This window comes from Manis javanica, chromosome 5 (genome assembly GCF_040802235.1).
Source record: "Manis javanica isolate MJ-LG chromosome 5, MJ_LKY, whole genome shotgun sequence".
NCBI lineage: Eukaryota > Metazoa > Chordata > Mammalia > Pholidota > Manidae > Manis > Manis javanica.
This window is the reverse complement of record NC_133160.1, coordinates 12,581,139-12,801,628: the sequence shown is the minus strand read 5'-3', so window position 1 is coordinate 12,801,628 and position 220,490 is coordinate 12,581,139. Positions and strand designations below refer to the sequence as shown.

At 45.1% G+C, this 220,490-nt stretch overlaps 4 protein-coding genes, 1 long non-coding RNA gene and 1 pseudogene across 13 annotated transcripts; 1 reads left to right on the top strand and 5 right to left on the bottom strand.

The window, feature by feature from the left end:
* Positions 1-22,309: 22,309 nt before the first annotated feature.
* Positions 22,310-23,941, bottom strand: LOC140849750 (uncharacterized; annotated as a pseudogene).
* Positions 23,942-34,737: 10,796 nt separating this feature from the next.
* Positions 34,738-61,648, bottom strand: LOC118970225 (uncharacterized). 2 transcript variants are annotated; one of them, XR_012131301.1, is made up of 5 exons: positions 61,227-61,648; positions 46,515-46,559; positions 38,147-38,233; positions 36,297-36,511; positions 34,738-34,992 (listed from the first exon to the last, which is right to left on the bottom strand). It is a non-coding gene; the product is annotated as an uncharacterized lncRNA (long non-coding RNA). The 2 variants fall into 2 exon arrangements; XR_005058016.2 differs by lacking the exons at positions 34,738-34,992; positions 36,297-36,511; positions 38,147-38,233 and adding an exon at positions 44,754-44,937.
* Positions 61,649-70,195: 8,547 nt separating this feature from the next.
* On the bottom strand, positions 70,196-83,926 carry OCSTAMP (osteoclast stimulatory transmembrane protein). The gene is given in 4 exon segments (XM_037007258.2): positions 70,196-70,359; positions 70,362-70,716; positions 73,644-74,646; positions 83,850-83,926. Coding segments are annotated over 4 exon segments (1,494 nt in total). The 3' UTR covers positions 70,196-70,300.
* SLC13A3 (solute carrier family 13 member 3) lies at positions 83,610-148,997 on the bottom strand. 3 transcript variants are annotated; one of them, XM_073236516.1, is made up of 13 exons: positions 147,429-148,990; positions 128,102-128,367; positions 125,649-125,812; positions 115,989-116,055; positions 114,959-115,144; positions 112,680-112,805; positions 109,823-109,918; positions 108,761-108,865; positions 106,210-106,307; positions 101,133-101,245; positions 90,253-90,414; positions 88,305-88,442; positions 83,610-85,336 (listed from the first exon to the last, which is right to left on the bottom strand). In XM_073236516.1, the coding sequence occupies exons 1-13, from the start codon at positions 147,537-147,539 to the stop codon at positions 85,160-85,162; spliced, it is 1,809 nt and encodes a 602-aa protein (XP_073092617.1). In that variant the 5' UTR covers positions 147,540-148,990; the 3' UTR covers positions 83,610-85,159. The 3 variants fall into 3 exon arrangements, with proteins under 3 accessions (XP_073092617.1, XP_073092619.1, XP_073092618.1); XM_073236518.1 differs by lacking the exon at positions 88,305-88,442 and having other exon boundaries at positions 147,429-148,997; XM_073236517.1 differs by lacking the exon at positions 112,680-112,805 and having other exon boundaries at positions 147,429-148,993.
* Positions 128,392-195,373, top strand: SLC2A10 (solute carrier family 2 member 10). 6 transcript variants are annotated; one of them, XM_037006243.2, is made up of 6 exons: positions 128,392-145,470; positions 146,414-146,502; positions 175,454-176,734; positions 177,232-177,354; positions 181,112-181,247; positions 193,146-195,373. In XM_037006243.2, exons 2-6 carry the CDS (start codon positions 146,493-146,495, stop codon positions 193,306-193,308), a joined length of 1,713 nt encoding a protein of 570 aa, XP_036862138.2. In that variant the 5' UTR covers positions 128,392-145,470; positions 146,414-146,492; the 3' UTR covers positions 193,309-195,373. The 6 variants fall into 6 exon arrangements, with proteins under 6 accessions (XP_036862138.2, XP_036862137.2, XP_036862136.2 ...); XM_037006242.2 differs by having other exon boundaries at positions 145,927-146,502; XM_037006241.2 differs by having other exon boundaries at positions 128,392-146,061.
* Positions 160,416-165,211, bottom strand: TP53RK (TP53 regulating kinase). The gene is made up of 2 exons (XM_037006249.2): positions 163,812-165,211; positions 160,416-161,926 (listed from the first exon to the last, which is right to left on the bottom strand). Exons 1-2 carry the CDS (start codon positions 164,092-164,094, stop codon positions 161,448-161,450), a joined length of 762 nt encoding a protein of 253 aa, XP_036862144.1. The 5' UTR covers positions 164,095-165,211; the 3' UTR covers positions 160,416-161,447.
* Positions 195,374-220,490: the final 25,117 nt, after the last annotated feature.

The following is a 220,490-nucleotide window of genomic DNA, read 5'->3' as shown; positions in this document are numbered from 1 at the left end:
TAAGAAAGAGAAGGAATCTTTGTTCTTTAAACTACTAATTTTGGGGGGACAGTGGAGCCTCTGTTTGTTAGAGCCAGCCCTGTACTTACACAACCCTGAGAGTGAAAACCTCCTTAAATTTGGTGCCCTACGTACCTCACTTGCCTCATCTTAGTCCTGGCCCTGCTCAGGACACATTTATCCAAGGAATGAATCATACACTTTATAATACTCTGTCCTCTGATATGTCAGAGCAGGTTCTTTAATTGCAAGTTTTGGGAACCAATTCTAACTATAGCAGAACAGGAGTTTATTAGCAGACTCATGGCTAATTCACAAAGGCCACATGAGTTGGAGAACTAGACTTAGGAAAGGACAGAGACAAGATGCTTTGGGTGTATAGGCAGCTAAACTAACTACCTGCATCCTTTTCTCTCCTTTCTTAATTAGATCTTTCTTTGATCAGAGTCCCTGGAGCAAGAGTCCAGGCGGCTGAGCTCAGTAACATGTCATCCCCTTAGCTGAGGAAGGCAGGCACCTTGATTGACAGCTCTGCAAAGCAGCACACAAGGGAAGAATTCCAGATACCTCCGCCTCCACTCCCAGCAGCCACCCTGGGGCAGCTGCAGCCAGGTGCCTTGTCTTCAGGCTGGGATCAAGTAGGACAAGTACCTGAAGCTGAACGTCATGGCTACATGACCCCAACACAGTGTCTGGCATGCAGCAGAGCAGGACAGTTAAGATCCCGGGGCCTTATAATCATACAGAGCTCTTAGTTACCCACTAGCCGTGTGTTCTCAGGTAAGTTACTAGATCTCTGTGAGCCTGTCTACTCATCTGTACAATGGGGATAATAACAGTACTGACCTTAACGGACTGTCATGAGAATTAAATGAGATAGAGTAAATGAATTTAGCATGGTGCATGGCACAAAATAAGTGCCAGTAAATTGTAGGTCGTTTTAAAAATTATAGTGACCTTCAATAAGTATTTATTGTGTGAGTGAATTATCTATATTTCGAGTTCCTCTAAAGTCACATCTGAAACTGGAATATACCAAAACCCCCTCCCAGTTCTCTAATCCATTGGCCTTCCAAATTTGCATAGTCTGCCATCCCCTTTGTAGCCTCACTTCCCCCGGGGCCCAGCTTAGAACCCGGGTCTTCACTGTAAGGACCCTGGTATTCGCCCTCCACTCCTGTGCCGCCTGCTCTCTTCATCTACTTGCCTGGAAAATCCCAGTTTTGCTTCAACTCCTCTCACCACCTGCTCCACACCTGTGCCCAGCAGTTGACTGGGGTCAGAGAAAAATACAGAACTTTTCTGGCTCGAGTGGGTTCCCACCGTGGGGCAATCCTACAGGACTGCATTTCCCTAGCCAGTTTCTCTCACTCACCCAGAGGCTGCCTCGAATCTTCTCTCTTCTGCCTTCAACAACTCATTCTTAGTCCATGACCTTCTTATTGCCCCAACCAAAAGAATAAGAAAGAAAAGAAAAGAAAGAGAGAGGGAGGGAGGGGGAGAGTGGAACGGAGGGAGGAAGGAAAGAAGGGAGGGACAATAAGGAGAAACTGACTCATCTTCTCACGGTCAGATCCAGCAGCCTGCCTCATCAGTTCTGGAGTGCTCCGCTTTCTCTCCGGCTGCCATCAGTGCACCTTCCCTGATCCTCTGCAAGGGCAACCCTGCAGGTGTAGCCAGACGTTACTTCCTTCTGCAGTAATCCGCTGTCCCCTACAACATCAGTGCTCCTGTCATTCCCGTCAGCCCCCACCCACCAGTGCTGTGACATGGCCATCTTTGGGAGGGGGCCCTTAGAAAGACCTAATTTTCACCATGGTCCACAAGACCTTAGAAGATCTGGCAGTTGACTACTTTGACTTAATCTATTTCCGCTCTCCACCTGGCTCATTCCTCTGGGCCTTTGCACTTGCTGTTCCCTCTCCTGGAATGCTTTTCCCTTTGGACATCACATGGCATCCTTCTTCACTTTCTTCAGGTCTGCTCTAAAATCTGCACAGGCAAATCTCCCCTGACCACTCTATCTGCTCTAATCCAGCCCCTCCAAACCCTCTGTGTTCCCCTAACCTGCTCTAATTTCCTCATAGTGCCTGATGTCTTACTACTTTTTATGTTGTGACTTCCACTTCAGCTGTAAGTTCCATGACAGTAGGGATGTTGATTACCTTGTTCCCACCTGTATCCCCAAAACCTAGAGCATATCTAGTATTCAATATGTGGCCAACATTTTATTTATTGCATCACAGAATAAACAAATAAATAGCAACCATGAGTAGATGGAGGGTCTCTATGAACTTGACTGATGTTATGTTTGAATCTTCCTTAACATTCATATGTTAAGCATGGCCTTTCTCACACATATGTTTATTATATAAATGAGGAAACTGAGGCACAGAGAGGTTTGCCCAGGGTTATTTGGTGTAGTGAAGTCAGTATTCAAATCTAATTCTGTCTAATTTCCTGGGTCTTTTCTGCAGTACTGTGCTGTCTCCTTTAAGGCAATTCTCTAGGATAGAAAGAGAAGAAAAATGACTAAAATAGGCGAATAAAGTATCATTAAGAAAATTCATGGTGACTTGGTTCTTTAAGTGGAAAGCAAAGGGCAGGAAGCAGACAGCCAGTCTAGCAACAGCTCTTGCAGGTTGGGGGTTCACATAACTCACGATAACTTAATTTGCAAAGATCGTTCTTCCAGGAACTGGGGTTTATCGTGCATTTGCGTGAGTGGAAGTGGAGAGAGGGGCGGGGGAGGTGGAGACCCCGGTGAGCAGTGGGCTGGCTTGCTCAGGCAGCCTGTGTGAGACTAGCGCCCTCTGCTGGTAAAGGAAGTCATCTTCCACCAACTACAGCGTGAGAGAGAGAGAGAGAGAGAGAGAGAGAGAGAGAGAGAGAGAGAGAGAGAGAGAGAGAGAGAGAGAAAGAGAGAGAGTGTGTGTGTGTGTGCGCGTGTGTGTGTGTCCGTCCGCACGCGCGTGCGTGTGTGTCAAGGAGGGCACTGGGATGAAAATTTCAAAATGGCTAGCACGCCCAGTATATAAAAATAATAGCTACCACTTAGCATATAACATTAGGCACTGTTAAGGAGCTTAATTTTATTTACTCCTAGGGACTTTACACACTGCATCTAATTTAATCTTCACCCCAGCCCTCTAAAGTAGGAATAATAATTATTAGCCCTGTTTTTCACAAGAGGAATCTGAAGCACAGAGAGGTTAAGTCACTTGCTGGAGGGCTATTAAGTGGCAGATCTGGGACTTCAACAAGAGGACTCTCACCGTCACGTCCGCGCTCTGGGAATAGGAAATGGCCGTTCTTTATGTCTGGAGCGCCCCCTGGCGAGTCCCCTTCTAAACAGCTTCACTCTGAGCAGACACACCAGCTAATGGCTTAATTTCTTAGAAAACGGTGTGCATGTGCGGGGTAAAATTGCAATATTTCCAGAATCTCTTGCTCTCCCCGGAGCAACAGCATACTGGGGGTCAGTGATGCTTTCTGTGCTCAAGTGCGGGGGCGGGGGTTGTGGGGGTTGGCGTAGATTCCTCTGGGCGACTGGTCTCTGTCTGATGGGGAGTTAAGCCCCAGGCAGCGCTAAGCTTGGCCCTCTGGATCCGCTTCTCTAGCAGGAAGATCTTGGTTACAGCAAAGACAGGGCCTCCTAAAGGATGACGTAAAATATTTAACAACCCGTGGGGCAAGAGTACTGACAGATCGGAACAGACGGCTCCTGGAAAAGATTCCTAGGATTTCTGTTTCTTCCATCTCACGTGCCCCTGACCTTAACCCGTTGGTTAGTGAAATGGGCAGAGGTGAAGGGTTTAGAAGTGAGGCGAGAGGTCAGGGCTGCTGGGGAGGAGGGGAAATGCTCGGGGCTTGAGGCAGCTACTATTTACCAACTAGTACGGGAGAATCCCAGCACTTCCACAGCTGCTATCGCTAGGCTGGCTGAATATTGCCCTCCTAACTGTGGGGCATGGGGCAATTGGCTCAACCTCTCTGAAATTTATTTTCCTCATCTGTCAGATAGGGATAATGGTAAAAACCGACTCATGGAGCTGGTGAAGGAGCAACATCAGGCAGAACAAGTATAGGTACTGTTTCTGTCTAGAGGAGGCATTCAGCCAATGGACGTTGTTATTGATGGCCACATTGTGTGTGTGTGTGTGTGTGTGTGTGTGTAGGAGGGGCTGTTGCTGGAGGGAGGAGCAGAGTGAGGTGGCCTTGCTGGCCCCGGGCCCCTCTCTTTCACTATCCCTCACCTTTATCCCTCCAACTATAAGCCAGTCCTAGAGATCAGAGCCTGGAGTTGGGGGTTCCTTTACTGGCTGATGTGTCCTTTGCTCCATACACCCCTTCACCTCCATGGGTTTTAGTGAAGTGGGCTGGTTTGTCCAGAGCAGCTGCCTATTCATGGAGAAGCTGAGGCAGCCGCCATAGAAGGAATGAAAGCCCAGTGGTGCCACGGGGCTAGGCCTTGGAGGTCTGGCTAGGGGAGGAGACCACCTGGAAAGACTCCTGTTTATTATAGGAAGACACCCCCATCCTGCCACCTGAGAGTTTATCTGTTCTTTCCATAAACATTTGTCGATGCTCAATGCATGCCAGCTGCTGGTTACCTAGTGGTGAGCAAAACAAACATGGTCCTGTCCGCAGAGCATTCACAGCCCCGCAGGGAAGACAGACAGCAAATAAGTAAGGAAAAAAATAAATGATGTTATTTATAGACTGTGATACCTGTCAGGAGAGAATGATTCCGTTTACCTCCCCACATTCCTGCAACTCAAGCAGAAGGACTGTCCTCTCTGAGGTCCTCTCTGAGGAGGTGACAGGTCCACTGGGACTAGGAGGATGAGCAGGAGTTTTCCAGGTACAGAGGGAAGGGTAAGGTGTTCCAGGCAGAAGGAACAGCAATGTGAGAAGACCTGGAGGTTGGAGAGATGATCACTTCAACTGGATGGTTGGATCCTAAAAGCAAAGGGAAGTGGAGGGAGGCGGAGCCTGTGAATGCAGGCCTGGTCAGCTCTGCCGTGAAGAGGTTACGTTTTGTTCTTTGTGCCACGGGAATCTATGAGAGGGCTGTAAGCAGGGGAATGACATGATCTGATTTGAATTTGGAGAAAAGATCTCATTGCTGGCTGTGATCAGACTGTGTTGAGAGTAGCTAGTAGGATGCAACAGTGAAAGCAGGCAGACAAGGTGGGATGTGGATAGCAGAGGGCCTGCTCAAGGCTAGGGGAAGACTGCTTGTTCCATGGCCCTAGGAATACGTCACCACCACAACTGGTCTTAACCTTGCCTAATAGGTCAACGCAACTCACCTCACTGAGCATGGAAACCAACCAATCCATGAGAGTCTGTGCTTAGAAAATCAGCCAGTCTGCGGCACATTCACGGCAATGAACATCTTCTGAGGCTGGCATCCACCCGCTTCTGCCTTTGGAACCAACCGATGCCCAAATAGACTTTTTCCCCCAAACCCGTAACATCAGCAGCTTGCTTTGCTTGTGAGACTGTGCCTGATGAGCCAAGCGCTCTGTCCTTAAGGAAGCAATGCATTCAGCTGTTGCAGCTCCTGAGGGGCATTCCGACCCTCCAGCAGGGCTCTTTACAGTCGTCCAGGCTATGGAGGACACGGTCTGTCCTCTTGTCCTGGCCGAGGAAGTCCCACTGGGGTTTGCGCTGCCCACTCCCGCTGGCCCAGGCTTCTGGGATTCACCAGCCCTGTTTGAAGGAGGAGACTTGATGCCTTCATTTAGAGGCACCATCACATCCTGTCTTAAGGGTGGGCTGCCCCTTCAAGGGACGTGTTGATCAGGGGCTAGAGAGGAGATAGAAACCACACCAGGTATTTGGAGGAGACACATCAATAAAAAGGATTGTTAATGAGGGGATAAAGTTGCTAAGTAGGTACTTAAAAAGGGATCAAAAGAACTCAAGGTCTCATAGAGGTAGTGACTGCAGCAAGTACACACCATCTCTAAGGCTGAAGGGACAAAGGAAGGACTTGGAATCATTGAAACTCAGACGATTCCTGCAACTCAGGCCGCTGAGGAGGGGTCACTGGCCAGCTTGTGTGGTGCTATGAGTTCAGGGGAGAGGCTGTGAGGCTGGAAGTCGGACCTCTGGGCGGGGTGCTGCTGCTCAGCCAGTGCTGGTGTCCACCGGGGTGTAGATGGCTGGTTTGCAAGTGTTGAGAAAACTGCAAACTGGCTTTGACCGGTATTGCAGGGAGAAACTGCCAATGCCAGGATGCTTTAGGGGTGCTGGGTGAAGCCCATTCCTCTTCCAGGCTTGCAGCTTCCCAAGAGGACCCCCAGTGGCAGGGACTAGGAGGGAGCTGCTGGCAAAGCGGGATGCAGTTCTCAGAGTCCCAGCTCCAGCACCACAAAGCAGAGGATGGAGAGGTGGGCGTGGGGCTGGGACACGATAGCTTACTAAGTGCATAGGTGACATTCTATACTGTTTCTATCCCATGTTTTAGGCTTGTTTTATCACTTAATTATCAGAGGGCAGGCTAATTTCTAAGATTTTGGGGAAGTCACCTCATTGTTGACTCATGGACTCCTCACAAGTTCCTCTGTATCTTGGGGCGGGGGGCGATACACACACAATCAGCTTATTCCCAGCAAAGTGTGATGCCTTTGGTGAGTGAAGCGACAGAGGAAGTAGTAAAATGTGGAAAGACTTCAGCCTGACTGCCTCTGGTACTTGGAAGTGGCCACAGTGCATTTATACCGGCATTCCAACAGAGCTGATAGAGGAGGCACAGCAAAGCCCATTCGATAGAAGAAGAAACAGAGGCTCAGAGAATCCATTTCTTAAGTCAGAAAGAACTCCATCTGACAACCTAGCCCAGATTCCTCAAGCACTGCCCTGCGACTAGAGCTTGTAATTTCTTCAGGTTTATTATCATCCTATAAAACTAAGGCAATGGCATCTGCCTTTCAGGGTGGTGGTGAGGGTTAACCGGCTTCCTCTATGAAATTAAAACACAAAATCATTTTGGGAGACAGCTGCCAGGCACATTCCCACTCCCACTCACCAGCCTTGCAACTTGTAGTTAAAATTCGTGCCTCAGCAAGTTATAAAGCAGTACATGCCATGGATCTGGAGGCGGTGGGGTGTTCTCACAGAGCTCAAACCAAGAATGTAAAATAGCTGAATGTCACAGTCTCAGCGAATACTAATAATAAGGATAATAATAATAATGGCAATATGCTTCCATTTAATGAGTGCCTACTATGTACATGGCAGGTATTTTACATTTATTACTTTGTCTATTCATCAAATAGGTATTTAGTGTATTACATGCCAGGTACCATGTTATACTAACTCTAATCATTACAATGAAACTGTGTGGTAGGTGTTATTGTTCCTGCTTAACATGATGAAACTGAGTTAAAAGAGCAAACAGAACCAGACTATAGAATAAGTATCATTAACAGCTTGGACAAATGAAAGAGCCTATTGCATCCGTTTTTTTTAGCACCCAACAGCTTTGTAAATTTAAAAGTTTGATTCTTTTTAAAATAAAAAACAGTGATTCTTTTTAAAGTAAAAATCTCAGTCTGCAAGTGACATCTTGGGTTGAATAGCAAGACGGATTAAAGAGTGAATTAGTGAACCAGATGATCAAGCGAGAGAATTCTCCCAGAAGGCAGTGCAAAGGAATAACTAGGTGGAAAGTGTGAACACAGTGTTCAGAGACATGAAGGACAGAAGCACGAGTTTCACTCTCTGCTTAACGTGGGTTACGGGATAAATGAAGAACACAGAGGAGGGGGAGTCTGTGAAGCAAGGCAGTAATTCAAGACATTTTCTTAGAACTGAAGAACACATGAGATCTTACAGTGAGAGGACCTAGTTAGAGGTCCTCCGCAACCGGTAGAAACTATGCGCATCAAAAATATAAAGATAATAGGAACAGAATATATACTAAGTCATTAGAAGAAGAATTAATTGGTAACTTCCTCCCTGATAACCTTGTTATCCTACATCTTTCTGTACGTTCTTAAAACCAGATGTAAATATATATACATACGTGTGTAGGTTTCTTTTCCTATCTCCTATACAAGTGGAACCAGAGTTTATACATCACTGAGTGGTCTCTGTATCTTGCAGAGATGGAAGTCTCAAATCAGTAGGTAGAGGTTTAAAAAATTCTTTTTAAATGGCTACGTAATGCGGCATGATATAAACGGACCACAATTTATTCAATCATTCTTCTAAGGGGATACACTTTGTTTTTAGGGTTTTATTTCAATCGTGATCACTGTTGATGTGAACATCCACATTCACATATATTCTGGTGCTTTTATTTGCATGGGGTGGATTCCCAGGCATGGGATAGCTGGGTCAAAGAGGATTTCTTATTGTTTTATTTTAATAAACAATGCCAGATTGCTCCCCAACAAGGTCATAGCTACTGGAGTGGTGATGAGAGTCTCTTCCCAGCCTGCAGTAGGTGTTACCAAGATCCTGACTTGCTAGTCTGATGTGAGTGAAGTGATAATTCATTGTTACTTAATTTGCATTTCCTTCACTCTAGGAAACCTGAACATCTTTTTAGTTGTATTTGCCATTTGGATTTGTTCTTCTTTGAATAGTCCAGTGATGGCTTCTGACCATTTTATTCTGATACTAATTTGCAAAAACACTTTGTACGGATATTAACTCTTTATGTTTCATTTATATTGCAGGTGGATAGAAAGATCTTATGGAGTGCCTAGGTAAGGATAGTGTTATATGTTTTCTTCTAAGATTTTAATGGCTTCATTTTTTAGATTTAAGTCTTCAATTCACTTGGAATTTATTTTTGTTGATATGATGTGAAATAGGATTCTGATTTTATTTTTTCCATCTGCATTCTGCAGGATAATAGCCACTAACCACTTGTGGCTATTGAGTCCTTGAAATATCACTGGTCCTAATTGAAATAGGCTGTAAGTTTAAATATATATACTGGATTTCCAATACTTAGTATGGAAAAAAACCAATATAAAATGTCTCAATTATTGATTGCATGTTGAGATCATAATACTTTGGATATATTGGATTAAATAAAATGTTAAAATTAACTTCATGTATTTCTTCTTTATTCTTTTTAATGTGACTGCCAGAAGAATTTTAATTACATACACAGCTTACATTATATTTCTATTGGACAGCGCTACTCCAGATAATCAGTTTGTCAGAACTGTTTTCTTAAACATTTTTGTTCTCTTTCACTCATCTTTTATCTGCTTCATGAGGGGGTGTCTCATTTTATTGCTTAGAGTAGACATCTGTCTTATCACTTCCCATCATCTTTTGAAGAGCCCTTTTATAATTGGAAAAATTCACAATCATAAGTCCCATCTCTCCAGGGTTGGAGTAGGAAGTCAGGTCCCCAGCATCCCTCAAGGTTAGGATGTGCATGTTTGACCTTTGTGGAGTGAATGGGGAGTCCAGTTCTACATGGAATTTCCAAATCCATAGGCCCAGGTGGCACAGGTGACGAACTTAGCTGGTGGCAGTGCCAGCATCCATTGCAAGGTCAAGGTCCTGGCTTTGGGGGGTAGGACAGGGTAGTGACAGCAGTGGCAATCTCTTCATCAGGCATCACTGGGTATAGATTGGGGCCATTGCTTCAACCTTGAGTCTGGCTTCCCAGCCCTTCACAACAATATTGTCAGCTACTCCGTATCTCTTTAATACCCTTGCTTTCTGCTTAACCATCAGAACCAGCTTTTATCGCTTACAATAAAGAATGTAGACTACTACGTTGGGATTTTTTTTTCCTTCAAAGAATGGGATTTTTAGATATTTTTTCCTGCTGCTTCTAAAATATCATCTTCTATCTTAATGAATTCTCTCTTCCTACTTTTTTTTCCCCCAGCTTTTCCTTTCTTTTCTATCTCTTGAGACTATTGTCTTAGCCTGCCTTCCCCAGAAAACAGCCTGTGGCCAAAGTTTACAGGCTGACACTTCCTGGGGATGTGCAACCTCAGGGAAACCAGGTTGAGGGGAAAAAACAAGTCAAGGAAGAGAAGTGCAAAGGTGAATAGAAGGATGAGAGGACCAGGTACTTTGTACCATGCCAGGCCTTGCATTTTAACAAGAGTCCTTGGAGATTTGTATGCATGTTAAAGTTTGAGAAAAATTGTTGTACATGTAAGACCAACAAATCATGTTCATTGCATCAGGACAGTGGCTGAGGAGCGGGAGAGTAAGGAGTGACCGAAGCAGGAAGTCGTGGGGTGTACAAGTGTTAAGTTCTTTTCATTTATTGATGGAGCTGATTAAGGCTATAAAATTTCTTTGAATATGGCTTTTTCTGCCCTCCATAAGTTTTTTGATGAAAAGGTCTCCTTTTCCTTGTTTTCTAGAAAATTTTCAGTTTCACTTTTGTTTTCCTTTGACCCAAGGGTTTACCAGTATTAGCAGTGTATTTCTTACACTTCATTGCCATGTAGTTAGCTCACTCTGGTAACCTTTTAAATGATCTACTTTTTAAATTGAATGATGAGCAGAGAAAATAGCCTATAAAATACTAATTTATTGGCTTCTTCAAGATTTTCCTATGAGCAAGTAAAGATAAATTTTGGTAAATGCTCATGTATGTATAGAAATGCATATTCTGGATTTGCAGAATTCTTTATTTGTTGGAATTTATGGGTTATATGTTTAAATTCTTCTATGTACGTATTTTTCCCTGTTGGACCTACTGATCTTGGAAGAGAAGTATTGAAGCCTCCTACTGACACTGTATTTTCATAAGATTCTCTTTGTATTTCTAATACTTTTTGCTTTCTATAGTTACCTGCTATGTTGTTTGGTGCAGAAAGTTTTATGCCCATTAAGTCCTCTTCATAAGTCGTGTGGTAATGGTATGCATGTCTGTATGCATGTTTAAGTTGGAGAATTTGTGTGCATGTTTGTCCTTCTTGATCTGATCTGAAATTTTAATCTTGAAATTCAACTTGTTCATTGTGAGTGTTGCTACTCCTGCTTTTCTGCTTGTTCCCGGATCAAAGCCAATTTTTGGATCCTGAATACATTGACTGACCAAGAGTATGAGCATGGCCCTGAGGCCAGCTGCATTGGTAGGAGCTGTAGTTTTGAAGGAGGGCAGGGATATGGAATAAGAATCATGATGAACTTTTTCTGCTATGATTAAAAATGCTGCAATATACATAGTACAGTTAAGAATAGGAGGAACTCCATCTTAAGGCTAAGATTCTGTTTTAAAAACCAGGGAGTTAGGAGGTAAGATTCTTGGCGTATTTTATGATGACCAGCCAACAACCCACCCTATCTCCAGGCAGGGCGAGCAGTCCTAAACAATATGTCCCCACTGCTTGAGGGACAGACTATGGATGATGACACAGTGGCTCTCACAGGAAATAGACATCATGAGACCATAAGTCAAGCCTACGGGCTTCCCCAGCCCACCCCCCCGCCCTTTGCCCCATTCCTGAAAGCCTTAAAGACAGAATCCTAAGCCCCTAAGTGCGCCTCCTCTCTGAGGTCGCCTGCACTCCCTTTCTTTGAGTGTGTACTTTTTACCTTAAAGATTTCTCACTATTCAACTTACTGTGTTTTGTCTCTGCACTCTTCCAGTGGTAAGCATCTCTGTTACTTTACTACTTCATTGTATTTTGTAGACTTACGTCTTCACTCTGTCTCTGTTCTACTTCAGACATGTAGGGAGGGGCTACTGAGGTCACTGATTTGGGCTTGCAAGTGTCCGTCACCTGGGTGACCCAGACAGGACTGCAGCTCTACGATCATGCACTTTAGTAGTCGGCCAAAAATCTCCTTTCTTTGCCTTTGGGAAGTTCTCCGAACATAATCTCACTCCAGTCAGTGCTCTGTGGTTCCCCCAAATCCATGGTGGTAGGGGCTTAGTTCCCATGCTGTGCAGATTCAAGTGGACACTGGATGCCAGGTGACCCTGGCTTCAGGAGTCGGCAAGGGATCTGCCCCACGCTGAGCAGGAATTCAGTGAGCTTCCCTCTCCTCCCGCTGCTCTTCTTTGCTCTCTGCTGCCTGCAAGGCAGCTGCCATTCTCTGCTGCTCTTGCTTTAGTGAGTTCCTTTCTCACCTACACTCATGGGACCTGCTCAAGGATTCTTCCCTGTCCAGGGTGAGCCCTTCCATCCAGGCTGAGGTTTCCTCTACTGCTTCACCTGGTGCACAGGGAGACGCCTCTCCAGACGCAGTTGCCCAACAACAGTTTGTCCCTTTAACCTTCCTGTTAGAAGTTTCCTCCAGGACTGATGCCCCCTGGGATCCTGGAGGAGCAGCTGTGGCACTGAATGCCAAAGGGGTAGACTGCAGGGCTCTCTGGACACACTTCCCGGGCCCCCACTCAGGAGGGAGATCTGATCTAGGGGGAAGTGCGTGCAGCCAGCAGACAGTCCTCAGGTAACCAGAAGTGCCTGGGCTGAAGAAGGCTGCCTCACCTAAGCTCATGCCCTATCCCAGAGCAGCCCATGCCCAAGTACTGGTCAACATGACAGCATAAAGGCCTAGCCCCCCTCACACCAACCTGGAACAGCTCCGGAGTGCCATCGTAGCTTCCACGCTCCGGAGAGGAGCTTGCAGATGCCTTTGAATTTGCAGCTGAATTGGATTGCATTGCATCTCTGTAACAGCCCAGCTTCCGCACTCTGCCCACACCCTCCTTCCCTTTCAGGGGTGGGTCCCCAGAGCAGTCTTGATAAACCTTCTTCCTCCCCTTTCACAGATGTTGATCCCAAGAGCACCCCTCATTCAAAGCTATTTCGGAGTCTTTCTTCCAGGAAAGCCAGCTATGACAATAGACGATTAGCATTACTCTTAAGGGATGCATGCTTAGGAGTAAAGTGTCATAATATTGGTAACTTAGTGTCAAGTGATACAGAAAAAAATGTGTGTGTACGTGTGTATGTATAAAAAGACAGATAAAGCAAATGTGGCAAAATCCTGACATACGGTAATCTGGATGGTTCATATACAGATGTGTACTGTCACTTTCTGTCTTTTCTGAGGATTTGAAATTTTACCGAATATAAAGGTGACAATAAAATTCCTTGACTCTATTTTTAATAGTGTCTCAGTGGGTACAAAATTAGCCTTGAGTGTTCCGTCTGCTAACTTTACCCGGAACCTCTTCATTACTTTTTATGTTTTGTTTGTTTTTCTAATAGAGTTATTTAAATTCATATACCTTCATTGAATTCTCCCTGCATCACATCTCACAGATTTTTATTTTGTGTTCTCTTTGTTCTTCATTAGGAATAATTTATCATCTCTGATTTTCTCCTTAACCCGATAAATTGTTAGAACAGTGAATTTTGACATTTTTGTCTTTAGGTGGTAAGGTTTTAGTTTTGCTTGGCTGTTCTGGTTGATGATTTCTAGTTTTATTGCACTGTGGTCTGTGAAACAGTCTATATAGCATTTTGGAACATACGACACTTCCTCTGAGAATTCTGTGGAGACGGCTACTTGGATCCTTGCTGCCCTCATCCTTCGATTTAAAACCAGCTACTGACCCTTTTGAGGCAAGCAGCTTCTGAGGTTTAGGGTAGAAACAAGATCTAATGCATTGGGGTCCAGAAGAAGGGAGCTCTCGGAGACAACTGTCTGTCTCTGGTCCAGTGAGAACCTGGGGGCCAGAGGCACTGAGCCCAGGAGTGCAGGTGACGAGGAGAGTGGCACAGTCTGGGAGCACTGGACTTACACAGAAACCCAAGAACGTCCTGAGGGGGGAGGCCGCACAGGCCCGTGCAGGGTTCTTCATGCTCACCGCTCTGGAAAATGCCAGGGGAGGAGACCAGAGCGCAGAGGTGGCCCCGAGACTGATGATTTGCCAGCAGGAGCCGCTGCCCAGAAGGACAAAGATGGCTGGGCCACCCATTCCCCGGGGGACTGACACAGCCCTAGATCCTCAGCGGTGAACATATGCTTGAACCAGCAAAGGAAAATACCAACATACCCACAGGGCCCTAGAAGTGAGGAAGAAAAAGAAGCGGCGTATCACAGAGAACAGCAGGGGCGACCTGCGGAGGAGAGGGAAGCCTGATCAGAAATTGAGGGTGAAAACAACATCTGAGGAGCTCCAAATACAGTGCAACACACACTCACACACACACACGCACACTCACACACACTCATGCACACACAGACACTCACACACATTCCAGATAAAGGGAGAATCCCAGCAGATGAATCGAAGGAGAGGATGGTGCTCTTGAAAGCTGAGCTGGAACACCAAATGGAGAAATAAAACAAAACACAGATCAAACACGTGGAGAGATGGCAATCATGAGGTGAAATAAGAGGTTTGAGGGAACGGCACCAGCAACCAAATACTTGAATAATTATGCAACATTGGAATTATTGGTATTATTGGAAAGATGGGAAGTCATAAAATGGAGGAAATGGAAGATAGGTCATAATTACACAAAATAATGGAGGAAATTGTCCCTGAAATTTTTACAGTAAAGACTGGATCTAAAAATTTGAAGGGTTCACTGAATTCCAAACAGAAGTTACAAAAAATACTGCTCACCTTTAGGCATATCCTGAAAAAAAGACTGGACACCATGTATGAACACACAGCTTACCAGCTTCCAGAGGGACTTACAAAGACAAACAACGACGAGGGACTGGGGGACTTCTTATCTGCAACACAGAAGCAAATGATGACAGAAAAACACCTTCAGCCTTGGAGAGAAAAGGACGCCACAGGAAAGACTAACAACAGTATGGGACTATAAATCCTGAAGGCTCTCAGGTTCACCCTTCCCCAAATCCCTGAGATTTAGGGGTGGGGCAAGTGGACAGGGAGAATAAAAGCTTTTAGATCTCTTGGGGGTAGGGAGCATGGAAAAGTTAAAGTATTATAAATGGGTCACCTTAAGAGTGGGTAAGTAATTATTTTTTAAAGCAACCTAAGTGTCCATCAGTAGATGAATGGATAAAGAAGATGTGGTACATATACACGATGGAATACTATTCAGTCGTAAGAAAGAAATCCTACCATTTGCAACAACATGGATGGAGCTGGAGGACATTATGTCCAGTGAAATAAGCCAGGTGGAGAAAGACAAGTGCCAAATGATTTTCTTCATTTGTGGAGTGTAACAACAAAGCAAAACTGAAGGAACAAAATAGCAGCAGACTCACAGACTCCAAGAAGGGACTAGTGGTTACCAAAGGGGAAGGGTGAATGGGTGGGGAGGGAGGGAGAAGGGGATTGAGGGGTATTATGTTTAGTACACGTGGTGTGGGGGGTCACGGGGAAGACAGTGTAGCACAGAGAAGGCAAATAGTGAATCGGTGGCATTTTGCTGCACTGACGGACAGTGACTGCATTGGGGTATGGGTGGGGACTTGATAATATGGGTGAATGTAGTAACCACATTGTTTTTTCATGTGAAACCTTCGTAAGAGTGTATATCAATAATACCTTAATAAAAAAAGTAAAAAGATAATAAATGGCCATGTTATCAAGCCAGCAAAAACAAGAAAAAGAAGAAATAACAGAGTAAAATAAATATAAGCCTAAGTTAAAATGGAAGGAATAAAATTAAGTGTATTTCTACACTTATCTCAAATGAGCTGATTTGTCCTATTAAAATCCAAAGCCTGCTAAATAGGATTAGAGAACAAAACTCAGGCATTTGCTATTGTTTGGAATACTGTATCAGCAAGAATTGCATGTAATAGAAACCTGAATCGCCGTGGTTTAACTATGTAAGGAATTTGTTTTCCCTCATGACAGGAGGTAGGTAGGTAGGTGGTACAGAGCTGGGGGCAGCTGCTCGGTAAACTCTTCTCCCTAACGTTGATTCTAGATTCCCGTCACCTTTAGCATCTCTGTTGCCCTCAGTGGCTTTCCTGGTGGTGTGACCCCATCCGCCATTCCTAAGGATCTGAGCCCCCCCTGGCTGACTTGCATTCTCAGTCTGAGGCCCTGATGGACGCACATGTCCACTTAGTTTAGAAGAGACCCAGGGTCACACATTTCTATGTATAATATGTGTGGGGAAAAAGCCTAGAAGGAAACACAGCAGATTGTTAGCCATACTTAGCTCTCAGTGGCAGTATTGTAGGACATTATAATTTTCTTCTGTGTAATTCTCTGTATTTTCCATATTTCTGTACTACAGCAGATGTATTCTGCCATGCCAGAGATTATATGTGTATGCGGTGTTTTCTCTCCTTTGGAGAGAAGTCCCAGAAATTCAACTTGGCAGAGTGAAAGTGGTTGTCAATTCTCTGCTCTCCAAAGGGAGGGTGTGAGTATCTGGCATGGCTTAAGAGGTCTTCCCAGGAGGCACCTCTTTTGAATCACGCACGATGGCTTCTCCCAGAGGAGTGGAAAAGGGGCCCCATTGCCTGGGCAAAGGGACTTGAATCAGCCGCTTTGTTATGAAGTTAAACATGTATTTGCCATACAACCCCATAATTTTTCTTCTAGGTAATTTCAAGAGAAATGAAAACCTAAGTCCATACAAAGACTTGGAGATGAATAGTCATAGCAGCTTAATTCATGATAGCCTCAAACAGACACAAGCTAAATAAATCCGTTAACAAGTGAATGAATGAACAAACTGTGTTGTATGTGTACAATGGAATAGTACTCAGACATAAAAAGGAATGGGCTATTAACATACCCAACAACATGGATGACTCACAAAGTAATTATGATGAGTGAAAGATGCCAGAAAAGAAAGAGTACATAGTGTTTGATTCCATTTATATAACCCTCTCTTAGAAATGTAAACTCATCTACAGTGACACAGGGCAGAGCAAATCAGTGGTTGGTGGGGGATGGAGGAGCAGCAACAGGAGGGACTAGGAAGGAGCGCAGGGAAACTTTGGTGGGTATTGGAATGGAATATTGGAATTTAAGTTTTATCAGAGGGGGTGGGGGACGTTCTGAGCAATGACAAGATCTCTTAGGAACCGCTGAGGCTGGACAGCCTACTGGCAATACCCCAAATTCCAATTGATTGAATTGTCCTTATGTCCCTACCTTCAGATGTGGGACAATGATGGCATCTTCTCTTGATTCATCTCTCCTTTTCCCAGTGTTTCTTAACCTTTATGTTTGAAGTTACAGCCTCCGAAGGAACTTTTCTAAATACTTTTTTTCCCTAATTGTCTCCCTCCCTGTGAAATTTTAATACCAGATATACTGTGTATCTGTTTATGTACTATGGCTCTCTGAGGGCCAAAAAACATTGTAATATCTAAGATTTTTTGGGGGACCCCAATAACCAATTTCACCTCCTTGAGGGCAATATTGCCTATGTTGAGAAAGCATGCTTAGTCCCATATGAAAAAAAATGAGAGTAGGCAAGGAAAAATGGGTGCTATAATTAAAATGATCTGACTTGATTTTTTGACAGAAACGTAGTGACACACACAGCTGTGAAAAGTGTCTCCCCAGCACTGCGCATTAATGTGGGTTAATGAGAATGAATGGCTGAAATGAGGCAGGCGGAGGGTTAGAAGGCAGGCAGCTTTCAGGTAGAGCAGAGCAGTGGTGGGACTCTCATGTGCGACTAGTGCCATCTGCTGGCCATTTTGGGAATGTCCCCAGTGAATTAAACGTAGTCCTTTTATTTACCTGCTATATTTCCAGCATCCGGAAGGTGTCATCGATGAGCCCTAGGCTTGGGTTTGAGGCTCAGCAATGTTTGATGATAGAGTCAGAACCACACGGAGTTAAGTGTCAAAACTTAAATTGAAAATCAGGTTTGTCCGAATCCAAAGCCCATACGCTCCTCCTCTGGAGGTTGAAGTTTGTTTATTCACCTATAGATTTCCAATTGCTCCAACAACATTTATTGAAAAGTATATCCTTCCTCTATTGAATTGCTTTTGCATCTTTGTTAAAACTCATTTGGGCATATTTGTATTGGTCTATTTTTGGGTTCTCTATCGTCCCATTGATCTATTTGTCTATCCATCAATACCACACTAATTACTGTAGCTTTATAATAAATCTTCAAGTCAATAGATCGATCCTTCCATTTTATTCTTCTTTTTCAAAATCTAGTTCCTTTCTCTTTACATATAAACTTTAGGCTAGTCTTACCTATGTGTACAAAAAAATTCTTGCTGGGAGTTTGATGGGAATTGCATAAAATGTATCTATATGTGGAGTGAATCTTTACTGTATTGACTTTTCCATTCTACAAGGTATGTTTATCCATTTCTTTATATCTTTGATCAGCATTTTGTAGTTTTCAGTGTGCAAGTAGTTCTGTACATGTTTTGTCAGATTTACACCTAAGTATATACTTTTTTTGAACAATTAAAAATGGCTTGTGTTTTAACTTTTGGTGCCCATGTGCTCATTGAGCTCACATAGAAATACAATTGAATTTTGTTTTGTTACCCTGTATCCTGTGATGTTGATGAACTCATGTATTAGTTCTAGGAGGGTTTTTTTTTGGTGTGTGTGTGTATTTGTAGATTCCTTGGGATTAACTACTTACACAATCATGTCATCTGCAAATAAGGGCAATTTTAGTCCTTTTCTGATCCATGTGTTTTTTATTTCCTTTTCTTGCCTTATTGCACTGGCTAGAACTTCCAACACTATGTTGAATAAGAGTGGCAAGATCAGATATCCTTGCCTCATTCCTGATCTTAGAGGGGAGCATCCAGTCTTTCACCATTAAATGTAATGCTAACTATAGGTTTCTACAGATGTTCTTTATCAAGTTCCCCTCTATTCCTATTTTTCTGGGGGTTTTTGTCATGAATTTCATACAATTTCTGTCAAATGCTTTTTCTTCATTTGTCAACATAATGTGACTTTTCTTCTTTGGTTTGTGAATATGGTGGATTGCATGGATTGATGTCCAACACTGAATCAGACTTGCATCCTTGTAATAAACCCCATGATACCTAAGTCTTTTCATATATTCATATAAATCTTTTCAAATAATTAATAATTCTCTTTGCTAATATTTTGTTAAGAGTTTGTGTGTCTATGTTCATGAGAAATATTTGTCTATATTTTTATTTCTTTAAAAAGAATTCAACAATCTTTTAATTCTTTACAGCACTCAGCCCAATGAAATGCCCTTAAGGGATCCCAGAAAATAAATGTTGAATTAAAATTGACTCCTGCCTTCCAGTTCTAGATTTCTTGGTGTTTCTTTAGAGTGTGAGGCCAAATTGAATTTCTGCAGCTTCAGAATGGCCCATAGACAATTCCAGCCTGTTTTTGTTTTTGGTGGCCATAATTCAAGTTTAACCAGAAGCCAGGTTTGAGATTCCAGGGGCCAGTGGGGGTCATCACAGACAGATATTGGTTATCAGGGTGGACGACCCATTTGTGTTTGGGACCTAGTACTGACTCTGCATGAGTATGCCAGCGCTTGTGTGTTAGGAGGAGACTCCAGGAATAAAAATCCAATAGGGGGACACATACTGAAATGAGACTTCTTACCAATGCTCTGGGAAGAGGTAGAAGGGCCTCGGACAGGGGTCTGGGTTGGGAGCAATTCTTGATCTTCCTGTTCAATGTGTGCAAAAATTTGCACAGGGTTACCCTCTGCAGAGAGTGTCAGGACCATGTGACAATGGAAAGTTTACAGCAACTTTCAGAGAAGTGAACTCAGTGGACTGGCAGAAGAGATTCCACAGGAAAACCCCCTTTATTGGGTGTCTGCAAGAGTACTGTCGAGGCACGAGGACATCGGGCTCAGTTGCGGAAATTCAGTCTCCAATCTTCTCTAGACATACACTGCTTTCTTTAGTCTCCACTGCCTTTCCAGATCTTTACCTTTGCCCCTAAGTATGTGCATATTGCCCTATAAGTTGACAAAGTTCAGAACGATAATACTGGGAAAGCATGATAGTTGTTATGGACTGTTTGTATCCCTCCCAAATTCATGTACTGATATTCTAACCCTCCAGTGAGATATTAGCAGATGGGGCCTTTGGAAGATGCTTGATCATGAGGATGGGGCCTTATGAATAGGATTAGTGCCCTTGCAGGAGAACCCAGAGAGTACCCTCAACCCTTCCACATGTGAGAACATGGGAGAAGATGGCCACCAGTGCCCCAGGAAGTGAGTGCTCACCCGATAGCACCATCTGCAGGTGCCATGAGCTAGGATTTCCGGCCTCCAGAACTGTGAGGAGATTGCTGTTGTTTACTAGCCCCCACTCTACAGTATTATTATAGCAGCCTGCTATATAAGACTAAGACAACAGTATTATCTAAATCTGCCTTTTCACTTCAAAGGGTAGTAAAATTGGACAGAAGGCAATGTCAAGATTGGAGGTCAAGTTGCCGGCTCTCAGTGTCCTATTTGTCTACCTAAATGAAGTTGAAATAAGCTACTTAAACAAAAGAAAACAAGAAACTTACCATTTCTTACTAGAAATAACAACCAAGGGGGCGCCATCGATCAAAAAGACATGTGCCTGGGAGCTCTTTCCCTTCTCTGCTCCTTCCAGAGCTTCTGTGGATTCTCTGACCTGGAGGATTAAAATCATCAGTTTAACAAATAGAAAAGCAGCATAAGCAGAACGTAGTTTCTTATCAGTGGATATATTCCTACAAGATCATTTTTCATGAGGGGTTGAGAACATAATGGCTGAGAACATGGGTTATATAATAAAATCACTGAGCTTACCCTTAGGTTGGAATGAGTGAATGTTAAAAAAAAAAATAAGAAGAACATACATTTTTGCCCAATCCCTTAACCTGAAAACTTACTTTGTCACCTGGTTTTAGAGGGTTTAGATTTTTTTTTTTGTAAACCATACATACCTGGGTTTAGTTTTTTAACTACTATTAAATTACTTCTGTCTTCAATGTGTGAAGTCAACTTATTCATATTATTTGTGATGATTTCTATCATTTTTTTCATTTTTACTTATGTTTACTAGTTACTGTTGTTTTTTTTACTTTATTTTTCCATCTCAGTCAATGTTCACTTTATTATTTTTTTTAAATTTTGGAGAAATTTTTTAGGAAACACAGGGAAAAAAAACAATGAAAATCAAGGAGGGCAGGCCCAAATGACAATTAGTATAGACTCTTGAAAAATTCACTATGGAAATTTTGGATACAGAAAAATAGACAAAAGAAAAAAATCTTAACTCTGACCCTTACCCCCAAACACTGCTTTTGATAACATTCTAATGCAATTATTTCAAGCCTGTCTCTTGAAAATTAAAGTCTATAAACAGTTCATAAGCTATAAACAGTCTATGACCCACTTAAGAAACATGAAACATCCTCTCTCTCTCTCTCTGTAAATGTAAGCCTCCCCTTTTTCCACAATATACTACTGAACTCTTTGATTTTTAAACTTTTGTTTCTGAAATACAGTAACATGCTATCTATTCATTTTTGATTCAACATTATTGTTTTAAGATATAATAATTTTGAAGTGTTTAACTGATGTGAGTTAATTTTGATTGGTGCATATTATTCCCACTGTATGACTATACAAACATTTATTTATTGAGTCTATCATTAATGGGCATTTGTTAATTTCTGTTTTTTTAAATTGTTATTACAACATTTATTGCAATGTTGCAATGAACATTCTTGTACATGTCTGTGGGTACAGAGGGGCTAGAGTTTCTCTCGGGCGGTGTTTCTCTGTGATGGAGCCACTGGCATTCTGAGTGTGCTGTTCTTCCTGTCCATTCATGACACATTGCCAGGCATTTGGTATCTTTGGCTCTCCCACATGCTAAATGCCTGTAGCACCTTCGGTCATAAAGACAACCAAACCATCCCAATATTCCCAAACACCCTTTAGGATGCCCAGTTGAGATCTATTGTTTTAAGGTAGGCATCTTGAGGTGGAATTTTTGAGCCACAAGTTATGTGGGCTGTTCAATTTGCACTTAAATAAGTCTATGTATTCTGTATTGTTGAAATTCAGAGATGGTGAGTTCCTATATGGAAATCCAACATACACATAACTCATGGTATGTGGCACACTCATGTACTGTATCCCTATATACAGTCCAGTATACTTCAGAACATCTTCACATATGTATATTTAATGCTGTTGCATCAATGACTTAAATTATTCATGCCTTTACAAAAGCTCCACATTTCACAGTCTATTAAGAATAGTATTTTCTGTTATATTTTTTGTAATCAGTTTGGTATCACGTCTGAAATATGACTTCTAGTTAAACAGTATCTGCACAAGAACATTTTTTTTGTTTTTACATTTTTTATTGACATACAATAAAAAAGTATAGTTGATAGACAATATTATATTGATTCAAGTATACATCACAGTAATTGAACAGTTATCGACATCATTAAACGCTCACCCCAACACATGTAGTTGTTTATGATTTGTCAACACTGACAGAGGTTGTTATTGACTACTGTTTTTATTTTATTTTATTTTTTTATTTTTATTCATTTATTTATTTTTTGAGAGGGCATCTCTCGTATTTATTGATCAAATGGTTGTTAACAACAATAAAATTCTTTATAGGGGAGTCAATGCTCAATGCACAATCATTAATCCACCCCCAGCCCAATTCTCGTCAGTCTCCAATCTTCTGAAGCATAATGAACAAGTTCTTACATGGTGAACAGATTCTTACATAGTGAATAAGTTCTTACATGGTGAACAGTGTAAGGGCAGTCATCACAAAAACTTTCGGTTTTGATCACTCATTATGAACTATAAATAATCAGGTCAAATATGAATATTTGTTTGATTTTTATACTTGATTTATATGTGAATCCCACATTTCTCCCTTTATTATTATTATTATTATTATTTTTTTAAATAAAATGCTGAAGTGGTAGGTAGATGCAAGATAAAGGTAGAAAACATAGTTTAGTGTTGTAAGAGAGCAAATGTAGATGATCAGGTGTGTGCCTGTTGACTATCCACAGAAACATTTTTATCCATATTCCTTAAAATGATAAATTTCCCCTCACTATCTTTGAATACTTTGTTGAAAGCTTTCACATATTCAAAGTATTCATAAAGTTTCACTCCTATATTAATCCTCTAATTTCAATTGGCTATAACCTATTGATGAAGACTTTCCTATATGTGCTGTCGTCTTAGCAGTTTTGCCCTGCAATTTCCTTATGTGTTTTTCCTTGATGTTTGGTGAGAGCTGACCTCTGGCTAAAGGTTTTCCTACATTCATTGCATTCACAGGGATTTTCCCCTGTGTGAATTCCCTCATGTTTTGTGAGGATTGACTTTTCATAGAAGGTTTTCCCACATTTGGGACATTTGTAAGGTTTCTCTCCTGTATGAGTTCTCTGATGTATGACAAGGTGGGATTTCACACAGAAAGATCTCCAGCATTCATTGCATTTATAAGATTTCTCTCTCATGTGGGTCCTTCAGTGTTGAGTAAGGTCTGATTTCACACGGAAGGTTTTCTCACATTCGTTACACTTATATGGTTTCTCCCCTGTGTGAGTTCTCTGATGCACAGTGAGGGCTGACTTCTGGCAGAAGGACTTTCCACATTCATTACATTTGTAGGTTTTTTTCTCCAGTGTGAGTTCTCTCATGTTCAGTGAGGTTGGATTTCACAAAGAAGGACTTTCCACATGTGGTACATTCATGTTCTTTTTCCCCTGTGTGCATTCTCTGATGTTGAGTAAGGTTTGTCCTCTTATGGGAGCTTTTCCCACATTTATTACAGTCATAGATTTTCTTTCCTATGTGAGCTCTGTGAGTGAAGTGTGACTTCTCAAAGGCTGTCCCACTTTCATTACACTCATCATTTTTCCCCCGAGTTTATTCTCTGATGTTGAGTAACATCTGACTTCTTGCTGAAGTATTTCCAACTGATTACATTCATAGCGTTTCTCCCTTGTGTGAGCTCTTTGATGTGCACATTTTGACTTCATATATGTGGATTTATTTTTACTGGATTCGTGTGGTTTCCTTTCCCTAAGGGTTCTTGGACAAGCATTGAGTGTAAACTTTTTGATGAAGGCTTATCCATATTCATTACCTTCAGGGGGTTTCTCTCCTATGTGAACTCTGCTACATGTACCAAAGGCTGTCTTTTTGTGAAAGGCTTTCCCACAATTACTATATTCAAGAATTTGCTCTAAATCTGAATTCTGATGTTGAATAAAGTCTTCAATATGTCCATGGGATTTCCTCTTTTGATCATTTTCACAGAGCTTGGTCGCTGCATGAATTTTCTCATGCATATTATCAAGGAATCCACATCCACTGACATTATAAGTCTTTTTTATTACATGGTTTCTATTACTAATAATAAACTCTGAAATACTTTTCAAGCTCATTGCAAATGAGACAAGTTTATGAGATACTTTGGTTGAGGTCCCTGGGTTTGTGGCTGTATTATAAGCGTCTCCTAATGTCTTGCTCCTCTCCCCAGTCAGTGTGTCATTGTTGATGAATAAAGCTTGCTTCGAATATTTATCTTCATTTTCTTGGCTTCTCTCTTTCATAGTATAGGCTTTCTGGACCTCTAGAAATATGAAAAATCAATATACATTATAAATCTTAACACATTTCTTAAGGAACAGGGTTGTACCCAAGTGCCCTATGTTGAGTTAATTATTAGGTTTGACAGAGTCTCCTGGGATGAAAGAACTTCTACACAAATATTTATTCTACTCCTTTGGTTTGGTAACATGAAAACAAAGACGAGCACATATTGTAGTAGAAAAAGGGAGAGAAAGCTGAAAATTAATATAAGTAGCTTTGTTCTGTTACAAATGTGAGCTCAAAAAGGGTAAAGAGCTGAAAATAAAGCACAAGGAAGAGTGAGCTGAATACAAAGGACGTCAGGAAGACAATGGATTCAAGGACGGAAGATATTCAAAGCAGGGAGACAAGGGAGGCCCAAGGGTGATGGAGGGATGTGTCGGAGCAAAGATCAGGTGTGGAGGAGATCAGAGACTGGAAGCATACTCCCCTCTCCCCTGGGCCTTAATCACCGCAGTAGGGTCCTCATTTCACTCTACATGTTTCCAACCGCTTCCTCCTCTTTTCTGTTTTCTATACCAACTCTCAACTAGAGTTGTGAAATCACTCATTTCTTCAGGTCTTAGGCTCAGTCCTATAATTCAGGCCACATCTCTCTACGTAGCTGTGATATGGAAAAACGGTGGCCAAAGAGAGAGGTGAAGTACATGAGGGGACAAGCCATGCTTGCAGGAGGAGCCACCTCGCCTCTGTATTCTGATTGTTAGTGCTGTCATTTGATTCTCTCCGAGTTAATCAATAGTTATCTGCCCTGACTGACACCTCTTTCCCCTTTAGTCTGCTGATCTACTTTACCAACTGATTGTGCCCTGTCACGATACTTTTAATTCCACTTTTATATCATGCTTTTTTCCTCTCTGATTTTTCTTTTTTGTGAGAACTTAAGCACCCAGCTATCCAATTTAGTCCTAGGACCTTTGTTAATTTTTAGTTTTGTCTTAAAAATTGTTTAGCTATGGGTGATTATTGTCCTCTGCTATTCTTACTGTATGCAATAATATCAATCATATGCTTAAAAATTATTGACTTTTGGGTAGCAGATAGAATAGAAGCCAATATGCTAGCAAAGAAACTTTGATATTGGATTTTTATACTCAGAATTAACACTAGATTCTTATACCTAAATTCACACTACATGTTCATGTGATCATCCCACAAGCCTATAATATTTTAAGCTCCTATGAGGTCAGGGCATTTAATTCCATAAACTATATGTTTCCAACCACAAATCCACCCTCATGTTCTTGACTTGGTTGTACATATTTTGTCATTAGCTCTGCTCAGAACCCACACATCCTGGAGGCAATGCTACTGCCCCATTGTTTAAAAAATCTCACCACTTTAAGTTTCATTTATGATAAAATTTGCAAGCAAATAGTGTCTGTACAATATGTTTTAACACTATTTTCCACAGCATGGGTTTGTATGATGTTTCCTCTCTCCTTCTGCTTCTGTGACCAACCTGATTTCCCTTGCTTTTGGCTGTTTTTCTACTTTTTAAGTTTGGAGTTTCAGCTGCCTCCAACCTCCAGTGCAAACGGAGTTGACATTTTGTTTTTTATTTCCATTGTGGCTTTTGGATAAGGTGCAGAAGGGGCAGTGCTGACTCTAAGCTTCCATCTGCATATTGGAATTCACTCCTTACTCTTAAAAACACTGTCTTCAGTTCTCCCCCTACCTACTGGGTGCTTCTTAGTCTCTCTTGTTAGAATCCTGTGCCTTCCTGACCTCCACACATACTGCTTAGAGGTGTAGCCCCTCACCTTTCCCTTTACTACTATCTTTCTCAGAGCAGAATTCAGTCTTACCAGGCCTGTTAAGCTTGGTCCCCTGCTAACTCTCTGACATCATCTGCTACTTTCTGTTCACTCAACCCCCTCTGGTCCCTCTAACTCCTTTGCTGTTCCTGATTCCACCAAGAACACTCCCATCTCAGAGATTTGGCATCTGCTGTTCCCTTAACCTGGAAATCTCTCAGATCACCCTGGCTTACTCCAACCCTTCATTCAAAACTCCATCCCACTTTTCCTGCTCAAATGTTCACCTCCACCAAGAAAGGCCTCTCCTCAATTCCCTTCCAAAAATAGCACCCCCGTCAGTCTCTCTCCCCTTCATCTGACTTTAGTCTTTCATACTGATGATTACTACCAGACAGACTACACTGTTTGCTAATTGCATCTATTGATAGTAGTAGAGACTGTGCTTCCAGATTCCCTGTGCTTAGGACAGGCTGGGGCATAGCAGGTACTTCGTAAATATTTGTTGAATAAAAGAATGCATCAATAAATACATATTTACAGAGTGTTTTGCACAATTAAAATTGGTAATTTTAATGAGGACAGACCAGTTGTTCAGAAGAATGTTCCTTCATTGGCTTTGTCTGATTGTTTCCTCATGATTAGATTCAGATGATAAATTTCTGGGCAGAAATCCTACATAAGGGATATTTTGTTCTTAGCACATCACACCAGACCATTTTCATAGACATGATGTTAGTGTGTCTCATTTTTGGTAATATGAACATCGGTCCCATAATTAATATGGTAACAGGTCAATATAGTCTTGTATCAATTCTTTTTTCCTACGACAATGGCCATTGCTGAACAGAGAGAAAAACGGGGAAATAAAAGTCTAGGATAAGGGAGGCAGCAATTGGGATTCTAGAAAACCAAGCTAATTTCTCCCTATGAATGTCAAATAGAAAACAAAGGACATTTATATATAAGAATAATATTTGGAGTTTTGATGTCTAAGTTAAGGTGGTAATCTGTTTGCAGCCATGTTGCAAAGCCTGGAGCCTCCAGTGAAACAAGCCAGGTGGAGAAAGACAAATACAATATGATTTCAATTATTTGTGGGATATAAAAACAAAGCAAAACAGCATGAACAAAATGGCAGCAGACTCATAGACTCTGAGAAGGGACTGGTGGTCACCGTGGGGATGGTTACCACAGGGATTAGGGTGGGTCAGAGGGGAGGGTGAAGGGGATAAAGGAGCACAAAAATTCTCAATCATAATGTAGGTTGGTCACGGGGATAGTAGTACAGCATGGAGAATACAGCCAATGATTCTGTAACATCTTTCTGTGTTGACAGATAGTAGCTGTACCAGTGGGGATGAGGATTTAATAATATGGGTAACTGCGGAACCACTGTGTTGTATACTTGAAACTAAAAGAAGACTATATAAGAAAAGCCTGGAGCCTCTAAATGAGATTTCTAAAACACATTTCAAAGATACCAACCCATGAACTGGCCATCTGGGATCCAGTTTCCACCAGCTGCCTTCTCTCTGACCTCACTGACTCACCTGAGTGCCTGTGACCTGGGAGGTCTCTTTCCAGTGTCCATGGTTCTTCTCTTTGCTACAGCTTGAATATCAGTATAGGTGTGCTAACACAGTGCCCTGTTACGGGAAATGACGGGAACTTGGCAAAGTTGCTTAGGGTTCAGGCCCTTTGAAGAATCAGAAGGGAGACACTTTAGAACCTGTACAATGATGGGGCTCTCATCAAAAAAGATCTTTTCACCAGGGAGGTGAGAACACAACATCTTCCCAACTTCCCTAAAAGGGCCTTTGAATCCAAAATCTCAAGCCTGAAACTCATTACGCTCTATGGTGATCTGGTCCCTAACACAGGAAACACATGCTGTTGAAAGTTGCATGAGAAGCAATGCATACCCAGGACCACCAGGTGCCTGTAGTTCTCCAGCATCACCTCCCTGTACAGGAGCCTCTAAGGGGTCTAGCAGCTGCCATTCCTTCTGGGAAAAGTCCATGGATATATCCTTGAACAACACCGATCCCTGTAATAGCGCAATCCTGTGCAATCTGAAGCGCTCAAGACCACATGGCGTGGGAAATATGTGTGGGAACTAATTCTACTGTGTCTGCTGTTAAGACTTTACCAGAAAACGTTACAAAAGACATCTGCCATGTACCTTCCTTTGTTATACTTTGCAGGAGAAACAGAAATAATAGAAATACTCTTCCTCTATATTTATTTATCAATTCATAAGACAGTTTGAGTTCCTGTACATGCTTAGAACTGTCCTGGTGGTAGAGGTTGTTAATGCAAATAAGACACTGGCCTTGTTTTTAAGGAGTTTACAGACCAAAGAGGAGACTTGCTACAAAAACACATACATATGATAATGAATTATGGGAACTATGAAAATGCTTTAATTGAGGTGATAAAGAGTTGATTGCACACTGATAGTGGGTTTTGTGGAAATATGGGGCAACAGTATAAGCAAAGGCATAGAAGCATTCAAAACACATTAAAGTAAGGGAATAGCAAATAATACAGAATGATAGAATAAGGTTGGGGGCTTTGATGAGACAGAGCAATAGAGGTATTGAGTGGCCAGACACAGAGACATTTTGGACTTTTGCCTATAGACCAATAGCCTCCAATATTTGGTCACCCCATCAGTAAGTTTCTAAGCATCCCCCAGTGTATTTATTTATAAATTATATATATATATATGACTCGCCAGCCACACACCAAAAGCAAAGCTTAACTTTCTTAATGCTCTTAATACAAAAGAATCATAAAAAGGGGTTCCAATAGTTTCTTTGCATACCAGACACTACTTGATCACCTTGGGAGGTTCTCTGTGACGGATACCCCCACTTTGGAGGTTACTTCCGTGGACAATGGGAACATATAAAGAAGTAACATGACCAGATTTATATTTTGAAAGTGATGCTCTAGAAGCAGAGCTGAGAGTGTTTGAAAGTAGTGGCTCGCAATCAACATGCTTTGGCTTGCCAGGGGGCCTTTGGAAAACGTCCAGAGCCATTTTCAGTTGGCACCACCAAGGGAGGGGCCCTCCTGGGATACAGTGGGCGGAGTCATGCTACTCATCACCTATAATGTGCAGGGCGGCCCCTACAACAAAGAATTCTCTGGCCCAAAATGTCAATAGTGCGGAGCAGCGTGAGAAGGGAAGTCAAAGAAGAGATAATGGACTATTGTAAGAGATGACCACCTTTTTTAACGTAGTAGCAGAGGACTGAGAAGTGGGAGCTGATTCTAAATGGAACTGATCAGCAATTGGTTGTAGAATGAGGTAAAAATGGAGCATTCCTCCCCCGTTATCTGCAAGAGCAGCTGGGTCAACGCTGGAGCTATCTACCGAGGCTGACAAAACAGGAAGAAAGAATGGGTTCGGCAGAAGGAGAGAGAGATCTTGGACATGTTATATTTAAGATCTGTGAGACAAGGTCTTGCAGCCCACGAAAGATTGAGTCTTTGGAAATCAAGAGTCTCTCAGGGCTGGAACTTGCTGCTAAAGAACAGAGAGGCTGAGGACGCTGAGCCCGAGGGCCGCCAGGAGAAGGAGAGTGGGCCCTTGCGACAAGAAGGAACCAGACCCAGGAGTTGGCAGCTGTGCCTGCAGCGTCAAGAGCACCCCTGGTCCACGGTGCCGCTTGCTCAGCAGCTGCTGGACAAATGAAGAATGTCTCAGAAACCACTGGTGGTGACAATGTCAAGAGTAAGTGACACTCCTAACAACACTGGTCTGGGCACACATATTTATCACCTCTGCCTCCAAAACAACAACGGGAGAGACATAACAACACCCACATATGTATCAGAGCAGAGGGGTACTGGGAAGGGGCCACTGGCAAGTAGCAAATTTTGACTAGTTTCTGGAAGATACAGAGTAGGAGGCGGTCCTAGAGGCAGTGTGCTCACCCCTTCATAAGAACGTCTCAAGCTCTTTTCAGAGCCTGGCTAGATCTCCCAGCTCAGAGCAGCTGCAGCCAAAGTGACGTGGGTTCTGGGCTGAAGAATAGGGAGCCTGAGGACTGCCACACTCTCTGGGGGCTTCCTCACCAAGGGGGGTTGGCCGAGGGTGAATGCTCAGAACAAACAGTCCCTATACAAAGCAGAGAACTGCCTCCAGGAATCTGTGTGAACTTTGCAACCAAAGAGAGAAGCCAAGTACTGTGCTTAGCACCCTGACCGGTCACAGCTTTTGTTTTAAGGCATCTCGAATGTGCTATCAGGTAAGGCACTGCTGCTTTGGCAGGGGAAGGGGCTCTCCGCATGCTTGCCCTGCTCTGTGCAGCCAGAGCAGAAGCCTGTGTGAGCACATCTCCCAGCAGTTCACACCAAAAGCTCTAAGTCAGTCCTTTCATTCACGGGAAAAGCCAGCCGAGGAAACAGACCTGTGCATGCTGAGCAAACACACAGCAGCTCTCTAAATCAATCTGATGAGATTTTTACCTTTCTGTTCACACAGAACACAAAAAAGGGCTCATGTACTTGAGGAAAAATGACAATCTGAAAAATAAGCATCAAGAAAAGGAGGCTTGAAGACTGCTAACCAAATAAAAATCCAGCCATCTAAAGGGTAAGTGCCAAGCCAAGCAGATTAAAGACTGTGACATTTAATTCAGATACTGATGTGAATAACCCCTAAACTCAAATTGGTATCCCTAAATTGATGCAAGGGTCTTACTTCTGTGAAATGAGAAAAACCAGGTATGAAGAAAGAAAAAGCACAGACAGTAACTATTTTGTTGCTAACTTAGGAAAACAAAACAAAACTCTCAAGAGAAGCTCGAAGACAGAGTGACATGAGTGACAAAAATGAGCAAATCTCTCAACAGAAGAAAAACCCAGGAAAGTGGAAACCAGGAAAGAAGATGCCAGGAACCCGGGAGGCCAGGCACCGGCAGTCCGACCGGCTCCCTGGGTGGCAGGGATGGAGAGGAGGGAGGCCAGGACAGCATCTCAGAAATCTCTGAGAAAGTCCCAGGGCGCCTGCGGCTTCATCTCAGCAGGACCTGCCCAGTCACCACACAGGCAAGCCGAAGGAGAGACATCAGTGACTGCCTGGTGAAATATCTGAAACCTGCAGAGAGAGAACAACTTTCAAGAAGAAGGAATAAAACAGGTACCTACAGAAGAGTGAGGATCAGCCGCCACATGACTCTGCTCAGCCTGTCCAGGTGCTGGGAGGCAACAGACGTGGTCTTTTGCAGAGTACTCTGGGGAAGGAAGACTCCAGACGCAAATTCTATGACCGATCGTTCATCTAACGGGGGAGAGCAAAGGCACTTTTGGGTATCCAGACACAGAAGGCACAGAGCCACACAGTCCTTCCATAATGTACCCCAGAGACCTCTACCCAAACCTAGCAAATCGGAGAAAGAACATAGGACACATGGAGACCGCGGTGGACAGAGAGGGGTTGATGGGTGAACTGGTCCTGGTGAGGCCAGACAGGGCAGGTACCCTGCAGACTGTGAAAGCGATTAGTGCAGGGGCTAACACAGCAGGAAACATGTTTTTTAAAAAGTTCTTTATAAAGGGCACGTAGGCAAAGTTGTAAACTTTCTTTTGGCAAAGCTACACATTGTGGGTCCCAAGCCTGAGAATTCCTGAACTTTGGAAGAGGAGCCACCATGGTGACGGCGGTGCTGACGGTGATGCTGGCTGGTTCAGCAGCAGGCTGCCCGGAATGCCCTGATGAAGCCAGCCCCTGAGGACGGAGGACCTCTGGTCTTCTGGCTGAGCCATGGCAGCCAGAGCCAATGGCCAGCAGAGGGCACCTGGCATGCTCTTTCTATCTGAGTAGAGTGCCCAGATTTAGTAAATAAAAATACAGGGCAGCCAGTTAAACTTCAGATAAAAAAAACAAGTTAAGTCCTCAGTGTTGGAACGTCCTATGCAAGATGTACTCTGTGTTATATGCTCTGTGTCTTATCTGGCAACCCTATGCCTAAGAGATTTCCCATTCCAAGTTCTTGGGCTGGAACATAAGCAGATGTTAGCTTGCTCTGAAAATTGGGGCTGGGTGGTGGAGCTTGCAGTGCATTTAGACTCCAGGTCTCCATATGGCTAGATTTCTCATGGTGCATCTTTAGAATGATTCCAGCTACAAGCACCTGAGTTAAATCTGTTACTTATATTTTCAGCAAAAAGGATATAATAAAACAACCTACCTCATAATGTTGTTGTCAGACTTAAATGAGCTAATCCAGGTAGGACATACACCAGTGCCTGGAACATAATAAGCAGCCCTAAATTGTAGGTAGTATTATAATTATTATAATTTGTCACTTTATCTTCAAACTTGGGACAGCAAAAATAACCAGGAAATATATATTAGAATTGAAATAATCATTGTTCAAGTAGTGAGAAGGTATGATGTGATTGGTAACAGAGAATTCTAAAAATATTTATTATGTAAAAGGGAAAATGAAAAAGGAAAGCATTTAGATGATTTCTGTAAGACCTGAGAAAAGGAAGGAGTACATTTTATTTAGATGATATTATAGATGAAAACAATTTCTTATATTGATAGAAAAATGCCTTTACATGTCTTATACACGTCAAAGGTAATCAATAATAAAGATAAAACTTAGAACTTTAAAAACATGGGAAGAGGAAACAAGGAAAGTAAAATAATGATTCAGGGACAAAGTCAGGAAATGAAATAAAGGAAATTAAATGAAAACAACCAGAAAGCATGGCTACTAAAAATGCAAAGGAACTCTTAGATGTCACTGAAAAAGTCAAGTAGTAATGAGTAAACAGCTCACTGGGGATGTGTTCATTTTCTCCTGCTCTTGGAAAAGCTTAGAGAATTGTGAAGGCAGAGCTGTAGGAAAGGGAAGGAGCAAGGAAATCATGAGAAATATGGTCACTTTGAAGGTCCTCGTGGCACTTGCCTAGAAATCCACACATATTAGCAGACCAACAGCTACGTGGTGTAAGGACATCTCTGACCCTTCAGAAGGGGTGGGTATTCCAGGGACTCAGAACCCTGGTATAACCACGGGATGCTAAGAAGCTGGCTTTCCACTGGGGAGAGTAAATGTTTTTTTTTCTTATTGGTTTCTTATGATGTAGCCTTTTTAAATAGCAGACAAACAAGAAACAAGACAAAGCCCAACTAAGAAAGACCTGGTTGTAACACAAATCATAGCATAGCCAGGATGCCACACCATGCCTTTGGCCATTATTAAACAGGTGACTTTAAAACAAAAATCTTTGATATACACTCTGATGAAGGTTAACATGATCAACATTGTGGTTACTACAGTCACGCATATTATCAAGTCCCCCGCTGACCCCACTGCAGTCACTGTCCATCAGCGTAGTAACATGCCACAGAGTCGCTACTTGTCTTCACTGTGCTGTGCTTAACAGGTGAAGTAATTCATCTATGTGAAGTTTTTGATGTCTGGGATATACTTCAAAATAATCCAGTAGAGGAAGGTGGAAGGGGAAAGCATACAAGGGTGCGTGTGTGTTGGGGGGCCGGTAAAAGACGAAACAAAATGGTCCAAGTGTTGATAACTGCTGAAGCTGTGACAAGTTCACCAGAATCATTATGTTATTTTCTTTACTATTGTATGTTTTGGATATTTCCATTTTAGAAAGTGCAAAGAATGATATAAGAACAAACACCTGATAAGAGAGATCTGCTCATTTATTTTTCTACTTATATTTTTAGCTCCTTAAAGAACTAATAGGGACGTCTGATAACAGGGATAGCCGTGTGTTAAGGGAGTCTGTTTTTTTAAATAGGGATTTATTCTCCTTTGGTTTCAGTGTCTCCGAAGGATCTTTTATCAGGAAAGTTGTTTTGACTTAACTGAGACATGGTGGACAGAACAGTGGCTTGGGAGTCAGCGGGCCTTGACGCTCCTTCTGATTCTGCCACTAAGAACAATGCAAACAGATTTAAATAATCTAGGTATTAATATTTAATAATAAATAATAATATTAATGAAACTGACAGTACTTGTCTAGCACTTACTATGTAATAGGTATTGTTCTAAGTACTTCACATACAGTACTTCATTTATTCCTTAAGATAAAGCAAGATGTAGGTATTACAATTCCTCCCATTTTAGAGATGAGGAAATCGAGAGGAATGCAGTAAATATGGCAGAGCTGGGCTTTGGGCCCTGGCAGTCTGGCTCCAGAAACCTTGTGCCTAGCCCTATGCTAATTACTCCCTCAGGCCCAGTATCATTCACTTTAAAATGAGGCATGACCATATAAGCCTGAAAACTTTTCCCGCAGGAATAGCGGGCGGGTAGCATCTTCCTGAATTCTAGATGTGGCAATGGGTGCGGCTGGAGGGCTATGCAGAATCCCAGGAGAGGGACTGGAGAATTCAGGGTATGGGGAGGCGTTCCCGTGGCCTTCCTTGGGGACTGTGCCCTCATTAACTGTCCACGAGGTTTCCTCTTCTGCCACCCTCAGCCCAGCTCACCTCTCTGTTTTGAAAGTCGGGCCACACCTTGGCTGACGTCTGGCGTGGTGCTGTCCCTTAGGACAAAAGGACCAGGACTCACTTCTGAGTGGTTCTGAAATCGGCTTGCTCCCAGGATCTGTGCCCTGCAGCTGTGGTGACCTGCGCCTGGGTGGGGTGGGCATCTCCCAGGCGGGAGGTCTGCTCCTGGTATTGCCACCTTCTTTCCTCACAAGAACTGTGTGATCCAGGGACTGTGTGATCCAGGGGAGTGTGGACCTGGCTGGAGAGGTTAATTCAGACAACTAGAATCTGCAGCCCAGGACCCAGCTGTCTCTTTGATTCACCGTCCCCTACATCAGCAGTCTCACGGTGGGGTCCCTGGACCAGCGCACCAGTGTCACCTGCGTACTTGATAGAAATGCAAATTCATGGGCTCCTTCCCAGACCTTCTGAACCAGAAACCCTGGGAGTGCGCCTAGCAGCTGTTGGGTTTAACCAGCCCTCTAGGTGAGCTAATGGCGTGTCTGAGAACCACTGCTGGAAAATCTGGCTTGGGGGTCTGTACACTGCTGAGGGCCTGAGACAGATGGACAGTGAAGGACCAGTCAGTTTTGCAGTAACCTGAGGGTTCTGAACAGACACCAAGAAATCTCCCAGAACCTTTAGAGAAGACTCAGTCCTCAAGTGCTCCAGGCTGTTGTAGCTCTTGGGGACGTGCCACTCTGCTAAATGCTGTGAAGGATGTGTTGCATGAAACCCCACATGGGATTTGGAAATAAAACTGTTTGAGGTTTGTGTTCCAGCTGCTTCACTTACTGTCCATGAGACTTTACCTCCAGTCTTAATTTTCTTCTGGGTTAAAATGGGATGGTTAATATTGACTTTAAAGGAGATCTTTGAGAATAAATAATATTCTTAATAAAGAGAACAACGATAAAGGCAATTAACACTTCCCAGGTGCTTAGTGAATGCCAGGACCTGTGTGGAGTGCTTTACAGGTGTTACCTTATTCAATCCTCAGAACAACCTTGAGACAGGTTTTAGGAATAACTTCATTTTGCAGATAGGGAAACTGAGTCTGAGAGGCTCGTTATTTTGCCCATGGAGACTCAGGGGCAAAGCTGGAATTTGAACTCATCTGTCTTCATTCAGACTTGGGCTCTTACTGCTATGTCTTCAGATCCACCATCTGCCCTTAGCCTGCACGCATATACCAAATGTTATAAGAATTCATTCTCATCCCTTCCAGTGTCCTGGGTTTGTCTCGCTGATGGTGGTTGGCCAGGGCACATGCAAATTCGAGGAGCTTCTGGAAACAGCTCTTTTAACATTTAGATGCCTTTTTTCAGCGAACTTTATTCTGACGAAAAAACCCGTGCCCTTACCCTGTTGTGCAACCTGTGGGTCCACAGCTGAGCTGCTCTGTCACTTGACTTTCTCTAGAGGCAAATGCATAGCTGACTCCAGAACAAGTGCAATAGGGTCTCAGCCCGAGTGGGTTTCCCTCAAGTTTTTGCTTCCGCCAGAAGTGAGCACAAACCTACCCCAAACCCAGTAAAGCAACCCTCCGTACTAGGTTCTCACCTGTAGTGCACATCCTTCGTGCAGCACCCGGTCACCGAGCAACGCTTCGACCTGGAGGCTCCAGGGTTACCTGCAGCGCAGCTGGAGACAGGGGAGCTGGCGAACAAGGAGGAAGGACTGCACATGCGCAGAAGGAGCCGCAAAGGACCGGTTCCCTGGGTTCTCCCGCTGTAATCCATCAAGTTCGCGACTGCCGGTGTCTCCACGTCTCCTTGCTTAGGGAAGGTCGTAAGAATTCCTGCCTTATTTGGTGTGCTGGGTTATTTGTCCAAAATCATCTCTACCTTTGTTTGGAGCCCTGGTGCCCCTCCCTAACCTCCAGGATTAGGGTCTGAACCTGGCTCCGCCTACAGTCATCATCCCTGTAGATTCAAAGCTACCTTAAGAAGGAAAGATCTAGGTCTGAAAGCATAAAAATTTAACTGAAGTACTAGAAAATAAAGCCCAGCACTAGAGTAAGATTGTATAAAAACTTCCACCACCAGCAAGTTTTCTCGAGGAATGTCAACACCATCGACCACCTAAAACTGGATTTCAAAAGCAACTAACTAAAATTGCAGGTAAAACAGAATAAATACACATAAATCAAAGGAAGATTTGACCAAAGGAGAGCACTCAAAAAACTCCCCTCCTGGAGATGACCTTTCAGGTGATATGTTTATTTAAAGTTCAATATGTTATTTCGATCTTTTCATTAAACACGTAGTTAGCAATTTTCTTATCCTTGTTACCTTTTTATTTGGAAGGTTCTCAAACTTACAGAAAAGTTGCAGGAATGACTCATTTCAAGTGAACGCCTGTAAACTGTTTACTCAGATTCACCAGTTGTTGGTATTTTGCCACATTTGCACTCTCTCAATTCCCCTCTCTCTCTCTCCTCATCCACCTCACCATATGAGAGTAGGCTATAAACATAAATTGTCACCCCTAAAACTTTAGCATATGTCTCCTAAGAACAGGGCATTCTTTTATGCAACCGCCATGCAACTATCAAATCTAAAAACTGAACATTTATATATTATCTAATATATAAATTTATATAAACCACATTTATGTTTATTATTATATAAATCCATTGTCTCAATATCTCTGTAACTTTTTTTTCTGACCCAGGATCCAATTCAGTATCATTCATCACATCCAGTTGTCATATCATTTAGACTCCTTTAATCTAGCTCCTCAGCCTTTCTCTGTCTTTCATGGCATTGATAATTTTAAGGAGGACAGACCAATTGTTCTGAAGAATGTTCCTTCATTTGGCTTTGTCTGATAGCTTCCTCATGATTAGATTCAGATGATAAATTTCTGGGCAGAAATCCTACATAAGGGATATTATGTTCTTAATACATCACACCAGATCAGTTTTATAGACATGATATTAGTGTGTCTCATTTTTGGTAATATGAACATTGGTCCCATAATTAAGATGATGTACAGGTCAATATACTCTTATATCAATTCTTTCTCCTATGACAATGATAGTAATAGGAAAAAAAATCCATTCACAGTAGCATGAGCATTCATTATTTTGGACTGGGTTAACAAGACTGGGCAGAGCTTACCCAAAAGAAACTATTACACCCTACTGTGTGACATTAAAGATGAGAATGTAAATGGTGTCGTTTTCCTGGATGGAAAGATTCAACATTCTTTAACAAAATTCCAGTCAAAATCTCAATAAGTTGCGTGATGTGGTTTCTTTTTGTATGTTTTATTTTATTGTACTTAACAGAACACATTTAAATTTCATTTGGAAGAACAAAAAACCCTAGGAAAAAAGCCAGGACTTAAAAAAAAAAAAAACCACACTGTTTTCTATCAGATATGTTAATATAATAGTCAAAAGTTACCTGTGGCTCCTTAGAAGGACAGGTACCAAGCCAAGAGTTTGTGTATGAATTTAGAGTATGATGAAGGTGGAATTTGCATGTCGGGCACTGTGGGAGGAGGGGAGAAATGAGGTAGTCAAGAAGTCATGTCAGGAAACCAGAGGCAGTGGGGAGAGAGGGGAAGATTCTGTCTTTAGTGCACACACACTTTACTAACACAGAAATTTCATGCAGACTCTTGATTTAACACTCTAACAGTAAGACACCAAGTACCTAGAGAAAATATAAAAGAATTTTCTCATTTAATCTCTGGGTAGGGAGGGCAAACTGTCAAACCATGAAAGAAATGACTGCTGAATTTTACTCCAGAAAAATTTTAGACCTTACTTTCAGAAAAAAAATCAAGCAAACACACTTAGAAAATATATTTGTTAAGTATATGAAAGAAATTGTTTATTGACTTCATTTAATGATCTCTAACACATTTATAAGAGGATCATACTACCATAAAAATGATCTATGGGTCTGAAGGGGCAAGTAATAAAAGGGAAAATGCAAATAAGGAATAAATATGTGCAAGCCACCCATAAACTACAAATAAAAAATGCAAATGTTTAAATACTTTTTTTTGCCTTATAGTTGGCAAATATTATAAAGAAAAATGATATCCAGGGTGGGCATAAGTTTGGGGAAATGTTTATTGTCATAAATTTCTACTTAGAATGTAATTTATAAAACAATTTGGAATATAATTTATAAAACCATTTGGAAATTTAAAAGGAGTGTGCACCTTAATGTAGCAATTCTATTACTAGAAATCTAAGGAAATAAATTGTCCAAAGATACAGGTATAAGCACATTTTTTACAATTTATGTTAATAGCAACACAAAGTCAAAAATCTAAATGTAAAAAAAGCTTGTAGGAATTCATAAGGTGGAGTATTAGGTAACCATCAAAAATTATAATGCAGAGCTATCTTAATTGACATGGGGAAGTTTCCAATATATTTTTAAATAAAATGCTCTTTACACAAGAATATAAAGCAATGATCTATTTTTTTGTAAAAAAAATCATACATGGCTCCAAAGGGTATAAAGACAAATGTAAAAAGCAAATACAGGAACACAATTGAACCAAAAAATTAAAAATTACTTTACTCTCATTCATAACAATAGAGCAGTTTATACAATAATTTGTTTATAAATACCTGGAAAAACTCAAAACCTGCATCGTTGAATATTAACATCCCCACGGGAGTAGATGTAGAATAAGAATGCATTCTCAGGGAGCATAAATTTACATCCATTGTGGATTGTACCTAATGCTGCCTTTTTATTCTCTCAGTGTTGGCTCTGATGTTGCAGCGTTTCCCATGAAACTAAGTGCACAGTGAATTCTGGTGTTTGTTTAAGTGTCTTTGAGGTATATTGTAACACCTAATTTCCACTTCAAAGTAATTGGTCTTCATGGATTTTTAAGCCCCCTAAAAGCACTACCATTTAATGAATATTTGGATGGGATTCTAGTATTAAAAGATTAAAAACTTTAATAATAGAGAGTGTTAAAATAACTGCCAAAGTTACAATATCATTCAAAAGATTCTAAAGCATTAGTAACAATATGCTCATTCAAGGACACTAACAATTCTGGACGTGATTATTAAATGGGTAAATTTGAGTTTATTTGCTAAATTTGAGGTAAATCTCAGTACCATAAACATAGCTTACAATTAGTGCTATTTACTGCTTATTAGTTATGTGATTCCTTACAATTTGTAGAAATTTTAGAAAACTTGTATTATATTAAAATTTGAACCTAATATGAGACATTAGTATACTTGCTATAGTCTTCTTATAGATGTCCATTATCAATAATATATAGCATATCTTCTGTTCCTAGTTTGCTAAGGATTTTTTAAGTCATGAATTTAAAAAATTATGGATTTTGATTGTAACAGATGCATTTTCTACATCATTGATATGGTCTTTATCTTGTTAATATAGTTCATTTCAGTGTTAATTTTTTAAAGAGTTAAGTACTGCCTTACTGGACTAAATCCAACTTGGCCATGATATCTTACCTTTTACAAATATTGCTTTAAAAAAAGTTACATGAATCTATACACTCGTGGTAGCATGTCAAATACACTCATTACATGTCATATATACATGCCAAAATTCATCAAGCTGCACACTGAGATTTGTGCATTTTATTGTACATGCTTCAACAGTTTTTTAAAAATTCAAGTATCACTTTTTTGTATCTATATGAGATGATGAATGTTAACCAAATTAACTGTGATAATCATTTTAGAAGATACGAAAGTTAAGTCATTATGCTATATACTTCACACTAACACAGCTCTGTATGTTAACTTAGTCAATAAAACGGGGAAAAAAACACTGCCCAATTTTAGTTGCTAATATTTTGTTCAGAACTCTTATTCATGAATGAGATTGACTTTAATGTTTCATTCTTATAATATCCTTCTTTGTTTTTTTTTATTTTAATTTTTTAATTTTGATATCATTAATGCACAATTACTTGAACAACATTATGGTTACTAGACTCCCCCTATTATCAAGTCCCCCCCACATACCCCATTACAGTCACTGTCCACCAGTGTAGTAAGGTGCTATAGAATCATCACTTGTCTTCTCTGTACATACTGCCTTTCCCGTGTCCCCCACCCCCCACTACAGAATGTGTCCTTCTTTGGTTTCGATATGAAGATAATGCTGGCCAATGAATAAAGCTGGGGAATATTCACTTTTTAAAAATTTTCTAAAACAATTTCTGTCAGACTGGGTTACTTCTTCCTTACATATTTGGTAGAATAAATCAGTGATGGTATCTGGGCCCCTGCATTTAAAATTATGGATTCAACTTAGAAACAAGTTTAAATAAAGAATTAAAAAAACAATTTTAAATAAAGAAATAAAGGTTTTTCACTTCTTCTGTTGTCAATTTTGGTGACGTTTTCTAAGAATTCATCCATTTCATCTAAAAATACTGGCAGGGGATCCTCTCAGTTTCTCATCTAAATTCTGTTACTAAAAATATATGTAGTCCTAGACAATCTTACTCATTCTACTCTAATTTTATTGCTATTTAAGAAAAATCAAGATCTAGGTAACTTGCAGTTTACTCCAGTACTACCTTTCAGTGCTTCTATAGCTAAGAGGAAAAGCTTTGAAGGGGATTGAAGGGGAAAAAAGTCTATTAGGTAGGGTAATTCATATGGTATAGGACCAGCCCAGAATCTGGACAAAGAAAGCAGAAAATAGAGTCAGTACATATTTAGGGAGGAGTGGAGATGTATTTCATCTGCTGGGATTGGTGAGCTCTTATTCCAAGACCACGTCTCCTCCAACACCTTACAATGAAGTTATTTCCCTATGAAACCTGCCCCTTTGCCCTGGCTTACCTCTTCATTTCAAAGTTCACCCACAGCTTCCATTGTCACACAGTATCTGGTGGCCTGTGAACGTGGTGATACTATCCTAGCTTTGCTCACTACATGCAGGAGGCCCGGCTAACTAGGACCTACTCCTGCCAGGGATTCTTCTGCTCTGCCAAAGGTTTAGGGAGGGCACTCTCCAAGGTGCTTCTAGAACCATTTCCTTCTTTCTTCTCTGGAAGTGGTTCTTGTGGAGCTTGGACCTGGGCCTGGGGGTCAGATGAACTTGATTTATAACCTCTGACCTGGGCCACAAACTAAACTTCAGACTGGGCTACTGAAGACAGAGCCAGACTAGAGAGGTTAGGAGAGGCTCTGAATCCTCACTGTCTGACCCTTTGACCCATGATCACCTCCCTGGTGAGACTTCAACTCAGTGTTTTTTCCACAATTTTTTGGCAAGGTGTGTACATTGATGGCAAGATAAAAGGGTGCATATATTTTTTTCCTTATTTTAGGCATAAACATATATTGAAAAGATAATGGAATGTGGAGTAAAATACCTGAATTTCAACAATATGACTAGCTGTATGACTGCCCACTAGCTATATGATCTTCACTTCACCTGGATGAGCCTTAGGTTATTAAAATGAGGATTTAAACCCTAACCTCATGAATTGTGAAGGCCAAGATAGTTATGAACCTAAATAAAGAAGCTTGAAATAACAATACTAACACTGGTTGGATGTCTATGTCCTAATATTGAAATAACAATACTATGTCCTAATATGTACTGGGTCTATGTCTATGTCCTAATATGTACTGGGTGGTTGTGTAGAATCACCTGGGAGCCTTGTTAAACTGTGGATTTTTATTCAGTTGATGTGGAATTGAGCCAAGATTCTGCATCTCTAGCAATCTCTGGTGATGTTCTGGTCCTGAGCCACATTTTGAGTAGCAAGGTGCTAAATCTTTTCCTTCCTAATCTCATTTAATCCCCATTAACAACACCTTCATTTTTCAAAATAGGAAACTGAGAATTACACAGATAAAATAATTGTTCAAGGTCTGACAGCATCTCGGTGGCAGGTCTGGGACATTTCGTTCCTAAACCACAAGAGCACCAGCAGATGATCACTATCCTGGTTCTCAACAGGAAGCAGACAAAAAGTCGAGGACGTTTCCAGCTGCTTTCAAGTACTTCACTACCAGGCCCTCTGCATTTATGGAATCAATTCTGGGATGTTCATTCTTTTTCTTTATTTTTTTAAATTTGTGAAATAGAATACAGTTACGGAGAAGTGTGTAAAACAAATGTAATTTACTCTGATGATATAACCTCACCCACATCAAGAAACAGAATTCTTGTACATTTCCCTGGTCATAACTGACCTACAGAGTACACTTTCGGAGAAAGAAACAAAGGCGAATGAAGCCCACCCAGCTTCTCCCTCAGCTACATCTTGGCCAGACAGTCCTGTGTTCCCCAGTCCTTCCTGTTCCTACTATCGTCAGGACCAAAAGAGCCGAGCGCGCTGCAGGCAGGACTGGCCTTGATTGGGAAACGAGAAGATTCTGCGTGTGGTGATCTGGGCTCTATATAAGTGGGCTCAGATGGGTGCTGGGCTCCCTGGCTGTGCTGGGGCTGGCCTCCCAGAAAGGGTGAGTTCACGCTCTGTTCCACTGGAAAGCTGAGGAAGTTTTTGTTTCCGGCAGATCTGGGAGGTAGAGCTGAGCTTTGGCACTTGGGGAGAGGTCCCAAGTGCCCCAAATCCCAGCTGCAGCATCATGTGTGGGCTCTTTGTAGGGCCCAAGTCAAGGCTCGGAGGCCATTGCGTATTTCTGGTTTTTTCTGTGTGGTTGAGGTGGTAGCAATTTGGGGTGGGGATGGTGGGCTGGGGCATGTGGTCTCACTTTTGCCCTCAATTTTGAGGTGTGACTTCTCAGGAGTCTGAGAACAGGAGGAGGAGGAGAAGGAGAAAAATGCCTCTTTCATTTCTAAAGGTGATATCTCAGGTGAATTGCTTACTTCTGATTTTGTTCCTAGAATACCCATTTACAAGGCCTACGAATGTTTTGCTGTTTTGGGCTGTAAGGGAGAATCTGTTCTGGGCCTCTCCCCCAGCTTCCGATGCTCTGCTGGCCATTGTGTTCCTTGGTTTTTAGGATGCATCTCTGCCTTTATCTTCACACTGTGGCCCCCTGTGCTCTTCACATAGTTGTCCCTCTGCATGTCTGTCTCTGTGTCCAGGTTTCCCCCTTATAAGCCATTTTGGATTAGCTCACCCTAATCTCACTTTAACCTGATTGCCTCTGTAAAAATCCCCATTTTCAAGTATGGTCACATTCTGAGGTCCTAAGGGTTAGGACTTCAATGTATCCTTTTAGGGGGACCACTATGAGTCCTTAAGAGACCAATTTAAAGATATTATCAAAACTTATTTCTTCTGGTAGAAAAGTTCCATTTCTCTTGCATTTGTTGGCCATTTGATTTTTCAAGTCCAAGTTAACATCTGCCTTTGTTTTTGAAGGATATCTTTACAAGGTATAGAACTCTAAGTGCATGGCCTCAACTAAATGCCCTGTCACCCCATCCTCCCTGGGCACGCACATAGGCAGGGCTGGAATCCTTTCTTACCAGCACTGCGTGACCCCCTAAACTTCTGTTCCACTCGTATCCTGACAGCTGTTCTCACAAGTCTAGCTCTGTGAAGGCACAGTTCAGGTGTCAGCCAAGGACCCAAGTGCAATTTTCACACAGGTGTTTAGGGCTCCCTCTCTAGCACCCTGCCCTCCAAACCCCAGCTGTGCTGGAAGAAGGCTCCAGACTCTGATACCCTCTCCTTCCATTGAGCAAGACCACTGCTCTCTGCCTGGATTGTAGCCCCTGCACTGTGGCTCTAGAAATGCCACCAAAGAGAATACCAGGAAAACGTGCTTATGTTAAGGATCACAGCCCTGGATAAGTTGCTTTCCACTGTGTAAAAATAGTGGTTTGTATATTTATCTAGCTTTTTAAGTCCTTTTACAGTGAGAGGGAAACTCAGAGCAACTACTCCATCATGGCTAGAACCAAAGATGTCTGTCCTTTCATTTAAAATATAGTTCAAATTTACTTCATGTGGAAGGTATCCTGATACCTCAGCCCATATAATCTTCATCAATCCACACTGTATGGCATTTAACAGTGATCGTATTAATCAGAGTTCTTCAGAGAAACAGAACCAATAGGTGTGATTTATTATAAGGAATTGACTCCCATGATTATGAAGGCTGAGAAGGCCCCAGCTCTGTACACAGCAGGCTGGGGACCCAGGAAATCTGATGGTGTAGTTCTAGTTCTAGACCATGTCTGGAAGCCCAAGAACCAGGAGAGCCTATGGTATCAGCTCCAGCCCGCAGCCTTCAGTTCTGAGATTCAAGAAGAGTGATGTTTCAGTTTGAGTCTGAAGGCAGGAAAAGATCAGTGTCCCAGCCCAGCAGTCAGGCAGGGGAGTGCCCTTACTGTTCCACCTGGCTGGATTCTGACTTCATCCACAATCCTGCAGACGGCAGCTTTGCCCCGCTGACCCTCAGATAAGCACATACACTGAACGTATGTTTCTTTCGCTGTTACTTTTTTCATGAGGATAGGTAATTTTGCCTTTCCAAACTACAAGGACAAAGTCTGTTTCTTACAGTTTTCACTTTCTGTTATAGCTTTTGGCCACACATTCTAACATCCCTTATCTTCTGTCTGCCTCACTATTGTGTCCAACTTGAAAGATATCTACCAAGGGCCACACAGAAGCACATGTACATGTAAACTATAAATTGTTATTTCAGGAGTCAGTGAAATTTAGCGATGTGGTTGTGCTCTTTCCCCTGGACCAGTGGGCTCAGCTGAGCCCTGAAGAAAGACAGTTGTAGAAGGATGTAATGCTGCATAACTGTGATTACCTTGGGTCTTTGGGTAAGGAGAGCTTTCCTTGTTAGTTTACAACTGTCCATGGTGGAATTTTCCCTGAATACCTGCAAAGCCCCTGCAAAGGCTTGACTGGATTTCAGCCCAGTACTCCCCCAGGAAAGTACTGGAGCTGTGTGATGTTAGAGAGGGCATTTTCGTCTGGGGACAGCTCAACCTTCATATTCTCTGTTTTTCTCCAGACCATCACTCCTTCCTTAAAAACCCTGCTTCTCAGGTTACTGTGTGTCTATAAACATGTAGATGATCCTTTAAAAAGAAAGAAAAAACCAAAACAGTGCTTTGGAGGTTCCTGAGAGATTTTAAGAGATAATGAGATTCATTATCACCAAAAGTGAGGGTCTAGATTCTGTAATAACCACACATGGTCAAGGTTATTTATTTTTTCTTAGGACACTGGTCTCATAAGGCAGATGTGATATCCTCTCTGGAGCAAGGGAAGGATCCCTGGATGTTGCAGAGAAGGCTGACAAGTGCTCCATGCCCAGGTAATGGGCAGGCAACAAGCAGGTGGAAGCCATCACTGCTCACGTCTCACCTGGTGGGAGTAACCTGGACCCCTGAGGTGATGGGAGAGGAGCTCCCCCATGGGCTGCCAAAGAAATATTAGTTTTACTCCACATTTATCACTGTCCCTGGGCTCCTTTTTTTTCTCCCTCCTCTCTTAGAACACAAAATGGTGTGCTGGTAAAATTTTGAAATTTAAATTACCACATGAAAGGATAGAAGTATGAATAGGTGAACTGGTCAAATAATGTATCAGTGACTATAACGAATGAATGGGTCAGTTCAGAAAAGAGTCCTGTAAAGCCTTTTTCCTTTTTCCCCCAAGAAAGAGTTAAGGAGATGGATTTTTTTCTCTTTAGATTAGATTAAGATAATGTTAGACATAGAACAACCAGAATAGAATAACCAGAAAAAAAAAATCAAGTTTACCATCTACTTAGAGGTGACATGCCCATTACTAAAATAAAGTGGAGATTGCTGGAATGCAAGACCATTTAGGGATTTCAGAGAAACTTACGTAAATTCCAGTGCACAACAGAGAAGGCAGCTCATTCATAGAGTCCTGAAAGTTAAGCAACAAAAAGTTAAGAGTTGGGATAATTTTGGCTTGGACATTATTAGATCTGAAGAGTAGAATAAAATAGTAAAAGCATATGAGCTGTAGGCATTTTGTAAACTGGGCGTGGAGCCCAGGAACAAATTCAAAGGTTTTAGAAGAACTGTTCACAAGAATTCCAAGTAGCTCTGGTTCTTCTTCTTTAAAAACTTAATAACCTGGCCCAAATTCCTCTCCCATCCCCAAGCTAATTCACCTAGACAGAGAGTCATCTTCTGAACTTTCCCTTTTAGTCCATTAGTGTATTTGTCTTTCTTCCTTATCCTTTCATTCTTGGTGCATTTCTGCATGTTTCATCTCAAATTGTCATTTTAATATTTACTGCAATATATTTTCCTAATTTTTTCACTGCCTTGTGGTTTGAGAAAACAAATGTTTGCTTTCTGTTTTGTTTTGTGGCTACCACATCCATTAAATATTTTTTGTTTTCTCGAACATCTTCACTATATTGTTTGTTTTTATATATAACCCACACATCTTGTCCCTATTGTGAAATCTCAAGTATATGATACAATAGTAACTGTAGCTATTATGCTGTATATTAGATCCCCAGAACTTATGGTATAAATGAAAATGTGTATCCTCTGACCAACATCATCTGGCTTCCTCCACCCCAAGCCATCCCTGGCAACTACCACTCTACTTGTTTCTATGAATTTTTTAAAGATTCCACACATAAGCCAAAGACAAATACTATGTAGTCTCATTTATTTCACTTAGTATAACGTCTTCCAGGTTCATCCATATCTCAAATGGAAAGATTTCCTTTTTTTTTAAATGGATGGATCATATTTCACCACATACATGTAGCACATTTTCTCTATCTGCTCATCCATTGACAGACACGAGGCTGTTTCTGTGTCTTGGTTACTGTGGATAATGCTACAGTGACCACAGAAGTGCAGATAGCTCTTCTAAGATGTGGATTTCATTTCTTTTGGATATATGCCCAGAAGTGAAATTGCTGAATCACTGTAGTTCCGTTTTCGATTTGTTGAGGCTCTTCAATCAAGACTTTGAAAGTATTACTCCATTTGTCATCTTGCCAAGATGCTGCCATTGAAAAGCTTAACATCACTCTGATTCTTAACATTATGAGTGATCCGTACCCTTTCTCTAAGAGCTTCTAGAATTTTCATTTTATTGTTCTCATAACTCATAATGTTTTTATGTGGTTTGGGTTTTCCTTTTCTATTTTGTTTGGCACTCAATAAGGCTTCCCTATTTGCAGTCTTTCCTCTGTAATTCTGGGACATTATCAAGTTATTTTTGTTTTCTAAGTCTTATCAAGGTATAACTGACTTAAGCTGCACATAAAGTGTACAATTTGATAAATTTTGACATATGTATACACGTAAAGCCATCCCCACAGTCAAGACAGTGAGCATAGTAATTATTTCCAGAAATTTCTTTGTGTCCCTTTTTCAGTCCTTCCCTCCTGACCCTCCTATCTCCTACCCTCACACCCAAGAAACTGATCTTTTTTTTGTCACTATAGGTTGCATTTTCTGGAGTTCGGGTCATGAAGTACATCCTTTTTTTTTTTTAGGGGATGGGGAGGTCTGGCTTCTTTAATTCAGCATAATTATTTTGAGATTCTCCCATGCTGTGCGTATACAGTTCATTCTTCTGTATTGTTGAATAGTAATCCATGATATAGATAAGATTTGCTTATTCATCTTTTCATGGGCACTTGGGTTGTTTCAGTTTTGGGCTACCACAAATAAAGCTGTGATAAACACTTGTGTATAAGTCACTCATGTACGTATTTCCTTTTCATCTGGGGTAAACACCCAGGAGTAGAATGATGGGGTGATATGGTATGCGTTTAGCATTTTAAGGAACTATCAGACTGTTTCCCAAATGTAAAGCTTTACATTCCCACTAGCAAAAGTTCCACTTCCTCCCCATCCTTGCCAAGACTTGATATGGTCAGTCTTTTTAATATAGCCATTCTAATAGGTGGTAGTAGTATCTCATTGTGGTCTTAATTTGCATTTCCTAATAACTAATGATGTTCAACATGTCTTCACGTGCACACTTGCCAACAATATAATCTCCTTCAGTGAAGTGCTGGTTCACAGCTTTTGCCATTTTTAAATGTGTTTGTTTTTTATTGTTTTTAGTTTGTTATGTATTCTAGATATAAATTCTTCAACAGATCCATGTTTTGTAATGACTTTTCCTTATCTGTGGCTTGTCTTTTTATTCACTTAAAACTTCTGCTTTTCAAAAGATAATGTTAAGTTCTGAAGCCCAATTTATGAAAATATTTTCTGGATTATGCTTTTGGTGTTCTATCTACTAGGTCTCTGCCTAATCAAAGATCACATTGATTTTTCTTCATATTTTCTTTTGGAAGCTTTACAGCTTTAAGCTTTACAATTAGGACTATGATCCATTTTTAGTTAATTATTAAATATTGTTTAAGGTATATGTAACTCAAAGGATCAACCAATTACTCTTAGGCTGATAACAGAAAAACAATGGTCTCCCTCCTTTTTTCTACCTTTTCTCTACTCAATTTGTCTGTCTAGAGAAGCCACTTAGCTTTGGTAAGGAACAGCAGAGAGTTATCTCCATTTTATTGAATAATTTATTTTTACTGTTTTTTCTTATCTACCTTAGATATTGACTCTCTCCATTATACATATGCCCCCTCTCAGCCCCCCAGTGTGCTATATAATCATTTCTTGCTAAATGGATATTCAGTATCTATGCAATTATGATTGACTTTATATGACTAGTATTAGTTGCATGTTGAGGCATGCTGTGTTGAACAACTTGTACTTTTTCCTGGGTTCACAATTCCTTCAGCTTTTTTCTTTTTATCTACAGATCATTAATTCATCTCCCAAATCTCTAGAAAAACTAAAAATCTCTTGGTACATTAAATACATCAAGTGCTCTAACAATTTTCCTTTGAGACTTCTTGCATGAACTCCCCATTTTTGGACATTTTCTGTTGACTTCATACAATTCTCCTCACTCATCTTTTCAGTGTAGTTATATTATGATTTCAGCTACTTCATGGCCACTATTTAAGTAATAAAACATCATATTTCCCCCCCTCAACAACAGATAGCATTTCTTAACTTGCCACTATAAGGACCTCACATCACTACCTTTCCACTTACTAACTTCTTTCCTGCTTTACATTCCCCTCCCCACTTGTCAAGTTTACTTTCACATTGTCAACCTTGATAACATTCTGTGACAATAACCATATTTCCTTAAAAGATGAAAATGATAAACTGTATTTACATTATTATGATTATTTAAATATTATTCATTAAATAGCCAAATGCTGTGGATTTCCTTGTCGTTGGCTCCAAAAGTTTGATGCACATGACATTCATAGGAAAGCATTGACATGAAGTCTACTTTTCTACAGGATATTTAAACAGGGTCCACCTTTTTATACTTCTACCATCTATTCAAAATCCTGTAGCATTCTATAATTTATATTTGGAGGATCACTGTTTTGTAGTTTTAATTATTCTTTTTTCACTTAGAGTGAAAACACTGCATTACCTAAGCCCCTTCGTCAAAAAATCAGTTGTGTGTTCAGACTATTCTCCTAATACTCTTTGAATGGCTATAGACTCTGTAGTTATGTCACCCCTTTCATTCCTGACATGGTAATTTGTGTCTTTTTCTTTTTTTTCTTGATGAGTCTGGTGATGCTTATGAATTTTATTAATCTTCTTAAAGAACCAGCTTGTTTCCCCCCTGTATCTTCTATTTCATTGATTTCTGCTTTGAGTTTATTATTTCCTTCTGCTTAGTTTGGTTTAATTTGCTCTTCTCTTAAAATTAAGGTGGAAGCAGAGGTGATTGATTTGAGACCTTTCTTCTTTCTAACATGGCACTTAGTGCTATGAATTTTACTCAAATACTGCTTTAGCGGCATCCTGCAAATTCTTATATATTGTGTCTTTATTTTCATTAAGCTCAAATACCTTTTAATTAGTCTTTTCATTTCTTACTTGATCTGATTAGTTAGAAGTGTATTATTTAGTTTGAAAGTATTTGAGGATTTTTCTTAGTTCTAGTTCTACTGTGGTGGGAAAACATACTTTGTATAACTTGAGTTCTTTTAAAATTTGTTAAGACTTGTTTTGTCCCCAGAATGTGGTCCAATTTGGGAAATACTTCCTTGTGCACTTGAGCATGTGTATTCTGTTGAGTGGAGTGTTCCCTAATGAGTAATTAGACCTTGTCAGTTGATACTATTGCTCAAATCTATCATATATTTGCTGGTAGTATGCCTACTTCTCTAATCAATATTGAGAGAAGGGTACTAATCTCCAACCATAATTGTTAATTTATCTATTTCTCCTTGATATTCTATTTGAAGCTCTGTAGGTGCATAAACATTTAAGATTGCTATGCTTTTGATTAAGTGATCTCTTTATTATTATGAAATCAATTTATTTATCCCTGGAAGTATTTATTGCTCTGAGATCTGTTTTGTTTGATGTTAACATAGCCACTCTAGCTTTCTTTTGACTGGTTGCATGGTGTACATATTTTTCATTCTTTTACTCTTTAAAACCTATTTGTGTCTTTATATTTAAAGTGCATTTCTTGTAGAGAACATATAATTTGATTTTGCTTTCTATCCAATCTTGACAATACCTACATTTCAATTGGGGTGTTTATATCAGTGGTTCTCAATGAAGGTAGAGAAGATTTTGTCCCTCTGGGACATCTGGCAATGTCTGGTGACATATTTGGTGGTCACAACTAAGGATGGGAGTGTGCTACTGGTACCCAAGGGGTAGAGGCCAGGCATTCTATTAAACATCCTACATGGACAAGACAGCCCCCACAATAAAGAATTATCTAGTATAAATAGTCAGTATTAACCAGATTGAGAAACAGATTTATACAATTTACATTTAATGTGATTATTGATATAGTCAGGTTTGAACCTACCTTCTTGATATCAGTTAGTCATGTCTGTTCTTTGTTTTCCTTTTTTGCCCTCTTAAAAAAAATTTTTTTTAGGACTCCATTTTATCTCCTTTGTTGGCTTATTAGCTATAACTGTCATTTGAGTTCACAGTATCCATCTTTAACACTATAGTTCTTATACTTACCTTCACCTAGCCCTTATGCTGTTGCCATGCGCTGTACTTACACATCTGTTATAAGCCCCATAATACATTGTTATTGCTTGTGTCTAATCAGCCAAAACTCTTTGAAAGGTACAGTAATTTAAAACACCTTAGACATATTTACCATGTAGTTACAATTTCTGATATTCTTCATTCTTTTGTGCAAATTTCCATCTGGTAGCCTTTTCCTTCTGCCTTCAGGGACTTCTTTTAAAATCACTTGTAGCAATGGTCTGCTGGGGATGAATTCTTTCAGCTTTTGTATGTCTGAAAATATCTTTTTTTTTTTTTTTGCTGGGCATAGGATTCTGGTGATAAGTTCTTTTCTTTTCTTTTTTCTTTTAGGACTTTGCTCCACTATTCTTTTGCTTGCAGTGTTTCCAGTGAGAACCTGATAACCCATATCTTTTCTCCATGTAGAAAGTGCTTTTTCCACCCTGGTTTGGTTGATTTTATAGTTTTACTTATCACTGATTTTTTTTTTTTTTGCAAACAATTTGACTATGATGTGCTTTGATGTAATTCGCTTCATGTTTCCCATGCTATGGTTTGTTGGGCCTTTCGGATCTGTGAATTTATAGTTTGGTTTGGAAATTTTTGGGCATTATTTCTTTAAATATTTTTCTGGTACTTCCTTCTCCCTTTTTTCTCTCAAGATTCCAGTTGCCCATATATTAAGCCATTTGAAGTTGGCAAATCTCCTAATTGTCTTTCCTTCTATAGGACTTATATTACTCCTGACTGTGCTAACTTTTGAGTTATATATTCCATATCTTTAGTCTCTTTACCTAGAGTTCTCCAACCAGGTTTTTTCCCTGTTACTGTTTTAGTCCTTGGCTATATAATTTTGTTACTAATGTGAACTATTAAGTTTATCTAAACATTGCATCTTCAAACCAATTATTTCTACTTTGTTCTTTTATTATGACTTCATTCTTTGCTGCATGACTTATTCATCTTTCAGAAAATATTATTCCTACACATTTTAAACTATTCCTCTGTATCCATGCATTTTCTAAACATTTCAGAAGCATCTTAAGGTCTCTCCCATCTTATCAACAATAAAATTTTTGAATTTATTAACCTATCTATAATATACATCCTATAGAAATGCTCAAAATTAATTTTTTCTCTAGCAATTAACCAATCTTTATTTAGCTTTCTTAATTACAAAAAAAAAAATGCTGGAACTTATGGCCCCACAGTTTGACAAGAAATTTGATAGTGCCTAGGGTTATCAAGATACTAGAAAATGATGTGCTCATATACTATAAGAACTTGAGTGTGGTGTGTAGATTTAAAAATGGGACTCCCTTTCATTTCTAGAATCTATGCCTAGAATATATTTCCACAAATTAACAAAGACATATATAAGATTATTCTTAGTGTTCTTAGCAATAGGAAAAATAAATACAACTCAAATGTCCACATAAAGCATTGGCTCTATGACCCTGTCTTACAGTGAAATATTACATAGCAATAAAATTGATGACAGATTTATATTTACTCATACAACAGCCCCTAATTTTCTTGTTTCAAGGAAAGTATTTAACGTATAATCACTTTTATAAATTGCTGTATCTATAGAGATATTTTAAAGGATCTTAAATGAGTGAAAATAAACCTTTCATCCGTGCTTAGAATTTCACATGATTCTATTTAGATTCTTTAAGCTTTTCTGTTTTGGTAATTAAAATTTCAATGACTCATTCTTTTTACAGTCACAGTTAGAAGTATTTCAAATTTAGAGAAATTCTTCATTGGCCACACATTGATCCCTAAAATTATTTCTGTACTTGGAGAAAATTTCTGACCCCCTACAAACTCCTACTTCTCATCCTCTCTAAAGTCTCCAGTCACTGAACCCTTCTGTTCCCCCACCCCACTAATTATCTTGATGTTTGTTGCAGTGCCAGGATTTAATTTTATTTTTCTCATATTGTTTTCCTAATAGCGTGTCAACCAGCACTGGTGAATTGTCATGCCCTTAATGAATTTGCGAATGCCTTCAGACAAAGCTCTCACCATGCTAAATATCAAAAACTTTGTGCTTTTGTTCAATGTTATGAGTGTGATGACTGCGGCATGGCTTTTAGCCATATCTCACAGCTTATTAGACACCAGAGAATTCACAAGGTAGAGGAACCCCGCAAATACGGTAAAAATGCAAAGGCCTTTAGGCATCGTTCATCATTTACAACACTCCAAAAATTTATATTCTAGAGAAACACTTTGAAAGTAACTAATGTGGCAAAACCTTTAACAGAACTTCAAAGTTAATTCAACATCAGGGCACACACAGTGGACTGAAACCATACAAATGTGATGTGTGTGAGAAGGCCTTTAGGTTTCTCTCATCCTTTAATACTCATCAGAGGTTTCATGTGGGTAAGAGACAAAAGCAAACTCACCCTCAAAAAATTCCTACTCAAAACAAAGTCTTTGCCTGTAAGTTTGGTGGAAAGGCCTTTTGTAGTTTTTCAGAAAAAACTGAACACCAGAAAATTCACATTAGAAAGAAAAATTACACATGTAATTATGGCAAAAAGGACTTTAGCCCATACTCACAATTTATCCTGCATCAAAGGGTTCATACTGGAGAGAGACCCTACAAATGTAATGATTGTGAAAAATCCTTTAAAAGCAGCTCAAATCTTAATAAACATCAGAAAATTCATACTGGAGACAAGCCCTTTTCATGCAATGAATGAAAAGACCTTTACCCAGCTCACAGATCTTAATCGCCATCAACAAATCCACAGTGGAGAGAAACTTTACATATGTAGTAATTGTAAAAAGACCTTTGTCCGTTTCTCAGATTTAACTCGACATCAAAGAACTCATACTGGAGAGAGACCCTACCAATGTAATGTTTGTGAAAAAACCTTTAAACATCATTCAAAAGTTATTAAACATCAGAAAACAACACCCAGTTTCTTCTTTGGGTGTCAATCTCTTTCTGCTTCCTCAGATTACAGTGCCTGCCATAGAGCTAAGCTGTTGTGTGGTTCCCCAGAGGTGGCCTTCCTTGTCCTGTGTGGAAGGTATTGTGAATCCCATTACAATCAGCCAAGTCAGGTTCTGCCCAGGAGACCCTTACAGGTCAGGCTATACCTTACGAGGCAGCCCATTCTGAGGTTTCCATGATGAGTTTAATTAGTCATCACCAGCAGACCAAAATCCTCTGATTACCATCTGCTCTAAAGATTGTTATGATCACTGGGTCCATTTTATCTCCAAAGATTAAGCGTGCTACCTGGCTTCCACCACTCTTAAGATCCTATTATTTCCATTTTAAGGATCTGTTTTCCGGGGCCAGTTTTGGTACCTATTACAGAATCAGTCCTATTAAGAAACAGTGTATTCAAAAGGAAAGAAAGAAAATTTAACGAAGAGAGTCTTTACAAAGCATGGGCAGGGTTGGGGGAAACAAGGCGTGGTGGAGCACGCAGAGCTTGCAGCGGAGGGAAGCCCTGCCCATCCCAAACCCCGAAGGGGGTGTGTGTGTGGTGACTTTGTGAAGGGTTCACTTGGCTTGGTGAGCTCTGTTCCCAGAACTCCCTTCCCTGTATGTTTCCAGTGACGGGGCCACAAAGGACATTTTTGTGTGAAACGTAGAGGGAGACGTGAAATAGTCTTAGTCCATTTGGGCTGCTGTAACCAAAGACTTGTGTTCTAGGCCACAGAAACTTCTTTCTCACAGTTTTAGAGGTCAGAAAGTCCAAGATCAAGGCCCCAGCACGGTCACGTTCTGGTGAAGGCTCTTCCTGGTTCACAGCCAGCGCCCTCCCAGTGTCCTCCCGTGGTGGAAGGTGTGAGGGTGCTCTGTGGGGTCTCTTATGACACTATCTCAAATCACCTCCCAAAGGCCCTCGCTCCTAGTAACATCACTTTTGGGGGTTAGGATTCAACGTATCAATTTTGAGGTGACACACAAGGACCACAGAAACTGTCACTTCGCTTTTATGCTGAGAAGGGCTTCTGTAACTCACACGTTTTGCATCTGCTCGCTCTCCTCGTTGGCATGGTCAGCACAGGCCTGCAGCTGCTGCCTTCCCCGGGACGCTTCTCCCTTGAGCTACTGTGCCACTCCTCTTACCTTTGGTACAACTCAAGAGAGTTGTTTTCAGTGCGTCTCCTCCCATAGTTCTGGAAACCACTCCATTTTTACTGTGGGTGCCTGTGGCACCGAGCCTGTATGAGAGCCCCAGCAGCCCCTACCTCCCAGTGTTCATGCCCTTGTGTGGTCCCCTGCACACAGTATCAGGCTGGGTCTGCATGACCGAATACAGAGACTTCCAAAGCTAGGTTACCAGGGAGGCTGTGGCTTCTGCGTTGCTCTCTTGGCTCTCCTCCTGGGGGATGCCAGTTGCCATGTTGTGAGGATATAAAGCCCTGTGGGGAGTGCATGTAAGAGAGCCTCTGTGGGAGTGGATCCTTCAGCCCCAGTCAAGTCTTGATCAACATTTGACGGCAAACTCATGAAGGACCTGAAGCTAGAGCCACCAGGCTAAGTTATCTGCAGACTCTGAAGACACAGAAACTAAGTGAGATAATAAAGGGTTGTTGCTATCTTTAAGTTGCTAAGTTTTGGGCTAATTTGTTATACAGCAATAGATAATACCTTCTGATATGTGTCGACTTGTGTCTCCCCAAAATTCACATTGAATTCCTAAATCCCAGTACCTTAGGATGTGACCTTATTTCGAAATAGGTTGTTGCAGATTTAATTAGTTAAGATGAAGTCATACTGGAGTAGAATGAGCCTCAATCCAATATGACTAGTACCTTTATTAAAGGGGAGAATTTGGACACAGACATACATGTGAGAATGCCATGTGAAGACTGAAGTTATGCAGACAGAACTGCCAGAAGGTAGGAGAGGCCTGAAACAGATTCTTCTCTAGAACCTTCAGAAGGGGGCAGTCCTGCCAACACCTTATCCTCAGACTTCTAGCCTGCATAACTGTGATACAATAGATTTCTGTTGTTCTAAACCACCCAGCTGGGGTGCTTTGTTACTGCAGCTCTAGAAAACTAACACACCCTGTACGCAAGGTTTTATTTTTCTTTGGTTACTTTTAAGATTTTCTCTTCATTAAATTGGTCTTGATTTTTATGTGTCTTGAAATTTGATCTTGACATGCCTTGTGGTTTGTTTTTATTCTGCTTGGGGTCGGTGAATTTCTTGGATTTGTGGGTTTAAGTTTTTCATCAGAATTGAAAAAAATTCTTCCTGACATGCATAGCTTTTCCATCAGCATAATACTGAAGACAAACAATAAAGAAAAACAACACAGTAATGGGCAGAATCCTGTTTTGCCATATAAACCAAAGCAAATGGGCAAGCAGAAGACACAACTGGAGAGTGAATATAGACCATTAGCCCACAAAATTTCTGAGCAATGCAAATCCACCAGTTTCATTTAAAATGAATAATGAATTTTACAAGAACAACAAAAAAGAATTCAAACTGAGGGATGATTGTAGACAAATTTGGTGTAAAAAGTTTTAATTTCATCAATAAAGAATATAATTTGAAAATGAAAGAATAAAATTTCATTCATAATAGCAACCACACCTTGAAGCGACTATGAATAAGTTTCACAGGAAAAAAGAAAGACTGGTAAACATACACATAGAAACATTTACACATACACATATATTCATAGATATAATACATGTATAAATACATATACATACACATTTATACGTATGTATCCCAATTTTACCTGTTAGATAAACCCACTTCATTTTCCCTGGGGCAGAATGCACAGTGAGGCAGAGAGGCTGGGAATGGGATAGGGAAAAATCCTACCGTGGAAATCAGGATTTGAAGGGAATGCGTTTCCTGCTGACTTAACAGCGATTCAGCTCGATTACATATATATGTATAATGTATTTTAAATTGGCACTACAGAGACCCTTTTTTCTCAGAATTTGGTAAGTGAATTCTAAAGTACACTTCTATGAACATGTTTATTAAAAAAAAAAAAGGGAAAACATGTTACCACTGGATGAATGGATATTGGCGAATACTAACACCAGGGAGACAAACACTTGCTGGGTTCAAATACCATCTGAGTTCTCTCATTGCCTAATCTGCTTATCTGTGCATTTTTTCCCCTACTGCAACTACTGTTTTCTTCTCCTGGCTGCTGGAATCTTCAGGATCACATATGAGCTATCCCCCATATACTGTCAAACTGTTAACAATGTGGAGAGGAGTTGATTAACTTAATGTTTTTTTCATTATTTTAAAAGGGAGGCACACCTGGCATTTTGAATCATTAATGTTTTCATGGTTCACACTGAATTTTATACCACATTTATTAAACACACTCTATCTCTTTCCTGTATGAGTTCTCTAATGTTATAAGGGTTAAGGGTAGAAAATTTTCTCACATTAATTGCATTTGCAAGATTTCACTCTGTGCATTTTTATAGTTTTAGCATTGTGTAAATAATATGACTTGCTGTTTTGTTGGTCATGACTTTGTTCTAATTTACTTAAGCATTTTCTAATGTAAAAGGAAGTTTGGTTTGTGGCAAAATGTTTTCTTGCATTAATTATATTCATAGGGTTTCTCCCTGTATTTTCTAATGTTCAGTGAGAGTCCACAGCCAATGGTAGGTTTTTCCACATCTGCTGGAAGTTCATAGGGTTTCTTTCCTGTGTGAATTCTCTGATGTACTGATGGCTGAAGGACTTCCCACAATCATTAGTCATATGGCCTCTCCCAGTGGGAGTGCGCTGATGTTCAATGAAGGAGAACTTCTGGCAGAGAGTCTTCCCACATTCATTATATTCATGGGAGAGAACACACTCTCCCATGTGTGTTCTCTGATGTTGGGTGAAGGCTGCCTTCTGGCAGTAGGTCCTCCCACATTCACTACATTCATAAGGTCTCTCCCATATGGTTCTTTCATCCTCAACGAGTGTGTTTTTGCTGACGGCAAACCCATGTTCATTACACTCATGAACATTCTCCTTTGCGTGCATTCTCATGGTCACTGTGGTTTGACTTCACCATCAGTGTTCTACCACATTTATTAAACACTCTATGTTCCTCTCCTGTGTGAGTTCTCTGATGTATAGTGAGTGTAAACTTATGGCAGAAAACTTTTCCACATTTGTAACACATGTAAGACTGCTCTCCTCTATGGGTTACCTGATGTGCAGTAAGGGCTGATTTAGTACATTAAAATTTTCCACGTTGACTGCACTCAGGGTTTTTTTCCTGTGAGTTCTCCGATGCACACAGAGGGCTGACTGACAGAGGTTTTCCTACATTCATGACACTCATAGGGTTTCTCCCCCGTGTGAGATGGCCGGCTGGCATCTGGACATCTGGTTTGGAGCTCAAAGAGAGACAGGCGATCAAAAGTACTGGAAGACATACATAACAAGGCAGGTCTCTATGAACCAATACGGAGGGATTTTCAGACTATAATGTTAAGTGAAAGAAGCAAAGTGCAAAAGAATGCTAGTATGCTATGAAATTTAAATTGGCACTACAGAGACCCTTTTTTCTCAGAATTTGTTAAGTGAATTCTAAAGTACACTTCTATGAACATGTTTATTAAAAAAAAGAAGGGAAAACATGTTACCACTGGTAGAATAGGGATGAATGGATACTGGCGAATACTAACACCAGGGAGTTAAGAAAATACACATGTAACTGCTCATGTGTAAGAAAACGAAAATAGGATACACCAGGAACCAATGCAATGGGTTCCCTTTAGGGCACAAGTGGGATAGAGAGGGTCGGGCAATGGGAACAGGACAGAATGGGTGGGGGAGTGGCACTTCCCTATATCTTTCCATACAGTTCTGACCCTTAGAACTGTGGCAATGTCACATACCCCCAAAATAAATAATTAAAATCAGCCAGGAGGTGGAAGGGGAATACCAAATAGAAGACAAACAGTAACAAACGAACCGGACTGTATTAAAGTTAAATAACTACAAGCAAGAGATGAGGAAGAAAAGAACTAACCAAGTAACTGGAGGAGAGTATTTCAACTACATCCCGTAAGGCTCCAGATAAGGACTGCACAGTGACAGTCCAGTTAGGAAACGTGCTTTTCACAGGGGATGTGGATCTGTGATTCTTAACCACCACGTGTGTATACTTGGATGAGCAAATAATACAATGTAGATCATGAGAGCCAGGGTTCCCTGTGAGGCAAAGGAATTATAAATGAGGAAAAGGGAAGGCTAGAATGACCCCAACAAAGCTACCAGCCAGGGGAGACTAAGAATGTCTAGTCCTAGATCGCAGGAGGCTAAGGAGACATGACAACCAAATGTACTGTGGAATCCTAGGTTAGATTAGCAGGATAACTGGCAAAATGTGAGTAAGATAGAAAACAGGATTGTGTTCATGTTAATTCCCTGGTTTTTTGATTGCTGTACTATGGTTTTCAAAGACAAGGGGAAGCTAGGTGAAAGTGATGTGTGCACTGTGTATGATTTTTCTAATTCTTTTCTAAGTCTACAATTATTTCAAAAGAAAGTAGTGGGAAATGGAGCACCTTCTCCACTTCTGCAGATGCTCATATACTACATCTGCTTCAGGACCACTGTATGCTTTCAGTTTTTCCTTTTTTGCTCCTGATGTATATCGTCAAACTAACACATCATCAGACAACTTAATCACACCCTTCCTCCGATCATCACTTAACTGTTTCCTGCATGTAAAACTAGAAGTAGTCACCTTATCCATATTATTTCCTCCATGAATTACTTCCTCCAAAGAGGTCCGACCTTCCTGAAGATAAGCAGTATCTTGTGATTATAGGCATAACACTGGACAGATACTAGCAAGAATGACTGGCAAAGTATTAGAAGCAAAAGGCGGGTGAGAGCCAGACAAGTGGGGAGCCTGCACTAGGGAGTCCTTTACTAATGCAGACACAGCTGTACTTAAAAGCACAAGGTCTAAAGTTCACTTTGTGAGAAACTGAATGGTGTTTATAACAAAAGAAAAAGAAGGCCAATCTCTTTACTCAGGTCAACTCTGCAAGCAACTTGGTAAGGGTATCATCATCCATTCAGGGCAGAGGGCACTTCCCTATGAGGCAAATATTCCTATGCGCATTTTACAGGTGAGAAAACAGGATTAGTCTTACACGTCCAGGGATGCAGTGCGGTAATGCGGCAGGACCTGATTTGAATCCAAACTCCACGATCTCAAAACCCCATGCAATGGACAAACATCTCCGCCCCCCACCCTCAAATCCCTCAACTGAAATCTCTCCCAGTCAAATCCGATCCTGGCATCCCCTTCAGCTGCAGCTCGCACCTTTCTTATAATAAGTCCTTAGTATAAAATAACGAATATAATGATAATATAATCATTTCTTATAATAAATATTTGTACTCTGCCCTGCTCTCTGTACTTTTCAACCCAGCCTGGCAGGTTGCAGGTGCAAGAGTATCAGCGGACCTTCTGGAATCAGATTTTAGCCATTCGGATGCACAAACCTTTCACGTTCACAGAACACCTTCTTCAGGCAAGAAGGTCTGCAGGGAGAGCCCGTTCCGAGGCCTGCAGGTCTGGGGCTCTGCCCGGCCCTCGCTGCCTTTCTCCCTGACCTTCGGAAACCCGCTTCGGGGCCTCGCTCCGGAGGGATGCGGGGAAGGCGCACGTCCCCGCTCCGCGGACCGAGGCTCCGCCCGGCCCCTCCTTCCCTCCTGTTCCCGAGGCCTCGGAGCTCCCCGCCAGCCCTTCCTCTAACTTGGGGGTGCACCCCCTTCTCTTCCAATTCGCAGTGGAGCCTGGCGACCGCAGTCACGAGGGCCTCCCCGGGTGCAGACTCCGGACCAGGAAGGGCCGGGAAACCGGGGGCTGAGCCGGCTCCGCACAGGCGTAGAAGAGGCCTGAGGGCTGCCGCCCAAGTCCCCGGAGGGGGCGGTGGCCTCGTTTCCGGACTACGTTCCCCATCAGGCCCCGCAGCCGCTGCCCTCGGCGGAAGCGGCTTTCGGAGAGCTCGTCCTGTAATACCGGGCTTGGTTGATTGCCCTGAACCGTTAATACAAAAAGAAAAGTTGAATCTTAACTTCACTGAAGACTGTAGGTGAGAGAAGATGACAGACTATGAAATGTGCAGCAAAATGCTAATGGTTCCAAAATCTTTATCGTTACGAACCCGGAGCCGTCTATCTTGTTCTTGCTACTGTTTTTCCCACTCAACAACCGGAAACACCCTGGGAATAACCTCTATGAACATTTTAAATGCGAGAAAGCTTTCTTGATATCTAAGCTCTCCTAAAGGAGCAATCAGAAGCGTATAACCAATACAGTAAAGCCTTCACCTTTTTTGTTGAATCCATATAAATATGATGTATGAAAGCGTAGAATTCAAGCATCTAAAAATTCTTACTGGGAGAAAATCTATTAGTGCAAAGTGTTGCAGTAAAAAAAAAAAAGCTTATGATATACTTCTGAATGGAATAAAAAATAAAAAAGGCAAACAATATATAAAGCGTAATTCTTTAATTTATACATATATAAAAATAGGCACATTTAAATGGATAAAACTATAAATCCAGATAAAATTTAGAAAGATATGCTTCAAAATGTAACTGTGGTAATCCATGGAATATGAGATTATTTAGGAGGGAGAGGGGCTTTTGCTTGTGTATCTATATAGTTTTTCTGTGAAGAAGTAAAATGGAAGGTTTTTCCATTTTGTGTATGAAAGACATACAAAATGAAAGAGGAATAGAAAGGCGTTCCTAACCTATTAATTGAATTTAACAAATGTGTGTGTGTAAAGAGACTAGAACACAGAGATCCTCTTTGAGATAAGCAATGAAGAAAAGACTGGAATAAAAAATATTAAATATTCAACACATAGGTAAATTTTATTTTTGATGTTATATTCTTTAAAAATTTTCCTTAGTGTTTCAGTAATTTCTATCTGTCCTCAAATCATTCATCTGCCATCCTGCCATCTGTATTTGCTAAAGGTGCCGTAAAAAGGTACCAAGATTGGGTAGTTTAAACAGTATAAATTAATTATCTCACAGTTCTGGAGTCTGAAAGTGTGAAATCATGGTGTTGGCGGGATGGGATCTCCGCAGGGGCTGTGGGGGAGATCTGTTCTGTGCCTCTTTCCTAGCTTTTTGTAGCCTCAGGAATTCCTTAGTTTGTAGGTGGCATTCTTCCTGTCTTCACATTGTTTTCCTTCTGTAGGTGTCTGTCACTGTGTCCAAAGTCTCCCACTCCTTTTTCCAAAAGGACACAGTCGTGTTATATTAACGTCCACCTGAATGACCTCATCTTAACTTGGTCATCTACACAGACCCTATTTTCAAATAAGATCACATTGACAGGTACTAGGGGTTACAATTTCAACATCTTTTAGGGGGATATAACACCATCCAACAATTTTCTGATAGCTTTATTAGAATAAAATTAATTATGATCTCATATTTTCTTTCATATGGGTGTAGACATCTCTCTTGGGAGTTACTTGGGCAATATGACATAAGTGGGTCTTGGTAGAGTAGAAATCCACTCACTGAATCTATGTCAGTGTTAGTCAATCTCAGCCTTATTCCCGAATACAGGTGGTGCTCCAATAAACATTTGTTGAATGAGTGGTTTAAAAAAGAGAGGGGAAAATATGCAAGAATGTGGAGAAAAATGGGAAGTGCTGGAGAGGGGGATGGAGTCTGAGTTCTATAGCTTTCCAGGTCCCCAACTTTGGGGCTCAGTCTGGGCAGCACAGAGCTCAGGGACTGGTTCCAAGAGATGATGAATTAGGATAGTCTAGGGGAAGGGTGACAGCCAAGAGGGAGAGAGCAAAGGAATAGGGAGGTAAGGGGTGAGGAGTGAAGGCAGGATGGAAGCTGGAGAAGAAAATACAGAAAAGGCAGACGTCCGGCAGATATTGGATAGTGCAGTTTCCAATATGGCCACGAGGTGGCAGTATTAGCATAGGCCAGCCCCCAGTGACTACCAGGATGAACTCCCCTGGCCTGACTGAAGGCTTCCGCTGCTGTTAGACCTGGGCTGGCTCATCTGTGTTGTTTTGCTTCTCCTGACGTTTATACCGCCTTTTTCTGATAACAAGCACTTCAGTTTTCCTTTGGGGAACTACCCCACTTCCATTAAAGTCTGCCACATATACTTGCATAGGCACACTGCACTACTCCAGAGGTTCCATCCCTTCAGACGGCTGAGTGGTGGCCACTGGAATTGAGCAGTGCCCAACCTATACAACTGTTGATGGTCCAATAAGTTGCCCATCGTACTCCTGACTCATGGATGCCGTGAAGCAAATGCCCACTAATTCCTGTTAATGTGGATCTCAGGAGTCATCCTGGTTCTGATTCTTGCCAACTCCAATACATTCCTTTTGGATTTAGTTAGACATATTTTCTGTTGTTAGCAAAGAACCCCAGCAAGTCACAATCTACACATCAAACCTTCTTCAAACTGGGAGCCAGATCTCAGCAAAGGGTCTTCAGTACTAAAATGAAAGCTAGTATTTACTCATTATCCATTCATTTATTCACCCAACAAATATTTCGGGGCATCTGGGAAACAGCAGTGAAAAAGCCAGACATGGTACCTGTCTTCATGGAATCTGCATGCTCAAAATATGGTGAGGGAGACCACAATACTTAGAGAATCACAAACAGCTATAGACTTCCAAATTGGGAGGAGCATTGCGAGGGAAAAGAATGGGATGCCACGTGGAAGATATTGTTAAATAGATAGCATTTATTTTAAGCTTGCTAAGTGCAAGCACTTTCTGTGCTTTACAGCAATCTCCAGAACAATGCTGTGAGTTAACTGTTACTGTGGGTCTTAGCTCGTGGCGCAAAAACAAAGCTCACGTTAAACAGAAATATATATGAATAATAATTTATAAATATAAATACAATGTAAGTGTAAATAGGTTTCCCGGGACACAGGGCTTTCAATACTAAAACTAGGGCACTCCAGGGCAAACAGGGACAAGGTGACACTCTAGTAAATAACTTGGCTATGGTCGCACTGTTAGGTAGTGGTGGGTGAGTACTGACTCCAGATCTAGGTGGGCCCCAGAGCTCATATATACAGTGACTACCCATGGGTGCCCTCAGATGGTGTGGGCAGTCTATGGAGAATGGGTCCTTTCCTCAGCAGAAGCATCGCCCCTTCCCATGGTCCCAAATGTCCCCAGGGCAGCTGGAGTTCCTAGACAACTCCTCTGGACCAAAGGCACCCCCAGTCTATGCTGCCTGGTGTCCAGGCAACTTGTCATGTCCCCTTACTGATGAATTTGCTTCCACATGCACCCCATAAGAAAGGACAGCAGAAGGGGCAGGATCCCTCCATGGAACACACCCTACACTGCGCGTCCAGTAAATCCCCCAGGCCCCTCATTCCTCCCTGTGGGATGATGGCAGGATGGGGGACTCAGGCATTTTCCTCTCTCCCTGATCCTCAACTTAAAGTTGATTACTTAGACAATGAATCTCCTTACATCAACTCATTCTGTAAAATGTCTCTGAATTCTTCCTGAGCCCCACTGGATGACAAATGGGGACCCCAGAGGGTCCCACTGTGCCTGAAGATGCTTTGCTGAGCTCCTGCAGCAGTCTGGGCTACCAAGAAAACACCTCCACACCCCACCCAAATTTCCCTTTCTTCCTCATCTTCCCACCTGTCAATGCCACCTTGTTCGTCCTGGATCCCTTAGTATCTTAAATCTTTCTTTTTCAGGGAAAAACCTTCAAGAACTTCATCATCCACACTGAGATTTTGGGACCCAGTTAAATCCTTCTCTGGAGGAAATGTGCTTACTTGGGGAAGGTGATGCTTAACGACTTCAACAAAGCAGCAACAGCGAGCTGGTGGCACCTATGGAGAAAACAATGTGAGTAGATTGTTTGGGGGGAGGTTATGCCTCAAGTTCCCCTAAATTAAAACCTGGAGACCCCACCTGGGAGTAAGGCTGGTTCCAGCAGCCTGACATTGTCCCCCTCACCGACCCTCTCTGGCTGGGTGGTCTTAGAGCCTCGATCCAGGACAGAGCTGTAGAGGGCTCATGCCCAGTGCAGGTAAGGCAGGTGCCTCCTCAGCCAGGATTCTAGGCCCAGGCTGGATGTGCTGGCCCCCCACCCCCAGCCATCCCTCCCCCGTTAGACTGGGAGCTCCTGAGGGCAGGGCCCTGTTGGTATCATTTCTGTAGTGCCCGGAACGCTCAGCAGGCTGCCTGTATGGAGCAGGGTTTCAATCAAGTCAGGTGCCACCACTTGGAGGGAGGCAGGAATTGGTGTTTATACTGGCAGAAGAGGGCTCCCTGGATTTTCAGGAAGAGGGCCCACATGGCTGGAGGAGACTTGTCAGAACTGGATATGGATTGGTGGTCTTGCAGGTTCACAGACGGCTTGCACCCCCTTGGCTTCCTTCACATAAAGAGTGGAGAGACAGAGTCCCTGAGAGGTGACGGCTTGCTGCCGAGTGACCCTGTCTTCAGTGAGAGAGTGGGACTTGAATCAGCTCTGGCTGACTCAAAATAACATTGCCGTGTTACGTATGTGATTTCCATTCCTCCTTCCCCTTGGTCCTGGAGTGGCATCTGGAGACTGCAAATGGGTAGGCAGTGTCCTCCACAGGGTCTTCCCAGCTGAATTCAGAAAGGCTCCTGGTCTTCAAAGCCTTCCTGTGGCTCCTCTGGCTCCTCCTGCTCCGCTGTAGCACAGTGTGCGTTCCGAGGAGATGCCTCACACGCTGTTCTGCAATGTGGCCGTGCCACTCCCAGCCAAGAGGTGTGGTCTATTTCTCCACGCCCTTGAATCTGGGTGAGCCCTGGGACTCCTCTGGAGGAAGCCCTTCACTGGCCTGGCAGCTTCTGCTTCCCACCTCTCGGAGTCCCAGGCTGCCATCTGAGGCCGCGTCAAGGGGCATCATGGATGGCCAGCCCCTGTCACCCTCTGCAGGCACTCATATGAGAGACCTCAAGCAAGAACCCTGAGGTCCTTCCAGCTGCGCCCAGCCAACACACCCAACTGTGGAAGACCATCTTGATTTGTTTTAGCTCCCTACGTTTTGGGGCAGTTTGCTCCACAGCAATAGATAACCAGGAACGTTCACCCTATGAGGTGAGTCTGTAATAGAAAAAAGATTAGAATTCAGGGATTCGGCCTCCTGGTTTAGGGTATTTCTGTTTTGTTTTCCTTGCATGTTCCCTATTCTGTTAGCTAGAAGCACTTTCAGGGACTGCCTGTTCAAGCAGAGGCACACAAATGTGTGAATTCTGGGATGTGGGGTCTTTGGGGGACAACTTGGATGTCTGTCACACCAGCTAACATGCACCTCAAATTTAAACCTCATAAGTAATAAGTAAATTCAATAGGTAAATTCCCATGTAATTTAGGAAATTCTACATCTTTTTCTAAGGAAACCCTCTGGTGTACACAGGAGACATGGGCAAGGATATTCATTGCAGCATTGTTTATAATAGCAAAAATTGGAAACCACCTAAACATCTGTCAAGGGGCACTGCTAAACACCTCATGACATATCAGTGCCATTCAACAATCAGAAAGAATGAGGTAGGGTTATCACACTACTGAATGTGATATAGAACTACACATATAGTGTCATGCCATTTAAAACTCAACACATATTATTACATATTTCTATATTCTATTCACAAATATGCACGTGTGTAGAAAAATATCTGAATGGTACCCACCCAATTGATAATAGTGGTTATGTCTGTGGGGGAAAGGAGGCAAACAGATTTGAGTGTGGTGGTCAAAAGAGACTTGACTCTTATCTGAGAGGTCAGTAAGATCATAGACTCTGGGAGCCAGATCCTGGTTCTGCAGCTTAATAGCTGTGTGACTTTGGGCAAAATACTCAACCTCTCTGAATTTCCATTTCTTCACCTCTAAAAGGAAGATAATAATAACACCATCTGTTTCATATATTTTTGTGAGGTTTAAATAAGATGATGTACATAAAGCTTTTCAGAGTTTTGGAGCCATCTAATGGTGGGCTGGAGTTGGCTCACCCCGGCTCATGAAAGCCAGTTGTGTGCATCCCTTCCAAGCTCCACTTCCAGTGATATCATGAGGATTGCCTGAAATTGCACAGTAGGAATATTTATACCATGGATATCAGCAAACACTACAAATGAGGGCTTTTTTAAAGAACCAGTTGAAAAGCATTTACTAGAACACTCCCAGCGCATCATAAGCACCCAAAAAACACTAGCTATTATCTGTAATGGTTTGTTTTTTATCAGGACAAGGATTCATGTATTACTTGAGCAATTAAAACAATGTGTGGATGAGTCACCATCTACACAAACAGCAGGAAGCTTTATGGGAAAGGGAGCCATGCTGGGGGTGGGTGTCGTGGGAGGCCAATGATGGCCCTCAGCGATGAGCGCACTAGCCTTTGGGGAGTGGGTGAAAAAGTGGCTGGAGTGTGGCTCAGCCCAGCACAGCTGGTGACTCACCGCACACTGGCTGTTTACGAGGAAACATGTCCCTGGGGATAAAGTTCTTATGGCTTTGCATGTTCCCCTTTGGTCACAAACAGGCCCAATGAAGGCTGTTTCTGGTGCCTGACATTCCCTTCTGTAAGCCCCAACTCTTCAGGGAGGAGCAGTGAGTGGAGAGAGTGCAATTCCACCTCCAGATATTAGGCTATTCAACTAATTTTTTCTGAGTTCTTACTCTGCACCAGGACTGCTCTGGAGCTGGAAATACTGCGGAGAACCAGACAGCATGGAGTTGACATTCTCATGGGGTTGACATGAAACCCACCAGCAAGTAAACAAAAGGACAGCTAAATAGATAAATGCATGTGTAAGGTTAGAAGGGATATTGATAAGGGTATTTATAGAGATGATAAAATAATTTGATGTGATAGATCAGGGCTCAGCAAACATTTTATTTAAAAAGTCAGAGAGTAAATGTTTCAGACTTGTGGGACCATGTAGTGTCTGCCTCAACTACTCAAATCTGCCATCATAGCAAAAGCAGCCAGAGAGGTTATTTAAGCTAATGAGTGTGGCAATGCTCCGATAAGACTCTGTTCACAAAAGCAGGTGGCAGCTCAGCTTTGGCAGCAACTTGCAGCTTGTTGGCTCCTGTGATAGAGTGAAACTAAGTGGGATAGGCCAGTGTTAGGTAGAGTGGTCAGAGAAGGCTTCTCTGAGGAGGTGACATTTGAGCTAATGCCTGAATGATGCAAAGAAGTTGCCCATGCCAGAACTTGAAGGAAATGTGTTCCAGGATGTGGGACTAGCAAGGGTATTATCCCGAGGCAGCATCCAAGGGGCTTAAGCCCCCGTGGCCAGGGCACAGTGAAGAAGAGAGAGAGAGGCAGGCTTGGTCAGGGCTTGATGAGCCCAGGCACAGCACAGCAGTTAGGGTCCTGGCAGGAAAGAGATCTGTCATCTCAGAGGACTCACTAAAGAGAGTTTCATGGAAGTATAAAGGTGGGGACTGAGGGAAGGATGGTGACGGCCCCAGAGAATAGCAACAGTGGAAACTGTAACCGTTGGAACCCAGAGGGGACATCAGCCATGGCCAAGGGGCTGCCAGGCCAAACAGGAGCTGGGGCTGTGGGTAACTGAATGTCAATGTGAAATAATAGCCCAGAGCCTGCAGCAGCAGATACCCTCACCTCCCCCCCCTCCCATATGGACCGCTTGCCTGGTGCTCACAGTGGCTGAGCCCAGCTAGAAGTCAGAGGGCAAGGAAGCCGAGGCGATAGTATTCCCAGAGGTCAGACTCCTGGGAAGGAGAGCAGGTGGGAGAAGGGCAGGGAATGATCCAGAGGGAAAATGGAATGTCAAGCCCACAGGGTAGAGAGCTGTGATTTTATTATGTAACTTCAATGGGGATAGAGTTGCCAGGTAAAGGGCGGGTTACCCAGTTCGATTTGAATTTCAGATAAACAATAAATACAGGTTTAGTGTAAGTATGTTTACTGTAAGTGCATCCTAATGATGTACTTATATTAAACCCGTATTTGTTATTCATGTGAAATTAAAATTGAAACCGGTGTCCTGTATTTTTATTTGCTAACCCTAGCCACCCTGGATGGAAAATCCCTAGGGAATTTTAAGCAAAGGTATAACATAATCTAATTCAGGATATAATAAACACATTTATTTATAAAATCAAGACACTTTTAGATTACTATAAATAAGTTCAGAGAATTCTGGGGCATCTATATAAGTTTCAGGAGCGTTTGGACACATTCATGATGCGCAGTCTCCATCTACGAGGTAAAGCAACAGGCCTGGAGGACCAGTGAGCCATCTGCACCCCTCCTACCTTCCCTTTGCATAGTTCTTTTCGGTTTAGGTTTCATTCCCAGCACCTTGTTCCATCCTTACCACACTCCTGTGTGGAAAGTAGTCACATCAATCATTATCATTGCAGATGTAGAAAGTAAGGATCAGAGAGGTGAAGCCACCTATACCCAGGGTCAGGCAGGGAGGCAGCAGAAGGGCCAAGGTTACAACTCAGGCCTGTGTGACTCCGAAGCTTTTTCCTCTTGGTCCCCTGCCCTTTGTTCTTCCAAAGGTCCATCAGGCAGCGGGCCTGTCTCTCCATGATGGGGGCTTGCTGGCAGGCCAGGGCGTTGGGAGCAGGATGGAGTCTCCAGGGGCAGGTGCTGGCCTCGGTGCCTGCGGTATCTTTGCTGGAGCTGGATGTGAAGGTGGCAGACCCTCCTTGCCTCCTGGGCCACAAAGAAGGAAGCGGCAATGGTGTGCCGCAGACGCAGGGCATAGGTCTCCAGGAGGACCGTGGAGCAAGCCACGAGCTGCAGGGCCCCAGCAGCCAGCGGGGCGGCGGCATGGGGGCGCTGGGCGGGCAGCAGTGGGCAGCTGGGGGAGGTGAAGCGGAGCACCCACTGGAAGGAGTTGTGGGTGGAGAGGAAGGTACTCTCTGGAGGCGGCTGGTTGAAGAGGAAGGAGACAAAGCCCAGGACTGTGTAGGCAGCCTTCAAAAGGGAGAAAGAAGCCAAGTCAACAGATGATGCTCCAGCCCTTCCCTGTCCCCCACCACTTGCAGACACTTGCCGGGCTGGATGGGTCCAGCCTGCCCTCATCTGCAAAATGGGCACGGAGGTTACCCCTGCCTCCTGGGGTTGAGGAGGATCAAACAAGATCAGGAACCTGAAGCATGCTTTTTTGCCAAATGAAAGTACTGTACAGATGCTATTTTTATAATAACAGATTTCCCTTGTTATTGGAAAGCAATGTTTCTGTGAAATCTTTCATAAGCTGAAATAGCTCATGGAGCTGAGAGTATCCACTGCTTTCCAAAAACTGTTTCACCACTTTGCTTTGAGGAAGGACCTGCATTACTACAGTAATGGCTTTTTTTGTAGAAGCAAAAATCCTCTGCGGATTTCTGTTGGTTAGGGAAAATAGGTAATAATATGCAGGGGATGCCTGTACACTCTCTGAACAGAATACTGTAGAATACTTTTTGTGTTCTTAGAAAAAACAAATCAATGTTAAGAGCATTTACTCTTTGCCGAGCCCTTAGTGAATGCTTTAGATGTCTTTTCCACCGAACAAGCACAATTCTGTGAGGTTGCACCCAGCACAAGCCTCAGTTAAAAGATGGGGAAACTGAGATCTTATAGTGGGGTTACACGTGGCTGAGCCAGAGGTCAGTCCCAGCCAGGGTGTGTCCCAATATCCTATTCACAAGCACTAGACTCTCCAGTCTTCCATGGGGTATCCTGGAGAAGTCTAGAGAGGCAGAGAGGGCAGAGGTTAACCTCTTGAACTCTGGTGCCGGATTACTTGGGTTGGATGCTGGATCTGGGCTCTAACTTCTCCAATAGGCACAGTGCTGGGGGCCCACAGAACATTTACGGGCCTACACAAATGTTTTGTTTTCTTTTAAAATCAGAATAAAAGTTCATTTTTAAGTTGAACCATGTTCTTCAACTTAAAAATGAACTTTTAAGTTGAAGAACATGTTTCGCTATATAATAATAGATTTGTCATTATGCCAATGCTGTCATTACTTTTTAAGGAGAAAGGGTTCCATGAAAGGAAGGCGCCTAGGGCCCACGAAAGTTACAGCGCAACTCTGGTCCTGCCACTCATGGGCTGGATGAATTTGGGCAAGTTCCCTACCTTCTCTGAACCTCAGTATCTTCATCGGTAAAATGGCGATGATAGTAACTCCTATCTAACAGGATAACAGTGACAATTAAATGAGCTATCTTATTACATCAGTCCTGGGATTCTTTTTTTTCTTCTTCACATTTTAGCATCTTTGAGGTCAAGATGTGTCTTTGAATCAATACGACTTGTTACTGCTTTTACCAGTTGCGCCAATTCATGCTTTCTATGAGGATCAGAGGGTGCCAGCATCAAAGCTTGGGTGTTCCCAGCTTGGAGGAAAGTTCTGGAGAGATGGTAGGCATCACCAGTGCTCTTGAAGGCACATAGAACAATATTAGGTGAAAAGCCATGGACACTGACATCTTGGCCAGAATCAATCAGAAGAGTCAGGCTTGAGTGGGAAGATGTTTTAGGGAAATCTTCACAGAATTACTGCACTATTTTTCCTTTTAGCTATTCATGAGAGAGAGAGATGATAAAATAAATCTATGTTAAATAATAAGTGAACTACTTCATGTGAGTACAATTTTACATTCTAAATGATAAGAGGCATTGTGCCATGGTTTAACTGACAGCATTTTCTTTCTTAATGATACATAAAATAATGATGAGACTTGAAATCAATGGCATCTTAGATTTGATAAAATACAGTATATCAGGTAACATACTTAGAACATTGCCTGACACATTTCTTTACCGTAAACTCCTATAAGAAATGCATATTACAGCACGTTCTAAGCACAGATTATATTGTGATTGAAAAAAATTTTATAAAACAATACCTACTCTTGTCACCTACAATGTACTCTTAACACGTTTCTGGTCTAGTCTATTTTATTTAAAAAAAACCTTGGCCATGACCTCCTAAATTGATTAAATTCATTTTGTGCAGTTTGAAAAACACTTTCCTAGTATGCAGTAAGTACTTAATAAATATCAGTTATTAATATTATTAGCTCAGAGTCCAACACTGGTTTTATGCAATGGACTTTTGTATGAGATTTCACCATTAAAAATAAAAAAATAAAAAAGATTTGTGGCACAAGAAAAGATAAAAAAACACAAATCTTGATGAGACAATAAATATATCCAGTGGTACATAGATAGTAATATTTTATATATTTCTACTAAAATAGTAAATATTTTAGGTTCTATAGGCCATATAGTCCCTGATGCACCTACTCAAACTTGTAGAGCAGCCACGGACAATACATACAAAAATGGCATGGTTGTGTTCCAATAAAACTTAATTTACAAAAACAGGAAGCCAGCAGGGTTTGGCCCACAGGCCACAGCTGGCAGACTCCTGTCATAGACCATTCCTAAACCCTTCTCCAGTCTGGTATATACAGATGTGAACTCTAAATAACAGTTGCTGTTTATTAAACTTCTCCTATGCGGCCTGGAGCTTCCGACGTCCTTTTGAGACCATCACATTTTAAGACTCTCAGTAACCATGTAGGGTAAGGGGAATTGATCCAGTTTGTACAAGTGAGGAAAGTGAGGTTAGGGCATGCTGTCACTTGTGAAGAGAGTGACCCTGGGGGACAAATTATTTTAGGTACCAGTGTGCTCACCTGCAGTACGGGTGAGAACAGAACCCACTGCATTGGGCTGTGGTGGGCATTAAATGAGTTTGTTGCCAATGCCCCTGGGTCCCTTACCTTACCCAAAAGCTATGATTGAAGGTGAAAGAAATTCAATGGTAGTCAAGGGTTTAATGGACCCTACTCTCTCCCCCAAGGAAATGACTCTATGCACGCCTTCCCCTCACTGCACTTACATCATACTTGACCGTGAGTGTGATGGGCACAGTGGGCAACTTCTGAGCCCAGTCCACAGCTGCCTGTGCCAGGAGAAAGGCCACATGGTCTGTGGCCACCATCACAGCTGTGGCCATCAGGAGCAGGGAGGGCAGCCCCAGCCTTAGGAGACAGCTCAGTAGCTCCCCCTGGGACAGCCTCGGCTGCGCTGCCTGGAGCAGCCAGGCGGGTGGGGAGGCCAGCAGGTGTGTGGCCTGGGCCTCTGCCAGCTGCCGAGTCAGCTGCTGGGTAGCATAGACATTATCAAACCGTAGGTCAGTCAGGTAGCGATGGAGGTACCAGGCAGAGTCCACCAGAAGGCCCAGCACAAAGAGCCCTGTGACCACCCGCTGGGTCCCCAGGACTGCAGTGCGGGCCAGGGATCCCAGACCAGAGAAGTCCTCCAGGACCTTCTCAGTGACTCTGATCATGTGAAGCCGGAAGGCAGAGCCGTTGCCCTGGGCCTGGAGTGTCAGGCCCTGGCTGCCCCCTTGACTGGTAGGGCGCAGAGTCCTGGACGCTGTATGTAGCTGGTGAGTGGTGCTGAGCAGACTTTCAAGGGAGCCCTCAGTGACACACCTCAGCACCTGCCCAGCTGCACCAATATTGGCCAAGATGTTGGGCACCACGGCAACAGCCAGGGTGGTCGTACTCCAGGATAGGAGCAGGCGGCGGCCCTGTTCAGTGCCTAGGGTGGGCACGCTGAGAGCAAACAGGCAGCGAGCTGGGGGCACCAGGCCCAGGCCCAGGAAGACCACGAGGCCACAGATAGAGGCCACCATGGCTGAGGGCCTCAGAGGATAAAGCAGGGAGGACACCAGCCAGTGGTGGGCCAGACCTGCGGCTGCAGCAGCCAGAGAACCACACAGGAGGAGCTGGGTCAGCAGCTGGCCACAGCTGGCTGGGACAGGCTGGGAGAAGGCAAACCAGGCGGCCTGCAGGGGGGCAAGGGCCTTGCAGATCCCCACGTGCCAGAATCTCCACCTGCACACAAGGAAATCGGGAAACCTCTATCAGGAGGGTGGGGGATTGGCTGGCACCCAATGCCCCTCCACCCCAAACCCTTCAACTGTTAACAGGCTCCATCCCTTTAGACACAGCGGTGAACATTCTTCCCAGGTGGGCCAATCGGAGTAGTCTACTGCAAACATGACCTAAGCGGAACCAATCAGAGCCTTCCCCAGGATTATTCTCACTGGAGTCGCCAGGGAAGAGCCGTGCAGTTCCTGAGGATGTGAGGATGAATGTGGCCTGCTTGCATCCATCATTCCAGTTCTGTGGGGGCAACAGGCCCAAGGGAATGAAAGAGTTGTGGAAAGACAAGCACAGATAAGAGAGAGAAATCTGGAGAGAGAGAGAGAGACAGTATTTCACTGGATTTTGTAGTATTGATTGGTTTACTGTGTGAACCTGGACGTCCCTTCTTTATGGACCTCAGTGTCTCCTCTATTATTTGGGAAGGAGGAGGGAAGGGGCAAGTGGATTAGTTGACCTCTGAGGAACTTTTCTACTCAATTGTTTTTATATTTATTCATTTAACAAAGTTCATTTACCTTAAAGAGGGATGGCAGTAGAACAGTAAGATGAGGTTGGGTTCTGGGTACATTTGATGAGAAGCCCCAATGGGATCAGCAGTCGGATTGATTGTGGGGCATGAGGGAGTCAAGGACGACAATGAGGTTTGGCGCCTGAGCAACTGAAAGGGCCTACGTGTAGTTTCCTGAGACTGGAAATCTGTGGCTGAAGCAGGTTTGAGTGGAGGGGAGAGAGGGAACGCGGTTTGGAACCTCACATTTGAAGTACCAATTTAACCCTTCAGCAGAGCTGTTGAGAATGTGGATTCAGAGGGGCCGTCAAGCTGGAGAGGTAAGGTTGGGAGTCACTGATTTATAGATGGTATTTAAAGCCATGGGGCAGGATGTGACTCTTCAAGACCGCATGCTGACAGGGAGGAGAGAGCCCTTGAACTACGGGGCTAACAGGTTGGGAGAAGAGGAGGAACCAGCAAAGGAGACTTGGGGAAACCACGCAAAGTGCTGTTCTTGGGAAGCCAAGTAAATAAAATGCATCAAGAGGAGAGTGATCAAATGTGTCAATTGCTGCTGGTGAGCCCTGAACAATGACTGTTGGATTCAGCCATGTGAAGGTCATTGATGGGCTGGATAAGGATAGTTTGGTGGTATTTGGGACCAAAACCTAAATAAACTGGACCCAGGAGAGACTGGAAGGAAAAGAATGTGAGACACAAGTGCAGATGCATCTTTCAAGTCATTTCGCAGTGCACTGTAGATGGCAGAAACTCTGACAGGTTTGCCAATCAAGGCAGGGGACACTGTTGAACGGGAGGCTCACTGGAGTGATAGTGGGTGGCAGGGCATCAGACAGAGAGCATGAAAGGGGGGCTGGCCTCAGAAAGGAGGAGGGGCCATTCATCCTTAGTAGAGGGTGGGAAGGTGAGGAAATGGGCACAGGTGATGGTTGAATGGACAAAGTGTGGGCACTTACATATTTGTTCATCTGACATACACAGAACAGAGCATCAGGTAAGGGCATGACCTCCCGACTGCCTGGGTTCAAATCCCCACCTCACCATTCACCACTGTGTGACCTCGCTCAAGTTTCTTAACCTCTCTGGGCCTCAGTTTTCTCATCTGTAAAATGGTATAATAAAAGCAGTCTCTCATAGGGGGTCATTTTGTGCTTGCCACATAGTAAATTCCATGTCAGCTATTATCTGTCACTAGAGTATCAATTCCACCAGGGCAGGGACTTGGTCCCTTTGATCACTGACATATCCCAAGTGCCTAGAAAAGTGTCTGGCATGTAGGGGGGCTCCATAAATATTAGTTGACTCTAGCATGATTGCTTTTGTTTGCTCAAGGTATCAGAAAACAAGGTCAGCAGTGATGGTGAGGATGCTGGATGAGGTGATGGAAGCTTGAAGATGAAGGAAAAGGAATAAAACCATTTTGTCCAGGGAAGTAGGAAAATCAATGAACTAGGGAAGTGATGTATGTGCTGGGCAGCACTGAAGACCCACCTGAGGCTAGAGATGATGAATTATGGCCTCCCAAGCCCTTGAAGGCATTTTAATTTGCATTCAACTCCCCCCACTTTACTGTATAGTTAGTATTCGGAACATGGTAGCTGTTAAAATAATAGCAATAAATAAACGATCTTGGAATGGGAAACCAGTTCTAAGTCCCATTGGCTGCCAAGGCTGGTGCGGAGTGTTGTAAATGATAAGGAAACTAGCTGTCATTTACTGTGTGTGTACTCTCAGCAGAGCCCAGTAGCAAGCCCTCTGTGTGCATTTTCTCATTCAGTTCTCCCAGTCATCGTGTAGACATTATTATTACTCTCATTTCATAGATGGGAAAACTGAGGCTCAAAGCCGTGAGGGTTTTTCCAAGGTCACACAGCCAGGGAATGGCAGAACTTGAGGTCTCAGCTCATACCCATCATGCCTGACTGCTGACTGCTTCCTTGTCTGTGGTCCCCAGTGTCCAAGGTCCCCAGGCCTACCCTGTCCTCCTGAGATGCTCAGCTGTCCCCCGGAGGGTCCTCATGTTTCCTGAACAGCAGTGGATCAGCAGACGTGCTCTGGCAGTGATGGCAGGTGGAGAGGAAGTGGGGGAAATAATATTCACTAGGACTCGGGAGGCCCTGTCACTTCTGCTTTTCTGTCTGTAATTAAGCCCTCCGGGTTTCTTTGCCCCGCCCTGCCTGGGCCCACCTCCAAGGGGGCTGGGCAAACTGCCTTGTCCTCTTCTGCTGGGGAAGAGCTGGTGGGAGGTGTGGGAAGAGAGAAAGAGATTTTTCTGAGCAACATCTCTCTAATCCTGAGAACAGGAAGTTAGAATCAGTCCATTTCACAGAGGAGGGCACTGAGGCTCAGAGAAGCCACAGAATTCATTAGTGGTTGTGTCAGGACTAGAGCGATACTCAGCTTCCCCTCTCTCTCCACAGTTATGTGCCCCACAGGCCACTGATCCTTACCTCTTCGGATGTGGGAGCTCACAGGGAACCATTGGACCTCAGCGGAGACTTCCTCTCCAGCAACCTTGTCTTTAGCCTGACGTGAACCTGGCTTCAGACCACAGCTCTCTCTCTCCCTAGCTGTGTGATCTTGGCCAGGTGACCACATCTCAGTCTCAGTTTCCTTCTCTTAAAAGAAAGTCATGATAATAATATTTAACATTTATTGAGCACTTGCTAAGTATTAGGCACATTTCTAAACAGTTTCTTTTCCAATTCACTGAATCTGTACTTCCAACAACCCTTTGTGGTAGGGACTTTCATTTCCATCCTTTAGTTGAGGAAACTGAGACCTAGGGAATTAAGCCCCTTAACCAAGCCACTTGGCTAGTAAGAAGTAGAGCCACAGTTTAACCCCACTGTCCTGACCCAGAATCTACTGGTGCAGAGGGAGACCCGCATGAGCCGGCACTGCAAAGAATAGGTGCTCAGGAAGTGTGGACTCCCTCTGCTGCAGTCATTGCCTTGCAGGTGCACTTCCAGGCTATTCTCAACTCCAATCCCTCCAGAAAAGCAGTCACTTCTCTCCCAGCATCTCTGCCCATCACTGCCAGCAAGGCTGCCTGCTTCAGGAGTCCTCTCCTGAGCCCCCAGCCCCTGCACTGCAGGATGGGCCAGTGAGGGTGCACACCTAGGCAGTGTTCCAGACTCCCTGTCATTTTCCCTTATAAGGACATATGGCCTGAGCTACTTGCTCAGGCCTGAAAGAGGGTGTCCAGCAGTCTAGTGGCCCAGATAGGGGAAGCGATAGTCTCATAGTCACACAATAGAATGAGACACCTGTGGCCTTCAGAGGCCTTACACCCTTCCCAGATCATGAGCCCCTCCAGGAAGCCAGGCCAGGTGCCAAGTCTGCAAAGGAATGGGCCCACAGAGACCAGGAGCAGGAGACACACACACCTGTGGGGCTGACCAGCTAAGGTTAGGAGCAAAGCCTACAGGTAGAAATAGTGGTAAACTGCCATGCATAGGCCCTTCAAAAAGGGCAGCTTCTCCTCTGCTCCAGCTGAGGGTTGAAGTCCCCTGAAAAGGAAGCCTAGTGTTACCAGGGGCAGAAGGTATTTTTGGCTTTTGTCAGCACATGTAGGCAGTCACTTCTGCCTCCATAAGGCTGGCCCAACTGAATCCCACAACAAAGTTCCAATTTTTCCAAAGATGCAAGTCATTCCCACTTTTATGTAGAAGTCTCCAGATTTTTAAAGCCAGTATTAAAAAAAAAAAGAAAGACCATTGTCAGGCCAGTCTTGACAGGTCTATGGGTCAAAGCCAGAATGAGGGCCACCGATTTACCACCTCTGCAGGGAACTCAGTTGGACTGACACAGGGAGCTGTCCAGCTGTTCCTCTGAACGGCAGGGTCTTGGACTGGAGGCAGCAGATCTGTGCTTGAGTGCCAGCTTTGCCACTTACTGTGCTCTGTGACTTTGGGCAGGATGCTGTCTGTCTCTGAACTTATTGTCAACTCTATATAATGAGAATGCTAGTACCTACTTCTTAGGGTTGTTTGAGGATTCAATGAAGTAATGTATGTAGAGTTTTCAGTAAACAGTAGGTAAATGCTCCTGCCCTGCTCTTCCAACCTGGGCTGATGGTTCTCCCCAGGCTGCTCAGACCCGACTCTATAGGCCTCAGGTCTCTGGCCTGGGTTCCACACAGGAAACTTCAGGGCGTTGTAGTGGTCAGAAAGGAGTGGTACTGGCAGACACCAGTATTTGGCCAGTTGCTGCGCAGGCTGCAGGGAACTGATTATCTGAGGACCGTCTTGGTCATATCCCGAGGGCCTCTGGTGGATGGCTACGATCTGTGAGGATGCGGACCTAGGGAGGGAAGGGGCAGAAGGTATTTTTGGCTTCTGTCAGCACATGTAGGCAGTCCCTTCTGCCTCGATAAGGCTGGCCCGACTGAATCCCACAACATTCAGAAGGGGCTTCTGAATCACCAAAAACGGAATCAGCTTTGCTGAGGGGAATTCCTGGGTGGCAGATTCAGAACCATAAGACAGAAGAGGAAGAGGAAGCGGGAAGCACCCAGAGCTAGGATCGGAATCGGGGACCCACAGACTATCGACAGTCATTGAACTTTACAGCCTATGGGTTAGAATGTGGCCACATCCAATTGGTCTGGGAATATGGAGAGGTGGCCAAAATACTACCAAATAGACAGGGCTATCCAATAGAGACATAATGTGAACCTAATGTATAAGTAAAAATTTTCTAGGAGCCATAAAATTAATTTATTAACCTTGTAAAGTTAATTTCATAAAAAATGAAATTAAAAAAATTTGAATTTAATATTTTAATAAAATATTTCATTCAACCTAATATATAAAAAATATTATCCTTTCAACATATAATCAATATAAAAATGATTCATTTTTTTGTGTTTCGTTTTTAAAATCTGGTGTGAGTTTTATACTTACCGCCCAACTCAATGGACTAACCATATTTCAGTTGTTCAGTAGCCACACATAGCAAGTAGCTACTGTATTGTACATGGCAGATATAGACCATTTCCATCATTACAGAAAGTTCTGTTGGGAAGTGTTGCTCTAAGCCACTAGAACCTATGGCCTCTGAAGCTGAAATGGACCTTACAGATCATGAAGCTCAAGAGCCATTAATTCAAATGCCTTCAGAGGCCAGGAAGGTGATGTAATAAGGAGTGGTGGGGATTGTGGCAAATGAGGGAGTCCACTGTCCAAATTAAGTTCTATGTATGTTTGTAAAGTGCCCAGTAAACAATAGATAAATGCTTCTGCTCTGCCCCCTCCAACACGGGCTGATGGCTCCCCCCAAACTGCTCAGACACAACTGTATAGCCTACTAATCAATTCCAAACAATTATTATGAGGTAGCAATGAAGATCCCATAGTGCCACATCTTCTGATATTTCTTTTCCAACTGAAGCATAAACCCAAGCTAATGTGAAATCTCCTGAATTTAAAATATTAGCAATGAATTAATAGTTTAAAACTCATGGAAGGGGACAAAAGAAACCTGACTCTAGGCCGAATGAAGCCCTGGGGACCACTGAATTGCAAGCTCTGATTTGGTCTAAACTTTGCAGGCCACGTCTTCTCAGTTGGCCCCTGCAGACCCAGTCTTTTCTCCCTGCCCTGCGCCTCAAGAGGTGTAACTGCACCTTTGAATGGGCTGCATCAAAGGACCCCCTTACCTTCTGGCTTCTATTGGTGTGATGGTGAGTTTTACATGTCAACTTGGCTCGGCTGCAGTATCCAGATATTTGGTCAAACGTTATTGTAGAAGTTTCTGTGAGTGTGTTTTTGGAAGAAATTTATGTTGAGATCAATGGAGTTTGAGTAAAGCAAAGTGCTCTCCATAATGCAGTGGTCCTTATCTAGTCAGTTGAAGGTCTGCATAGAACAAAAGCCTGACTTCCCCTGAGCAAGAAGGAATTCTGCCAGCTGACTGCTGTTTGACTCATTCTTGAGTATACACGCGTATCTACACACGCTGTTGCCTCTGCTTCTCGAGAGAACCCCCACCAGTGTGCTTGGATTTGCCCACTGGGAAGCCCCTCCCAGGAGAGCTGAGGGAGGAAGGAGACAAAGACCCAGGGCAGCTCCGTCCCTACAGAGCCATCAGGGGTTGGATGTATCCCTGGACTAAAGGTGCCAACTGCAGGGGGGCCTCTGCCTCCTTCAAACCTGGGGCTGGGAGGTGCTTCTCCATGTCTAGCCTTCCTCCCCCCACCAGGCCTGCACTTCCCCTTGGGGTTTCCTTACCCTCTCTCCACACTAGGTAACTAGGTAGACCCTTTACTCAACTCTCCTCAGGTAAGCTAGTGTATGCGCTTACTGTCTCCCTTTGAGACCGAGACTTCACACCGTCATCTTTTACAAAACAGCAGAGGATCTGCTTTAGGCAGCACAGTGTGTTGGGGTAGAGCCAGAAGTTCAGCGTGGCTACTGAGCCCCTTGTTCAGTGATTTCTTTTCATCTTTTTTTCCATTTGCCACCAGCCCTTCCAACCCTGTGCCCACTTAGCTCTATGTCATACTTTAGGTGTGTGCACTGGGATACGTATGTGTCCATCCTATCGCTCTGTGTGCCTATCGTTTATTGCTTCTGCGTGTTGCTGTTTCCCACAGTGTGCTTCCTCCGTGTTTTACTTAATCACCCACTTCCCCAGATCGTGGTCATATAGGTGGCCTCCAGCTCTTTGGTACCTCAAACAACAGTGGCACAAATATACTTCTCCACTGTCTTCACAGGTAATGTTGATAATAAACTTCTCTCATTACTGCTGGGTTGCTAGGCAGGATGATCAGAACGGTTCATAGCCTCACCCACAGAGCGTGGAGGTTTTTGTGTCCTCTCGTTTCACCATCATCTATTGTCCACTTCTCTAGTTTTTGCCAGTCTGACTGGTGTATTGTTGAGTCTTGGTTTAGCTTGCATCGATCTGATTACATGTGAATCTGAGCATCTCTTTGTAAAGCTGCTGGCCATTTAGATATCCCTTTCCAGAATGGCTTAGTCATATCGTTCACTCATTTTTCTCTTGGGTGTCATGGTAGAAATCCTCCAAAGATGGTGGCCAACATGCTATCTTCTCTGTAAGTGGGTGCTGCTCCTCCCATCAAGGAGTGGAATCTATTTCCCTCCCCTTAAACCAGGCCAACCTGTGACCAACACAACGTGGCAGGACTGACCCCCTGGGCCCCCTGTAACTTCTGCTTTTGCCTTCCAACAAGTCCAGTGCTGTGCCCAGAGGCCCATGGAGGCTCCTTGGCCATCATGGACATTCAGGCTCCAGCCAAACTCCCAGCTGAGTGGCCCCAGCCACAGCATGGAGACAAAACCATCCTGCAGAGCTCTGCTCAAATGCAGAAACATGAGCCAATAAGATGCTGTTTTAAGGCCCTGAGTTTTGGGGGGTTTGTTGTGCAGCCATAGGTAACTGAAACAGGTGTTTCGGTTTTGTCCATCCTGACTTCCACGTGCTTTTCATGTATCCCATACCAGTCCTTGGTATATTTCCAATGACTCTGCACCACCCTGCCACTCCCTTCCTCCCGTACTGCCCTGAGTATATGGCTCCTTCTGGTCTCAGCCCAATGCCACCTCCTCAGAGAAGTCCTCCCTGATCACTCTGGCTAAAGTAGCTTCTGAGTCAGTTTGCCACATAGGCCAATTCCATTTTCTCCTTAGCCTGCATCATGACCCAGAGTAATTTTATTTATTTATTTACCTGCCTACTGCCTGTGTCCTTGGCTAGAACACAAGTTCCATGTGCATAGGGACAGTGAATCAACACATAATCAGGTTCTAAATAAATGTGGTTGGATAAATAGAAGAATAAATGAGCAAAGAAACTGACCAAATGTACCCCACATCAGAGGGTGAGATTGCTTTCTCAAAATTCTGGTATAGCTTTGTTTATCAAATATTTACTGAGCACCTACTATGTGCCAGAAATTGTTCTAGGTACTGGAGCTATAGGACTGAACAAAATAAAGTTTGTATTCTTGTAAGTACATATTCTAGAAGGAGAAAAAGTTAACAAATCAGAAAAATAAAGATAATGCCTTGACTAAATACTAAGAAGAAAAATACAGTAGTGTAAGGAAATAGAGAACTTCTGAGGATGATTATTTTAGACCAGACATTCAGGGAAGCTTCTCTGGGTATGTGACATTTGAGCAGAGATAAGAATAAAGTGAGGAAATAAGGAAATATTGGGGAGCAAAGTGAGCACAGCAGGCCAGGAGAACAGCACATGCAAAGGCCCTGAGGCAGGAGGGTTGAGGGTGTGGCTGAAGTGGATGTACAGGGGAGATGGGTAAGGAAGTGAAGTCGGGGAGCCAATTCTATAGAACCCCCAGCTCAGGAATTTTGGGCTTTCAAGATCTTTTATGTCGAGAAAGGCAAATGATCTCCAGGCCTAGAATGATTAACATTCTTTATTTTACAGCATGTTCAATCAGAAGTATAGGAAATCAGGATTCCTCTGGTTACAAGTCCCATGGGTCTCTCTGTGAATGAACTTCCCCCTCCCCTGTCCCACAGGAGTGCCCAGCACCCCCATGGGCTGTAACTGTGACTCAATACTGACGTACTCACAGGGGAAGGAAGCAGAGCTCAGCCTGCAACTCAGGGGCCTCCTCCTGCTCACATCCGTGACTCACTTGTGCTGCACTGAGGGTGAGTTCAGCCTCTGGGTGCTGCCTTCCTTGCCCACGCTGCTCTGCATGGGGAACCTCATCCCTTAGAGACACAGGAAGGGGTGATGGCTGCCAGGAGCCTCGGCTGGAGCCTTTCCTCCTGCTGGGCTAATGCTGGGCCCCTCATCCCTCAGGCACTTCCTGCATGCCTGACAGCCCAGTACTGGGCTGTTCACTGGGGAGGCCCAGATGCTTCTGCGGGAAACGAGGGAACAAATCCTCTAGCACAGCCCCATAAGCTGCTGGCTCAGGGCATTCCCAGTTTCCCTGTCTGCAGAAAAGGATTATGATTTTTTTGCCTGCTTGAGACATTTTACCCTGGTCTTTTATAAGGCCTCAGTTTATCTTTTGACTTTTCTCTCACCTCTGAAAGATGTGGCCTTTGCTGATCAAACATGCTTACCACTTGGGGTAGGGGTAGGGAGGTAAAGAGCAGCTGCTGGAGCAAGAAGTACCGGCAGCTGCCAAGGCCCCGGGGGCCCTCCCTGGGGCAGGAGGTTCCTGGCTGGTGGGCTATGCGTCACCTGTGAAGGCACAGGGCCCAGGACTATGGCAGACCTGAATCAGATTAAATAGGAAAATCCTAAATAGCTTGGGTAGAGATATTAGCTGGTGTTTCTAGATCTCCCCTTGGTGTGCTTGGGGAGCAGCAAGGAGACTGCAGTTTCCATGTTCGCAGGGAGTCATCTGCCCCTCTCCCTGCCTCCAGGGACTGAAAATAACTCTGGGGGCTGGGTATCAACAGGGGTAATATTCCCACAACTGGCACAGAGTGGGCACCACCCAAGCAGAACCCACACTGGTTGAGAACATCTGGAACACTGGTTGGGGTCATCCCAAAGCCTCTCCAAGGGAGGTATCCCTAAAGGCGAGATGATCTCTCCAGAGCATAACCCAAAGCAGTCAAGGGGCGATGTTAACCATACCCATGGGGACAGGTGGCCTCCTATCCCAAGTGTTCAAGACAAACGCCACTCCAGGTTTGTTTATTATTGCTAAAATTGGGCTTTCTTGCATCCTAACCACATAACAGCTCAGAGATAAAGGAGCTTGTTTCTCAGGCAGCAGACCTGGGGATATCTGGGCCCTGAACTGCACATGAGAGGAGAAGGTGTCCTAGATAATAAACCTGTGGATCGGCTGGAGGCCACCCTTGCTTGCTGCATGCTGGGTCACAGAAAGTAACTGCTTGATCATCCTGTAGAGTCCCAGCAAGAGGTGATGGCCAAAGCCTTCTGAAAGGGCCCAGCCCGACGACAGTCTCCAAGGGGGACTCAGAGGGTCCGAGATGTGTTGTTGGCCAAGGCAGATAGCGGTGCTGTGATGTTGGCTGAGTGGATGTTGGCCCAGTCCGGGAAGGTGCCCAGCTGGAAAACGGTCTGTGCCCAAGTATTCATGGCCAAGCTGAGCAGCAGCACGCCCATCAGGTTCATCAGGAGGCCAGTCCGCACCTGAAATGGAGCCCAGAACGACCCTTTGTACAGATGGGAAAACCCAGGCTGAGTTAGGAAGTCATTCGCCCAAGATCTCACAGCAGCTGAGTGATGGAGCCAGGGTGCTATCCTAGGCTGCTCCTCAGAGAACTGCAAATGTCCCATTCATGGAGGGGTTTCCAGGTGTCAGGTACTGCACCATGCAGTTGTCATAGGGATGTCATTTAACCCTGAAAGCAACCCTATGAGGGTTATTATTTTTGTTATTGTTCCCATTTTTTAAATTAAAGTATTGTTAATATACAGTCTTATGTTGCTTTCAAATGTACATCACAGCAGTTCAGCAGTCCCTGTGATCAGCTTACTGTGATTGCAAATTGTGCCCTTTTATCACCCTCCCCCCAACCACCCACCCCAGTTCCTCCCCCTTAGTAACCACCAGCCACTTCTCAGTGTCTATATGAGTCTAATGCGGTTTCGTTCCTTCTGGTTTGCTTTGTTTTCATATTCCACAAATAACTGAAATCATATGGTATTTGTCTTTCTCTGCCTGGCTTATTCCACTGAGCAGAATACCCTCTAGATCCATCCTTGTTGCAAATGGCAGGATTTCTTTTCTTTTTATCGCTGATATTCCCATTTTATAGAAGAAGAAAATGAGGCTCACCTAAGGTTACACTACTTGAAAATAATCTGGTTGGATTATTAAACAATCCACCTCCAGCCACATTCTGTCTGTCTCTGTCTCTCTGCTCACTCTTTCTCTCTCTCTTTCACACACACACACTCACATGCATACACACTACACGTCCATTTAAGACTATATTTGTTTACTGTGAAAAATTTTTCTTCTGGAAATTTTAACCACTTTAAGTAGCTGGAACTTTACGATCCCTCTATCTCCTTCCTGCCAATTGTCCTTTTTAACAAGTAGGGGTTCAGAACCTTTTCTAGGCAACTGTTATTAGGGAGAATTTAATTATCTGGGGTTTTTTTTCTTTGCATTTATTTGTAGACTTACCTTCTATGGCATGCAATAATGGTTTTTCATTTATAGATGCATCAGAAACTTTTCTTTTTAAATATTCTGATTTAAGTATTTTAAAAATGTAAGCTGATTTAGCAAAATTATTAAATAAATCTTATCATAGGTGGTTCATCAAGAGGGCATTAAGTTTTGAAGGGAGGATGCCAAGTGATAAGGTTGGGACGCTTGTGCAGTACTGCCTCTGTCCTAGGGGGTCGTAAAGTCCTGGCTACTTTGGAGGACTGCGAGGAGACTGGCCAAAGCTGTGGGGCAGCTGGGAGGGGCCCGGGCTCCTGGCAGCCTGGCTCAAAATGCCTGCTTAGTCCCACATTCATTACTTTACTTAACACCTGCATCAATACTCTCAGGAACAAAGCCTGCAGGTGGGCGCGTCTGGTCAGGACTGGCTGACTTGGGGCAGGGGGGTCTCTGAAATCTCTGCCTCTGGGTGCCCTTCTACATGTTTCTGCCTTTCTCAGCATCTCTTAGCAAGCTCCCACCTCTTGGAGTCTCTCCATTTCTCTCACTGTATATTCTCAGGATCTATGTTCTGTCTCCATTTCTGCCCCCTCACTGTCTTCTTTAAATAGCCATCCTGCTTCCACACTCATCCCTCCCCACTCAGACAGTCCACTCCACTCAGCAGCCCAAGTGATCTCTTAAAAGCAGAAGTGAAATCACTTTGTTATTCTGCTTAAAACCCTTCAAAAGCTTCCTGTTGTGGTTTGAATAATATCCCAAGTCTGTGCCTTGATCCCTCAGCACACCCGTCCATCCCAAGTATCTAATTCTGCCCTTCAACCTCCTTGCCCTGAGTTCTGCGAACATACAGCACTAGGCCTGGCCTCCGGACCTTTGCACTGGCTGGCTTCTGCTTGGAGTACTCTCTCCCTGTCTTTGAAAGGCTGGCTGCCTCTTGTTACTCAGGTCTCAGCAGTTCATATGCCACCACCTCAGCCTTACCTGCTGCCCATCTATGTGATCCCTCCCCCCATCAGCCTCTTCAGTCCCTTATGCCTTCTTCACTTCAGAGCACCTAGCAATATGGAAATTTACATCATTAAAGAAAAAAAAAATCAGCTTAACTTGTTTACTGTCTGACTCCCTCATAGAAAGTAATCTCCTTGGGGCCAGATCTGCATCTCTGCCACATGGCTGTAACCCCAGTGCCCAGAGCATAGCATCACCCACAAATGCTTGTCAAGGAATGAATGAACATGTGAATCAACATCTGTCTCCCTACATATCTTCTCTCTGTTTGCTCTGTGATTACTTTCTGCCTTTTACTCTTGTTTTTCTTCTCTGTCTCTCCATTTATTTTGCTGATTCTCTCTGTCTGGAAAACCTGCATTGGTTAAGCAGATCACCCTTCTCATCGTACCAGTTTAGGATTTGCGTTCCCTGAGTGCCTACTGTACAAACACCCCAGGCAGCCAGTGGAGGGGGAAGTAGTGGAGGAGGGAGGGGGGCAGGTGTGTGTTCAGCAGGGGAGCAGGGGCGACAGGGGTGACAGTCCATGGCTGAGGCCTGCTGAAAGCTAGAGGGACCGTCACTGCCACAGCCCTCTGCTTCTGTCTCACTCCCCAACTGGCTGGGCACGGAGGCCCCCCGTAAGTCCCACAGTGCGGTCTGCTGTTTCTCTCTTCTAAAGATTCTTGGCATGGAGCAGTTGGCTGAAAAGTCAGACTGGAGAACGCTGCCCAGAGAGTTGGGGAAGTCTCTTGTCCCTGAAGCAAACTTTGGAACATAGTCACTAAGGAGTGTTTCCTGATATTGTCTAAGCATAAGAATCATCCTGGAGTGCTTGCTAAGATGTATACTCCTGGTCCCACTGAGAATGACCTGTTCAGAAGTTGGGGGATGGTAATGGGGTCAGCAGCAGTCCCGCCTAGATGCTTTGCCTCGCACCTGGTGTTCACCTGTCTCTCCGGGCCTCTGCTAGAAAATGCACAGACTCACCATGTCTTTGACCAGCAAATGTCCAGAGGCAAAGGCGATTGAGTTGGGAGGCGTAGAGACTGGCAGCATGAAGGCGTAGGAGCAGCCGACTGTGCCAGGAATCATCAGGTACAGGGGGTGCACTCTCAGGCGGAGGGCCTGGGCCCAGCAGTTGGGGGAGAGACCCAGACACAGGGAAATACAGAGAGACCACAGCAGGTCATGGAGACAGGAGAACAGCACAGACCACACATAGACAGAAATTGGCAGAGTGACAGAGAACAACAGAAACAAATGAGAAGGCAGATTAGGGACACACAAAGAGAAATGCAGCCAGAAACACAGATCCACAGGCAGGAGTAGAGATGGACAGACAAGGAGAGAACCAGAGCAAGGGAGACATGGAGAGAACATCGCCAAGGTTAGTGACTCTCTGGGGCTACACTGCAGGTTCACTGGGGAGGATGGTCTGGGGAGATTTATCTAGAACACTCCTTCTCCAACTTGAGAGTGCATGATAATCACTGGGAGCACTTGTTAACACACAGATTGCTGGCCCCACTTCTGATTCAGCAGGTCTGGGGTGGCCCCAGGTTCCCAGGTGACACTCATGTTGCTGGTCCAGGGACCACATGTTGAGAACCACGGCTCTAAAATAATAAATCCCCTGCCTGGTCCTTCTCTCAGCCTTGAAGTCCAAACAACTAGACTCTGGACACCTTTTGTTGGGGCCTCACTGGACTTCCGAGGCACAGAGGGCTCAAGATCTCCATCTGTGGGCAAGCATTTCCAAATTTCTAAGACTGTGTGGATCAAATGTGTCTTCAGTTTGGCCTAAGTCATTGGGCCATAGGTTTGTCACCTCTGCCAAATGATATATTCACCTACAACTGGTGTCAATCTCCTTGCTACCATTTTATTTAAGAAGCACATTGGGCCCTTCTAGGGATTATTATGTAATCCAAAGCATATGCATTTTCTCAGAAAGTGCTAAATTCATCCCCACCTATGTAAAACCTTTTGATTTTGATGATAAGCAACATTCAGAAGAATGTGTCTATTAAAATCTAAAACTATTGGTTTTTTAATCTATTTAAATATAAACTATATTGATAGTTCTAATGTCAGTCAGATTTGGAATTCCTAGTAGAGGCTCTACTAGATGATGATACATTGTTCTTTCCACGTGATCCTGCATTCATTTTGCCATTTGCATGTCTGCTCACATGTGAGATTGAGTTATGACTTTTTCTCCTTTGCTCTCCTTTAGTTTTGGTGTCCAGGTTTTTGCTAACCTTACACCTGGATTGAATAGCTTTCTCTGTCTTTCTGTGCTCTGAAATAGTTTGGGCATGTTGGGATCTATTTCCTGAAGGTTTGCTAGCTCCCACCTAGCTAACCCTCTGGGGCTGGTGAGTTTTAGAGCAGTGGTCCTCAACTGGGGATGATTTTGCACCCCCCACCCCTAAACATTGGCAAAGTCTGAAGACATTTTTGATTATCAGGATTTAGGGGGCTGCTGCTGGCACCTAGTGGGTGGAGGCCAGGGATGCTGCTAAGCATCTTATAATACACTGGATGGCCCCACGCAACACAGAATTCTCTGGCCCAAAATGTCAAAAATACTGAGAAATTGTGTCTTCAAGGGAGGCTAGAACTTTGCCTACCATTAGAATTTCTTCTATGGTTATTTGTCTACTTGCATATTCTACTTTTTATTCCAAATTTGATCATTTATATTTTCCCAGAAAACTCTTCAAAGAGAGGAATTTGGGGCACTTTGAAAGTTTTTACTCTGTTTATTCATGTCTTAAGGAAAAAATAATCAGTTGTGGTTCTGATACTTTCAAGCGTTTTAGAAGAAAGCAGCGCCTGTTTAGCCCCCCATGGAGCTCCTGGTCACTGGGGAGAGATGTCTGACCCGGGTGCTCCTCTTCCCCCCACAACCCCGCCCCAGCAGGATGCTCACCAGCTCCGCCAGGACAGGCAAGAAGATGATGATAGTGGCCGTATTGCTGGCAAACTCGGTAAAGAAGGCGATGACCACAGTGATGAGCAACACAGCCAGCATGGGCGGCACGTTCTCCAGGGGATGCAGCTGCCCACCGATCCATGCCGACAGCCCCGACTCCTGTGGATGGGAAGAGACAAGGGCGTTCCTTCACAGCCCCACCGCCACCCCGAGGGCTGGGTCCAGTGAGGAGGGTTAAGATCAGCTGCAGCGATGACAGCTATATGCCTTCACTGACAGGGAGACTGAGGTTCAGAGAGGGGAGCGACCTGCCCAGGGTCACATAGTCGAGCCAACTCCAGTTGTCTGCTTCTGGAACTGTTCTCTACTCCATATTCTGCAGGCCTGGGACCTACACCCCTGGATCCCCAAATAATCTCTTTGGTTCTAGTGGCCTCTAAGCTCCAACCTGAGTGGGAGAGGGGAACTGGACCTGCTGTGATAAATCTTTTCATTACTCTAATCATGGGCAATAATTACAAAAATACTAATATAATCATGTGTATGAAATACTCATTATTGATATTTAAGTATTATATGATAATATATTAATGTGTATTAAATGTATGATATACATATCATATATAAAACATAACAGACATATGTTAAATACAACCCTATTAATATGATTATCAGTAAAAAGGCATTTATGGTCGATAACAAGGATGATCATTACAATGATAATAACACAAATATTGACATTGTTTACATTTGTATTATCATTCATCAGCATAAGAATCACCATTATTGAGGCTTTGCAGGTTGCCAGGCACTTGCATGCACTGCCTCCTCGACTCCTCCCCACCATCCCATATGGCAGACACTCATCCCTGTGTTACAGAGGAAGAAACTGAGTCTGACAGTTCTTGTGACCTGTCCATGGCTCCCCAAAGTGATGACTGAGATGTATTTCACACTTAGAGTCGTATACTTCTATAAGCTAACATGCTTCTGCAAAATCTCCCTGTCCCCTGGGCACCCTTCTCTGCACATGCTAGTTGTCACTAACCCTGTTAATGTAGAGCAATGCCAAAAGTTGACCACAGCCCTCCAGGACAGAGAATGGACAGGTTAGATTGTCACCTCCCTGACTCCAGACTCAACCCTGCCTGCTATCAATGCTGCAGAATTATCTGCATGCTCTCTCTGCTGACTTGTCCCGGAGTTACTCTGTTTCTGAATCTATGCATGTGTACTGCCACCCCCACCCTCCTGCCACCAAATGTATCCTTAATCATCCAGAGTCCAATGCACCTTCAGTATGAGCCCAAAGAGGCAAAGCTGCAGGTACAAAACTGAGCTCGATGCCATCCCATGGTGGTGCTGTGCCGCGATATAGCCATAAACCTACCAGGTCCCATCCTGGAGGTCTTTTTCTTAACAAGATAACAAAGCCACAGGCTTAGATGTTTATCAAAGGCAGAGTTGGGTTGTTCTGCTGACATTTAGAATCAAGTGTATGTCTACCACAGACCTTTATCAACTTGGTATCTGCTGGTACCAATACACTTGGTTTATCAGATAAATTTTATAAAATTATTTTATGTTTAATAGATAAATTAAATAAACTTATTTGTATACAATAAAATAGATAAATTAAATAAGCATATATATAATAAATAAATAAATTTATAAATTAAATAAAATTTACTGCTAATCCAGAATTTAAAGTTTCATAATGGATTCTAGAACATGGTATACTACTTTTACATAAATAAAATAATACATTTGTCCCTAGAATTTGACTTAAAAATTACCTTCAGGAGTGGCATGATATATTTAACATAATGAAACAGAAAGACTCCAACCAAGAATCCTCTACCTGGCAAGATTTTCATTTAAATTTGAAGCAGGGATTAAACAATTTTCAGATAAACAAAAATTGAAAGAATTCACTACTGCTAAGCCAGCCCTACAGGATATGTTAAAAAGATTGGTGTAGATGGAAATGTTCCTAAGGCTAAATAGCTTTCACCAGTGAAAATAAACCCACAATAAAGGTAATAGACCAATTAGTTACCAAGCAAGTACAAAATTAAAAGAAGCAAAATCAACTACTTATAAAATCAATCAAGGGATACACATAAAGTGCAGATTATGATATTTAATACATAAAGTATGGAGGAGAAAGAAGAAGAAGAAGAAAGTACCTTTAGACTGTGTTTGAAAAAGAGTAATCAGCAATTTAAGATAGACTGTTATATAGTAAGGAAGCTATCCTTGAACCTTTGGTAACAACAAAACCAAAGCCTACAACAGATACACAAGTAAAACAAAGAAAGAGGAAGGAAGGAAGGAAGGAAGGAAGGAAGGAAGGAAGGAAGGAAGGAAGGAAGGAAGGAAGGTAGGAAGGAAGGAAGGAAGGGAAGGAAAGAAGAAAGAAGAAAGAAAGAGAAGAAAGGAAGAGAGAAGAAAGAAAGGAAGAGAGAAGAAAGAAAGAAAGAAAGAAAGAAAGAAAGAAAGAAAGAAAGAAAGAAAGAAAGAAAGAAAAGAACAGAAAAGAAAGATCCAATCACAACACTAAAGAAATCCATCAAATGAGAGTATAAGAGAGGAAAAAAGGAACAGAGAAGAGATGAAAACAACCAGAAAATAATTAATAAAATAACAATAAGTACATACTTATTCATAATCACCCTAAATGTAAATAGACTGAAAGCACCAATCAAAAGACATAGAGTCACTGAATGGATAAAAAAACAAGACCCATCTATATGCTGCCTACAAGAGACTCATTTCAGACCCAATGGCACTCACAGACTAAAGTGAAGGGATGGAAAAGATATTTCATGCAAATAATAGGAAGAAAAAAGCAGTAGTAGCATTATTATATCAGACAAAATAGATTTTAAACAACGAAAGTAATAAGAGCCAAAGAAGGACACTACATAACAATAAATGGGTCAGTCCAATAAGAGGATATAACCATTATAAATATCTATGCACCCAATATAGGAGCACCTAAATATGTAAAACAAGTTAACAGAATTAAAGGGGGAAATAGACTGTAACACATTCATTTTAAGATACTTTAACATATCACTCACATCAATAGACAGACCAACCAGACAGAAAATAACTGAGGAAACAGAGGCACTGAACAATACATTAGCTCAGATGGACTTAACAGACATCTACAGAACATATCACCCAAAAGCAGCAGGATACACATGCTTTTCAAGTAGACGTGGAACGTTTCCAGAATAGATCACACACTAGGCCACAAAAAGAGCCTCAATAAATTAAAAAAGAATGAAACTGTATCAAGCAGCTTCTCAAACCACAATGGTATGAAATGAAATAAATTACACAAAGAAAACAATAAAGCCTACAAACACATGGAGGCTAAACAACATACTTCTAAATAATCAATGGATCAATGACCAAATTAAAACAGAGATCAAGCAATATATGGAGACACATGAAAACAACAAAACAACACCCTAAAATCTGTGGGACGCAGCGAAGGCAGTTCTAAGAGGAAAGTACATAGCAATACAGGCCTACCTCAAAAACCAAGAACGACCCCAAATATGTAGTCTAAACTCACAATTAAAGAAACTAGAAAAAGAAGAACAAATGAAACCCGAAGTTAGTAAAAGGAGGGACACAATAAAGATTCAGCAGAAACACATTAAATAGAGAAGAATAAAACAATAGAAAAAAAATCAATGAAACCAGGAGCTGGTTCTTTGAGAAAATAAACAAAAGAGATAAACTCTTAGCCAGACTTATCATGAAAAAAGGAGAGTGTACACACATAAACAAAATTGAAATGAAGAAGGAATAATTGCAATGGATACCACAGAAATACAAAGAATTATTAGAGAATAGTACAAAAAATATACCAATAAATTGGATAACTTAAAAGAAATGGATAATGTTCTAGAAAAATACAACCTTCCAAGACTGACCCAGGAAGAAACAGAAAATCTGAACAGACCAATTAGCAGCAGTGAAATCAAACTGGTAATCAAAAAAGTACCTAAAAGCAAAACTTCAGGTCTAGATGGCTTCATGGTTGAATTTTATCAAACATTTAAAGAAGAGCTAATACCCAACCTTCTTAAGTATTCCAAAATGTAGAAGAGGAGAGAATACTTCCAAACTCATTCTATGAAGTCAGCATCACTCTAATACCAAAACCAGACAAAGACACCACACAAAAAGATTATATACCAATATCTCTGCTGAACATAGATGCAAAAGTCCTCAAAAAAATATTAGCAAACTAATTTTAAAAATATATCAAAAACCTCCATCATGACCAAATGGGATTTATTCCAGGGATGCAAGGATGGTACAATATTTGGAAATCAATCAATATCATACATCACATTAACAAAAAGAAGGACAAAAATCACATGATTATCTCAATAGATTCTGCAAAAGCATTTGACAAAATTCAACATACATTCATGATAAAAACTTAACAAAATGGGTATAGAGGGGATGTACCTCAAAATAATAAAGGCCATATATGACAAACCCACAGCCAACATCATACTTAATAGTGAAAAGTTGACAGCTTTTCCTCTAAGATCAGAAACAAGACAAGGATGCCCACTCTCACCACTTTTATTCAACATAGTACTGGTGGGCTTAGCCATAGCAATCAGACAACACAAAGAGATAAAAGGCATCCAAATTGGTAAGGAAGAAGTTAAACTCTCACTGCTTGCAGATGACATATTATGCATAGAAAACCATAAAGAATCCACCAAAAAACTATTAGAACTAATAACTGAATTCAGCAAAGTTGTAAGATACAAAATAATACACAGAAATCTGTCTCTTATATTCTTATATAGTCACATTCTTATATAGTCACAACAAACTATCAGAAAAAGAAATCAGGAGAACAACTCCATTTACAATTGCATCACAAAGAATAAAATGCCTATGAATATACCTAACCAAGGAGGTGAAAGACCTTTACTCTAAAAACTATAAGACACTCATGAGAGAAATTAATGAAACACCAATAAATGGAAATCTATCCCATGCTCATGGATAGGAAGAATTAATATTGTCAAAATGGCCAACCTGCCCAAAGCAATTTACAGATTCAATGTAATCCCTATCAAAATACCAACAGCATTCTTTAATGAACTGAAACAAATAGTTCTAAAATTCATATGGAACCACAAAAGGTTCTGAATAGCCAAAGCAATCCTGAGAAAGAAGAACAAAGCTGGGGGGATTTGCACTCCCTGACTTCAAGCTCTACTAAAAAGCCACTGTAATCAAAATAATTTGGTACTGGCACAAGAATGGACCTACAGATCAATAGAACAGAATAGAGAGCCCAGATATAAACCCTCACATATATGGGCAATTAATATATGATAAAGGAGCATGAATATACAATGGGGAAGAGACAGCTCTTCGACAACTGGTATTGGGAAAACTGGACAATTACATGTAAGAGAATGAATCTGGATTATTGTCTAAGTCCACATATGAAAGTAAATGTGAAATGGATCAAAGACCTGAGTGTTAAGTCATGAAACCATAAAACTCTTAGAAGAAAACAGAGGCAAAAATCTCTTGACTAGAAGCATGAGCAACTTTTTCCTGGACACATCTCTTCGGGCAAGAGAAACAAAATAAAAAATGAACAAGTGGTACTACAACAAACTAAAAAGGTTCTGTACAGCAAAGGACATCATCAGTAGAACAAAAAGGCATCTTATAGTATGGAAGAGAATATTCCTAAATGACTCATCTGACAAGGAGTTAGCATCCAAAATATATAAAGAACTCATATGCCTCAACACCTAAAAAACAAATAACCCAATTAAAAAATTGATGGAAGACCTGAACAGACACTTCTCCAAAAAGGAAATACAAGTGGCCAACAGGCACATGAAAAGATGCTCTACATCACTAATCATTAGGGAAATGCAAATTAAAACCACACTGAGATATCACTTCACACTAGTTAGGATAGCTACCGTCCAAAAGACAAGGAACAACAAATGCTGGCGAGGATGCGGAGAAAGGGGAACCCTCCTACACTGTTGGTGGGAATGTAAATTGGTGCAACCATTGTGGAAAGCAATATGGAGGTTCCTCAAAAAACTAAAAATAGAAATACCATTTGACCCAGTAAGTCCACTCCTAGGAATTGACCTGAAGAAAACAAAATCCCTGATTTGAAAAGACACATGCACCCCTATGTTTATTGCTGCACTATCTGCAATAGCCAAGATATGGAAGCAACTTAAGTGTCCATATGTGGTACATACACACAATGGGATACTATTCAGTCATAAAAAGAAAAGAAATCCTGCCATTTGCAACAACATGGATGAATCTAGAGGGTATTATGCTCAGTGAAATAAGCCAGGTGGAGAAAGACAAATACCAAATGATTTCACTTATTTGTGGAGTATAAAAACAAAGCAAAACAGAAGGAACAAAACAGCAACAGATTCACAGACACCAAGAAGGGGCTGGTGGTTAACGAGGGGGACAGGGTTGGAGAGGGTAAGGGAGAGGAAGAAGGGGATAAAGGGGCACAATAATTCACAATCACAATATAAGCTGGTGAAGGGGACAGTAGTACAGCATGGAGAATACAATGAATGATTCTGTAACTTCTTAGTACATTGATAGATAGTGACCGCACTAGAGAGGATGAGGATTTAATAATATGGGTAATTGTTGAACCACTGTGCTGTATATTTGAAATCAACATAAGATTCTATATCAATGATACTTTAATTTTTAAAAAAGTTACGTTCAATGAACAAATAAGTGCTTAAAATTATTTTTCTCTAGGACAGATCTTGTAAAATGAAGGTGCTCCTTTTACATCTGCTAGCCTAGAAATGATGGCACATGGCAGAGTTGAGGCCCCAGCCTCTGCAGGGGACCCTGCAAAGGGAAGAATGGGGCCACCGGTTTTCCCCAGAGGCCACAGCTCTGGCAAAGAGACTGAGAGCCGTGTGTGCAGTTGAATTGAGAGGGGCTGGACAGAGGGAATATTAATGACTCAGATGAATGAGAAGCCAAGAGCTTCCCAGTAGCTTGGCCTCTGTCCGGCGGTGTCCCAGCACGCTCAGGTCCGGGGCTCAGCTTCAGCAGCTTGAGGGAGGTCTGGCAGCTTCATGAGGGAGGAGAACTACCAGCTGCCGGGTGTCTGGGGGACTCTGACGGGCTTCACCTGAGAACTCCGTTTTCTTAGAAACATAGTCCCATAGAGTTCCAGGGTCTCTGGAGTAGCAACAGCCCAAGTTGGGGGCAGAATGGCTAGAGGATGGAGAGAAAGGACTCGAACCTTTCTAGCTATATATCCTGGGCCAGTGACTTCACCTCTCTGTGGCTTTATCTCTAAACCAGGATATAACAGTGCCTGTCCTGAAGACCTATAGTTGGGAGAAAAGGAGTTCATCTAGAAAGCACTCAGAAACACCTGGGCATGTGTACGTGCCCTGCGCAGGCCATCTGTCATCACTGGCATCAAGTCATGAGACACCAGGGGTGGCGGAACACTCAGAAATCGCCCCCGGCAGTGTTGCTAAACTGCTGTGTTCCTTCTGGCCGCCAAAGATTCCAAGAGATGCCTAAGGCTGTGTTGCAAGGTGAGACGGGGAGGAAGAGTTGGCTGCCTGACGCCCCTCGTCCTCCTCCTTTCCTGTTTCAACCAGGTCCTCTCTTTGCTGTCTCGTAGGGTCACATATGATAAGCAGGGTGTTATGGTATGAGTTAATACTTAAAATCAAAGTCTCAATAGAAAATGCCTTTAAAAACCTGTTAAAAGCCTCATAAAACACAGGAGGCTCACCTGTGTGTATACAACTCTGCATAAATAATTCTTAGGTAGAGAGAACCAGTGAATTTGATTAAAGGAAAGAAAAAAGAGAAGGCTTCATGCACATGTATGACCACTCAAACTATTGTACTGCTTACAAGCTGTGGGACATTGGGCAGTTAATGAACATCTCTGTTCCCTGATTTCTTCAAGGGGTTGTGGTAAGGATTAAATGAGTGCACACAAAAACAATTCCTGTACATAGTAAGCACCAAATATGATTTATTATTATTTATTTAATTTAGCAAACAATATAGTGTTTACTCAGTGCTGGGCTCTCTTTTAAGTACTTTGCTAAAATTAACTTATTTAATCTCCATAACAACCCCTTGAAGCAAGTAGTATAATTATCTCCACTTTTATGGTGGAGGAAACTGAGGTACAAACAGGTTGTGATTTGCCCAGAAAAGTGAAATAAGTTGCCCGAGGGTTAGAATTATGAGCTGAGAATCCAGCTGTTACTTCCTTAGGCTCTCTCTCCAATAAAATGATGTGATAATGATAAGAATTAGAATAAGAATAATGATTTTCCAGTAGAAAATGTGGGATGGGGAGAGAATACACGTTTTCACTTGCCTACATGGTTAACTCCACTCTGATCTGATATCAAGCTCCTGTAGCTTCAATATATTTGAAGGTAAGTTTGTTGTGGTGGAGAGTAAATGGGAGATACATGGAGGTGCTACAGTAAGACCACTTTTTATCCATGAGATAGTAAAATTATAATACAATAAAAGTAGTGAGGTTGATAGGGTTCCTGGGTTCAGCACCTGGTATGTATCAGTTCTCTGCTAGGCACTTCCCATGCATTCATTTCCATGTTATCAATCCTCAAGACAGCCTATTGTATAGGTCATGCCCAGCAAACATTTATTGAACACATTATGTAGCATATGTGCTCAACAAAAAGTGGTGGATAAGGCAACTATGATCTCTGCCCACATGGAGTTTACACTCTAGTAAGAGAGACACCAATAAACAAACAAATAAACAGGATAATTTGGGGGGTAGATATGGTATAAAGGAAATAAACAGGGTGATAATAAAGGGAGTGACTATGGGGGAAGGCTACTTTAGATATGGTGGCTGGGGAAGGCTGCTCTGAATTGGTGACCTTGGAGCTGAGACCTGAATGGTGAGGACTCCGAGATCTCAGGGAAGAGCATTAGACAGAGAGAAAGCAGATGCAAAGGTCCTGGGGTGCAAATGAGTCTAGTGTGGCTGAGGAATGTTATGGGGCCAGTGGAAGTGGAGGAGAACCAAGGAGGGGAGAGGTAGGAGCTGACATCATGGAGGTAGGCAGCGGCCAGGCCATGCAGGGCCTTGCATGTAGGCCAAGTAAAGCCTTCAGACTAAAGTCTAAATATATGGGGAGTCATGGGCAGCAAGAGAAAACTGCAGTGAGGACACTAAGTGGATTTAAGCAAGTTCCCCAGCCTCAGAGCAAGTACTGGGGTCTGCTTCCAGCCCTTCGGAACCAGCACTTGGGAGTCCACACATCCAGGCTCACCCTAATCCCCATCCAAGGACCTCCAAGCCCCAGGAGGTCTGGCTGTGGCTTGGTCAGGGCCTAGGACGCAGGATGTGCCACGAGCACTCTGGTCCATCCTGGGGCACAATACCCTGCCTGGGTAGGAGATGGTACCAGCAGGGCTTGAGGGGAGGGGGCAGCAGCTACACAAAACCTTTGTTGAGCAGAAACACTGGTGGCTCTGCCCAGGGCCAGGCCAGGAGCCAGACTCGTCTCCCAGCATGCTCAGCAGCCCTGCAGTCCAGACCCCACTGAGAGGCAGGCTTTTTCCACTATGCTCTGAGTTCAGGGAAGTATCTGTGGTGTGGAGACATCTCCTCCCGTCCCAGCCTCAGAGTGTAAATGGAACCATTCTCACTGAGTTGCTCAGGGTAAGAACTTCCATGTCATCCTTGATTTTAATGTCACCTTTTCCCCGCCGACGTAACAACTAACTATGTCTGGCTGTGTTCTAAGTTCTCCACATATACTGACTCATTTAATAATTGTAACAAGTTTATGAGATGGGCACCATTATTACTCCCATTTTACAGATGAGGAAACCAAGGCACACAGATATGAAGTGGAAGATCTCCAACACCAGCCCAGACAGTCTGGCTCCAGAGCCCTTGCTTTCTACCAGTGCATTGCATGGCCTCAAGAGCTACCTATGAACTGTGTTACCTAGAATGTCACTTAACCTCCCTGGTGCTCAGGATTCCTCAAATGGAGAAAAAAACAGCACATTTGCACCTTTTGAAGTCTGTACCATTGTAGATGTGTTATTTGTCAGAAAAAAAAAGAGTAAATAAAAATATATTTCATAAGGAAGAGTCAAGAACATGAATGTGGTACCCAGCTCCCCTTCAGTGAAGGTCTTGTGGAGTTGCGCAGGGTCGTGGCTTAGCACCCTAGGCTCTGGAGGCCTTGCTGCCCCTGCACAGGAGCTAGTTCATATTAATAACATCTAACATTTATATCGGAGGGGTTAAGAGCATAGGCTCTAGAGCCAAACTACCTGGCTTCTAATCTTCAGTACATGCTGTGTAACCTTAGGCAAGTTACTTTACTTCTCTGTGCCTCAGTTTCCTAATCTATAGAATGGGGATAATAATAGCATCTACCTCTTAGCTTTTTGGGCAGGTTAAGTGAGTTAACATGTGTAAAAGCAGGCCAAACAGTGCCTGGCACAGGGTAAGCACAGTATGGTGTTATTCCCCTGTGCACACAGAACCCTCGCTTGAGTCATGATGTTTTTAGCAGCAGTATTAGTGTTACGTTCATCATGAGCATCTTGAGGGCCCAGAGCATGCCTTACCCCTCTCCCTCTCCTCAGGAGGTGCTGAGTATGGAGCTCAGTGGGGGGAACTGTGATCATCTCCATCTGGCAGATGAGGGACCTGGTGGTGCCTGCAGAGTCTGTGTCTGCCCCCTCAGACCCTGAGCCTGCAGCTGGGACTGGGGCTCGTGCACACCTCCCCGGGCCTGTGGGCCCCCTGCTGATCTTACCTCACAGCCTTTGGCCATGGCGAAGCCCCCTCCCAGGAGAAGGATGATGTTCCAGGGCACCATGTCCTGGGCTTTCTTCCACGTCAGCAAGGGCTCTGTCTCTGTGTTGGGAGCTGGGTGGGAAGAAGACACCCAGCCTGAGAAGGGGACACCTGTCCCTCTGGGTAGAGAGGGAGACCCACGCACACTCAGGGCACTCAGCCTGAGGAGGGATCACCAGCCCCCATAGTCCCATCTCTGTGGGAACACTGGCGGGGTCGGGGTAGGGGTCTTCAGGAAGCCACAGTCTAGCTCCAGCACCTGACCTTGTAGCATTAGGGATTAAAATCCACACGCAGCATGATGGGGTGTCTGCTGTACTCAGAATCAAAGTAACTGTCACGGCTCCCACAGCTTGAGAATCTCCCTAACCGCATTCTACATGCAGGACACCCTTTAACCCTCACGACTGCTCTTGGGGTAAATGCTACTTTCACCATCGTTTACAGGGGAAAAGGCTCTTTATGTCATTGAATGTGTACAAAGAGGAAAAAAAGAAGAAGGAAACTCGGGAAAAGAGAAATTAAGGGTATCTTAGGCTCATGGGATTATGGGATGGTTTTTATTTCCTCCAAAGCAGCAGTGGTTAGAATGGGGTGTCAACAAACTTTTCCTGTACAGGGTCAGAGGGTGGATAATTTCAGCTTTGTGGCCTCTGTTGCAACTGGGCTGCCACTGTAGCATGAAAGGAGCCATAGACAAAACCTACGGGAATGGGCCGACCGCGTGGGGCAGTACTCCCTCAAAAGCCTATTCACAAGGCAGTGGCGGGGACGGGCCAGAACTGGCCCCCCTGCACTGGCAGCACAGGCCTGGGGACACACCCTCCTGGACCTTGGCTCACTGCATGTCCCCTTTCCTCAAAGGACACACACATGGCACAGTAGTAGTACTGGGTGGGTCCTAGTGGGCCCTGAGGCAATGATGGAGCAGCTGGGGAAGAGGGACATTTCTGGTTAGGTAATGGCTGTATCCCAGAGTCACTGCCTGGTCCCTGGTGTTCACTCCATAAATACCTGCCAACTAATTACATGGCAGGCTAAGCCCAATGCCTGGTGCAGAGTGAACACTCTTGAAAGGGAGCTTTTCCTTGCAGGCTGCCAGGGAGGCAGGGAGTTCAAGTGTGGCCACTTACGGCAGTTCCCCACCTCCCAGGACAATTCCTGGTCATGCCGCCATTGATATTTTGTTTCTCCTTTTCAGCTTTTTTCCACATTGTACACAGTGGTTATCTAAAATGAAAGTTTATAGTCAGGAAAAAAAGGCAATGAAAGTAACTTAATAAAGTCCCTCTGCTAGTTAGCATGCAGTCCATAGGTGTATACATGCAGTTCAGAGGCTACACACTGCAGAGGGATTCTTGGGTCAAATGCAACATTACAATTAAGCCCAGAACTGGAAGAGGTTGCTGGAGATGTCAGGTGGTCCAGCCCTCTCTGCCTTTAGGTGGTAAAATATATGTCATTAAAGAGGCAGCCAAGGTCTGAAAAAGTAGTTAAGGGTGGGGCGAGGAGGGAGGAGGCCCTGACCTTGGGTATAATACAGTGCACATTAAATGAGTTAATAGTGAGTGCTTATGCGGCTGCCTGGAAGCACTCAATTAACCTTAGCTGTTCCTCTCTTTATTATTTTCCCATCCAGCCATGCTCTTGATGGTATTTCCTACAAATGCAATGTCTATGTGAATTTCTCACTTCTGGCTCTACTTTATGCCTGCCAGCTGCCTAGAGTAGTGGCTCAAAGCACAGGCTTTGAAGATGCACCAGATTTGAATCCTAGCTCTGCTGTTCAGCTACTGACTTGGGCTAGTGACTCCCTCTCTGAGTCTCAGTGTCCTCATCTGCAAAAGGGAGCAATGGCACCTCCTCAGAGTCCTGCTGGGAAGGCAAAATGGGCCCATGTGTGCAAAGGGCTCAGCCCAGGGCTTGGTCCAGAGCAAGTCCTGAGTCCTTCATTTAACAGATACTGACCTACCAGGTATCAAGCACTCCTCTAAGCACTGGGGATTCAGATGTGGCCAAAGCAGAAAAAATATCCCTCCCCTTGGAGAACTTACATCCCAGAAAGGGAGGCAGGTGATAAACCACTAATTATATAATGTCAGGAAATTTTGTGTGCTATAAAGAGAAACAAAAGAGGGTAAAGGGGTGGAGAGTGCCAAAGGAGGGGTGCTTTTCTAGACACTGTAGTCAGGGAAGGGTTCTGGGTGGGGAGGGGACATTTGGACGGAGTCTGAATGGAGGGAATGGAGTGAGCCATGTGTGATCTGGAGGAAGAGTTGGGGAAATGGAAGCAATCATTACCTTCGTCATGCGCAAGCGCAGTGCCTGCACACAGTAGGTACTGCATCAGTATTTGCTGAATGACCGTAAAGGGAGGGAAATGCAAGTGCAACTCAGACCCACATAAGAATGGAAGACAGTGGGTATGATAAGGAAACTAAGGTTGGCTTGGATGCCCGGGTCCCACATCCTATCTCTTTTTAACTAGCTGGGTGGGTTTGATCAAGTCACTTTCTCTCCATGGAAACGACTCTGTAAGGCCCCATTTTAAGTCCTGAGTGCTGAGTACCTGAGAGTGTTATTTCAGCTGGACGTGCACAGGCCCGCAAAGGACAGGCAGTGCCCGTGAGCCTCCCCTCCCCACCCACCAGGCGGCCCTGGAAGCTCCAGCTCAAAGAATGCTCAGCCGAAGTGGCCTGCTAACCCCCATGGACCAGACCCGGCACACCCATGGGTTTTACCCTACTGCTGTTGGCCCACATAGTATTTGGTTTTTGGTTCAATTTAGTTACCAATATTTAGAATCAGGGAGAGTTCATGAAATTCCACATTTGTTGCTGCTTTTGAAAAATCAAGTTTGGCAAAAAACTAGTCCTGCTTTTCTGCGTGGTGACAATCAGTGAAAACCGAGCAAAAGCTGCCCCCTTTATTGGAGCCTTGGTTTGCCAGTTTTCTACAGACCCCACTGTACCCCATCACTGAGAGTCTTGCCACTTATTACCATCCATGGCTGCTGTTTTCCTTATAATACAGAAACACTTCTCTGTTTCAAAAATGTGAAAAGAAAGATGGACAGGCCGAGGGAGGGCCGTGCTTCATGAAACTCATTTCCTGCACCCCATCAGCTGTGTGCATAGAGGTACCTCCCTGCAGGCTTTTGAGTCTGCAGCCCCTGTTCTAGAGGACTACTAAAGCCAAGGGACCCACTCACTTTTTAAATAGAAAAGCAAGGCCCAGAGAATACAGGAATTTACTCAAGGTCACCCCGCAAATTAGTAACAGAGCCGGGATGCCAGACTATGTCACAGCCCTGCCCACAGCCCTGGCCGAGAGGAAGCTCAGGACCTTACGAGCCCACCCACAGGTGACAGGAGCATGGGTGGGGCTGATCAAGGCAGCCAGTCCACAGGCTGGCCAGGAATCTAGGAGGCTGCAAGGAACCCCGAAGGGGGAAGACCTCCCCCCAAAGAAGAACAAGCTGGACCAACCCTATTTTTATTCTCAGAAGCATCTTTGGGAAGGAGAGAACTGACTGAAGAGTAGTGATAACTAAAATTGAAAAAGCAGACAGAGAGGCCATATGATCTAGGAGGGCCGTGAGTGGGCTGGGGTCCTGTGAGGAAAAAGAAATTCTGAGGAAACAGGACTAGGAGGAAGCAAAACTGTGAGGAAGCAAAGGCCATGAGGAGGCGGCAGAAGCTCTGGGGCGGAGACAGGCACCAGGAAGGAGTGCGCTGTGTAGCTGAGGAGGAGCTCTGAGGAGGCAGGAGGTGCCAAGGGACCGGAGAAGGGGAGCTGCGGAGTGGCAGTACCAGGGAGGGGACGCTAGGAGGCGCCAGGAGTTACAGAAAGCAGGAATATCGTGAAGCAGAAGCTGTAAGGATGCACAAGCTAAGAAGCAGTAGCAACTATGCACAGACCAAGAAATGGTCCGCGGAGCAGATGACGAGGAAAGGCTGCTGGAAGCGAGCGGAAAAGCAGAGCTGGAGGGAATAATTGAACCTGTCAACTGTGGGCTCCCAAAGCCCACAGCTCTGCCTCCTGGGACCCAGTGCCCACCTGTGAGGGACCCCTCAGCTGTCATAACTGTTTAAGGGCCCCTGGGAAACCGTCTTCTTGCTGATCCTTACACAGTGCTCCCCGCACTCAAACCCCCCTCTAGCCAGCCCACCTACTACTTGATTTCTTTCCAATAGTAGAAAGTAGATTATGACCCTATTTCCCGACTCCTGGTATGGGGCTCATCCCCCTGCCCCAGATGGAGCTCTGCCAGGGCAGCCTCGGTCCCAGGTGGCAGGTGCTGGCACCTCCTCTGGTAGACACCTGCTGGAACCCCCATGGGGTCACAAAGTGGCCATCTGGGGGCCAGCCTACAGATGTTCTGGCTAGGAGGACTCGGTGGTCATTTTAAACTGAATTTGAATGCCTTTAGACAGCTTTGCCTTAGTTCTCAACCATGTCCTATTCATTTAAGCCCAGTTTGAGATTTTCATGTCTGACATCTTAGGGTTGCCAGCTCCTGCCTTGGGATAAGGGGTAGTAAAGCTTTTCTGTAAAAGGTCAGAAAGTAAATATTTCCAGTTATGGTGAGCCAGGAGGCAAAATCAGAACTATTATGTAGGAACTTACACAACTTAAGAAATAAATGTTCACAAATTTCTTAGTGAAGAAATTAAAAACTTTATTTATGGACACTGAAATTTGAATTTCATATAATATTCATGTGTCACAAAAATTTTTTTTTCAATCATTTAAAAATATGAAAGTCATTCTTAGTTCATAGGCTGTACAAAAATGGACAGCTGGCTGTGTTTGGCTAGTGAACTATGGCCGCTAACCCTTGCCCTGGACTGTCAGCCTTAAGCGTCCAGACCAGGAACTGCTCAGACAGGGAAACGGGAAGCAGAAGGGCCACATGGTTAGTACATTGGGGCAGTCAAGTCCCAGGTGTATGACCCGCCCCAGGCCACTGATTATCATGCTGGAGGCCACAGTCCTCACTGAGCCCACAGTGACCCCAGCCTTGACCACCTTACCTTTAAAGTCAAACCACCACTTGAGAGAAGGCTTTTGAGATGGGAAGAAGAACAAGATGGTAACAATGGCCACACCGGTGACAGCATCAGAAAGAAACCTACAATGACAAGGCCCCAAAGCATGTGACCTCAGGCATCTCAGCAGGCCAAAGTCTGGCAGATTTGCAAATAAGGATTTGTGCAGGGAATTAGGCCTGCTGCGAAGACAACATTGCCGGCAGCCCCTGGATTCTGCCCCGCACTGCACTCAGTACGGATCCAACTGCCCATGGATGTAAAAACCTTCAATCCACAGCTCCCTGGGGTGTTTAGATGCTAGTTGAGCCAAACAAATGCTTATCCTCCCCATTCAAGGACCACAGAAAGAGGGACTTGACCAAAGGGGTAAGAATCTGAAAGCCACAAAATATTAGGGTCTGCAGAGCCCACAAGAGTCACCAAAACTGAGGCTCCTCTGAGAGCCTTGTGTGTGTATGTATGTATACATATATATACATATGCGTGTATGTATCTGACATATTACACACCAAATTGTTAATTGTGATCATCTCTGGGAGTGGGACTTTTTAAATGTGGCTACTAAAAAATTAAAAACTACATATGTGATTCACATTACATATTCTATCGGATGGCATTGATGGCAATCAGATTTCACCAAACCCAGAGGACATGTCCCCCATCTAATCATGTTCTAACTGACACTGGAATCGGACATGGTTGCCCCCTTACTCTTAAAACACTCCCCTCTCTTGGCCTTTGCTAGTCTTTTGCTCCTGGTTTTCTGCCTATCTCATTGACTGCTTTTTCTCCATTTCTCTAATGGGCTCATTCTCTTCTACCCAGCTCCTAAATGTGGGGATTCCTTAGAGTCCTCTTTGCTCCCCCTTTACTCTTTCCCTAACCGAGCCCATCAATTCCTATGGATTTAAATTCCAAATCTATACAATGACTCCCAGACTTATATCTGTAACCTAACACCACCTCTGAGCGCCACGCTTGCGCATCCAACTGCCCATTACAGTATTTGGAAGACATGTTAGACTTGATAAGTCGAAACCATGTTCAAAATGGAATTGTTAAACCATACCCAACCCCCTGAAGAATGCTTTTCTTCAGCTAGCCACTATCCATGCAGGTATTCCTTTCCTTTATGCCCCTAAATCCAACCCAGTTAGCAAGTCCTGTCATTTCTAACTTTGAAATACATCTTGACTGTTCCATCTCCAGTGTTACTACTTTCATTCAAGCCATTGAAGTTTTCCCTCTAGACCACAGGTCAGTAAATATCTCCTGTAAAGGACCACACAGTACATTTTTTTGTAGGCCATATGGTCTCTGCTCCGACTCAACTTTGATGTTGCAGTGGGAAAGCGGTCACAGACAACGCACAGATGAACAGGTATGACTGTGTTCCAATAAAACTTTATTTGTAGACAATGACATTTGAATTTCATTTAATTTTCATGTGCCACAAACATTATTTGTTCTTTGATGTCTCCCTAGCCATTCAAAAATGTAAAAGCTATTCAAAAACAAGTATCAAGCAGGATTTGGCCCATGAGCCTTGGTTTGCTGACCCTTGTTCTAGATGACAGGGGTCATCCAGATGTGTTACAGCTCCTAACTATTCTCCCTACTTAAATTTTTGCCCCCACTATCCATTCCCTAATAAATACAGCAAATAGTTTATTGAGTTCTTTCTAATGTGCCATTCAAATCACTTGACTTGTGTTAACACACTTATCCTCAGAATAATCCAATGAGAAGTATACTATTACAATAGCATTTTATGAGGAAACTGAGGCACAGAAAGGTTAAGTAACTTAACCTCCACATAAAGACCAAGATGCTTAATGCATCTGACAAGACCCTCCATGATCTGGCCCTCACCTGCCCTTCCAGCCCCGTCTTGCCCGCTGTCCTCCCTCCCCGCCTGGCCTTGGTCACACTGGAAGAATCTTTCAGTTCTTCAAATGTGCTAAGGGGGCTCCTAACATCAGGACCTCAGGAGACGCTTCCGGTGCATCCTCAGTTCCCACCTCCCCCCTTCCCAGCCTTTGCTCCCTCCCCAAGCTACCCCAGTCAGTGCCCCCACTCCACTCATTTCTTGTTCAGCCTCTCAATTTCCCTGCATTGCACTTGTCACAATTTACAGCTATTTTGTTGTCCAACTACTTGTTTTTGACTGTGTCCCCAGCATCTAGCATAACACTTTGCACAGAGGCACTCAATGTTGATTACTTGAGTGAGGGACTGAATGAATGAAGGAATGATGTGCTCAGGGTTGTGCAGTTTGTAGGTGGCAGAGCTGGCATTCAGACTTAGCTTTGTCTGATTCCAAAGCCAAAGCTCTTAACATGAGAAGCCAAATGTTTTGTCATCTAAACCTAACCTCTTCTGAGAGTACAAGAAGGAGCTGTTAATAATTACAGGGGACATGAGGTGCAAACCTAGCCCCGGTCTCCCCAGCCTCTCTGCCTGTCAAACTCCAGGGGGTGCATCCCAGAATCCTCCCTGTTGGACCCCGCCCTCTGGGTCCCCAGAGTCTCACCCAGGGGTGAAGAAGCTGGCCCAGCCAGGGATGAACTTCGGGTCCCGGGAGAAGAGGAGGATGGCGAACATGCAGAAAAGGACGAAAACGGCCTGTTCGGCAAACCTGTGGCACAGACATGCAGGCACCGCGGTGACTGTGGGCTTCGGGGGAGCGCAGCACGGGAGGGCCTTGGGAACGGGCCGCACCACTGGTGGGACTGACTGGGCCAGGGCCCTGCCTCTGAGAAGCTGAGGGAAGTAATTCGCTCCCCAGGAGGTCCCCAGAGCAAGGGAAGACTGTCCACACTCCCCCAGGATCCTTTCTGAGCATCAAATAACCCCCTCTCCCAAACTATTTGTATCATTCCCACCAGGAGTTTCCCAGAGTCCTAGGGAGAGAAAGAAAGAGCAAAAGAAAAGCAGAGTCAGAAAAGCAGAGAGAAAGGAAACAGCCAGACAGCAATAGAGAGGTAGGCAGAGAGAGAGAGAAAGAGAGAGGAACAATCATACATACAGACGAAGACAGATATACACACAAGGGGACAGACAGACACAAGGAGAAGGGCAGGCACAGAAAGGGCACAGACATGGAAGAGGGGTAGCCAGAGAATCCTCAAGTATTGAAGCAAATATCTACCCAACTGCCCATTTCACAGATTGGGAGCAGGGCCCAGACAGGGCAAGTGCCTTGCCCAACCACAGCAGGATTTAGTGGCAGAGCTAGCCCCTGTGTGCAGGCCTGCTTACTCCTAGTTATTTTCACCAGATGGGAAACATACATTAAACAAGGTCCTGGAAGCTGCCCAAGGCCGTGGCAGGTATCCCATGTGCCAGGTGGGAAGGTGGAAGGTCCCCACCCCAAGTTCACCCTGAGGGTCCTCAGAGTATCTAGCCCAGCACCAGAGCAAGAGGCTGACTGCAAGCCACCCCTCTACCCCCCATCTCCAGGCTCCCAGGCCATTGGTCCTGAAATTCCCCTGGGACAGCTTCCAGGGGTATAAAGGTGAGGCCAGGAGGTAGCTCTTCTGAAAGCCCAGTGCCCAGCCCTCTCGCCACCCCCAGAAGCTCTACTTCAACGCACTTGATGGGCCCCAGGTTCTGGAATTCCTCCCGAATCACAGCTCGAGCCCTATCTTCTGCACTAGTTCTGAGCTCAGGTGTCTTTCGCCTCCAGCTCCTGGAACAGAAAGTGGGGATGTTAGGAGCAGCTGCCAGGGTGGATCTGAGAGACTTCCCACCACCACCCTGCTAAGCCTCGTTATCTCCGTTCTGGAGCCCGCAGCAGCCTGCTGCTGAGTGGTCTTCTTCTGCCTCTGTCTTCCCCTTCTAAAATCTGTTCTCCCCACTTAGAACCTGCATGGTCTTTTTAAAATGTGAATCCAATCATATGATTCCCAGGCTTAAAACCCTTTAGGGGGTCAAAAAGGTGCATAAAAAAATAGTTGAGACAATGGAACAAAAGAGAAAGTCCAGAAATAGACTCAATTATAAGTGGGGATTCAGTCTGTGATCAAGTTGGTATTTCAGGCTGGTGTAGAAGAGATGAGCTGTTTAGTCAGTAGTGTTGGACATGTAGATCAGTGGGAGGGAAATGAGAGTCCAGAAATAAACCAATACTTTCATAGTCAGCTGATTTTTGACAAGGGTACTAAGATCATTCAATGGCAAAAAGATAGTCTTTCAACAAATGGTGCTGGGACAACAGGACAGCCACATGCAAAAGAATGAATGTGGACCCTAACACACACCATATACAAAATTTAACTCAAAATGGATCAGAGATCTAAATATAAGAGCTAGATTATAAAATTTTTAGAAGAAAATATAAAGGTAAATTTTCATGACCTTGCATTAGGTAACTCTTCAGATATAATGCCAGAAGCCCAAGCAACCCAAGATAGAGAAATTGGACTTCATAAAAATTGAAAACTTTTGTGTGTTAATAAACAGTGTTGGGACAACTGGGTAGGCCTCTGAAACAAAAACGTGAAACTGGATCCAAACTTCACACGGCACCCTAAAGGTAAACTCCAAACAGAGGAAAGACTTAAATGTAAACAGTTTAAAAAATACTAGAAAAAACATGGAATTCTCCTTTTGTCACTCCTATGATGGGAGGATCTTTCTAATGGTAATTGAAAATTCAGAAGCCATATAAAAAAGATTGATAAATTCATCTACAGTGAAATTTTTAAAAATTTTGCATGGAAGAAAAGCACCATAAACAAAGTAAAAAACAAATCAGGAAAAAATATTTTTGACTCATCTTGCAGAATAAGCACTAATCTTTCAATATAAAAAGAGCACACTAGGAATCAATAAGACTAAGACCAACAGTGCATATGAAAATGCACAAAGGATGTACACACACAGATTAACAATTCACAGGGGAGGAAATACCAATTTTTTGGTATTTTCAGGGGTATACAAAAACTTTTCCTATTACTCTAAAGTTGCTCAAAATTACTCTTAATAAAATAAATGCAGATTGTTTTTCTTTTATCAGATTGGCAAAAATCCACTTTGCTGCATGGAAACAGACACTCTCATATGTTGTAGTGGGAAGAACAAATTAGTTTAATTCCTATGGAGAATGACTTGATAATACCCATTAAAATAAAATGTGTTCATTCTCTGACCCAGGAATCCCATCTATGGAAATTTACCTTACCAAAATACCTGTTAATGTACAAAAGGTAGCTGCCAGGGAGACCAGTCACCAGAAAATACACTGTGTCTGTGTGTATTTGCTTAAAGAAACTCTAGATTATCAGAGAAATCAATAAAGTGGATACCCGGTAAATCGGTAAATGAAGGTGTGTTTGAGAAGTCTCACCGCATACCTCTTTGTATTGTTTTGATTTTTTGAACCATGTGTGTGTGTTGCTTATCCAAATTAAATAAGCAAATGAATATTTCAGAAAAAAAACCCACCTCCCAGTGGCTCTTTCATGTGAAGATCAAACTCCTGCAAGACCCTCAATGATGTAGCCCAGAATTTCTCAACCTATGAACATGTCGGGGTGAGCTCATTTTTTTGAGTCGGGGTGGGCTTATTCTTTGTTGGAGGGGTTGACTTGCATACCTGTAGGATGTTCAGCAGTATCCCTGGCCTCTAACCCTTGCCCTGAGCTGCAGGTCCTGTTGTATTATTCCCCAGACTGGAGGCATTCAAACCTACCTTCACCAGTATTCCTGTATCCATGTACCACCCAGCTCATGTTTGCCTAAAATATGTTCCTCCAAATAGACTCATCATTTTAATTAAACAAATGTATTTGAACAGAAAACTTCATATCACTCTCATAAATAGAAAACAAGAATCATTTGTCATAAGTAGAAAATAAACAGAAAAATGAAAGCAAAGCAAGATTATGACATGCTGTTTAGACACCCGTGCTGGCTGAAGTCTCTGAAACTGAGGCTGGCTCTTTGTTTGAAAAGCTGGTTTGGCAATGTCAGAGAGGTGTTCGGGTTTCTCCACCTCCCAAAGGAGACTTTACTGATTCTTTAAGAGTTGTTAAAGGATGATTTCTCTCTCTCTGTGAGTCGATGTTGTTTAATACTTTGTCCTCATGCCACCCCAAATTATCTCCTGTCCTGGGGCCCCATAAAATGGGAGACTACACTTCCTTCTCCTCTGGTATGAGTGTTTACTTAAATGACAATGCCATTAGTAATTATTGATGATGGGTGACATTAACTGAGGGTCTCGGGGGAGCAGGCAGGTCACACAACACCCTCAGTCCTCACGCCCGTGGGAGGTGAAGTCTACCACAGCCACTATGTGAGAAGACAGCAAGAGAATACAACGACAAGCCTCAGTTTCCATAGAAGGAGACTGAGAATCAGGAAGGCCACTCTCCGTGAAGAAGGAACCTGGGAGACTCCAGCGCAGCTCAGGCTGGCTCAGAGTTCAAGTAAAACACGAGGGGTACCTGAGGGTCATTCCCCCGTACAGGAAGGAGATCCAGAGCCAGCCCACCAGCAGGAACAGCAGCATGAGAGGGAAGGCGAAAATGAACCAGGAGCCGAAGTTCACCACATCGCACTGTGGGAAGAAACTGGAGAGAGGAGGGAGGTGAGAGCCAGCCGAGGTCAGCCACGCTGATGGATTATGTGTGTATATTACATGTGCTATTAAGTGATGTTGAAAGTACCTTATTTTCTGAGGGTTCTGTCATGTGCCTATATAATGCATAATCAGAATAAACTAATTAAATGTATTGCGGGGGGCAAAGACCAAGGGGGACACTCTGGGCAGCCATTTTCCCATCTCTCCAGGTTCTCAGCTAGAGAACCAGATCCCCTATTATTTTGTATCCTTTAAAATCCCTCCTTCCAGACCAGAAGGTCCAAGCTTGTGCAATTAAATATTGCATATTATTTGCATGTAATTTGCAACTAATTTACTCAAAATCCTTGGAGTTTGGCAAATTTACTTATGTACCAGCATATCTCCCCCAATTCCTTTTCAAGTTGGAACAAAGTCTTGCTCACATCAGGGTGGACAGGCAGCCTGAAGACCCTTTAACGGCAACTTTCCCCCATTTCTCTCCATTCCCCAACTCATGACCTGCCCCTGAGGCCTCTGGAGCCACATGTTTCCTGTCCAGCCCCAAGGACGGGCTGCAGCCCTAACACTGAACATCCTGCTTCATCCTCTAGCAGATGGTCCCTTTGCTCCCACCGCCTTCTAACTGAGAAGACTAAAGGGCCGAACCCAGCCGTCCTGCATCTGAAGGACGACCATCCTGGCTCTGATAACCAAGAGTTACCAGAAGACACAGGCACAGCCAGGCATTGCTCAAAGAATGGAGATGAAAAGACACCAGAAATATGCAGAGGGCTTAAAGGAACTGGGAAAATACTGATGCCTGGTGCCCATCCCACACCTCCTGAATCAGAATCTGCAACTGAGACCCAGGAATATATTTTTTTACCTTCCCTGGTAACTCCAACATGCACCCATGTGTGAGAATCACTGGTTTCTACCATCAAATCTTAAAATCAAAAGGTTCTAGAACTTGAGAAGATAAGAGAGGGTTGAGGTTTCAAAAGAAGTCCATGAGGGAAAACATGGGTATTCTTAAAATTTCTCATGAAAATAACTTTGATCACTCACAAGTATAGTGCTGAGTTATGTAAACCAAACCCTCTCTCAGGAAGACCAACATGGCCAGCTTTTCCTCCATCATCCTAATAACTTCTTGATATTTTGGTTGAGTACCAGATAAATTAGTTGGCCAGCACTTGGGAACATGCTGCCAAATGCTTACATTGGCATCATGTAGATTAGATGAACTTATGATGCATCTCGCTGCAAAGGGATCTTAGAAACTCTACCTCTCAGAATCCTGGAATCTGAAAATCTTAGAATCTTGAAACGCTGGAATATTTTAAAATCATCAAACCAAGAGGCTTGAAATAACGCAATCAACAAGTCAGCCCACCTGAGAATCCTTCTCTGTTATTCTCACGCCCTGACAGATGGCCACCCAGACTCTGTTGGGACAGTTTCGGTGAAGGGAGACTTCAGCTCCTGACAGAGCCTGCTCCACTGCTGGCCTCCTCATCAGACATCACAGTGACAGGCCAGTGCCTCCCCTGGGGTTAGATTTTAAAGCAGGGGTCATAGCCACTCTTCTCTCTTACCTTTCTCCTGACCCCCACCCATCTCACGGGAAGGAAAGCTGGGCTTCATGGCTGCCTTAGTCCAGGCTCTTCTTACCTGGCCCTCCCGCACTCCTCTTGGCCTCTGCGCGCCAGCTCGCTGGTCTTTGCGCCTTCGCCTTTGTGCGGGCCATCCTCTCTGTCTGCTACGCTCTTCCTTCCTGGGTCCGCAGAGGGCACTCCCTCACCTCTAGGCCTCCGCTCAAATGTTACCCTATTAAATGAAGTCCCACATCCCTGACCAGCCTATAAAAATTACATTCATCCTGTCTCTTCCATCTCCCTAGCCTGCTTTATTTTATTTCATAACTTATCACACCAACCTACTCTTTCTTCGTTTGCTTTTTCCTCTATTGCTTGTCTCCCCCACCGGAATGGAAGTTTCCCCAGAGCAGGGACTTTGCTGGGTTTTGTATGTTACTGGGTCTCCCGAGCCTGGCCAAGAAAAGGCACTCAAAACACATTCCCCTAGTGTTGAATTAAGCAGGGGGCACAGGGAGAAGGAGCAGAAACCCCAGTGCCAGGTGAGGACACTTGCTTTTACCTTTTGAGCTGGCCAAGCAGGATGAGGTTGGGGGCCGTGCCTGTGAGGGTGGCAGTGCCCCCGATGCTGGCTGAGTAGGGAATGGAGATGAGGAAGCCCTTCCAGATGTTCTTGCGGTATTCTTCTTCCTTCCTGGAGTCTGCCAGGAGATCCAGTGGAGCCTCCGCCTCCTCAGAGGAGCCTTTGCTTTAAACAAACCCAAAGAGAAGCCATTCGGAAGACATTCAGGATTCCTGGCCTCATGGGGAAATGCACGGCTTGGGCCAAGCTAAGTGGTCTTTCTGGAAGGCCTTTGGCACAGGCATCGGAAACCTCCAAAAATGAGCAACCCCACTCCCTGCTGCTCCATCACTATTAAATCGAGATAACAATGCCCTCAATAACAAGTGCTACCACCCACACATGTAGGGTCTGGCAACCTGCTTCATCGACATTATCTCATTTAATCTCAAATAACCCTGGTGGTGGGCTCCAATAGCATGTCCAGTTGGCAGGTGAAATTAATTTGAGGCTCAGAAAGGTTGAGTGACTTGTCCAAGTCACACAGCCGGTAAGCAGCAGTGCCAGGGCTCAAAGGTAGGGCTGCATGGCTCCAAAGGTCAAAATCTTAACTACACTGCCACATACAAAGGACACCAAAGACTAACTGTGCCGTCCATGTGCAGATGCTTCCTAAGTGTGAAAGATGGCTATTGTCTCATAGGACACTTTTGTCTTTAGAGCCTCTGGACGCCTGTCGGCACACCTCTGCTCCTTGACTATCGTGTACTTCATGTGCTCCTGGTCTTCCTGCCCCTCCTTTCCCTTCACCTCACCAGGATTTAATGCACTCCCCTGCCCTTTCCACATCGGCGTTGTTTGAAGAGGCTGTGTTAGTTCATGTCTAAGCCAACCGGATGAATGGTGGAAACTTGGGTCATCTGGAGGAAAATTTGGAAATGGGAGGGGGATTGCCTGCAGCATTAAATTCTTGCACATCATCTCTTTGGATCAAGCACTGGCTCCTCTATGAATTGCACCAGGAACTCACTCTTCTGTGCTGGCAAGAAACTGCATCTCCGTGGGCACCGCGTGCAGACCGTTTCCCCGCACAGCAGCTAGGGGGAAAGAGCAGGGTGTCTCAGTGTGCTGTGATGAATGGGCCAGAGGGGTTCCCACTCTTGGGTAGTCAACCAAGAGTGCTTCTTTGGGTTCCCCTTCTATACTATTCATGGAATAATTTTTTTTAAGTCCTCAAAATCCCATCCTACTGGGAGATGGCCCCAGGCCTATGGACAGGTTGTTAACTGCAAGGCTGCTTGACAACCCCTAACTCAAGCCTAGACTTGCCTGAGGGGCCATTGCCAAAGGGGTGTTTGGGAAAGACTAGGTATAAGTGGTAATGGATGAGCCATGGGAAGGGTAACCCCAATCTCCCATTCATTCATACTTTCATTCAAAAAGTATTTATTGAGCACCTACTATGTACTGTTGACTATGAGCTTGGTGTACACATTGAATAATATAGAATAAGGTCCCTGCTCTCATGAAGGTTATATTTTAGAAGGAAAGACAGATGCTAAAACATAAAGAAAATTTCAGGTAGAGATGAAAGTGATGGAGGAATTAAAACTAGGTGATTTGATGGAAAGTGATTGTAGAGTGGGTGGGGGAGAAGGTAGACTACTGTGTTTAGGTCAACAGGGAAGACACCATGAGCTGATGGCATATGATCTGAGGCCTCGAGGATATAAAAGAGCCAGCCACATGGAGAGCTACGGAAAGGGGATTTCCAGGCAACAGGAACAGCAAGTGCCAGGGCCCTGAGGTGAGAGTGTGTCTGGTGTGTTGGGAAGCAGAAGGGAGACCAGTGGGACTAGAGGGGATTGGGAAATGGGAAGAGTAACAGGGGGTAAGATGAGAGAAGCTGGGGATAGGGGTGGGGGGCAGAAAGCCAGCAGGATCATGCAGAGGTCCTGGGGCCCACAGTAAGGACTTTGGCTTCTCCTCTGAGTCAGATGGGAGCAGAGCTGGGGGAGTGTTTCAGCAGAGGAAGGTCAGGACAGGACCTGAGTTCTTTTTAAAAGTATTTACCTTCCTTGACAGGTCAGTCTCCCCAGAAGCCTTTGATAGTATTTTGAACAAGAAAAATTGAAGGGATTAAAAATTCCTGCAGCTGAAACCCTCACCAAGGGCAAAGAACCCATCCCTGGACATTGGGTGTATGACTGATAGCTGAACACATAGGTTCTGGGTTCAAATCATATCTCCATCACTTATGATGTGACTTGAGATAAGTGGTTCCCATCCTTAGCCTATTCAACCTCCAAGGGACATTGGGCAATGTCTGGAGACATTTTTGGTTGTCACAGCTAGTGTGGAGGTGGGGGGTGGGTGCTATGGCATCTAGAGGGTAGAGGCCAGGATTGCTCTAAACAGCCTGCAATACACAAGTCAGCCCCCCACAACAAAGCATTAATTACCTGAAAATGTCAATAGTACTTAAGTTGAGAAACTCTGGTTTAGGTAAACCCCTTAAACTCCTTGTACCTCAGTTCTTTAATTCATAAAATGGAAGTAATAATTGTCCTAGGATTGTCAAGAGGATTGTGAAGTGGACCCATTTGCAATAGATTGAATGTTTACATCCCTTTGCCTCCCAAATTCATATGTTGAAACCTAATCCCCAGTATGGTGGTGTCAGGAGGTGGGGTCTTTGGGAAGAGATTAGGTCATGAGGGAAGAGCCCTCGCTAATGGGATTAGTGCCCTTACAAGAGAGCTCCCTCGCCTCTTCCACAGTGTGAGGACAGAGTGAGGAGCCAGATGTCTATGAACCAGGAAACGGCCCTCACCAGACGTCCAATCTTCAGGCACCTTGATCTTCGACTGCCCAGCCTCCAGAACTGTGAGAAACAAATACTCAGCCTGAACAGACTAAGACACCATGTAAAGCAGGGACCAGCACACTTCTTTTGCAAAGGCCACAATAGTAAAGATTTTGGTCTTTGGGAGCCATATGGTCTCTGTCATAAGTACTCAACTCTGCCATGATATCATTCATGAAAGGAGCCACAGACGATACATCAGTGAGTAAGCGTGGCCAAACCTGTATTTCTGGACGCTGAAATCTGAATTTCACATCATTTTTACATGTCACAAAATACTCTTCTTTTGATTTATTCAACCATTTAGAAATATAAAAACTATGCTTAGCAAACAGGCTACACAAAAAAGCAGGCAAGGAGTGGGCTAGATTTGGTGGGCTGAAGTTTGCCAACCCCAATTTAAAGAATTGAACAGAAATCTGAGCATTAGCCAGGATTTAGTAGATGTGGGTTACTCCTGAGAAGGAATAAAACAGCATCTCCTGACATATGAGGCTGGCCTGACCCAGATACGCCATATCGTTCACTTGTTGGAACTAAATGATCTTACACATTATTTGCCTCACACAAAGTTGCTCTGAGACTGATAAAATGAGACAAAGAAAGGATACTTCAAATCTGGTCCAAGTTCAAAGTCACTTGCCACCCACAAATTGCCAAGTGTCTCCCTCTTGCCAACCGAATGGCTGCTGCTTTTTGGCCTAATGGTAGCACTGTTCCCAAGTTTGGACAGCACCCAGTCTAGAGCAAACCCTGCTTCCTCAGACTGCCCCAAATGCCCCAGCCAAAGCCCAAATACCACGAGAGGTCCTTTCTAACACCCTCTGAACGAGAAGATCATGGTTGCCCATGGCATGTGCCTGAGGATCTTTGGCCACAGGGACCGGGAGGCAGTGTCTGGACTCCAGCCTGAGCTCTTGCCCTGTTCCTCCCAGTGGCTTGGGGAAGTCCCTCCCCTTCCCCTCTCTGTGCTGCCCCTTCCCTATTGGTTTCAGGAGGGAGCAGGATTTCGTGGTAGCTGACTGTGTCATGTCTGCCAGCCCAGAAGCTGGCCCTGCTAACTACCATGAGGGAGCTGAAGGCTAACTGCAGATCTGCTTGCCCGGGTCATGGGGATGGGGGCCTCCAGGGACAGGAACACATGTCCACATGCAATGCACGAGGCTGGAGGCCAGGGCACTGAAGCAGGAAATGAGGGCTGTTAATAGGACACTGATGCTGGGGGGCAAAGTCACTCCCCAGGGGATGGCCAGGGGGAAGAACTCTGACCTGGCAGCCCCTGACCCCACCCATCCCTAGTTCACTCTGTACCCTTCCCACCTGGGTTAGGACCACAGCTGTCACACATCATCAGATGGTCAGCAGACCTCCCCAGCATCTCAGGCATAACTCAAGGCCACTCTACAGCACTGGACAGACACAGAACTTCCTGGGGGTGCCCAGGCCCCACCCTAGAGATTCTGGTTTACTGTCTGGGGAGTAGGACCTGGGCCTCAGTATTTTCGAAAAGCTTGCAGGTGATTCTTTTGTTCAGCCAGGGTTGAGATGTGCCTGAAGGTACCGATGGGGAAGTGTAGCCTCCGTGGCTGCCCAGGCAGAGGTGCGCATGCTCATCAGTCTGCCACGGTCCCTACCTGGCTCCTGTCGCTCATCCATAGAACCTGGTTGCTGCCAGCAACTGAGCTGGAGAGCCTGGATGTAAGACTGTGTACATTCTCTTGATGAGGCAGGGGAGGAAATTTGTATACACACAACTATGAACAGCAATTACTGGCAGCATATAAGACTTAGGAAGGAAGGAGTTTTACTTCTTTATGCAGGTTGGTAATATGAAAACATTTTATACCAAGCATTATTTTTCTAATAATGATGATGATAATAAAGCCAATGAAGGTGAAGTTGAAAAAAAATGGGAAAACTGAGGTACTGAATGCTCTTAACCATCTACCCAGGGCCCACCCTTGTGGCTCCTGTGGCCACAGTGATCCAAGTGACCATGCAAAAAAAGCCGGTGGGGCAAAGTCTCCAAAGGTGCTGACGTCCTTGGGTCCAGAAATCTCTGGCTGGTTAGGAGCTTGGTGCTTATGTAAGGTCTTATTCAAATAATACCAATCCCTGAATTTGTGTCAGGTGGGGGACTGAGAACTGGCACATTTCTAATCTTAAAGCAGCCTTGGAACTGCCTGGGAGAGCTAGGCAGGGATGATTACCTTCCTCTCTACACCTGGGGGGACTGAGGCCCAGAGAGGTTCCAGTCTGGATCAAGGTGTCCCAGCAGGTTGGTGGTAGAGTCAGGCTTGGTCCCAGGACTGTTGATTCCCCACACCTTGTATCTCACATTGCCTCCAAAGGCACCCACCTGACTCTTAACAGGTTTGCCCCCGAACTGCTAAATCTAGTCTAACCTCCCCACTATGACTAAAATATTCTTGAAGTTTGGCACACAGAAGGCTCTTGGGAGAAAGTTCTTGTATCAGATTAGGTAAAGAGCACCCCAGGGGAGGTGAAAGCCACCCAGGCTAGGCAGGTTGACATCCACTGATTAATCTAGCACTCACAACAACCTGGGTGGTAGGTATTAATATCCCCATTTCATGTATGAGGAAACTGAGGCTTAGATCAGTTAAGTAACTGGTCGATTTACTCATTTATTCATTAATTCCACACAGTTATTGAACACCTACTACATGCCAAGCAGTGTTCTAGGTGACAAGACTGCACCACTGTAGGTCATAGCAATGGGAAAGATTGATACAAGCCCCCATGGAGCCTGGAGTCCACAGAGGAGATGGACATAATATATATATTATTTATATAATAAATAAATGCCTCTCAACTAGGAAACTTTACCATGCATCAACTTTCATAGGAAACTAAATGGGCACCAATGTGTGGGGTCTTATTACCTGCTCCTCCTCATTCCTGGAAATCTTGTAATGGTTTTTATACAACTGCCACATGTTAACTACATCCTATGTGCCAGGATCTCATTTCTCACATAAGCTTCATGATAATATATGTGAAAGGAATGAGGTTCTGTCCTCATTTCATAGATGAGAAAAGAGCCTCAGAAGGAGGTCCCTCTTGAATTAAGAGTGAAGGAGGATGGCAATGTTTAACCCCACCTAAAAGACTGCATTTTGAGTGATGGCATCTTGAGCATTCCTAAAGGGCAGACATGGGTGACAAGCTAGCCTTCTTCGGGCCGAGAAAAGAAGGGGAAAGAGTGGTAGAGTTTAGATTAAAAGCCAGATGGGACTCTTACTGGCTGAGGGACATTGGGCAGCTACTTCACCACTTTAAGCATCAGTTTCCTCCTCTGTAAAATGGGCATGATGATAGGGCCACCCCTTCAGGGCTATGGTGGAGAATCGAATGAGAACATGCATGTAGAAGGCACCGAAGAGGCCACCATCCACCTGGCCCCTTGGTCCCCCAGGCAGTGTAAGAGGTAGAGTGGGTAAAGAAACTGAAAGCCCAAGCTTGCGGAACGCTGGGTCACATCCCGCGAGCCCCACCCTACCCCAGGCCCTGTCTCACTGGAGCATGGTACTTACGAGCACAGATTCCAGATTCAGACAGAGCTCAGCAACTAACTCACTTTGTTGCTTAGGAAAATCATTTTGCCTCTCTCAGCCTGTTTGCTCGTCTATAAAATGGGGATCATCCACCTCATAGTACTGCAATGAAGATTAAATGAGCCAATGGGTATGAAAAATTAAGCAGTGTCTGGCATATGGGTGCCTGTCACGGACTGAAAACCCCCAGGGGCCTCCTCATCCCTGTCCTGGACCATTAACAGAATCCCTACTCCCTCCACCCCTGTCATCACCTCCCACCTCCAGGACAGAGCACAGAAACTGGATGAAAGGGAACATCTCTCTTTGTACTGGAATTAGCCTTGTTTTAGTTCTTAGGGCTGATCATTAACCAGTCCCTGCTCTCTGATCCCACCGCCTGTAAAAGTAGGTATCTGCTCCCCAGGGTCTCCCACTTCCTGACATCTTGCAGCATAAGGGAAAAGACTGGATTTCACCTTGTGACCAGTACTGTGTGTGACCTTGGGCAAGTCCCTTCCCCTTCTGGATCTCAGATTTCTCATCACTATAGTGAGAGACTTGGCTTTCAAACTTTTTTTTTTAGCCACTACACTAAAAAAGAACCTTCTGCAGCTGGCAGAATAACAGAGGTTAAGAGTGCAGGCTCTGAAGTCAGCCAGCCCTGGATTCACAGGACCAGAGCCACTGTTTGGAAACGACAAGACTTGTGGGGGCGGGGGGCCACTTTAGCCTCTTTCTTTATTTCTTCCTCAAATTCCATTCTGCTAAATGAGGTCAGACCTCATTCAGATGGAAGGCCCTAAGAAGAGTCCTTGAATTAAGTAAGTGCTCAATAAACAGTTGTGATGCTTGCTTGGCAGCCCAGTGTGTAATATAAAGTAGGAGCAGCTGGGGTTGAAATGAGAGAAGGAGAAGGGTCTTAACTGCTTGCTGCAACTCCAGGGTGACAGGGAGATGGTCTTGGGAACCCCCAAGACTCAGGGGAAACAGAAAACCAAAGAAGCTGACCCTGCAGAGTAGGGGTGAGCAAATATGGCTCACGGGCCGAACCTGGCTCCCCACCTGCCAACTAGAGGAATATTTCGTGATGTAAAAACTATATAAAATTTTAATTTCAGCACCCACAAATAAAATTTCCCTAGAACATAGCCACACCCTCTCATTTACATATTGTCTCTGGATCTTTTCTGTCTGGGAGGGCTGAGTTTGAGTAATTGTGACTGTAAAGCATGAAATATTTACTATCTGGTCATTTACAGAAAAAGTTTGCCAACCTTGCTGTAGAATCGCTTCCTTTTTTTGTGGGAGACTTTGACCTTGCATAGATCCTGGCTTTGCTACTTGACCAACAATGGGATTGATTCTGAATGTACCACTTCACCTTTCTGAACCTTGTCTTCAAAGTACTTTCTAGCTTTCAGGGCAGATGTGGAAATAAAATAAGCAAGATCCCTTATTGCATTATGGGGAAATGCCCATACCACAGTAAATAAGATTAACTTAGATGGTTCGTTGATCAGTATTTAGATTTTTAACAGATATATATTTATTTTAGTACATATTTGAAAAAATATAACGAGCAGACAAAGTCCATGGTTTCGTGGATAATGTTTGTTGATTTAGTTGGGATAAATGATTCAAAGCTACCAGGGATGATCTGTCATCCATCTCTCAATAGGCAGCTTCCACCTCTGGGTGCTGGGTAGCATCAACTGCCCCATTAACATTCCAGCCAGAGAAGGAGACAGCAGGAAGGGCAGAATCTGAAAGCTGCACACATCATTCCTGCTCATGTACCATTGGCCAAACTTAGTCACATGACTACATCTAATTGCAAGGGAAGCTGGGAAATTCAGCTTTTTCTCTATGTAGACATGGGCCCACATGGGAGTTCTATTACTAAAAAAAAACAGAGAAAGACTCAGTACTGGTGATAAAATTGCAGTCTCTGACCATATATGTACCAATTTAAAGCTTCTTTTAAAAATACACCTATGTCACCATCCAAAAGACAAACAACAGCAAATGTTGGCGAGGTTGTGGAGAAAGGGGAACCCTCCTACGCTGCTGGTGGGAATGCAAATTAGTTCAACCATAGTGGAAAGCAGTATGGAGGTTCCTCAAAAAGCTCAAAACAGAAACACCATTTGACCCAGGAATTCCACTTCTAGGAACTTAGCCTAAGAATGCAGCACTCCAGTTTGAAAAAGACAGGTGCACCCCTATGTTTATCACTGCACTATTTACAATAGCCAAGAAATGGAAGCAACCTAAATGTCCATCAGTAGATGAATGGATAAAGAAGATGTGGTACATATACACAGTGGAATACTACTCAGCCATAAGAAAAAAACAGATCCTACCATTTGCAACAACATGGATGGAGATAGAGGGTATTATGCTCAGTGAAATAAGCCAGGCAGAGAAAGACAAGTACCAAATGATTTCACTCATACGTGGAGTATAAGAATAAAGAAAAACTGAAGGAACAAAGCAGCAGCAGAATCACAGAACCCAAGAATAGACTAACGGTTACCAAAGGGAAAGGGACTGGGGAGGAAGGGTGAGAAGGGAGGGATAAGGGCAGGGGAAAAGAAAGGGGGCCTTACGATTAGCATGTATAATGTGGGGGGGTGGCATAGGGAGGATGTCAACACAGAGAAGACAAGTAGTGAGTCTACAGCATCTTACTATGCTGATGGACAGAGACTGTAATGGGGTTTGTGGGAGGGACTTGGTGAAGGGGGGAGTCTAGTAACCATAATGTTCTTCATGTAATTGTAGATTAATGATAATAAAATGAATAAAAAAAATACACCTATGTCAATAAAAAGAAAGATGTTTTAAAGCAGACAGGATGTGGCAGCCACTTTGCAACCAATAGGGAAAGACCAGAAGAATCAGAGATGCTAATGAACAGTCCTGATATCTTTGTACCTCTGAGTTAATCCTAGAACTGCCTTTCTCTGACTTTTTGATATTTGAACCCTTTTAAGCATTTGCAGACAGAAGACATTTTTTACTGTAGTCAAAAGAATTCTCACAGAGGCAACTGGTTTCATGGGTAAGAGACTGGGCTTTGAAGCCAGACTGCCTGAGTGAAAAGTTGGGTTCAGCCATTTGTCGGCTATATGACTTGGGGAAGTCTCTTTCCCTCTCTGAGCCTTTGTTTGGTCACCTAAAACCACAGCAGCTCCTTGTGCTTTATTTTGTTTAGAATACACTTTCACAGGGTTGGGCGAATGAAATCCCTCAGTTCATGGCACATTCTCACTACTTGTAGCATAAAGCCCCTCTTTTGTTGTATGTATTTAGTGCCTTTGATCCTCATTTCCCACTCCTATCCTTCCCAGAGCAACCATTCTGATGAGTTTAATGTGTAGCCTTTCATTAGTTTATGTTTTTGCAAAATGTTTGGTCACTTGTGTTTATTTTTGATTTACATAATGCTACTGTGTTCTATATCTCATTCTGGCCTTTTTTTCCAATCACACTGTTGTGAGATCCATTCATATAACTGTATGTCCCCCTAATTCTTTAATCCTAAAAGTAGCAAAATGCTTAATGGTGCTCTCCTTACCTTCCCCTTTATAAGTGATGGTGTTCCTGTGGCTACCAACGTGCCACACCACAGAGAATGGTCAGTGAGCATCATTACATGTGTGCCCTCATGGACCTGTGTCAGAATTCCTTTGGCATTTGTATCCAGGAGCAAAACTGATGGGTTACAGGGCATATGCACATGTGACTTCACTAAATATTTGCTGAATGCCCTTAAGAAAGGCTGACCCAGTCCACACTGGCAGGGCACCAGAGTTCCCAGGGCCCCCATGGCTGCTAGCCCTGGGTGTTGTCCAGCTTTCTTATTTTTGCCAGCTTTATTGAAGTAAATCTCATTGTTTCAATTCGCATTTCTCTGGATACTAGTGATTTTGAGCAGTTCTTCAAATGCTTTTAAACAAGGTTTAAGAGTGGTACCTACTTCTAAGGCTGTTTTGAGATAAGGGAAATAATGTATGTAAGGTATTTAACTCATTGTTTAGTACACAGTAAGCTCTCAATAAATGCAAATCAAAAAACAAACAAACAAGATACCGTAGTTTGACTTCGCTAATTCTCAGCTATTGCTATCATTACTGACATAGTTGGCACATAGTAGGTGCTCAGTAAGTACATTCCCTTCATCTTCCCCCCACCCCTTGGACACCCTCACTCCCACTCTCCACACTGGCAGCCGGGCTCCCAGCTCATCCCATAGCCTCACCTGTACTCTCTTCACACTCCCTGCTGAGGTCCTTCTGAGCCTCCTTCTGGCCAAAGAGGCTCTTCAGGATGGCATTGCCAATAGGCAGCATCATGGCAGTAGAGGCGGTGTTGCTCAGCCACATGGACAGGAAGGAGGTGGTCACCATCATCCCCAGGATTAGCCTGGGGACAGAGAGAGTTAGGGGCAGATCCAGAACCGGGACCCAGGAGGTCCTCTGGGCCCAGTCGGTCACCCGGGAGAAATCCTGTCCATTTGTTTTGCAGACTGGAAGTTAAAGCCCAGAGAGGACAAGCAAGTAACCAAGTGGGGACCAGATCCACTCACTATCCTTATTTTTGGTTTAAGGAAACTGACTCAACATGTTTAAGTGAACTGTCACAGGCACTCAAGGTAAAATAGTCCAAAAATACCCACCCTAAAATTTTTTTCTCATGACTCCAAATCCTTGATGGTTCCCATTGCAGAATAATGTTGCCTTGGTTTGGCACCAAGGCTGTCCACCAGCTCACCCCCAACAGCCTCCTCTCCCACTTCCCCTCCCACTCCTACCAGGCACCCTTGCTCAACTCCCCTGAGCCCACCAGCACCGAAATCTCCTGCCTGCCTGCCATTGCTGAGTCCCTCCCACTAACAGGATTCTATTTCATGGTCTTCTTTATATTGAACTCTAAATCAACCTGGAATTTATTTGAATGTACAGTATAAAACATATTTTTTTAAATCAAAGAACAGAACAATTATTCCAACTCCCACCATTTACTGAATAATCCTTCCTCTCCCCACCAATCTAGATTTCTTCTAGAATAGTTATCTGGTGTTTTAAAATCTATTTCTGAACTAGTGTCATGCTATTTCATTGTAACTATGTTTGATAATAGCCCCACCCATTCTTCAAGGTCAGATGTAATGTTTTCCATGAAAAAGCCACCCCCTACCTCTCCTGTGAGCTCCCAACACCACATGTTCCCCTTGATCAAATGCTCTTTTGCACTGGGATCAGTTGTATACATGGAATCCCTCCCACAGGACTGACAGTTCCTCCCTGAGGAAATACTATGGCAATGCCTAGCACAGTGCTTGGCACAGAGCAGATACTAGAAACCTAGGAGTTATCTAGAACCTTCTTCTCCCTAACCAACACTCCCCATCTATTTTATCAACCAAAGAGCTCTCAGATCTATCCATTCTGTCCATCTCCACTGCCACTGCCCTAGTCCAAGCTGTCACCATCTCTTTTTTGACACCCAGAACAGTCTTCTAACTGGGTTGCATCCAGCTTCTCACCCCTCATCTGCTCTCCACCTGGCCGCCAAGAGGAATTGCTTAAAAATGCAAATCTGTCCTGTCACTCTCCAGCTTAGAACGCTTTAAAGCCGAGTTTCATAACCAGGGGGCCATGAATATAATTCAGGAAAGAAATGGGGTGTGTGTGGGGGGGGAATGCATCTTTATTTTACTAACAGCCAATAGAAATAAAGTATTTCCTGTAGTAATAAACAGGCAAGAAAATTCAGTCATATTAGAAGTGCCCAGGACTTGGTCAACAATTAAGATCCCACATTATAATAATTGCAGGCATCTTGGAATATCATCCACACTCAGAACTGCCTCAAAATTGCAGTTATTATCAGGCCAGTTGCTAGATCTTACCATTTACTATAAAGGAGTACATATGGTACTATATCACAAATTTGAGTGTTTTTTTAAATGTATTTGCATAGCTGCATTTCACTGTAATGTTTTAAATCCTATGTTTACATGTTTTATATATTTAAAAGCATTATTCTGGGAAGGGTTCCATAAGATTCACCAAACTGAAAAAAAAAAATTGGAAGAACAAGACCCTATTTTAGAGGCCATTCAGACCCTGTAGACTAAAAGTTCAAATCCCGTGGAGGGGGCCTGAGGCCATGCAGGAATGGACTCTGCCTCCCTGCCTCTCTCAGGCCATCGTTCCACCCACTCCCCACCCACCTCATCACCTGGGCTGGCAAGTAGCAAATGTGTATGCTAATGGCCAGGACCTATTGCACTGCACAGGTCTAGCCTATTGCATCTTCATGTTATAGACAAAGAGAAGGTAAGTCATTTTCCAGAGCAGGAAAGGTGGGATGCAGCCCCCCTGTAATCTGAGTCATACTGCTAATACGGGCCCCTGTAAAACTACTGGACACAAATCCCTGGGGTGGGGCCTAGGGATAAGCATTTCGACTGGCTTATCCTGTGATTCTTATGCACGTTTGAGAATTTCCCAAAGCCTAGCACTGTGTCTGGCACACAGAGAGGCCTCATTCAAAATCTGAGGAATGAATGAATACATAAATGGAAGGCAGCACTTGATGAGTCTGTTGTCCTGGAAGGAAGGAAGACAAGGAAGTGTGGGTCTGGGCTCCAAGAGATGTGGTCTGCTGCCTCCCCACCTTCAGGCTGGACCCATTACCTGGCCTTACCTGGCTGGCTGGACCCCAGCGACCATCAGGACCTTGAGGGCAATTCTCCGGTGCAGATTCCGCTCCTCAATGGCACTGGCCATGATCAGACCGCTGAGGAAGAGGAAGTTGGTGTCCAGGAAGTACTGGGGGCAGACCTTGTTGGAGGGTAGGATGCCCAAAAAGGGGAAGAGGATGATGGGCAGCAGGGCCGTCACCGAGAGGGGCAGGGCCTCTGTGCACCAGTACACCGCCATAAGCAGGATGACAAACAGGCAACGGCCTTCCTGCAGAGGGGAGATGCAGGCTCAGGAGGGGCAGCATTGCTGGGGGCTGGGGGGGGTGCAGAGGGAGAAGAGATTCTAGGGCGGGACCTGTCAAACATGTTCCTCAGGGAGGCAGTGGAGAGGCCGTAAGTGCCCAAGGCTTTGACCTTGAGCAGGTGACATTACCATGTGAGTCTCATTTTGCTCAACTATAAAATGGGGAAATAATATGTCCTTTTAGGGTTAGATGAAATATTCCTTTGTCTTAGAAGCAGATCCTGAGATGAACATAGTTTATTTGACAGGGGATCCTGGAAGGTCAGTGGTGAAGTAAAATGGACAAGGAAGCCAATACAGACTGTGTTATTAAGATTACCATGTGGGCAGTTGGGGCTCGATCCTGACGGGGACCCTGGGCGAGAGTGTAGATTGTGCTTTGCAGTTTTCCCTGGCAGGCAAGGAAGCTGGCTAGTTATCTGCCAACTCCTGGCCGTTGCTTCAAGCCAAGTTCCATGTTTCGATCATCACCTGGAACTGACCATTCTAATTTCTGAATTGACAAAATTTTGTCAATTTGTATTTTAAAGTAACTGAAGGATTTCAATTATTTCTCAAGAATGATGGTAAAAATCACCATTCTGCAGGCATCTCGTCCAAGTCGCAGGGGAAGAGCATCCCCCACTAAAAAGATTTTAGAGCCAAACAGCTAGAGAGAAAAATAAACATGACTTTTAACAATATTAGCTTTATAAATATAATTTACATACCATCAAATGCATTCATTGTAAGTGTACAGTTTGAGTCTGAACATATGTACATACCCATATAACATCCCAATCAAGGCACAGAACATTTCCTCCACTCCCAAAAGTTCCGTTTTGACTCTTTCAGGTCAAACCTCACACCCCCCTCCAAAACAGTGCTGATTTCCACTGCTATAGATTAGTTTTGCCTGTTCTTGGCCTTTTCTTTAATAGAATCACAGCATGTACTCTTGTCCTTTTTGCTGGGTATAATGCCTGTGAGATTCATCCATGCAGTTAGGTGCAGCAGTGGCCCATCCCTTTTCACTGCCGAGTCGTATTCCACTCTGTGCCTCTACCACTGTTGATTTGTACATTTTTCTTCCTGGTGGACATTTGGGTTGTTTCCAATTTGGGATTATTATGAATTAATAGAACTGCTGTGAACACTCAAATACCTCTGCCTCAGGGTGGCATTTTGTGAATCCTTCGGTGTACTATATTAATTCTACACACTATACAATGGGGTTGGGGAGACATGTTGGTAAAGTCTGGCTGCAAGGGTTGCCTTCCAAAGGATGTGCCTTGCTGGCCTGCGTTCTCCCTCTGCCTCTAACCCTCTTCCCTCTCTCGGTTCACTCTCCCCCTCCTCCCCACTCCCTCCCTCTCTTTCTTCCCTGTCTGGGTGCTCTTGCCAAGATGCCAACATCAATCCTTTGAAAAGGAATGACTCCAGGATACAGTGTGTGTCAGGTTTGGGGGTGACCCAAGGGAAAGGGCAGGAGTTGGGAAGTTGATCCTTGGCATGCATGGGGCTTTGGCAGTAAATGGGTCAAGAGTGTGCTTCATTACCTCGCTGGTCAGGGCCTGGAGCAGGGCCAAGGTGACCCCAAACAGCTTCCTTGCCCCAGCTGAGCTTCCTGTGGGCAAATGGATTCAGAATGCCAGCTGGGCGCCAGACATCTGGTGGGGAATTAATAAGTACTGCTACCCCTCATCCCCCAAACCCCTGCCAGGTCTTGAGGACAGAACTGACTTTCAGAGATCAAAATCTCCCAGGAGGTGGAGGCAGGGACTAGTGAGCTGGGACCTGTGAATACTAAGTGGTGGACTCTCAGAGCCCAAGCAGATGAAGCCCATTTCTACCTCTAGGTCTTTGTGCCTACTCTCTCCTCTACCTGGCCCCTCAACCCTGATCTCTGTCCAGCCTGCTCCTTTTTGTTGTTCAGCCCTCATCTCAAAGGTCACCTCTTTAGAGAGTCCTCCTCTGATCATGCTATCCTTCATGGTATGATTTTCATTGTCTGACCCTGTTCTCATCAAGCACTTATCAATAGCTGAAATGTTTCTTGTTTGTTCACATATTATTGCTCTTCCCCACCAGACCATAAGTGCCATGCAAATAGGGCCCTTGTCCATTTTTGTTCACCTCTATCCTCAGGGCTTCCATGGATATTTGTTAAGTGAATTGATAAATGACCAGAGTCAGGCATTGCAAACTCAAATGCAGAGGTAAATTTAATGAGTGAAGTGGGCTGGTGTAAAAAAAAAAAATCACATTATTTTCTCAAATCTGATTTGCACGTCTGGCAGCCCTGTGGGTACAGAAAACCATTGTTTTAGCAGGGGAAAAAGTACCCAAGCTTGATGATAGATTATAGCTGACACTGGGCTTCAGTGTCATGGGTGCAATAGGGAGGAGTGGGGACTGTGGTAAAGTTCTGAGAGGAGCAACTGCTGCTCAGCTCCTGATGGTTGCTGTGGGGGAATGTGGGTTCCATGATGCCAGATCTCCTGGTTTTTCAAGAGAAGCTTGAAATTGTGCTTTTATGTGAAATCTCAAAGTTTTGAGTTTCTCATTAAGAGGAAAGACTAGAAAAACCACATCTACAAGCAGTATCAAAGCCATGATTATTAGTTTATGACCTCTGTCTAAATGGCTTTAATTGGGGTAATATCCCAGAAAAGTGCATATGCATATACAGTTCTGAATCTAATGTCAATCTGAATCTAATTGTTCACAGAATGCTATATTGAAAATCTCTGCTCCATTTCAAAATCCCTATTTTCAAGGTATAAAAACAGGTCTGGTGAGCAGTGATCTCTTCAGGACCACACAGAACACAAGAGCAGATCTCATCACACCCAGGGCTAGTTACCATTTAAATGGTGGACCAGGGAATGGGGTCCAGGTGGATCCATGATTGCAGCCCACAGCACATCGAGCCACCTCTGCCTCTGGGCACTGGTTGGTGATCTCAGTTCAGCCACCTGGCCGCATGGAGGGAGGTTCAGTCTGCATGTTAGCAAAACGGGATCCCTCCAGCGCAGGTCAGCATAGAAGGGTAGAGTCACATGACCCCAGGGCCCTGCTCCTTTGAATGTTGACTTCTGGAGTTTGGTGGATGGGGAGGTGTCTGCTCCTTCAGGCCCACATTCTGGATCATCTCACACCAGCAGTTTGCCTCCTTGACACTTTGTTCTGCCCAGAGGCTCCAGTTTAGGAGGAATCTTGCTGAGCTGGCCCAGGTTGAATGGATTTGTGGTTCCAGGTGGAACATCCCTCAACTCCCCAGACTGTCCCCTCTGCCCTAACTTGACCCCTAGGATGATGGTTGCCCAGAGAAGGCAAGAGGCTTGCCTGAGGTGGCACAATAGGGTCCAAAATAAGGACTTGTTTGACCTTGTTCCCCTGAAAGACCACTTTGCCCTGAGCTTTATCAGGACAGATGGTTGGGGACCAGGTGAGGCAAGTGCGCAGCCCTGACTGTGACCCAACTTTATCTTTGCTTCCTGGGTGTGTCTCCCAGCTTACTGGATCTGGTTGGTAATAAAAATGGTGGTGGTGGCACTCTCCCAGAGTCCCTGACCAGCCCTGTTCAGGCCAACTCAACCCAGACATTTCCTACAGGAAGCTTTCTAATCCCCCCACCAAAACAATCCCAGCCTCTCAGGTTTAGCCAATATGTTAATTACCACAGGGATTAAAGTCTGCATCCAAAACACACCACAGTAAGGTGGGGGAAGGAAGAAAATGCCATGTCAGGTGGTTAATTTTTGAGCTGGGGAATGATTTCCAGGCAGACACAAGGTGACTTTTTCCCCATTGCCCCTAAACTTTCCCCCCTCACCTGGGAAAGGAAAGAAAGTAGTGGTCTGCTCTCCAAAGCCAGGGCAGGATGTCCAGAAACAACACCGACCACTACCATCCCTCCTGCACCCCATCTCCCTGCTGGGCTGCAGCAGGCATTTCTGTCAGCATGCTGAGGTGTGACTAGGCTCCTGCCAGGTACTGGCAATGGCTCCAGGCCAGGCAGAGAGCTGGCTGGCCAGCCCTTCGCGGAGCAGGACCACGGCCAGCTGCCCACTGTGGTGCCTCCAGCTGCCCGTTAGAAGCTATTACCCAGTTACGCAGGGTTGGGCTGTGGGAAGCCCTGAATTTTAGCAAAGCCAAAGTCTTGCCTTAAACTTCTCAGTATCCCCTCACCAGCCCCAGTCTGGGGCCTGAGCAGTGGCCAGAACCTCCAGAGCCCTAAGAGAGTGTGAAGCATTGTGGCACTTGCAACTGGTATGAGTGACCTTGGACAGGTCACTTTCCCGCTCAGAGCCTGTTTGCTCACAGATAACAAGGGGACGAATGGCATCACAGAGGTACAGCACCTAGAGGATGGTCAGCCCCAGAGAAATAAGAGCTGTTTGGTTCAGTAGAAAGAGTAGTGACAGTGAGCTAGGAGACAGGGGCTGAAATCTGAACCTGATGCCAAAAAGCAAAGGAGTCTATGAGTTGCACTCTCAACAACCAGAGCCAGAGTGCCTGGGTTCGAATCCTGGCTCTACCGCTTTCTAGAGCAAGTGACTTAACTCTGGGCCTCAGTTTCCCCTTCTGTAAAATGGGGATGATGATATAAGAAATTTAACCTCAGAGTTATTGTTGCAAGGATTGTATAAATTGTTATGAGTAAAGTGCTAGGAGGAGTGCACGGCACAGAGTAAGCAATATATATGAAGCATTACCTGCTACAGGTGGCCCCTGTGACTCTGAGCACATTTCTTGTTCTCTTTACATTAGAAGTTTCATCCCGATGATCTGTAAAGCACTTTAGGCCTGCTGGGTGGGGATGAAGGTAACGATTCTCAATGGCACAACAGATATGGGCCTCAAAGGACAAGCAGTTTGGAGCACACACACACCAGGCCCAGGGAAAGGACCCAACCTGGTAAGATGAGAGAGAGAACCCGAGAGAAATCCTCTCTGCTGAGGCCAAGAAACACCTAGGTGTGAGGCCTCCATTTGAAAAGAGGGAGTTAAATAAGGCCAGGTGAGGCTCAGGGAGACGTGGCCACCAGGAATTGCACAGTCCCGGGTGCAAATCCCAGTCTACCACTCAAAAGCTGACAGCTTTGGACTGACGGGTGTCCTTTCTGAGTCTCTGCGTCCTCACCCGTAAATTGGGAGGCATATGACACCATGTTGAGGGAGCTGGAAGGGGACGGAAAGGAATGTGGACACGGCTATTTGCAAGCCTGACCATGCTGGGGGCATTTCTGTTCCCCACTACCCTCCTTCTCTAGAGTGACTGCCCTCATTGCCTCAGAGCAATGCCAGGGCAACTGGCGATGGTGGCATGCACTAAGCACTTCCCACATGCCAGCCATAGTTTCTGGAAACTCCCCATTAAACTCTACCTCAGGTCCCATGGGGCAGCTGTCCTGAGTCTATGGGTAGCTCAATTTACCCTGGCTCAGAGATCTTGAATGACTTGACCAAGGTTACACTGCCTCAATGTGAACAGTAGATGAGAATAATAAAGCTACCATTTATTGAGGGCTTGCGCTGGTCAGGCACTGAGCTGTGCCTTTGACCTGCATTAGCTCACCTGTTTGTCACACAATCCTGTTCAGAAATGAGAAAACTGAGGCACAGAGAGGTTCAGGACTTTGTCATCCATGTGTGCAGTTTCAGGAAGGGATGATGCATGATTCCTGCCACTGTGGGCTGAGCCCAGGGCCCTAGTCCCGGGTTCAATGATGAGGATGAGAATGGCAATGATGGTAACATTCATAGTTTATTGAGCACTTACTATGTGAGGGGGCTGCGCTAAGCCCTATACACCTACAGTGAGTTTTGCTCCTCATAAACTCTAGTAAGTTCTTTTAGAGGATATACAAGGACACTCGGCAGAAAATCACTTTGCAGGCCCTTTCACATCCTCTGGGTCCATTCAGCCTTGAGGATGAGCACAGCTGTGTGCCCACCTTCCAGAGGGGAGGGGAGACTGAGGCATGGAGGGTTAAGCCAGTAACTAGACCAGGGTGACCAAAGAGGGAAACAACTGAGGCAGCCCGGAAGTGTGGTCTCTGGTTTCCAACCTTAGGGCTCCCTCCTATGGTCTCCTGTTCCTGAAAACACTCTGAGAAAACAGTCAGGGTCCCCCTGTGTCCATTTGGGTCCAAGACTCAAGGGGGAAAAAGGATAAAGTGGAGGTGGTGACTTGCCCCAGGAGGCATCTGAGGCCAGCCCCCTCATTCTTCCACCCTTCCTCCAGACTGGAGTGTGTTGGACCCCTAGACTCATTAGCAGCTATAACAAGTTCAAGTTCTTGGAACCATTCAGTAGGTGTTCTGAGGCAGCTCACACATCACTGCTGCCCAGACTTCACTAATCATTCACAAGCCGGACAGGTGGGTGGGGGTGGGCTGGGAGCTGCCCTGGACCCAGGACCCCCCCAGTGGCCTGACTCAGCCCAAGGAGGATAGAACACATTGTTCTGGAAAAAGAGACCAATTCACTGAGTGACCTTGGACAGCAACTTCCTCTCTCTGTGCCTTGTTCTACCCTTTTGTCCAGAGGGTCCTTCAGTTCCCAACATGGGTGGGCGTGCATCTAAAGGCCTCCTCAGGGCTTCTCCACCTCCCCCTGCTCCTGGTGGTCCCTCCTACACTTTTAGAGGCCTATAGTAACAGGAGCCCTTTCTCTGGTTGATGTGAAATCTGGCCTGAAGGCACTGGAGTGAATTCTGCATATAAGTTCATTTAGTCCCTTCAGTTTAGTTTCTCCATGATCAGGGGACAGGGGTCTGGCTCCTAGGAAGGGCTGTCATGAGGATCATTGGATGTTTCTGGAACACCCACCATGCACCCACCTCACGACCTTGTGTCGCTGTTCCACTGCCTGGTATGTGCTCAGGGCTCATTCCCTCACCTCCTGCAAGTCATCTCCTTTAGATGTTTGTTCAGAAATCCCCTTCTTAACAAAACCTACTTGATTCTAAAATTGCACTGCCCCCATTCTTGACTCCCACTCGCTCTCTCTGATTTCATCTTCCACAGCACTCTCATCATGCCGCATACTACAGATCTGACTTATTTATCCATTTGTTTTCATTTAATGTCTCCCCATCTAGGATGTCAGCTCCATGAGTATAAGGACTTGTGACCACTTGGCTCATGCCATGTCACCCTACTATATAGCAGATGTGTAGTAGGTGCTCAATTAATACTTAAAAAAGTTAAGACTTTAATTAAGCCTTTTAAAAATACTTTCAAAAATTAAGACTGAATCAGCACATAGGAAATACTGAAGAAATATCCATTTTTATTATTCATTCTGGACATATTTATTAAGCACCTACTGTGTACCAGGTTTTGGGGGTGCATTGGAGAACAAGGTGGGCAGGACCCTTATTTATCCTTTACTCTCTGCAGGCACTTTACTACTCGCTAAGTGTTTGGTTTCTCTGGCTCCTCACTACAGCTCCATGAAGAAGGCAGGCCCATGAAACAGATGAGGAAACTGAGGCTGGCAAGGGAAATGCCTTGCTTCCCCCTCACAGGGCAAGTTCTTAGCCATGCCAGGACCCATCCTGGGTTGGTGAGGCCATAGCCTGTGCACCTGTTACTTTGCCCAACTTCTCGTGGGCACGGGGGTTTGCCCTGTGCCTGATCTTTGCAGTTCTTTACTGTTACTGTCATCCACTCCCACTCCGGTCAAGCTGGCCTTGCCCCAGGCATCCTGGGTGCCAGTGTGGTGAGTGATGGGGAAGCTGGCCTCAGAACAGGCCTCAGTCTCCACTAGAGGCCCCCTAAAGGCTCCTGCTGCTGCACACTGACCTGGGGGATTTCCAAGCCCCTTTTGACAGTGGTTCTCCACTGCCTACAACCCTCACTCCTTAGGCCTCTGGGGCTCCAGGGCTCAGACCAAGAATAAGAATAAAAGGGTTTTCTCTGAATAAGTACTATCTCATTTAATTTTCCCAAGAGCCCCCAGGAGATGAGCTTTATTCCATTTCATAGGGGAGGAAATGGAGCCTCAGAGAACCCAAGAACCCTCACAGTGAACAAAGGGAGAAGGCCAAGAGGAGTGAGCCTCATCCCCTACAAGGTACTTCCAGACCCTTGGGAAGGACAGAATCACTTGTAATGCAAACAACGATACTACTACTACTAGTGGTAACAATTGCAATAGCAAACATTCACCTAGTACCTCTTATGTTCCAAGAACAGCCCAAAGTATTTAAGGTATATGAGCCAATCTTCACAACACCCCTATGAGGTAGGTGCTATTGGTGTCCTCATTTTACAGAGAAGGAAACAGAGGCACAGAGAGGCTAAGTCACTTGTCCAAGGTCACACAGCTGGGAAGTGAAAGAGCAAGACTGGAGTCCAGGAAGTCTGGTGCCAGAGGTCATGTTCTCACAATGCTGACCCTTCCCCTCAGAAAGTGATTCTGAGGGATACAGCTGTCCAGTGATTCTGGAAAGGCCCCTTTTCTGGAGGAGGAAAGCTGGTTTCTGGAGAAGGTCCAGATCCCACAGAAGAAAAAGGTTAAGAGAGGGAAATGGAGCCCTGTCTCACAGGCAGATGGCCTGGTTAGCGAGGCAAGAAGGTCCTCTCAGAACAGGCCTCAGTCCCCACTAGAGGCCCCCCAAAGAAGTGGGAGCTGGCCCAGGAGCAGGGCACCACCTCAGGGCTCCCTTGGGCTGGACACCCCGTACCCTAGTCCCTGGTGTCTAGACCACAGTGGACCACATTCCCAGGACTCATTTCTCAGCAAACCACATACACTTCTGTTTTGGACTCTGCTCTAAAATGCCCTGCTCAGGCGTCATGAGAAATTTTGGTGACTTGAGTCCCAGCCCTTTCCAGAGAAGTCATGGGACTACGGAAAGGGGCAGGAAATGGTTAAAAGGAGCAGGAAGAATTTTCCTTTGCACTCTCCCTCTCCTCCAGGTCTCCAGAGCAGCCAGAAAAGTCAGGAGACAAAGGTGCAGGCGAAGGGACAATCTGGGCTGTGGGTGGCTGCGAACAGGGGCCTCTTCTGTTATTTCTCCCACCTGAGGGAAAGGCGGATGTTCCCGCCCTCTGAGAGCCCCTAGGGTTGCAGAGGGGATGGGTCAGCTCCATCCATCCCGGAGCTGGTCTCTGAGCAGGGCTGGGGGCCAGGGCTGCTTTGTCTTTCCTGAAACGTCTCCTTCTCTAAATCCTCTCCACACTGCAAGGCCTTCTATTGCCAGGCTGTGTGCCCATCAGCAAGCACTGCCCTCTCTGGGACTGTTTCCTTGACAGAAAAATGGGACTTGACTGCACCTGCCTTACAGGCTTGTTGGGGGATCAGAAGAACGATGCATTTAGGGCAGGGATTCCCAAACTTAGCACCACTGACTGGGGCCCAAGCACTCTGTGTTGTGGGGCCTGTCCTGGGCCTTGAGGGATGTTCAGCGGCATCTCTGCCCTCTACCCACTAGACACGAGTAGCACTCCACTGAGTTCTGACAGCCAAAAATATCTCCAGCCATTGCCAAATGTCCCCGGGGAGCAAAATACTTGAGAAGCACTGATTTAAAACATTTCCCAGAGCCCAGAACACAGTAGGTGACTGGTCCATGAAGGCAGCCAACATTTGTTGAATCCTTTATAAGCATCATTAATGGTTATCATATCCATTTACAGATAAGGCAACTGAGGCACAGAGAGGTTAAGTAACTGGCCCAAGTTCACATAGCATAGTAAGAAGCCAGGATTTGAATCCAAGCAGTCAAACGTAAGCTCCTACCCATCACGCTTGACCACCCATGTTAGTTCCTGTCTTCAGAGAGCTCCCTGAGACTTCCAAACTCCTACTCCAGTGTCAGAATGACACGTCTCTCCTCTGGGAAGCCTTCCTTCATGTCCCCCACTCCATCCAGCACAGTCACTCTATTCCCTCTTTGCCTCCACTGAACCATAAAGGGGTGTGGCTTTCAACAGGCAGACCTAGGCATGAATGCCAGTCCTACTATTCATTCGATGACTTGAGGTGCTGGGCCAGTGGCTTCACCTCTCTGGGCCTTAGCCTTCTCATCTGTACAATGAGTCCATCATCCCTGTGTCAAACAGTGTAGCTAAGAGCATAGACTCTGGAGCCAGATTGCCAGGGTTTGCATCCCAGCTTTGCCATTTCTAAGCCTTGGGAGCTTGGGCAAGTGACCAAACCGTTCTGTGCCTCAGTTTTCTCATCTGTGAATAACAGCACTTGCCCCCACACAGCCATGGTGCACATAAATGAGCTAGCAACATATCTTGAGTGCTTTGAACCATGTTTGGCACTGAATAAGTGCTAACGAGGTATTGGCTGTGGCTCTTAGGAGGCCCCTTGGGGAGCAGAGAGAGCATGAATGAGGCATGTGACCAGGCCATCAACAAACTTGAGTTCACCTCCTGCAGCTCCCAGGGACTAGCATATTCCTCTAGGAGGGTTTAATACAGTTGAAATAAAATCCATTTCTTAGCCCAGATTGCTGATAAGGACCCCCGCAAAGGAATAAAGCAAAAGGGACTGGGTAGGGGACAATAGGCTGGCTGGCAGGGGCAGGCTGGCGTCCCAGCCCTTCTCCAATGTCTTTACCTGGCTGCAGATTATTGTTCTGTTGCCGCACGCCCCGCGCCCTCTCTCTCCCCCTGGGAACTTCAGAGACAAATATACAGAGCTGAGAGCCTGATACTCCTGTTTGGCAGATAATAGCAAAAGCCACAGCCCTTTATTGAACACCTACTATGTGTCAGGCACAGTCAAGTCTTCCCAGCAGGTGGGTTTCATTATGCCCATCTTGTAGATGAGGAAATCGAGGCTCAGGGGAGAGAAATGACTTGCCAGGAGTGGTGTGGCCTCGTGTGTCACTTCCCTCATGCATCTCAGCTGGAGAGAGCAGTTTAGGGCACAAGTATGGCTTGTTCCAGACCCTGGCCAGGTCCGGCCGAGCTGGGGTGCTGACTCTGTGTCTTCAAGGTCTGGAGGTGTCAGAAAATCCTGCTCATCAGTCCAGAGGGCACTGTCCTCTTAAGTCAGGTCAGGAAACATGATCTTGTTCCCTGCTGCATCACCCATCACCGGGAATCACATTAGCCTGTTTACACACCTGGCAGGAACTCCAGGAAAGAGGAAAGTTGGCTAGGCCTCAGAGAAGCGGTTCCGAGGCCAAGGGGTCTGTGTGGGCAACAGGTCAGACCTGGTGGGGAAAGCATGCATGTGGCACAGATGAGGGTTCTGCGACCACCTGGCTGGGAGAGGCTAGGAAAGTCCCTCCATGTCCCCTCTGGGCCTCAGTCTTCCCAGCTGAAAAGTGAAAGGACTGGAAACACTGATTCCAGCTCAAATCTCCCACAAATTGGCAGCAGTCAGTGGTTTTAGAAAGTGCACATATTCTAAAATCAGAAATACCAGGATTCAAGTCCAAATTCATTCATTCACTTGTTTTTGAGTACCTGCTATGTGTCAGACACTGCTTTAGGCACTGGGGGTGAGTCTTGGAACCAGACAGACACAGCCCTGCCCTTACCTTGCCCACAACCTAGTTGGGGAGGCAGACACTGAAAAAATAATGTTCATTTAGGATCGAGATGAATGTCAGGAAGGAAATAAAACAGGAGACTGTTTTAGAGAGTGCCGTAGGGGGTGAGGAAGGCAAGTGTCCTTGAAAAGAGGAATCAAGGAGGCCTCCTTGGAAGAAGTGCTGTTGGCGCTAAGACCCAAATAACGAAAAGAATCCAGCAATGGAAGATCAGGGGCAAGAGCATTCTAGGCAGAGAGAATAGCAAGGGCAAAGGCTCTGAGGCAGGAACAAGCTTAGCAGGTTTAAAGAACCAAAAGAAGGCTTATGAGGTTGGATCATAGTGAGAGCAGAGAAGAATAAGAGAGATTGTAAAACCATGCCTGCTGGTTTCTGTATCTGGTGTTCTGATATCTTGGGACTCTACTAACCCTTGAGGGTCAGCCCCTTGCTGAGCTAGCTAATTCCTAGAGATAGTAAACAACTCCTTAGGTATGTGTTTTTCAAATGTAAACCAATCAATCTAAAGCCTACACCCCCAACCACCTCCTTTATTGGGCTCTGTCACGCCTGGCCACTATCCACCTACCTTGATTGTCCCAGGGCAAGATACCAGACAACTAGGGGACAGACTCTAGTGTCCCAGTGCCCACTGCAATTATTTGAACTAGCCAATCCTATGCCTGCTTATCCTGACTTGCCCATTCCTTAAATATAAATTGCCAGACAGTGATAAAGACCTGAAGAAAGATAAGGCAGAGAAGAGAACGGAGTGTAAAAGATTTTTCATTTTCTATGTTAGATAGAGTGGCTAGGGAAGGCCTTTGAGGGGGTTCACCTTTGAACTAAGATGAATGAAGTATGGGAGAAAGTCTTGCTGATGTGTGGGAAACAGCAGTTCACACAGAGGGAACAGCGAGTGCAAAGGCCCTTGGGTAAGAGCATTCTTGGGATATTTAAGGAACAGCAAGACCAGCATGGTTGGAGCAGGGGGAGCAAAGGGGCCAAAGCTCCTGGTAATTGACTAATAAATATTAGCTGTTCTTATCCTTTGCTGAGGGCTTACTATGATCTGATAAGGGAGCTTGACCTTTGATTCCACTCACTCCTTATCTAGAAATTAGGATTCAGAGATTAAATGAAATGTCAACAGAATAAAATCATCCTGGTTGTGACTGGGAGCCTAAAATAGGGGAATCACTGGACAAGGAGGTGGGATGGAGGCACTCACACCTGCCCTGTGACTCCCTCACCGTGAAGCCTCAGGCAACTCACTTCCTTCTTTGGGCCCCAGAATCCTCTCTATGGAAGTTAAACCAAGTTCTGAAATGTTGTGACAATGACTGCAATAATAATAGCTGATGTTTATTGAGTGCTTACTGTGAGCCAGCATGTCATGACGTGCCTCAAACATGCGAACTTATTGTCATATGATCAGACCCAATTTCCATGAGACAACCAAGGCTTAGTTAGAACTGACCATTTCCACGTAGCTCATTCCATCAAATGCTACAAGCATCTCCTGTTTTCCCCCAAATCAGCTTCAAAGATCCCTCTAAGAAAAAATGTGTAAAGGTTAGATGTATGTGTATCTGAAGTGTATTTTTTGCATATGTGAACTTATTTCTTCATCACAAAATCCCTTGAGGAATAGGACTATGAAAAAATCCATTTATCGGATGGGGAAACCTGTTCAGAGAAGTGGAGACACTCTTCTGAATCACATCACTCATGAAGGACAGAAGCTGGAGCTGAATTCACATCCAGATGAGTCCATGGCTTTTTCTGCCAAACCAGGCTCTCTCCTGAATACCAGGATTTGCATTCCAAGAACAAAAGGCCATGACGGGAAGCATCCCTGAATGTGGTTCTGCCATGTACTCATTTCCCATTGCTCCTGTAACAAATTACCTAAATGCAGTGGCTTAAAACAACAAGAAGGTGTTTTCTTACAGTTTTGCAGGCCAGAATTCTGAAATCATTTTCACCAGGCTCAAGTCAAAGTGTCTTGAGGGCTAATTCCTTCTGGAGCTCCCGGCAGAGATCGGCTCCTTGCCAGTTTCCAGCTGCTAGAGGCTGTCTGCATTCCTCGGCTTGTGGGCCCACATCATGTTGACTTCTGACTGACCCTCCTGCCTTCCTCTTGGAAACTCCCTGTGATGTCATTGGATCCACCAGGATAATCAAAAATACTCTCCTCATCTTGACAGCCTTACTTGATCACATGTGCAAAGCCCCTTTTTCCATGTAAGGTAACATGCACAGGGTGAGAGAATTAGGATTTTGACATCTTTGGTTGGCCACTGCTGGGCCAACCACTTAACAGCCGCCAAGTGTCTTGGTGGAAAGAAGATCATCTCATTTTACAGACCAGGGAATCAAGCAGCCAGGGCTGACAGCCAACCTCGTGAATCTCCAGACAAGGCATATATGCAGGCTACAAGTCCCGTCTTTCTTGAAGTGAAAGAGGCCATCTCTGAAAGACCTTGGATCATTCATATATGGACCGTAAAGAACACCGAGGTTCCTCCCTTTCTGATTCTTCCTTCTCATTCCTTCCAAAACAAAGTCTCAGTTTGGTACTAGCTTCCCTTCAGCATCTCTCTTTGATTATTTCCTTCCCTTTGTAACAAAGAAAGGGCAGGTGTCAGGCCCTTGGCTTCAAGTGGGCAGCAGTATGTAGCCAGAATTAATCAACATTGGCTATTTATTTATTTATTGCTACTTTTCCTCTACCAGTCATTCATGATCCTGCTTTTCCATACATGGTTCTGACATAAAATTTCCTTTTTAAGTCATTATATTTAGGTTTCTTCTTCTTCTTTTTTTTTTTAAAGAAGGAGAGGGCAGTAAGGCATTATGTAAAAAACAAACAAACCAGTAAACGATAGGAATGCAATTAAGTAAAAATATTGAGTGGTAAGGGGATCTGGCAAAAATGTTGTGGGCAGTATTTGGATGATGGAAACCAAATCCCTACTCTGTTTGGGGGGTTTGTGTGAACAAATTCCTTGTCCGAGCTCTCTGGGTTCAATGAGATGCAAGTTAAGGGCACTAGGCAGTATCTGGCTAGAGAAGGTGTTGGATCTAAAGGGCTACACTTAGGTTGTTTTACAGGAAGCCTGTATTAGGGCAATATGCAAGGACCTCTCAGAACCCTGGCCACCTCTTCTAAAACCAGGACCAAGAGGTGAGTGATTGGAGCAATATTAAGCAGCTGTGAGACCTCAGGAACATTACCTAACATCTCTGTGCCTCACTTTCTTCATCTGTAGAAATGGGGATAATCATTATTCCCACTCCTTAAGGCTGATGTGAAGAGCAAGTGAACTAAAATGTGAAAGGCATGTAAAACAGCATCAGATAAAGAGGAAAAAATTTTTTAGCAGTTATTATTATAAACCCCCACTGTGTTTGGCACTGCACTGGACCATTTCTGTGTCTTTTCCTACTTAAGTTTCACAACAGCCCTTTGGGGGGCTGTGAGTCCTCCCCAACTTCACAAATGAGGAAACTGAGACTCAAAGATGCTAAGTCTCAAACGCAGGCTCCCTTGTCTCAGAGTTTTAGAGTCAAGACCCAAACCCAAGTCTTTCCAACTGTAAGGCTTGTGCTCTTTCCATCATTTAACTTTTCTGAGTCTCAGTTGCCTCATCTGCTAAATGGGAGAGTTAAAACATCTCTTAAGCATTGAACAAAAAGTAAGAAGTTATGGTGAGGGCATAATACATGATATCACTGGGCCCAAATAATAACCTGGGAGGAAGGTGATACTATGCCATGTTATAAATGAAGGAACGGAAGTTTAGAGAAGCAAAATGACTTGCCCAAGGTCACAGAGCAAATATGTACAATAAGAATACGTACAATAAGAATATGTACAATAAGAATCCAGTTCTGACTTCAAAGACTCAAAACTGGGAATGAAATGACCATTTTCCTAGTCATCCACCTTAACATCCCACACAAGAATTAGGCAAATGCAAAAAAATGGACCTCTGACCCTACTGGTGGTATACCCCTGTCCCCTAAAAAGATCAGCTAACCTGCTGCTAGCCAGACTTTATACCCTTGTGCAGATTAGGGAAAGAAATTCTTCTTCAGGCAGGCCCAGCACTGCCTCGGGGCACACGGTTTGGTATGTGGAGTGCAGGCTTGTTCAGCTGCAGTTTGCTTGCTTCCTCAAGGCCCCCTGTGCAGAGCACTGCCAAATGCCTCTTCCTCAAAGCATCCTTCCCAAGAGTCACCTGTGAGTATCCACTGCAAGAACCCATCTGGGCCAAATGATCAGTCCAGCTGAATTTGCTTGTAGGGGTGCAAGGTGGAAAAGGGGACAAGATTTCTCTTCAAACACATGAGGCGGGTGCTTATTGCAAGCTTGCTTTACAAGTCTTGTCTGTCCCCACTGACTGCCCAAGGCCAGTACCCAAACCTCCAACTCCCAGGATGGCCATTTTTGGAACTTGAGGTGGTTCCTCCAGTAGCATCCTGACTTTTCTAAGTCTCTTTGTAGCAAGAGCTGGGATCCCTAGTGGTGCTGGAAATTGCAACTACTGCATCCCAGATGTGTGGCCCACTCCTTTTCATTTCTACTGACAGCATTTTGTTTCATGCCAGGAGGACATAATATAAGAATTGTTCCCTCCATCTTAACCAGATTAACCCCAGTCTCCTTGAAGACCAGCTCACCAGTTGCCAGGGGGACAAGTCCATGAGGGCCAGTCCTCTCGATCACAGACACCTAAAACATCAGAGCAGTGGTAACCTGCAGACATCATCAAGCTGGAAAACTAGGTCCCACTAATGGGCAAACAGCGAATGCCCAAGCATCTCAAACGTCTTTCCTGATCTGTTATCTGCAATTTTGCAAAAGTTTTTGGGACCCCATGGGTACAACAGAACCTGTATTAGTGGTTCCAGAATTTCTATATGACAGAGGCTTAGAAGCAGCAATCTGATGGTAGGGGTGGACACTGAGGACACTTGCCTTGAAGCTAGCATAAGGCACGGCAAGCATAATGTTCTTGTTAGACCACCAGCCTTTGTTTGGGGAGGTTATCACAGAGTTAAAACTGGGTAAGATGACAGGAACTGTCTTGAAGCCCTGTTTGCATAGCACACCCCCCTCTGTTTGCTTTAAATGTATGTCACAGATCAATAAAAACAGCAATGTTTTCTGTTCAATGTTTTTTAAGGATGCCTTTTTCACAATGTACATTAGATTGGGAAACAGGTCAATTATTAATATCTAATAATATAATACATTACACATATATCTATCTCCCTACCTATCTATATAATTACATAGGGAAAGGGGCTTTGAATATACTGATAGAGATTTTTAAAGAGGCTAAGATCCCCCCAGGTAGTCAGACCAGCCTCCTGGGAGGAGGTCCTGGTTTATCAGCCACTTAAAGAGGCAGTGATGTCTCAGGCCACACAAATGGTCCTCATCAGGGATCTGTGGGGATGCAGGAGAAGTTCTTATTCAGTTATAACTAAGGAGAGAGTGCAACGTGCAGCAGTTAGAAGTACAGACCCTGCATTCTGCCTTTGTACAGGCTGTGTGGCCTTGGGTAAGTCATCTAACCTTGCTGAGCTTCCATTTCCTCACCTATTTAATAGGGGTGCAGATAGCAGCTGCCTCCCTAGTTATGTGGACATTTTATGAGACATTGTCTGAGAAGCTCTTAGCATAGTCCTTGGCTCATACTACCAACAGAACACCTGATCATGGGGGTTACAGGAACTCACTGTTATCTGCACACACTGGGGTTCATATGGAAGTGGATTCACTGTGCTGCTAATGGAGCTTAAGCTTCAGAGCCCCTCCAAAGCCCAGTTCTATAGTTTATACTTGTAAATCTGTACACTTTTTCTTAAAGAGACCTCCTCAGATACTATGTAATTCAGGCCCCTAACACTTGGATTTGCCCCTGAGTTCACAGTCTTGCTTAGAGAGCAGAGCAGAGAGAAGCTTGAAGAACTCCCTGCCGAGGGGAGACCCAGTGTGCTTCTTCTCCTCTTCCCAGAACTCTTCCTGGGACCCCACAGACCCATCCATCCTTCCATCAAAGATGCTTCACGAAGTGAGGCAACTTCCTTGCTCAACCCCTCACATCAGTTCTCAGAAGCTAGCACTGTGATGGCTCCATATTACAAAGAAAGTAAGAACCAAAGAAGAAACGAGGTTGTTCTAAGGTCCTGAGGTCAGCACGTGGCCTGTTTTTTTAAAGTGACCTAATCCTTACTCCAGCATTTATTGTTTTTCTCTTCCAAGTCAAGAAGTCTAATAGCTTAAATAATTCTACGCTAAAAAACTTGCTTGTGTATTAGCCCTGGATCCCCTTGGCACTACCTGTTACCATCTCCTGACTCCCTGTGTCCAAGGAGGGCTCCTTCCTCTGGGCAGCCCTCTCTGAACACCTCTCCTGGCTCCCCTGGCCTCTGCTGATGGGTGCTGGGTAAAGCAACGCTAAACTACACCTTCTTTATACTTTTGTTTTTATGAACATTTAGCATCTCATTAGGGACGTTGAAGCAACTTCCTGGAGCTAGAAGCCTCGTCCTGGTGCCCCGCCATGATGCCCTAGATGACATGGACACAGGTGAGGTGCCCAACAGGGACCTGCAATACCGTCCTCTTCCAGCCCCACTGGTGGTGATTTTTGACATGACTCGCCTGACCTGAATCTTCAGCCTTTGATCTGAGGATTACTTTCTTTGAGGGTCTAGAAACAGCTTAGTTTCTAGATTCTAATAAGCCAGGGACTCAGTCCTTCCTTACTCCACTGCCTGCTGTGTGGTTCTGAACAAGTCACTTCACCTCTCTAAGCCCCTCTCCTCTTCTCTGGAAAACAGGGTAAGTAATCCTCCCTCTCTGAGGGACACTGAATGGACTAAGTAAAATGACGCACAACAAGAGAAGTTCAGCACTGCACCTGGCTCCTAGTAAGCATTCATTAAGTCTTGGCTGTCCCCATCATGTAAAGGACTAGAATAAAACCAGGCAATGTGTTATTAGGCACTTACTGTGTACCAGGCTCAGTTCTAAGAGATTTACACATATTGTCTTATTTAATATTCACCACAGCCCTAAGGGTTGCCACTACCATTTCCCCTATTTCTACATAAGTAAACTGAAGTTCACAGAGGTGAAGTGACTTGCCCCCAGACTTGCACAGCTTGGCATTGCATTCACTAAGTGTTCATTGTGATTTTCAAGTGAAATGTGCGACGGCAGGGCCAAGCACATAGTCAGAGCTCAATAAAGAGAAATCATTCCTGTAAAAGTGAGATCCAGAAGGCTGGGGGCACTCGGACTCCAAGGTGCAGCTAGCTGGGAAAGGGGCAGAGGAGTTAGGGGTGTTCACAGCAGCCCGAGGCAGGATAAAGCGGAGAGGGTCGAGGGGGGTCTGCCGACGTCTGTCTAGCCTGGGACCTCAGCGGGGTCCCGCCTCAAAGGCTCGGGAACAGAGGGTCCCGCCGGTGGCGCGGCCGCGGGTGGGCGCCGCACAGACAGAGGAGGCGTTACCTTGGGCGGCAGGGCGAAGACCACCGGCAGCAGCGCGAGTGGGGCGAACAGCAGCACTAGCAGCCGCCGCGCGCTCCACACCTTCTTGGCCACAGCCGCCAGCGCCGCCATCTGCGCGATCGCCGGGCGGAGCGGACCGGCTCGGGACTGTCCGCGCCTGGCCCCGCGCAGGCTTAAAGCTGGGGAACGGTCGGGGAGGGGACTGCGCCCGGGGACCCGCCTTCTCCCTACTCCCCCTGGGGAAATGGGTGGCGCCTGCTCCCCGGGAACCGGGTGAAAAAGGCCGGGGAATGTTGGGGGACGTTAGGGCACAAGAACTAAGGGCGCGGACTGCTGGCGTAAAGGCAGCGTGGCCTTGGGTTTAAGCCTCGCGCCTTCCCAGCTGCGCGTCCTGGGACAACTGGCTTAACCTTTCCTCCCACTGTTTACTCGCCTGTGACATGGACGATAATGACAATGCGAGGTTAAAGCACTTACTAGTATTACCTGGGTTCAGATCCTGACTTTGTCGCATACTAGCTGCGTGGCCTTGAGCACAGCCCTCTGAGCCTGTTTACTCATCCAGAAAGTGGAGGTAATGATAATAATGGTCCTTTACCAGACAAGAGGTCTAGTGGGAAGTTTAAATGAGATAATGCACTTAAGGTGCTTAACATAGTGCCTGGCACAAAGAACTTCAGGGCAGTTGTTATTGCTGTAGATAATGTGATTCTTATTTTCTCCTAGGGTAGGTGAGTCAACTGTAGGATGGAGCCTGGAGGAGTCTTTTTGCCCCTCTTGGATAAATGCACAGGAGTACAACTGCTGGATTCATGATAGTTGCATCCTTACTTTTTCAAGAAACTGCCAAACTTTTCCAAATTTTTTGCATCCTTTTGCATTTCCATTAGCAATGTGTGGGTGATCCAGTTTCTCCACATCCTTGTCAGTATTTGGTGTTGTCAGGATTTTTTATTTTAGCCATTCAAGGGAGGGTGTAGAGATACCTCATTATGGTTTCATTTGTATTTTCCTAATGGCTAATGATGTTTTAGTATCTTTCTGTGTGCTTACTTGCCATCTGCATATCCTCTCTGGTGAATTCTCTTCCTGTCGTTGCCCATTTTCGATTTGGACTGTTTTCTGCTATTGAGTTTGGAGAATGCTTTATGTATTCCAGATAGCAGTCCTTCATCAGATATGCTGCTTGTGAATGTTTTCTCCCAGCCTGTAGCTTGTCTTTTCATCCTCCTAACAGAGCCTTTCACAGAGCTAACATGGTCGGGGCTGAGGGGCAGGAGAGGAAGGTCATTACCAGCCAAGGGGGACAAATGCCCCAGCTCCGTCCTCAGGTTTCTCTGTCACCACCGAGTAGGAAGCTGGAACATGCTGGTGTAGTCTGGTGAGGATGGAAGCCCACACTCCTCACTCCCCTTTCCGCCTTTCCTGGTGGTGATGGGGTCACTTGTTCTGTGGCGTCTGGCTGGAGTAGAGTAGTCTTTATCTAAACAGGATCTCCCTTGCTAGGCTGATTCTTTCCCAGTCCTTGGGCTACAGAGTGTAAGCTTTTGTGGCTTTTTGTTGCTTCTGTTGGCATTTCTAGGTTGCCTGCTTCTTTCGAGTCTGAGATACAGAAGGCTGAAAGAAAACCCAGTTAATGTGTCACTGTGTTGTTCCTTGGGTCCCAAGTCCCTGCCTTCTCGCTTACATTTCATCTTGTCTGTTTTATATGTGATGTCCAGGGTTTTAGTTGTACTTAGCAGGAGGTGTGGAGAGTATTATGTCTACTCCACTTTGCAGAAGTGGAAGCCACTGTTCTTATTCTATTATTTTCTTCCTTCTACTAACTTTGAGTTTATTTTTCTCTTCTTCTTCTAGCTTCTTAAGGTGGAGAACTTAGATCACTTACTTTCTACCTTTTTTTCCATCTTAATATAAGCATTCAGCATACACATTTACCATAATCTGGGGAAAATTTTTTCAAAAATATATTTGACAAAGGACTTATATTTGCAATATATTTAAAAATCCATTACAACTCAATAATAAGACAAACAACCCAATTAAGAACAGGCAAAATATTTGAAAAGACATATTCACACACACACAAAAGACATACAAATAGCCAATAAGCACATTAAAAGATATGCAACATTATAAGTAATTAGGGAAATATAAATTGAAAGCTCAGTGCAATATAAACCCATGAGCATACTAAAGTTAAAAAGATGCTAATATTAGGTGCTGACAAGACTCTAGAGCAATCAGGAGTCTCACAGATTGCTGGTGGAAATGGAAAATTATCCAACCACTTTGGAAAACAATACACCAGCATCTTATGAACTTAAACATCCACTTACCATACAGTCAAGTAATGCCACTCACCTTGGTATTTACTCAAGGGAAATGAAAACACATATCCACATTAAAGACAATAAGTGTTCATATCAGCATTATTCACAATAGTTGAAAACTGGAAACAGTACAAATGTTCATTAGCCAGTGAATGGATAAACAAATTCTGATATACCTACACTTTGAAATATTGATACATGCAACAATATAGATAGAATCTCAAAAACACTATGCTATATGAAAGAAGCCAAACACAAAAGACTATTTATAAGAAATGCTAGAAGAGGCAAAACTTAGTAACAGAAAGCAGGTCAGTGATTGCCTGGTAAAGACAAGACCAACTGAAAGGAGCATGAGGAAATGTTAAGGGTGATACAAGAGTTCTATTGATTGTGGCGGTGGCTATACAACTGAATATCGTTATCCAAATTCACCAAACTGAACACTTAAAATGGGTGCATTTATTACATATAATTATACTGCAATAAAAATGGAATAAAAGTATACTGAGTGTATTTAGTGATATAAATATTAATAAGTTGATTGATAGTGTTTTTCAAATCTAGATTGTTAAATCTCGAATTGGACTGTGTATTGTCTATTTCTTGTGTTAGTTCTTTAACTTTTGTTTCATAGATTTTTAAAGTCTGTTATTAAATACATACACCTTTAAAATTATTATGTTGCATTGGTGGATTGATCCTTCTATCATTATGAAATCCCTTTTATCACTAGGGTTACTCTTTGTCTTGAAGTCCACTTTGATACTAATATAGCCACATTAGCTTTCTTATCCTTAGGGTTTGCATAGTGTATCTTTTTCTACTTTTTTACTGTCCATCTGTGTGTATGTCTATATTTGTAGTGTGTTTCTTATAAATAGTATATTGATGGGCTTTTTTATCCAGTTTGACATTCTCTGGTTTTTATTTGGAGGCTTAGTTCATTTATATTTAATGTAATTATTTGATTGGGTTTAAGTGTCTCATTTTGCTATTTGTTTTCCATTTGTCTTATTTGCTCTTTGTTCCTCGGTTCCTCCTCTCTTGCCTTCTTTTGTGTCACCTGAGTATATGTTTTGGCATTCTGTCTTATCTTCTGTATTAACTTTTTAGCTATTCTTCAGTGTTGTTATTTTGGTGGTTGCTCTGGAGATTACAACATACACCTTTAACACAGTTGACCTTCAACTAAGAAGTCACTTACCCAAGACACACAGTTGTTAAGGGGCAATTCAACCCCAATAGTCTAGCTCTGTCCACATAGTAATGATTCACAGCATATATATGTGTGTTTATTAAACATAGGAAATATAACCTTAACATTGAGCATTAAAGAAAAATAGTGGGAAGTCTTATTCTTCATGCATCAGATCCCCTCAATATTACAAGAGTTGGCAACAATTTGAGTGTATTTACTCAGGGGCTGTTTCCCAATGCTCATACCTCAGATAACAAGGGCTACCTGTACCCCTCTAGCCTCCTAACACACTGGGTCTTAACCCTGGCTGCACCTTGAATCACCTGGGGTGCTTTTAAAGTACTGATGCCGAGGCACCACACTCAGAGTATGACTTAATTATCTGGGATGTGGCTTGGGCATGAAGATTTTTGAGAGCTCCCAACAGATTCTCATATGCAGCTGGGGTTGAAAACCACTGCTCAACAATTCTATTGCTGTCCAACTCTCCAGACCCCTTAAATATAACCCATCTTTTGTCACTTCCTGGTGGAATCATTTTCCTGATGCAAAATCTGAACTGGTTCTATCTCATACCATCTAAACAGCCACTCCCAATCTCCCCCTAACCTCCAAAGCCCTAGATAACCACTAATGTACTTTTTGTCTGTATAGAGTTGCCTGTTCTGAACATTTCACATCAATGGAATCATACAATTTGTGGTCCTTTGTGTTTGGCTTCTTTTACTTAGTATGATGTTTTCAAGGTTCACCTATGTTGCACCATGTATCAGTACTGCATTCCTTTTTATGGGCAAATACGTTGTATGAATACAACACATTTTATTTATCTGTTCATCAGTTGGTGGACATTTGAGTTGCTTCAACTCTGGCAATTATGAATAATACTGCTATGAACCTTCATGTACATAGTTTTGTATGGACACGTTTTCAGTTCTCTTGCGTGTATGCCCAAGAAGTAGAATTGCTGGGTCTATGGTATCTCTTTATTTAACCTTTTGAGAGACTGCTGAGCTGTTTTCCAAAGTTTCCATAACATTTTGCAGTCCCACAAGTTCTATTTTCTCTACATTCTCACCAACACTTATTATTAACTGAGCTTTTTGTTATGGCCATTGAAGTGGGCATGCTTATCACTTAAAGGATAGTTGCTTGGACCAGAGCAGTACTAATGGAGGTGGTAAGAAAAGATACCACTCTGGATGTATTTTTGCCAGTAGAGCTGGCAGGTCTTCCTGATTGTCTGGTGAAGATTGGAAGGAAAGAAGCTGCTGTTGGGAGTGAATGATATGGTGGAATATTCCTCACAGTGTGAGGGGCATACCAGTGAGGACACACAGATAATTTTGTGTTGAACTACATGGTATTTAAATAATAACATTTAATCCCCTTGAGTGAAAGTTATTCCCCATGTCAAGTTTTTTTAACTCTTCATTATGCCATGGAGAGAATTTTAATTGGTTGTTAGCATCCCATTAGTCCCTCATTACTTAGTGTCCTTTTGGAAGAGCCAGAGAAGGCTAGAGGGCCAGAGAATTCAGCATCTTGTTGCAATTAGAAAACACTGGTTTATCTTTGTTTTTTTTATTCTTATAACTACTTTTGCCCTAGGGCAAGTGATTTTTGTTAAAGCTTGTGAGTTAGAAAAAAAAATCCTCCTTTTAAGTTAAATCTATTTAAATTTACAATGTGAAGCAACTCAAAGAAAAATACTAAGTAGCTCAATGCAGAGAGTGCATGGTCATGGCAAGATTCCAAAAACTGGATGTAAAGATATGAAATTCGAGAAGGCAAGAGAAGGGCCCAGAGCAGGGTGCGGTGCTCACGTCCTACCTGGGACACGCTGCCACAATGCCCATAAACCTCTACAGCAAATTATTTCCCAATGGATCCTTTTCAGGCTGTGATGAAACTTTCTCCCATGTTCTTTCAAAATGGGGACCTGACTGCAAGCCAGCCCAATAGTCGGCTTCATCAAAGGTTCCAGTCAGATTAGCATCAGCCAGCCTTGGATGGATGGTGAGGCCCTGCAGGGAGCACTTTGGACATTCGAGGCCTGGGTGTGGGAGGGTAGTTTTCCAAACTGGAAAAACTACTCCTGGGGATTTGGATCATCTGACATCATAGAAGTTCTGGTCCATTTCCCCAAAGTCCCAGTGGAGGCACTTGGGACCAGGGTGTGTTGCAACCAGGGCCGCTGGATTAGATCCCATATTCTAGAACCAGCTAAGAGACTAAGTACAATATTTAGTATTAGAGCAGAGGCTTTGATCCAGTGACTCAATGTAATAATAATAATAATAATAATAGCAAGCATATAGTGTCCTGCACTTACTATGTGCCAGGCACTGTTTTCAGCACTTTACATCTATTGATTCATTTAGTCCTTATAATAATCCATTTGCCTTTCCTTTCTGAGTCTGTCACCCTACATTAGGCAAAGCTACATTCAAATTCCGGAACCACTTGACTTGTTGTGCAACCCTAGGTCAGAGGTTTAACTCCAGTGGGCCTTAGTTTCCTTATCTGAATGGAAACAAGAACAGTATGTAACTCGTAGGGATGTTGGGAGAATTAATTGGCAAGGGTGTAGCATAGTACTTGCACATAGTAAGTGTTCATCAGTTGATGACAATTATTATCATTCCGCTCATGGCAGATTTTATTTTCCAAAGAGGGCACCCATATGTATCTTCCACTCTACATGGGCACCCCATATGCTCTTCTTAAATGTGATTGCCACTCTTTCCACTGAGAGTTGGGGGTCTATGTTCCCACCTCTTGAAAGTGGGCGGGGGGGCTTGTGATGCACCGACCAATAGAACGTGGCAGTACTGATGCTATGTGACTTCTAAAGCTAAGTTATAAAGAGGCTACAGCTTCTGATTGGTTCCCACATTCCCAGAACTCTCACACTTGAAACCCAGCCACCACATTGGAATTTCAAACCACACAGAGAAACCAAGGCTCCCGCCAAGCAGCCAGCACCAACTAGCTGGCATCTGAGTCAATGAGCCTTCAGATGATTCCAGCCTCTAGCCTCTGAATCTTCCATCTGAGGCCTCAGACGTGGTGGGACAGATACAAGACATCCCAGTGCTGTCCTGCCCAAATTTCTGACCCACATAATCTGCAAGCAAGGGTTGTTCTATGCCATTACGTTTGGAGCAATTTATTACACAGCAGTAGGTAACTATTAGTACCACTATTACTTTTCTTACCTGGGAAAGAGTTTCTTATAGGAATGAGAGGCTGCAAGACATGAGGCCCCTAGGTAGATGACTCGGTCCTTAGCACCCTACAGAAGGAAAAGTGGCTCCAAGGCTGGACCCACTGACTCCCTTTCTTTGTTTCTTCTCCCTTTACATTGAAAAGGAGGTAGAATTATTAGACCATTTCCACAGTCGATGGATGGTTTGACTACCATTTGTTTTCATTCCTTACTAGGTATACCCATTGTACAGATGAGGAAACAAAGACTAAGACCTTTGTCCAAAGTCTCACAGCTAGTGTATGATACAGCTGCCATTCCAATGATACACACTACTACTATCCCCTTCCCCCACTTCCATAAATATTGAAAACTTGAACAGGCTTTAATTATTATGAACATCAATCAAAATCATCATATCATTCATTCAACAAGTGTTAATTGAGCACCTACTATATACCAGGGATCATTCTGGGTACTGGGGCAAGGGCAGTGATGGAGTGAGACAAACGTCTCTGCTGCCATACAGCTTTCATTTTATCAGCTTTGTAATGAGATAAATGAGTGAGACATCGTAGCACATCCCATGGTGATTAGTGCTGTGAAGAAAAACAAAGCCAGGAAAGAGGAGAGAGTATGAGGAGAGCATGAAGGCACCAGTTTTCCCCTTCCCCTACACAGAAGGGACTCTCGTGTCCCCCTCCACTCCACTCCCCTCACCGAGCCCTCTATCACTATCAGCAACAGCGTGACATTTTGCTGGAGGACCCTATAGCTCCATGAGCAATGTTTGGCTTTGAGGCTGGTCCCAGGGGGGGCCCAGCAGGGGGGGTCTCAGGCTGGGGTTGGGATTAGTTACCCCTTTTAGATGCCCTGGATGGGGGTTTGGTCAAAAAGCTCAGTCTTAAAGGCCTTTCCTCACTATGGGGAAGGGACAGGCCCTGGGCTCCCCCGGCCTGGAGCTGCAACCAACTTAAAGTTCTGGGCCATCCGCTAACTGCCTCTATTCTGGGCAGAGAGTGAAGGTTTACAAACAGGAGGAGGCCTTTGATCAGCACCAAACTCCCAGGGTTCTGACTGCTTTTTGTTCCAAGCTGTAGGCCAGGACCATGCCCTGCGGTGCCTCCAGCAGGGAAGGCTGTGGACAGGCGGCACGTGTGTGTACGAAGAGTGGGATGAAGAATCACATGGCTCCTTGATTTTCTTTCCAACAGCCAGCTGGGCTTATACGAGGGAATTCAATTCAGTTCAATAAATGTTTACAGAGCACTCACTGCCTTCCAGGCACCGTTATAGAAACTAGGGCTGGAGCAGAGGAGCAAACAGGCCCCCTACCCAGGGAGCAGCCAGGAAGCCGAGGAGTAAGTGAATATAAAGGATCGCAGGTGCTCACGAATGGGGTGGAGATAGAGCTGGGGAGGCAGGTAAGGACAGCTGGGGATGGGATGCTGCCATTTACATAGGGAGCTCAGGAAAGGCCTCTCAGACAAAGTGGGGTTTGGCAGAGGCCCGAAGAAAGTGAGGCAGGCGGCCATGTGAAGATCTGTGGGCAACGGTGGTGCAGGCAGAGGGAACAGCAAGTACAAAAATCCTGAGATGGGAGCATGACTAGCTGTTGGAAGAACAGAGTGGGTGACCCAGAGTGAGCAAGCAGAGGCAGAATAACAGAAGAGGGGTTCAAACGCAGAGGATTTTGGCAGCAGAGGCCTCTGGCAGAGGCCAGGCCTCGTGTAAGCTGAATCTCAGTCCCGTGTTCTCGCCGCCCAGCATCTGAAGAGAAGCGGCTGGCGTCTGCCTGTCACTGCTCCTTCACTTTGATCTGAACAGAGACCTATACTGACCAACATGCCCTAGCCTGCCCCAGGGAGGCAGCAAGATGCCCTGGAACGAGTACAGCTTTGGAGGACTGGGGTCTGTGTCTGTTTTGGTTAGGAATGTTTTTGGCTTCAGGTGATAGAAAACATGACTAAAGCGACTTCAGCTTTGAAGACATTTACTTATTCAAGTAATAAGCCAGGGAAAGGAGGCTTGAGGTCTGATGTCACTAAGGACAGACTCACTCTTCCCATCTGCCCACTCCACTGTTTTCCTCTCATTGACTCTCTTCAGGGGGAGCCTCGTGGTTTCAAGACGGCTGGTGAACCTCCAGTTATCACCATTTAAAGACAGGAATTATTGATGGAGATGTGTTGGAGTCAGGACATGAGAATTCTCACACCCCTCTCACCTTCTGTAAGAAGCAAAATCTTCCCTCAGAAGTAAACTTTGCAGATTTGCTTTTATATCTTATTGTCCAGAAAAGGGTCACATGCCCACCCCAACATCAAGGACCAGTCTGACCTTCCCTGAGATGAAGCCACCTTCATCTAATAAATACCAGGATAAATCAGGACTCTGTCCAAAAGGAAAAAGGCTTTTGGTAGGCAACAGACAATGCCAGATAAAATCTCTGCCATTTACAGGCTGATGACTCTGGGCAAGTTGCTTAGTATCTCTGAGCCTCGGCTTCCTCATCTGTCAATAGATACAATCACTGTAATAAAAACTATTGCTTCTGCCCTCCCAGCATCCACTTGCTGTTCTTCTCATGGATCCCCTCTATTTTCCTTGGGGCAGTGGTTCTCAGAATAGCAGCCTCAGCATCACCTAAGAACTTGTTAGAATAGCAAATTCTCAGCCCGGCCCCAGACCTGTTGATTGAGAAACCCTGGAGTTGGAGCCTGGCAATATGGGAGAGTGTACCTGTGTGTCCTTGGCTTGTGAGCGGAGCAAATGCTGTGTTATATTGGCTGTTCACTGGTCTCTAAAAACAGTAGCAATATAAATTATGTAATAATAATTGCTAGTTGTTAGAATGTTCCAGGCAGTGTGGTAGCACCTACATGTATTATTCCACTGATGCTTATGGTAGACATGGATATGCCCCACCGATTCCCTTCAAGGGAGGCCTGGTTGCCCGGATGCAGGGAGTGTGGTCAGCATGCAGCTGTCAGCCCTTCAGGGATGGCATTATGGGTAGAGAATGACCTTGCTCAAGCTCATGTCTTCCAGGGGTGGCTCACTAATGACTGAGTGACGTGGGATGATGTGGTCCTGGCCATCTTAGCCCAACCAACTTGGGGCATCTCTGCAGGGCCAGCTTAGCTGCAGGGCTGCCTGTGGGGTCAGCTGAGGCTGTTGTTGGGTCTGCCTCTCAGCCCCGCTCCCCCTCCACCATCCCCTGCTCCCTTCCCACCCCTTCTGTGGAGTTTGATCCCAGGGCACGCCTCAGTAAATATCCTACATGCTGAACTGCATCTCACAGTCCGCCTCCTGAGGATCCTGACCCCTGACTCATAGCAGCTCCAAAAGGCAGGCACTATTTTACAGAACATGACACTGAGGCTCAGAGAGGTACTGGGAGGGGGTCCCAGGATATGCAGCTGGTAAACAAGGAGACACGGGATAGGAAGCCATCAAAATTCTGAATAGAGAAGTGGCATAATCTGGCCTTAAAAGGGCACCTCTGGCTGCTGAGTGAGGAAGAATGTAGGGCCAGGGCAGAAGCAAGGCAGAGTCAGGGAACCACTGATGCGGCTGCACTGAGGGAGACTAGGGGGTCCAGGGTGGTGGCTGGACTTTCTCATCATCGTAGCTTCCTCAGGATCCAGCACAGAGCTGGACACAGCCACGGTGCTCAGTAAATACCTAGTGAATGATGAGTGAAGCAGGGAGAGAATGGACGACAAAACAAATCCCCTGTCGGTCTTGCCCCCTGGATCCTGAGTGATTAGTGTGGTGCCCACCACACAGGATGCTCAGCTAAGGTGTTGAGTGAATACATGCACAAGATAAAGGAGAGAGATGGCAAGCAAAAGAGTGAAGGAGAAGGAGGAATAGAGAAGAGAGGGAGGAGAGAAAGAGAGAGGAGGGGTGGAGGAGAGGGGAGAAGAGAAAGTGGGGCAGGAGGAACGGGAGGGAGGGAAACTTGTTTACTTCTTTGCACGAGTGACAGGAACTTGCGACCTCTGGTGGCAGAAGAGAGCCACTTTTCTGGGCCCTGGAGTTGCAGTGCCGGGAATGCAGGACACAAGAGATTCTCCCTTCCCAGAAAGAGGCTGGGGGCAGGCCCAGTTCTCAAAAGTCACTGACAGCTGGTCCTAACTAGGATCAGGCGAGTGTGTCTACTACTAGGGCACAAATGTACAGGGAACCTAAAAATTCAGTAAGCAAGACAAGTATTTCAATGTAATATTTAAAAAAACAAATTGGCAAACTGTGGCTCACAAGCCAGTTTTTTGTAAGTAAAAATTTATTGGAACCAGGGTCAGGATTAGGGTTTACATCCTGTTACAGCAGAGATTATATGTACATGCCTTCATCAACGTATGTGCTCCCCAAACCCTAGAGGCGACCCAGTGTGTGTGTGTGTGTGTGTGTGTGTGTGTGTGTAGAGGGGGTAGCTTATCTAACAAGAACAGGTCTGTACAGGGCACAGGCTTGGGTAACTGTATTCTGTGGCCCATGTGTTGGCCACAAGAGCTTTTTTAAATGTTCCAGATATGGGCCTGTGTCCTTTTCAGTGTTGTCCATCTCAGTGTCACATCACATTTCCCTGGTTTTGCCACTCACTAGCTGTGTGACCTCAGGCAAGACTTAATTTCCTGTCCCTCAGTTGCCTCCTCAGTGAAATGGGCTAAGGCATGCAAAGAACTTAGCATATAAAGCTAACCGTGTTAAAAATGTGGGTTGGCATCCCAGCTATATCACTTACTGTGACCCTCTGACATAGTTTACATTGTTAAATGTTTCCTCGTCTGTAAAGTGGGGGATATAACACCCATCTGGGAGTGTTCAGGTGGGAACTCAGAGCTGCTAGTGCTGTTGGCTCATGGCTGCAAAGCACCAGCTGTCCCCATGTGGACTTTGAGGAATCTAGAATTGCAGAGAATTCCTTATCCATTTGTGAGACACTGAACTAGGGAAGGAATGTTCCCTAGTTCACCTGGGAATGTTGGTGAATCTGTTATTTCCCACCATGGGCTGTGGGCCAGGTACATATATACTCCTCCTGGAACCATTTAGGAAGTTTCTGGTCTCTAGTGCCTCCTTCTCCTGCTCAGTGCTTGCAGGGACATCATTTTGCTTCCCTACTGTTACTGGTACCATCATGGCCGCTGGCCGCCATGTCACACACACAAGGACGTCAGTGGTTTGTGGTAGGCTTGCCAGCACCTCCCCCGCAGGCTCCCATCATCACTGCACAGGCCAGTTGCATTCCTCCCCACTGGTTTCTTGCTTCCACTCTTGCCCCTTTTAGTCCTTTTTCTATCAATGTGACCTTTCAAAACATAAATCAGATGTCTCCCTGATTGAAACCCCAAGTTGCATGAAGAATAAAACCCAACCTTGTAACAAGGCCTTACACGAACTGGCCCTTAACCACTTCTGATCTCATTTCCTGCCTCTCCCCCTTAATCGCTGCAAACCAGCCATAGTGGCCTTGCTGTCTCTCCAGAATATTCCTCCTTTACCAACTTTGTACAGGATGGTCCTTTGGCCTGGAATGTATTCCCATCTCCTGGTTCTCCTTCACATCTTAGTTCCAATGTCACCTCATCAGAGGCTTTCCCTGACCTCTCCCGTGTCCCCTACCCCTCGATCCCCACTCAGGATGTCTGTGATCCCCACTCTGTACAGCATTCATCACTGTGTGAAACTGTTCTCCATACTTAATGTTTCCCAGGAGAGTAAGGACAGCCTTCGTGTCCCCTCTATCTTGCGTGGCACATAGTAAGCACTAGGTATTTACCTGCCTATGTAGGTCAGCCAGTCATTCTCCCCACGAGGTCTTCCCGCTCTCATCTCTTAAACAATCAGTGGAAAGCACATGGGCTTTGGAGCCAGGTCTAAGTACCCCTTGCTACCTGTGAGAGCCCACACAACGTCCCGCCTTTTGAGCCTGTTTCCCCATCTATAAAATGTGAAGAATACCTAGCAGAGTTTAGATCCAACAAGAAAACTCCTGGCACAATGCCTGACATAGAGTAAGCAGATAAAGACATTAGTTCTCCTATCTACTAGGCATTACTACCCAGGAAGGGAGGTTTTCATTCATTCCTGGGCATCTGCCACATGTAGGGTGCTGGCTACAGTGAACTAAACACATGGTCCTGGGCCCTTTAGAACGTTAACTCCGTAGAGCTTATGCTTGCCCCCCTTACTCCCCATTGCACCCAGTACCCAGTTAGTTGCCACGCACATAACAAGGACTAAAAATATTTATTTTTTAGTTGAAGCTGACAAGGAAGAAAGTACTTTATTATACTTCCCCACACACACCTTTTGGGTGGTGGTGAGGAGAAACCGAGGGTGGGCAAGGTTAAATGTGAGGTAATTAGTGGCACTCTGCATCTTATCTCGGTTTTCCAAAGTCTTCCCTTAAGCCAGGCCTTATCCAACTTCAGTCATTCCCAAGCCACTTCACTATCTACTCTTTCTTTTTTCTCTATCTACTCACTGTCCGTGATATAGACTTACTTTTTAACATGTGTAAACTATAAGGGGACTTTATATCCATACCTGTCTTAATTAGAAAGTAACCATAAAAATACAGAGCAACAACAAAAAAACCAGTGTTGTATAAAATAACATAAATCTCAGTTGCCTGAAAGCTACGAGCCCACTTTTTTAAAAAGACAGAAACTGGAGTTCAGCAGTATTTTTCTTTAGCATAACATTCATCAAGAAATGTATTTTATATCAAACCCCAGTACATATCCTTGTCTATGTATATCTGAAACAAGTTTCATGAAACAATATAATTCTACATGTAGCTCACTGCATTTTCTAGTCTATAATTCTACTTCGTTTTTAAAATGCTGGTTGTATACCACTACACTGGTTTCAAGAAAAATATGCCATGTATACATCAAAAAAGCTGGATTAGAAGGCTGCTAAGGACATACTGTCACCAACTGAGATTTTGTCCTTGTCTTACCAGGACTGACAAGAGAACAATGTTCTCATTATGTGACTCAATGTTTTGTAACGCCATGCCAGTGTATCTCAGGTATGTATGTCACAAATGGGGAGAAAGCCTGTCCTAGATTAATCTTAAACACCCAATTCTGCCTAGAACATGACTTATGTACATACTAAGTTCTTGAGAACAGTCAACTGCAGATGATAATGACACTTAACCACCATGACCACAGACAGCACTTAAAAATATCTCAGACCTTTATTTAGGTCTAAGTAAACAGCTTAACTATCTGTGGCTGTCAAACATTCTTCTAACCAACCATGGACCTCTTTCTTCCTCTCAGGCGCACTTCATCTAATTTTTTTAGCACTGGCCTGGCCTTTTTGGAGGAGGTGGAGTAGCTCTTCAGAAAGGCTTCAAAGACAGTCTCAGTATTGGGATGGGTACTGAGGAAGGCTTTCTCAAGCACATACAGGTCAACCCCCTTATCTTCTGGAAGTGCTGAAATGAAGCTCAGCCCAAAGTCAATAAGCACGATGTCCAGCTGTTCCAGGGGGGGTTTCATGAGCATGTTTGAGGTGGTGAGATCACCATGAATGAGGTCCTCATCGTGCATTCGAGCCAAAACCTGCCCAATTGTCTTGGCTAAACCAAGGAGACTTTGGGGAGTTTTTTCATTCTCCATAGTGGATTGAATGTAATCTCGAACGGTCACCGAGCCTTCAATTTCTTCCATGTACAAGCAGTTGGAAGCATAGTCCACAAAAAAGACAACTGGGGCAGATATCCCTGCAATCAAGACATATGTGGTTATTGAATTAAGATTCTTTTTTTTTTCTAATGGTAAACTTAATTTCTAAAGATTTTTTACAGTGTATACTTGAGGAAATTCCAGATTTTTTTAACCAGTTTTATACAGTATATGTATCTGCTTATTTTAGGAAAGAGATTTAGGAGTGCTACAGAATGGTACAAAACTCATCCAAAGTTCCCCCTGCTCATGTCTTACAGGACTATGCCTTAAACCACTTCATAGCTAAATTCAGTGGAGCCAAAGCTCCCTCCTCCTTCACAACCTTTAGGATTGGACTTTATCACACTTATTCCCTAAAAAACAGCATGCCAACTTTATCACACTTATTCCCTAAAAAATAAAACAAAGTGCCAGAATGTAAGTATAGTCCAGTCAGAGCAACTTCAATTTCACAAAGACATGAACAGGTCAAGCAGTATGTTGGCTTAGAGATTCTTTGCAGTCAAAAGGATGGGTTCCAATCCCAACTCACTTATTAGCTGTATAACCTTTAAGTCACATTAACTTCTTGCAAATAGTGAGTGACTCTGTGGCATCTTACTATACTGATGGACAGTGACTGCAATGGGGTATAGGTGGGACATGATAATAACGGGAGAATGTAGGAACCACATTGCTTTTTCATGTGAAACCTTCATAAAAGTATGTATCAATAATACCTTAATTTAAAAAGTCACATTAACTTCTGTAAGCCTCTGTTTCTGCTTCTGTAACATGAGAGCAATATATCCAAGAATTCAATGCATTAATTGAATTCAAAGATTCAGTGCATCCTTATTAGCATCAATAATGCTCAAAACTTGTAGATACTGGAGACCTACTGGTGGGGGTACAGCAGGAAAGGAGGTAGCCAGGATCCCTGTTTAATAGACCTTATATCTTAGGGGGGATGAAAACTGAAAATATGAACCCACAGATATCTTCATTAAATCCAAGCAAGGGTAGAAATGTGTCTGCTTGTTCACTACCGAATTTCCTCTAGCTCTCCCAGCAAGTAACTATGTCCTGGTGTACAGCAAGTGCTTAACAAATATTATTGAAATAAAGAAAGGTAGGGTGTATAAATGTGAAAAGCCAGTGTTTCTGAGTCAGAAGGATATGGCCTGAGTGCCCGACTGGGTCACTTACTAGCTGTGTGACCTTTTGGAAGTTACTTCCCCTCTCTGAGCCTGTTTCTCTTCTGAGTTCAAGGTTTACGGGGATGGTGTACAACAGCGTTTCAGTGAAAAAGCAAGGAAACTATTTAATGAAATCTAACGTTTACTGAGGGCTGTGTGCCAGTCATATATTCAAACATCACCAACGGCACACATACCTTATTCTACCGGTCACAACAACCCTGAGACAGATATTGCTACTAACACTCTTTTACAGCCGAGGAAACTGAGGCTGAGGACTTAAGTAACACGTTGAAAGGCTCCATATGAAGTTGTGGTGTCGGTATTTGAACCCAGAGAGCCTGGCTTCAGGCATGTACTTGAGCTTATAACTGCTTCTTAAAAGTCATGAGGGGAGACACAGTGATGGAACATTGTACAGACGGGGAAGACCGTACAAATGCGGGGCCTGGGGCTCGGGGCGGTTACATACCATGCTCAGCGCTGAGACACACAAGCAGAGCGGGGAACTTAAACCAGGTGCAAAGGCTCCAGGACAAATGCTTGTTGTTGCACGGCTAGGAGGGTCCATAAGAATTTATGAACGAAGACGGGGATGAAAGGTTGACTGTTTTAGCAGAAGGCCAAAGCAGGAGGCACCAACGGACAAATGGCAGCACCGAGCGTAAGGGAGTCCCTCACCCATGTCGCCCAGGCCCCGAAGCCTCGGGCCCCCACACGCCCCCGAGGCGGGCCGCCTCACCTGCGCGGCGGCAGCGGAGCAGTGCCCGAGCCTCCTGTACCGTCCGCCGGCGGCCGAGCCGAGCCTCCAGCGCCGGGTGCCGGTAGCCCTTGGGGAAGCGGTGCTTCACCATGGCTGCACGGCCCTGGAAGCGGCCGCGGAACACGCGCGCCTCGGCGCCCTGCTTCACCAGCTCCAGGCCACTCAAGAAGCGGCTACTTCGCTCCCGGGCCGCGGCCAGCGCCTCAGCCTCCGGAGCCGGCTCCTCGATCTTCTCAACCCCAGCAGCGATGGACGCCGCCATGATTCCACCTCAGCGTCCCTTCTCGGAGCCCTCGGCTTTCTCCGGAAGCTATCGGAGAAGATTCGGCTGCTCCGGAAGCCTTCGGACCTCGTCGGCCACTCGGTGCCGACACTTAGCCCTGCGGAAGTGGTTCCGCCTCCCAGCCTTTCGGCTCTTTGGCCCTGAGAAAGGCTCTTATGGCCCCGCCTCCAAGCTCTTCGGCCATCTCCGTAAGCCCTCGTCAACTCTCGGTAAAGCAGCTCGTCCTGCTCCTCGGCTCTCTGCAGAAGCCCTCGGTCCCTCCGGCCGTTGGTTTTAGTGGCTCTGTCTCCGAGTTCTTCTGCTCTTTCAGGAAAACTTCGATACCTGTCGCGAAAAGCTTTTTCGGAATTTCCTCTCTTTTCAGGAATCTCCGGGTCCGGGAAGCTGTACCCCCAGGAGTTCTCTTTCTGGAACACCTTGTCGCTTACTTAGCTCCTGAATTCCTCCAAAAGGGGCTTACCCTAGTTAGAGTCGGCGGGGAAATAATAAACCGCGCGTCTGACATCGTCTTTAGAGCTAGGATAAGAGCTACCCTTTATTGAATGCTTTCAGAAGTAATAGGTTAAAGTGATGAAAACCCATGTAACATAAAAGAACAATTGATACTCGGAGAGGGTGCTGGGGTTGATGAGGCTGCGGGGAAGGTGGAATTAGGGAACATTTTCCAGATGAGACAGAACCTAAACTGAATTTGGTCGTGCTTAGCAAACAAACGTTTGCTGTTTGTATATTTTTTGTTTTTGTTTTTAATTTCAGATATTACAAGCTATAACAAATTCTTAGAGAAATTTGTGCACACGAAAAAACTCCCATCACCAATTTGCCCCACCCCAGGCCATTGTATATCGTTTCTTTCCACTGTAAATATAGACAAAATGGGTTTTAACATTGACAATGCGAGTAAACTAAAATAATGTCAGGGGGCTATTAAGGAAATAGGGTCGACGCTGGTCCTCTTGTCTGAAACTTCTCAGAAGAACATTAAATTTTGTATTCTGTCAAACCCTAAGCATCTTGGACAAATATCTGTTGCCTGCAGCAAAGTGGACTTTTTGACTAGTGAATAACCTTAGCAACCAATTATGTATAGCTAAATGTAGGTTACAATAGTTTTAGTCTATATTAATTCTTTCAAAGCAATGATGTAAGCCCCCCTGGAGTTCACCTTTTTGCCTTTAAAAACTGTAAGCCTTTTTCCCTCTGGAGCATACATTTGAGTTTCTCCCTGAATCTACTGCAATCCCTAAGACCCCAAATAAACGCACCTAATTGTTTCACAACTTTGCGTTTTTTTGGAGGGGGGTTTGACACCGGATTACTAAACAGTTATTTACAATCTTGTTTTGTTTCTCTCTCTCTCTCTTCTTTGTTCTCTCACAAACAAAGCTGCAATGAACAGGTTTTTTAGGCATCCTCAAGTGTTTCTAAGGACATCTCTGCAAGTGATATTACTGAACATTTTTAAATTGATCCATCAGCCAAACTGCCTGCTCTCTCAAAGTTTTGTGCCTATTTACATGCCTGCCAAGTGTGTCTCATTACCCTGTACCTTTGCCCTCGAGTTTCCCAGGTTGGTCCTCCTTCAACTAAGTGGAGTAGTTGGGGGAGGAGGGGGTACTCAGGTACCAGGCAGAAAGAACAGACACAGGGCAGGGCTGGGCTGGAGAAGGCCCAGCCACTCCATGTGGCTGGAGCAAGGAGACAAGCTGGGAGCTGAAAGGGCAGGAGCAGAGGCAGTGTCCCAAAGGACTTTTCCTGCTGGAAGGGAAGTGCTTGAGGCAGGCATGGCCCTTCAAGGCCTCCCCTCTGGCTGTGGAGGACAGCTGGACTCTGGGTAGAACAGCCTAGCAGTGGAGGAGGCGGGGGAGGCAGAGGAGAGGACTTTTCTTTCAGCCTTAGACCTTTCTGAGCCTAAGGCTGACCTGGAAGGAGACCCTTTAGCCTCTCCTTACTTTCTACCCATCAGCACCAAATGTCCATTCATTCATCACTAATTCATTCAACACATATTTATTGAGTGAATACCCTAGGCTAGGCTAGCCCTTAGGACACACCAGTGAACAAACAGAATCTAATCCCACCCTCATGGAGCTTACATTTTACTAGGTGGAAACAGACAAAAAGCAAATAAAAAAGGATACTATATAGTTGACCTGGGGTAATAGGTGCTATGGAGAAAAATAAAATAGGGAAGAGGGATGGCTAAGATGACATGCATCCTTGTTTGTCAGCGACAGCCCCAGTTTTTACCTGTTGCCCTAGCACTATAAATAAACCAACACTACAAATAATGTTCCCTCTTCACTCTTAAAAGCATGCTATTTGGGGTGATAAGTTTTATGGTAACTTTATGGGAAGTAGAGAGGACGGTGGCAGGGTGAGGAGTAGTGGCGCAATTTTAAATAAGATTATTGAGAAAGCTTCCATGAAAAGGTGACATTTGAGTCCTGTGAATGGATTCCTGGGAGAAACAAATTCCAGGCAGAGGGAATAGAAAATACAAAGGCCCTTGGGCAGAGATGTGCTTAACATGTTTGAGGAACAGCAAGTTACTTAACCTCTCAGGCTTTAGTTTCTCATTATAAAATAAGATTGTAGTTAATATCCATCTTAGAGGGTTTTTTTGAGGATTAAATGAGTATCTAGAGGTAGAATACATGGAACTATGCTGGGCACATGATAAGCATTCCATAAATGAAAGTCATTTTTATTTGTGGACGGCTTAATGCAATAGCTATTATAAGTAGACTCGTAGCATCCACCCACTCTTCTGCGGGAAGGGACCTCCCATTGGGTGGTGTCATGGGGGAACACCAGGGCCATTATCCACTATAGAAGCCCTTCCTTTATTCCATGTCCTGAGTGTCACTGCACAGACACAGGGGCAGTGCCGTTTGTGTAACTTGCAGCAAGAACCCTGGCTTATTCCACCAGAGAATGGTTGAGTGTTTTGGCCCTTGTGTCTTTGCTTTATCTGCAGAGGAAGCTGGAGATGTGCAGGGAGGAAGGGAGCTGGGTGTAGCCCCTGGGGGGCAGCCACAGGAGCCTGATACACTGTGTGAATGCTAAAGAAAGTCCCTTTGGTCCAAGGGTTGCTATGACACCAACTCTCAGTTCCGCGGCCCCTGCATTTCATTCATACAGAGGGCAGGTCACCTTTTCAGACATCAGACCCTTTATGTTGGCCTAATGTGGCTTCCAGCAACTTTCATCTGCACAGACTACTCAAAGCTCACCCAGAACCAATTCTACTTATAATGTCCAGTTTCTCATATTTGTGGCTTCATTACCATAATTGTTAATGTCCACATAGCCATCTCCATGGTTACTGAACCTGTTTGAGCCCCTCCTTTGGAAAATCCTCTGTGTAAACATATTTACAAGTCCCAGGCTTGCTGTGGTCAGACTGGTTCTGGCTTCAATGGCAGGAAACCTAGTTTAAAACTTTTCAATGGCTCCCCATTGTGCTTAGGATAAAGACCCATGAGGTCCTGCATGAGACCCCAAAGTCCTTTTTCCAACTTCATCTCTCATCACACTCCCCTTTGCTCACTGATCTTCAAACACATTTGCCATCTCTCTGTCTCTCATTCTTGCCAGGCTCTCTCTTGCCATAGGGCCTTCCATTCTCAGCATTCTCAGCTCAAATGTCACTTCCTCAGGGAAGCCCTCCTTGACTTCTCAGAGGAGGGAAAATTCAACTTTTATAAGCTCTGGTGTCTCTGTACTGAATTGTCACAGACTGTCTTATTTGTCTATGTGGTTATTATTAATGGCAGGATTTAGTTCCTCACAGGCTATTGATCTCAGGGCCTTAGTTGCTCACTGGCTGTTGCCTGGAGGTCACCCTCAATTCTTGCCATGTGGGTCTCTCCATCAGGCAGCTCCCAACTGGCAGGTGGCTTTGTCAGAGTGAATGAGTGAGCAAACATGAATCACCATCTTTTATAACCTACTCTCAAAAATGATTTCCACCACTTTTGCTGTATTCTGTTTGTTAGAAATGAGTCAGTAGGTCCTGTCCACCCTCAAGGGAAGCAGTTATCAAATATGCCTTTGAAAGGTCCCATTAGAACTTTTCTCTCATTTGGGGTTACAAGTGAAGAAGGATTCTCTATTTTCTAGGAGGGAGAGAGCATGACAGCAAGCATGCCAACATCCTCATGACTTAATGCAAATCAAAGATCAAGGGACTTCATGCCCTTTTCCATGATTAACTTCTATGGGTTGTCACACAGCAGTGGAATAGCTCAGGCCCCGCTGTACCAGGTGGACTGGTGACAATTCCAGATACTCACAGATGGAGGAATTGTCACATGGCAATGGCCAAGAGGCCTCATTGGGCTCTTCTCTGCTTGAGAAAGGCAGTACAGCCTGATGAATAAGAACCTAATTACCCCCAAACCGGGCTTGACTCTCAGCTCGGCTATAGCCTAGTGTGTGTCTTGAGCACTATACATCTTATTTACTTGTTTGTTAAGCAAACAAGATACTTCACCTCCTTTTGTCTCAGTTTCCTCATTCATAAAATGGGATAAATTGTAATGGTCCCTATCTCATGAAGCAGTTGTGAGGGCTAACAGGGAGCTAATCCATGTAAAGTGCTTAAATCAAGTACATAATTATTGCTCAACACCTTAAGCTATTGTTCCCATTATTAAAGCTGCATAACAATTTACTCCAAAACATTGCAGCTAAAAACGGTCATTTAATTATACTCATGGAACTTGTGGGTCAGGAATCCAGACTGGGAACAAAAGGGATGGCTTGTCTCTGCTCTACAAAGTTTGGGGTGTAAGGTGAAAAGGTTCTGAAATCATCTGAAGCCTCAGTCTGGAGCCAGCACTGGGATGGTTTCAAAGGCTAGGGCCACCCCCTGGAGCATCCACACGTGACCTCTGTGTGCCGTGGGCTTCCTTACAGCATGGCAGCCTCAGGGTTGTCAGACTTCTTACAGGCTCAGGGCTCCAGGAGCCGGTGTCCCAGGAACCCTGCCTCAGAAGTCACACACTGTCAGCTCTGTGCAACTTACTGGTCAAGCCAGTCACGAGCCCACCTAGATTTCAAGGGAAGGAACAAAGAATTTTGGAGCCATGTTTTCAAATCACCCTAGCTGTTGTAATTTCAGAACTGTACAAGGGTCCCCTGGCCCCGAGGGTTTTGCCACTCCTGTCTTTGCTGAGATGGCTGTTTGTATCTGGGGCACATGATTCCTGCTGGTTGAGGAATGGCCACTGATGCACGTAAATGAATGCTGTGTGTGTGAACACGCAGTGAGAGGTTGGGGCCTTGGGGGTGCTGAGCTTGCATATGTACCTGTTTCGCCTTAGAGTGTCTCCAGCCTGGCTCCTTTCCAGAACTACAGGCTCTTTCATTAAACTGCCCACCTCTTTCCACATGGATGCCTAATGAGTCCCTTAAGTGTCACACAGCCAAAACAGAACTCTAGTTCTCCCCCTCCCCCACCACACACCCCTCCTCTCCCAGTCTGGAAGTGCTTATCGAGTCTATCTCCCGTCTGACTACTTTTCTCCTTCCCCATTACTATTACCTTAGTCCAAATCACCTTCCTCTCCAACCTTGCAACAGCCTCCAAAGTGATCCCCTGTTTCTGCCCTGTTTCCTATGACCTACTAGAACTCCCCAATTATTTCATGTGTTAGTTGAAGTAAAATCTGCATTCCTGACCCTGGCTTCCCAAAGCCTTAAATGATCTGGTCCTTGCCAACCCCTCCCTCAGGCCCCCTTTCCATCTTCTCTCCCTGTCAACTGCTGTGCCCCACACACTGTGCCTTCCTTTCTTTGTCCTTTATACTCCACAAGCGCCTTCCACCTTTGCTTTTGCCCTTCCTTTTCCCAGAAACTCAGGTCTCAGCTCAAATACCTCCCCAGGCCCCCCAGATAAAGCAGCCACCTATGCCCTCCATCCCACCATCCTAGTAGGGTCTCTGCCTCGCCTATCACTGGCTGGTATTTCTCTGACTCTATTAGTAATTTATTTTTCTTCCTCCCCAACTAGAAAGCAAACTCCACAAGGGCAAAAAAGTCTGACCTTCTCATTCTCCCATCCCATCCTCAAGTGCCTCTGGGCACTCGGGAAGTGTCCAGTGAATGGGTGATGAATCCATGGGAGAGTGAGAGATCAGGTGTGGGGGTGTGTGTCCCAGTCAGTGTAGACAAACCAGTGTGTGTGCGTACACATCCTGGAGAGGCCAGACTAGTGTGGACTGCAGTGACTGGGAGTCTCCTTCCTGCAGGAGGACAGGGGAGGACAGCATGCAGGGATGCCCCCCAACGGGGAGGGTGGTGGGGCGGTGGCGCAGCCAGGCCAGCACCCGGGCCTGGGCGGTCCCGGGCGCCCCTCCGTCCCTTCTCCAGACACAGGGGGCTGGGCTGGTCGACGTGGCGGCTGCGCTGCGGGCAGGCAGGCGGGAAGGAGGGTGGGACGCCCGCGGGAGGCGGGCCGGAAAGTTTGTCCGGCGGCGGAGGCGGGGACTCCAACCCCGGGATGCCCACGGGCCCCGGCGCCCCCAGCACGCCTCGGAACCCTGCTCGCCATGGGTAAGTCGCTTCCCGGCGGCGAGGCCCGCGGGGGTCCCCGACCCAATCAGCGCGCGCCCGCCGGCCCCGCTGCACGCCCGGACCAGGGGCGGCCCACCCGGCGGCGGGCCGGGGCGGCAGGCCTTGGCTGGGCGCTGGAAAGGGACTTCGCTGTATTTCCTTCCTTGCTCCTTTCTGCCCTGAAAAAAGTGACCCGAGGGTGTTCCTTACCTGCTATTGGGCGCTTCGTCGGGGCCAGGCCCTCTCGTGACCGCTTTAAGCCTTAGAACAACCCCAAGAAAAGCGAAATGATTCCTGTTCTACAAAGAAGTAGAGGCTCGGAAATGCAAATTCATTAATCAATTCTCCCAGCACTTTTGTTTGCCAGGCCTGAGGATACTGCCAGGAACAAAACAGACAAAACCAACAGACGGGAGGCAGAGGAGATTAGAAGGTAGAATCGGGGTGGGGGGAGTTGGGAACTTCTTTGTTGCTATAGGGCACTAAGCTTTCTCTTTTTTTCTTTGGATTCAGAAGCCTCAAAGGATCATTTAGTCAGTCATCAACCTACCGTGGCAGACGTTGACTTAGGGGCTGGGGACTCAGCAGTGAACAAAAAGAGACAAAACAGACAAAATAATCCTCTCTTCAATGGAGCTAACATTCCAGTTGAGAAGTTGGATAAATAAATAAATGAATAAAATAATCTCAGAGAGAAAAGGTGCTGAGGGGGTGTGATTGATAGAGAGTGATGAAGGAGGCAGCTTCTTTAGGTAGGAGGGCAGGGAGGGCCTCCTGGAGTAGGAGACATCGGAGCTGAGACATTATTCAAAATGGGCTTGCTAAAGTCGGGAGAAGAGCTTCCAGGTGGCAGGAACAGCAAGTACAAAGGCCCTGAGGCAGAGCGAGCCGGTGTGGTCCAGATCAGTGTGGTTGGTTAATGTGGGCTTTTACTTTTCATCACACCCAACACTGATATTCTGGAGTCAGACTGCCCATGTTCAGATCTCTTCTCTGTCCCTTACAAACTGTCAGCTTGGGCAAATGTTGTCACTTCCCTGTGCCTCAGTTGTTTCATTTATAAAATGGGAATGGCAACAGTGCCTGTGTCATAGGGTTGCTGTAGGGATGAAGCCAGCTAACACAGGTGTGGCTTCAAGAAGAGTATAGCTGGCTAGAGCGAATGCCCTGTACTACATGTTAGCTGTGTTGGATGTTTGGAAGCTAGCCCTCTGGGTGAGGATATTTGCATAGTTCATTTTCACTCCTGGCTTCTTCCTGGAGCTCCAGGGTTCAGTTTAATAAGGGAGATGCAGTGGGGCATGAGCCAGGGAAGGGAGAATGCACGGCTGGTTGGAAGTGAAGGAAGTGGCTTGGAAAGTCAAGAAAGATGTATAGAAATTAGTCAGGGCCTCCTTCAAACTAGCTTAAGCAAACAGACAAGGTACTTATTAGTAACTTCAGGCACAAGTGGACTTTGGGGCTCAGGTAGTGTTCTGAGGAATCCCTCCTGGGGGAAGATGGCTCCACCTGCTCCAGGCAGGTAAACTACCAGCTTAACACCGCCAGTGAGCAAACACAGGTTCAGCCACTTGGCATTCACTGCTGCCCAGGGCCCAGGAACCTGCTGATTGGTCAGATCTGGGTCATGGTCACAACCTGGAGCTGGGCAGTAGGAGTGGAAGTGCAGGCAGTCACTTGCACCCAGCCCAGGAGACTGAGAGACCAGGGATGAGGAAGGGCAGCTCTCCAACAGAGCATGAGGAATGGATGCCAACAGACGCATATAACTGGAGGACCCTTGGGGAGGCGACCCTGTGAGCTGGGACTGAAGAGTATGAGTGGTCATTTAGGGGACACAGACAGTGCGAGAGGGACCAGCACAGCAGAGGTGGAGTGGCATGAAAATTTATGGTGTGTTTGCTGGGTATAGGGGGAAAGCAGGTGGGGAGGCAGGGCCCGGGCCGGGGAGAAGTGACTGAGGAGTAGGGTTGGGACACCAACCCGTGAAGGGCCTGGGATGTCAGGCTAAGGAGTTAGGACTTAATGGCCAGATGATGGGAGCCATGGAAGGCTTAAGGAAGGGAATGTTTTTCCCAGTCTTTCTAATGGCCGTGACACCTTTGGGGCTGTCCTTTATTGCTCCTTGGAACAGTATTGCATCACCATGGTTTGTGACTTGGGGTTTTCCTAAGGACTTTATTTCACCGCTGCCTCTGCCCGCTGCATGCTTGCTGTCTCTCTCACACCCCTCCTATTTTTATTGGCTCTTCTTGCTTGAAGTCAGTTCAGCAAAGCTCTTGAGTATATGGGTTTGGGAGTCAGATGGGTCAGTGTTTTGAGTCCTCATCCTGTTGCTTCCCAGCTGTGAGAATGCTCTGAGCCTTAGTTTCCCCATCTGTAAAATGGGGATAATTATAGTAGTACCACCTAGGGATGTTATGCAGATGAACTGAGAGATGACACCTCAAGTCTTTGCACGGAAGAGATGCGCAGTATGTGACACTTGTGATTATTACTGCTTATTTCACTTTTATTTTTGCTCTTCTGTGCTTCTCAATGTGACCCGAATCTGCCCTTAACGCATTTTGCAGCACATCCAGTGGACAGACAACTTTGCCTCTGGTCCCTTAGCTAGGTTTCCTTTTGCTCAGGAGGGACTGAGGAAATGACCCATAAATTCTGTGTCTTTACTGGATTGCCTCACAGAGCCTGGAAGAATCTTCTTTCTGGCAGTCAACTTAGGAGCTGAGGGAGATGAGGCGAAGGGAGGTGAAGACACAGCCGGACCAGGGCACATAATCTTCCCAGCATATTTATTCATGAACAGGAAGGACAAGACCAGTGAGGGAGTGGTAGCCAGTTATTTGCTGGGAGGCAAGAGGAGAAGGAAGGGTGAGCAGACAGAGGGGATGAGTCTTCCACTCTTGAAACTCCTCCTACTGCACAAAAATTGCCCACAGAGGTGGAAAGAGGCAAAAGTAAGAGAGAACAGAGCAAAATCATAATATGCCCAGGTTTTATGATGGGGCCAGCAACATTATGGATTGTGAAGCCAGATCACCTGGCTTCAGATCAAGACACAGCTACGTACTACTTTTGACCTTTGACAAGTCACATCAGCTTTCTAATAATCAATTTATTCATTCATAAAGAATACAAAAGCCCACCTCACAAAGCTGTGGTGAGAAATAAATGAGTTACTGCACTTCAAGAACTCAAAGCAATGCTTGGTCCAGAGAAAACATTCAATAAACCTGACTCTATTATTATGAATGTTCTTGTCAGGTCCAAGGTAGGGGTGAATGAGACAGATACTGCTAGATTACTCTAGCTATTTCCAGAAATACGTAAGTATATGAATTAAAAATAGGCATAGTCTGTATAACTGCACTGCCAATATATAGGTGCCACCAGTCACATGTGGCTATTTTCACATTTATATTTAAATGGATTAAATTACACTTAAAGTTAAATTGATTTAAATTAATTAAAATTACATAAAATTAGAAATTCAGTTCCTCAATCACCTTAGCCACATTTTAAGGGCTCAAGACCCTCATGTGCTGGTGACTGCCATAGACCTGTCCCCAGCTCAAGCCTGCAAAGCCTTCCATCCACCGAGGATAAATTCATCACTGTCCTCATGGCCTACAGAGTTCCACATGATCCAGCCCCCTGCCTACGTCTCTCCCTCGTCACCTCCTATCACTTCCTCACTGGGCTCCGGCCACTCTGGCCTCCGTGCTGAACAGCACAGGGATTCGCAGCCTGCATTCTCTAGCCACGTCAGCTTGGCCACCTGCTTTCTGGGTGACCATGAGAAAGTTCCTTAACTTCTGCACCTTGGAGAATGATGCTAAGAATGTTACATGATTTTTGTAAGAATTAAATGAGGAAATACATGTAAACAGGGCTGGGCACCTATTAAGTACGCACTAGCTGTTAATAGGTACTGTGCAAACATACCCAAAACTGTCCTGCCTCAGGGCCTTTGTTCTTGCTCTTCCCTCTGCCTAGAATATTCTTCTCCCAGATTTTACATGGCTTTAACCCTTACTTCATTTAGATCTCTACTTAGAATTTCCTTCTTAAGAGAGGCCTTAGCTGTCTACCCTATTTAAAATAGGACTCCTCCATCACTGTCAATCCCCTTTCCCTGCTTTTTTTTAAAAATGACACCCAACACCACCTGAAGTTATATATTTATTTGTTGATCATCTTCCTTTTTGTACTAGAGTATCAGGTCCTTGACAATACCACTGTGTCGCCAGCTCCAGGAACTGGCCTGCCATGATGTAGATGCCAGATAAATAAATTTTTGAGTGATTGGATGGATGGATGGGTGGATGTTGAATGGATGGATGGATGAGTAGATGTGTGGATTGGTACATAAGGGATGAAATACAAATATGGGTGGATGAATGGGCATATTTGTGGGTGATAAACAAATGGATGATTAGGTAAATTAAGGGGTAGATGAATGGACAAATGGTTGGATGAATAGTGGATGGAGGAGTGGATGAAGGAATGAATAGATTGATGAATAGATGGGTGAATGGATGGAGCGGATGGATGAAGGTGGATGGATGGATGATAAATGGACGAATGCATGCATGGGTAGATGGATGGGTGGGTGAATGGATGAAGTAGATGGATGATAGATGAAGGGTGGGTGAATGGGTGGATGGGTAACTAGATGGAGTAGCTGGTTGGATGGATGGAGGGGAGGTTGGAAGGATGGATGCTCTGGTAAGGAACCATTCTGAACCCAGTCCCTGTCACTTTTGTTTTCCAGGCCGGCCTCTACCACTCCTGCCCCTGTGTGCCTCTGTGTCTTTGCTGGGAGGCCTCACCTTTGGTTATGAACTGGCAGTCATATCAGGTGCCCTGCTACCACTGCAGCTTGACTTTGGGTTAAGCTGTTTGGAGCAGGAGTTCCTGGTGGGCAGCCTGCTCCTGGGGGCCCTCCTTGCCTCCCTGGTAGGGGGCTTCCTCATTGACCACTATGGCAGGAAACAAGTCATCCTCGGGAGCAACTTGGTGCTGTTGGCAGGCAGCCTGAGTCTGGGCCTGGCTAGCTCCCTGGCCTGGCTTGTATTGGGCCGCTCCGCAGCTGGCTTCGCCATCTCCCTCTCCTCCATGGCCTGCTGTATTTACGTGTCAGAGCTGGTAGGGCCACGGCAGCGGGGTGTGCTGGTGTCCCTCTACGAGGCAGGCATCACCGTGGGTATCCTGGTCTCCTATGCACTCAACTATGTGCTGGCCGGTTCCCCCCGGGGATGGAGGCATATGTTTGGCTGGGCTGCTGCACCTGTTCTCCTGCAGTCCCTCAGCCTCCTCTGTCTCCCGGCTGGTACTGATCAGGCTGCAGCACCCAAGGACCTCATCCCTCTCCAGGGAGGTGAGGCCTCCAAGAAGGGCCTGCGGAGGCCAAGATACTCCTTTCTGGACCTCTTCAGGGCACGGGATAACATGCGAGGCCGGACCACAGTGGGGCTGGGGCTGGTGCTCTTCCAGCAGCTAACAGGGCAGCCCAATGTGCTGTGCTATGCCTCCACCATCTTCCACTCAGTTGGCTTCCACGGGGGATCCTCAGCTGTGCTGGCCTCCGTGGGGCTTGGCATAGTGAAGGTGGTGGCTACCCTGACTGCCATGGGGCTAGTGGACCGAGCGGGCCGCAGGATCCTGTTACTCTCTGGCTGCACCCTCATGGCCCTGTCTGTCAGTGGCATGGGCCTCGCCAGCTTTGCCATGCCCATAGACGCAGGCCCAAGTTGCCTGGCCATGCCTAATGCCACCAGACTGTCAGGCCTCCCTGGAGACTCTGGCCTGCCAAGAGGCATATCTCTACCATCATTCCCAACAACCAGGGAGAACCAAGGGGATCCAGCCTTGTCAACCTCTGAGAAAGCCAAGCCTCGTCCTGGAGCTGTGGACCTCACCGTCCCTCTCCTGCCAGCCTTAAGCACTATCTCCCCTGTATCCCTTCCTGCCCCTGAGCGTGCCCTGCTGCACTGGGCAGCCCTGGTCTGCATGATGGTCTTTGTGAGTGCCTTCTCTTTTGGATTTGGACCAGGTAGGTGGGCGTTTTCTTGCAGGTATCTCTAGAGCATTCTACCCCTCCTAGAGGGAAGCCTGGGGACTGTATCAGGGTTTCAGAGGGACCCTAGAGGTACCTTGAGCATGAAACCTATGAAGCTTAAGCTTCAGGATGCCTTGCTGACATGTGGGCACTCCTTCTGAAGACAAGAGCCTAATTTTATGCTTGTAACTTTTTTTCTTATAAAGGCCCCCAGAACATTTAAGTTTCAGGCCAGGTAAAACCTAATTTGCTCTGGATAGCTCACTCAAAAGGTTTTACCTGAAAGCAATTCAATGAATTGGGTGTCTGTTCATCCCCCTAAAATGATTCTTAAAGCAGGGTAGGGAAAGCAGCCCGGGAGAAGTGGGTGTCAGGAGCCTGACGTTCTGCTAGAATCCCATTGCTAGGGGGCTGCCCACTAGACCATGGGTGCCGGGGCCCAGGCCAGTCCCGGCTGCCGCCTAGGAGCCCTCCCTGCTCTCCTGTCCTAGTGACCTGGCTTGTCCTCAGCGAGATCTACCCTGCGGAGATCCGGGGGAGAGCCTTTGCTTTCTGCAACAGCTTCAACTGGGCCGCCAACCTCTTCATCAGCCTCTCCTTCCTCGACCTCCTTGGTGAGTCCTTGGACCTAATTCCTTGGCCCAGATCTTTCTTGATCCAGGAACAGTTGCCTTCAGACAGAGCCGGGGCTTCTGTATTTGCAGAGTTATAAGTGTAGATATAAGTACATACTTATATAAAAAAAATCCATGTAAACCAGTTTGTGAACAAAAAGGGAAATATTTGTCATAAGTCACTGGAAAGAGGAGGTTAGCTGGCTTCCAGCAGGGCTGATCCACAAGCTCTAACAAAACTGTTGGCCATCTTTCTGTCTGTCTGTCAACCTGCCCCACAGTGGCAAAGAGGGCTGCCTTGGACCTCTTCAGCATGGCAGCCCTGCAGAAGGAGAGCATTTCTTTCCCAGTGGCTCTTGTCCAAGTATAGGGACTGACTCTCATGGTTCTGCAAGATGACATGCCTATCCCTGAATCATTGTGGCTGGAGGGCTGACAGGTCTGATGCCCAGGCCTGGGGCACATATCCACCTGGGAGGTAGGAGGTGGGGACAGCCTCATCCAACCACATGGACCAAAGGGTGGAGGATAGTTCCCCAAAGGAAAATAGGGGTGCTAGTATCAGGAAAAAGGGGAGGAGGGGCTGGGAGATAAAGACAACAGAGGCTTCTACCTCATTGTCAATGAGTAGGCTGTTTTTCTTTTATGGGAATATAGTTGATATACAATATTATATTGGTTTCAGATGTATATCATAGAGACTCAGTAATTACGTACATTTCTAAATGCTCACCCCAGGAAGTGTAGTTACCCCCCGACTACCATACCAAGATACTACAAAATTTTTGGTTAAATTCTCCATGCTGTACTTCCATTCCTATGACTAATTTATTTTATAATTTGAAGTTTTTACCTCTTTATCCCCTTCACCTATTTCACCAATCTCCTGACCCCCTCCCCATGATAACCAACAGTTTGTTGTCAGTATTTATGGATCTATTTTGTTTGTTTTGTTTATTAGATTCCACATATAAGTGAAATATGGTATTTGTCTTTCTCTGTGTGACTTATTTCACTTAGCATGATACTATCTAGGTCATCCACACTGTCACAAATGGCAAGATTTCCTTCTTTTTTAATGGCTGAGTAATACTCTATTGTGTATATGTACCACATCTTCTTTATCCATTCGTCTTTTCATGGACACTTTGGTTGCTTCTATATCTTGGCTATTGTAAATAATGCTGCAATAAACATAGGTGTGAGTTTATCTGTTCAAATTAGTGATTTTGTTTTCTTCAGGCAAATTCCCAGAAGTGGACTTGCTGGGTCCTATGGTATCTCTATTTTCAGTTTTCTGAGGACCCTCCATACTGTTTCCCACAGTGGCTGGAGCAATTAACATTCCCACCAAGAGTGTAGGAGCCTCTTCTCTACCTCCTTGCCAAAACTTGTTATTTCTTGTCTTTTGGATAGTAGTCATTCTGGTGTGAGATGATATCTCATTGTGGTTTTGATTTGCATTTCCCTAATGATTAGTGATGTGAGAGCATCTTTTCATGTGCCTGTTGGTCATCTGCATGTCTTCTTTGGGAAAATGTCTGTTAGGTCCTCTGCCCATTTTTTAACTGGATTATTTGGGTTTTTTTGATGTTGAGTTTTATGAGTTCTTTATATATTCCAGATATTAGTCCCTTATCAGAAATATCATTTGCAGATAAATTTTCCCATTTGGTAAGTTACTTTTTCATTTTGTTGGTTTCCTTTGCTGTGCAAAAGCTTTTTGGTTGGTGTGGTCCCACTTACTTATTTTTGCTTTTGTTTCCCTTGCTCTGGGAGATGTATACAGAAAAAAATTACTTGTGCTGATATTCAAGGGACTCCTACCTATGTTTTCTTCTGAGAGTTTTATGGTTTCATGTCTTATTTAGGCTTTAATCCAGTTGGAGTTTACTTTTATATGTGGTGTAATTTCATTCTCTTGCACGTAGATGTCTAGTTATCCTAACAAGATTTATTGAAGAGACTGCCTTTCTCCATTGCATATTCTTGTCATATATTCATTGATCTTATATGTATGCATTTATTTCTGGGCTCTCTATTCTGTTCCATTGATCTATGTGTCTATTCTTGCACCAGTACCATACAGTTTTAATCACTATAGCTTTGTGGCATAGCTTGAATTCAGGAAGCACGATACCCCCCATGGGCTGGCTTTATTGACCACTTGGGAGTCAAGTCTAAAGGAAGGGAAGAACTGGAACATCCAGTTCTCCCTCCACAAGCCATCTCTGTTTGGTGTGGTGGGGAAGGAGGACAAACTCCAGATGGGTAGATGGGGCCGTATGGAGACCTGAGTCTGGGGCTTTGACCCTCCTTCCCCAAGAGAAGTCCATTCTGTTCTCTCCTCTGTAGCCTAAAGCCTCCACTCTGAAGCTCAGGAGTTCTAAATCTTTTCCTACTTACAGTAGAACTATTTGTCAGATAAAGCTCTGTGCAGAAGCTCCATAGAAGTGTCTGACAACATCCTAAAACCTCAGACACACTGTGAAATTCTCCAGGTGCAATAACAGGTGACAGTCTACACCAGCACTGGAGAGAACTTACCTGAGAGCAGAGAGAGGGTCTCAGATACTGAGATGCTCTGGTCCAAAGCCACTGGTCATCAGGGCCAAAGCAGGCCCAGATCCTACACTGTGGGCTCCAAGGTGCAGTTCCGAGGGCTGTTAGTTTCCCATCTCCTGCACCTGGCATTTCTTCCTCAAAGGCATAGCCACCCTGGGGGCCTGTGGGAAACACTGGTGGAAGAACCTGCCCACCATGCCTATCTTCCACCCCCCATCTTAGGGAATCCAAGCTTCTTCCCACAACCTCAATCCTCAACATTCCCTTTATGTGGAATGAATGAGTGAGTAAGAGGAAGATGGAAGGGAGGGGGGTGTATAAAATTATATCATATCCTTATCATCCCCATTTCACAGATGGGGAAATACATCCTTTCCAAGTCCAGCCAGGTAGTGAGAAGAGTAGAACCCAGAGATCCTGACCCCCAGCCCAGCTCTCTCCCTGCTGGTATAAGGATTAAGTGGAGGCCAAGCTGGTCAGGGGAGGTGCTGGGGTGAGGTATGGCCAGAGCCGTGACAGGTGAGAACGGTCATGGCAGCTGAAATGTGATTTCTGCTTCTCCCACAACTAAGTCCCTTTCTTCCCAGCCTCCTTTCTCTGTCTTAGGCTGACTGGCTTCAAAGAAGTCAGGGTCATCCTGGGGTTCCTGGCTGCTGGCCCTGAGACCCTGGCCCCCACCTGAGGCTCCAGGAAGAGGGAGGAGCTGGGAGCCGAGGCTTCTGCCCTCTCTCCCAGGCCTGTCAGACACAGGCCAAACTGTCTCAAATTCAATTCCCTGAAGGTGCAGTGCACCAAATAACCAATTCATGGAATTTATGAGGATTTTCCTTAGAGCTGGGCTTTGCCAAGATTGTGTCCTACAGCTGGTTTGCGGCTGAGGTGACTGTCTTCTTCCCTTCGCTCACATTTTCAGATTTCCAGCACACTGGTTAGTGTTTCAGATGTGGGCGAGTGGCCTTTTCCATCTGGGCAAGATGCCTTCATCTGTATTGGGCCCTGGCCCTTTGCCTGCCTCTGGGACGACCAGTCCTACTTGTGCTTTAAGGTACTTATCTGACAGGTTGTTGGACATCTTGCAAATCCATCGTCTGGAGAACTTGCTTTGAGTGAACTGATCTTCAGTGCTCCACCTGGAACCAGCCAGCAGGCCCAGGCCACGCCCCCACCCATACTGCCACCCCTCTGTTTGTAGGCACCATTGGCTTGTCCTGGACCTTCCTGCTCTATGGCCTGACCGCTGTCCTTGGCCTGGCCTTCATCTATTTCTTTGTGCCTGAAACCAAAGGCCAGTCATTGGCAGAGATAGACCAGCAATTCCAGAGGCGACGGTAAGGAGGGCCAGGGTTGGGGGGACTGGGGGAAGAGTTGCATCAAACTCGGAGCACTTTGCTTCAAGATTTTAGTCCTTATACTTCCCCTTTGCAAGAAAGCGCTTTTCTTCTCTTCCTGTCTCTCTTACTGCCTGGACACTGTGAGCTCTGTCCTGTCTTCATACATGAGCTGTGTTCCTCGAGTTGTTTCGGGTCTTCCTACAGCGGTGTTTCATGACTTTAAGGCCCAGCTCACAGGAATTTTAGAATCATGAAGTTATGGAATCACACGAGGGTAGAATAGTAGAACCTTAAAACCACAGAATCTTAGAGTCATAGAAGCTTGGAGAAACAAAATATGATAACTGTGGCTTTTAAAATTGCACACAAAGAACAGTGGGCTTATCTCACTCATTCAATGGGTGTTTATTAAGTCTCTGCTAAGTGTCAGGCACTGTTCCAGGCCTTAGGAAATGTGACTGAGAATAAGGTGGGAAAGGTCTCATCCTCATGGAGCATCCATTCTAGTGGAAGAGGGGGATAAAATAAACAAGCCAACAAATGCATCAACAAGAGTGTTTCAGCTAGTGGTATGTAGTTGGAAGAAAATGAAACAGCACATTATGCTGAGAAAGCCTGATTGGCAAGGAGTAGGCCAGAGAGGCAGGGTGTTACGGCTGATTTAGAGTGGGTGGTCAGAGAGGGAAGGCCTCTCTGAAGAGGTGAGCCTTACAGGTCGTCAATGACCCTATCTCTACTGAATGGGGGAAGGGATGATCAAGGGAGGCTTCTTGGAGGAGGAAGCAATTGAGTGAGACCCAAATGATGAGAAAAAGCAATCTGGAGACCTGGGAGGAAGTGCACTAGATGCAGGGAACAGCAAGAACAGAGGCCCTGCGGTGGGGACAAGCGGGGTGTTTTGAAAAGAGGAGGCTCGTGGGGTTGGGGTGTGGTGAGCAAATGAAGTGGAGGGAGGTGATGAGGCAGAGGCTGGCCACAGAGGGGCCCTGGATGGTAGGATTAGCGTGATGAGGGGCTCCTGCTAAGCATGGACATGACAGAAGCTCATCTTTGTGTTTAAAAAGATCACTCCATCTGTGACGAGGAGAACAAGCCATAGGGGCAGTGAGGGGACACAGACCAGAGAAGAGCAGTAGGTTGTGCGGAAGAGGAATAAGGCAGGAAGCAGAAGGGTCAGGGGAGGAGTTGGGGCTGGAGCGGGGTGGGGCTGGAGGGGATGGTCCGCTGCCCTCTCCCCGGGGAAGGTCCCTAGGCCCTGCCACCCTCTGACCCCATCACTCTGCTTGACTCACTCTAGGTTCGCTGTGAGCTTTAGTCACAGGCAGGGCCCGCAGTACAGCCGCGTCGAGGTCTCTGTGGCCTCCTGAGGAGTCCCTCTTCCTGGAACATGCTGGAACCGTGGCTTTAGCAGACAGCCTCCAGCTTCCTGCTTGCCTGGGCCCCAGAGCTCTAGGTGGTCCTTCAAGAGTTGCCCCAGCTCCAGATGGGGTCTTTTTTGTGGGGTGAAACGACTGAAAGCCTGAGAACCCAGAAGTCTTCATTTTGAAACTCAGGCTCTGAGGGCTCCTGAGGACCTGCTGCTTGCCTGAGTCCCCCATTGGCTCTGCACGTCTCTGCAGTATCGACAATTATGCCAACATCTCATGGCATCTCTGTGCCCCATGGGCCTTCTTAAAGACTCTCGAGGGTTCCAACCTCTGGCAGCAAGTCTCTTCTGGCGTCCCCCCTAAGTCCAGCTGAGGATACTGTAGTCTGCTCTCTTTTTCCATCTGGCTGGGACGTTTTTGGTGAGGGGGATGCCTGCATTTGGGCTCTTGGACCTGTTTTGTTCAACCCTCTAATTCTCTCATCTAGAATATTTCATTCACCAGCAACTGAGACTGGTTGATACAGTCTGAGTTCCAGTCCTGGTTCTGCTGGTGTCAGTGCTGTATGGCCATGAGCCTCAGGTTCCCCCACATGGACAATGGGGAACCTGAACCAGGTAGTTCTTAAGACCTCTTCTGACGCCAGTGAGCTGAAATTCTAAATGCTGTGTATACAACAAATCGTCAGCATAGGCCCTGTTCCCAAGTTGCTAGTCACCTCCTCAGAGGAAATATGTTTTAATTACAGGAAAGGTGAATAGAACTCTAGAGTTGTGTTCACTAACCTCCAAGAGCTGTCACAGTGCACGTAACAAGCTCCAGGAGCTGTCCCCTGGATAGTGCAGGAGGGTTTTGCAGAAAGGAGATGGGTTTGGAGGCTGGTTGTGGGGGCAGGCGTTGACCCTGGGTCATTAGCAATTCCCACAGCCTCAGTTTCTGCATCTGCACCATGGGGATGAGTATGTCCCCTGGGGGTGTATCCAATCCCCATCTTCCTTCAGGAGGGTCTTCAGATGGTCCCATTCAGCGAGTCACAGAGTGAGGGGTGGATTTCTGTTTGACCTCAGTTACTCAGGTCCCTACCTTAGGGACATTGTAAAGGGTCATCCCCTGATGGGCGAGTCCAGTGGAGATGGAGCAAGCAGCTCAGGCCAGAGGTCACTAAAGGAAGGGACTAGCAAGAAGGAGTTCTGGGAGGCCGAGCAGAGTGAAGAGCTGAAGCCCATCCAGGCGCTGGCATAGCACAGGATGATGCCTTGCCACGCGTGCCGGCTCGTGCGGGGGCTGGCACAGCCTCCACTGGCCTCTGGCCCCTCCACTTCTCCCCTTCCTTGTTTCGAGTTGCTTTCCCGATACTCAGAGGTGTGCTGGCATCAGCTCCTACTGGCTTGTGAGAGCTGATTGTTAAATTTTCAGGGTTTTTGCAAGCTGGTTGTTAAACAGCCATTAAAAGAAATTAAATTATTTGAACACACTTAAATTATACTAAAAACAAAGGTAATGAATACTAGAATTTCATCACTTCCTTATTTACTACATTTTACTATCATCTGTGCTCCGTTGGGGGGCTGCCTCGAGCTTCTGGCTTCTGGTTGGGTTAGAAGGACCAACAGTCGTAGGGAGGGAGGAGACTGCAAAGGAATCTTTCTTCCCCGGCTCGCAGGTCACAGCTCTTCTCAGCAGGCGCCCTCCCTACAGCCTCTCTCTCTGGGTTCAGGAATTCCTTCCACTGTTGTCCCATCAAGACTAATAGTGGTCATACTCCCTCAGTTAAGCACAGCACTATTCCTTGTGGTTTCTTTGGTCCTGCGTGCAACTTTGTAAATAAAGCCTTTATTAAACTTTCCTCTAAATGATGCAATTTGAGTGTGCTCAGGTATGCACCAGTCAAGATTCTCAGGGGCAAACAAAATAAGTTACTGAAAGATATTATATAATTCATGGAGTTTCTGGGAGAAGGGAGGCAGAGAATCAGGCTTAGAAGTTTTGAGCCAGGAACAGTGGCCCAAACAGCAAGACTGCCTGGTGGAGACCCTGCGCTGCCATCTGGGACAGAGACAATGCAGCTGTGCCTGGGCAGTGGATGCCACTGCTGGGTCCCCTGCCCATGGTGCCTCTGTGAGCCAGATGCCCCTGCCAGAGCCTGCCATGCACTGCCCCTGCTTCTCTGCATCGCCAGTTCTTCATTCAAATACTTGCATGGTTAACTTCGATTCATGGAACATCACATAACTGCATCCTAGCTGCAAGGGATGCTGGGAAAACACAGTTCTGTCCTCTACCTGGGGAAGGCAGAGGCTCCGTAAGACAGAAGGTACTTCAAACATAGGAAAGTGCCCAGAGATGCTGGCTGCCCCAGATAATGGCAAATGTTCATGCCAGGGTGAGTTTGGGGGAGCCAGTGCAAAGTGTGGGGTGGAGACCATTTCTATCGATGCCTGCACTCTTTCTTCCTACTAATCTGTTGGTATTAGTAGGGGCAAGCATTAGAGATCCTGGGAGCATAAAGGGTGGAAGCAGGCTGGGAAAAGAGGATGATCAGGATATGCCCAAGCAGGAATAGATAGGCAGGAAATGGAGGGATTGGTCCTATGTGTATGGGAGATCCAGTCCTTTTCCTGAAGCCCTGGGAGGCTTGGTCTGAGGTTGCTTTTTTCAGATAGGACCTCCCACCTGGAATGCCCTTCCTATTTCCTTCCTAGTTTCAAAGCTTTCTCATCTGACGTCAGTTTTCTTCATTGTGACAGAAACCCAATACAAATAGTCATAAGCAAAAAGGGAATTTATCAGTTCACAGAGAGTCCAGTGGTGGACTGCAGGCATGGCTGGATCTGGGGGACTCAAATAATATCACCAGAAATCTGACTCTCTCCATCTACTGCCTTTGCTTTCTGCTGTGGTACCTTTTTTGAAGGATGGGTTCCTCACACAAGGTTTGCCTCAGCAGCTTGAAGGTGGCATCCTACTGGCTTGACAACCCCAAGAGAGAGAGGCCCCAGGGGCTGACTTACATTGTGCCAGATTAAGTCAAATCTCATCGCTGAACTGTGACTTGCTCTGGCCATATGCCCATTCCAAGAGCACATGCTAAGGGTCACCTTTTGCACCCTGGTCCTGTACTACAGGCAGGGCCAGCAAGCCACCAGTACTACCTCCACATCCACGTGGCATCCTACATCCCCTGCACTTGGGGAACTTTAGTTTTGACCTCAAAGGGAAGGATCCCCTGCTAGAATATAAATTTCACAAAGGCAGGGCGTTTTATCTGCATTGTTTACCACTGAATTCTGCATGTCTAGAACAGTGTCTGGCACATAAATAAACATTCAATAAATATTTGTTGAAAGAATAAATGGATGGAGAGTGAATGTAAAGCACCTGGAATGTTGAAAATGCATAATAAAGGATAATTATCAGCACCGAAGAAAGATGTTTTCTTTCTCTTACATTTAGATGCTGTAAAATGTTTATAAAACTTTAGAGATGGAGTGTAAATATATAAAGTCCTAAAGGTCACTGGTAGAATAAACAATAATATAATTTATAAAAACAATAAAGTGAAAGGAAGAAGGCAGTGGAGGGAACGTATGTGAACAAAATTCCTCATCTCTCTTATCACTAGACATTGCTTAGGGTTGGTAATTTAAGAAACATCACTCTACGTTTATTTCTTCAAGCAGAGGCCTCAATTCTCTATAAACTGGCCCTTAAGTGTATTTTATTTGGCCTAGACTTTGCTTTAAAAAATTTTGGGTTAGTTGCCAAATTTTGAAATTTGGGATACTTCACCTGTAACTGTCTGCCTTGTCTTGAAGATCCAGCCGCGCTTGGCCTGCATTCTCACGTCCAGCCACAAGGTGGGGCATGGCAGCAGCTCATTAGATGTGGCTTGACTCTGGTTTGCTGTTACAGTCCCCTCCCAGCTTTTCATTCCTGGTAAAAAGAAATTAATAGGGAGAGAAGGGAGAAAGAAAGGAAAGAGAAAAGAAAGGGAGAAAAGAAAGAGAAGAGAGAGAAAGGAGAGGAAGAGAGAGGGAGGGAGGGAGGAAGGGACGAAGGAAGGAAGAAAATTCTAACAGCAGTTATCTCAAGCAAAGGGGTGCTAGGGTGTTGGAAAGATGGGAAAAAAGAACAGCTCCCCATTTAGAATTCTATGCTGTGTGTGCCTTCATATGAGTTCAGGCACATGTGTCTTGATTCTATAATGAAGGGACTAGTCAGGTTAAAAAATTATTTAAAACTGTTTTTTACTTTAGAACTTGCAAGACATATAAAGTTCAGAAATAGAAACTGCCCATGCCTTACAGTTACTAACAATATTTTGGTGTATATTTTTCTAATCTTGTGTCTATGATGATAAACCAAGCTAGTTAGAAATGAAGATAGATATCTGGGTAGGTATCTTCACATCTGTGTATCATCACATACTGTATGTACAACATTGTGGCATTTACCTTTTTAGATTATCAAGTATTTCACGTGAGGCTGAGTTCACACACATGTTGCCTTTGCCAATGTTAAAAATTGTATCAGCAGCAGTGTCTGGCTTTTCCTTTATTTCTGGTGTGTAGAAAATTGAATTACGTGCATACCAAGTCAACATTCCAGTTTTCCTGGCAAAGACCGATTCTGCCATTGGAAGCAGAGTGTTTTCATTTTCTTTCTTTCTTTCTCCCCATCAATCTATGCCTTTCTGGTTTCTCTATGTGCATATTTTCTCCCTGGATTTGGCACTGTGAAGTTGCTAAATTTTTCCAGATTTGGGGTCCAATGCCATCCTAAATCTCTAGGTTTGACAGGCTGAGACGGTGGTTACTGAGATGTGATCCAAAAAGCTTTCTCTGAGGCCATCTCTCAATCAGATGTGAACTCACGAGGTGGGAGGATTTGGCAGCTACCCTGCACGTGGACGCCAGGGTTCATGGTCTTCTCCCTGGAGTGTCCCTGCACAGCACCTGGCACAAAATAAGTTCCCACTTCATTCTTGAGAGCTGAAACCAGATCAGGTAGCTCTGTAGCAGGAGATAGAAGATTTTTGCTCCAAAGAAACTCTTCATTGCCTTCTTCACCAACAACTTCAAGGTTTTAAAGCTTTTTCACATTGCAGCATCAATGGCCACACCAACTTTTCTGATTCCATCACAGGTTAAATTTTGAAGGCAATTGCAATGTAACTCCCACGTTAGCACCTGAGATTTCCAGCCTTCTAGGGTAACCCTTTCCATGACCTGAACTGAAGCCTCATTCCATACAGTGTGGGAAACCAAGAACTACCACCCGCCTGCCCTCACTGCATCTTAGAGCTTGCTTGTGGGGCTTGTACATTCGGGTATATTGAAAGAAGGTGCATTCATCAACTCTATTTCCCCACCACTGTCACCCCTTCAAACACACCTGGTGGGAAATTTCTTTACGTGGCCCCGCATGATCTGCTGGGCAGTTCCCATAGCTTTCCTTGCTCACTCTTAGATAATACATAATATTATGATGATGAGCAACATTACAATGTCTTCTGGTCACTTCCAAGTGTAAAAACAATCTAAATTCAGTAATTAAAATGTCGCCCGTTCAAAACTCTGAACTTCATTCACGTCACACCTTTCCCCTCCCCAACACTTACTTCTTCTCCCCAACCCCCAGCCTGACTCCAAAGAGACAAGGGGTGTGAAGGTCTCACTTGGCTGGTGCTGTTAGGATATGACATCGTGCTTTCTGGGCTCAATGGATGTTTGTAGCCCCTTTGTTCTCTTATTAGGGTGTATGTGTGTGCATTGTGGGGGGGTGGTTCTTGGCAATTCCCTCTCCCCACTACCACCACTGAGAACCTCTGAATGAGCTTCCTCGGATGCAGGTGATGCTGCTCCTCTGACTGGGCACCTCCAGTTTTTCCTGCAGACCCTTGGCATCCCACGTTCTGGTCCCTTCACTTGGATCCCACACATTTCCAGGCTGTCTTCTCACTGGAAATCTCAAGCGATCCCAGGCCACCTGTTTCTATTCAGAACCAGTCTCTGGAAGAAACTCACACATTTGACCCCCTCTAGAGCCACCTCCTGTTGCAGCTGGCAGGAATCCATCATCCTGCAGGGGCTGAGCAAGCACAGTCTCGGAACCTGTAGACGTTTCTAGGGCTGGGTCTGCCACTGCTTTGTCCAGGAGACGGCAAACTCTCCAGGTAGTTCCCCTACATCTATCTGACTTGGCTTTAGGTCAAGACTTGGAATGCCTTTCTCTCCCAGCTGGGGGTGCTGGCAGCTAGGAAATGCCACAGCACTCCATCCAGTTTTTCCAAAGCCGTGTCTCCCCAAAACCAGTCCTCTCTTTCAGCGTCTCCAACCTCCTCAAGGTAGGAACTGAGCTCAGGGTCTCAAAACCAATTTTAACCCTTTGCAATTCATATGTAGATGGAAGGAAGAGGCTTTGCTGCTGTTTGGGTTACTCTTGGCCTTTGGAGCTTCTGCAACCTGGAGGTAGAAGAAGTCCCATTCTCACATCCCCTTGTATTAATTTATTCCTCCAGTACTTGCTTGGGTATTTGGGTTCTACTTCTCCCTCCCTGCCCTGCCTTGCAGCTTTGGCAGCTCACCTCCAGCCTGCATCAAGTCCAATATGGAAAACTGGTACATTTCTTTTAATTCTCTTGCCCTTTTCTGACAGTATCACTCATGCAAGGCAGCGTGTCCACTAGACTTTGCTGTGACGGATGCAACAGCAGAAATGAACATCTGTTGTTTGGACACTGTTCACTTCTATTCGCCCTCAAGGCTACAGTTCTTGAAGACATTCTCCTTGGGGACCCAGGCCATATCCTGCCTGGCCAACAAGGGCATCCCATCCCCTACCTTCCTCACTACAGTAATAGGTTCAAGAATGGGGGAGTGGCCAAATCTAAGCCAATCTTGGGAATGATTTTTAAATCTCATGAAACTCACAAGAGAGACTCTCTCTCTCTCTGTCTCTCTCTCTTTTTTGCTAGATTCCTGAGGTAATAGGGTTTAGGCCTAGAGCTGTGTCTGCTTTCATGCTGCCAGCAAGGAGGGCCTGGTTGAGGATGAGCCTAAGGCAGAAAGCACAGTGAGGGGAGAGAGAGAGAACAGATCTTGATGACACTATTTGAGCATCTCATGTCCAAAGTCGGACCCATCCATGAACATTTTAGATATGTGAGTCAATAAATTCATTTTTGTTATTTTAAGCCAGTTGACATTATTTTTCTTCCACTTGCAACCAAGAGACCCAACAGATACAGAAAGAGGAGGAATCATATCCCAGAAGGGAAAATTATTAAGCATTTCATCTGAAACATGCCTAGTCTTAAATGTCTCCTTAGTCATAACTTCCATCAAGAATTTCATCAATTCAACAAATGTTTCTGAAGCACCTTGGTTTCCCTGACACCCTTCCCACCCATGAAGTAACTATTATTATCCACATTTTATAAGTAAGGAAATTCAGATTTCAGCAAGGACACAAAACCTGCCCAATGTCAGACACTAGGATGTCAGAGCTGGGTCTTGCCACCATGTGTGTCTAACTTCAAAGTCCTTGTTTTCCCATCAGGGTGCACCAGATGCTCTGAGAGGTGCTGCCATCACCAGTGGAGGCCTGGTGGCTTACTGGATCACATTCTAGGAGCAGCAGGGCACAGGCTGTGCCAGCCCCAGGGACTTGGCCAGGCCTGTCAAGGCAGGAGTAAGTAGCAGCCTCTGCCTCCTAGAGAGACTTCAGGTCATGCCTTTGTGGCCCAGTGAGTCTGATGCATCCTGAAGTCTCTCCCTTCTTTCTGGCTAAGAGAACTCCCACTTTGTTCCAGCATAGAGCAGATGGCAATGTGCTCAGTGGAGAGAGGCTCCACCCCTAGTCCCAGGGGGTCAATTGTTGTTGGTCTGAATCATTCCCTTCTGGCAGTTGGTTTATAGGTGGGAATAATCCCTGGTTCTGGCCAATGAAATGTAAGTGGATATCTCCTGGGGGTTTCTGGGAAAGATTTTTCTGGGTGATAAGATGGACACATTTGAGAAACTTCTTCATCTGTCCTACTTTGAACATAGTCAGAATGTCTGGAGCTGCAGCAGCCAACTTGTGACCACAAGGAAAAGACCAAGAGAATTGCACAGGCCCGCATCCTCATGTTTGACATAATTAAGCTGCTGGATGAACCAACCTTGGAATGGTCAAATTCAGGACTTCTTATTATATTATATATTAGAAAACTTACAGTTTAAACCTCCTTTTAAAAGATGGGTCATTTGCAGCCAGCAGTACATTTGATGATACAAGGCTTATTGTGAACACGTGAGACATATGCGAAATGCTCCCTTGGCAGAACCCAAGATTGGCATTTCTAGCAAGCTCATAGGACATTATTTTGAGTGGCTCTAGTCTCAGCTGTTAGCTTAGAGCAGGAGCCTGCAGATTGAGCAAAGCTCAGGAACCAGGCAGATGTGTTTCAACTGTCATCTCCATCCCATGCTGGCTGTGTGACCTTGGGCAAGTGAGTCAGTCTCTTTGGGCCGCAGCTTTCTCATCTATAAATTGGGGATGATAAAAGATCTCCTGGCTTTCTCCTCTAACCAGTGTCCCCACCAGTCTTCCCCTTCTCTGTATGTGACAGTTCCACTCTTCCAGAAGTTGACCCTCAAATACTTGCAACGTCTTTGTGAGCTCTCACTCACACCCATAGCCAATCTCTCTGAAAACCTGCTGGTTTCACCTTCAAGATGCAGCCAGAGTCAAACCACTTCTCATCACCTCCACTGCTACCACCAGAGCCCAGGAGAGCATCAGCTCCCACCAGGACTGTGGCCGTCACCCGCTCACTGGGCTCTGCCTGCCTCCGCCCTCACCCCTGACAGTCTGTGCTTCACACACAGCCAGAGGGATCCTGGTAAAACAAAGATACATTGTGTCCCTCCTCTGTCCAGGACCCCCATGGCTCCCACCTGACTCAGAGTAATTCTATAGTGGTCTCAAGGCTCTTGGAGATCTGGCTCCATGGTACCTTGTGACCTCAGCTGGTCTGCACTACACTCTGCTCCAGCCACACTGACCTCCCCGCTGTTCCTCGGACACACCACGCAAGCTCTCACCTTCCACCTGAAACAGTCTTCCTGTTATTCAGGGGGCTCCCTCCCTCCCTCCATAGGGTCCATATCTATTTTTTTTTATTTAAAATCTACATGCAGTAAAATTCACTCTTTTTGTGGTACAGTCCCACAATTTTTGATACATGCCTAGAGTTCTGTGACTACCACCACAATCAAGACACAGAACAGTTCCATCACCTCAAAAAAATCTGTGCCTTTGCCAACCCCTCCTGCCACCCCACCCACTAGGAAACACTGATCTGTTCTCTGCCCCTGAAATTTTGCCTTTTCTAGAATGTCATAGAAATGAATCGTATAGTACATAGTCTTGTGAGATTGGCTTCTTTTGCTCCACATAAAGCTTTTCAGATTCATCCATGCTGCTGCTTCTGTCAATAGTTTATTCCTTTTTATTGCCGAGTTTCAGTCCGTGGCTGGACATCTCATTGTTTATCCATCCTCCAGGTGAGGGACATCTGGGTTGTTTCCAGTTTGGCGCGATTATGAATAAACTGCGCTAAACTTTCACATACAGGTTTCGCATGAACATAGATTCTTATTTCTCTAGGTTACATGCCCAGGAGTGGGATTGCTGGATCCTATAGTAAGCGTGTGTTTTTAACTTAATACGAGACTGCCGGCCTGTTGTCCAGAGCGACTGCCCGTTTTGCATTCTCACTGGTAATACAGGAGACTAACAGCTGCTCCCCACCCCTGCCTCTGTTCTCTTCTCATCATAGTGTATCTACCGCCAAGCATAGAACCTGGCACACAGTAGGTGCTCAGTGAATATGCACATAGTAAGTACTCCACAAATATTTGCTAAATTGAATAAATAGATTACTGGGGGCTAACCCACCAGGTGGTTGTAAGGACCCAGGGGATAAAGTTTGTAAAGTGGTTGGCACAGTGCCTGGCCCTTAATGTGCACTCAGGACCTGGCATCAGAGGCCACCTCCACAGGGGCAGCATCACTAGTTCCACAGGACAGGGTCCCCAAAGCCACCTGCCTCCTTTATTCTGATCTCTGGCTCCCTGAGCTCTAGTCTTTGAGAGAAAGATCTCTCCCAAAAAGCTGAGGAGGTAAGGATGCCTCCAACCCCTTGCAGAACCCCCAAGCCTACCAGTGCCTCCTGAGCCAATCTTGTGGCTCCCTCTGCTCCAGCTGAGGAGGAACCCAGGGAGATTCGGATCCCACTGTATTTGCTTTGCCTGCACACTTGAGAAACGGAGGCCCACAGGCCAAGAAATGGAGCAAATCTGTTTTGCTAGCTGGCCTTTGAGGGGAGTATCAGTGTCCCCACACCTCTGAGGTTTCTCCCAGTATAGCCAAGTTGTTTGGCCTCCTTTACTCACCCCCACCAAGGTCTGTTCGTCAGCATCTTTTCACCACCTTTGCTTTCACACAATGGCTCTGACCCTTTCTGCTCTTGTTTTTCTAGGTTAAGTGAATACGTTCTCCTCGCTGTACAGGCCCACAGACCGCGCCAAGGACAACAGGCCCGGCGTGAAGGGGGCCTGGGAGGCCCATCCCACCTCTGCAGCCTGGGGCCTGCTCAGGCAGGGCAGGGGGTCATGTGCGGGGGAACCCAGATTGTGAGCTGACCTTGCACGTGGGCAGCAGCGGGCTGGGCTGGAAACCCAGGCAGGGAGGAGGGAATCTCAGGTTTCCTTCCAATAATCTCTAAATTATTCTTCAGGAATTCATGTTGGCATTTTCTGAGTACCTTCTAACAGCAGAACACTGTCGTGAGGCGTGGGATGCAATAATAGAAACCAAAAGTGGGGTGGTTCTCAACCAGGAGCAATTGTGCCCTCCAGGGCGCAGGTGGCAGTATCTGGAGACCCTCTGGGCTGTCTTGACTGAGGAAGGGGGCTGCTGCTGGCATCTAGTAGGTGGAGGCTGGAGGCGCTGCCAAACTTCCTACAGTGCACAGGAAGGCCCCCCAACAGATTCGTCTGGCCCGGAATGTCAGTAGTGCTGAGACTGAGAACCCCAGATTTACCTACCACTCTCCTGTTATATGGATAAGGAGACTGACGTCCAGAGCAGTTAAATAACATGTCCAGGGATACACAGGTATAAAAGGTCAGGACTGGAATTTCAGCCCAGAAAGCCTGACTCTGCTGTCCGCCTGTTCCTCCTGTAGTTACAGTTCATGGCAGCGAGTGGGAGGAGAGTTCTGGGGGCCTTCTCATCATAGGATTGGGAAGACTGAAGGATTTCCAGGGGCAGGGGAGTCTGTAATTATCCCTGTTGTCACCCACTTCAAATACGGGGGAAACCTGTTTCCGAACTTTGCTGGGACCTCTTCCCGGTCAACCCCAAATGCCCCACTTCAAGCTGATCCTGAACGTTTCCGTGCAGTACCAGACAATGAACAGCAGAAGGCGCAAGAGTTCCTCTGCTGCTTTTCCATTTATTACAACTTTTTCGTTGCAAAGGAGATAGGTGTGCCTTAAAGAAAATGCAGAAAACACAAAACCCAGAACAAAGAAATATAAATTTCCCATATCCCCACCTCCAGGGAAAGCTAAAAGTTTGAATAGTAAGTACTTTCTTCCTAGTTTTTCCCCAGGCAAAGTCGTTTATGTGTTTTATTTTGTTAGTTTTCCGACACAGGTGTAATCGCCCCAGACATATGATTTTGTAGCCTGGATTTTCACATATTGTTATATCAGAAGACCTTTCCGTTGTCTAACAAGCTCTTCGTATCATCCTTAGTCACTGAGTGATGGCAGTGGAGTGGGTGTGTTCAATCAAACAGCAAACGTGTTGAGAACTTCTGCCGGGTGCCAAGCTGTGCCATGCATGGTGTGGGGAATGTAACAAGCAAGGAAACCACGGTCTGGGGAGACACGTGACACCCAGGGTTATTTCAGATCTGGATGACGGTCACAGGGGGAAACAGCCAGGGTTGTTCCTCCTATGTATTGAGTTGCTCGTGGGGGTGTTGGTCGGGGGAACAGCATCTCAGAGGAGGGGACATTCAAACTGGGACCTGGGTGATGACAAGGAGTCAGTCTAGCAAAGTAGGAGCTGCCAGAAAGTACTTCCAGGGGGAACACGCCTGGCACATTTGAAGACTAGATTGGGAAGGGGGCACCTGGTGAAGAGAAGAGAATGGGCAGCAGAGAAGTGAGTCCTGTGGGCATGGCAGAGGGACTTCAGTCTTCATTTTAGGAGCAGTGGGGTGTCTCTGGGGGGTTATGCACAGCAGTGAGATGCTTCTTACATTTTGTCTTGGGGCTGGGTTGCTGCCAGCTGGGGACCCGACTGGATGGCGGGGATGATGCAGTCGCTAAGAGATGACCACAGCTCAGGCCAGGTCTGGGAGTGGACAGAGAAATGTAATCAAATTCAGGATCTAGTTGGAGAAAGGTCCCTAGGGGTGGGTGAGGGATGGGACGTGGGGAGTGAGGGACAGTGAAGGGTGCCTTCTGTATTTCTTCTCTGTACCGCTGGGCAGATGGCGATGCCAAACACAGAGAAAGGAGAGAAGGAAGGAGGACACTCCCACCTGCCACCTGGGCTGCCCCTGCCCCCCGGAGTCTGCGGCTCGCCAGCCTGTGCCCAAGGAGGGCATTCTACTTTTCTGCTTCCTCAGTGCAAAAAAAAGCAATGGTGCCAAAAAAATGAGAATAAAGACTCAATTTTGTTCTAATAAAATTAGGAATCCTTGGCATTTCACCTTAAAAAATCACTGTTTGCTCTTTTAGATTTCAAAAGTAACTACTAGTCAGTGCAAGAACATTTATAAAATACATCAGCACAAAGAAGGGCATAGTGGCTCCCCATGGTCCCACCATCCTGAGACCCTCAGAAAGCCTTTGGGAGTATTTCCTTATGCTAAATGTCTGTCAATATCTGTATCTGTGCCTGTATTCATTCAATCAACAGAATTTTTTAAGCACCTACTATGTGGTGGTCACTTTTCTGGTTGCTGAGGATGTAGCAGGAAATAAAAAGAAACTCCTGCCCTCATGGAGCTGACATTCTAGTGGAGCAATGAACAAATAACTGGTGGATTATAGAGTGTATAAGGTGCTGTGTGCTGTGGAGAAACTAAACAGGAACAGGATGGGGGTGTTAAGTAGAGGTTTAGAATTTTAAATAGGGCAACTGGGGAAGGTGTCACTGAGCTGGTGATGTTTGAGCAGAGGCCTGGATTTGTGGAAGGAGTGAGCCAGAGAACAAGTGGGGCGTTGTGGGGATGCACGTGCAAAGGCCCTGAGGTGGGAGGCCTTAGAATGGTTGTAGAACAAGAAAGCCAGTATGGCTGGAGGCCAATGAGTAGAAGGAGAAGCGTCAGGACCACAAGAAAAGGGATGATGTTGGCTCACCCTCAGGGTTATGTCAGCCAGTGAAAGTATTGCAACTTCACTCAGTGCTGTGTGAAACCAGAGCAGGACTTTCATTTCTCTGTAGATGTTTTATTCTAAACCCAAACAGAGGTAGAGAGAACAGTATGCTAAACTCCGCATACCCACCTCTCAGCCCCAGCTCCTGGCCCACCTGGCTTCACTGATTCCCACCCACCCACCGCACCCCACTGGATGATTTCCAAGCAAGCCCCAGACATCATATCATTTCATCTGTAAACAATTTGTAAATGTCACCAAAACAAGGAATTTTTAACCTCAATACAGTTACCATGACTTCAAAAAATTACCAATAATTTTTTAGTGTCACCAAAAATGCTGGAGACAATGGGAATGAAAGGTTGCCTCCCCAAGAGAGTGATTTCAGAGTTTCAGACCTTGGTGGACGGAAGCGTAGGAACAGATCCCCAGGAAATACCAACCCTCCATGCAATATTACAGGTTTTTAAATATAGCCTTAATGTGATTTTTGCATATTGGGAGTAATAAAAATGTAGGCGATGTCTGCTCAGAACATACTCCCAATTCAATTTCCACTCTGCTTGTGAGCATGTTGTTAAATTGTCTGGTCCCATGGGTTAAGAATGCTGTATTTGTAGTGTGCTAGAACGGGAAGTCCCAGAGAGGTGATGGAGTACAGAGCTTTCCAATTCTTTTGACAGCAGCCCAAAGAACTGCAATTTACATGGTGACCCAGTACATGCATGAGTGTGTACACACACACACACACACACACACAAGTTACAGGAAACTATGTTATACTCCATTTAATGTACTTCGCTATTTCCTATTTTCTCTATTTTATCTTTTCAAGTGATGGTCATAACCCACCAACTAGATTGCATGACCCATTTAATGGTCACAGCTCACAGGCCTAAAATCAGTAGGCCTACTGCCTTCAGTTTACAGATGGAGAAACAGGGAGACCCAAGGTGGGCCAATGATCTTGGTAAGTTACACAGCAAGTCAGTGGCAGAGCCAGGGTAAAGGAACTTCCACTTACCTTCCAGTGTAGACATCGGGGAGTCTTGGAGTCCCGGGAACAGTAGAGATCCTTCAAATGGAGGAATTCCAGCCTCAAGGACAGTGGTTTTGCTATCTCCCTCCACCCCTGCCCTGCCAAGTCACTCTCCATCAAATCATGCCACCTAATTGTCTTCACAATGCTTACTGCCAGCTGACAAGGTCATATGCATTTGTTTGTTTTCCTTGGTGTCTGTCCCACCCCCACTGCACCAAAAATATAATCTGCATGAGAGCAAGGACCTACCCACCCACACTGTGCACTACTGTGTCCCCAGCACCCAGAAAGGTGTCTGACGCATAGGAGGTATTCAATAAATCCTTATTGAATAAATGGATCAGCTGGCAGTTGGCATTGGGTTTTGATGAAAGCAAGTCTCAGGCCACATCCAGCTTATACAAATAGACCTTTATTAAACTGGCAGCAGAAAACAGCCATACAAGTCTGTCTGGAAGCTCAATGGCCTTCCAGATCCCTGTCCTTTTTGAGGCCCAGAAAATGCTTTGCAGAAAATGCTCACTGGGGCGAAGGCAAAATATCCCTGCAGCAGGATTTGTGTAACATCCACAGGGGTCAGGGTGCCTAACGCTGAAGGGTGCCAACCCATGGACCAGCTCTGTCCAGTAGACCGTTGCAGTGGTGGAATATTCTATCCTGTGCTGTCCAATACACTAGCATCCAGCCACCCGCGGTCACAGAGCACTTGAAATTCAGCGAGTGTGGCTGAGGAACTGAATTATCCGTTTTATTTTAATTTTGGTTAATTCACATTGAAATTAAAATAGCCACAATGTGGCTTGTGGCTACAGTATTAGATAGCACAGTCCTCGGTTATTAAACCCCGCTCATGCAAGGGCAGAGAGCTGCTCTAAACTATTTTCTCCAGTCCACTTATCTTGAATAGCACCAAAATCAATGAAGAGAACATGTTCCGAACATCCGCTTTGCTGATCATTAGCCATGACTTTCACCAGTGGCCACTGAAGTTTAACGTTCATAACGCCAATTAGCAAAGCCTCTGGTGCTGACGAAACCTAAAGCTAGCGGAGCTACTGAAGTCACTGCCTGGGGGGTGCGGTCTCTCCGCTGGTTTGATAGGTGGTCACCCGTGGGAAATACATTCCTGACTCGAACAACCGACCCCCGACAAAGTAGAGGTTGAAGTTAACAAATACATGTATGCCCCCCTGTCTACTTGCAGAAACAGCAAAAACATTAAACAAATATTTATGTAATTATGGTTGTGACGTGTCGTCAAAGAGCCGAGGAAGTAAATTACAGAAGAGGATGTGGTTAAGCCCAGCTTCCTTTGAGCAAGTGATATTTGAAGTAGAAAATTTTTGAAGCTGGAGACTGAAGACCAAGCCAGCGGAGGGCGATAGGCAGGAAGCATTTCAGGCCAAGGTAACTTCACAGGCAAAGGTCCAGGGGTGTTGGAGGCCCAGAACAAAGGCCAATGTGGGAAAGGAGTGAGGGGCCAGAACTTTCTGGCTGTGCTGTCACGGCAAAGACTTCAGATTTGTTCTCCTACCAAATTTCCCTCTCCTTTGATGGAGAGACGCTGGCAGGTACTGAGTTAAGCAAAACTCAGAAGAAGCCCGAGATTTCCAGTTGAAATAAAATACTTTGTATATGCTTTCTGCTATAAGATCCAATTTAGTATTGATAGTCTCTTTAAAAAAAATAATAATTTCCATTAGACTGAGGCTAGAATGCCCCATGGAGCCTACTGTGGTCTGCCAATTGATTCACAGAATGAAATCTTATCTAAAATCTTTTTATTTTATGCTATTAAGGACACAGGAGGGAGCAGCGGAGTAAATAATTTCCCCGCCAGGTTAATGCACGGGGTCAGCTGGAAGTGGCCCCAGGGCTGTCTTAAAAAGAGTGTCATTTGCTATTTCCCACTATTTTGTTTCTAGGTACCAGTAATTGAAATTTCTTTCCTTCCCTTCTGCTGAAGTTAATGGATTGACAGCTCCTTATTAGCACCTCAGATCTTTATTGGTGACTCCTTCCCAGGGCTGGCATCAACCCCAGGGGCCCCTGGGAGGCGGAGGTAGGGGTGGGGGATGGGCAGTGTGGTTTGCCCACATTTCTCTCTGTTCCCCCAGGGGGCAGGTGGTGGAGGGGCATTGAGGGAAGGAGGGGGTGTGGGCCACAATCCTGCGGCCTCAGGCCACCCTGCACAGAAGCCTTGGAGAGTGGCATCTCTACGCTGATGACCCGGGGTAGAGCAGGCTTGAAGGAAGGTTCAGGTCTCCCAGGAAGTCAGCTGTCATGTGGTTGTGAGACTGAGACCTCCTTCCTTCCTCTCTACCTCTCTCCCTCTCCTTTCCTCTTCCATTCAAGATAAGAAATGGCTTTTGTTTCTATTACACAAATCATATTCTCTCATTGGAGAATACAGAAAGTGTGGCAAACCTCTGCTCCCTTGCTCTCTGCCCCAGCCCCACTGGCCACCTTGTTAATTTTTACACAGCCTTCCTTCCTTCTGGAAACTTCTTCACCTATATATTCTCACTCCTTCCTCTCCTTCCAGTTTTGCTCAGCTGTCCCCTTCTCAATGAGGCCTGCCATTACCCTTCCTGAACTTGCAACCCCCACCCCAAAATCTGGCACTCTGTCCCCTTGCCTGGCTTTACTTGGTTCTCCCAAGCATGTGACAGTCACCAACCTGCTCTACATTTTATTTATTTAGGTGTTTATTGTCTGTCTCCACCCCCCCAGGAAGGCTTGCAACTTTTAATTCATTGCTCTTTCTTCAGTGCATAGAATAGTCGGATGGTACACAGCAGATGCTCAATAAGTAGGTGTCAATGAATAAAGAAGGGAACAGAAAAAACCACCACACTTCTTCATATTCAGCCACTGAATATATTTTGGTGCCTTATCTTTTTTCTGTAATATTGGCTTTTGTTTTCATTTGTACACAGGGGTCAGGTTATAAAGATAAATGCCTCTGGAGAGAAACTGCAAAAGTGCCCATGAAAGTCTATTAAACTGCCCACAAATGGTTTTGTGTACATGCAAAATAGCTGGCTCTCATTTATAAAGCGTGTTCCTTGGAAATAAAGTGTCTGGAGATGAAAGAGAGTGATGCTGATTCAACAGGTGGGATGTTCATTGAGGGCATGTCCCCCCAGATTCTCACCTTCCACTCTACACTGAATTAGCTGCAAAGTGTCATTAAAGTAGAGGAACCACTTGCGCTGTTTAAATGATTTTTTTCTCTCTTTCCTTTACAAATGTTTTTGATCAAAAGATTTTAGGTGAGTTTACGTATGCAATGGGCACATATGTAGCTCACCTGCCTACAGCTCCAATCATACCAGATAAAATCATTTCCAATCTTTCTTTTTTTTAGTATATAGTATATATAATACTGTATAGTAAATGAATATATAGTGCTCATTGTCTGTTATTCCAAACTCATCATAAATGTCATCTCTAAAAGCTATGTAATCTGCCTTCAGGATGCACCCTAATCCTGTACCCTCCTCAGCCCATCTGATATTCTTGAACATTGAGATTGTTTCTAATTTTTCATAGTGATGAATAACACAGAAGTGAACATCTTAGTATACAATGCTCTTATTGGATTTTATATTCTTTCCTTGGATCAAAATCAGAGCAATTTCTGCAAATGGGAGTACAGGGAACTGGTGTCAGTAACTTGACAAAGCGAGTATCTGTGAGGAAGATAATTTTGTCCAGGAAGTGAGGTTGAGGATTGTAGCTGCAGCAATGCCCTCTAGTTAAGAGAGCATTCCAAAGAGAAAGGGCACCAGGATGAACTGGAAGGACAGGCAACTTGAGTATTAGGGGAAGCTGGGAGATATTATGGGTTAAAGAGAGTTTGTATTAACCAAGATATCAATTGGAGCAGGTAAGAAGGTGAGTGAGCAATAATATTGTTAAAAATAATAGCATCTAAATTTGCTGAGCACCTGTGAAGTTCCAGGCACTGTACTGCTACCAAATGACCATCATCTCAAAGACTTTAACGACACTAAGAAGGGATCATTAGACTCCCTGATTTTTGTTACAGAAGTTGGGAATTGAGGCTCAGAGAGGCTAACTGATTCACTTAGCATCACACAGCTGGTGAGCAGCAGAGCCAACATTGGAACTCAGGATGCTAGGCATCAAGGCTCATTTCTATTCCTAGATCACCTTAAAAATCAGAATCCAGGTCAAAACATTCCAAGGTTGGTATCCAGGATGACACGGGATATGCCAGATCTGAAGGACAAGAATAGGCTGGCAAACACAAGAATAAATAATTCAGAAATGCTGAGAGATGATGTTGACACGGGGGCCTTCGTTCGTTTGGTTGAAGGTGGCCAACCTGGCGGCTGTGGTAACGGTCGGGTGTGACCACAGCCTGGGGGCTTGTGCTGGGTGTCTTCCGTTTACCTCTTCCCTGATCTCTTCCCTGATACCCACCCTGTTCCCTGCCCAGGAGGCCCACCTGCATGCACTCTGCCAACGGAGTCCTATGGGTGGGTGGGTTCTGCTTAGGCTGGCCAATGGGGAGCTTCGGCAGGACAGGAAGAAGATGGAGAGTGAGGTGGGGAACTTTGCCCCCTGGCCCCACCCTGTGGGTACTTGTGCCTGCAGCTCCCTCTTCCCAAGATCATGGCTCCATAACGTGGTCTCTCCGTGTGGCTCTCTGTCCAGGTTCCAGTTATTTCTCTTCCCCTCTAGGCCTTGAGGTGAGACAGAGCCCTATGCCGGGGGCACTGTTCCTGCAAGCCTCCACTTTGCCCATACTTTGTAAATAGAAAACTCCCTTCCAATGACCTCACTTGTTAAAAATAATAGCATTGTTTTTAATGGATGTGCCATAGGCTCACAGTGCTGGGCCTCGGTTGGCACCCGCTATATGTTCATGTGGACAGTTCAGGGAAACTTCGATTTTGGAAGCGACTGGGGGTCTGCAGTGTGCAAGAGTGAGCATTAACATCAACATTGGCTCCGGGAGTCTGACAGACTTTAAGACTTCCTTAAATGTCCCTGTTTCTTCCTCAGACCCTGACTGGTACAGACCGCATTAATTCACATTTACTCTTTCCTCAACTTTCTAAGCCAAGACTGCAAACTGGTGGCCCTCATAGGTTGAATTTGCCTGTCACATGTGCCTAACTGATCCATGCAGAGCTTGAACATCCTTTCAAATTAGTTTACAACCTTCAAGCACTGGGAGAGTTTATGTAAGTAGGTGTTCATGTCGAAGTTAGATCTGCAACATGGAGCTTCCCTCCTGGCTACGCTCAGCCAGGGCGCAGGAACTGCTGCGCCTGTTGGCTTTTCAGAAGCTGTGCTCGGCCCCCTAATCCGTCTTTCTTACTTACGTTACTTGCCTGGCTCCTTCACTCATTGAGTTTATGACCTTTCAAGTCTTCCAGACTTCATCTGCCCTTAACTATGGCGGAGAGTGGGGGATGGTAACTGCTGGCGAGAGAAACCAGAACTGGTTGTGTCCTCGGGCTTGGGGAGTAGCTCAGATGGCAGTCAGTATAGGAGGAAGAAGAGAAGCGTGATGGCCCGTGAGCTTGGAGTGGGCGAGGGGGCAGCAAGGTGGGCTGTGGTGTGGATCTGCCTGAGCAGGAGATACTGTGCTTTGATCGTGGGTGAGCTGAGGTAGATTTGGGGGTATCAGCTGCAGTAATCAGCCAGCAGTAAGAGCTAATAGGGAATGTGGGAGCCTCTCATTGGACAGTCTCTCTGTGTATTGAGTTCAGATGGAACCAAAGAATTAGAAGGCTGTGGGTAGAATGGCCTCCTTTGCCCTCCTCTCTGGAGGCTTCTAGTGGAGTTCTGGGAGTGGATAAGAGGGAAAAGGTCAAGGCTCTTGACTTCTTAATGAGATGATGCTGCAAATTTCCTCCTGCTTTGCTTATCAAGTGTGCCAGCTCACCAAGGGCAAGGTTTGGGCTGAAGAGAGTTCTTGCCTTGTCAATAAGCCAAGAGAGCTATTTGGAAGTTTCCAACACTCCTCGGCTCCAAATCCCGGCACAAGAGAGCTTAAGGCGTGAAGAGGCTCAGAGCAAAGTACCTCAGTTCAGGCTGGGACTGCGTGTGCCATAGGCTCACAGTGCTGGGCCTGGTTGGCACCCACTATATGTTCATGTGGACAGTTCAGGGAAAGTTTGATTTTGGAAGCGACTGGGGGTCTGCAGTGTGCAAGAGTGAGCATTAACGTCAACACTGGCTCCGGGAATCTGACACACTTAAACCCAGCCCATCCCTTAAAGCTGGGGCCTTGGCAATTTAGTTAATACCTTCCTGTAAAATGAATGCTGATCATCAGAGCTGAGTCCTTGCTACTCACAGCGTGGCTGAGGACCACTGACCTCAGCATCTCCTGGGAGCTTGTAGAAATGCAGAAACTCTCACACCCCAGACCCACTGATCCAGAATCTGTTTTCAAAAGATCTCCAAGTGATTTGTGTGTATCTTAAATTTTGAAAAGGGTTGATCAAACTCCTAGAGCTTTACATACAATTCATTGAGGAGTAGTGAAATTCAGTGACTCAACACATATTTCTTGAGCACAGACTATGTGCCAGGCTCTGTGGCAAATGCTGGGCATACAGCAGTGGACATGATAGATAAACCCCAGCCATTGCAGGATTTACTATCTAATGGGGAGAGACAAATAGGTAAGATAAATATGTAAAATATGGGACATATTTGATAGTGATAAGCATGAAGAAGAAAAATCAAGCAGCCCTCCCACTGGGAAGTGGCAGGGAGAAGGATTATGGTAGCAGATAGAACGACAAGAAGGTGCCATCTGAGCAATGGCCTGATGGAGGCGAAGAAAGGTACATTCCAGGTCACCTGCAAAGCGCATTCAGAGATCCCGTAGCAGAAGCGTGCCTGGTGTGCTTGAACGATTGGCGACAGAACCAGTTGGCTCAGATGGAGTGAGTGAAGGGCAAGTGCTAGAAGATGAGTTGGGAGAGAGATGAGGACAGGGGGCAGATGATGTGTGACTTCAGACGTTACCGAGGACCCTGGCTTCTCCTCTAGCAAGCAGGGACCCCCTGGAGAGGTGGTGTAAATGAGTGGCATATGGTAAATCCTCAGGTGAGGGTGACCACCACTGTGGTTGTAATTGTTGCTATTGTTCAGAGGTTGTGCAAACAGGTTGGACTCACCCTTGAGTTGGCAGCATTGATGTGGCTTCTCCAGAATTTCCTCTGGAGAGGGTGCTGCCTCCCAAGCACCCACAGCTTTCTGAAAGCTCTTGGGTGGGGAGAGGGTGGAAGCTGCCAGTCTTACTCACGATCATATCTCAGAGCCTGGCACCTAACAGGTGCTCAATAAATACTTGTCAGTTAAAGGAATGAATCTGTTCAAAGACTAGGGGGTGGCGGGGGCTCAGGAAGGCTGGGGAGGAGGGGCGGGGTACTGTCAGAAGCAAGTGCTGGGCTCAGTGCATTCAGGGCACCCTCTGGGGCGTGATGCCCAGGAGCAGTACAGCAGCCCTGGCCATTTCTGATCACACAGTAGGCGAGGTGACTCAGAAGCCACAGGGACTCTATGCCAAGAAATCCTGTTCTTTTGTGCTAGACTTGGCAAGGATCCTGTCCTGCAGCCCCAGGTACCATATACTCCAGCCCAGACTCCTCCACAAAGCTTTCTCCCCAGCAGTGCTACTCGGGCAGCTGGCTGGAAGGTGGCCACACGGACAGCCACCAGGCAGCGATCAGAGACAATAGCTGCACACGTGCCCTCCGACAGGATGATCTGCCCCCAGGGCCAGAGCCCAGAGTAGTGGTTCTCAACCAGGAGGATCTTGCTCCACAGGGGACCGTTGGCAATGTCTAGAGACATTTTTGATTGTCACAACTGGGAGAAGCTACTGGCATTTAGTAGGTGGAGGCCAGGGATGCTGCTAAACATCCCTCAGTGCCCAGGACAGGCCCTCACAGCAGAGAATGATTTGGCCCAAACATCAATATCATTATTGTCCCATAAGGAGCCTTTTCAGACATACTTTCTACTTGCTTCCCCCAGTGGAATTTCAATACCACAGGGAGCTGTCTATATGGTACAATCATTAACACGTTGTGGGTATAGCTGTGCTTTATACAGAAAAAGAGAAAAATGTTTAAGTGTCCATTGACAGAGGAATGGATGAACAAAATGTGGTATATGCACATACGGCGTATTATTAGTCAGCCTTAAAAAGGAAGGGAACTAGGACACAGGCTAGGACAGGGATGAGCTTTGAGGACATTATGCTGAGGGAAATAAGCCAGCGACAAAAGGACTAATGTTGCATGTCCCCACTTACACGAGATAGCCAAGGTAGTCAGACTCAGAGACAGAAAGTAGGAGGGTGGTTTTTGTGGACTAGAGGGAGGTGGGAATGGGGAAGTTATTTGTTTAATGGGTATAAAGTTTCAGTTTCTCAAGATGCAAAGAGCTCTGGAGATGGACGGGGTTGATGGTGGCACAACACTGAATGTACTTAATGCCCATGAACTGTACCCTTAAAATGGCTAAGATGGTAAATTTTGTGCTATACGTACTTTATCATAATTTTTAAAAAGAGTAATATTTTTCTAACCCCCACCCCACCCCACCTCTCCCAACCTCAGCATAAGAACCATTTCTCACACTTGGGGACGATATCACCCCCATTCATAGTCAAGAGAAGTCCTCGCACAAGTCACACGTGTTTGGGTGTTCGCGGCAGTAGGTGATGGGAGGTAGGTGTCCCTCCCCAGAGACCTTGGGAGAAGTTCTTAGGAGAATGGTGCCCATACAGGGCAGCGGTGCTGATGGAAAGGTGCTCATGGTCACCACTCAGAGACCGGCTGTCACAGATGCTCCATGATCATCCTCTCCAGATTTTCAGAAAATCCATAACCAGATGGTTCTTGCTTCCTCTAGCCAGTGACTCAAAGACAATTTCAAATCAACCTCTTCACTAGAAGCCAAAGAATCCATTCATCCCACCCCGCCTCACACACACCCACACACGCACACACACACACACACACTAAACAAGATGCACGATTTTTTGTAAGTTCTTTCTTACAAACAAGATTCACTGTTTCCGTCCTGCCTGCAGTGTATTTTCTTTCCTTTCACTTATAAATTCTGCTTTTGCCTTGGTTCCATGAAACAGTCTAGGAATATGAGTCTTCCTCACACAAGAACCAAACACCGTGCAAATAGCCCAACATCTCTGAATTGTAAGTAAAATGTGCCATATGCACACCAAGGAAGAGTATGAGACAGTTACAAACAGTGCCCCAGATGTGCATACAGCAACATACAGAGGTCTAAAACCCGCAGTGCAATGCCACTTCACAGAAGTTAAAAATAGAAACACACAAAGCAGTTATACGTGTTTTGCAAAACATACACCCCAACAGAAGGACATATTCACCATGGCAATGGGAGGGATGGGAATGGAGAATGGAGGTTAGAGGAACTGCACAGATTTATAGAACAAGGGCTGGGTGCTGCCCAGCAAAGGGTGACACTGTGACAAGCTGGAAGGATGAATGACCCAGCCCCCTGCACCCAGGATGAAAAGCAAAGTAAACAAACAAAAAGGAAAAAAAAAGAGGGAACATAGCCTATCACAGGCCACATGGATAATTTTAATATTCATATGCACAAGGTAATGCCTGCATGTTTAAGGCAGAATCATACAAGAGAGAAGATATCCAGAAAGCTCATCTGAGCAGCTAGCAGTGGTGGCAGGTGGAACTAGAGGGTGGAATAAAGGCGAAGAGTCACCCAAATAAACAGCTCAGTTAAGGGTTCAGGCTTGTCTGGATTGATGATGATAACATGTCATTCACTGAGGAGTTTGGTCACCCCACTCTCACCATCCAAGGTCCAAAAGAGCTCCAAGCAGCCATAGAGCATCATGCCTGATTCCCTGGATCAGTTAAAACTCTGTTGTTACAACCAACTGATACCCGCTAGGTTGGCTTAAGCCCATGCAGGGTCACCTTCCTATAGAGAAGCTGTGGATCTCCCAGACCAGAGGGCTGAGAAGCATGTGGGCTTTGTGCCAGCTTAGATGCAGAGGGCACCTTTCTCTGTGGCTTCTCTCAGTTGTTTTCTGAGCTCCTTCTTCCTCCTTCTCCACCCTCAGACCCACTTTCTCTGCTTCTGTTCTCAGAATAATAGCCATTCTTTCTGGTGTAGACTCAACCCAGACCATCATGTCACCATTTGCAAGAATGAATTAGAGGTTTTGTCAGTTGATCTGGAGAGATTTATACAAGCTATTTTTAAATAAGAGGAAGAACAAAGTGCAGAAAAGAGTGTAAAATAGAATTCCACTTTTGTGAAACAAAGAATAATTTTTAAAAATCCTTATCTTTTGGCATGTGTCTGTATATATGAAATATATATAGATAGAGGTATAAAATTAAGCACAAATAGAAATATTTTGAAGAGATACATTCTGAGTTGTTAACGTGGGTCACCTAGCACTGGGTTACAGATGATGTAGTTGAAAATGGGAGTAGACAGGAGCAAGGAAATCAAGCACTGCAACAAAAAATGCATATTATTACCTGTATTTGTTTACGTAAAGTTATATATAAAAAGGAAATTAAACAAAAGGATTAAGAAAGAAAGAGAGAGCAAAAGAGAAAGACATAGCAGTCCAACCAGGCTGAGATTCAAATTCTTACATCACATTCCAAACTCACAGGAAAGGACTCTGATTGGTCCAGTTTGAATCCAAGGCCACCTTTAGACCAATCAGCTGTTATCAGGAAACAGAGTCAGTGGATATAAATATGTCTGGTCCTATTTTACCTGTGTAGCTGAGGGGATAAGAGGAAAAAAGGCCCAGAAACCTGGGGACTGGGATAGCTAGTCACATAAAACAAGTTTTCCACTAATATTTTTTCTTTTCTCTGAATTCTTAGGATCTTTAAGAGGAAGGATTAGAGGAGGGGGAGGCAGGCATGAATCAAGTAAGATGTGGAGGCCACTCAGGAAGTAACTGGGTGAACAAGACCAGGAGAGCTTATGCAAAGGTTCTGTGGCAAGGCAGATCACAGAACCATCAGGGATTTCTCAGTAATTCTAGGTGAGGGAGTAAGAGGGGAAAATATTGAGAGAAGATGTGAGGGTAGAGACACAACGGGGGCCAGACCATGAAGGCCCTCCTTGGTCGCTTCTGGTGAGGGGAGAAATCAGCAACTTTGTGGGACAGGTCGTGTAGAGCCATTGTAAGGACTTGGCTTTTTCTGAAATGATCTGGAAGCCACTGGCGGGTTTGGAGCAGAGGTGGGCAGAGTCTGACTTAGGTTCTAACAGGAGAGGTGCCATTGATATCTGTCCCCCAAACTTAGCTAGGTCATAAAAAAGATTGAGATATGTTACTGTCTAATCTCCAAGAGTTTCCAAGATAAGATTTTTCAGCCTCTCACCCGGAAATACAGTGAGGCCATTAGCCCCCCATTTTAATCAGATCTCTCCTATCCTATTAAGCAATTTGGGGCCATTTCTAGAGAAGATTTTGTTATTTCCCTAAATCTCTGACTGCTTCATTTAGACCTGACGTTTAGGTGGAATGCAATTAACACATTCCAAACCTGGTTTCCCCTGAAATCCAATCAATTGTAACTCGTTTTCAAATCACACCGCTTTCTCTAATTGTGAGCTGCGGCCTCCACAGAATAGCAATTTAAGTCAATTATTGCATTGCCTGTATGAAAATTGTGCTATTTATGTTGGCAGCTCCCCACATTACTGATGAGCTTCCTTGAGCTAATGGAATAATGAAAACGCAAAACAGATTTACCATTCTTAATAAGAGAAAGAGATAATGAAGGCAAATTAAAATGGAAGCTCAGATCTGCATGGAGAACAGGTAATGCAGTTTCTCCTTTTAAATTAACACCCGAATTCTCAAACACTGATGGCAGGGAGTGGAGGAGGAACTCACAATTCTATTAGACACAAGTGTGCTACTTGGGCTTGGTTTTTGGAAACTGTGGTCCTCACGCGCACTTCCTGGAGTTTAGTTACGGGACTCTCAGGTGCCAACCCTGCTGGTGTGCCACCCCCATCAACACCTCCCACCCCATTTATTAGAATAAACACGCTTTTCACCACACTAGGTTCAGTTCATGACATGCGTTAGGCCATTTACTCCTCCCCAAATTCTATGAGCTTCGTAGTCTTATTATCACCATTTTATGGAAGAAGAAACTGGGTTTTCGTAATGCAGCCAAAGTTTAAAGCTGCTCGTGAATCTACACTAAGATTTCTCAGTTTAGATTAAACCCCTAATCTTACCAGAGGTTTGTGCCCTAAGATGGCATGAGTGATCAGGGCTCCTTGTCCTGAAGGGAACATAAGGGAAATGGACATCTCACTAAGTGGGGACTGTGGACTGGTAAGAATGGCTTCTGTGATTCAGGCCACCCCTCACCACAGGACCTTTGCACAGGACTTGGAGGCGAGCACCCAGAAGAACAGAGTTTGGCTTTCCTTACAGTTCGTTGACATGCGTGTGGCTTGGAAACCAAAGGAAAGTGTTTAATAAAACAAAACCTTACCTGAGTTTGTGGACCAAGAATAATCCAGGAACAACACTCAAGTCAGTAAGAAAAGTGGCCAGCATCGAGGTTCGCACAGAATACGTGCTTAGTTCCTTACCACCTCCCCCAACCCCGCCCCAGCTTAGGGCCGACCCTGCTGACTAGGCCTCTGTTTGGAGTAGCTTTTGCCATCTTCTGACTGCCTCCACCCCTCACATGGGCCACAGACCGTTCTCCCTTGGTGGCTCATCTTTCTTTTCTGAGGTCAGCATTCAGCTGTGTGACCTGGGACAGGTTGCTTGACCTCTCAGAGCCTCCATTTCCTGAGAGGGAGTTGGGCAGTACCTCTGGCCTCCCTTCTAGCTCCATGTTGCTAGGAATCCCCACTCTGCTCCCTCTTGCAACGGCTTGCTCTCCTCTTCCTTCCCCCTTTTCCGCCTCTATCTGTCCCCTTTCCTTCTGTCTGTGCACTTCTCCATGCACCTCCCCACACAGCTCCGACTTTCTGTCTAGATCATGTTTTCCCAGGGCTGGAGGAGCAGGACAAGATAGGGAAGACCCCCCTCCTTTTCCGAAGGCTTCGGGCTAGATACCAGGGTGCTCGGCTTGCCTTTTCAAGAACCTTCTAGCACAGGTAGATCTCAGCCAACGTCTGGTCGGCAAGCTAAATATTTACGGAGCTCCTAGGATTTCCCGCCACATTAAGCTGCCGCTTATCTCTCGTCTGCACACAGCCTTCTCTGTTCACCTTTGGTCAGACATTTCCCAGAACTCTCTGGGTTTCAGGCACCATCTCTCAGGAGGGTGATGAAACCATGTCCACCTCTAATCACTTCCAGGAATAATAATAGCTCCTTATGCCGTATAGGATTTCTCAGAGCACGTTTGCACATGCTATCTGACTCACTTCTCACAATAGCCCCACGAATTAGACTTTTGAGTCCCACCTGCTTCAGGGCTCATATCCAGTGTGTGGTAGAGCTGTCAGCAGCCTCCCTTGTGCCCACTGTGGTTGCCAAAGGCCAGCTTGCCCAGGTCTGGCTCATCTGTGGGACCCAGGACAAGAGTATAAATGGGGACCCATATGCCAGATGTCTAATATGCAAAAGTTAAAAACAAAGTGAAGTATGATTTTTCTTCTCCTACTTTGACATATATATCTGGAAGGCCAGATTTGAAGTTAGAGATCTCGAACTCCTGGAGTTTTTCCCTGGAATATGCTAGAAAGCCATAGCACGCATGGCCTTTTTAGTTTCATGAGCCAATAAATTTTCTTTATGCTTCAGCCAGCTTAAGTGTCTGTCAGTTATAACTAGAAGTCCTGATAACAATACATCACTGTGGAAGACAGACCAGGGCATAGGAAGGTTGCTCCATGGTCCCCTTAAAAACTGGGAAGGTCAGAGACCCATGGTCATTAATGACCAGACCTTTTAGATAAAAGAATAGTAATACAAAGTTGAGTTGAAGAAGGGGACCAAAAAAACTTATAAATCCTTGCACAACATGGACATACACCACAGCTTTTTTAAAATGAGAAAATAATACAGAAATACTGTGGGCACCTGGCTTACTCTCAGAGTATCACAGTTCCTCTGGTCCAATCTCTTTATTTTACAAATGAGGAAATGGAGGCCTAGAAAGAGGATATGGTTCTCACAGCTAGTGAGCAGCAGGAGTCATTCATCAAATCAGCAAATATTTATTGATCACAAAGCATGTCCATGATCTTAGAGTAAACACGGGACACCACAGGGCAGGGGCTGGCAAACAATGTCCCACTGCTTGGTTTTGCAAATAAAGTTTTATTGAAACAGCATGGCCCACTTGTTTATGTATTATCTATGGATGCTTTTGTATTGCACAATCGATGTTGTATGGCTGCAACAGAGACGATATATCATAAGAGGGTCAAGCTGGACCCTGGGTTCTGACTATCTACAAGGTAATGCACCTTGTCTCAAAGCTTCCACCATCCTTACTGGAGGCTGAAGGACCCCTGGGTCAGGGAGTCAGGCTTTCTGGATCATCTCTCCCCTTGGAAGGGGTCAGGGCAGCAGTCTTGACTTCAGAATCTTTATTGGAAAATAAACACTCTTAATGTACAAGAAATCCCATCCAAGGGTCCAGTCAAAACATCCCTGTATGAGATTGATGCCATCCTAATGGGCTCCAGATGTCCCTTTGTCTCCGTGTCCCGGTGACCTGAGGGGGGAGGCAGGCCCTGGGGGGAGGCACGAGGCCGGTTTGGAACTCAAAGAGGCATCTTCACTGCCCCAACTTCTCTCTGTGCGGGGAAGTCTGGGGGCCTCTATCCCCCTGCCCTGCTCAGCCTCACCAGGCCCATCCATCTCTGGCCTCAGCGGTCTCTGCGGCCCCCTTCTCTTGAGTTTAATCAGCCTTAGTGGCTACAATTCTCCTCGGAATCAGAGCTGAGGCTGACTTCCTGCAGGCCAGACTGAGCTGGAAGCCCGGGTCCATGCCAAAGCCAGGCCACTGCTCAGAGACTTCTGGAAGGAGCCAGCTGGGGACAGGGCAGGGGCGGGGGCGGGGTGAGTAGTGGATGGAAGGGGCCAGAGAGAAGCACTGGAGACCAGAATGGGAGTTGGAAGCGCAAGCCCAGGAGTAACTCTATTGAGAATTTCTTTCAAGATTTCCTATTCAACACCCTGACATTGAAATACCGGAGCTGGCCGCTGGCTCTCTCACACCCCATTTCCTGCCACACCCACTCTGCTCCAGCCACGCCAGCCTGCTTGCTGTTCCTCCAACAGGTCACCCATCGTCCTGCATCCAGGCCTTTGCAGGTGCCGGTCCCACCACCTGGAGGGCCCTTTCCTCAAACATCTCCGTGGAGGGCTCGCTTTGTCAGGGTGTCATTCCCCAGAGAGGCTTTCTCTGACCCTCCGGCCTAGAATACCTGCCTCCTCCCCATCTCGTTCTATCTTTCTTGCTTCCTGTTTCTTCAGAGCACTGCTCACTACCTGATATTAGACTGGGTGCTCTGTGGTCTGTTTTTACATTTATTTTTCCATTTGTCTCTCACTAGACTCTACATGTCCCAACTGCCCCAGTCCCTTACCCCCCTCACCCTGCGTCTCTAGAGTCAGGAGCAGGCAGTGGGCCACCCTGTGATGTAGCTGTGCGGGAAGCTGCAAAGGGCCTGAGAGCTGGGAGCACATCTTAGGCACTTTGACTGTCCTTGGTCAGGCCCGTGTGGCTGCCCGTGAGGAGCGGGGTCCGCTGGAGAGGGCCTCACACCAGGCAGGGCGCCGTACTGGAGTTTCACAACAACCCCGGACAGGAGGTTACATAGATCATTACCCCATTCGCAGAAGAGGAAACTGAGGCACAGAGAAGTTAAATACTTGCCCAAGGTCACATAGCAAGCAAGTAGGGGAGCGAGAGTTGAACCCCAGTGTTGCTAGTTGGGAATTGGGCCCCAGGCTTATTTGAAGCCAAGGCCAGTGTCCTCGTCTTTATACAAGGTATCCTTATGCAAGTGTGCTCTGGAGTCCAGGAGAATTCAGTCCTCTCCATCCTCAAGAGTGGCTCAGAAGGGGACAGAAGCCAGAAGAGAAATGCCTTGGGGCCAGATTGGGGTGGAGGGTCAAGACTAACTGCATGTATATGACTCTTAGGTTGCTCCAGTGCCAGCAGTCAGGCTGACCTTCCTCCTCCCCCGTCACTGTCCAGATGTTAGAATCAAGGTTTGTGGTAGCTGCAAGAAAGAGCCCTGTGTACTCTCCCAGGCCTTCCTCCCTGAAAGAAACCAGACTAAATTCCTCATGATTTGTGTGAATTTCCATCATGTACACAGCCCAGTTTTAGCTATATCATCCAGCTGGAAGCAGAGGCTTCTAGAAATCTAGTCTTGGAAGGGGACTTAGAAACAACTCTCCTTTTATCTCATTCTGTTCCACCCTCACTGATGTTCCTTGAGGACACAGGGCATGCTCTTACCCCAGGGTCTTTGCATTTACCAGGCCTTCTATCTGAAACAGTTTGTCTCCTTCCTGTCCTGGCCCAAATGTCACCTTCTCAGTAAGGCCTTTTTTTATGATTGCAAACTGCACACCTACCAGTGCTTCTGTATTCCCTTCCTGCTTCATGTTTTCCTATAGGACTTATGTCCTGGCATACCAGGGATTTTACTTGTTTTCATATCTATTACCTTCCTCCACCCCCTGGGATGTCAGCCTCATGGGGCCAGGGGTTCCTGTCTATTTGGCTTGCAGCATATCCAATGCCAGGCACACAGGAGACGCCCAGCATACATCTATCAGATAGATGGCTGCCCAGAGCAGCCCATTTTACAGTTGTGCAAATCAAAGACCAGCAGAATGATGGGCTTGCTCAAGTCCATACAGTCAGTTAAAGTCTGAGCTAGTGTCCTGGGGCTGCTGTGACAAATTACCACAAACTAGGGGGCACAAAACACCAGATTCCATTCTCTCACAGTTCTGGAGGCCAGAAATATGAAATCAAGGTGCTTCCTCCAGAGGCCCTAGGGGGGGTTCCTTCTTGCCTCTTCCAGGTCCTGGGGCTCCGGCATTCCTGGGCTGAAGCTGCATCCCTCCAATCTCTGCCTCTGTCTTCACAAGGCTTCTTCCTGAGTCTCTGTGTCCTTCTTTTTTTATTCACAAAGACACCTGTCATTGGATTTAGGACCCACCCCAGCTCCAGGATGACCTCATCTTGAGATCCTTAACTAATTACATCTGCAAAGAGCCTATTTCCAAATACGGTCATATGAGTAGTTCTGTGTGGATGTGAATTTGGGGGTCACTGTTCAACCACTACCCTGGCAGAGGTGATGAGAAGCTGTGCCTCCCCACAGCCACAGCACCCGGGCACTTCACACGGGGCAGATCTACTCTGCTCTGGGAGGTGGAGTTCGAGCTACAGCTGTGGCTGTCAGTCTCCTGTGGACTAGTCAAGAACGAGAGGGAAAAAATAAACTCTGTGACTAATGAAAGCTGTAAGAGGGTCTCAGCTGATCCCTGTAATCCCCTGCCTTGAGCTCCGCTTTCCATCTTCAGTTGAGGGTCTTTTTTTCCCCCCTCTTCTTCAGAGTTTCCCCAGAGAAGCAACCCTTCCACATTTAATAACCTCCCCCGAGCCCCCACCTCAGGAAGTCCCCAGCTTTCCCTGAAATAATGTAATAGCAGGATGATCCCCACATGTCTATCTTGACCCCATGATAGATGAATCCCAGTGAGAAAAACATGAGAGGCAGGGGAAGCTGGCGGTGAGTAGTTGAGAATGTGGCTGGTTGTTTGCATCTGTGCACAGATGCGTGTAAGTGAGAGTGTGAGCAGCTGCCACATACGTGTGCACGAGGTAGGATTCTGGGGTTCAAGCCAGGGATATGGGGCTGATGTGGGACTGTGTGCAAGTAAAAGTGTGCATTGTAGGATGTTACTGGAGTGTGCACATGTGAGTGAACAGAAACGAGCATGAGTGAGTGTGCATGTGTATTTGTGACTGTGTGTGTGCTTGTGTGCATGAGTGCCTGCCCAAGAGAGTGGGGGAGGGTATATTAGAGATGTGTGCCCAGGTAAGGATGTAAGTGTGCATGTATGAGTGTGTTTGTGTGTCCATGGGTCCATGCGTGCAAAGGTCTGAATGTGTGTATATGGGCCTGTGAGAGTTTGGGTAAATGTGTCATCAGGAGTGTGGTAACTTACAGTGTGGTGACTATAGTCCTGTACATTTGAAAGTTGCTAAGAGAGTAGAGTTTTAATGTTCTCACCATAACAACAACAAACAGTAATTACGTGGGGTGAAAGATATGTTAACTGACCTTACTGTGGTAAGCATTTCACAATACTGTATACGCGTGATTAAATCATCACATTGTACACCTTAAACTTTACAATGTTACATGTTAATTATATCTCAATAGAACTGGGAAAAAATTCATGGGACTGAAAAAAGAATGTGTGTAACTGAACATTAGGTTAACATTAATAATAATACCCAACTCCCCGTACAGTCTGTCCTCTCCCTCCTTTCCTCTCTGACCTCGCCCTGTACTGCCCTGCCCCAGCATGCTTTCTTTTCCAGCTCCCACATCAGGTTCCTTGAACACAGCAGGCTCTTTCCTGCCTCAGGATTTTTGCACTTGCTCTTCTCTCTGCCTGCAATGCTCTTCCTCCAGAAACCCAGATGTCTCCCTCCCTCACCTTCTCCAAACGGCTCAAATGTCACCTTGTCAGAATCCGCTGCTGTGCCCCCCACTGCCCTCCCCTAGCTTTCCCAACCCTCCAGCCCTGGCGCAGGGCAGGAGGACCAAGAGGCAGGGTAGGAAGAAGGAGTGGAAGGGGGACCAAAGGTGAACAGCGAGTTGGCGAATATAGAAAATTTCACTGGCTTGACATCCCAGATATGCCAGATCACATATTCTTTGCTGTCAAATTTTGGAAAGGAAGTTTTTTAGAATGTTTGGCTAAAGGGGAGTTTAGAAATCATCTAGCTTCATGCTTCTTAAATGATTTGTGGTCATGAGCTAGCATTAATCTTCTGTGGATAACAAGTGACAAAAATATGAAACCTCAATCTGGCTTAAGCCAAAAAGCAAATGTGTTGGCTCATGTAACTGTAATATCCAGAAGTAGAACTAGCTGCAAGCTTGGCTGGACCCAGGGACTCACCCATGTTATCAGGACCAGTCCCACTCTCTCAGCTCTGTTTTCCCTTGTGTTGGCTTCAGACCAGGAGGCCCTCTTTGCAGAGGGGCCTCAAGTGGCTTTGGGCTTCATTCAGTTAGCTTAGCAACCTGAGTTCATATCACAACAGCAAGAATTCTAGGATGACACTCACCGGCCTGGCTTGAGTCTTCTGCTCATAACAGAAAGATGGCTCGAGGTAGAGGGTGTAGTAAGCATCGATTACTTTTGCTGACCAGCATGCTTTCACCAAATAGCATAACCCTGATTTTCCTCTGGGAAGCCACCTTCTCCCCTGCTCCCAGTCTACAAGCTGGTGGGGCAGTGACTGCTCCTGACCACAGTGCTTGCTTGGTTCAGGGGGATTCCACGTGTCTTCATCTGCTCAGGCTACTATAACCGGATGACCTAAACAGCATCCATTTATGTCTCACAGTTCTGGAAGTTGAGAAATGCAAGATCAAGGTGCGGGCAGATCCAGCACACAGTGAAAGCCCACTTCCCGGTTTGCAAACAGCTGTCTTCTCATGGATCCTCAGTGAGGGAGGAAGCAAGCTCATTTGTGTCTCTTCTTACAAGGACACTAATCCCAATATGAAGGCTCCATCCTCATGACCTACTCACTTCCCAAAGGACCACTTGCTAATACCACTGCATGGAGGATTAGGGCTTTCACACATGAATCTGGGTGGACACAAGCATTCAGTCCATAGCAATACGAGTTCAGCCAAGCCAGGCAGGCTGATCCGAGGGAATCCCGTGGCTTATACATGAGGAACAATCAAGAGAGGTTGTTTCTGGCTGCCTCCAGACATGGCGTTAGAGGGTATCAGGCTGGAGCCTTGCCAGCCAGCCCGTCATCCCAAAGGGAAATCCCATCTCTGAGTTACCCCGGGGAGATGGCATCGAGAGGTGAGATGGCTGGAGCACTTGCAATGCGGTGTGGCGGAAGCCAGCCCACCACCCTGTACTTTTTAGCTATAAAACTCAATAAATTCTTAGGGGATGAAGAGCTTTTGTTCAGTGGGTACAGAATTTCTATTTGGGGTGATGAAAATGTTCTGGAAATAGATAGTGGTGATGGTTGCACAATACTATGAGATATACTTAATGCCCCTGAAGTATATATACACTTAATAAATGGTTAAAATGGTCAATTTTATGTGTATTTTACCTCAATAAAAAATACCAATAAATTCTTCTTTTGCTTAATTCCGTTTGAATTGCATTTATACCTCTTACAGGCCCAAGTCCACGGTCACACTAGTTACACGCCTCAGTATATGGAAATACCTCTGTCCTGTGTCCCTCCGCTCGTGGGTTCCACCGGCAACTGATGGGGAGTCTGGATAAAGGTTTGGGCAGGTGCTGACGTGCTTATCTCTTCTGGGTGTTGCAGGTGTGTTTGTATAAAGGCTTTGGTAGGAGAGCTCAAGTCCAGTGGCTCCAGTGGCGGTGTTCAGCACAGCAACATGGAAGTGAGGTGGCGTCCCCACAAATCTGCAACAGACTCATTCAACACAGAGCACATGGGAGACGTGACCCCTGCCCCTGGGAGTAGCCAGGCCCCTGGCGTGCTGGCCTGCAGGGGCCTCCAGGGATTTCCCATCTCACTTGAGAGGCTTCTCCTCTCCTACCAGCAGGCCGATTGAGACAGGGCCCCCCGTACCACTCACCCACTCAGCTTGGCGCTAAGTGCTTCCCCAACCAGATTTTTTCTCCCTTGGAGCAATTATGTGCGACTTCCTGGTGACAGATGCTGTCAGATTCCGATGCCCTGGTGGGGCAGACAGTTGGGGGCTCCCCTCCCTCCCTCCTCACCTTGTCTGGTTCCCTTCCTCAGCCTCTCTACCTCCAAATGGTTATTAAGTTAACCAGCAGTGTATCTGGCCCAGCTGCAACATTTCTGGTGGATTACTGCCACCAGCTAGACAAGGACTCCCCTCTCCTCGCAGGGACTGGGTAGATCTGCCCCAGACAGCCTCTTCTCCAGTTTCTGCTCATTCATTCATTCTGGCCCATGCAACCTCGCTGACCTCATTTCCTACCCTCTGGTTTGATGGCGGGTGTGTGGCACACTCACTCCTTTCTGCTCCTCTGACATGCCAGCTTTCCCTGTCCCATTCCCATGCCAACCCCAGCCTCCCACCTGCTGTGCCCTCTGCCAGGAAAACCCTCTTCCAGAGCTTCCCCTGGCCGGCTCCTCCTCATCCTCCAGGCCAGATATCACTTCGGAGAAACCTCCCCTGACCACCTGGTGAGGCTTTACCACCCCCTCAGACCTTTGCAGATCATTGCTCTGTTTATCCCGTTGAGGCACCAGCATTATCTGATGGTTTTCTTGTTGAATTACTGGTGTGCTCATGCAGGATCTGTTCATCCCAGCCGGAGGAAACGGGGTCAGAGGGAACCTGGTCACCTTGTTTCTGGAGCCCAGAACCCTCTCTGGCCCCAAGTTGGTGCCCTGCATCTTTGAGTGTCTTCGTTTGGGTCTCCCCAGAAGCAGATTCTGAGACAAGGATTCAAGGGCAGGAAATGTATTTGGGAAGAATGGAAACACCAGTAAGGGGAGTGGAGAAATGACGCGGGAAGGAAGGCAGCCCCTGCAGGCTGTGGCGTCGGGCAGGTTTCCACGGTGGGCAATAGGAGCTTCATCCCATTGGAGCGCTGGCTGCAGAGAACATGCACCCAGAGTTACGGACCCCCAGGGAGTGAGCGAGCTGGAGTATTTATTCCCCATCACAGTCAGTCATTAGTTGAGGGCTGTGCCCAGGGGGATGAGGGCTGTTTCTTCCTTGGTACCTCCTACCTGCCCTGAACTTGTCTCCATGGCCCCTGAGAGCCCTCAGGCAAAGAAATGCAGGTATTGACAGATGGAAGTCAGGCTGGGTAAAGACAGGTGGGGGGCTGGCAGAGTTTGTTAGGTGAACAAATGAATGCATAACTAAATGTAGTCATTCACTAATTCCATAAGCCTGAACACCAACAAAATATGTAGTGTTGCGAATAATGACAATAGAATAAACAGACACGATTCTTTTTTTTTCAATTGAAGTATCATTAATTTACAACCTTTTATTGGTTTCTAGTTGTGGATAAAGTGAAGGTTCCTGTGGCCAGGATTCTCACCTGTCCCTGGTTGGCTACCTCACTACACACATGTGGGCAATGCATCATTATTGACTCTATATAAAAGAGCCCTGCCCAGTGCCCTGGGCAACACGGTGGCATGGCTGCAAGGCTGCAGGAGAGCAGAGGCTGGAGTGGTAGCAGCACCGAGGACAGAGGCCCAGAGGACAGCTGTGCGGGCAGAGAGGCCCAGAGGCAGAGACGGGATTGCTGTGAGCAGACTCGCTCTGAGTGAACAGGATTTTAGTGATTGACATGCCACCGTGGAAATAAAGTTGGGTATAACCCTTTCACCCCAAGAATGTTCTACTGTCATTTCTTTGGTCACATTGAATCCATAGTGAACTTGCCCGGGGCTGAAATCCACTGGCAAGACACAAGTATAAAACACAGTGGTTCACCAGTTCCCCATATGATTGAATCCTCACTCCCACTATTGTGTTCACTGTCCAGACACGGTCTTTGACTTCTGGAGCTGGTAGTCTGAGACGGGGAATGGGGAAGACAAACAAGGAACAGACCATCACAAACGTCATTGTTTAATTTCAACTGTGGCCCTGGCTCCAAGGAGACCTGGGGGCTCTGACCATTTGTAAAGTGGGGACCTGAGGCAGGGATGGGGCAGGCGGAGGCATCTCCCTGAGAAGGCCTCATTGAACCTTAGCCCTCCTGATTAACTTGAAGGAACAGCATTCCAGACAGAGGGAACAGGGTCATAGAGGGTCTGCGAGAGTGATTTGTTTGAGACTCACTTCATTAGAGTGCATGTTTCTGCTACACTCTGTCTCCATTGGGCATCGAATAAACATCTCAGATTTACATGTCTGAAGAAAATTCTTGGTTTTCCACTCCCAGACGTGCTTCTCCCACAAGCGTTTTCCCCATCTCAGTTGATGGCACTTACACTGTCCCAGGTTCTCAAATGTCACCTTGTCAGAGAAGATCCCTCTGATCACCAAAATGAGCATGAAGTGACATCCCCTCCACGGCCTCCTTTTTTCCCTCAACTCTACTTTGTTTCTTCATTGCTGTTAT

Bases quoted from the DNA above. Each gene is read 5' to 3' on its own strand.
- SLC13A3 (XM_073236516.1), bottom strand. From the start codon at position 147,539: ATGGCGGCGCTGGCGGCTGTGGCCAAGAAGGTGTGGAGCGCGCGGCGG. The intron at 116,056-125,648 runs GTGAGGCTATGG...CTTTCCCCCTAG, and splicing joins GGAGTGTGAAGAGAGTACAG to CTGCTGTGCGGGGAAACGGT. The intron at 90,415-101,132 runs GTAAGATCAGCA...TCCCATCCACAG, and splicing joins CCATGGCCAAAGGCTGTGAG to GAGTCGGGGCTGTCGGCATG.
- TP53RK (XM_037006249.2), bottom strand. From the start codon at position 164,094: ATGGCGGCGTCCATCGCTGCTGGGGTTGAGAAGATCGAGGAGCCGGCT. The intron at 161,927-163,811 runs GTGAGGCGGCCC...TCTTGATTGCAG, and splicing joins GCTCCGCTGCCGCCGCGCAG to GGATATCTGCCCCAGTTGTC.
- SLC2A10 (XM_073236514.1), top strand. From the start codon at position 170,400: ATGCCCCCCAACGGGGAGGGTGGTGGGGCGGTGGCGCAGCCAGGCCAG. The intron at 171,110-175,453 runs GTAGAATCGGGG...TTTGTTTTCCAG, and splicing joins GAGGCAGAGGAGATTAGAAG to GCCGGCCTCTACCACTCCTG. The intron at 181,248-182,547 runs GTAAGGAGGGCC...GACTCACTCTAG, and splicing joins CAGCAATTCCAGAGGCGACG to GTTCGCTGTGAGCTTTAGTC.